This window comes from Ammospiza caudacuta, chromosome 3 (assembly GCF_027887145.1).
Source record: "Ammospiza caudacuta isolate bAmmCau1 chromosome 3, bAmmCau1.pri, whole genome shotgun sequence".
Classification (NCBI taxonomy): Eukaryota; Metazoa; Chordata; class Aves; order Passeriformes; family Passerellidae; genus Ammospiza; species Ammospiza caudacuta.
The window spans coordinates 51,781,964-52,018,981 of NC_080595.1; the positions used below are offsets into that span (position 1 = coordinate 51,781,964).

The window sequence follows — 237,018 nt, forward strand, 5'->3', positions numbered from 1 at the left end:
GGCTTCCAGTGGTGGTGGCGGCAGGGAAGTTTTCTCCCGGTGAACTCTCTGAAAGCACCCGGGTTCTCTCCCCGCCGTCCGGCAAAGAGTGTTTTACGGCACAGAGGTCCATGGGACAGAGAGCCTTGTGGCGATGCGTGGCGATGGCAGCATTGGCCGTGCTCGCTCCCAGCCTGCATTCCCAGGAGCCAGCTTGGGGAGCTGTAGGTGCAGGATGCTGCGCCCCGGCCCCCTCCCCGCCCTCGCAGGCCCTGCAGTGCGGCCTAGGGCTGCGTGTGGGCTGGGCTGGGCTGAGCCCGGCCGGGCAAATAGGGCCGGCACTGCGGGCCGGGCTGTGCTGAGACAGCGGGGCAAACAGGGCCGGCAGTGCGGGCCGTGCTGGGACAGCGGGGCTAACAGGGCCGGCAGTGCAGGCAGGGCCGTGCTGATACACCGGGGCTAACAGGGCCGGCAGTGCGGGCAGGGCCGTGCTGGGACAGCGGGGCTAACAGGGCTGGCAGTGCGGGCAGGGCCGTGCTGATACACCGGGGCTAACAGGGCTGGCAGTGCGGGCTGTGCTGATACACCGGGGCAAACAGGGCCGGCCGTGCAGGCAGGGCCGTGCTGAGCCTCTCAGGGTAAACAGGCCCGTGCCCAGGCGGCAGCAGTGGCACAGCTATGGCTCTGCGGAAAAGGCTCGGATGAGCAGGGAAGAAATCACCTCCTCATCTGCAGGATTGCCATCAAACACCTACAGCTAAATTTGGTTCCCTCCTGTTCCTAAACTGATCTAATAAAATATTATTTTTTCTGGTTGTTTTAAAAATTATCCTAGGCAGTTATAGAATCGTGGAATGGTTTGGGTTGGAGGGAACCTTGCAGATCATCCATTGCAGCATCAACACGGCAGGAGCTGCAAGAAGCTCGTGACTACCTCATTACTGACTATCATCCAGTCCCGACTCCTCTGACATGGGCAGAGACACCTCCCGCTAGACCAGATTGCTCAAAGCCAGGTCCAGGGATGGGGCATTCTCAGCCTCTCCGAAACAGACACCTTGTTAGAAATCAATATAAAACAAGTTTCCTGACCTTAGGACCATGTAGTACCATGGGTGCTGACTACGGGTGCTGGGGAAAAAATAAACATCTTTGCTAACATACTCTCCAATTTAAACACACAACCCCCGGTGTCTGTGCCAGTAACAAGAGAATGAAGTTTTGTGGTAGTGTCTCCATGCTGTAATGTTTGTGTATCATTTAAATACCTAAACAGAACTATTTTGTGCCACAGAGCTATGGCAACCACTCTAAATGGGAAATGTCACCTGGTTGGCTGGACAGCCTGTGTGTACAGAGCCAGGTAGCCCAAGGGAGGATCTAACTAGCAGTGAAGGGATGCCCCCAGTGGGAAAGAAAGTAGCGCTTAAAATACATGGTAACCTCTGTCAAACAATCCTCAGTTGCTCCTGATACTATAACAGTTTTTTTTGCACATACTAATTTCTTTACAATGTTTTAAATTAGTGGCTTCAGTAAAATGATCCAGGTATCTTCAGGTGATTTTTGGACAATGTGTATTTCCATGTCACACAAAGATGGTTCATGCAGTGTAGATGGGAATAGGTGAATAGAAGAGCTGTTTGGCAAAATAAGGCAAGAAATGACAGCATTCTTGGAGAAAAATTGTGTTTGGGGATTTTGGTTTGGTAAAATTGTAAATTTGTCATGCTATGTTAACTTCATGACAATTTCTGTAATGAGTATTTACTTGCCCAGCAGTAATGATAGCAGAATATAAACTGGGGGAAGACTATAATTTAGAAACAAGATTTTTTCTTTTCTTAATGGAGGGAGGCACAGGGCAGCCCAGGTTCCTGCCAAGAGATGAGACAAGCAAGTAACACTGTCTTTATCCAGGACGTTAAAGGCAGATGTGAAACAATATTATTTCAGGTACAGGTAGCTTAACCATTGTGGGTTCTGGTAAACCTCTCTAGCTATATCTAGACTGAGGCCTTTTTCATCACAAGGGTCCATTCAAACAGGGAATTTCCCTGGCATGCACTGAAATTTCTCCCCAGATAGGTGCCTTTTGTCAAACTTTTCCTTTGTCTTGCAAAAACAAAAGTGGTTTGGAAATGAATTGTCACATGCTCATGTAAGGATGGCTGGAGTTTAGGATGGATGCAGAAGCCTTGTTCTACAGGCTTAGATGGAGTCTTTGAGCCTTTATTCCTCACCTGGGAGACAGTAATTAAATTACTTTCCTACCTTCTGGGAGACTTGTATTAATTGATTACTAGGCACATTCTGTAATTATATACCAGGGTGTGGAATGCTTGCATGTTAATTGCAGGCCTCTCATGACATTATATAAATTGTGTTCCCTTGCACAGACAGGAGCAAAATTGTATGTATTTCCTACCATATTTTAGGCCTGTCTACTACTCTTTTTGTTTTACATGTCATAAAAATTCATTGACACCATAGGAATTAATTCCTCTCATTACTTCCTCCATTCGTGCTACTTTTTTTTTTTACAAGGAATCAACTAAGTGATATATTATTAACTGTACTACTAGAAGTAAACTGAATACAAGTACTTCTGGATACTTGAGTTTTATATCAACAGTGCAAAAGAAGGCTGTAATTTAATTTTTTTCCACACATACTGATTTGGAGTGATAAGAACCAATCTTAAAACCTAAGAAGTCAATAAAAGTCATCATCTGTTCACAGAGGAGTCAGTATAAAAAAGCAAGGGCAAAATGTGACTGATAATTTGCCATGATTAATAGTTTAATCAGTACTAATTACATTACATAATGCCAAACATATAGCAGTAGATCTTGCCTGAACTAATAATTTGCCTTAATTTCATTAATATTAATTTTCATCAAGCTGGCTGATACCTGTGTGAAACAGCTTGGAAAAATTCAGTGATTTGTAGTCCTGTGTCTCTGGGGCAGTGCAATCAATCATGCATGAGGTTATAGAATAAAATGTAATCAACACCCACCTAATCTTCATAGTGCGAGCTTAATTTCTGTGTCACTTGATCTTTTACATGTAATTCTATTTTTTAACTGACTTTGTCACTTGAATGTCAACAAAAATGCTCTATTGAACAAGGGCTATTGACATTATGGTACAGTAATTGGGATAAAACCATTATATTTTACCTTCAGTTGCCTGCACTGGGAGATCAGGAAAGGGTTATTTTTGGCCATATTACTTAGCTTATCTGGTTGGTTACCTTTAAATAAGATGTGTGCTTCATCTTTCAAATACAAAATAAAGAGCTCTTTGGTTTTGGTGGGTTTTGGGGTTTTTTCCTTTCTCTGCACTGGAGGTCTCAGGAATGAGGAAGAGAAATATGTATCTTACAAAACAGGCTTTTGGTACCCTCTCATCCTAAAGGCTGAAGTTTCGTCTGAATTTTTTTACCGTTACTCTTTGTTGCAACCAGTGGCTGCCCAGCCACTGGGTTCCTCTGCTAAATTATGTTTATCCACGTGTCAGAACACTGGCTTCCAACAGCAGTTGGATTTAAGGAACTGTCTGGCCACTGGAAATGCTACAGAAATTTTAATGGCCTCATGATTGTTACACAATGAACTGGTGAAATAGTTTAGCTTGTAAGACAGCACTTTAGCTTCCTTTTTTTCTGATCCGTAATGGCTTTTGTATCTCTCTTCCTTCAAGACTACTTCTTCTAATCTTTCCCATGTTAGTCTCTCCTCCACTTCCTCTACACACCATTTTGCCTTATCTCTTTTCTATTTTCATCATAACAGCTGCAATTCTTGTAGTTCTTTAACAGCTTTTTCTTTTTGCCTTCTTTTTCTTTGATTTTTTTTCTCCTCTATTTTTATTTCCTTTTTCCATGAACGTTATTTTTCTCCTCACCTCAGTTTAGGCCTTTCACTTTTTACCTTGTTTTTTTATGATTGCTTTCTTTCATACTCACTTTCCTATTCTTCTGAGCTTTTTCCTCTCTGAAGTGAATGAGAGATTTTTCATGTTTCTACTTGTCAGCCAGTGGTGAGAAAGGGACCAACAGCAGGTCCAGCCAGTTCGACCAGGAAAGCTGTAGGAGGCACATTCTTGCCTGAAGCAGAGGGATGCATTTAACTTACTCTGCAGTTACATCAGAAGTCAAATTCATAGCTGAAGGGATGGTGTGAGTGGCTGAAAAAGTGAATGTCCAACACATGGACAATTTCCCTGTGCATATGAGGATGCAGAGCTGCTTGGAGACTATGACTGAGCAGGTTTGCACATCGTGTTATTTTTCTGTGTGCCTCCTTGATCTGGTGGGGGATGCACAGAGCACTTCCTCTGCTCCACAGAGTGTTTCCCAGAAGTCAAGGGCAACATAAATCTGCATTGTACAGAAATACCATGATCACAGCCAGAGTGTTCTGCTGGAAAAGTACAGGTGACTGAATCCTTTCATTTAACAGTGGGGTTTGAGGCAAATGTCCCAAAGTGCTGTGATAGTAGCATACAAACAGTGGAGACCAAGGCAGGAATGGAAGGCTGGAAATATTTTGGAAAAATGCTTCTATGGTCAAGTAAACCACTGGACAACAAAGCATATTCACAAAAGCACTGAATTAATATTAATTGAAGGTTATATGTGAGTTTACAGTCTACAAATGCATGCCTAGTTTTTGCCCACTGTATGCCATCAGCTGTGTGAGAGCACCCATGAGCAGAAAGCCAAGATTATGTGATAGTATTAAGCCTGCCTGGGGCTTTGCTTCCTGCCAGGCACTATGACACACTGTGTTCTCCTGACCACAAATTTAACTGAGTGATGCAGGCTTGGACTTGTAAAACATTCTCAGCATATAGGAGAGTTCTACTCGTACTCAAACTGATATAGTTGGAGAAATACAGGTACTGCTGTAAAATATATCTTGGGTACATGCATACAAAACTATTAGACAGCCATAAATATATATTGGAAAATCCAGAAAAAGAAATACTAATTTTAATTTAAAGCCTGTAAAATAATGGTGCAAAAAGGGAAGTAATGGAAGGATCTTTCTGTCCAGGAGAGTAAGAGAAACCAGCCATGAAGAGGTCATGTCAAACAGTGACATTTGCTGGCAAACTGCTGGAGAGGGTCCCTGATGATCACAGGCAGAAGTCTCCTTAAGGAGGCCAGATGGTCCTGCACAGAGGATGGGATAGTCTTTCTCACCTGTAATCTATGCAGGTAAATGATTGACTTGGAATACCATTTTCACAAGCTTACTTGTTCCCCACTTGCAGGCTTCTAAATTCTGTTACCCAAATTCTGGGCTGTATCCATTTCATTTTTATTTCTGTTCTTTTGAAAAGTTTTTTGTGGCTTTTCTGTTGTCCAGAGGTGAATGGACACCATACTGCTGAGGCGCTGAATGAAGTGACTGAGAGACTCTCATCATCTGTGACTGCAACACATAAAGCAGGTCCAAGCTGTAGTGAAGGTGCAACAGATCTGCTGATTCCTTCCCTGACTTATTTTGGTAAATCTCCATCTGCATAGACAATAGACTGAGAGAGACAGCTTTTGAATTGTCTTCACTACAACTATATATTTTTTTCTCTTTATGCATGAGAATGGTAAACTCTTTGCCTTCATTATGAGCACTCTGAAGAAGATAGTTCAATACTCTAGTATTGAACCAGCGCAATGAGCCCCCAGTGTGTTGTTGGCAGGCAGATTTGTGGCAAAATAGGTAAATACTTGTGGAGCATCATTGCAAGTGTGAAGAGTGAGGCCAGGAGGGAGGACAGTCCTTGACTGGGATTCACATAAGCAAGATGGAATAGTTATTGAAATACTGAGGGGATTATACGATACTCTTTCTTCCTTTGCTAGCTGCTCACTCTAGTTTGTGTGTGGACATTTATTCCCCCAACAACTTTTCCCACATTCAGTAGCCATGCCCTCAATTCTTCTCAGTACTCCCAAGCCACGTGCTAGGAAGGAAACAGAGGATTTTCCATGCAAGGCCCTTACTTTCCATCCACAGTGACTCCTCCTGATCTCTTCCATGAAGTCTGGGTCGTTTTGATCCCTCATCAGCATAGAAGATGAGGCAATTATCTGTGTGGTGATGATTAACTCTCAGCATCTACAGCACAACATAGAGGCCCTGAGGATCTGAAGGTGGGGAGAGATGAGAGGATTTACTCAATCAGCAGCACACTGTAGCATCTCCAGCTGGGCATAGGTGGGGTCTGTATAGGCACCACACAGACATAAGCTGCACTAGGAAAGCATTTTTTGAGTGTTTTAAATGGTTCTAAGATGGAAGCACTGAAAGGCACTAGAAATTCCTATTTATGTTCATGTTGATAACTCACCATATTGTTTTGTATCACTCTTAACTAAAAATTCTTATCGTTCTTAGCTTATCTTGTTTTTAAAATGTACCTTTCGTGTATCACACTAAATAATATTCGCAGCTACAGAAATATGACTGAAGATATGACTTGGAAACATAGATACCAAATTACATGGTAATTTGGTATCTATGTTTCCAAGATGCTTAGAGTGATGAGTGACAACCAGACACTATTGTAAATAAATCCATGTTGATTGACCCATTTAATTTTAAATCATTAACATTTATTTAATCTGTATCAACCCTTTAAAGCAGCAACATTTATTGCATCTTTCATGGGGAGGAAACTGAAAGTAGGAAAGTAGGAAAACTGAAACAAAAAGTATTCTGTGACCTTTTGTAAACTGTTGTAGTAAGTCCCCATTCTGCTCACACACTTAGGCAAGAGAAATTCAGTCATCATGACTCATCCCATCCTCTGCACCTTCTAGAGTTCACTCCTGTGCATGAACTTCATCACATGCAGCCAGCTTCTTATTTTTTTGTGATGGTACACAGAATGGAAAAGATAACTATTACAGCAGACCTGGAAATACAGCTAATATGCACGTAGGCTTAAATATACACCATGGTTATTCACTCATTACATGTTCAGCTGAGAATATAGATGTTTTCCACTGCCTTCTTTCCTGCAAAATTTCACAGCAATCACAGAAGACATGGAAGTGCCCTTTTCTCTCTCTCTTCACATTCAAAAGGGCAAGCTTCTCTAACAAAATAAACTAACCATACTTATGCATTTTTTGTCAACCTCAGTGCTGCTGTGTGGCTTGAACATGAGGCCATGTAATGGAGCAAGCTGTATTATGATAAAAATAGATAACAATTTCAGTCTCATTTGTGTGCAGATTATGTTGGAGTTTACATTGCAACATAATGGGTGTCTTTCTTACAAGTGGCTTTAACTGTGAGTTGCTAAAATTAATATTTGAATTGAGGTGTCCAAAACCTGACCAATTTGAAGGGTTTTTTATGGATGCATGAAGTTTGATGCATGCTACCCTTTGTCAGTTTTCAAGATCCTACTGCCAAAGAGGAGTTCAAACCTTTCCAGTTGATTTTTGATTTGGGACAGTCATTTCCCCCCTCTCCCTGCCCCACAATTAGTTTATTATGAGAAATGGTTGAACAGGTCTTGTTGACAGGTTTTAGAGCTTTTCAGCCCGAGGCAGACACCTGGCATGGATAAGGTTTGCTTAGGTTTCAAGCAGGTTAAAGAACAATAATGGAGATTCCCAGTCTTCATTACTGAGAAAGCCGGTAGCTTCTTCTGCAATACTGTATTGTCTTATCCTCATTGCTCCTCTTTTCTGTAGGTATTTGGACCATGGTTTTATAGCCCTGCTCTCAACCATACAAAAACCCAAGCAAAACAAACCAAATAAACAAACAAAACCTCAAGCCAAACAAACAAACAAACTAACTAACTAACAAACAAAAATCACAAAAAAAAATCTGTCAGTCTCAGTCTTATCAAATTGTATTTGATAAATAATAAATGAGAATGTATTTGACTAAACAAAATAGTGGGTTTTTTCAGTCATCATTTCTTAAGGAAAAGTATGGAAATAACATATTTGGAAGACAGTGTGTGAAGTTGGGTTTAATGCCCAATCACTTTGCCTGTATTTGCGGACAAAAAAATCTTTAGATTTATCATTCACTAAGCAAAACACTGCTTTTTGAAAAATTTTTAAATTTATTTTTAATTGGTTTGTAAGCAGGATTAGAGTGGCATTGAAGCCATTTTCTTTCTTCACTGTGTATCCCATCACAGTGTTCCAGTTCTTAACCTGGCCCTGGCTGTATGTGCCTTTTGTGCTGGATCCTTCCTGAGGAGCAGCACCACTCAGCCCTCAAAGAGCTGGCAGCCAGGGAGTGAGGTCTGAGCACTTTTGCCAGCTGGCTGATCAGCTGAGGGACAAAGACAATAGCTTATCTATGCTGGCTCTGGTCAGCTCCCAAGACATTCTTGTCCTTCAAACTGGCATGACTCCTGGCTCAGTGCCAGTTTTCATCACTGTGCTGCTGTTCTACATGCACACAGCTTCTTTTTGCTAGTTATTTATCATTTTTGCATAATTTTACTTTTATTTGTGGTGGTCATCTAAACAACCACTGCCTGTTTTCTGCATTGTTAGCAACAGTCAAAGGCTGCTCTCAGTTGGATCTTGTTAAGCTGCAACTTTATTCCATCAGCCTCTATTCTATGGAGCCTACACACCTCTAAACTATCTGAATATAAAAAGAAATAAAGACCTCACTCCAGGCATAAATCCCAGCAACTGAACATCTGTGTTTAATGCTTTTGAAATACCCTTCTAAAAGGTAGCTGCAGGTGGTTTTGTCAGTAAATAATTTTGCATTTGTCCATGCATAATGTTTCAAAAGCCCAGTTTCGCTGTTTTTTGCTTGCTTTTTGTAATCCATTAGCTAGTTAGAGAAGTGAACTAATTAAAGAAAATAATGAGCCATACCCATATCAGATCAATATATTTGGAAATTTTTTTTGTAAGCTGAATAACAATCAAGCTGAAAATTAGAATATAAATGTTGCTAATTCCATGAGCAAGGAAAGGGGCATCTGGTTTAATGTCTGCTATCAAGATTATTATTAGATAGTTTTCAAAGTACTGCCAAGTGGGTAGATAAAACTGCCACTGAGTTGCATATTTAGGTTCAGTATTGTTCTTCCAACTGGAGTACTTGGAGCACAATTACAATCCTTATCTTGCTTTCCATCTCACCATGGTAACATGAGTTATGTACCAAATCTTTCTACTTCCAAGTACATTTTTTTGTGAACAGTCTGTTTATGTCAGAGATATATTTTCAGGCTTTCAGTACACTTTATATCATTCACAAGCAACTAATTCAGCACAGACATCTTGCAGTCCAGTCATGATGAAAATTGTTGTAGCCTAAAATTAAGCACTGATTTTCTATCAGTATCTATTTTTGTTTCTTCAATGTCTCTTTTTTGTTTTTTTCTCCTACTTTTTCCTGGTAAGACATTCTATTGAAGAAATGTAACTTCTGTAAACATCTTTTTGAGATACCTTTTAAGTTTACAAACCAAACACTATTTCTTAGTCTATATTTTAATTTATAGAAACAAAGAGTACCTGAATATTTCAGAAGTTATATTATCTGCAGTTTATTTCCTTGTTTGTTTAATCTAATCCTGTAACTAATGGAGATGATCTCAACAAATTTAAGGGTGTCTATTTGCTTCTGTCATAGAGATAGTTCTCAAATATTAACCCTGCCTCAAATATCTGCACAGCAAATTCAGTGGGATGAAGTATTGTGGATGACAAAAGCAACATCACTCCTTTTCAAAGCTGTTGCAGCTCTGAGTCAGTGGTTTGTTTCTGTGAAAGACATACTAAAGTTCTTCACTCCTAACTTCCAGATGAAGGACATTTTCTTCCTAACAACAAGCTGGCTGGTCACAGAGTTCAGGACTCATCTCTTCTGAGCTACTTTTGCAGTTGCTTCCTGTCATAGATGCAAAACACCAAAGAATGCAGTTCTTGTCAGAAAGAAAATCACTTACAGAACAGAGAGTTACAGACTGCATATAGAGAAGTTCAATTTAGAACTGAAGGTGTTTATTTAAAATGTCCCAAAGCTACAGTTGACATTACTTCCTTTTGCTGGGCCTAGCAAGCACTTTCTATCTTACATTGCATGTGTGGTAGAGATCAGAGAGCTTTTTTATCAAAATTTGTTCTCAGCTGTGTATAAAGTTTTACAACCATAAGCAGTCTTTTCAAAAAGCAGCTTGTCACATGACATATGTGGATACCAACCAAGTTTTCTTTCTTTTTGTTCTTTTTCTCCTAAATGAAAAAATTTCTTCCAGCAGTCTCCTGTAAACTTGAGACTTCAAAGAAGTCTCAAGAAGTCTCAAGTCCTTTTTTTCCCCCCAGATGACCAACTATTCTTTGTCTTCTCAGAAAATTACTTAAGGTGTTTGAAATTTGAGGAGCGTGCAAAACAGAAGACTTGAATTTTTTTAAACCAATAATGTATTTCAAGAGTCCTGATTTTATTTTCAATGGTTTTTCAGTTTATATCTTTCCAATTACAATGAAAACATATCTATAAAATGGCCTGCAGAAACTTCAGTAGTTTTGGGAAACTACAAGGCTGACAAAAAACAGACTCAATCCAACACAGTGCTTAAGTTATGCTTGGTGTCAAATATATGAGTCAGTGTAGGAAAGCTGAGAGTCATGCCTCAGAGCCAACGTGTTCCAGTGCTCTCTCAAATGACTGCTGAGAGAGCAAAGACTGCAGGTTACCTGCACGGATTTGGCACATCAAAAGTGGGAGTTTCTCCCATGCCCCTCGTTTTCTGGATTTAAACACATATCAGCCAGTGGTCTCTTAACCTCTCTGTTTAATATGCCAGAAACCACTGCCCATTCTAGATGCCGTGAATTCTATTTTTAGAACAGAATATTTTCTATTTTTCAGTGGACTTTTTTGCGCAGTACAAGTGACTGAAACCATTTTTTTGCTTAGTTAGGAAATAATGTTCTACTTGAAAAGCCAAGCATTCAAAACTATGAAATTTCAGAAATGAGGCTGTCCATCCAGCTTTAATTTGGCACCATATAAGTGCCAGTCCTTAGTGGCACAACTATATTCTTTCACCTGTTCCCAGCTCCATTCATTGTAGTGCAGTATGCTTAGAGAATCCAACATCTGTTCACTCTTTTTATCATTGTTGCTTAACTGGTGGCTACACCATGGAATGAGTGCAGAATTTTTTCTTTCCTCATGATCCTTTCCAGAGCATACTAGAGTGCAACAGTGTCCAAATGAATCATGAACTTTAATGATCATATGGCTGCTATGAGATGAAATGCATAATTATCTCCATTTGATGTCCGTGAAAGTGGAACAAAATCCTCTCTGGGGGCCACACAGGGAGCTGATGGCAGAACTGGAATTTGGGACCCAATCCAGTGCTCATTCTTCTGGATGAAACCATTTTCCTCCAGGAAGTGCTGAGCAGCCTTGGCTCTCATTGGCTTTGCAGTTTTGATCATTCATCATGCCTGTTCACCATCACAGCAGTGGTAATCTTAAAAAGCTCAACCAGAAGATAAAAGCCCAAATACATACAGTAGTTCTATGCCTGAAGCAACGAAAACAAATTCCTCATTTACACAGGCTTTTCAGTGGAATGATGAAACTGAATGAAATTGCGTATTTTCATTTTCCTAATGCTTTCTTCTTCTCACTTAGAAAACCACATTTCTTCCTTGTGACTTCTTCATGTCACTGGGGAAGACACCACTCGTGCTAGGGATGGCAGGGAGCTACACTCGGGACAATGGTCAGGCCAGAGCTGGGGTGACCACTCATGAGCTGGAGCACTGCTGCCCAGCTGAATGTGGGATGGACCCTTCCATCTGATTCCTGTGGTGGGATTTGGGCACATAGCATAAATCTGGTTCCTTACTTCTCTGAAAGTTATTAGGGCTTAATTAAGGCTGGAAGCCTCCTACATATGACTGAAATGAATGAACTTTCAGTGCCTGGTGTTTGAAGGATGGATGGGCAGATGAACATGCAGTCCTTGTAAACACATAGACTACCCTTGGCAAACGACGAGCAATTTCTATTTCCTACAAAAGAAAAAACAGTGTTCAACAAGAGAATGTTTTTAGTTCTGGGAAAGCAAAAATACCCACAGATATATATGAGGTTTTGTGCTTTCAGTCTCTTTTAGAGGAAGGCTGCTCAGATATTTGCAGGGATAATAGCAGGAGAAAATGTTTGGATTAGTAAATCAAAATAATTTACTTTCAACTGTCATGCTCTTAAACTAGAAAATACAATGCTAATATATTTCAAACACAAAAAAAGTACATAAATTGGTTTGAAAAATCTGGAAACTAAAAGCTGTGCACTTTCATACCAGTGCCTGAGGTCCATGAAATTTCTTTAGATTTTCTGACAAATATGCCTCTTGGTTAACAGAATTTAGCTCAGTTAAACTTGTTAAAGAATAAAGGTTGTGTGTTCTATGAAAATTGCTGTATGATGAATGCATGCTGATTGTCCATTCTTTTGCTAACATACCCTCCTCAGTATGTTGTGGAGGGCATATATTTTAAAGGAATTTCATAAAATAGACCCATTTCCTGAGTTTGTCTAGAATGTGCATTTATCACTAATTATTCAAACCTTCATCTTTTTGGAAGCAGTTAATTTGGCTTGATGTGGTATATGCCCCATAGAATTTTCAGATGAGTTTTAAAACTTAATCCTGTCTGCTCTGATCTGTGGGCATTTGGGGTAATGTAGAGAAAGTGGCCTTTGGTGGAGGTTGGCTAACACCAGAACAAGTCCTTGTGAAACACATGCGGTGAAGTCTGGTGGATCTCCTCCCACTTCGGCACTGACTAGCATGTGCATTTGGCATCTCTGTGTTAGTTTCAAATAGTTCATGATGATCAAAACATGCCACTGAATTATCCAGAGGATTCAGTGTTTCTTGTGCCATTAGAGACTGCTCAAACTTTGGATGACGGCTTACCTACTCTGCCTGCCTTAAGTTATCATTGTATTACACCAGGGTTTTCCATTCTGCATCCGCACTCCATGAGAACTCTGAACAGCTGTGAGGACAGTTATCTGGGAGCTTCTGGTAACTGGTACAGTACTTTAAAGAGTCCCAAAATTAAGTACTAAATAGCTGGATTTTAAGTTCATGCAGCTCATGTATAAAGACTGAAAGCAGAGACTTTAGCATATGTGTGGCATATGATTAAACCTTTTTAATGACACACACAGAGTTCACAGAGTGGAGAAGCACCTCACAGCAGTGGAAATATTTGCAGTCACAAGGGGAAATTACTGTAATTGTAAACCCCAAGAACTTGCAGCTCACTTGCACATAAAGGCACCAAGGAAGGTAATTCTCCTAGGCTTTGAACTTCACAACCTAAACAAGGCTAATAGGCAAGTTTGACAGAATTATAAAATAATTCTAACCAGAAGAACATTGTCCATTAATCTCTTTTGTTTTGCTTTGTATTTCACAAATGAATCAAACCTCACTTTCTTGAGTGAATTGGCCTCATGGATATAATATTAACAAGGGAAAAGACAAACTGTTCCCAAATAATTTAAGGAGCATATTGTTTCAAGAAAAATCATGTGGTAGGCATGGAAGCATTTGAGAACATTTCCATGCAGCCTGACATGCTCCTAGGTTGTTCCAGGACAGCTCTCCCTATTTGCAGTGAAACAAATCCATTCTACAGATGATGAACAGGACATGACTGTCCTTGCTTTTTTGTTCCCCTTTCTGCTAGGAAGGACAAGCATGACTAGGAATGACTTCTCTTGTTGAGCTGCAAACATTGCTTAATGTATTCTTAGTTGCTTGACAATGAGTTTCTTGAATTGTAGTGTTGCTGTGAATTGTAATGAGCAGACTGTGCAGATAAGAAACTTCACACCAGTGGATCTGGTTTCATTATGCAATCATTCATTTCTACTCTGCAAGCTCTTGCTTGTACACCATGTTCCTCAGTTTTGACACCCTTAAATTAAAAACAGACCTGCAAGGACCTACTTATATTTAATAATGATCCCAATAAGATGAGTCTTATGAGGCACAAGAAGTATACAGAAGTGTAAATTTTTTCTCACATTCCAGTTCTTCTCTGTAAGCCAATCACATTTCCTCATTTAACTTGTTAGAATGTGCAGTTATATGAATGAATCAATTGCTTCCTTAAATCCAAAAAGTGGTAATCATTATTATTTTAAAACCACGTGTGCTACAATTTTCACCAAACATAAGGATACCATGTCTAATTGCAGAGGCATAAATTATTACTTTTATGGCTCAAGGCCCCTGTTCTCAAGGGGGTTTTTTTCACCCTTTTTGAAGTTCACTGTAAGGCTATGGCTTATGGTATTTTTTCATTCAAAATGTCACATTTCTTTCCAGTAATCTGACATCTTCTCACTATGACCTGACTCACAGAAGACTGAAGTAATAATGACATACCTAATTATCATCTACATTATCATAGCACGTTGTCATTTCATTACTTGTGTTCAAAGTTTATGTGCACGTCTAGCTGTTGAACTGTAGTCAAGAGACAGATGAGAAAAGCCATAATATTACTAATTAGTTTTAGTGTTAGAACTGTCAGGCAGTGATAATTTTTCAAAATTCTGAAAGAGGTGAAAGCAAACTTGTGCCTAAGAATTATGAAATGTAGGAAATTGGATAGTATTTTATAAAACTATCATTCCTGTGATTTTTTTCCCCCAGGAGCAAAATGATGTTCACATGAAAAGCAATTGTAACTGTAATCACACTCCAGTTGTCTCCCATCTTTCCCATCCTTTCTCCTAAAAGTATTATGACAGTTTTATCTTTTTTAGACAATTTTGAGGTATTTTAAGTACAAAGTTCAGATACTTTTTCCAATTTACTGACAATTTAGACAAAGAGATATCTCCACCCACACTAAAAAAGACACAAGATCTCCAGAAAGGAGGAATATTCTTCTTTTATGATCAACTATAGCAAAACTAAATCATTAGAAAAATCAACACATTTATAAGTTTATATTGTACACATCAGACAAAAAGTGTTCCTTGTCATGTGTTTTCTTCCTATTGCTATTTTGACTCTATTTGCACAGCAGTTTTCCTGAGAAAGGGAAGACACCAACACTTCTGTTTGATTAATGGAGATCTTTCCTATTATTGTGGCTCCCTGACATTCTTGTCATTGACTAAAATGGGACAAGGATCTTCTGTTGCTGCAAGGTCAGCCATTGCTGGGCTAAACAGCTCTCAGGTGGAAGTGCCTGAGCAGAGCATTTGAACAAACCATTTGACTTCTTAAGGGATAAGGCCATTTCACATCTGTCAGGACAAATACTTTACAATTATTCTGAGAATGACTGATCAACTATGCTTGCTGTTTTTACAGGCTGACTTAGCTTTTGTAGGGTTCTACTAAGGTTAAAGCTGGATCTGAATCCTGAGGATGTGTCCAGACTGAACACTGCTTCTTTGGGGGGTAGGTGTAGCAGGAGTTGTGCAGGGCAGCAGTGTCAGCTGGTGCTGCAGGGCTGTGTCACCTTGCTGGGTAATGCTGTGCAACCAGCCCCCCTCGACCCGTGCAACTGTACAGAAGGAAGGCAGCTTTTGTCAGCTCCACTTATGTTATCTCTGTGGCTGACACAGCCAGACCCACAGGAAAACTATTCATATATGCTAAGTTTCCACTCAGGAATTTTGCAGAAAAAGCCTTGCTCACAATTCAAAAATTTTGGAATGACTTCTGCCATCAAAATCTGGGTGTGTGAAACAATAAGGATTGTCACATCCAATCACGTGTTCACTAAGTGTTTTTGGTATGCATCAAGCCATCTGTTCTGATAAGCTTTTTCTCACCTATTTCTCAATTCTGAGCAAAGCACTGTGATTATTCTTATTTATAATATTAGCCCAGCTCTCTCTAGCCTGCTGACATCTACAATGTAAATTAGTTACAGCGGCAGAGTCTCTGTAGAGCAAGCAGGAGAACTTTGCCACACCACTCCCAAGGGATAAAGGGTGTGCAAAGCAGCTCAGCCGCCTCTGCTCTGCACTGGAGGGGAGCTCTGAGGAGCCAAAGCAGTGGGAATGAGGCAGCAGCTGGTGTCAGTGCAGCAGCAAAGAGCTCTGAACCTAAGGAAGGCATTTCTCCAGTGGGGCTGTGCCACACAAGATGAGACTCAGAGCTTTATCAGGTCATTCATTGCCTTCGGTTTTGACTCTAGGATTACTTCAACTTTTTGAATAAAATTGCATACCACTTACAGTGGGAATAAGTATTTGGGCCTTTTTTAATTTTAAAATATCTCCTGGACTTAGAAAACACAAGAATATTTTATTAAGAGGATAAGGAGACGACGTGCCACAGGCACTTCAAAAGGGGAGCTAAGACACGACAAAAAACAAGTATCAGATAAATGAAGCTGAGATTGTCTGAAAGAGAGTAGTGGCTGAAAGGATTTAATGGAGATGCAAACAATAATCTAAATCCTCTGTAGGCAGTCTTTGCATTGAGCACTGAGCTAAATAAGCTTTGGATCATGACCAAAAACAAATTGGGTACCAAGCAACCCTCATCAAAAGTTTTACACAGGCATTTTGATCCACTTAATGATTAAGGTCCTCCAGCAACATCCCTTCCATTTTTGGAGTTTATTTTGCAGCATACTGTGCATACCTTACTGAGAACTCACAAAATGCATTTTAGTCTAAAAATGATCAGGAAATTGCAATGGACATCTTGAAGAGCTGGAACTCAGGAATAGTCAACAAATACAGCTCTTAGAGCCGAGATGTTACCAGTCTGACCCTTTCACATAGGAATGGATGCGTTTTCAAAAAACTACAGAGACGTAACAAAGTTTGCAGTGCAGGTCTGATGAAAATTTGGGAGTGGGACACAGCCATGTGTTGTAGCCATGGGATGACCACAATGTTCAAGGTTAGGCAGCCCTCATGTATCTTCAGGTGAGTACCATAAATGTATAAATGCATTGTGGGGCTTTTGGAATGTTGCTGGTTTTATTTTTAAGAAGTTGAATGCTAAATCTAAGAAACTGGGGTTTTTATCACTGGAAAGAATCTTAAAATTATTAAATAATACAGCTCTGAGCAAAAAAGAAGTCAGTTCAATATGGAAATATTTGCATGCCACTTCATTCCTCTCCCCTAACCTGAGGGAACCACAGTTTAATAAAGTGAAGGCTTAATTCAGCTTAATGAAAGTGAATATGACAAAACCTTAATGTAATGATGAAAATAAGGTCAAAATAAAGTAGTTTTAATGTGGAATGAGCCTCATAAGAGTGAAATTAAAGCTAGAGTCAGTTTTAAACATATAGAGAAATGCTCTGAAAATAATTGATCATGCTTGTGAATATTAGGCAAGAGAAAGACTGGTTCCACTTCAGTGTTATTAAATTTTATTATTATATTAAGTCCAACAGCACTTGGAGGATGGACATTCCATGGGATCCCTGAGCACAGTGGAGTCTCTCCACCCAAGAGACAGAAAGAGAAATGGGATTATGAAGGATTGTTGCTCTCATTTGATAGAAGATAAACGGAACACCAGGTGATGTTACTTGCATAAAGTCAGTTATCAACAGAGCAAACAGTACTAAACAGGATTTTCATTTCAGGTTGGATAAATTGAATTTTTTTTTCTGGAAAAATACTAATATAAAAAGATTTTTAAAAGCCCATTTTGAGGGTTCTGAGTACTTAGAAAATTAATTAGAAGGAAATTTAGATAAAAGACCTTTACATCAGAAAGTCAAATGATTTAACCATCAGAATATTCAAAAAAGTACTAACATTTAGAGGATTGAGAGTTTTCTGAAAAAGACTACATAAAATGCTTTGGGGTTGGGTTTGTTTGGCTTTTTTTTATCCCCTAAGTATTTTTGCTTTCTTTTCTCTCTTGGAACAAAAAGCAAAATAGTTAAACCTGTATGTGTGTATAACATGGATATGAACTCCAATCAAATATATTTGAAGAAAAGGCAGGCTTATTTGTAAAGAGGATATAAACTTCAGAGCTAGGAGCTAAATGTAGCACCAGTGCCATACTGACCCTGGGCGCCAAGGCTGTCTTGCAACCCTGGCTTTTCTGCAAATTTTAAGACTTATACATGCATTACCTGAAACTCAGTAATATTAATTTTTAGATAGGAATGACTGAGAAGGTATTTTAATTTTGGTTGGAAACTAACAAGTTAAAACTATAAGAAATCAGTATTTCTGTTTTGATTAAACTTTCATGAGAAAGTAGTAGCACCTACAGTGTTTTTTCTGTTCATAATCAGTATAATATTACAATAATACTAATTGTCAGGCAATATAAGTATATGCGACATAATAGAATGGAGATCCTCTTGATTCAGAACAGCACCTTAAATGAAAGGTTTCTTGTATTATTTTGTATTGCAAGCTGAGTCACAGCCAAGGATTCATCAGGACACTGATATTTTGTATTTAAAAAAACCAAATGTTCACTTGCTGAGTGATCAGAGTTGAGAAATAGAGAGATTTCTCTACCTGTTGTTATTGGTCTTCTTGAACTTGTCCTGCCCTGAGTCACACAGCCTGGGGCATCATGTGGCTCAGAAGGAAGGAGGTAGCCAGAGTTATGCAGTGGGTGCTGTGTTTTTCACCCACGTGAAAAAACATGGAGTTCATTCAACATGGAAACCTCCGTGGCAATGCTTTCCAGGAGCAGCTCCTAGCACCCACTGAAGAGGAAACTTTGAATACACTGCAGTGTCTGTTTGTGTGGTCTTCACCTTTAGGAAAAGCAATAAACACTATGGAAAGCAGTACTAGTAGTTACTCTGTATAAAATAACAATACCACTGGCAGTGCTCCTTCTAGCTGAAAATCCACAGCTCCTTATGCAGGAGAGTGTAAAAATCTCCAGTCTCCCCCCTAGCCTCACCTGCTGGGATGCTCACAGGAGCAGGGCAGGGTGTTGATGGCTGTGCTTCCCAGGAGGACAAAACACATTCCAGTCCAGCCACTTCTTGATAATGCTGCTGTGTACCTGCCTCCAAGTGCGATCCCAGGCCTGGGCCAAAGTCTCACCATCACACCCAGCACAGAAGCTGGCTGTCATTTCTTGTGTGGACTGAAAACTACATCGTACTGATAAGAACTCTGGGAAGTTAAAGGGCAGGGGTGTGGATTCTTTGCTTCTTTCTTGCCAAGGTCAGGATTAAATGAGCGAAATGGTATTTCTTTTTCAGAGTCAGATATTTATTAGTTCTTATCTATATTACAGTCTCATAAACCATGACTTCTACAGCACTTCACTCTAACAAACTAAAAATGGAGCTGTATCTCTCTCTCTACAAGGCCTTTTAAGGATAAACTGTCCAATTAGGAAATGACACCTAAATTATTTTTACTTTTAATCCAATAACCCTAACCCATGGCCTGCAATGCGGACTTTTTTATCCAATTACATGATACCACCCAAACCTGTGAAGAGGAAAGTGAAGAGAAAGGACCAGCCACCACTCTAAAACCTCCATCTTGCTACATATATATATTACTATAGTCTAAAACCTTAAATGTTACAGGGCTTTGCAAGGGTTCCTCAGGGTGAGAGAGATAGACGAGAATCTTGACTCCATGATCAGAAGGCTGGATTTATTAATTTTATTATATAAGTTACATTAATACTATACTAATAGGAATAGAGAGAAGTTCAGAAGCTGCTATGCTAAGAATAGAATAGGAATCTAATAACAACGGAGCTCTCTCTGATCTGTCCCAGAGAAAGGCTTGTCTTTGATTGGCCCTTAATTGTACACAAGCAACATGGACCAATCACAGGTGCACCTGTTGCATTTCACAGCAGCAGATAACCATTGTTTACATTCTCTTTCTGGGGCCTCAGCTTCCCAGAAGGGGAAAAATCCTAAAGAAAGGATTTTTATGAAAAGATGTTGGTGACACTTAAACTCTTAAGTTTTCCACAATGTGATATCACACACTTCTATTCAAACTATGCACCCATAATCCCAATTCTGTCATTCAATTTTGGAAGTCTTCTCCATGGCCTCAGGTCAAAAGCAGTGTTCTCTTAGAGGTTAGTGTCTGTCAGCACAGAAGATCCAAAACTCTCAGTAACCAGGGTTCCAAAAACAGGGGGAAAACAGACAGAGAAGAATTTTTTTCTGCACTAACCCCAAGGAGGGCCAATGATGAGAATTTCATCCAAGCCCAAGGGAAATCAGGAGTTTCTGAGAACTGGTTTTCCTCAACAGCAGGTTGCTACAGGCTGGCCTGTGCATAGCCCATCCACAGCTGCTGGGTGCTGCTGCTGTCTTGGCACTGCCATTCTCTGTCCCTGCCACATGTGATGGATAATCTGTCATGCCAAGCTTTGTTTCCTGCACCTGCCTCTCTCTTTAATATCCAATGTCTCTTGAGCCCAGGAGCTTCATATCAAACTGGCCACTATTTCCAGGACTTCAGCCTCTTGGCAGACTTTGAAACCCTGTAGTGTCAACAAAAATAAATCAGCATAATGGGCCCCATAAATAAAAATATTTTCAGGCTCTCAGTGTAGAAGAGTGTATCTGGTGAGCAAGACTGGTCCTGTGCAGTGCAGGTCACAGCACCCATTGAGTACCAAGATCAGAAACCCAATTCCTGCTGACTGAGAAAGCAATCAGCTTTGCTCTTGCCAACAGTGGTTCAGAAGCATGGAAGTGCATTGAAATATATACCTCCCCTGGGGAGAGAAGAGAGTTTTAAACCAGAGAGGACTGGAAACCTGGAACTTGAGTAAGAATAATCTATAGCACTTCCAGATTCTGTCTATATTTTTCTCCAGATGTCTGCCACTATCCAAGTCATTCTGGCACCTTTGAGCTTAAAAATATTGTGAAATTTAAAGACTATTGTTTTAAATTAAAATGATGCAAATGAGATAAGACATGGATAGTGCCTGAAACTAGGGCCAGTGCCTGAAAAGAGCAGGCACCAAGCAAACCACCATCTGCACAGCCTGAAGGATAATAACACTGAAATGCTGATCTATGGATTGGTGTTTCTATCTGCTGTGGCTTCCAGAGAGCTTTCATTGAATTTTTCGCTGCAGCTGATACCTATTGTCCTGTATGCTCTAAAAAATGCCAGTGATTGAGCAGAATACATTTTTATTTTTTGCATGGCACTAAAATACAGAGAAAATTAAAGGGAATCATGCTCCCACCACCATTCAAGTGCAGTTCTGTGTTTTTCTAACATAGAAATTTTTGCATTTCTTAAATTTGTCAATTTAAAACCAACCAATTTCAAGGACTAAGGAACTTCATATCTGTTCATATTTTTTCTTGTAAAAGTAAAATTAGAGAAGATGCTGTCTCTTTTGGTATATGCTATGAGGAGCTCCCCAAGTATGGTGGCCTCATTGCTGGTCAAATACCATCATGGGACAGGATGTATCCCCAAATGCAATCCAAGTATGACGAGTCTGTGTTGCAGAATAAGGAATTTTAACTGCAGGTGTTTGAGCTGTGCTGTTCCAGTATGATTCGGGGCCAGGTGTTAGATCTGATTTATTCTCTTTAGCATCCCTGTGGCCCATGGGGCTTCTGTGTACAGCAGCACATGTCAAGCTGGAGCTGCAGAAGCCTCACCCCTTCCTGCTGCTGCTGGCACTTGGACCCAACAATTGTCTCTGTCACATTTGGTGCATTCTGCAAACAGCCTGATTGCAGCCTCTGTGCTGAGAACACCTCTGACCTGCTCCACATGAAGTGAATTTGAAAGGTCACACACTACCAGGTACCCTGGAAGCAAATTCCCTGGTATTGGTAAATTTTGTGCACCTGGGAAGAAACACGATCAACCCCCCAGCAATGTCTCAACCTCCCATCAGGGAGGCTCATCTGCAAGGAGACCTCTGTTATTCTGAGCTGCCCTCTTACCTGCAAAAACCTTTGTCCTTACTGGAATGTTGGTGTGATTCTGAAAAGCCAGCTTCCAAACTCCAGAAGAAATTGTCCTTTGGGGTAACACAAAAGAAACATCATTAAGAACATTAGCATGGACAAACTCAGACCGTGGATTCCTCCAAGTAGTCTTATCAAAGCAGATTGTGTGCAAAAACTAATGGCCTTCTTTCTTTAAAAAAAAAAAATCATGATTTACCATTATTTACCACCCTGTGCTTTAAAATCATGTCTTAAATTATTCCTGGGCCTATGTTTGGAGTTGTCTTTCAAAGAGTACCATCAATGATGCCATTAATAAAAATGGCGGTTCAAATGTCACTGTAATTGTTTGCTTTGATCTGTGACTTTTGCTTATTAATACTGCAGTCTGTTGAGCTGACATTAGAAGGACAAAAGCTTTTAATAGCTTCTTTTTTCAGCTTAGATTTAAATGATATTGTTCTTTATGAACAACCCAGTGAGATCTCTGCCTTTGTCCATCCTCCTGTGAAGAACTGTCTATCTAACAGAAGTTAATTTCTTTTTTGTTTGTTTTGTTTTGTGCCTTTTGGGTTGTTTTGTTGAGGGGTTTTTTTTGCTTGTTTTAATCTAAACCAAAATAGTGGAGTGGCTAAATTAAAAACTGAATGATATAATTGTGGTCCAAATTACAGAACATAATTAAAGCACATTTTCCTTCACTTAATCTAGCATTAAAATATGTAGTGGTAATAATTTTTTTCTTTTGACGAAATAGTTTTTGTATTATTTCATCCAAATGATATAAATAATTTTAAAGTTCACTTTTTACTCTAAAAAGAGAATAAAAAATTATTTATTTCTACTGTTATGCAACCTTTAGGCTCAGTATCTCACCATCAGGTTCACATAGCAATTTGGAAATACAATGAACAGTAGCTGGGTGTTTCAGCAGTTCTAAGCTAATCTCCAAAAGCAGCAACATCATCTCTTATTTTTGCAACACCCTCCTCTTCAGTCTAGGCTAGCCATTTGTCTTGTTCTCAACAGGTGTTTTAGATAATACCCTGTCAATCATGCCATTATAAATCCCAATCACCAAATGTTTACACAAAGATTATTAACATCCTACGGTTCCTCATGTCTCAGTTTTTATTGGAATGTTTCCTTCTGCAAAACCCATACAGGCACCCTGACTTCAGCACCAGCAGTGCAATGATAAATGTATAAATTGCAAACTGCTGCTGCAGATGGTGAGAGAGGTACCTCAGGTGCTGCCTTTGCTCTGACTGAAATGTGGAGGAAGGAAACCCTGGCATAGTGAGAAGATACAGGGCTTGGTACAAGGCTTTGCCTACAGATGATAAAGGAAACTCAAAGCTTTCAAACTACAGCTTTCATCAGGCACAGGCAGCCAAACCACTCTAAAATAAAACACTCTTGTGGTTTCTTCATGCAAAAGGATGGCAGCTCCTCAGTACTGAGGAATATTCCACGTGGACAATTTTAAATGTGCTGAATGCTCATCTTCCTCAGATTAAGCAAGATGCACAGTTCTGAGCTTGTTTTACCTGGAGAAACAAGGCTGTATGCAATCATAGTCTGGATAAATGTATGAAGCTTCACAATTAGATATTTTAATGGATCAGCCAGTGCTCTACTTGGCCTGGAGGCATAGAGAATTCTCTAGATTAGTTATCCTCTCATGTAATTTTTCAAGTTATGATGTTTCCTGTGATATAAAAAAGTGGTGATGTATCTCTCTAGGTAAGACACTTAACTACTTATTACAGAATTCCTCCCTATCTCATCCTGAATTACAAGTGGCTGACTGGCATGGAGCTTTTAATGAAATATTTATTCAGAAGAAAAACATATTGCTTTGTCAGTTCCAGGTCCCACCTGCCTTCATTAAACCCCTGTTCTTGCTCCTAGGTGCAGAAGAGAGACATTTAATAAACGCTGAGGAGGTGTGAAGTTTATGGTCATGACCACGTGGCCACTTGCAAAGCTTCTGGGCTTGTTGCATGTTGCTACCAGAGACTGATTTATTAGTTCCCACGTTTACAGTCACACTTGCTATTTAGCTTCTTGTTTATCAAGAGAAGAGCCATTAGAACCATGGGCTTGATGGTGTCTTTAGAACTTTAGGACTGTACCTTTGGACAGTATTCCTTTGCCAGAAATTTATGGTATTCATTCCCTTTTTGGAAAAAGATGATTTTTCAGTGGTGCCATAGTAGAATGGTACTGGAAACAGGGCAGTGGTAAAAGTAACAGTTGCCTTCAAGAAAAAATTAGCAAATAAGTATTAATTAATAAATAAATGCACAACAACTTTCCAGAATTATTAAAATAATAATAGCTGAGAAAACATTGTCACCTGCGTTTGCAGTCTCCCTATTAGTGTGGGAGGAAATGTGTTGCAGGGTACATTGTGCCCTAAATTTGAAAAGAAGCTGCAAGTCTTTTTGGAAGAGATGCCTCCTGTGCTGTGGCAGTAAGGCAGGAGATGTGCTTGGAGCTTGGATCTTTTATAGAATTTTGCTCTGGCAAAGTTTCTGTGGACAAGGCAACAGTTACTGAAGGGATTGCCATATTCTCTGCAGGCTTCATGCTTGTGCCAGTTTGAATCATTTAATATTATTTGAATAGGTTTTTAGATGCCTATTGAATGTGTGTGTGTGTGTGTGTGTGTGTATGAACAGATATTTTTATCTTACTGGAGATTTAATACTTTGGCAGTCAGCTCTCAAGTGCTTGGGAGCGCAGCCAAGATAATACTTTCTGAAATCTTTTTGAAGTTTTTCTTTTTTGAACCGTGAAAATGCTTCATTTTTTTCACCTCAGACTTTTTTTTTTTTTTTTTTTTTTTTTTAAGAGGATACTGCCAGCTTTGTCAGCCTCACATTATGTATCACCAACCACGCTTTGTGAACAATCCCAGATGAAAAGAGGTTTGGCATTCAAGTGCACGTGTACATTGGCATCCTATGGAGAGAATGTGCTCAAGGACTCCCTGTGGATGTCTGGAGTCTCAGTGCATCACTGTGGAATAATAAAAAAATGCCTTCTGCATGATGTTATGAGACCACAGGGTCTGATCAATGACCTTCTATGAATTCCACTGACTGTGAGTGATTTACCTGTATATTCCACTGACCCTGTAGGTGAGACACAGCAGTCAAAATGGATTCATACAAATGAATGTGGTTTTCTATCTTCCAATAACAGAAACATTATTTATTTATTCAGAAATAATGAGCTCTGCATTCATGGAATCCTAAAATGTGCCAGATTCTCCATCTATATGATAAAATATGCAATTCAGAGAGAATCTCAAAATGGGAGAAAAAGGGAAGGAGCGTCCAAGCAAAGAGATAAAACCACATCTACTGTTTCTTCCTGATTACCCCCAGTACCACTTGCTGGGTACTTGGAAACTACATAAAATCCCGTTTTATTCATTTATCTATTTATTTAACTTTCCTATTGGCTGATATATACATTCCTTTTAAGTTCAGGTGAGTGAAAGGGGGAAGAGATGTACTCTTTTAAAGCTCATAGAATGTTTGTTAAAATTTTAAAAATCCCGATCTTTTTACCCTTACTTCTTACGTCTTCTTACGTGTTGCTAAAGCTATGGGGAAATTGCCTAAGTAACGAGAATTTACATTTTCTCTTTTTTCTCTTACTGTTTTTCTTTACTGAGATGCTTGTCTGTCTTAATGAACATGGGATGTCTTCTATTCCATTTTAGACACATAGTACTATTTGATTTTTCTTTTTCTTCAGATTACAGATTAGAAGGCTTTTTCCTTGCCATAGAGAAGTTCACAGAGTTTATTTTAGATGTGAGAAAAGAAGAAGTTGGCAATACCAATTATTTGTTATTTGTTAATGATCCATTAGAGACTTTTATATCCTGTTACATCTATCTGCACTAGGTAAGCAGAATTCCTACCAATAGTGTAGATTATGAAGTAAACTTTTTTGGTGTTCTCATATATCTGTAATTTATTTCACCAAAACAGAGACATCAGATACCTTATGGCTCCTCTGTGGCTTCTTACATCATTCCCCAGCAGGTCCCTTCCACTGAAAGTGTCTGATGAAATACAAGGGCCCCACTGCACACACACAGAACTAAACCAAAGGGAAATGGGTTGGAATGCCATCAGGTGGAACAGGCTGGATGTGCCTGCACATCCTAGCTATGGGGGAAAAGGAGCTTTTTTATCAGTTTTTGAAGCATTTTTTACATCCTTCATTTTATGTCTTGCCCATTAAGCCTGAGCATGTGACACTATTAAAAGCTGCTGCAGATTCTTTCTTGCTAAATTGATAAAAACTGGCTTTATAACAGGACTGAATAAAAAACTAGCACTACTTAGCAAAAGAAGTTGCCAGATTTCTTAAATAAACTATAGAATAAGAAAGAAAAGAAAAAAGAAAAGAAAAGAAAAGAAAAGAAAAGAAAAGAAAAGAAAAGAAAAGAAAAGAAAAGAAAAGAAAAGAAAAGAAAAGAAAAGAAAAGAAAAGCACCAAACTGATTTCCTCTTGATTAATTGTAGTGGCAACAAGAGCTCAAAATAGCACCATTTATATTGTCAAGTGATTCCCAGATGAATAACTTTTCTTTCATCATAATAGCACGCTGTCACAATAAACGTCAGGGGATAATGGATGCATCTAGATTTTCATCCAGAAAGACTGCTTGACAGTAGATTGGGACTGAAAAATATATGCCACTGAACAGGAATTACAGCAGAAAAGGTGCTTTCCTTTACTTTTGAATTTGGCTGATGGTCTACTCTAACATGTGTTGCTGAGGAATGCTACTTGGCATTACCTTAAAGCTTTAGAGCATCTCCTGCTGTAAGATTTTGCTTGAAGCTGCTTGAAACATTGTTCAAGTATTTGGACTGTGATTTTCCAAGAGTTCAACCAATCTCAAATTTTAAATGTTCAAATAAAAGTCTTCCTTTTGTCACTTAAAAAAAAAAAAATACATCCAACATTTCTTTAACAGGCACTGAAATTCAGTCTGAGTTGACTATGGAGATTAGGCCTGAGCTGTGTCTGCCAGAGGGATGTGAGGTACTTGGCGTGGAGACTGGGACCTTCTCCCTGGAGCAGAGAAGTTCTAGGAGATCAGGCCATGTCACAGCTTGGAAAGGATGGTCAAAATGGTCAAAAGATGCTCCCCATATGAATAGTTTATGCTTAAAAAGCATAATCTTGTTTTCTTCCTTTTGTATAGACAAGTGAAGACAGCTTTTAAAGATGGGATCAAACACCATTTTCCTATGGGCTATTTTTCTATTCAGTAACAGGATTAACTTGTTTTGGGAGTGAATCACTTTTGTGTAGTAAATGAAAATTATGTGGTAAGTGAAAATCATGTAGTAAATGAAGAGGGGAATAGAAAGACATTAGACAACTGTCTTTCATCAAGTTAAAACATTAGGCTTTATTTCCATCTCTGGGCAGCCCTGTGTGGTACCAAAATAGCAAAGCTGTGATCTGATTTATGACTTCCTTATAATATTGTAATATTATGTAAATTGAAGCAGCTTGGCCAGAATGGGGACCCACAGTTAATGGTGTGACCCTTCTCTCTCTGTCTCAGTTTTATGTGCATCTTTGTGTGACTAAGCCCCATGTCTCACAGGAGAGTTATGGCATAAAATTAGTTTGATTAATTTGAAAGAATTTGAATTAAGAAAGCTTGCTCCCCTTCTCATCACATGTTGGTGGAAACCAACAAAGCATTGGGAATCTGTTCACTATCTGAGCACATTCCCTGCACTGCAAGAGAGGGAGAGATCCTGTAAATGGCAGATGGTTATGTGGTGACAAAATTGAAGTCTTTGACCTAAGACATGTCAAAAAAGAAATCTGAACTACAGAATATTAATCAGTCTTATTTTGGACATGCCTTGTTCCAGAATTCTAGATCTGGAACTAGATCATACCAAGGGACATTAGTGTAGGTTTCAAGATTAGTATAGATAAAAAATCTATAGTGTAGAAAGAGAGGAATCTCTTCTCTTTTTGCTCAGTGCCACCAGTCCTCATTTGTGCTACAGGATCCTTGCCTTGAAGCAATAGTTTGAAACATTTTTGTAGAAGAATACCTAAAACCATTAGAAGTGAGACCAACAGGTCATGTTTTATATATATGTGCTTAATATCTGTAGCTGCCATTAATTTCAGGAGAAGACAAGAACTGAAACAGGCTATTTCTTTTTTCTTTAAATGTCAAAATAAGAACTTACTGCTTAGCTTTAGGAAAATATTTGCAAATGTTGGTGTTAGTATACGATGTGTCAGCCTCCTCACCTGCCAAATGGGGAGGACAGTGCTACATCCCACACAAACACGCTACATTACAGACAGACTAAATCCATAACTATTTATGCTCTGTAAAGCTCTAGGAAAGGAGTGCTTGTAGCCTTCCAGATGCCTTTGAAGAGTTGGAGTGTCTTGTACTGGGATGAATCAAGACAGGAATATCAGAGGCAGAAAGGACCTGGGGCGTAGCTGCTCAAACACATATTCTGTAAAATGCCATGCCGTCAGTTTAAAAAATCTCAGAGGCAATTGTGACAGAAAACCCAGAAGTTCATGAGGCTTAAATCTCTCTTGACTAACTTCAGTGTTTCAGTAGGCATGGGAAGGTAAATTTGTTTAGTCCCTGTTTTCAAATTAAAGTTCTGATTATTGACAATTGAAAGGTGGACTCATGAGTCTTAATTATTGGATTAAAAGCAGTAAGTACCTTTTCACCATGGCTTGATGTGATTATCAATGATGAAGTCACATGTAGTTCAATAATTTTGCAAAGATATGGTGTAAAGTGTAATTTTTTATGGTTTTATGCAGAGCTTTCCTCTCAAAATAAAGAAAGTCCCCAGTCTTCTGTTGAGGACTCTTTGTCTTAACCTTGATAACTGCCTGTTAGCCACTCATGGCAGGTATGAGTTCCTTCAGGAGAGAGAGCTTTTGGAAAAGTTAGCAAAACTGGCCTGACTGGATGACTCAGCATCAGGCTTTAGCTGAACACGTGTTAGGCAATGTGGAAGGCCGGCATACTGAATCTTTACATGCAGCTGCTTTTGTAGAAAAGAAAACATGACCAAGTGTGTTTGGAAAAATACTCCTCACTAGAGAATCCTCTCCCATTTCTTCTTGAGATCAGGTAGGACATAACATGCCCCCCAGCTGATGTGATACAATTTATATATATACTCAGTGGTTTGCAGGAGGCTTATTTTTTACATTACAATAAACTAAATAATAAAATTAATATTTCACTGCTTAAGTGAACCTTTCCTGGTTGGAAATAATACAGGTTTCCTTTGAATTATTCTACAGATGCAGTTATACTTTCAAATATGGATTAAAAGAGAAAACTACTTTTTACCACTATATCCAGTAACTTTTTTATTAAGAGCTGGATCCTTATTCCTCTGTCTTGGTCCTTTGACATTAACCATCCTTGTGAAACTTGGGTGTTAGAGTACCACTTAAAATTTTTTTAAAGGGTTCAGATTGTCTCAGAAAAGCAGAAGATGGAGAAATTCTTGTCATGGTGTTACTACAACAGGACTGTGAGTCTTTTAATTTCATGGTATGGTACTCTGCTAAGAGCTACTCCTAGTCTTTGGCTGGACTGAGCCTAACACAGTGGTAGAAAAATAACTTGTAACATCTCAGCTATTGAGTCCAATAGCTCTTTTAAGAATTAGCTCTTCTTGCTGACAAATGCACTTGTTGCCTAATTGGGCTCCTTCTCTTCTGTGTTTTCCTTCTGTTGTCTTTGCTACTGTGACAGTGAGGAGAGAGTCCCCAGCTGATAGTGGTGTCTGAGCTTGGGCCACAAGGAGCAAGGTATAAAGGTGTAATGGACAGCATGCAACACTTCTCTCATCCAGCCCAGTCAGAACTCTGGATTTTCATTATTTAGCCAGGATTTCATGGACATCAGAGTGGAACAACTCACAGAGGCCTTTCATGCAGCTCCTCTCCCTTTGTTCCTATCATGTGCTTTGTGTGCAATACCTGCATGGTTGGGAATTGGCAGCATTGCTCTCCCTTCCCAGCCAGGACAGGGACAGCAGACCACCCCCTGCCACCCATGCCCACAGGGACAAACACTGGTTCCCATTTCAGCTTGCATTTTGCTTAGAAGCCAGATGAAAATGCTTTAGCAGAGACCTCTGGAGCAAGCGAAAAAACCAGCCAGAGTCCTGCAACTCCCTACAGGCATTCTCCCCTGTGGAAGGAGAGAAACAAGTGTGAAGAGCTAGGGCTGGATCTCAGTAGGGTCTAAAGGGGGAGGGAGGCTGAGCCTTGGTGGGCTGTCCCAGACACAGCAGGAAGAAGTCCTACACTCCCACAGACCCTGTGACCTGAGTCCCTTGGAGGAGGATGTCAAGGGGCAACTTCCCATCCTTGTCCTTTTCAAAGCTCTTTGTCCCAAACTGGTCACACACAGATCTTGATTGTCTTGGTGAACAGCACCTGCAAAATTCCCTGTGGTCTCAAAGAGCCTGAGAGGGCTCCATGTGCCCTGTCTCATCCTCAGCCAGTGACAGTGTGGGCACCTTGTCTCCTGTGCATGTGGGGACTCTCCTGGGGGACATGCCTGATCTCTGTAAATCAGTGTTCCCTGCCTTTAGCCCCAAGAGGCCTTTGCACAGAACGTGTTTGTCTCCCCTGTTTCTTCAGTCAGGCTTGCCCCCTTGTTTCACAGGTGACAAGCTGTTTGTGGCAGGAAGAGGGAGCACACAGATAAGGGAAATTCCAACAGAGTGAGTAAATACTGCTTGCTGTGCTGTTTTTGCCAGCTGTGTGTTGTTCATGCTGCTATGAACAGAGGTGCTGAGGCTCAGAGAGCTCTAAATGCAGAAAGGAAACACAAACACAAATGTCTAAAACAAGAACACTGTGCAAGAAATCTTTTGCTACCCGGGTCCTGATCCTGCTTCCAGCACTGCCCCATGCCCAGCCTGCCAGGGACAGGGTATGCCTCACACTGAAGCTGATAACATCTGTCTTAAAAAACAACTTTAAGGAGAGAAAGGCTTGGAATGTTTTGTAAGTGCTGGGGAAAGGTCTGTGCACAGCAGCCACTGAAGATGATGATATCTACTTTAAACAAACCAACCCAGCACTAAGGAGGAAAAGGCTCTGAGTGTTTTCCAAATGGTGGTATTGCAATCTGACAATACAGCTTTATTCTGGAGCTGAGACTCAAAGCCTGGATTTTGCTGGGAAAATTATTTCTCCTTAGACCTGCTAGCATTTCTGTCCTCCTGAGGATTAACTGTATTGTGGACTGTTGTCTTATTTGATGATTTTTATGGCTGCAGCATCTAAGCTTGCCCCAGCTGGTATGACTGTTGTGCCTTCTCATTGTGTGCTCTTTTTTACTCCCTAAGCTTTCACAGACATCACAAATCTTCCTTTAACACTGATCATGAGGTAACTGTAAATATGGAAAATGATTCAAAATTATTGAACTGCATGGTGCCACTTCCACAGTTATGCCATGTATGCTATAAAAAGAGGCTGAGTAAGAATGAGCAGGAGTAAACTGACATTGAGATCAAGGTGAGAAAGAGAGTAAAAGGACTGTGAAAATTTTGTTTTATTTATACACCCTTCTCCTGTGTCCAGGCCTGTGTTGAAAGGAAGGACCAGCTGAGTTTTTAAACATATCTAAAGGTTTCTAAGCTCAGTTTTCACTTGTGTGCATTGTAAATTGGAACCCACTTCCCTTATGCAGCTTTGAAATACCCTTGAGTAGATGAACATCCTGAAGTCATTGAAAGAATCAAGAGCTGAACTGGGGTCAGAGCTGAGGGCCAGGCTGTGATGCACTACGTTCATGCCCAGCAGTGTGACTTGTGCCAGACTGCCCCAGAAGAGCATAAAAAAATGCATTGGAGGGCATGCAGCATAGCCACCTCTCAAAAAGGGAAATGGAACTCAGAAGGAAAATCTCTTGGCACTGTTGCAGAGCTGCAGCCTGATGGGCACTTGCTCCTGTAATTGTGCCAAGGCTGGTGCAAAGGCATCGCATCAAATGATAAGAACAATGAACAACAGCAGCCTCAACAACAGAGATAAGAACAGCATCCTCACAACTGCAAAATGGAGCTTGGGGTGGGAAATGAATCTTGAAGAAACTCAAAAGTTAACAGCACAGGTACTCAGCCAGCTTCTCAGGGAAAATGACATAATTCAGGACTTAACGCTGATTCACACACATTGAGGATCTTGGCACTGAGAGGCTTCAGTTTCTAAATTAGCAACACACAGATGCCCATGAAAATCCTGGCACAGTTAATAACCTTGATAAGTATTCTAGGCATTATTTTTAAGCAAAAAAACCAAAACCATCAATCTAATTCCCCCCCCCCCAAAAAAAAAAAACATAGCAGCAAAAAATTGGAATAATTACCAAGTGCCTGCCAAATTAAAATACAGTTTAATTGTTCTGTTTAGTGTTCAAACAAAACATGTAAACACATCCCAGGAAAACACACTCATTCTTGCTTCCTTCCCCAAATAAAAAGACATTGATTTGTCAGTGCATTTTCAAGTCTAAAAGATATATTAAAAAACTCCTATATGATATGTTTTTGAAAACATTGCTCAGATTCAGCTTCCATGAGAGACATCACTCCCAGTGGTGGTATTTAAGCATTTTGCCTCTATAATTTTGCAGTTTGTCTATTATTGTGTTACCTAACAAGAGTAGCTAAAGAATGAAGAGCCAACTCCTTATGTCTGTTGAGATGCAAATCACAGGAGCTGTCAGGGCTTTGTCAGAAGCCATAAGGGACACGCTGCTGGCTCCACGGCACAGTCCTGCTTGCCTTTCTTGTGAGGGAGATCAAGCCAAACTGCTGCCTTTCTTTTGCTCCATCGCTTTCCCTGTGTCATTGGGAACAGTGAAGACCACAGTGGGCCCTGAGTGCCACTCAGACCTCTGAGCGCCAGCAGCTCAGGGAGCAGCAGGATGAAGCTCCCCCCTGGCACCTGCTCAGGGCTGTACGTGCAGCACCAGCATGGGGCAGCACAGGCTGCTGGGCACGCAGGGAGCAATGGACCATCCCAGCCTGGATTATGGCTGTGGGACTGACAGTCTGTTCAGCTGTGGGGGACACCTCACCATGGGCTGCTGGAGGGCAGCTGGGAAACAGCTCCTTTTAAACTATTGGCTTATTTCAAGACATTCCAAGGCACTGAAGTTCCCTGTCTCTAGGTGACACTTGCAAGGAAAATACACTCTTGGTGCATTGCAAAGATACCCTGTGTTGGGAAAGCAGGGACCTGACCAGAGACTGGCCTGCCCTGAGCCAGTCCTCCAGGCACACCATCTTTCCAGGAGGGAAGTCTTGCAGATCTGTTCCTGGTTCAGCCTCAGAGCAGCACGGGGAGGTAGGAGTCCCACACACCATACCGTGGCGTAGGTGGGGGAATGGATCTCATGCCACCTACACATTGCATGGTGTGCAATAAATAAAGTGGGTGGATTAAATGTCATAGATACATACCACTCCTAAACTCTTTATCTGTCTGCACTGTTATCTGTGCCAGCTGCTTTTCCACCTACCTAGAGGCCTTTTGGTTATGGAAACCCACAACTCATAACGATATTTTACTTCTGTAGAGATACATTGCTTACGCCCACAGTGAAACCAAGTAGAAAACAAATGCTCTTGCTTGGTGCCAAAGAGTGACCTGCTCTCTTGGGGGAGCAGTCCTGTTTTGTGTGATTTACTGAGATCTGGAAGTTGAATTAAAGGCAAAGAATAGTTTGCTTGTGTTTTTAGTAGGATACAATTTACCTGTAGTACTGGAAATGGCAACCAGTTGCTCCTGCTCTCTTCTACCATCTCTGCTTGGGAACTTGCAGGGTTTGCCAAAATTTGAGTCCAGGTCCAGATATGGGGCCTGTGATAGTACCACGCACTTGGTAGTGTGGCATTCCTGACCTTCTTCTTTGCTAATATCCCTGTTGGGAATCTTACACAGACAAAAATAGGCTACAGTGTCTGCTTCTCCTTCCCAATGATCTGCAGACAGATACTTGCCAAGTGTCTAGTGACTCATTTATTTGGGAAAAAAGGACGACCACAACAATGCAATCTGCAAACCCACACTTTTCCCACTCCCATATAAGAAGCATTTTTAACAGTCACTCAGACCTTATGTAGAGTAGATATTAGCAACCTGTTCCCGCTTATGTCTAAAGAGTGATGAATACAAGCCCAGGGGCCAAATTTCCACTGCCTTTTTCCTTTGGTAGCCACTTACTCTGTACAAAGTGTACCTGACACCATCTGGAGACCCAAGTTATTGAGCAGAGGTTGGGTGGAGGGGCATGGGCTGGGCTGATGGAGCTGCCAACACTCTGTCCTTGACAGAAGGATGGAGAGTAAATCTCAAGTGTGCTTTGCTGCTCTGTGGTTCTGCTCCAGCCATCCATTTAACCAGTGAAAAATTGCTCTAGATGTTTTTTTCAGCAGCTTGTGTTGCATTGCACTGAGTGCTCTGGAGGTGAGTAAGCACTGTGTTTCTCTGAGGATGATTTTGTAACTGAATACACTTGGTCAGCAGAACTCTTATTAAGACATAGACAGAAAAGATTTTGAAAACAAAAAGAAAAAGGGATAAAAAAAGAGAAAACCTCTATGAACAAAGAGACCAAACTTTTGGCACTTACCACAGAATGAAATGTCACTGTCTGTACTCCTGCATTGCAGTAGTTGTAGGTGGACTGACTCCTCAGAGATGGGCTCTTGCAAGGCCAGATCCAAACAAAGGAGCCACAAGCCTATTCACAAGTGTAAAGATCAAAGATCTAGGTTTTCTATGTTTAGTGCCACTTGTTTCTGAAAAACCCAGCAGCACTCCAAAAAAGCATCTTGCTGAGGCACAGAGCAGTTCAGAAGACACCAAAAAGTCACAGTGTCTGTGAGTTGCAGAGCAGGAGTCAGGAGTCCCAGTACTTTGTCCAGAAGCAGTAAAGGTAGGACACAAAATGCCAGGTGGATCAATGCCTATCATTTATAGCTGTCAAGAAAGCATATTGCAATTTCCCTGATGGGAGAAGCAGACATCACAAAGACAATTTTCAGAGAAGGGCTGGTGTTTTCCCATGTCCTTGGGAAGCAAAATTTTCTGTCATTTCCTATTGAATTCTCTTCTACTACTTGTCTGCCTGAATGCATAGTTACCATGCTTCTGAATTTTATTAGGAAGCCAAAACACTGAGGATTATTACCTAAGCAAAAGTCCTCCAACCCGCCACCATCTCACCTTCATGACACAATTTAATCAATACCTACCTTCATTTAAATATCCCACTGTCTCTTATTCATGATGCTGAAAAGCCCTGGAACAATGAACTACTATACATCACTATTTCCTACTCAAGAAACAAAAAATTAAAAATTGTGGCATTCTATTTTTAAATAATAAATAGAAAATATTTATTTTACAGCATTTTCAAGATCATTTTGACAAAAAGGCAGTTTTCATCAAGCATTTGACAGACCAAAAGAAAGAACTTCTACAGAAAGCTTTGTAGCTCATACAGCTGCATACACAAGGTGACTTCTTGCTCTTTAGATATATTTACGTACGTGTATGTTTCCAGTTTTAACAATTACAAACTAAAAGCTAATATACTGAATTTCAAGAAAACTCTTACTCATGATATAATTACATTGCAGTAATAAAATCAGTGCTTAATATGTTCAAAGCAGACAGATATGAAAACAGTATAGTACCTTGCCACATTGCCATCTCCTTGTCTATACAAATCTGCTGTATTTCTTTTTCTTATCTCTCTCAGATCTTCAAAGACTGGCTTCTTAATATCTGTGCTACTGACAATGTGTGTTTTTGGAAACAGCACAGCAGATCTTATACTACAACTGTTAGCAGATAGAATTCAGTGCAGTGTTCAACAAAGATGGCATTTTTCTCACTGCTTTAAGGAGTAATCAGCATTTTAAATAAAAGAAACAGAAACAGAAAATATCCCCCTAAAGGCCCCAAGCAGAACAAAAAATCAACCAACTAACCCTCAGCTGTCTTCAATTCATTATAGAGACATCAACATACTGACAAAAACTTGTCTTTGGGCAAAGTCATTTCATGCTTTCCACATCAGGACGATGATAGCAATTGGCCACAAGTAATATTGAAAGGAGCAAATATTGTGAAAAGAGGATGAGAAAAAAAGACTGTCTCTGATTTTGAATGGGAGCCAAACATTCCAAAACCAATACTGCATAATTAGGGAAAAACTATGAGATTTGGATCTTCAGAGATGAATTGATAACAAGAGGGACTTTTTAAAATTCAAGTGAAAAGAAAGAAAAATACTCGAATCATGATTAATTCAGAAAAGCTCTGGTAGAATATTCAAAAGAAGCATGGTTAAAATCAAGGTTTGTAACTACATTAACAGGAAGACATTCCTTTAAAATATTTTTTGAAATAAAGCGTGGAACTGTGGGACAGATCATCGTCCTCAGCTGAATTCAGCAGCACTAGCAAAGATCATAGCAGCTAAAATCCTGATCTGTGAATGTATAATAAGCACATTTATAAATAGGTAATCATCATTATAATTATGTTCAGACCACAGCAATTAGACCTGGACTTTTATCATGCCAGTCATTAGGGAGCGTTAGATTAGGCCCATCTCTAGGAAACGCATGAAAGATAGAGGAGGAAGAGGAATAAATGACAGAACTACAAATGCCTGGAAGTGACCTTTAAGCTATATTGTATACTAAACACAAGAAGTGAATGCATAAGAAAAGAACAGGCAACTAAACATCATAAAGGGTTTTAAAGAATTATCAGTAGCAAAACCTAGGAATTTATGCACACATTAAGCACTGATGAAATTTCCTGTCCTGACATGATTTCATTTTAAATTATCTGAAGCAGTGAAATAGTTCTTTTACTTTTCCTGTCTCTCACCTGCAAGAGTTCTAAAACGGACTTCTTTTTGTTAGGTTTTGTTCTTTTTTGGTTAGCCACACTTGCTGCAAAACATGTAAAATAACAAGTTCTCAATGCACTGGTTATTAATATCATATATCTACTTCATAAAATATCTGCAAAACAAAGCACCCTATTATAAGGGTATCGACTGTCTCAGCTTGTATATGAAAAAAAGGATGTGTTAGCACAGCATACAAACCTTCAAAGATCTATCGAATATTTGTACCAACGCGATATAAAAACATGATTTAAACATAAAAATATTCATAGTATATAAGACAATCTTCCAGTGGTAGTTATTGGACATTACTCGTCACACACACCGTACCCACGCATACAGATACACAAACGTACGCTCACTCTCCTGCTGGAGGCTCCGAAACCCCCAGCGTGGACTTGCCCTTCCTCCAGACTAACAGTTGTTGCTCTAAGTAAACAGTTATTTCTCAATGCATTTGTTTCCAAAGTAACACAAAGGGATGATGCAATGGCATGGCAAAATACATTGTTTTATGAAAAGATAGTCAATAAATATTGTTCTGCTACAGGAAATGTTGTGTAACAGTTTAGCCACGTGGTTTGCAACCTTTTACAAAAGGGCAGTTTTTCTAAGTCCTTATCATGTTACAAGTACTATGGCAAGGCTTTCTTCAGAAACCTCTTGAGTCTTAACTTGATCATATTTCTTGCTCTGTTCACAATCAGCATTAAAAGAAGCCCAAATCCCCCAAAAAGCAGCCTAGTATGAAGGACAAAATCGTTCAGGTAGGAGTCAGTAAGAGCCATGTGCTTTCACATTATCTCATCTCCTCTCCCCAAAATAAAGTTACACAGTTATACCACCTGTATAAAGTTCCACAGTTATACCACCTGTAGAAACCAGGAAAAAGGTATTTATGCATATATGTCTCATATACAAGTAGCTGTGTTCCCCCGCACCACACTCTGCCCTTCTGGCTCCTGGGTGGGTTACTCCCATAGCAGACAGACAGCCATGAGGTGTGCTAATGACTTCTCCAGGTTGCACTCCCCAGAGTCCTTTTCAAGCATTGCCAAGAAAGGGTGTGACTAAGTGTGATTATATTTTTTTCCTGCATGTTTATTCTTTTTTTTTTTTTTTTTTTTTTTTTTTGCTATAGAAGTTGTTCCTTTAGTTTGTGCTTTGTTGTGGTTTCCTAACATTTTTCCACAGTACATTTATTTTCAACAGATAGAGAATCTTGAGCCCTCAGAATGGATGTTTTATTTTCTTTTTGTTTCATTTTAGTTATTTAAGTGCAGGATGAAATTTTTGCCCTGTCATTTGTCACTTTGTTCTCTGCTCTCTCTCCCACAGCCCTGGGAGGCTTGTCTCTGCAAGTCCTCCCAGTGGGCAGCTGCCAAAGTCCTTCCTGTCTTGTCTCTTGCAGCATCTACAGGGTGGACGAGCTTTGCTTATAATCCCTCAGGATGACAGTGGCGTAGGTCACATCTGGAGGTGTGCAGAGCACTGACTCCGACACGGGGGAGCTGGGCACGGAGCTGCCCGAAGCCACTGAATCCCGGAAAGGGGACGGGGGCGTCAGCGCCGGAGAGTCTTCGAGAGTCAGTTTGCTGGTTGCCGGCTCCTCGTCCTCCTCCTCCTCTGTGCTCTTCTCATACACATATCCCTGAATGAGCTTCACCTTCTCACTCTCGGCTTCCTCAGCCGGGGGAGACAGGGGCTCCTGGCTGAAGGCAGCCACCTGGAAGGGCTGCAGGGGCTGCTGCGGTGGCGGAGGTGGGCAGGGAGGCCGCACGCCGTTCCCTGAGCCGGGAGTGGGGAGGACAGCGTTGAAGTCGGGGATGCCGGTGGCAAACTTGTTGACCACTCCTTGCAGCTGGTCCATGAGAGACTGTGGCTGCAGGGGCAGGGTCTTGGGGGACTGCTCAGGCAAGAAGAGTTGGGTTTCCTCTGCCGTGGCCTGCAGCGGGGGGGTCGTTGCCACCCGCCTGTGCACCACCATGGAAGGGCTGTTGGACTGGTTGAGGTGAATGGGCTCTCTGTCTTCTTCCTCCACCACATTGTACAGAGTCTTAGTGCTGATGTCGGTAAAAGTCAGATTTTGGCCGTGGCAGTCTTTAGTGAGGGGTTTGATCACCGCTGTCTGATTGCACCCTATCTCCTGGTTCTTCACATGCACTGAGAGTCTGTGCCACGTATGTTCCCCCTTTGGATCTTGTCTTCCACCTGGTTCAGACCATGACACAGACTTTCCATTAGAACTATGAACAAAATAAAGATGGTTTATTTGCATTTACATTACGAAGACACAGGCAGTATAACAAACAAGCCTACAAAAATACTAATTGCTTTGCCTCATTAGTAAGCCTCCCCCCACCAGTTTTTCATGTCCTCCCAGAAATACTACGTGAGAAAACAACGCTATGATTTTCATCCAAAAGTGATGTTGGTTTTCCATCCTACAGCCAACCTGGAAAGGCTAGCCTGCGGGAAGGGCTCTGGGAGAGCCATCTGTGGTTTGAGGACTTGAGCTGTCATTTGGTATCTAGGTTTGCTCACCATTTTGCAGGGGAGAAGAAAAAAAACACAGGAAAAAGGTCACAGGAAAAGATTTAATTAAGCCTGATTTGCAGCTTATAAGAAATATTTTCAAGCTGTTGGAAGAAAAACAATCCACAGTCATAGCCTTTGGCAAACTGAGTAGAGACATAAATTGTTTTTAACCCCCCCTTTCCCTTTTATTCCCTTTTCCCCTTAGAAACAGATTAGCTAACAGAGAAATGAAGAACTCCCAGGGCTTTTATCAGGTGGGAGGTAAATGCACTTCTTCCCGGGTGACTGTTTATTTACAATCCAGGCTAAAATTCTGGGACTGAAAACAGTTGCTTTGTGTGGGAGGAGGAACAAGCAGCAGCATGACCCTGGTGAGTCAAACTCTCTGACTCCTCATACGGGCTGAGTCCCACCAAAACTCTGGACAGTTTGGCTGAGTGAGGATCTGAGGGTCAGGTCCCACTCTGAGGACCTGTGGGATTTTGCATTTCCCTGTGCCCTTGGAGGGAGCAGCGCTCAAAGCTGAGTGGCAGCTTATGAGCAGCTGGTGGGATAAGGAGCTGAGCAGTGCTTTAGAGGACCAAGCAACTGTTTAATTGCAGGTCAGGCAGTAGAGGTGGTTCACAAATTCTAAAATACATCATCTGGGTGCAAACCAGAGACGGAGAGAAATTCTGAGATGATTTATCCGTAGCATCCTTATCTCAGGGTTTCATCCCTCAGGGACCAGAAGCAAACAAAGGATTACATTTCAGACCCTGAGACTGCCACGCAGATGGGAGACAAAGTGAGTGGAAGGCTGGCACAGCAGCCTCACCTCCTGCTACTGCACACACCAGAGGAGATTGTTTCCCCTACAGTATTGCAGTATTGTTGTAAACATTTTGCTTCCCTTGCTCAGACTCTCATGGTTCTCTTTTTTAAGGAGTAAATAATTGCCACTTGAATTTTATAAAAAAACCCCATATTGACTGACTTTGTCATAGCTGGAAGAGACTGGTACAAGACATCTAGTGTTGTAAATCTGTCAAAACAGAAAAGAAATATACATGACAATGTGTCATTTTTCTGTTGAGCAGTAAGTAGTCCTAGAGAAAATAAAAAGAATTTTAGGTGGATCCAAGCTGGGAAGCTCATCTCCAACTCCAGACTCCAAATGCTGGACCTGTGACTCACCACCTCTGTGGGAACTGGGGCATATGAAAAGACCAAACTAAAAAATTCATAACTCCCCAAAGCATGTAGTTGGTAGGACCTGGAGTTGTTTTGATTAAGAGCTTTAACCTAAGAGATAAGAAAGTCATGTTCTGAACTGAAGAAGGAAACGTCCATATTATAGTGATCAATGAAAAGATAAGAATGAAGGCTTGGAACCCTTCCTGTTTTGATCAAATCAGCTATAGTATAACTTTTTTTTTATAATGTGCTATATAGATAAGCAAATGAGTGTAACTCTTGGGTGTGAAAGTTTTTTAAAGTAATGTTTAACATGCCAAGAACTGCAAACTCTTCACAGAGAAACACATTTGGTCTACTTTAACTTCAAAACAAGTATCTTCTTGTAGACAGGAAAATAAGTCAAGTGCTCTTGTATTTTGCTGACAGTGTAGCTTACAATAACTGCAAAGGGCTTTTCTAAAAAAATGCTATGATTATCTTCTGCCTTTTGTACTAAGTCCATTTCTGCATCATTTATTTTTTCACATCTAGTGCTGGTGCATCACCTCACTTTTGAATCCCTCCTTACACCATCTGTTTTTTCTCTATCTTGTTTTATTTCCAAGATTTTGTATTTTACATCAAAGGCAAGCACAGCTATTTTAAGGAGCTCACTACCTCTGTCTTCAAGTCTTGCTCCTATTTAGTTCATTTCCCTCTCCCTCACTCTCAAATTCTGCTCTTACTTCCTTCTTCTGTAGCACTCTCCAGAGTCTCAAGTCAATGGCCATGCCTAAACTGTGCTGGTACTGCAATGTCCAAATGTGAGCTGACCATTTCATCTAGATTTGTCTGGTAGCAGCTTGCTCCTTGGGGAGAGCTGGTCCTGCTTGCCTCTGCTTGCCTGACCTTACTGCTCATGGCTCCAATGGCCTCATGACAAAGAGCTTTAGGGCTGCAGTGGCTCTCTGTGGAATCCATTTGACAAGATCCATGGATTATTTGCCTCAGATTACTGTTCCAGCTCTTTCCCTCTAGTTGCTATGTCCAGGCACTGCTAGCCTGTTAATGAGTCACATTTTGAGATGGAGTTCCAAGACTGCCATAGAAATACCTGGGCTCTGTCTTGCTGGATGGCTGCAGGGGGTCACATTGAGTTTTCAGGAAGAATTAATCATTAAAATGCAAGAAGAGCACTTGTTATGCTGGAACAAAGAGCAGCCATATTGAATATCATTAATTCACATTTAGACAAAAACAAAGATGGGTCTGGAAAAGCTCAGACCTGAACTGAGTCTCAGTGAGAGAAGGAGCTGTCTCACTTGTGCAAAGCAACGATGACAATCCTGACTGTGTGGTCATCACTTGCTAAGTGATTGCCATCTCCTCTTTTGAAGGAAACATCCATTGGAGAAGGCCAAGATCAAAATAATCTGCCTGGGTTAATGGGAGAAGGGATGGATTTCCACAAAAAGGCAAGAGATGGTACCAAGCCAGGTCACAGTGAGGGTATTGAAAACCTGATGTTCATTGGCACAGTGACAGGACAGCACCAAGTGGTGTTTTCTTCATTTTATCAGTAGGGTGATTACCAGTTCATATCCACCATGTGTTCATTTATCTTTCCTAACTCTGTCCTTTCTCCTGTCAATTTCTCATAGGATTTAGACTTCACACTTTCTGCTCAGAAGTAAACTTCTTGGAGTCTCAAGGTATCTTAAGGTTTGCACTTGCATATACCCAGTGTAATACTCCACTTACTATTTCTCCAGATCCTCCCATCTAGTCTACATGTTCAGGTAGATTGCTGGATATCCTATCAGCACACAGGGTGGGTTTGCTTTTGCTTATAGGCAAGAACATACTTTGAATTTAGATGCTTTTTCTCAATTTTTCACCACAGCTTTATCTATGTGTTTTGTATTTTAGGGGAAATAGAAGTATATTTTTGGTGTGAGTTTTTATTAATTTCATGAGCAGAGCTTTTGCTATTTTTGGTAATTCAAAATTTTGCTTCTAATACATGCATTGATCTTTATAACATACTCTCTGTATGACTCTGGGGCACTTTCAGCTTTCTTTCTTTATTGTAGACACTAAACAAGCTGCAAAACAACTTCAGATCCTAATAGTTACTTCCTGAAATTCTTTGAAAGAACTGATGCACCCAAGTCAGAGACTATGGTTCAAAATGGTCCAAAATGCCTGCCCAACAGGAGGACATGCCTATAACTTGTTAGACAGCTCACTGTCCATTGTTAAGTATCTCCAGATGACCAAAATCTGGTCCCTCCTTGTGATCAGGAGTTCCCCAGAACCAAGTCCAATTTCAGGCCAAGAACAGAGTCCTGCTCTTGCCAGTTCTGGAGGATCTGACCTTATCGGATTCCTTGGAGTAGTGTCAAGTCTGAGTACTCCACAACAGTTGGCTTCTCTCCCTACTTCAGGATTCTGAGGATGACTTATGTTAGATGTTGATTAGAAAAGGTTTCTTTACATCTCAGAGGCTGAATGCTTCTGAGATGAAAAATTATTGTCACATTGGTCTAAGGTAAGTTAGACCTCTGATCCTTTTACCAGAAAAGTTATAACCTGATATCAAGCATAGAGAATTAAATCACCTTTGAGTCTTGTGGGCCTGAAACTTTGTCACCTTTTTTTTTTTTTCCTTGAATGTTTTATGCATGATAATCCCTAATTGATAGCACATGAAATAGTTAAGCAGGGTAGTATATTTCCTGATGAGGTTAACTCCAGGAACCCACAGGCTGGAAAATGGCTTCAGGCCCGGCTTCAGATGCAGTCAGGCAAAGTGTTTGTGAAAGAGCCCTTTCTGTTAAAACAGGAAGGGACATTCCTTGATCTGTAAAGGGTTTATACTCTGTTTTGTCCTTTCAGGATGCCAGAGTTGTGGTCTGCTATCTTCTTCAAGTGGCTGTGAGCTGAGGAAGAACCTTAATTAAGATTCTTAATCTTGCTGAGATGAGTGATGCAGTCGTTTGAACCAGCTTGGTGGTGTTAGACAAGACAGAGAGCAAAGATTTAATATATAAGGCTGTTTGTGTTTTTTTAAACAACAATGGTAATTAATCAGAGGAAGAGGAGAATATTATGGGAGAAATAATAAACATCACCTATCTTTCATTGCCAGCCCAATGTTTTGGCCCAACCTACCTCCTTGTAGTCACGGTGGTAACTGAAATGCCACAGCCAGTAGGAAGCACTGGGATAACCTGGCAGTCCCTTCTATTACAATAAAATTTTAGGAATGAATATAAAATGAGAACTGAGAAGCCTATCAACTTTGTCAGGAAAAATTAAGTCTGAATCAAACCCTGACCTGTCTTACCAGCAGCCAGAGGAGGTCAGTGTCAGGCACTGCCCAGTGACCAAATGCTGCTCCTCCCTTCAGAGAGCCCAGGTACAGCCATTGGCAGCTGGCTCTGGAGCGTAGCACATGCAGAGCTGTCCCTGAGCACTGACACAGGTGACCAGCATTTGGAGGCAGTGGGGTGCAGAACAAAAAGAAATGCCCTGTTCAAAAGCTGTGCATTGGACAAAACCTTTCTCATCTCTACACAGCTCTTGCTGATGGATGCCATTCTAGGGAAGCCAGTGGAGGAATTTCTGCCCTGCCCAGAGAGAGGCAGTCAGTAAACTACAAACTTTCTCCAGCCCTGCAGTCAGGTAAGTGGCAATGAGCTAGACTAAAGCTCTGTCCTGCTCCTGCCTCACAGTTCCCAGGGCCTAAGCTAACAAGCTGAAAATTTAAGGCTAATACCTGCACTGCAGCACACTGCAGGTGCTTTGCTGGTGTCCCCAAGGTCTCTTCTGTTATTGTCTCCATTTCAGTAAAGCCACTGGGGCATGAAATGTGATTAAGGGAGTGAGCAGGTTCTAATCCAGGGTAATGATACCTCCCTGCACTGAGCAGCCACTCTCAGAGCTGCCACAGCCATCCCTGCTGCTCATTAGCAAAGCAAGCCGTGCTGGTCTGCGTGTGCCTGCAAGTCTAACTTCTAGAGCACTGGTTCTAGGGACCCCTCTCTTAAACCGGGGTTGGTAAAACTTCCCTGCACTCTCTCATCAGTGAGGGAGCCATCACCAACCATAGTCCCTATCTGGTGTATGCTAAGGAATTTTGCCTCATATAATCACCTAAATGAAAAAAGAAATCACAATCCAATTTCAGCCTTAGCTCGTTTACACTATAATCTCTATCTTGGTGACAAGAGGAACTTAAAACTGTTCTCACAGCATGGCTCCAGTGCTTTTGTTAGTGCTGTATAATTAGAGCAATGTTTAACCTCCCACTTATGTTTCTGGAAATTTAAATTACTTAACTAACTTTTCCTTGTTGCTCCCCTCCTCCCTTTACCCACCTGCCCTCATCCCTCCCTCCCTCCTTCTTTTTTTTTTGGACAAAATTGCCTTGAGCATTGGACACAATATTCTATGTTAATTAGAGCACTGCTTTAAATGTATGATGCAAACAGCTACAAAAAATATAGGAAAACATAATGATGTCATACTGTCTTGCCAGGGCAGAACCTGATGATACTTAGAGATGTTGTGAGTGAGCTCAAGTCAAGAGCTGCCTTTCCAACTCTCTGGCCACTGGTTTATGTAAAATAAATGTAACCAAATAATTTCCTTCATAAGCTACTCTAATGCAGAAGTTAAGCATTACTTTATCTGAGTTGCAGATAGGCTTTCTAATGTATATTCACCCTATTGATAATTGGGATATTTTTCTCTTTTCTAAATTGAAATCATAATATTATACAGTCTTTAATGTGGATGCATTAGCTATGCCTAGGCTGAGTACCCTGTGATGAGATTCTGGTTTCCATCCACAGGGTCTCCAGGTTGGGATCAGACCCTTGGGCAGGATCAGAGGTTGGCAGCCCCCCTCACCTCTCTGCTCTGGTCACTCAGATGGGGAAAGCTGGAACAGGGCTGGGGTCACTCACTTTACATTTGTGCTACCACAGAAGTGGGTTGCTGCTAGGCTCATACCTGGCCCTAGGGGTAGGGAATTACTTCCAAATCAAACAGCTCAGATATAGCCAAAGGTCCCAAAATAAGTAGATTTATTCACTTTGAGACATAACAATAATTTTAATGTACATAAGCTTCTGTAGAGTTGTGAAAATGGGGAGAGTGGGAGATGGTGAGATAAATGGTCAATGCATTGCTTCAGTGTAGTTGAAGTCCCACAAGTTCAGCATGTATCACAAATCTACCTAGCTCAACAGAGGTGTGAGACTATTACACTAATAATGTGTATGAAGGTCTGACTATTCATGATAATTACTACTAGAAATTTGTATTCTCATCTGAAATACAGAAGCTGTGTCATATTTCAGTCATCCAATATTAGTGAAAAAATTTTCCACTCCTGTGTGTTCATTAGGTGCTTTGGAAAAAAAAAAAAATCAAATAACTACTAAAGTGTTGATTTGAGAAAACAATCTAATAGATAATACAGAGTCAAGATAATAAACAATTTGTCAGAAACAGCAAGAAAATTCATCCACTGCTCAAGAAATGAAGATGAGAAACCTGCAAATCAAAGTGAAATTTAAAAGTGCTCTTAGTAGCTAATAGCTTTTAAATCTGTTTATTTCGTTCTCATTAACAAGTAAAGCCCACTGAATATTCAGAATTAATTCATCCTCCTGAATAATTTTTGTAATTTTTTAAGGATAATAAAGTTAATGCATGGGAAAACACGGTGTAAGTCATCATAGGTCCTCTGGTATCAACGGAGAAGCTCATTTGGGTTATCTGAAGGTGTGTTTCATGCTGCAAATTCAAATAAATGTTTATGACAGTGCAGCCAGTGCCAATGCCTGACCTGAAGCATTTATTCTTACAGGCTCAGAAGGGAGAACAGTTGATAGAACCTGAAAACTGAAAAGTACAATGTTTTGAGCAAAGGAACCTAGAAAACTTAGGAACATTCGAAGAAAATGCTACAGTTAAGTTCATTTACAAAAAGTGTAGGTGGGTGCAACTAAGGCAAAATAATCTGTAGGACTGGGAGGCTGTGAAGATCAACAACCTTCAAAAAACATTACATCAAAAGAAATGCCATGGACCTGCTGTTGAGTAAGAAATAGTAATTAATGAACTTGAATAGAATAAAGCCACAAAATTGCCCATGAATTCTGTATTCCCCACTGAAAAGCACCACACCATGGTGCAGAAATCAGCAGATCTTTCCTATGAATGCAGTTTAATAGTAATTAGGACAGTTGGAGGTTTTTCCTTGCTTTCTGTAATCCTCTGTGGTTCTGATGGAAAATTATTTGGGCCACAATGCTTTTTACCAAAAAGATATTGACAAGCTGAAAGCTGTATAGTGAACAGCAATAATAAAACACTGGGGACATAGGACAGAGTGCATGAGATAAAACTAAAATATCCGAATATATTCTGGATTTTTTCAAGCATCTTGAAGGCATTAACACCAAGGCTGAAAAGTATTTCACATGGCATAGAGATGCCCAACTGAGAGTTCTAAATGAAGCTAAAAAAGGGCCAAATTATACTACATGGCCAGAATATTTCCTAGTCTCTAGCTGTATCAGAAAAAGGAGCAATTCCTTATGAACAGAAAAACCTGCTGCTCTGGATATTTCCTGCCAAAAAGTGTGCAACCCTTACAGGGGTAGTGGTCAATGAGGTCGTTCTTCCACAATAACTTGTCAAACTCTCTGGCATACTTGAGAATAAAATAAATTCCCAGCAGTTTAAACGGGGCTTAAAGAGCCATCAGACTCGCCTTAGCATGCCAGCATTTTGAGTGCTTAACCCTGTGGCAAACTTAGCCGAGTTGCCACAGGAAGCTTAGTCATGAGGCCTCTTGCTTGTAGTGTACAGCTCGCCCTAATATGCTGCAGTAGATAAAGCAGCCTGCAAAGCCTGTGGGTTTTTTGGGTGCATCCGAAAGTTCCCATGGTAACGAATGTGCAGCTTCAAAAGAAAAAAGCCCTGAAACTCCAAGCTGATGCTTCTGGGTTTAATATGATAATAAAATGTTATGATTCTATATTTTGATGATTCTGCATTTCTAACCAACTCCAGCGTTGTACAGAGAATGGAGATGAAGATTGGTGAAACAAAGTATGCTAAGTATAATATGCATCAAAACACAGGACAGTTTCAAGAGTTTACATCTACTTGCTTGTAGGTGGGAGCTGAGGGAAACCATAGGACATGTGGTGATTTCCAGCATGTTGGGTTAATGAAGCAGGGCCTCCTAAGGAAATTCTGGACTTACAAATTGCTGGAGTTCTGTTGGATGAGATTGAGGCTTGAGACCAGGTGGTGGTGATGGGCAGTTGGTGATATGATGGACAATTGTCTACTGCTCAGACTGGGCTGTGTGGCCACAGGGAGCTCAGACTGCAGATGGAGGACGTGCCCTTCCTTGAGCCATAGTGCAGCCCTGCCAGGCCTCTGAACACATCAGCCCTGGCTGGAGGGAGGGGGAAGCCTGAGGGGCAGAGGCAGGCAGAAAAGCCAAAATAGCAAGCTTCATGCTCAGCAGATCTGAAAAACTGCTCTGCTTCTTGAAGGTGTTCTTATCTGGACAGCTACCACAAGCATTCGCAGACCCATTGACTGGTTGGAGTCCCACCAGAGGTGTTTCTCAGGAGCGGATAAGGATTTTTTTTCAAAACTGAAAAAAAATATCCAAGCATGTTCATGCAAAAAGCAGGAGGTTCAGCTTTCCCTGTGCTCAGCAGTTTCACAGCTTGTGCTCATGCTTTTTTGAATAGAATCTGTTGTTGCATTTGCTTTTACCACCTAATAGTATGCCTGCATTGGACTCCCATTTGAATTTCCAGACAGACAATTGGTGATCTGTACCCTGAGAATCTGCAGCACTTGTTCCAGTTCAGAAAAAAAGAGGCATATTGTTCTGACTTAGAAGATAGAAACAAATAGTTTGTGCTGCTCCTTACACTGCCTGTGTACAGTTTGCTTTTCAGGGTGCCAAATCTGGTTGCTGCACAAGCCCCATAAAGCCATCACAACTGCTCCAAATGTATGATTAATTTTGTGGATTTCTTCTGATCTGCAAATCAGAGAGGCAGGTTGGATTGAATTAACGTCGTTGCTACATGCCCACAGATTGCATAGACCCTCAGAGACATGCACAGAGCTGCAATGCTTTGCGCTGCTCAGAGCAGTGCAACAGCATCTCTGGTTGCAAAGGGGAGCACTGCCCAAAATGCTGTGTCAGTGGATCACGAGCATCCTTCCACCGAGTCACTGCACAATCTTCCCTGGGGCAGGGAGCAAGACTGTTACACATCTGCTGCTTATCAGATGGAAAAGAGCATAGATCTGGGAGAAAAGAGGTGAAGTCTTTCTGTTTTTGCAACAGCTTGCTTGTTTTCTGCACTGTGTTTGTGTTTGCTCAGAGAGGGCAGTATTTGCACTTCTTGCTTCTGAAGAGCAGAACTTTGCTATTGTTTGCTGAATGCAGAATCTGAACATCTTTCAGAAATTACAACAGAAAAAAGATTCACTGCTGTTATTTTGAGATGCCATTTGTTTCTATACAAAATCCTGCTGGTTTTATTTACATGTGCCTTTTTGTGATTTCCCTGTTTTCTGCAAATCCCACCAAAACAAATGTTTTCTGTGCTCCCTCAGCTGGGTCTGCAGCCTCAGTTTGCTAACAAGCATGGGTTAGCAAGAGCTGTGCACAGCAGAGGTATCTTGCCATGTAAAGCACACAGGATAGTCATCTCTATGCAAAACTACAAAAAGGAGAAAAATGTTGGCTGAATGGAAAAAAGAAGATAAAATTAGTACAAGAAAGAGGACATATTTGCAAAGTTGTAGGCATTTAGAAATAAATATAAAATCTTCAAAAAAATTATTCAATGTCCTCTTCATCACATCTGAACAATGTTTAAAGTATTGTGTGAAACAAGGGGACATAAGCAAATTTCCCATATTTAATGGCATGCACCACATTTGTCCCATCATTAGACATGATAAACCAATGAGAAAAAGAAAGCAAGGGGTAAAACCACTCTTTGTCATGCAGCTTCTCTTACACATTCACTGCAGGGATTTTTCAAAGCTGCACATGTGCCGACGGACACTGGCTGGTGGGCGAGAACTCTGGCTGCCTCTTCCTGAAGATTGAAAAGAAAAACACACCCAGTGAGTGGCTATACACATGTGCATACATGGTGGCTATACCACTCAATAGGTGCCTGTCCCTGACCTATGTTTGTGGATTTCCCATTTTTCATTCTCTTGTCACCTCAACCTCCACATAGCTATCTCCTTGGCTCCAGCACAATACTGGTTAAAATAGATTTCCACGGTGTTCATTCTGCTTCCTGTGCTGAGCCTTGATGCACTTTTCCTACCAGATGGCAAGGGCTGCTGTGTATCTAGCTGTCAGAGGAGCTTCTCCCCTGATATTCTCAACATAGGATGAAACGATGAAAAAAGGAGCATCTGCCCCTCACATCTTATTTACAAAAGAATCACCAGACATTTTTGCTGGTGGAGTTTTTAATATATACTCAGCTGCTGTTTTTTCCTTTGTCTCTCTTCTCCTAATACGCTTTTCTAAATGTTTCTTTTACTTTGGAACTCTGGCTGAATAGTCACTAGCTTTCATTTTATGTGATTTCACTGCTGTACTTCTTTTTTTTTTAAAGGAAGCATTGGGTTTATTGAGGTAGACACAAAATGAATAGTCTCCTAAGTACTCTATCTGCAATGGTAATTCAATATAGAATTGCAGATTGCAGTTTGGGCTGTTAATATAGGATGATTTCCATTTAATTTTTCTTTTCTTCCTTGCCCTGTCAAGCAGATGCAGATTCTCATTTGTCTTCCCCAGTATCAATAAAAATAATATACACACAAGCACGTGCTTTGACAAAAATCTCAGGTATTTTTGCACATGAAATGTATCACTGAATTTCTGAAAAAAAATTAAAATAAAATAATCATTGTATTGCAAATAAAATGCAAATAGAAATTCAGCATTTCTCCCCATCAAACAGTCATAGTGCATGCTTGGCAGACTTCTGTGTACCTCCAAATGACAGATTCATGGATGGTGTGTGCACGTACTACGTACTCAGCACATGAGCCCAACAAGCCATTCCTCTCACCATGTAGGAAAGCACAGGAGCACAGCATGATGTACACAGAACACATGCATACCCATTTGGGAGCAGTAGATGCCTTGAGATGACTTCTGAACTATTATGAATAAAACACAAATAAGACATTCTGTTGAGCAATTTTGCCAACCTGATTACTTTGAAGCCTCTAGAAAAATTTAATTCCTTACCAGGTTGTAATGGAATCACTGAGATTTGAAAATTTAAATGTGGTCATGACTAGGAACTTATCTAGCATGCTCTCTCCTCTGCCTTATTAAAGGCACAGGGATTGTTAGGCTTCTGATTAGACAGAATATTTAGCATTTCTACCGTCTTCCATTTTTCTTAATCAATTGAGAGAATAAGAGCTTTCTACGTCCTGTGCTTTTTGTTCAGTCACAGGAACTGATTTTACAAAACAAGTAGGGACACACAGTTGATTATCTGAGAGAAAAAGTAATACGTGTTTCACACACATGTACTGCTATGCACTCAATGGAGGGCACACAGCCACAGACAGCCCTGCTAGGACCATGGAAAAGGTTTTGTTTCACAACATGGCTTGGACCTTGGATCCCTCTGAGTCAACAGACTTTGGCAGCCATCATTCCTCAGCTGCTGCCATTTGCTGTCACTTTTGGGTTACTTAGCTGCACCCCCTTTGTGCTTCTTCTTACTCATCTATACCCCTGTAGTGAGCTCAGAGGAGTTTGCTCTCCAAGCTTTGGGCATTTCTTGGTCTTGTTATGAAATCCTCCTAAGTGAAAGGAAGAAAGAAGCCTGCTTCCTCAAGCAGTTCAAAATGCCTCAAAACATGTTCAAAATACAGCAAACTCCTCTCTTACTGGGATTGCAGTTGTGTTGCTCAGCCAAAATCAGACACAGACATTGCATCTAATAGAGTTTGCAACCCCCAGATGCCTGGCCAGGTTTGCATTCTGGAAATTGGTTTGCATTGTTGTTGTTAAAATGCTGCCAAGCTCCATCAAAGCAGTGGTCTGACTTTTCATCAAGGTCAAGGGTGATCCCCACACGGTGATGCACCGCATATACCTAGCAGAAATCACCTAAATCTTAGGGTTCATGCTTCAGTAGAATTTGAATTCATAGTGAAATTTAGATTTATAAAATGGGAAATGTAGAACATGTGTTGATAATATTTCAGTGAATTATTTTCCAATTATCAAGTCAATGTCAACTGTGTAAATATTAATAAACACTTTTGATGCATTGAATAAGAAGTATCCTTGTAGGCTTTCTTTTATCTTCCTAGTAGTGTGTGCTAATATTACAGAGCCGTGATTCAGAATTAATGCCCAGATCTCTATACCTTTATATTTTTTCTTTTATTTTTAACGATGGCAATGTATCCCTGCTTCTTTCTCCTAGCCTTGCAGGCAGTAGCAGCACTTCACATACATTTCTCCGGTTATAAAACATTAGATACTCTGCCCATCTTTACAATATGAGGATTAATGAGTCATTTTGGGGGCAGCCTTCTCAAGGGTAATTCCTGCTGAGTAGTTATCTGTATCCTAAGCCCAGAGGCAGGATGGATCTTCTGTGCATTTGAACAAGGAGTTGGCATGCCATCATGAAAGTGTCTGAGTTGCTTTATAAGGAACCCCTGGGTGCAATAAAAGGGAGTCTGGCAGAGGAAGCAGGGTGGCAGTGCAGAGGGTTCCTGAAAGAAGTGGCTTAATTGCTTTACTTTATGTTCTTTGAAGGAGAAAAATGCTTCTGGCTAGTCATTCAGAACAGGGTAGGTAACAAGCCTGTTGAAATCTGCAGTGAGGAATATAAAGCATCAGAGGGAAGAGTCAGTCTTGCCACCATTTTTCCTCTTAAGTGTAAATGAATCATCCCACGAGGCAAACAGCTGTGTCAGGATTATAGGAAGTGTAAATTCTTATCTGCAATGTTTTATATCTGTGCAGCTGTGAAACTAGGAACATTCACCTTCTGCTCTGGAATTATCCCCTCTGCTCAATCAGACTCCCAAAACAGAATGAATCTATCTGGTGCCCAAGAAAACTGGGATGCAGTACACTGTGCTACTTATCATTGAAGTCATGGTCAGAAATCCCCCTCCCTAGGTGTACTTCAAGCTGTAAAAAATCTTTCTCATTTCCCATGTGAAAAAACATACAGCATATCACCAGAATTTGTACAATCTCATTTGAAGCAACTGACCATCAACAACATCAGGAAAAAAGTAAAGTGGGGAGGATATTCAAGAGAAGTTGAGTGGTAGCATGAATAAACTCCTAGTTTTTAAGAACTACTATATAACCCCTACCTGTAGCACAGAAAAGGAGAAGCCTTGTACCATAAATTCTTGGCACACTGCCTCACATTCAAGAGCAGTTCCTGCTCCAACACTCAGACTGGCTGCCCTCTGCACTCCCAAGGAATATCTCAGCAACACCAGAAACTTTCTGGCCTGCATTTCACCTCCTCAGTGCTCCAGCAGTCTGCAAGGAGACTGGGAAGGTAAGTAAACCTCGTGTAATGAACCAGATCACTGAAGTGTTCAACCAAAGTCTCATCCCAGAGCCTCATGCCTCTCCAGTTCTAGCATCTTCCTAGGAAGAAGCATGTTCCTCTTCAGATGTTTGTGTCTTTGAAAGGTCAGGTTTTATGTAGAGTTGTCATGGCTGGATCAAAAGATATCTACAAAAAAAGAAGCAAGGTCATGTCCCTTTCCTGTAGGATGAGAAGCTGAATTTTCAATGCCTTTCATATGACCAAGGACCTGATAAAATATTCCTAAGCCAATAGAAGTTGGGAAGATGGACCGACTCTTTGTACAATTTAATTTTTTAAACACAAGGCCAGAATTCCAGTCTAAGTGATGTCTGGAAATAATTGCTCTGAGTTTAAAATTAATTATGCTAATCAATGGCACAGCAACAAGTTTTGGAGAGAAAGGAAGAGCTGTGGAGCAAAGAGCAGTGCGAGTCCATAGGGTTATTCACCCTCACCCAGCAGAGTGAGGCATATGGGTAATAATCACCCAGAGAGGACTGAGAAGCAGGAGGGATTTCATGACACATGCTTTCTGTTGAGGTGTGAGCATCTGCTGAAAAGGACAGAAGGGTCAAGATCACCAAGGAGAACATAATGTCAGAAGGTTGCCCAGAAAGACCTGGCACTGAGCTGGATAGTGAAGATGGAGCATAGGCTGTGTGTACTTCAGGTCACCCCAGGGCAGCAGGAGCCAGCTGTGTGCTGGGGGGGGTGCTCTGGCACTCCCCAGTTGCTCCCTTCTGCTGCTCCACCTTCTCCTCTGTGTCAGCACAACCCTTGGTGCAATTATTCAATCATCTGGCAGGGAATGACAGGGACAGCTAATCTAGGTCACAATCATGCCAGAAAAAGAAAGGAGAAAAAAAAACCCTCTTATTTCCCAATTTGATTTCACAGCATGGCTGTCCAGATTCTTCTCCCTGCATTGGCAAAGTGATGGCATGGGATAAAGGAAGGCTTTGAGTGTCAGTTCTGGCTCAGAGCAGCTTAAAGCATTTGTGGGTTTACAGGCTATGATAGCCCAAAGTAGCTGCAGGAAAATCTCTTGATTGTCTGGGATGGTGGCAGGAGAGATTTTTGAGATAACTTATATAACACTAGGATTAAGAAATGTACACAGCCTTATGTTTCAGAGGATATGGGAAAGCAAAGGAGGAAGGACTGCTCCTTGGCTGGGGAGCACAGAGATGCCTGGGGCCACCCTTTGTGCTCCCCCAGAGCCTGTAGTGGCCAGGCACACGAGCTGTGCCTGCCCACCCAGGCAGTCCCTGCTGAGCCCACTAAGGAAGCTGCCAGCTGGGCACGGGAGCCCACGGCTCAGCGGGGCTGGTGCCACCCACACCCTCATCTGCTCACTGGGCACCGCCTGCATGGGCTGTGCTGCCCTGGCTGTGCTTTCAGGTGCAGCTCCCGGCCAATCCCTGTCAGCCTGCCCGAGGTAGATAATCCCTCTGTAGGGGTTTCCACAGACTGTGGGATTTGCTTTCTTTGGTTTGATTGGTTGTTTCTTGGGTGTATTGGCTATCTGGTTAGTCAACTTGTCTGGGGGGCTTTGAGATGCAAAAAATATGAGAAACGTGAAATAAGACCCAATTTCCAGACAATGCTTTATCTGGGAAGGCAGGGCTTGCAAGCCAGCCAAAACAGGCTGAATGGAACCATCTGAAAATTTGGGTTGTGCCAGGAAAATAAATGGCCAGAAGATAACATTTTAAAAAATCCATTCAAGTAGAGGGGAAGACCAACAAGAACTCTAAGTAAGTGTGTGAAGATCCTGGCTTTAATACACCAAGGATGAGGAAAGATGAATAGTGCTGGGTCAAGAGAAGGAGGATCTACTAACTAGAAGGTGGCTTGTAGATGGTTATTTAAACTGAACCTGGGATTCTCTGGGGCTGATCAGACTGAAATTGCAAACACCAGCAAACAATTTACTAGCAAGGAGTTGCTATAATCAGATCAAGGGGCACTTGTTTTGATAGAGTTTATGATCAGCTTTGACATCTCTGGCTGTGGTGCTGCAGCATAGCTGTGCTAAACTAATAATTTGCTGCTGAAGAGGACAACTCTCACCCCTGTTCCCCAAACCATGGGCATCAGGCACAGTTTCTCTGGTACTGACATTAGTGTCGATTTGACCTTGAAATCTGGCTCAAGGAATCCAGCAGACAGTAATTCATTTTCTTTTCTTTTTTCCTCTTTGTAAGGATAGTTTTATAGGATGGAAGAAAGCACATCTTGCACACCACAAAAGAAGAACCAGAGAGAGTAGAGAAGGGGAAACAGCTTAAGAAGAGATAAACTGAAGCAGTAAGCTAGAAAGGGTAAATTATCTATAATGAACTAACAAGAAACCTGGTTTTAGTTGTCAAGTGGGCTTGAAAGTGACAAATTGTGTGATTGCTTTCAGCCTGCACAATTGTTTGGTGTTTACAGTGATAATGACTTTTAACCTATGCTTGTCAGGTGTGGGAGGCTGAATGCCAGAGCACATATATGCTCTGCAGAATTAGTTGACTTGTTATTTCAAAATTAAATAGTCTCTTAACAACTTTTGTGTGGAGGCAGATGTTATATTGATACAATATATTTTCAACCCACACTGAAGGTGGTTTCTTAGAGTCTTTTGGCACAGGAGAGAACCTAGCTTCTCATGCTGGCCATGTTTATTAGTGACTCTTTGACAGTCTATTTCTTCTGTGTGGTGGAGTCTGTTCTACAGCTATATCTGGGTCTGAAAGCCCTAAAAGAGTTCTGACAATGAATGACAATAACATTCAGAGTCCTTGAAGCACAGAAGTAAGAACACACAAAGAACACACAGAAGAGAGGGCAATGTGCTCAGATCTCTGCTCTGGGTGTGAATAGTTTTCAGTGTGTTTGGGACAAAGGAAAAACAGAAGACAAATAAAAAAAAAGCATCACTCCATACTAGCTAAAAAAAAAAAAAAAAAAAAAAAAAAAAAAAAAAAAAAGCAAATAAAACCAAGTTGCCCATTACACATGTTGGAGGGATAGATATTTAGCAAAGACTACATCCAGATTTTGGATTGAGTAGTGCACCAGAAGTTAGTCTTTGCTTTGCCATATCCATAATATCCATATACAGGTATTTGTAAATGAACATGTCTGAATGTGCAGATTTTATTTCTAAGAGGGTGTAGAACCATACGCACCTACATTCCCTTAACAGAGATGGACCAACTTCTCTCTCTGGGGATAGGATTCATTTGTGAATTACAGTCTGGCTAAAAATCAGATGTTTTTTTGGCATGTGATCACAATATCTGCAGTTTGTCTTGTGGTGTTTTGCTTTGTGAGGCATCCCTGAACAAAGGGGTGAGCACATCATAAGAAGGGATAAACTCAGTGGACAAGCCAGAAGGCAAAATGTCTTTCACATCAGTGAAAGAGAAGACATGCAAATTTTGTCCCCTTCTTGGGCTCCTATGTGCCTCTTATGTGTCCCTAAGCAAGGAAAAGGATTAAATAAATAAGCAGTAGTTCTGCATTTTCCATTAGTAACTTTGCACTGAATTGTCGGGATGAATCAAAAGTATTTTTCAGATGTCTTAACTTGATGAAAAAACAAACTCCAGTATTAACTGTATATAGATGTGTATAATACTTCTGCTTTTTTACAGTCTTGTTCTTATTTATAAAGAATATCAGGGATCCACATGATACCCTTCAGCACCCAAATTTTTTCACCCCTAAACTAGCTCAATGATGTATGAAATCACAAGGTGGCTCCGAGACCCCTGCAGAATAAATGCTTGCAGAACACCCTGCATGTTCATTCTAACAAGTATTTTTACATGAATTATCACATGTTTGTGTAATGTCACAGCTCTCTTAATTTCTGCTGAGGTGAGGTGACCAGCAGTGGCATGGGCTGAAACATCACACTTAGAGAATAGAAAGGAAGTAAATTGCATTCTTCTCTTAAAAATTGTTAAATTGACCTCTAGAAGACTTGTATGTTCTTCATTCCATTTCCAATTTACATTTCAGAGCAACACTCACACACAACATGGGTGTGGAGATTGGTTCTTTTCCCAAAGGGTGTGCTTATGAGAGTTGGAATCTGATTTCTACATGAAATATAAAGAACTATCCTGGGGTTTAGGCGCTTAACTGGATGTAACCTTGAACACCTATTTATCTATCTGACACTCTTTAAAGGCGAAGTTTTCTTCCCTATTTCTCTCACAGAGACAATTGTAACCAAAACAATGTGTGAGTGTGGTGCTAAGCAGATAAGCAACACTTGCTTATCCCTACATGGGAACACAATTGTTTGTATCACTCACTAATGAGTTGATGCACTTTTGCAGCATCTTAACTCGATATGAATAATGTATACAAGTACCAAAATACAAGGAAATGTAATAAGTGATCCAGTCAAGCAAGAAATTAAATTACGAGTGGTGTCCTTATTCCTGTGGTTTATGCCAAGAAAGATCCTAGCTTTCCCCAGGGTTTCTGTAGTGCTGCCTTTGCTTCCCCTCAGTCAGGAAGCAGAGATTGTGGTACCTAACTGCAAAGCTCCCCTCTGATGTGACTCTGTATCTTTCTGTCATTGTGCTTAAGTATTAATATTCATTAAACAAAGCTGCCTGGTTCTACAGCAGTGCCCCCAAGCAGAAAAACATTTTGTGATTCAGCATCTTGAGAGCTGTAAAACAAGAGGAAGAGTAGTAAAGTGAAGTTCCCCAGCAGTCCTTTGGCAAGAACCAGGATGGACTCAGGGACTGTGCCTTAGACATATGTCCTGTCAAAATCTCCTGGGAGAACAAAGTTGTGCCCATCCCTGAAAAGACTGTGGTAAAACTGCCATGGACTGGGAACTTCTGAGAAAAGGAGGAAACTGCATAGAACCTTACACAACAGCCCTCTCATTTAATGTACCCTGGATATAAAATGTGACTCTGGTGATCAAGGAGCAGGTCTGGATGGGAGCTCAGGGTGTAGGCAATGTATCCTGTAAACTTATTCAGTATATGGATTTTGTCTTAGGGGGGTTTATCCCCACTGTTCTTTCTGGGAAGTCACTGCAGAACTTCATAGCTTTTTCCAAGTTATTTCTCCCAAATGTAGTCTCAGGCAGCCTCTGTTTGGCTGTGGAAGCAAGCCCAGAGGACTGAAATTAAATTGCCAGGCCTTTTGGTTTTGCAAACATCCCAATCACAGCATGTATTTTTGTCCACTTCTTCTCCTCATTTTGTTTTAGGAATGGCATGTGATCAGCTATGCATGAGCTGGAACTCTCTCTAGCTGGTATAATTTGCAAGGAAATCTTTTGCAGTGCTTTATGCAGCTACCCCCCTTATTTCTCATTAGAGGGATTAAAAAACCCACTATCACCAGACTGGTTATTTTGCACATATACACCCTGATAGACAATTTGGTGTATGATTTGATATCTACATATGCCATGCCTGGTTCTTCAATAAGTATGGGGTTTAGTAGTTATTTAAATGAGAAAGTCTTTTATCCCTTATTCTGTATTTTATTTTTTGGTCTATGGGCCAGAACTAGAATATATGTGTATCATAATCCAATGCAAATTCAAGGCTATTGAAGACAATATTAGATATAATTAATAGATCAAATTTAACAGAGAAACCCTGCAGCAGGGCTGGAAAAGATTGTTACTGGAATCCTAAGTTTCACACTCCCCTGTTATTTTTTGTTTCTTCCCTGTTCTTTAACTCTGGTTCTAAGAGTCTCTTTGGAACCACGTAACTGTCCTCTGGGAGTTTTAAATCAGTCTGGGAATTTCACTTAAATCAATATACTGACAAGGACAGAACAGCTTGACTGGGTTTGCTGTATTTTCTTACATGAAATTCACATCACATCTACAAGAGAACTGGGTAAGAGCTGTTACATGTCACAGTGCTATGTGTCTGCAAAATCTTTCATGGCTTAAGACCAGCAAACAGCCCAGCAAAGCCAGCAAACATACTAGCTGCTGAGAGAGAGGTGTTTGGCATTAAAACCTACAGCTATCCTTTGTGAGCATGCAAGAGGCTTTCCCAAAAAGGCACTGCAACCTCAGAAAAGGGTGGAGGATTACACTAAGTGCAGAAGCTGGGTAAATGTTAGGGAGGGCTGAAATAGGAAGATGAATCAGGCCTGACCAGGGTGCCCCCTGCCTTCCCTGTGACAGCTGGGTCACCAGGAGCCATTCTAGAGCTGCCACATCTGCAACAACCTGTCAAGGAAGCAGACTCCTCCTGAGTGTGTTGCAAAGGTGAACCAAATGTCCAGGGGTTTTGGAGCCCCATGCCCTGGTTGGGAGCTGGGAGCCTCAAAGCCATGGACCAGGACAGCACCTTGTGCCCCATGGTGCTTTTGCCCCAAAAACAGGGTGTGGGTGTCACCATTTTATTGGAGGTTAATGGAGAGATCAGATATACAGCAATAAATTGTTTAAATAAACAACCTTATCTGTCCTGTACAATTTTGCCAATTTATTTTTTCTTTTCAATCTCTATATAAACTTCCCACTGGCAGAAGCTCACATCCTTTCTGCTGTTCCAAAATTCTCTTTCATGATATGCCATTTCCCTCTGGGGTAAGCTTCAGTAGGATGGCAGTGCAGGCAAAGCAGGCTTAAGGGTCTTCTTGAAAATCCCTTGGAATGTGGTGTTTTCCAAGGCCTGTAATGGTAAAAATTAGGGTCTGTCTTATTGTGTCTGCAATACTACTGCAGGACACAAGAAGTTTACCCACTGCATCAGGTTTCTAAATTGCAAAGCAAGGTAGTCTACCATCTCCTATCAGATTCAGCAATTGTCTTTATACTGTTTTGGCGCTGTTGTAGGAAGGTAAAACTGCACAAGATGCTGATTTGTGTAAGAAGCATTTAAAAATAATTCTTGTGTGCTGCAAGCTAGATGACACACTTCAGGACCAAAAAAACCACTTCTCTCATTGGGCCTGTCCTGAAAACAGGATATAATATATCCCTTTTACAAGAGAAGGTACAATGGCGACCAGTTTTTATTAATCCTGCTTGCACTTTCCACTAAACCTACTCAGAGGTTTTGATACATTTTAGCCAGACTGAGTGAAAAATTACCCCTGCGGCTGTTGCCAGGTTAAGATAGATTGTTTTGTTTCCATTTCACCTACTTTAGCCTGTAGAGATCAGGACAAAAGGCATTGTTTTACTTACATTGAAAGTGCTTTCATGAATTCTGTTCACACTTTTCTCTCTCCCTCCTTGCCTCTATAACCCCTGCTTAAAGACAAAATATTGACTGTGCAGAAGAATAGCATAATAGTGAGAAGATGGAGTACTCCTGAGCACTATTTCTGTGACAGGGCTGTTAGGCCGGACTAAGTGACAGGCTGTAAAATATCTACATCTGAGCAACTGCAGCAGAGCATGCTGAACATTTACTCTCTGTGTCTGGAAGCTCCAAGTCTTGCCATGCTTCGTTGTACACTTTGCTCCCCCCACACCATAAAAACCAGTGAAACAAAATCTTCTGGACATACTTGTGCTAAGATTCCCCTCACCACGTGTCTGTGGGAGGCTTTGAAAATTAAGGAGGTGAAGAGCCCAAAAACCTTTGTGGACTGTGAATGGCCAAGGGAAATGAGCCCAGAAAAGCATGGCTTGTCAGTACAGGTTGCTCAAGACGAAATGGCAACTCAGCAAGTCAATGTAAAGAGAAACATCAACTTCAGAACACCTGGAGATAATTTTATAACTGGCAAGACAAAAAAGCAGGTGGTTCCCTAAGCCATGCTAAGGAACAGACATGTCAATAGAGGTTTTTATCTGAGAACCCTGATTCTCAGTTTAAAAACTGTATGTAGGAAGCCAGCACACAGGGAGAAAGGATAAAGGGAGGCAGGAAGAAGTTACTAGGGGATGTTGGGTTGTCTGAAAATTTTTGTTGGAATAAAATAAATACATTTGAGAGATCTGTGGCCCAGGTGACCGGATGTCTGTGACAGCAGTCTAGAAGCATGGACTGCTGAAATGTGTGAAAAAGATAAATTGCAACTTTAGAAGTACTTTAAATCAGCTATTCATTCCTAAAGGCAGACACCTGGATGAAGAATAATTAAATGTAAATATACTAAAATTATAAGGGAAAAGCAGGTAGCCTATGCATTAATGTGGAGTCCTGGCCATTCAGTAAGTTTTACTAGTTGGCTTCCTTTTAACTCAGATTTTGCTACATAATGTATATCAACAACTAAATCCTTACTTACTCTGATTCAAAATGCACTAAAATGGTGTCCAGACCTGGGGTCTCAACCATAAATTTTAAAATAATTCAGATGTGAAGACTGAGGGAGCAGATAAGCATCACTGCCAGACCTGGAATTTATTATCCAAAGACACAAAATAAGCTTTCTCTCTGTGACAACCCCCTACAGCACTCCTGGAGAAGGCATTTCCTGGACCCTCATCAGAATCAGCATCTGAAGTGTCACACTTTGGTTTTTTCCTCCATCTAGTACAGAAGGCAGCATTACTTCCTCAGGGAAGGGATCATTCAGGCACTGTAAAAGTGTCTCTCTCTTCAAGCTCATTGACCCTCATAGACCAAAATAACTTTTGAGACCAAGAGGAAGGATAAAAATCACAGCAAGATCCATACACAAATGTTTCCCTCTCAGATCGGGAAAAAATAAAAAATAGATGCAAAAAGCTCTCCTAAAAAATGCTGCTATGCCATCATCCTGTAACAGCCAGGATCTTGTAATACCTTCAAGCAGCAAACGAACAATAAATGTCCCCACAAAGCTTCAATACAAGCAGCAGATATCCCTCTCTCTTCATCTCTCCTGATGGAGCTGCTCCATTTTTTTATACATATTTAAGTATTCATTTGACAAGAGGGAAAGGATAACAGTTGCTTGGTACTGAAGACACTCACGAGGGATCCCTCAGACCCAGATTCAAGCTCTCTCACAGAATTATACCAAGAATTTCCCAGGGGTCTGCACCACAATATTTTTATCTCTGTTCCAAAATACTGCTGGACAAGAACACACAGAAAAGAGATTTGCCCTGGACAGTGCACAATCCAGTTATAAATCATCTACCTGGGAAATGAAGGAGATGCTCTTAGCCTAAGTGAACACTTTAACTATTGAGGTAAGATTTCCTCATGATTTCCCAATGTCTTCCTCTCTCCATGAGAAAAAATGTCCCCCTGTCCCAGGGTAAATACTTACCAGCAAAGCCCAATTCTATGAAGTCTTTTGAAGGGCCAGAATTTTCTGGTAGAAAACATATATACTCCACTGAAAAATTCCCAACCAGCTCTATGGAAAACAGCACTGGTTGTAATTGCTCCTGGTTTAACTCAATCAAAGTAAGAGCAAGATCAAACCCCCAAGACTGCACGTAGCGTCTTGAGAGCACAACAGATCAGTAAAGGCAGTGTGCTCTGTTATTTATGTGAACACCAGTGTTACTAAGAAATTTATTTTCACTGAAACTCTGTTGGCAATGCAGCTGGGAGAGATGTTTTTCAAGATTACTTTTTTGACCACTATGTCAGCACCAGAGGCAGCTGAAGGCTTTGAATTGATTAATTGATCCTGTGTTAGGAAACTTCCCTGGTTAATTCTTTTGCTCTACTTTAGGAAGGAGAAAGGAAGAGTGTCTCATCTTGCTCTAGTCCCCAAGCTATACTAGTTAAACTAACAGCACAACATTGCATGAAAAGGCTTTATGAAGGCTTATATAAGCTTTATCTGTCCTTGTAAATGAAAAACAGTTTCCATTTTTAAAACTAATTAAATTTAACCCTGTATCTCCACACCAATTTAATTTAGATGGATGCCACTTTACTGTTTAGGAATTGGAATTCAATAGATTAAGCAGAGAAGAGATTTGATAGACAGGAAAAGAGATGAAAACTGAAAAGCAGAAAAAGAAAAACAAACTAAGAAGAGGAAGAAGGCATAACAAGAAGATAGCTTAATACATCTAGAAGAGAAATCTTCTGAGTGCAGTACTGCTGGCCACTAATAGACAGAAAAATGTGGCCACAGGGAGACACTATTGAAGATTCTAGAAACAGAGCAACATACTTACAGAATTACTGAAAACATCACAAATAAATCCCAGATTTTGATGTTTGACAAACAAACCAAACCAAATATAAAAGAAACCCACCCAAAACCAAACAAAATCAAAACAATCAACAAACAAACCAAACCAAAACCAAACCACAAACAAAACTACTGAATCAGTCTGAGATCATTCCTGTGGGCATTGAGCATGTACCAGTAGCTGTAAGTCCTGTTTCAGGAAGGATCTGATTACACATTTGAGTTATCTAAGTGCTTCCAAGGCTGCAGCAAATTCTTTTTCCTTCTTGATTTCCACAGCGACTCACTTTTTTATTTGTGTTGTCACAATGCCCTCAGAAACTTTGCAATGGACTCAGTTAGGAGATAAAAAACTTGCCCAAATCCCTGAAATTACTTCTTGTTTTGCCTTGTGACTTTATTTCCAAAGCTTCATGTTTGTCTATTAAACCTCTTTCAGTTCTGCATGCCCATGAACAGAGCTGTCCTTTTCCATCAGCAATCCCAGGGTGCCTCTGCACCTGAGCTGGTTTGGGTGAACAACATGCAGTAACTGCACAAGAGGTTTAGGACAGAGGTGGGAATTTGGCTGTATAGAAGACGTGGATGCTTAACCTGAGGGAAAAAAGGCATATTAACTAGGTATGGAGCTTTTAGTTTAGAAAAGCAACTTAAAACTCTGTAGACCTTTTTTGCTTTGTAACACTCACGCAGGCTTAACATAGAGGTCGAGAAAATCTTACTAAAATGATGTAATAAATTGATAAAAATCTCAGGTAAGCCCTGTTGAGTTTTAAAGATGACAATGATGAGGGAGAAGCTTAACTTTTATATAATATTTTCTCATATTAAGATTTGTATTCTAAGCATATCACATTGCGATCTTTTAAATTACTTTTTTTTTTAATAAAGGTAGAAGAATAAGCAGAACAGAGAATTAGTTATTAAGTCTGTCACGACCTAAAATATTCAAAAGTCCTCTTTTTTTGACAGTTATAACTTAAAGAAACCAACACTGTTAGCCAAAAACCACACTGCAGGGACACCATATTAGTTTCTTACAGATGTCCCTCTTATTTATAACTAAATAAGAGTCAGAGGAAGGTGGATCAGGCTCCATCTTTCTATTTGCATGGAATTCATGCTCTTGGGCTACAGAGAGTTTTGGCAATCTCCCTGTAGGTGGTGGCTGTTAGGGCTGCTCCCTGCTCTCTCTCTGACTAGCTCAGGAGTCAGCAGCCTTGCCTTGATGTGGCCTCTGTGGCACACTGAGCTGTGTATTTGGGTCACTTATGTCTCTCCATCCCCTTCCCTTCTGACCCTCTGTCTAGCAAAAAAAAATAAAAATTACTGAAGTAGCATAAAGACAAAATTGATCACAGCATGGGTTTTCTACAGCATTACCTCTATCACCAGGACAGATCAAAATGGTTCTTATGAAAACTGAATCAAAACCAACCTGAGTGACTCAGAAAACTACAGATCCCCAAAAACTGGAAATTAACTGAATTTTTGTTCTATTGGGAAGCTCAGAAATGTAGGTTTCACTGGTGCTTTTTTATTTTTAATTGAGACAAAAATCATTTAAGCTCATATGTACCCCTATAGTGCTTCTTTAAAGATCAAAAAACAATAAGATAATAAAGAATGCAAATTTTCAGACAGCTCCTCACAGGGAGATGCTGTTTGAAGTAACAGTTCTCCCTCCCGCTCTGCTGCATCTGGCTTGCTTTTAATTATTAGCAAGGAAAATAACAAGTTCCACAGATGTGAATGCAAGCTCATTTTCACCCTCAGTTGACTTCTGCAACTTTCACACCAACACTGAGTTTGAGAACACGGAGAGATTTACACAAATGATGAGTAAGAGTATTGCTCATAATACTGAGTATTAAATAGAGCACAGGGATAACATGGAGGGTGCTTTTGAATCACAGTCATGAGGACTGTCACAACACACTACCTTAAAAACTTATGTTCAGTCCTCAGCTTTCACACACATTCCAGTGGCCTTAGGCAAGTACATGTGATTTACAATCATTTAGACAGAGATTTCTTTCTTTCTAAAAGGCTACAGTAGCACCTCAGTTTGAACATGGTGCACAGCAACTGCACATCAGGGCGCGAGATCCCTGTACACACGCACATGAGACAGGGAGATGCAAGAAGCTGCTATGGAGCTTGGTCACTCTGCCACTGCCTGACCTGCCCCAGCAGTACAGGGCTCCTTCAGAGCAGAAGAGAAGACAATGAGCAACATGCCAATATCCATCTGAGGCTTAGAAATAAAGGATCATTCCCACCTTCTCTGCTACACATGAGATGAAAAACTATTACATACCTCACTATTCAGCAGACTACAGTCAACCAAGAAAGGATGGCAAAGAGAGGAATATATACAGATAGAGGTGTACCTGCAGTCAATCCACTTACTTTGGATTTCCAGCCCCTGGCTTCTTTCTCCGGAATATGTTGAGGAAAGTGTTGGACTTGCAAGGTGCCTTGCCATCCCCGACATGCATACGCACCACATCTGAGGTGGTGAAGGCACTGCGGACGTTCCTCTCGGGCTTGGCAATAATGATGTACATCTTGGGAGTGAACATGCACCCCAGAGCCACTGTCACGCTCAGGCTCACTGCGAAACAGGTGGTGATGATCTTGTAGTTACTCCCGAAGTAGATGGGCACGAAGGCGAGCCAGATGATGCAAGTGGTGTACATGGTGAATGCAATGTACTTGGCCTCGTTGAAATTGGCAGGCACATTGCGAGTCTTGAAGGCGTAGTACGTGCAGCTCATGATGAGGAGTCCGTTGTAGCCCACAGGAGCCACGACGCCCAGGTTGCTGGTGTTGCAGATAAGGTAAACTTCCTTAATGCTGGGGTAGGAGAGGATGGGCATGGGGGGCTCCAGGATGATCAGCGTAATCACCAGCGTCAGCTGCACGCTGATCAGGATGGAGGCGATGACCACCTGGGCCCAGGCGCTCATGAAGCGCGGCTTGCGGGTGCAGATCTTCTTCTTGCTGCCCGCCAGGATGCGCGCGATGCGGTTGGTTTTGGTCACCAGAGCGGAATAGCACATGGCGGAGGAGAGGCCCACCAGGAGGCGCTGGAGGTAGCAGGAGGTCGTGGTGGGTTTAGCTATAAGGGTGAAAGGGCAGACGTAACCCAGAAAGATGCCAGCCAGGATTATATAGCAGAGCTCGCGGCTGGAGGACTTGACAACAGGGGTGTCTCTGTAGAGCACAAAGATAAGGGTGACAAACATGGTGACCAGGATCCCCAGGCAGGAAAAGACCACAGCCACAATAGACTCTATATTGCTCCACTGGAGATACTTTACAGGGATGGGTTCGCAGCCTGCAGTGGACAGAAGAGAAACAGAGTGTTAGAAAGGCAGCTCCTGGAAGAAACTTTTTTTGCTGGATCTCAGTATAATCCAAGCATTAGCATATGTCTACGTGATGTGTATTACTAAAACCGTTTTACAAAGGAGTCAACTGCATGATGGAAAAGTTTGGATTAATATGTTCAAAAAACAGCCATGCATTTTGGGTGTTCCAAACATTTCCTATGATGCTGCAACAGGAAATTAGATTTGGAAATATCTGCTTTTAGAGATACCTGATTACAAGCACAGAATACCAAAGGTACAGCTGGGAACAGAACACAGACAAAGTCACCATCATCTCTTCATTTCAGCAGGAAAAGCATTGTTGCAAACAGGTAGGTTTTTACCTTCTCAGATTAATTTATTCAATCATTACCACAATCACTATAGTTTGATCTACTACATTTTTTGAGAGTGGTTTTATAAATACCATAAATTAATCAGAGGTCTGTGGATGGAAAAGTGGTAATAAACCCAAAATTTTAATGGAACTATATCGTAGATACTACACCTTAGCACACTTCTGCTTTTTTCTCTTCACAGTATCTCATTCTTATTTTGTCATTTTTTTCCCTCTAAATAACATAATTTAATTCTCTTGGAAGAGTCAAACCCACAGAATATGCATGCCTTTAGATAAAAATTGGAAAGACTCTCCTTTCTGACTGGTACAGATGTGCAAATATATGTATCTGTTAAGACAGTACTTAACTGCTCTCTCCCACACTCAAGTTAAAGGAGTCTCTGGATATCTTCCTCACTGTGCTGAAATAATACCAGCAATAAACACTACAGAGAAAATAAAATCCTTTGTGTAACAAGATGTTGGTTGAGAGGCTGTTATGGACATCTTTCATTATGGCATTTTCTAATTTCTGTTCTTGACTGAGTAGTTCTAAAATGTTTTTAACATGTTTCTTTATCCCAAGAGAAGTATCCACAGCCTCTTCTACTTCTTGTTTCTGTCCTCCTCCAGTTTCTCTTTGACACAACTCAACTTTTCTGCCTTTCCCCCAACTCTCAAGTATCTTTCCTCCCAGTCCCCCACCATCCTTGTCTCTGTTCACCTAACAGTTCAGGTTTTTTAGCCACCTCTCCACCCAGATATCTTCATTACAAACTGCTGCTCCAGCTTTTCTGGTCCTGGACTGGCTGCTCATTAACTCCACCTAAATTCTTAGGCATGGCCAAAAAGAACAAGGAAAAGATGTTAATGTCAGCAAGCTTGTGAGAGAAGCATTTTTCCTCTAATTTTTGCTGCTAGATCTTAACAGGGCCCCTGATGTTGTGATGGGCAAAAGTTGTGCTCAATTCCTTCCTCCTCAGTGAGGAGTGTATTTAGAGAAACCAACTATGAAAAAAAGGTTTCTGAGTCTCACAGTTTTGCCTAATTTATATGCATCTTCCATATGGTGACAAAAAGTACCATCAGACATTTCTGCTCTAATGTAGATACCTGTATTGTACTGTAAAGTCCTTCCTTCCAAATAATTGAGAAGTAAGACAAGGTATGGATGAGGGTGGAACAGTTTTACTGTAACCTCATTTTGAGAAACAGGAGAAAAAAAATTTTTGTTTAAATTAAAAAAAAAAATTAGCCCAAGGCAAAGTCCTGACATGGAAAATTTCTTCTTGAACTTTTAATGTCTGCCAATGTCATGTGAACTGAAAGAAGGTTTTGTAATTCTGTCCACTTTGTCTCCAAGCTGACTTAACTACAGGTGTTGTTCTTACACATGCCCATAACATGAAAAACATTAGAAATTATAGCAATGGCTACCAACGGTCTTATTTTATAAAGAAAATATTATAAAATAAAGAGAAAATTTTATAAAGAAAATTAATTTGCTCAATACGGTCTGCTCAAGACTCAGGAAATCCATACTTCTAGCCAATACTTTTGTGGTGAAATAGGAAGGAAAACCTCTTTATTAGAAGTGTGAACATTTGGCCATTAGCTTTAGCAGCCCTGACTGGAACCTGGCTCCTCTATGATTTAATAAAAGACTAAGGATCAGAAGCTCTTGCTCATTGATTAATAAAAGTGAAGCTCTTCTCATACAAGAATCTGGTCAGTCATTGTTGGAAGGTTTAAGTTTTAATATGGACTTTAAGCTTAACAACATCAAGACTTACTCACATTACTCCATTTTAAACTATATTTTCAGGGGCTTAACCCAGATCCAACATGGTAGTTAAGCCTATCATTTACTCTAAGCTTATCCCATGCAAGATTTGCTTAGAAATGTTTCATTAAACCCATGTAATTCCTGTGCACCAGCAAGCCCAAGAACCACATATTGTACAAACTGCAAAAAGTTCCCTAGGCTGCTTATTACCAGCTAACAGTTGTTGGTTGTCAGCACCTGTGGAGGTGGGTCATTTCCCAGCTCGGAGAAAGTGGGCTCTGGAGCCCCACTGAGACTGGGGGAGGATACTCAGGAAATTGTGCATGCATTTACAAAACAAAACAAAACAGCCCCCTCAACAATTAAACTAAACCTCAAAAAAATCAGAGCAAAAGCTTCACAGTTAAAGTTTTCTGGTAAAAGCTGTCTAGTAGTTTTCATGAACTATTTTCCCTGCATTTTGACTGTGAATAATTTCCAAGATCAGAAGGCTAATCAATTTTTTTATTACTATATTCATAGCACAAGGACAATGAGAGAAACTATGATGTTTTCTGAGGTCATTAACCCATCCCAGTTAACTGATGGCCCCAAAACCTTATGATTCTTTTCATAAGACTATAAAACTTCCTTTCCTATCTTGTTTTATTGCTTATTTAAGATAATTTATGTAAACTGAGTTTACTAGCTTGCATGCATCCATCTTATATTATATTCTGGTACTATAAAAGATTTTTCTTGGCACAAGGTCTAAGGTACTGGCTTTAGTGACTATTTCTCAGGTCAGGTTTTCATCATCTATGGTGAGAAATCCTTTGTGTCCGCTGAGTCCATTTCACTGCATTCATATTTAAGGGAAGCAATCTAAAAAAATTGTGTACATTTAAAAATAAAATGAAAATGTCACTAAATGGTTGCTGAGCCACAGAGACTGATTTCAAATGGAGAAAATGAGCACCTTGAAAAACATGTCTTACAAAATAGGTTAGTATGTACTTCACATTTCTTAAAAGGATTAAGGATTTTAGAGCCTCCATCTGGGATGGAAAATGAGTCTAAAACCACATACATGTTTAGCATTTAAGATTTAAGGCAAAGGGAAAAACAATCTGCACTGTGAGATGTTACCGCCTGTGTCTAGATGCTATGGTGACTGTCAGGGTATGAATACAACACATAAAATCAAGCTATAAAAACACATTTGATGGGAGTCCTGGCAAGAAAAGAGAATTCCAGATTAAATCATACCAATGGTGACTCCCACAAAGTTCAAGAGACAGAGTTTATCTAGATAATTCCCCTTCTTCTAAATATTAGGATGGCATCAGCTTCCTTTCACAGCTTTGTACTTTGTAGTATAGTTCAAGTAAATCAATTTTAGGGGTTAAAAAAGAAGGTTTTTTCTTCAATTAGATTGAAGAAGCTGTGCGGGAGCAGACTGCCATTTCAATGTTCTCTAGGAAATAAGTCGATGGCTATGCTGTCATTTGGCTGAGGTTACTGTGATTTCAGAACAGCAGCAGTCCAGTCTCCTTGCTGAGAAGAAACACAAATCAGCAGGTCATCTACTGATTTCATTAAAAGTTAATAGATTGCAACATGCCCTGGAGATTTTTTCCAGCACTGATTCTTTCCGCAACACTTTTCAGCAGTGCCTGTCATTTTGACATGACCCCTTTTGAGCAACTCTGAGCAGCTGGTAGCTCTGAACCATATTCTTTCAAGTGCATATTGATCTCTCACCAGGTTTTTGTTCTGGCTTCTTTTTAATCAATAGAACCCTTTTTCTTCCCTGAAGAGTAGATACAAGCAATTCTGTGAACCTCCAAGACCAGCAAAACCTGATTGTGTATGGATATCTGCTTTAAAATTAGCAGATGCTGGTGTCCTAGGAGCAGGAATTGAATATGGGCTTTTCAAATAGGACATTTATGAAAGGTTCTGTGGATTTTTTTGTGTCTATTAATACCAGATGTGTTTCTGTGATTTGAGCCCTTACAGAATATAGTTTTCATTAACTCCTCTACTTACAACCCACTGACATGAAACCTGAAGGGTCTGAAGATTGCTGTATCCTGACAAATATGTTTTAGCTGCATACCAGAGCAGGGGCAGGGCAGGGCAGGGTGGTGGGAGTGGGAGGTATGGAATATAGACATTTACACACACACATCTGGGATACAACCATAACTTACTTTCCATGGAAAGCCAAGTCAGAAAATGAGTCACATTTACCAGTCTCTTGTGATTAATACTGTATTTTTACCTGGAGAAGTAGCTAGCTTTCTTCTCAAAATACATGCTCTGAGGGCTCATTTGGCTTCAATTACTAGCTTGAAGTATCTTATAGAAGAAAATAACTGAAGTTTGAGGATTTTGCCTATGTGCTAAAAGTTGCAGCAATATCTGTCAGCCAGTCACAGTAAAGGACAAAGATGTGTTAAGTTGCACATTTGATCTTTGGCTAGGTGTTTAGATTGTTTCTGTGACTAGAAATAATGCCCTGCTGAATGCTGACATCCAAGATCTGCAGAAGCGACATGGGGCAGAGGTGCCTTTAGTCTTTCATAGTGATACAAAGCAATTGTTAAGGTCAGGGTGATACTTCTCAATGTGTTGTAGCTTTTTTTTTGGGGGGTAGTGGTTGCTGCAAAGCCCAGAGCAGAAGTGGAGGTTGACCTTGATAGGTAAAAAATAAACAGAAGGGTGTCAAAGCATGCAACTCATCTAGGCATATACACAAGGGAGACTTAACTCATTCCAGACAGCTTTTCTCAGGATTTTAAAATTCCTCTTGCTGGTGGGTCCAGTGGGAATAATCTTTATATAAAACAAGAGTCCAGTAATCAGTTACTGAAGGTCCTGAAATCCCAGATAAAGTGCTACTAATTGCATGTTAAAATGGTCAGAAAAGAGTATCAAGTCAATATGACAAGAATGCACTGAACTCTTGCAACAGTCACTGCTAAATTGCAGCAAATGCTGCTGAGTTCATTAGAGTCTTAACAGCTTTATTAATATTTGTGCTAAATGAAGGAAAGGAACCGACAGACTAGAACATTTCTTTCTGGCAGAAATTTTGCTGTCTTTATTGTCTCTGCTGTTGCACTAAGCTGAAAGACAGTCACCCTAAACTGCAGTGGAACATGTGTCCAAATATGTACCTTTAATATCTCTGCCACCTTACTGTCCAGCGCACAGCACTTTCCTCGTGTCCTGCAGGAAAAGAATGTGTTTGGAGGGATACATGCCTACCTGTCAGGTCAGCATTTGGCCACCAGCCGAGCTCACAGGCTTTACAGGTGAATTCATCCTGAACAAATTCATTCTCCTTGCAAGCAGTGCAAATCCAGCAGCAGCTCACTTCTCCTTTCCTGATCACCTGCAATACAAAATACATCCTTGGTTCTCATCCTCTATCAGAAAACAAAGAGGCACACTCCATCACCCCCCAGCAAACACACAATACAATACAGTGTTTAAAACATGACAGGATTCCTGTGTATGGCACATTTCAAACAGCTAGAAAACACCAATCATGATTTTGTATTGATCCCTGTATTAAAATCTGTGCTAAGGAATTCAAGGATAACCTCTGGCGACAATTTTATTTTGTTTTGAGGAGAGCTGTTCTGAGTTAAAAGTACAAAACCATTTTCCCTCTGGTACAGAGGCATGGTGAATGTCATATTTTCAATCAAACTTGAGGCTTAATCTGTGAGATGGCAGAGGTCAGGACAAGCAGCTCAGCCCATGCTTAATATCTATTGCATAGTAAAGACCAGTAAACAAATTCAAAGGTTAGAATCAGGAGTAATTAATGCATATAAATACATATATATGCATGTACACACAAGCACATTCACATAAACATACATTCCAATTGATTTGGAAGTCTCTTTGGGGCTCATTACACAAGTGAAAATAGAAATTTAAATAAGAACAAATTGCAAAACATCCTGCTAAAAGGATCCATTGGGTTTTAGCAGAAAAAAAAAGCAAGTAGTGACCAACCTCATGCTTCGGAGCAGCTCTTTTAGGGACAAATGTCCCTGAAAAATTTCTTTCTTTGCTGTGAGGGCTGCTAAATGTCATGATCCAATGCTGAAAAGATTATTTCCTTGTCTTTATTCCTAGTTTCATTACCCTGAGGCTGAAAGAAAGATTAAGGGTATCTCTGGCTCCTAGGGCTCTGACAAAGACTCTGCCCTTGTTTGCCAGGAAGGAGGAATCCAGCCTTTTCTTCCAGAACTTCCTATCCATCTATATGCAGAGATGAGTACAGCAGTGAAATGCAAAATGTTGTTTTATTGAATACTAGCTTTGTGGGCTTTTTTTTTTGTTTAACATTTCCTCATGCAGTCTGTGGAGAGAGTCCAATAAGCTTCAAGGAGAGCTGAAGCTGGTATTTTTATGCCTAGTGTTTACATATACACACATACACAAACTGCACAACCTCAAAAACAGAAAAAAGATGTTTCGGAGGGTGGTAAATACCAATAATGTTTCTCCTCCAAGATGTTGGAGTGTGTCACTGTGCCTCTGCCAAATCATCAGTTGCTTATTATTTAGAGTAGCAATATAGAAATAAAAAGCTGCAAATGTGCTTATTAAATTAAAATAGAAAGGGAAGTCTACTCTAAGGAGATTTTGCTGAATGGCTTCATGCCATTTTAAACTTAATGCATCCATACCATTCTGAGAGTGGTGAAACATCTCTTTATATCATCCAGACATGACTGGTAGCAAATTATTTGTAGCCTGATGCAAGTGCTACTCTTTGGTGCACACAGTTATTTCATTTGTGTTTCTATTCATCCTGTTGCAAACATGAGATATAAATAGGCATTGGGTTTGTTGGATTTTTTTTTCAACTTTTCCTTGCAGGTGTAACTGCTGGAACAAAATACTGGACTCCTGTGGGTCACAATATTTTCAAGATCAGCCCCCAGGTGAATCACAGCCACTGAATGTTGTAGGCAATGACTAAGTGAAAATCTTTCTCACATAAAGTGAAACTCAAATTCTGTCACACTAGAAGATTCTGCATCCGTACAAATGGCAATTTTAGAAAACATGGGCCTGTATATACTGTTGTTAGAGAAAGATATTAGTCTAGGATTCTATCATTTTGGCATTCTTGAAGGAAAGGAAGTCCTACCCATTGGCTGGAAAGGAGCTTGCTTGGGTTTAGGAAAAAAACACTGACTGGATATTCCTATTTCTACAGCAGAAAGTAGGTGTCTGAGGCACACCTTGATCTGGCCCTTCAGGCAAGGCTCACTGCACACCGACCGGACCATTCCACTCTTATTCATCTGAATCCTGTAGTCATCAATGTTGAGCACGCCCTCGTGCCAGGTCCCAACCAGGACGTAGTCGTAGCGGTTGGGCTCTATGTACTGCAGGTTCATGATGTCATATCTGCAAGGAAAAAACAATGAGTCACTGTCCTGCGACATAAAGGACAAAAATTTACCTTGCTCTTTTTCTTCTGCCTCTAAATATTCAAGTTATCCCCCAATTCCAGGGACTTGTGTTTCACAAAAACCCAAAATCCTTTAGGATTTGCTGCAGAATCACAGGAAGTGTCAGCTCTGATTTGCACACAAATGCTGATTGCCTGCCTTGCTTGCATAAAATTATGGGTAAAAAGTTGTGTGTCCAGGAAGAACTGTACACCAAAGACAGTAAACTCTGCTGAAGATGCATGTGTAGGCAACGTCTGGGTGCTGCTAGTTCAAATAATTTGTCAAAACTTCTTTAACCTTCAGTTGGTGTCTCCGTGCAGTCCGGTTGTAATATAGCCCTTGCTGGGAGCTCTTAAGCAGAAATGCTCAGACCAATCAAACTGGTTTGCCAGAAGTTAGCTGTAAGCTCTAAGTTCGACCATTCATTTCATGCAGCCCAGTGATCCTGTCAGGAAAAGTTAGCACCTCAGTCACAACATTTACTTCCTCACCCTAGGCAAGGAAGAGAGCACTTCCCAAGGCTAAGGTAAGGGAAGCAAAAAAAACTGCTACAATAAACATCCAGCCTGTCCCGTTGCCTTCAGTGTGTTGGACCTGAGGTGTGTGCATCCCTTCTTGATAGTTATTCTATTCATTCTTTTACCCATAGAACGTAACTTGATTCTTAGTAGGAAATAAACAAGAATGGAAGAATGAATGTTGGAGAGTGTACAGAGAGGAAGAACCACAAAAGAGGCTAAACCCACATACTGGTTTCTTAAGATGGGAAGGGGGAGGATTTTGTTTAATAAATGACAAGAGAAAGAGCACTGAGAACAAGGAATCAGCATTAAAGCTGAAAATAACAAAGCATCCTATATTTTCCAAGCCTGGGATTTACTGTCTTGCTCTTCTGTACTGGATTGGCTTAGTCTCCAGAGGAAAAAAATCTTTTGTTTATAATGGGCATTGCTAATCTGTACATTCTTTAAGAATGAAAGGTAAGGTAAACAAAGTACAAACCATAAATAAAATTGGGATGTTTGGTTGTGAGCAAAGAGAGACATCCATTTGTTTCTTTTCCGTTTTGAGGTTCAAATATGCAAAATTTCAACTCTCTCTGCACTACACAGAGGGAAGAGGTGCTAGAATTATTCTCTAGAGTAGAGCAGAGTAATTTTCTTAACTAAGTCTTTGTTAAAGATGATTTAAAGAAATGCATATTTACAGCTGTAATTAGACCTCAGTTTTGCAAATATGCATGCTCAGATAATGCCAGTGCCACTGCAGAGCTCCATTGAATCACGTGTGTAAAGCACCCCTGCCACTCAGTTCAATGGAGTTCCAAGCAGCAGGCAGAGCCATTGGTTGGGAATTGGCCACTAATCAAGACATTGCTTAGGAAACGGGTAAATTTCAAATTCATTAGGGAACAATTGCTTCTCATATCTCAGCTCTAACACTAAAGGAAGTGCCTAAAAAAAGAAATGCTGTTTCCAGGCTTGTGAAGAATCAGGATAACAAGAAGCAGTGAAAGTCAGGCATTTCATAATGGATGCTCAACAGACAGGAGTAAAGCTCAGTAGAAATGTGCATTCCTCTCCCTAGCAAGGAAAATGTACTTGGATTTCAGTTTGACCTTATATTAGACTGACACAAAATCAGTTACTCTGGGCTGGAAAATTAATTCAGGAAGGGGAATAAAAGATTGCTAAAACCTCACATTCCCTTAATGGAATTTTTGAGCCCACATACTTTTTTCATTTTTACAAAAATACATCACAAGGCACAGAGTGACATTAATGCAATATCAATTAAGAGGTTCTCCTGTGTTCTTGTAATACTATTCCCTTTCCTATAGGTTACCTGTCAAAGAATAAAGTATGTAGATTAAAAGCTCTTACACAGCCTTGCATTATGACAAGTTGTAGTACAATGTTTGCAGCTTTGATATGCAGCTTGAATTTTAAGTAGAAAAATGTGGTCTAGAAAATACACTTGGTATATGGAGATGTGCTTAAGTTCTTCATCCTTTCCTTCTTTTTCTTAAGGAAAAATCTGTGCTTCGAGCAAAGACAAATTCAGCGCTGGAATACCTCCTCCCATCCCCTTGCTCACATATGTACAACTTTAACAACTTTGGGCTGTGTCCATGCTAAAAATTATGATCCCAAAAGAAGAGGATTTGACAAGAGTTGTGAAGTTCTCAGAGTGTGAGACTTCTTGGAGGCAGCTGTATTTCACACACACATGGCAGCATTTAAAGAAGCCATTCAAACATCCATCAGGTAAAAAATTAATCCTTCTTTTTAACAAGCTCTCTGGTATATTGGGAAATGATGTGACCCAGTGGGTGGTGTCTTATGAGCAAGTTACTTGTAAGGCAAGCCAGAATATAAATCAGCTGGTCACAGGCACACTCTTGTTCCAGTTAAATTGAGATAGCTGAAGTTACCTTTTCCCACAGCCATAATACCTCACTGATACTGATGTTTGCTATCCTGTAAGACAGGAGGGAAAAGAGATACTGAGCAATGCTGGGATGTAAATGGATGAAATAAACACCCGTTAATCCAAACTTTGAAACAAAAATACATATTTAAAAAAAATTGTTTACATGCAAGTTTGAAGGCTTTACATAAGGCAAAATTTGATTATTCACTCAAAGCACTAGGGTAGATAGCGTTGCCATGACTGAAGCCTGAACAGCTGTTGGAAATTTGGAACTAAATAGACTTACGTGGTTCTAAGTCCAAGTCTAGTTAAGATGAAAAGTTTCATGTAGGTGAAACTTTTGTCCTAGTTTGTGAACCTCAGCATTTCTCCACATATCAAAGGTTCATTGTTGGAGCTGAAAGTTCTCCTGCCTGTTGTCACAAAGCATTTATGGTCAGAGGTCTATGCAAATCATTTGCTCTAGAGAGGAAAGGTTCTTCATACCAAGCACAAGATAAAAGGAGGCAATTACCTAGAATGGACCAGAGCTAAAAGATATGTCTTATTCCAGAGAAGGATGTTGTGTTGACTATTGCATCCTTCACACCTTCTCCAGCCATTTCTGGAAATTTGAGTGATGTGATTGCTACAGAGGAAGGAACTGGGAGCTACTCAATGAAAGTAAAAAGTGCAGTAAATTTACCAGCATGTTCTTAATGACAGTAAAGAGAGCACAGACAGCTGAGTTTCCAGAGTTATAGCCATGTCATTCTTTCCCAGAGGCAGTGTAGCCAGCTAAATGACTACATTTGTGCCCTTCCAATAAAAGTTTCCTTTGTATTTCTGCATAAGAGATACTCAAAGAAAAGATTCTTCACAGAAGAAATACACCTTTGGCTACACACTTTGTGTTTCCCAATCTCATTTTGATAAAAGCCTTGAAACAATGAATTGAGCCTGAGATAGAAAAAAAGTTGTGTCTAAACAAATGGTTAAGGTTTCATGAAGCTGTATGGGTTTCAAAACAGAAGATTATGGGAGTGCCAGACAAACATAACTATAGGCAACTCTATCTGCTCTGCTCATCATGATGACAATTAAGATTTTGTGGGAGTCAATTGCTCAAAGAACCTCACAGATTTTGAAAATTATGAGAAAGTTTGCTGCCTTCTAAGAAGAATATTATTTCACCTTGGGAAGTTGATTTGTTCACATGATTTGAGGACAAGATGTCTAAAAACATTTTGCACATTTGTGTGACATTCTTGCACTTGCATAGAGAAGTCAAAAAACGAAGAAATTTCATAGCAGGCTGACTTTGCTATATTTAGGTTTTGTATGTGGTCCATTTTGCTAAGGTACAAAAACTCCTGGGTATTGACACAGTGCTATGGTCTGTTCACTGATGCATGAAGAGACTTCCCACACAAAGCCGTGGAAGCACTACAGCCAGTCTGAAGCTACAGATGATTCTGTTAAACTGCTGCTGCCATACAAGGATCTGACAGACTGTGCAGGTCACAGTTCATATACACACAGCAATTCTCTGATACGATATTGCCCACATCATAAATGCCACCGATTGATTCAAGGATTGCAGAATGAATAGCAAAAAGGTTAATTGAATTTCCTTGCCCAAACTTGCTAGCTACAACTGTGAAAATATAAATGAGGATCAATAACAAAAAAAAATCCCTACCTAAAATAACCTATCAAATTCTAAGTAGGCCAGGGAATCAAGAAAAATTAACCTTGCTATAGACAAAAATGATGGATGGAATAAATTCTATCATTCTGGCATACTCAGAGGAATATCCTGGTATAAACTCTGTTATGTTTTAAATTCAGCAACTGTTCAATCTAATTTTATGCTTGGTACTGATGAGAGTTGTGGAAATGCTCTTGGGTGACAAAATAATAAATAAGAATTAGGATAAAATTGGAAAATTATATCTAAACATCAAACCAAATAGCTAACAGACAGAAAATGCAGCATCTGCAAAGCTGGAGTAATGCTTTTATGGACACAAATATATGCAAAAAGCATAAAGCTACACTAAGCAGTAATTTCTCTGTATTATCTAAATTATATGTGCAAAGACTTGATTTATGCATTTATGTTGATAAGTATATGGTCAAATTTAAGGGAATTGCTTGCTTTACTTTCAAAGTCTAACCTCAACTGATATGTATCTTTGACCAAAATATTCGGAAGTCAATGCTCAACAAGACCAAACTGACTAGTTTTTTGTTACTAATTAAATGTAACAAACTGTTTAAATGTATATATGTTGTCATTATATTGCAAAGGTTCCCTATTGTTGTCTCCTTCGTGCAAGAGTTTCGTACCTCCTTGATGTTTCTTATAGGCAGCGCCGCTAGGTACTGACTCTTCCTTCTTCCCACAGTAACCAACTGACTCCAGTTCCTCAGAACCAACCAATCCACTCTTTTATAGCACTCTTCTTCTCACCGGTTACAGCTGTGGCCTGTTAAAGTCAGGCCTGCTCCTAATCTTTAGTAATTGGCCCAGATGCAACTCTTTAGGGGTAAGATTACTTTCTATATTACCTTTATTTTCTTATATTCTATCCCCCTACATATATTCTGTTTAAATATGACAATATAAAGAAACCATAACAATCTAGAAAATGGCAAAATATTGGCCAGTTTTGCTAATAGAACCTAGTACTAGAGATAAGAGTTGCTTTAAGACCACTGTGTGTTATGAATACTCATTGGAGGCATGGAAAGACATGAAAACTCGTTTGCTCCAGAGCCCTTCCTTTGTGTGGTGCTGGCACTCAGATGCACTTATGCAATAAGCCCAAAGATGGAGTGAGAGAGCCTTTTATAGCACTTCAACAACTCAGTAGGAAAACAAACTTCAGTGAAGCAATCCCTGGGTAGGTTTCAATTAATAATGGACTTTGTACTTCAGCAGCTGCATTAAATGTATTTGTAAAAAAGAAAACAAAGAAAAAATATCTGTGTTAAAATGGAATGCACAAAACAATATGAAAGATCTCAGTCAGTTAATTACCATAAGAGAAGCAAAGTTGACATCCCAGTCCCCAAAGGTGCTGCCTTACCCACTGCTGGGGTACATCCTGTGTCTGCTGGGGGGGCTAAAAAACAGCAGCTGCCACAGCTGGGACCAGACCCCAAATGAGTGAAACACAGAAACTTCTGCCAAAAGCCCCCTATTATTTGTCCTGCTCTACAGGACCTATCTTTAAATTCAGGGACTGATCTGATTCTATTTGGAGTGAACAAATTAAGGAGATCATAAAGGATCTTACCAATTAGCACTAGTCTCTGGCAAGGTTTCAGCAGAGCTCCAGTTGGAATAGATGAGCTCTACAGCCCTCTATTCAAAACCATGTCAGGTAAATTCTTCATTAAACTCCAATAATTTGTATCAGGCTTTATATATGCTAAAACCCTGGTACTGAGACCCGATAGTACCTTGCACACCAGAATTCTGTGAGTTACAAGGTTTTTCATCTCATGTAGCACCAGAAATTTATAAGCTCTACTGTAGTTCTTGTCCCAATATAAGATACCATGTGTTACCAGTGTTATTTCTGGCTGTTGGAAAGAATGGTCCATGCTTTATGCTTCAGGAAAAAAAGCCAAAGAAATCTACATCACCGAACACAGTAACATTCCCACTTCCCACCCTCTGGTTTAATAGTTGAGATGAACCCTCTTTACCTTCCAGGGGCATCTCCCTTTTCATCAAACCACACTTCTTCTCCAGAAACACCAATGAATGAGGATTTGAGGAGGAACTCCAGGAGCTTGCTGCCATCAATTGGCTTCATAGCATCACACAGTCCAACATGTCCGGGGCAAAGAGAATGATGCATGTTCTGCAGCCCATAAGCCATAGCGTATATTGCATTGATGACAAATCCCATTTTACTGTCCTGCACGTAATTTTCTTCTAAGCTCTCATTGCCTACAATGGTAAGAAAAAAATGGTTGTTATAAGGAAAGATGAAATTACATGAAAATATGAAAAAACAACAATATATAAAAGGGATTTCCTTCTTTCTCTTATAAAGCTTTAGAGGCATAAACAAGGTGCCAGCCGAGGATTTTTTAAATAGACAAGCAAATAAATAAATAAATAAAATACATAAATACATAAATAAATAAAACACATGCCCACCACCACCCCAGAGATCTTGAATTCATTAAAAGTTAAATGCTTCATGAGAAATCAACTATTTCATCAAGTTGTCATCTTTTGATTATCTTTTGTCATTTTTTTGAATTTTTCCTTGTCATTCCACAATAATATTTATTTTAGGAAAGGTTAATCAAGAAGATAGATTTCCACTGAAATAATTTTTGAAGTGATTTCTTTGAAAAATTGACTTTTTGTTACATTTGAAGTTTTTATTTTTTAATCTCATGTTTTTGATGGTCAAGATAGCAATGTCCCTTTCAGAGTTAATAACTAAACAATGTAAATCAACATCACTTCTCCAGTTACCAGAAACAGTCCTTTTAGTTAAAAGTGGTACTAGATATGCCAGTATGGGGTTGCAACAGAAAGTCAGCCAAAGTATGAAACACTGAGTTTTTGTGTGACTGCAGCAGGAGCAGACACTGAAGTCTCCTTCCTCTGATCAGAAACAAGATGGCAGCAGAGGTTTTCTCCCCACATAGGTTTTCCCTCTGATCTGCAGCTGGGCCAGCACTGTCAGAGGGTGCTGGTTTTGGGCTGCACTTCACATCAGACCCTGCTGGGTCCTGGGCTGCTCCCTGCTTGCCTCCTGCCAGCTGAGCTGCTACAGAGCACTGCCAGCTCTGGCCCCAAGGCCCTGCAGACCTGTGCTGAGGGGCCCAAGGCAGCTGGAAGTAAGAAACCTTCCAGTTTTACTTCTTTCCCCTTGAGTCATGCAATGACAATATGCTCCAGACTGCAAGTTGCTTTTATCTGCAGGCCTCCCACGTTACTCGATGTTTAACAGGCAGTGGCAATCCAGCCTCTGTTATTTTGTCTCAGGAACACCTTGTGTACACCAGGGAAGTAGGATGTGTGAGAGACTAGCTGTTAACTGACACTTCTTGAATCCAGGTTGGAGAAGATGTTTGTCATTTTAATATGATGAAAGGAGGTAAAAATCTGCAAGTTCACCAAAACTTTCATGTTGAAAAATAGTTCCTTACCCTAATGCAGCTATTATATGGCTTTCAAATCAAACCGTGAAGACTGTCCTTACATTTATCATTGGAAAAGGCTCTGATTTGGTAGGTCTTTTCAGTTTGCTTGCCCTAAATCTCAGAAATTTCACCTGAGAATTCATAGGAAAGCAGAGAGCGCAAATGCAGGGATGTCTATCTTGCTTTCCCTGGGTTGCATTGCAGCTGGGCAAGAAAATTTTGCCTCAGTAACTATTTCACAGATGAGCTTAACATAGCAAACAGACATGATGGTGAATTTGAAAAGCTTTGTGAATATAGCATAATCTGACTGAATGAGTCCATGTGCTCCTCACTACCATACATTCACCACCAGCATCACCAAGCAAGGAGCAGCTTGAAAGAAAGCAGAAAAAAATTCCTTCCAGTGGCAACGTATCTGTCACTTTCTTTGTGAGAAAAGGTTCACAGCTCACATTCAAATCACATGAAACAAACACCACTCAGATGTTGAGAAACACAAAAAAAATAAAAAACCTGTTATGCAAGATGACAGAACATTCACCCAGGGAAGCAGAGAGCATGCCAGTGCTTGTGCACCCTCACTTATGTACAGCATAGCCTGACATTTGTATGCCTGTATATGCTAATATATAGTCTCAATAAATTATCTGTCAGGGTTTTTTATCAGCTGATTAGTCCCATAGGACTAGCAGACAGTGAATTTATCACTGATTCTGCTTTCTTGTAGCTAGAAAATGAAATTGTTCTCAGTCCCTATGTGAATGAGACACAGGAAGAACATGGGCTTGGCACAGCATTCTCTTGTGAAGCTTCTAAGCAGAGTGTTGTGGAAGAGATCACAAAAATCAGATAGTGCACAGCACCCACTATCTACCCTTTCCTACATGAAAGTTTACCTCAGTCTTCCTCATTTTTTAAAATTAGTTTAAAAAAAGAAGCATAAACATCAGTAATGCTGACAGGAGACATCCATGAGTTTCCTGAGGCAAGCCTTCATGTGGGTGATGGAGGTAGAAAACGAAATGTAAAAGGATTTGCCAATGTTTAAAAAGAGGCTACTCCTTTAAGTATGTATTGACTCAGTAAAACATGCTTTCGATTATCATATCTCAATATGATATGCACACCTCCAAAGAGAATAAATAGTTGTGGATTGAAGAATTTCCTTTTGACTATTTTGGAATGAACACCTAAATTAAGGTTGCAAGCACACAGTCTGACACTACAGAGGTGACTACCTCAACGCCACCTATCGAAATAATTGTATTGTAGTGGAAAGCAACATGTAAATTGTCTGAATGAATTGTCTCCAGATCAGTAATATAAAAATTCTTGCATGTAAATAAGATATTTTTCAGTAAATCCAGAATGAGAAGTCATGTTTTCCCTAAACTTAACTTCCCAGAGTCAAAATCCACTCTATTTCATTTTCGTCATTATAAATTATTGATACATTTATGCATTTGAATTTGTAAAATTCACTTAGGACAATCAGTTAGAAATGTGTGCGTTTTTAAAACAAAAGAAATCATGTAATTGTGTTCAGCCAGAGACAAAACAGTGTTCAATTAAGTCTTCATAGGGCAAGTTTTTAATAAATGCAGAAGTATTACAATATTTGTCATTGGCCATCTCTATAAAGTTGTATTTCTCCTCAGGAAGTCTTTGAAATGTAACAAAAAGCAAAGCAGAACCCTGAACAGTGAAACTTCTTTTTTTTCTTTGTTTCTCAGGCCTTGGAAGAAAATATCATTGATCTACAGAGACTAACAGAAAAATATTTTGTTAGCTTTCTTACTTTATATTTTTTTAATTTAAGAGACCTTAGCTTTCACTAACCTTAGCTTTTCACTAAGCAAAGAAAAGCTGTAAGTCATAAATCCTGTGAATATTGGATTAATTGAAGCCACTCAAATTAGACCATTAATTTTTGAATGACCTTGAAGAATTCAGGTGTCCTAAATATCATATTTAATTTTCTATTGGGTGTAATGCAAGTCTTCCTTTAATAATTTAACAGCTTCTCAGTACTCTGGGTCATTTTTTTTATCACAGTTATGATTTTAGTCTCTGTGTCTGTCAGTAAATCTTGGAGGATGAGGGCACCTACACACATACACTACTAACCAGAAAGAAAAAGGAGATAAAAACAGGAAAGAAATCCCAACAAAAAACCAAACACCACATCCTAGCTACACACTGCTGAAAAATCTCCCAATAGTGCTAAAAGTGATACTGAGGGACAGGTAGAGAAGGAAGAGAAAAGAGTCCAAATTTTCATGAAAATCACTGTTATTTTTTCCATTTACTGTAATGCATCTCACAGCTAAATAATCCCAGCTTCAGCTAAGTCCTTAGAAGGATGTGACTGTGAAGCAGCCATGAAATTAATTTAGTGCCTTTACTGTGAATTCAGTGTGGAGCTAACAGTGCTCTCAAGAACAGAGAGTGTATTTTGCAAATCCCACTTGAAAAACTGAAATAAAGAAAAAATGGGCCATTGGAATTATGGCAAGCCATGAGTTAACTATCATGTAAAAGTAAGGATAGGAGGTGTCTCTTCTCTTGATATTCAATATAAAACTCAGCACCAAATATTACTTGTTTGCAGTCCTCAGAAAGGTTAGGGCAGGAGGGAATTTGTGATGGAAATAAATGTAAAAACATTTTGGTTGGGGAATCTAGCCAGTTGGCAAATTTTGAGCAAACATAGACATTTGATAAAGAACACAGTCTGTTCATAGATGACTCTTGATTAGCTTAAAAAGCCAAAATCTGTTCAACAAAATTGTTATAAAGGACAATATTTCATCTGGAATAGGCAGACAGTTTTATCATTTGCTATGGTCATCTGCTGAATATTTAGGGTGAAATAAAAAAGTTACCAGCTGTCACAAAAACTATCTTCATTTCTGGTGATCCTGACAGAGGTATGAAGGCATTAAAAATTGTATATACTGCTTTCTCAATTTGCAGTTGTGCTTTACAGGACTGCCATGCTTCATAGGAAGGCCAAATGAGATTTTTGCTTTGTTGTAAGTTACAACATGGCTGATGGTTGCTTTGAATATGAGTGCTAATTTATGCAAAAAATAAATACATCTGGAAGGACAATTGGGGCAAAATTTCATTGAGAAAATGAAATGAAATGAAATGAAATGAAATGAAATGAAATGAAATGAAATGAAATGAAATGAAATGAAATGAAATGAAAAAATCTGCCACACTTGGGTTGCATAACCCAAGTATAGGTTATGCGAGTATAACAAGGAGTAAAGAGGGCTCCCCCCCAAAAATGCTGGGTATGAACTGGTAGAGCAGTACTCAGGCTGCTAGCAAATATCCAAATCCATTGGACAAAATCTGGAGGCAGGTTCCTCATCCTCCCCTTCAGTCCCAACCAACACTGCCTTTGCCACAGGGTGGCCAAACACTGGAAGAGGCTTCCTACAGAGGCGGCCAATGCTCCAAGCCTGTCTGCAGTTGGAGCCATTTGAGCAAAGCCCTTAAAAATCTGCTTTAACTCTGGTCAGGCCCCACAGAGTTTCAATTAAAAAGCTCAAATGAAACCAAAGAACCCCCAGTGGCTCTGAGAAAATTTGCTCATCTTCCTCTGTGCAGGTTTGTGTAAAGAGGTGCTAGTGTCATAGCATGTCCTTGGAAAGCACTGGAGGTCACTTATCTTGCAGTGTCTCATGCTAGAGAAGACCTGACAGACTTCGACCACAACAAATTTGTGTCATAGGGTCTTACAAGGAGCAGGGCAGAAGGTCAGCATTTTGACCTGACCAGTCATTTTAAATCTGGGACTCTAAAGGTAAGAATTAAAGATTATTCTAGAAACCAAATATAATGTTAATGGTGATGAAAAAACTTAGTTAATGGTGATTTTTGTAAAGTGTTAGGGTATTTGGGTACTTAGAAAAGTTGGAACAGTTTTAGTTAGAAGCTTAAATATTTAATTATGGTTTTATCATTGTACACATAGGAAAGAAAATGTGCTCCAGATTGTGCTCCAGTTGGGCTTTGGCCCTTCTAATTTTCTCCCTTTATAACCTAATGAAATCCTTGTAGTCTTGATGAGTTGTTTCCCCTTCACTCAAATGCCATAAACTCTCCTTGATTATCCTGAGTTCCGGCCAAAGGTATTTGTTCAGACAGGTCCATCTCCTTCCCTGGCTTATCTTTCTGCACATGGGAACATTCAATAATAGCTAATCTAACAAGCATGCCAAACTATGATTATATAAAATATTTTTTCATTTGTTTTAACTCATTTGCCATTATTGATTCAGATGTTTTAGAAACACTGCCAGCTCACTCCCTCTTATATTCTATTTGTAACATCTTTTTACGTTATCTAACTTCAAAGATAACAAAATTATTTAACAAATTTCACTTCAAGGCACTGCAAAATGAGTAACAGAGGTTATAATATCTCTAGATATGATAAGAACAATGATGGTGTATTTAAAACCTGTGCATCTTTTGGTTTTTTTCTCTTTGTATCGCCTTTTTGATAAAAAATACATTTTGTTCATTACTATTGTATGGCTGATGAAATCTGCACATTTTAAGATTAGAAATAAACTTTTGTTCCTGCTACTGTACTCGCTATGTCCAAAACCAAGTCACAGGCAACAAGTCATTTATTCTATATGAAAACATCCAAACACTTCTTCCAGCCCACAGTCAAATATGGAGTAACAAGAATTCCTGAAGTTTTATTTCCTAGGTAACTGCCTGCTTTCCAAGGCATTTCAAGCTGTAGCTCATTACCTACGAGGAAGAGGCCAGGATTTGGTGACTAGAACAAGTAATTGTGGATCAGGAGCACAGATCCCACTTGTGGGCTGTCTCAATGACTTTGCTGTCTCTATGTGCAAGATATAATGTGACCACCAATAATTTGTGGAAAAATGATCTGGGGGGAGCATATTTTCCAGGCCAAAATATGTTCAGAAAAGAACAAGGCTTTGCTTTGTTCTCAATTAAAAAGAACTTTTGCAATTTTCATGAGAGAGAATTTATAGGCTGAAAAATTTCTCACAGACCATAATATGTGTTTCATTCAACCTACCACAAATGATCCCATCATGGTAAGCTATTGTTTCTTTTATGGTTTCTGTTCCCAGAAAACCAGTTACTATTCTGTTTTCAAACAGAACAAGATATGTGCAATGGTTACCACTTTACTCCTCACTTTGGTGTCTGTTTTCTAGCAGCAGGGAGGCAAGTCCAAGAGGCAGCTAAATGCAGTGAAAGAGAGGAGAGATCCCTTACAGGGATCCCATACACGGAGGATAGAGCTATCAGAAAGGCACAAGATGAAACAGGTAACTCAATTCCCATTGTATGTGAACTACATGTTTGTCTGGACAGAGCTCCTGTATTTGTAAGGTAAGACTGAGGAAGGATGAGTATTTTATATACATTAAGGAAAAGACCTTTCCTTAATGTCCCCCTGAGCATCATGTTGCCACTCTAAAGGAAGCAATGCATTTCTCTATCTAGAACTGCAACTTCTTCCCCCAGAGAGGAAGCAGAACTTTCACAGGAGAAGCTAAAAGGAAAGAATATCTTACAAAATGCGGGTTCTACACCAGATTTTGAAACATACTGATAAATATTTGACATTTTACAGTACTCATGAAGCAATAAATGAAGTTCACAGGGTTTCAGACTTTGTTTTCAGGATGTCATTAAATCAGAAAGGTTTTGCTTCCATTCTTCAAATGGTTTTTATTTCCCCAAGCAAAGAGATTAAATTCATGCAATTACATTTGATGTATTTTTCCCTGAAAAGCTAGGATAGAATTACAGTTACCAGTTGAGACACCCTGCTATTTTCTTTCTGAGCAATGTAAAATCTATGAGACTCTCAGATACTACTGCTTTGTTACATCTGGTGAATGTATTTTTTTAATTGGGATTACTGTATTTCTATTCTTCTATATAAAACTAGAGAAAAGTGAATAGAAACACCCATTTGAAAGCTGGGTGTTCAGCAAAAGCTCCTCAAAAAAATTGCAGTAGAATTCTCTAAGGCATTAACAAGATGGTAATTGCAGCAGTATTTTCATGGAGGGTTTTTCTTTTTTTCTTTTTATCATTAGCAAAGTTATTCAAATCACCGATGAAATGACTTCTCTTGAAATAAAGTTGATATTGAATTTAAAAGGATTTGGGGTTTTTAGATTTATTTTTACCAGCATATCTTTTACAGATGTCAACTCCATGGCTAAAAGAAACCAGAATATGAATTCACCATCAAGGTACAGGTTCTCTCTCATTTCAGATATCTAACACCTAAACCTTTGAAGGTTAGTATTCATTTTATATATATTATACACCACCAGTGTCTTCAATTTCCTTGCTGCTTTTGTGAGTACACCACGTTATTCCCCAGTGTTCTAAAAGAAGTTCCTTTTGTCTCTCCCTGTGTGTCAGAAGGAGTGGGGAAAGATTTAATTAAATTTACTTTCTTGGTTCTCCATATCATGTTATGTAAGCACATTAGGGCTTTAAGAGCTTAGTGTCAAAGACTCTGGAACAAGTCTGGCATACACAAATACAACAGTGCCACAGTGAAGCTGAAACATTGTGAGGAGAAATGACTGTACAAGTCACTGACTCACTCATTAATCAGATGTAGAGCAAGTGTCAGAGTCTCTAAGCACAGGGCAGGAGAAAGGGGACCCAGCAGTGCGGCCAGCCCTATGCCAAGTCTGAATTCACCACATGACTTGGGAGCAAAACAGAAGGAAACTGATCTAACTCCTCCTTCACTTCCCAGCCTGCAGACTTTGCTAAACAGATACAAGAGTCTGAAGTTTGCTCCGTGCTCTGCTCTCTTGCCTCTTCCCATGGGCATTCAGACTCTCACACAACTATTTGACTCCAGAAGGAGCAGCAAGTGACAATGCACATAGCTCATGCTTACACTGAGGGAGAGGATGAAGATATGTTCTAGTGTGCCTTTGTCCAGGAGAGTAGACAATCTTCTTTCTATGACCCAGAGAAGCAAAGCAGGGGATGAGAAGTCCATCACCTTCCTAGGGCTGCCTGCAACCTCAAGGGAATGTGAGGACTGGGCATGTCTGATGCCACAGGACAATGCAGGGCTGAGCAGACAGGGCATGTCTGGGTGAGATATTATATATTCACAAGCACTTATAGCTGATGTGCAATGCTGCAGCCCCTGTCTGCCTTCAGGAGAGGCTGGAGGAAGACTGGAGGCCTTTGCAGAAATTGCCAGCATGGCTTTGTCAGAACTGCATCACTGGAGTGGGAGACGGTGTTGGAGAAAAACATTCCTTTTCCACTTCTCCATGAATCCGCATTTCCTACTCTGTCTCCTGTGTTGTTTAGAAGCGAAAGAAAGGACTTGAAGGGAAACATAACGCATCACCTGAGGGCCATGCTAACAGCACATCTGTCTGCATGCCAGGAGCCCCAGGAGGGGGCTGTCTCTTCCTTCATTAGCTGCCCCTGGCAAGGTGTAGCTTTCCAACACCACAGGCTTTGCAATCTACACAAATTGTTCCCGTGCGTTTATAACTCCTGCCACTGAGAGCTGAAGAAACTGATCACAGAGTTGAAAAGTTGCAAGATGTAAGTCCACAAAACCAAGCGGGAAAGGAGAAAGAAACTACGTAACAAGCAGAGAAATTCCACAAGTTCATGTACAGGGGGACATGCTGTTAAATGCAGGTCTGGAGAAACCCACTTAGAGCAGATGGCTTGACAGAAGCTCATCAGCTTAATAAAGCTTTTGTAGGGGATGACATGGCCTGAAGCCTCTGTGTTTCTTCCCATTAGGATAAAGATTCCTCATAAGAAATTTTACTTACCAAAAAATATAGGATTTATGGCCCTATGAGGATGATATGCTGAGATTCCTTCTCCAAACAAGCCTGCAATCTGCCATTTGAAACCCCTTCTGTACACATCCATTGCTATGGACTGTTAAAGGCTTGGCAGGACATTTTAGCATTGCTTCCCCTTATTCATAGCTTTTGGTGGAATGATCTTGATGAAATAGCTCTGCAGCGAGGACTGGTTTTTAAAGAAATAGAAATGGAAGGATCTACAAAATATAGCTCAGTGCAAGGTGAAAACAACTCAGTCCACTTCAAAGAATAATAAAAAAAAAGATTCATACTTGTGATATTTGTGTGTGCACTTCAATGAAATCAGCTTAAGAAGTGCAATTCACAGAATGTTCAACAGTGAAGCAAGATAACAAAAACCTGCCAAAAACGCTAAGTTTTGAAGTTATTGTTTGCCTCATTTTGGCTATTATCTTAATTCCTGTTGTTTGGAATTAATACACTGGGAAACAACAAAAGAAAATAACTACCCCTATATAAAAGAAATCACTTCCTGCATCTTATACTCCCAAGCAACCATCAGTACAAATGGTTTGAAAAGAAGCATGACTTTGTATTGATGTGCCATCATTTTCATGGCTGCAGTCATGTGCCAAACCAGAAGTATTCTAAAAATGCCATAATGAAATAAAGTTATGGACATTCATTTTTATGCACATTCTAATAAAAATGTTTGGAATCAACTCCATCATGAAGCAAGTAAGATGTAAAAATATTTCATCCACTTGCAGATCATAAAATAATCAATATTCAGCCATTCTAGCTTATGGAAGTTCATCCCTGATTAAAATACTGTGATCGCAGATTGGAAGGCTCATGGAACTGAACAGGAAATGACATGGAAATACAGTGGTTTATTATGTTCAAATAACTCAAACATTATACTCAAGGCTTTAAACTGGAAATCAATAAAATATTGATTCTGAACTTGGGAATCCATCAAGTCAGAAGCAGTTTAGGCTTAAAAGAAATCTACACTAATTCAGATAGTTAGGACATAACATTAAATTACATATTCATTCTAGGAAAAAAAAAACAACATAGAAGAAAATGTGAGGTGATTCCAGTATCTTTTTTTTTTTTTTTTTGAAAAAGAGAGAAATTACTATGAGAGCTTGACAAATAATTATTATGATTAATTTGTTTTTCTCAAATGCTGGACTGTGTACAGTCTGCCTGTAAAATGACCACAATATGTTCTTTTACTTATTTGAAATTACCATTCACCTTCTGCAGCAACATATTATTTCTCAGTATTGGAAATTAATATTTCATCCTATAATCAGGAATAAAATATGCCAAATGATCTTTTTCTTTGATTGAATGGTTTGTATATGTAATCAACAAAGATGGTGATTTCAAATCCTAATATAGCATTTGAAATTCATCTTGTTATTTCATTAACTAGCTAAAATTTAATGCCAACAAAGGCATTTGAACAGTCAGGCTCAGCCTTTGCTTTTAAAGAACATAGGCACCAGCAGAGTTACTTTAATGGAAGATTCACAAGCAATGGGAATGGAATGGAATGGAATGGAATGGAATGGAATGGAATGGAATGGAATGACTTTTGATCTGTCTCAGCCTGTTCAGAGGCTGTATTCTCATCTGGCATCATGGGTTTTGTTGGGTGGTGATTTTGGGGTGGTGGTGGTATACTTATTATTATTATTTTCTCTTATTTTCTTCTGTCCCCTTTTTTTGGGAATACAAAAGCAGAGGATTTCATTTGGTGCTATTACTGTGTCTCACATAGCTACCTCTGTCAGTTAGAGCTCAACAATAAACTGTCTCTGAGCCTCTCTCAAACTCTGCAGGGTCCCACAAGTGTCCATGCTCCCAAGGCCTCAGGCACCAATTTAATTCCAATATTACTTAATCTAGTTATTATCACAGAGACCTTGGATCTGCCTTCGTCTCTTGCTTTCTTCACAGCCTTCTCCCAGTGCCATGTGGATCCTGACCAAGATTCTTTAAGAACAGGATTCCACAGAGACCATTTTCTACATGACCTGAACTCCTGGGGAGAAACAATTAAAAAGAAAGAAATCCCAATCTTGAGTCGTCCCCTCTCCCTTAGGTAGCTATGTAACCTTGCTGCCTTACTTGCACGCTCAATTAAAAATATATTTAGAACTACTATTCTTAACAGATCAGTTATTTGGAACAAGCCTAGCAGATAATAAGTTGCTGCTACTCTTACATGACACAGGAATGAACACACAATCAAATTCATTTACAAATGTAAAAGAATGTGTAGAGATTTTTATGCTATTTGGCTAGTTTTAATCAAGTGTTCACTCTTAATAAAAAGAAAAAAGTTGAGTCAGATACCCTTGTAGATGTTCCATTGTAACACGATACAATAGAAAAATAGTTCAGGAAATAGGACTGATTATGTTTCAGGTGTCATGCTTTTTATATGAAGCTTGAGACCTTATCTGAAAGAAAGATGGAACTCAGTAATTGGACTGCAGCTTTCAGAACATTATCCACCATGCACAATACTTAAATTAGGAACCTGAATACATATTCAGGCACCTAATTAATTGACTTGATTAATGCCTGAACTTCTCTAGCTGCTGTTGACTTTCATAGAAATTATGGGAGATCAGTATCCTTAAAAATCAGGCCAATTTATCTAGGTCTCAGAACATGCACTTGAGTAGCCTAATTTTGAGCATCTTCATCAGAAAATGTTGGTTCAGAGTTGAAAATAATCAACTTCCATATTAACCACTGAATGTATTACCCCCAAATGAGGCAGGGAATTTACAAGAGATCTATTCTCAGTATATGTTAAATATATGGCATCAGCACAAAACCCAAAACAAAAGTCAGGGTCTTTAGATTGGAAAGTGGAAAAATATGATTATTGTAATAAAATACACATATTCATCTGTGCTCCTATGTGGCATGGAGAAAATGGAACAAATCACAATCTCTCTTCCCTCCGTTGATCTAGATTTGTAAATGTATAAGTAGTGGCAGTTGTTGTCAGTGTATGGGCATGAGATACTGAGGTTTTCAAAAGTGTGATTCAAAATCTCATGTTAATAGACCAAGTACTCCCCTTATGGTAGAACATGAACTAGCTGGCATAACTGGTCTTTCCCTATCTTAAATTCCAGTGGTTCTGCGGGAGTACAAAGAGCAGCCAGGAAAGGTATGCACTATTTAGTGTGCTTTAAATCACTATTGATTTTAGAAGGGCTTCAGAATTCATGTTTGTAGTACCCATCAGCCAGTAGTACAGTTTTTTTCTTTCTTTTAATGGTTTTTTAATTATTATTCTTAGAGTACAAACTTTCTTCCTCAGTTCTGTTTTTAATACTAAGGTGTTATTAAAACCACCAGCATTAGCTGTCAGAATACAAATTAACACAAACACCAATGTGCCTTACCTCTGCAGAAATATAGCTTACTCCAAATTTCTCCTTTGCCAAGTTTGCTGTTGGTTATGGGTTTTGTTTTGTCTTTAATAGTCCATATCCTCACACAAGACAGCCTCTGTGTGAAGGGCTGGATCCTGGAGCCACATGGATATCCAATATGCAAGGCCCAGGCTACACAGCAGTCCTGCAAACATGCAGATTCTTACAGAAAAACCCCTGGCTTCCCAGGACCAAAGCCAGATGCTGCAGCTGCTCTGGAGCTACAAAGTGGTGTTGGCATTCCTATCTAGATGGGCTGTTATAAATTAGCAGAGTACACTCACTGTTTTTGGTGAAATTAAGCATTGTTTTGAAACGATAGGAGCACCCACAGGTTCCCTTTAACCCTTGCAATATGTAATCATTTAATCACAAATACACAGATCACAAAGACCCATTTTATTTTCACCACACCCGGACACCTGCCCAGGGCTGTGTTCAGTAACACAGAAATGATCCTTCTTAAAGCTAAGATAAGATTAGGAGTTTCTGAACAATGTCTGCACAAGGACAATGCATCAATGACTAGCAGTGAAGTAGAGCTAAGCAAATCAGAAGATAAAATAAGTGGCCCTAATCTGTAGTCACATGTCAAATTCAACAGAAAAACAGAAGCAGAATTCTTTCTGATCTGAAAGAATTTTAAAAGCATCCATTTTAGCCCACCTGTTGTTTTCCTGGGTGTAGCCAAATGTGACAATGCAGAAAACACTCAGGTACTTGAGATCTCACAAGAAAACAGGTCTTTTGGTATGAATTTTTAGACAAAATAAGCCTGGAAAAAGCTGCAGACTAAGCTGGCCTCTGCAGAAAGTGAAGAGTTCACTGCCTAGCATGATATGTACAGTGCTACAGCTTCGAAGAAAACAGCCCTGCTTTTTCATTCCTACAGAGCTGAGCCTGAATCCAGAGCTAAATGGAAGCTTTGAACTTGTGGGTTCCTCCAAAGCTGCTTTCTACTGTATGAATCTCAAATATCTCAGCTGGAGGAAACATTTTGACATGATCTGGTCTAGTGCCTTGCTGTGCTACAGTGGATTTCTGGCTCAGCCAGCAACACAGTGTCAAGGCAGTATCTTACCATTTTTCCCTAACTCTCTCCACACAAGCAGACTTCTGCACTTCCCCAGACATCCCAGGATGAATGGGAAAACAGAGATTTATTCTAGCAGCACTGCTTTTCAGACCACACACCTTCCATCAGATTATACTCCCTGTGGATATCAACACAGCATATTCTGAATAGGAAATTCTGTGGTTTTCATGGTTTAGATTTTACCACTCAGGCTCAAAATTTATTTTTCTTTATGCCACTGCTTGCCCACAATCTTTTAAGAGGAACCCATTTATTTTAAGAACACTACTGGCTATTTTTCAGAAAATATCCTTGTGTGCAAAGAGTATCTCTAGTCTGCAGCTAAACAGGTGTGAGTATGTGGGACTGTGCCTACATGTGTTAGTCTCCACTGCTTCTCCTTTGCACCTGTATTTATGGGGTAATGCTGCCAGTAATGACAACCTGTAAAATTGCAAGCTGAGTTTAAAACTTTCCACCTACAGGTAAATGAGAAAATGGAAGATATCATCTAATAAAAGACATGGAGGGCTGACAGAAAGCAGCTTGCTTTGTGTTCAGATCAGTTACCTGTGCTATTTCATCTGACTTCCTGGTTTGGTTAAACGTTTATATCTCTGCTAATTGTTCTGATGCACAACCTGCACAAACAATTGATTTCTAGGAACAAGTCAATTTTTGTTTTAATTGTGTGCTTTTGTCCTCACTGTGCTCCTGATAAAAGTTTAAATAATCTGTGGCAATCTGAGCAGTCAGGAGTGTCCCTATCTCTCTCTAGGCACAGGAGACAGGAGCCTGACGGAGGCACAAGGGAGCACGATTCAGGTGTCCTCTTCCTTAGCACCATCAGTTTATCCATGTAATGGAGAAGGCTCAGTGTGACAAGCCTACCAGAGGACTTTTTAATCCCAGAAATGCAAACTTTTACTGTTAAAATTCAGAATGGAAAATGTAGGTGTAGATTCTGAAAACTTTAGTCATATGCTGCTGTAATATGCATGTTTCTGTAAACTGTCTTCTATGCTGTTTACAAAGGCACATGTATATTGTGCCTCTCCTTTATTTCATGATGATGTCATTTTTTGTTATGGGTCCCAAAAGAAGAAAGATATTTATTTTTATTGTATACTTGTAGACAGCCTGGTTTAAAAGTGTTTTTGGAAGTAGAAAATACAGGAAAAATATAACTGCTTTTTTTTCCAAACATGGACACAAAAAGGGAGAACCAAATGAACAAAAACCTGGCCATTTTCTCTTTTCTGAATAATTCACATGATTTATCACAGTAAGCACATTATTAATCCTCCTCATCTTTAAGCCTTAAAAGCTGCCTGTAACATTGGGAAAAAAAATAAAACTACAACTCTCCTGTCTTATCTGCTGTAAAAAAGACTTGACTAAGAAAAGTAGCAACTAGAATATTTTCAGACAAGTTGTTCCCAGTAGGCTTTGTTCTAGGTGCCAATGAAATTACTATCAGTTTTGATCACTCCTGGGATCACTAGGATGTTCTGCCTCATACTGAGGAAAAAGAGTGTGATACATGACCTAAATATGTAATGAGAACGCAAAGCAGAGGTGAGCATGGACAAGTCACAGGATACTTAATGTAAAACATATTTTGAGGAAGTTATGGCATGTCAATAACTTGATTCCTTCTTCAAGAGCTTAAAAATATGTCTCCTATACACCACAAAGGTGATTTACCAGCAGTGGCTGACTTGGCAGAGTGTACACCAGGCTGTTGTCTTATAATTACTTTTTCTGAATTATTGTAGTGGCAGTAATTCCTATTGTGGGTGCTTCTGCTGATGAAGAATCTCATGGGAGAGGTGCTCCATGGGGGAGCCCAGCAGATGTTGAGATAAAAAGAATGTTCTCAGAGAAACACCTTCACACTTGTCTTGACACAGAAGGATGAGCCCTAATAAAGTCTGCTGGATCTCTTTGTTCATCTCTGGAAACAACTCAGATCAGCTCTCACTGGAAATTCATTCACTCCTTCAGAAAAGTGTAGAAAAATCAAGTAGACATCTGGAGTGAATTGTCCACTGAGATGAGAAAAGGAGAACCTCATGTCATCTCATATAGATTTGTTAAAAGTAGGGTGGGTCTTGAGAAAAAAGTTCTTGACTAAGAGAAGCTCTGAACTCCATTACTGGTGGCCTGGATGTAATCTGAAAGATTGGCCAAGTACAGCTGTGTCTCAGGATGGGAATAGGCAGCAATCAGTCTTCTGTCTCCCCATCTGGTGCAATAAATGCAATCAAGGAGAACTTCACAAACAAAAACAGAAAAACAAACATCATGACATGAGTAGAGGTCCTGTAGATCGTCTAAAAAATATGTTATTGTCCTGGTCCTTTTTTCAGCCAAAATCATTGGGAGGGGCTGTAGCCAAGACTGTAATGTTATTTGATATCTTCTTACATCATTGCCAAGGTGAGGGAAAGCAACTTTCTCTTATGTTCCCCTCCCATGGGAGAAAAGGTGGTGTTGTGGGGAAGAGTTGGTTGGTATTTGTTGCAGTTTTTCATGTAAATCATCTCTTTGTTCCTTTGTCTTATACCTTCCATTGCTATCATTGTACTGCTGTTATTCACTTTCTTATTTCATTTTTGTTTCCAGTAAATTTTTCTTATCTTGAACCATGACTTTCACCTTTTGTGCTTCTAATTCTCAACTCCATTCCTGGACCAAGAAGGGGAAGGGGTGAGTAAGTGAGTGGCATCTGGTTTGGGAGAGTCTTGGTGGGGCCACTGAACTGGGGAGTACCATTTTTAAACCACAGATATCCTATGTCAGGAAAAAACCCAAAACTTTTCATTAAAATTATAAGAACTGTGAGTTGGATAGGATAAATCTAGTTACTTTTTAATGAGTGGGTGATAATGGTGGCAAACACTTAGGGATGCTTTTCAGAGAAATCTTTACTAGAGGCTAACAACCCCACCTGACTTCAGAACCAATTGTTGAAATGATTGGATAATATTCCACAGATATAAATACACTATTTGAGCTGGTATGTCCATGTAACACTGCACTGTTTTTTGTATTGCTGTGTGGGTCACTAATACCTAAACCACCTCTGCCCTGTGCTCCACATCTCTTTCAGATTATGGCCATAACAAATGTAGCCCAAGATCTTTGCAGTCACAAAATAATCTATATTCACTGACATTAACATCTCAAGAAATATGACTCTGCATTATTCATACCAAAGCATAAATGACCCTTCTGGAATATTTAGCCTTCCCAAGCTTCTTCTGCTATCATTATGTTCTGCTCATGATTTAATATGCTATGACAATTTGTGGTGGTCTTTCAGTACTGGCCAGGTGTGGTGAAAGCTTATGTCTGCTGCAGAAAGGAGATGGGAAAAGATACACCTTCTTAGGACCAAACTTGATATAAGAATATGGCAGACATATTCATCCTTGGCAGGAGTGATGGCAAGAAGCATCCTGTAAGCAGGATGGTAACAGCAGCACAACCAGTGACTGAGGCATGTGATTATCTAACCATCACCACCATCCTTTACTTGGCACTCATCAGGCTGCACCTGGAACACTGCATGTGGTTTGTGAATCCCTAATACAGAAAGACACTGATAACCTGGAGTACCTGCAGCAGAGAGCCATCAGGATGACCTGGAGCTGCAGTCCTTGCCTTTGAGGGCAGACTGAAGGGCCTGGCCTTGTTCAGCCTGAAGAAGAGATGGCTGCAGGGGAACCTTACAACAGCACCTCATACTCATGGGGTGGTGAAGAAGAGAGGGGCAGGTTTTTCATAGTGAGGCCTGGTGGAAGAACAAGAGATGATAGGCATATCTTGAAACGAGAGAGGTTTAGACTCTTTCTTTAGATATGAGGCCAAACTTTTTCACATTCAAGTAGTGGAACAGGTTACCCAGACACACTGTGCCACCTTGGAGGTTTTCAAGGCCTGATCAACCTGGTCTGTACTGATGACTTACCATGCTTTCACAGGGATTTGGACTACCGAGCTACCTTCTAGACTGAGTGATCCTATGATCCTTGTGACTTTGGATGCACTCAGACTGATTGCTTGCAGTTCTCTTGGGCCAAGACAGGAATTAGCAGATAAAGAAATCCTTATGGCATGACCAAAGTATGAGTAAGCATCCCGAAGGGAACTTGGACTATGACTTACTTTGGAACAAAAAAAATATCTACATTTCTTGTTCTTATCTGCAACAAATACATTCACTGACAAATAACCCTTTGTCACAAAGATCAATTGAATCGATGAATGAATCATGAATTGCCCACTTTGTTCCACTTTGCTCTATTGAAAAATGTTTGTGCTGATTGCCTGCCAATGTATTTTGTTGTCCCAGCAGATGAACTGCTGTGAGCATAATCTGTTATTTGCATCAGTTCCATTACCAATTTCATAACTGTCTCTTGTGGTGCAGAGGAGGACTCAGCCCACCTGGTTTACATAAACTCCAGCCACTGTATGATCTGCCAGGAGGAGGATAAGACATTTTGTAAAAGAGCTTTCAGACATCCCTACAAGTGTTTGCACTGCACTGAGTTTTATATAATTTCTGTGTGAGTATGACTTGCATTTAATTTTGACCTATGTGGGCTCACCACATGCAACAGAGAAAGATTAGCCAGTGTATTTTTGTGTGGAAAAAACCCCCACCTTCATTTGGGCTATCAGATCTGGGAAAACATCCTACAAGTCTGTTGGAAAAATATCTGAACTCTGTTGACTGACATACACAGTCTATCATCTGTATACAATCTACAAAATGCAGAAAATGCTATTTTCTAATGAACTGAGATAAGCAGGGACTGTTCCTTGGGGCAGTGCCTGAGGCTGTGTGCTAAGGGAACTTTCTGTCAGGTCCATCCTGAGTCAGATACTGTCTTAGTACCTCAAATTCAGAAACAGCCTTTTTTATTACTGTTAAAACACTCTGTTCTGACATTGTATCTGAAGGGCATGAAGAATGGTGTGAATTTCTGAATTCTGCTGTGTGTCAGGGGTCCATGCAGAGTTGTAAGATGTTGTTTCCTACAGAGTGTAGCAGCTACATGGGATACATTACAAGTACCTTAGTGGCACAGACAGTTTAAGAACATCTTTGTATTGGAAGTGGTTTTGACCTGTTAGATACCCAGAAAACTCTCGGAGAATATCCATATACAAATGTGTGTTTTCTGCTGGGGTGCATTGACTTCAGCTGGCTGTCAAGTGCCCATCAAGAATTTTCTCACTCCTCTTCCTCAGCAGAACAGGGGAGAAAAATACATAAAATAAAAATTAAAACCACATGGGTAAAAATAGTTTGATTAAAAAAACCCTAAGACCATGTGTGGAAAAAAAGGACAATGTATTCTCTAACTATGTCAGCAGATGATGTCCAGTTTCTTCCTGGGAAATAGGGTCTCAGTGTGTTGCTTTGCAAGACAAATGCCTTAATAACAAACACTCTCCCACCTTCTCATCCTTTCTCTCATCCTTTATTGCTGACCATAACATCATATGGTGAGGAAATTTTAGTCAGTTTGGGTCAACTGGTTTTGCCCCGTCCTGCTGTCTTGCTCACTCCCAGCCTACCAGACTCTGAGGGTGGGGGTGTGGGGTGGGAGAGAGCTTCAGTGCTGTGTGAACACTGCTCAGCAGTGCCCTAAAAAACTGTGTGTTACCAACACTCTTCTAGGTACCAACACAAAGTACAGCACCCTGAGGGCTGATGTGGGGAAAGTTAAACCAATCCCAGCCAGATCCAATACATCTACATGTAAAAAAATGTCTATACTTGAATCCTATTGAGGAAGAATATTTCCTACAGCAGCTGGAGAAAGAGGGAAGGAGAGAGGGATAGGGAAAGGCGTTCTGTTACAAGAGGCACTTGGCTAAAACATTGCAAAGAATGAGTCAAAAAGATCTCCCACTCATTTGGCTGCCACCCAAGTGGGAAAAGTAAGTTGTTTAATTTTTGCAAGAAGGGATAATCTAAATGAGCAGTAACTGCAAGTCTTGATGGATTTCTTCCCTTCCCAATAATTTTTTGCTACTACTACTTAGTTCTAGTAATCCAGATGAGCTATTATGAAATTGTGGCAAACTGTTAGGCATCATACAGCCTTCATGGAGTAGAGCACACTCGGACTTGTGTCCTTCCAATACTGCTTAGAGCAGGTATATTTATTTCTTTCCCCCAAAATATGCATGTGCATTCAGGGCTCAGTGCAATATGAGACTTTCTGAAGGACAACAGTCTTCTCAGAGACTGAATGAGGGAATTCCAGCAGTAATTCCTGTCATCAGAGAAGGGAGATTTCTAGGAACTAGCTTTCCCTTGTTCACAGGGAGTATGCAATCCTGAGCTAATGCTGACTCAACAGTAACAGGGTGTGAGAAATTGCAGATGCAGCAGCTGTAATTGCTTGAGGAGAAGTCCTTGCCTATCCATGAATGATAAAAATTGAATCTCACATGCCAGTGGCAATTTTAGATAAATTACTCAGTAAACTGATTAGATTGTATGCAAGTAAATTATAATGGACAGGCAGTAACTGAAAAATCTCAACAGATACAAGCTTTGCTATTAAGCTCCTTTTCAAAACATAGGTTGAAATATTGTGAATATATTTTAATAAGGTATTCAAAGAACAACACTGTCTTTTCCATTTTTTTTTCTTGCTTCTGTCTGCTCCTAGGAAACTCCTTGCTGTGTAAATACAATTACACTATGCTTGCCTATCATAAGAACTTTTGCACATAGTTCTTTTTTTCATGATATAGTTTCCTGAGATGTTAGCTCTCCAGACATGGAAAACAAACTTGAGCAGTATTGCCTTTGATAATTGCTGTCTGTGTTAAAGTATGGGTGTGTTTTGTTCTCAGTAAGGACTAACAGAGCACTTCTGTAATACAAAAGAGGTCATGACCCAGAGATAGTCACAACACCTGTTAATAATATGCATGGGCTCCTGGGACCACAGGAGACTCAGCTTTTTCTAATATACATGGCCCTACATGCTTTTGCATAGGAATATTGAGGTTGGAGAAAAAGCTCTTAAATATACTGGAGATAATAAGGTGCTTGATACCAGTACTGGCTACTGATTATTTTCCTAGGGTGATGCAGGAGTGACAGCAGTACTTTAACTTGTAGTACCAGAAAAATTCACATCATCTATTGGCACTGTTAATGGGTTTCAATTATTAGTGCTTATTGTTTATTGAGCATCATGGATTTTTCTCCTTCAGATTTGTGTACAGAGATACTTTGTAAAGGAAGAGACTCCTTTTTTTAACTGAGAGTTTGTGAAAAGTCCTGCCTCCAAATCTGTGAGAGATGAAGAAGGCGGTTTCTTGGCACTCTCATACTAGACCTCCTTGGAGAGAGTGTCTCCACCAAACAGCTTTGAAGCTGCTAGTATTTAAAGTGACATTCTTAACCTTCCAGAAATGTCAGATAAAGATATGTTCACAGAAAGCTTTGGTGGTGCCAGACAGTCAGCAGTCAGATCTGTGTAGTTAAGTAAAAATAAGTATTGTATTGCCCACAGATTTGCTGGGGACATGGAGATCTCTTGATTCTGTAGGTATATCATTATTGGGAAAGATATCTTGTGATGCTTCCCTTTGGTGACTTGAGACATTTATGGATTTTTTTAGTTGTGTGTGGTAAGACTGAGGGTTGTCAGTGGTAGACCACCAAATTTAAGAGCTGATTGCTTTTCAAAGCCTAAGAAGTATCACATATTTTAAGGTTTCATGCAAAAATTGTCAGCTTTCTAGAGGAGGGAAAGATGTCTGAATGCCTGACTTGACACTATAAACTGTCAGAGTCTGCCAATGCAGATAAATTTTTTTGTGTTTCACTAGTATTATCAGAATTTAGTGGTCCCTGACACCTTGAGAATCCATAACACTGGGCAGGCATGTGATGATACCTCTTCAGAACTCCTCCCATGTTCAGTGACTTCAAACCTGGGATATCATGAAAAGTTTGGGGTAAGACATTTTCTTAATAAAATTGCCTCACTACTTTTCTTCCGTGATTTTCTTAACTTTTTTTTTTTTTTGGCTTAAGTACAATTTTAGAGTCTACAGCAATCACTGTCTGGAAGCTCACCTACGCATTCTGTGCAGAAATACCCCACGTTGGCCATTTTGAAGTCACCATGTGGGGAGTTCCCTTGCCTTTGATCCACCAGATAAAAACTGACTATGAAAGTTCAGAATCAAGTTTTTAGTTCCATAACCAAAGAGAGGCTGGATAACAAACTACCCATGTTTATAACAGCTGCGGAGATGTCTTGAAATTGAACCTTTGTTCATCAGCATGAAATGTATTTGTGTACAAAACCATGCAATTTTAAATTTCTTTTCTTACAAAAGAAGCCTGTGCATTTGCACTGTGCATAAATCACTCAACTCTCCTTAGCACGTTTTGCCCCTGTTGGCCTATATCAACTTCTTTGTCTGAGTTGAAGCATTTCTAAAGCAGACTAAATATTTACACAAAAAAAATTCAACATTTTGCTAAAGTCAGTAACTCATTTGAGGAAAAATTATCACTATAAACTCAGTATGGATTTAGCCTGTCTGGCCTGCTATTAGTCCCTCAGCACCCAGGCAGGCCAGCCTGGCTGCCAGTCTGCACATCAGGCCAGTTTAAAGCCAGGGACAGTATTTGGTGATGTGCCTCAATGGTGAATAGAACAGGGGAGAAACAAAAGGGACTGTGGAAGTCCTTCTTATTAGGAAGTATTACTGATGGAAAAGGGAAGAACTAGAAACTATGGGAATGCAGCTCAGAGAGCATGAGGAGACCAAGTGAGATTTCTGCTGGGGGATACAGGAGGTCAAAATGTAAATAATATGAAAGAAATAGATGAAAAGTAAGACTTCATTAGTTTTGTTTCTAAGGAAAGAACTTCCTTACCATCAAGTATATATTTTTGACTACAAATTAAATATTTGCAAACTACAAACAAAATATTTGCAAAAATAATTCAGGAAATATTTCATAGAAATGTAATTTTCTCTCAATTTACTAAAAAATTTAATCTTACTGAAATATTTTAGCTCATTTTCTCAGACTCTGAATGGAAGAGAAAAATTATCTATGCAGAGGTACACTTCTCTTGCTATGAGGTAAGACTTACTTCCATGTGTAAAACATGTTTTTTATGTGAATGCTATATAGTAGAAACAAACTGCATATGCTTTAATAGGTTAAGAAGGAAAAAAAAAAAGGTAAAGCAGATGACTGGACAAATTTAAAATGCATAAATTTTCTCTAAAATTTTCTGCTGTAATATTGTCTGTGAATTTCCTGATTCCTCAGTTATCAGAAAAGCTGACTTTGAGGAAAGAAAGTATAAATTTGTTCATATTTTTGTTGAAATTTTCATGTCTCTTTATTTTTTACAAGCCATATTACAGACTTGGGCACTCAGACTTAGCATAGCCCTAAAACGTAAAATGGTAGCAAGTTGCTCTATAACAGAGCAGAACTAAATTGAGAGAAGACTGTGCAACAAGCACCAGATATAGTCCCACTAGAGCTGGGATTATAATCTGTTCAATTTGAGGTCACCATCTTTCTTTTCACAAAATAAACAAAAAAACCCAAAACCAAACATTTAATTAAAAACCAATCAAAAACCTAATAAAACGACAACAAGAAAAACCCAAACCAGAACCAAGGAAAATTTTTTTTTGCCAGAGCAAAGATTCAAAAACCGGAAAAATATTTGAAATGTTTGACAAGTTACCAGTGCAATTCTTCTGGAAGTTGGGATTCTCTAGCGGGTGCCCTGGGATGCGGCACTGGAATCTGTGCTGCCAGAACTCGGGAAACCAGGGGTTGCGGGTGTTGGTGTCCAGCCGCAGCTTCAGGTAGTAATCATCGAACGCCAGCACCTCGGGAGACTGCAGCTTGATAGTGATGCCTCCATTTGCTTCGGGTTCGTAGCCTTCAATGACCTCATCTCTGTCTGCCCAGCCGTCACTGAAAAGAGGCAAAAAGCCGCTTATTACACAAAGACAGAAAGCTGGTTTTGGAAAAGCCACCAGCCAAAGGCAGGCCGGCACCCTTGGAAGAAAGTGATTAATGGGGAATCTAAAGTTGTAAAATCCAGGCAGAAAAAGCAGAGTGATAGAGACTTGTAATGAGCAGTCTGACTGATTTTGTGCAGAGTTCTCATTAACTCATCCAGAATAATGAGGTTTTATCCTTGTCCTTCTGGAAAGGTTATTTAGGCATAGCTTGTGCTGTGATATCCCTGTGACTGAAGAGATTCTACTTAAATTCTGCTGTCCTGTAAGAGGTGGAAACAGAAAATTACTGTTGTTGAAAAGGAAAACAAGCTAGAATTCTGGATTTTTTTTTTTTCAAAATAGACCTCAGCATGTATGGATCATAGAGGTGGAAGAGCAATTCAAATCAAACATGACATGAGAATTGCATTCTGTTGGAAGAGAATGAAGTAAGACTACTCAACCAAACCAGAAAGAAAACCAAATGCTATTCTCCCCCGAATGGGATTTGTGATAAAATGCTTTTTTTTCCCCCACATCCTTCTTCTTTTTATTTTTTTTCTTTTTTCTTTTTTATTAAGAAAAATGGCTTTCTGCTTTACTTCCCTGTTTTTCATATATGAAATGCTTTTGAAAACCTGAAGATAAAGCTCTTTCTTGACAGCATTATTCATGGAAAGTCTATCTTAACAGGTTTGAATAAAGTCCATTGGGCTTAGCATCTGAGCTTTAGTTTAGTTCTTTAGTTTTTTCTCTCCTTCTTTAAGTGCCCATTGATTTAGTGTCATTCTGCAGTTCTTATTAGCATACCCCAAGAACAATGCTTTTACAGTCTAATTTAAGTGCAAATATAAGTCAGACATTGCTTAATCTTAAAATGCTGGGCATGTAATGGGAGAAATAGATTATTCTGGCACCTCAGATCCAGGTCTATTGCATTCAGAATCAAATCAGCTGAACTGCTTCTGTGAATAGCAGACAGATGAAGCACTTCCAGCAGCAAAGAGCTCAAGAGGTAAAATGCAATTCACCACTGAGAGAAGTCTCAGATTCACCCAAAAGAGAATTGCATCCTGAATTCCAGACAGACTGAAAGAAGGTCTTTGTTAGAAGCCTTTTACACACAGCCTTGAGAAGAGTGTTGTGGTGCAGACCATTACCAGCTGAGGGCATTTATGAGACACTCAGCACAGGCGTGCCTCGATCACCACAAAAGAAAATATAGATGATTTGAAGTAGCAAGCTCTGTCACAGTCCTGGTCAAACAGCTGTAAAGTGACTATGTACTGGACATGTGTGAGCTTTTGGCCCTCAGCCACCACACTGAACAGCTGCATGGTTTAGTTGGCATTCACATTAACTGCTGCATCTCTGCTCTAAGGACACAGAAATAAAATGGCGGTTTTCCACGAAAATGCAGGAAAATCCATGTAGTAAATTCTTTCCACATCTGAAACACAACACATGCCTCTATTATGGAAGTTATTTGAGACATGGAGCATCTGGCAGTGCAGAGTAATCAATACATTCCTTTCAACCTAGTCTCAGTATCTCAAAATCTATATTTTAAGATGTCACTCCATGGCATCTTTGAGGCAGGATTCCTCCTCTGTTTCCCCCTTTGCCAAGGCCTTGCAGTAGAACCACCCAAAATTTCTGAGTTTACAAACTGCTGACAAATATCTTCATACAGCATGAGATACACACATGTGCCTGTTGCATTTCAAACACAGTATAAAAGCAAAGAGCTGGGGTAGATGCAGGGTGTAGGTCACAGGAGGGAGACAGAGATTTTGGAAGTGTCCCAAAGGAACTCTCTCTGTCAAGCTGAACCTGTCAGAAGCTGCTGGTCACTTCTTCCCACAGCCTGGGGTGCAGGTTACTCAGTGTCTTGTACCAATACAGCCCAAGTGACGCCCACCTGGCTCAGCCTTGGCCTGACAGCTGCACTTGAATTGCCTCAGGGGTGCACAGAGTTACAAACCTACAATTTGTCCATCCCTGCTCCCTGCCCCAGCAGACTGCCTGAAATTCTGGAGAGAGAAAGATGCCATGGTTCAGCTTCTCTGCATCACCCCACTCTCTACTTGTCCGTATGCTGAGGATAAACAATAAAATGTACCATGCTCCCCCGGCTACTTCATGACAGACCATGGTCTAGGTAATCCTGGTCTAGATAACCTATACTAAGGTTCTGTATTTCACATAATTCAAGATGGAAATTTTCACTAGAGAGGAGAAAAGGACACAATATTTATTTTTTCTTATGTGGGGGAAAAGTAAGAAAGAGATCACTCTTAAAGTATGAGTAATTAGCTCCTAATTACTTAATTACCTCACTATTTGTCACAATGTTTTTGGCTTTCAAACAGTAGACTCAAGCAGAAACATTAGCAAGACATAAGAATTAAGTAAATTGAGCCATTTTTTACAAGACCTTGTTGAAATGAGGTAGTTTTGCTACTGCTTGGATTCCTACCAGCCAAAAAATAGCTATTTATTTTCCTCTCCCCTTCCCCAATATGTTTAGCTTGGAAAACGGCCACATAAATTCTGAAGACAAAATGGAACAAATCTCCAAAACAAGAGAAAGTGTATTTTGAGTTCTCTGAGGGCAGCTCATTGAAAAGTTCCCCTAAACTGGAACACAGATTGTCACCTAATGTTTCTTTGTCTCTTTCTGGCTCCAAATATATTTTATTCTCTTTTCAGCTTCCTCAAATTGTTAAATCTGTCTGATAAGTCTCATCCTCAGCAAAATGTGAAGACAAATCACTGGAATCAGAGAAAAAATGGTTCATGGGTATTGAAGCTCATATGGGAGCTTAGTTCTACTTCCAGTAAAATCAAGGAAGCAAAGAAGAGTCCTCTGGTTTCTTAGGGGATCCATGCCATCCTGGCAGCTGCAGGCTGACTGAGGTGAAATTTACCCTAAGTGGGATGTGCAGCCCTCCCTGCAGCTGTGGGAGGATTATTAGAGATCCAAGATCCTGTTATAACACCTTTCTGGATTTCCTTTTGCTGTTTATATGCATTTTAAAAAGATTGTCTGGAAGCACTGCACCCCGGTGTCATATGAATAAATGGATAGTCTAGAAGATGGTGGGGAAAAAAATTTTTATTGCTTGGTGACAGTATGATACTGATGGTCAGATGACAGTGACAGAATCAAAGACCAACAGCTGAGTCAACATAAAAATGAAATTTCATTTTAAATAGGAAGCACATACTATTCTTTTGTTATCAGAACAAGTATATTCCACCTACTATCCTCCTTTCATCCTGCTGAATAGCAAGTAGCACTACACACAACACTTTTTGCTAGTCTGTTTTTCTGTGCCTTTGCTACAGATTTCAGGAGGTGGCCCAATATCCATTACCCAAACTGCCACCCCTGGTAAGTGTCCATGTGACAATCTAGCTTTGAAAGATGCTGGGTACCTTGTGCAACTGTTGATCTGAAGCTCTGTGAGGGAGTTTCAAGTGTGATATCAGAAACAGTGAGGGAGGGAAAAGCATGTGGGTGTCAAACTATCAACCACTCTTTTTGCTCTTAGGAGAGAAAGAACAGCTTTTGTTGTGGTTTTCTGGTGTTTATCACAATAAAAACGGTCACTGATACTCTGCAAGCTGCTCTTGGTCCAAGTCCCAGTCTGGTGACTGATATTAATGATACCAAATCCAAATTACAATGTTCACTCACAAACAAAAATCAAGTGGAAAGGGAAAAAGCTCAAAGCTACCCCCGAGGATCAGGAGTCCTAGTTACCACTATCACAGACGGGATTTGAAGAAACAAAGCTTTTTTTTCCAATCAGTTTACTGTTCTGTTAATATGTGAAAATGGACATCACTGAATTGTGGCTTAAGCATCTTAGCCTCTCTATATTTTCTAAACTGCAGTCACATATATTCTTGTGACTGAAACACCGGGAGAAATGGAATGGATTTCCAATTTCCTCTCCTCTTCTAAACATGAATACTGTCAGCTGCTTTTCACAAGGGCTGATGAGACAACCAGCAATCAGCCTTTCTATTTTCATCTCTTCAGGGCTTAACTCTTAAGTGATGCAGCAGCAGCTCTTCTCTGCTTCTCAGCACAGTGCTCAGAGAGTTACTCATCCAGATGCTTTTTCCAAACGGCAAACCCACAAAAGTAAACACACTATTGTTTATGAGGACCGCTTTCCCTGTGATTATTGTCGAGTTAGCATCCTTTCACAGGTAATGAAAATGACACACATTTGTTAGTCATGGATACTGACTGGCAGTTTAATCCCTGCACCCTTGAATTGTTTGATCGGACTTTCCAAACCTATAGAGGGCAATTGATTTAGAGTCCTCTGACTGGGGAGCTGCAACTCCCTTTTGAATTAACTGAGGTTATGTTTTCTTAAGTAGTTTTTATTCATTATGAGATATTTTCTTTCTCTATGGACAAGTTATAAAAGATAAGAAATTAAGAGCAGGAAGCCCTTTTAAATGCTAAATGAATTATTTCTGCAATAATCCTTTTGCCTACAGCAGATATTCTTGTCATTATAAAACCAAATAAGTCAATCATATTAACATGATTTCTATCTCTTTAGTTTCAAGTATTCAACCTTCACAGCAGCTCCCTGCAGCTATCCCATTCAAACAGGGTGACAGGGAACTACGTGACCATAACTGTCACACAAAAGGCTCAGAATCTACATTTGTGCTTTGCGTCATTTCCACAAAATTAAAGTCCGTGCCAGTATACCTCCCCTGTCATGTTGATATATGTCCCTGTAGAGCCCAGTGCTGAATGCCTTCTTGCCACAGTCTCAAGGCTGCCAGCTGGCCTGCTGCTCTGTTGAACTTCTAATGCATTTAAGTATGAGGACAGCACCACTCAGAGAATTCAACATTCAATCAAGTGCCAAGACATTTTGTTGATATGTTAATAGCTGTATTTTTAAAAACAAATCTTATATGCTGGATTATATATGTTTTTGAAAGGCTGGACATTTTAATTGCAAATACTTTTTGCAAAACTGTTCTTCTGTGGAGTAGTCAGACACTTCTTATTTAGAGGCTCAGACTGCTTATGTAGAGGTATTTCAAAGTGCTACAAAACCCAAAATAGTGCTAAGTAGCACTTAAATAATTTGTTATTTGATTCTGGCAAATACCAGTGGTCTCATTTTCTAGAGCTGGTCAGACTTGGAAGCTGCAAATTTCACTCTCTCATTTTACAGAAGTCTTTTCTGACAGCATACCACTGGAAAAGCCTGCACACATTCTCCTGTCTGCATGCAAGAGTTGTATAACTCCTCTTCTTTACTGGCAGAATGGATTGAAACAGAGCTCAGCATAAGGCCAACCCAAAAAGTGGCAGTGTGGCAAGTGGAATAATTTCATAGGAAAAAGAAAAAAAACCAATGTTGCCACTTGCTATGATCATAGGTGGTAGAATCTGGCCCAGAGTTACTCATGAACAGCTCTGTAGCTGACTGCTCTGCTGCCTTCTTCTGGGAATAGATTTTTTTTTAAAAGAATCCTTTATTTCACCAGCCTGAAGTGAAGAAAAAACACAACTACCTTATTGTGAAGGAGGATGAGCCTATTTGCTGGCAATAAGGAGCACTACCAAAGATACTCAGTATCTGCGTAAGACATGCCTTAAACAGAAGATGCCATGTAAAGGAAATTGAGACTATCCAATACTCACAAGTCAGCAACTCAGAAAGTGACTTTCCTCCTTAGGCATGTGCATTGTCAGTCAATCCCAGCAGTCAGCAATGTCAGCTAAAGGGTGCTGATCATTATTGCTAATGAGTATTGTTGCAAACATGGGAAACTAAAGGCCATTTTTTGCACTTACTCATTTAGCTAATTCCCCAGAATGACAGACTTGCATTGAAGAGTGGGAGACCTTTCTTTAGTTGCCAACAAGGAATTTTTAAAAAGCATAGTTTTACTTTCACCTGTGTTATAATCCTAGCAATATTAGGAAATTAACCCCGTGACTACAGATAAGCCTGTATGTCACTGCTAACAAGAGCAGGCTGAAAGGCTGTGTATTGTCAGTCTGTAACCTGAGCCCTGCTGGCAACTGACTGACCTCCTCAAAACCAGAAGAATCAAGTTCACTAAATTTCCTCAGCTGAAATGAAGATAAATAGGTGATAACATACAATCATGGAACGGCTTGGATTGTAAGGGACCTTAAAAGTCATCTAGTTCCAGCCCTCCTGCCATGGGCAGGGACACCTTTCACTAGACTAGGTTACTCAAAGTCACATCCAGTCTAACCTAAATGATTTTGAGGAATGGGGTATCCCCAGGTTCTCTGGGAAACCTGTGTCAGTGTCTCTCCACTTTCACAATAAATAACTTGTTCCTAATATCCTATCTAAACCCACCCTTTTTCAGTTTAAAACCAATCCTTCCTGTCCTATCAGTACAAGCCCTTGTAAAAATTTTCTCTACATTTTCTTGTAGGCCCTCTTTAGGTGATGAAAGGTGCAATAGGCTCTGAAGTCTCCTCTTCCCCAGGTTTAATAACTCTCAGCCTGTCTTCACAGTGGTGGAGCGCCATCCCTCTGATCATCTTGGTGGCCTCCTCTGAACTTGCTCCAACAGGTCCAAAACCTTCTGGGTCCCCAGAGCTGGACACAGTACTCCAGGTGAGGTCTCACAAAAGCAGAAAGCTGGAAAAGCCTCCTCTGATGTAGGCCTCAATATAGTCCACTAGTTTGGCTCCTGCATGTACAGATGGAGATAAGTGGGAGTCATCACCTTCCCTAGCTCCCTGTCTTTCTCAACCACAGTGTCACAAGGTACTTTGGAATTCATATCTGTTTCCTTTTTCCACAAACTCTGCTGGGGTCAAATGTATCTTGAATTCCAGCCTTTATATTTCTGCAGTTTGCTCACCTCCATAGGTCACTCTTGACTAAAATAAGCTGAAAGCATGGGAATATTGGTTCTGCACACTGGAAGCATAAGAAGAAAACCACTGAAGCTCCTTCTGGGAAAGCTTTAGAAAGCAAAAAGTAAACAGAAGACTGCTGCCTTGATGATGTCATGCACACACAAAAGAAGGTACAAGAGGAGCATTTGGTGCCAGACCGCACAGATTTTAGACTGAGACTGAAGAGCATGTCAAGGATCAGAATTACTGAAGAAGAGACTGGTATGATTTACCAGTTAACCCTGCTCCATTTGAGACAGCACCGTGTACCCATCATGGTTTCAATTCTAATGTCCTACAGGAGGTGCTATTTCTTGAGAGAAATTGAGATAAGAAGTTTAAAAAGTTTAAAAACAATTCCAAGACCATTTCCTGGAAGTGATTTGCCACATTTCTTAGTAAAATTTCTGTCCTTGTCAGGTTCTGCTTCATGACATTGCATAAAACATTTTTCACTTCCCATTCATGATTACTGAAAGCTCAGTCACAGTAGCACATTAGTTATTATATTTCACACAAACAAAAAGTGTTGGTAGGCTTGAATCTTTTATTTAATCAATCAGAGATTTTTTTTTTAATGAATGACACTCTGTGAAGAACCTAAAGTTGGTAAATGACAGTTCACAATGTTTCAAATTATCATCATTCATTTTCATGTGAATGTTCAAAGTTTGTGCACTGTTCATTTAAAAATGTAGATTATAACCTTGTGGACCATGATGGATTGTATTTTGCAAATATGTATTTACAAAGGTTTTAATTATCATATGTGGTGCATATATTTGCATGCAATTTGCATAATGTAATTTCACTGCCTATCATGCAGGCAATATCTTGGAGAGTCTTTACTGTGAAGACTCTTGATGTGTTTGGCATTTTTAAATGTAGTTGCTGCTTTTATGCAGGAAAGGTTTTACTGTTCTCAAGGGTGCACAATGCTGTATATATCTTGGAAAATCAGCAACCATTCATGTATTCTCTAAGGCAGTGGCTGATTTTTCAAAAAGGATGCACATGCTTTCACCATAGACTGGCAAGTGGATTAAATCCTTGCTCTGCATGTTTGAAATTCATAACATGAGGCATCACAAAAGCACAGTATCTTTTCCAAATGGAAGCATGTGTGTAGAGAAGAATACCTAATTTTAAACAAACACACAAATTGGAAACATTAATCTTAGCATCATGCCTCATCTAAGGTGCTCCTGGGCTTCAATATCACACAAATACAGAACCACAGAATAAGCTGAATTGGAAGGGACCCACAAGGGTCATCAAAGTCCAACTCTTGGCCCTTCACAGGACATCCCATCAGTCACACCATGTCCCTGAGAGAATTGTACAAACACTTCTCGAATTGTGTCAGGCTGGTGCTGTGATCACTTCCCTGGGGCACCTGTGCCCAAACACACTCTGGGTGAAGAACCTTTTCCTGATATTCAACCTAAACCTCCCCTGACAGAACTTCAGCCACATCCAGTGAAATCCAAGATTTTTGACATCTTATTAATACACATGAATGTAAAAACAGATGTTCAGCCCTGTGCATCTCATTGAACCCATGATATAATCACAAAACCCATGAAGACATTAATCAAAGTTATCACATCTCCCTAAATGACTGTTTTTACCAAAACTATTTTAAATTTGTCTTCATCTTCCATTCTCTCTTTTTCACATTCTGTGCATAATTGAACATCCAGATTACTATGAATGCTTATGAATAATGTAATTTCCACTCAAATATTTATAAGTCATTTATTTGAAATAACATATTGATATGGGAAATATCAAATTCATATTATGCTAGTGAGTCTCCTAAGCACCTAAACCATTCCAGTGAGAGAATCAAGTAATACTTTAAGGCTTGAATTAATAAACACAGAATAACTAAAATCATTAGACTTCAATCACCTACTAGCACAGCATTATATTGTGTCAGTAAAGGAAAGCTCATGAACTGCTAGGAGACCAAGAAACCTATGAATTATTTGAATAATGAATTCACCTGAAAATTAACCAATTGTTTAATGAACAATTGCTGAACATTAAACACGTGTAATAACTTGAATTTCTTTTATAATCTACTTTGTTCAGACAATTCTATTATACTTGGCCTGAAGCAAATGTTAGAGAGCATTTAAAAATGTATAAAAATATTATTGATTTACCTTTCTTCAATTACTGATGTCTTAAAGGTGTGTCTATTTTTGTAGCTCTACACTTAGGAAAGAAGACATTTAAGAACAGTCCTATGCTTGTCTAAACCAAATATAGTTCAACACAGCCAGGCAAACCTCTCTGCCTTAGAGTTCCTGCTGCAGTGAGCAGAGCTAGAGTAAGACAGTAGCAGTCTTTTAGGCACTTAGGTCTCAGGTATCCAGTCCTTATTAAAACCAAAAAGGCCCTGAATGTAACTGGAAATTATCAGATATCTTTCTCAGAGGAACTGCTGAAATGTGCCATCTTGTTTAAATGCACTTATTAAAGAACAGATCGCAAGTTTATCATTCAGATTGTTCAAGTCTTATTCCTCCCATGTGTCATGCTGGCGTGACTGAGAAAGCTAGGGTTGCAGATACTCACTGGCATAAGGAAAAGGTTGACACAGGCTCCTGCCAGCATGCAGAAGGATGTTATACTATTGCATCCCACAGTAACCTCATTTTGTAGCTTGTGGGACATGGAATAGCCATAGTGAGGTGCAAGTTTAAACGCTGAGTTTGCAGGCAGCAATACCTGCCTACCCTCCTGACTATATAGGGATTGGAAAAAGCAGCCATTAAAGCCTTTTTCTTTTAAAAAAATTATTAGTATGTAGACTTACTCAAGTGTAAACATAAGTAAAGATTTACTAAAAGTGATAGGTTTCATTTTAAGTTATGCTAATCAAAATTTATATTGAAGATTTAATAAAAAATATTTAAAACCACTTATTGTTTATAAACATTAATAAAAATTGTGAACAAATGTACCTGTAGAAAGAGTAGAATGATTTGCCAAAATCTTGTTTACACTAGATGTATTCTTACAGGTACTTGGAACATGCTTAAAACTACAGGAGTAAGAGAGTTTCATATACTTTTTATATGGCCAAGCCAAACTGAAATTAGAAGTAAATATACATTGAGGAAACTACTGACATTTCAGTAGACTAAATAAAATACAAAAATGCATCAAAGTCACAACTGAGAAGGCCTCCATCCTTCAAAGTGCCTAATTTACCAAATCACCAAATTAAAGAACAGTGTAATCAGATTAATTTCAAAATGAACAAAACATATTAATCCTTATTAGTTCTGTACTGGAGATTGAGAAGGCATCTTTTTCCCTTCTAAATCCCAAGTTGTACATGAGTGCATTGTAAGGCAATATGTTTGGATACCTCTTCTTATATCAGATATTTTTCTGATGGGAACTTGTCTTAATGACCATCTGTCCCAAAAAAAGATGGAGGCTTTGCTTCTTATGTAGAATCTATGTTTGTACCCTTTATTTAAGCAGTCATGGAATAATTTATGTTGAAAGACATCCCTAGAGATCTTATAGGCTTAGGAAGATATACGGCCCATACAATATCCCTTTAAGAAATTTGTCTCATTCCTGTCATTTTCTTTGGATCATTAGTCATGTAGCTTGGGAGACAACAAATCTGCTACTATAAATTAAGTTTTCCACTTTTACTTAGGAAGATAAAACTTCTTTTATATTTCATTAATCTATTGACCCCAGAGTAATCAAAGTGTCCTAGGATCAAATTCTATTAATTAGTGATGATGTTACAACTTACTAACGGAAAACTGAAGCAACCTTTTTAAAAATAGTACCTGATTTTGTCTGGCTTTTGAACAAAGGTGCAATGGTGAAAGATTAACTTGACTTTCCTTCTACAAGATACAGTGAGAACTCCTTCCTTTTCCTTTCATGAAGCTAGCCAGAGAAGAATGTGCATGGAGCAACAGAAAACACATACTTGTCAGCTGCTTCATACCGCATTGGGATATGCAAAGAAAATCTGAAAGGCAATGTGCAGAAACTTGTCTTCAGTAAAAATTCTGCATTTATGGACAAGGAAAGGTGGAAGAGTAAAAGCCAAATGGAATCAAGCAAAGCCAGCCATCAGGATGTTGCATGGGACAGCTACTCCTTGAGGGCTGGGCAGCTGGGAGCTGAGGGGGAGCCCTGCGCAGGGCCATGCCAGCCAGGGCTCAGTCCAGCTGTGCCCAGAATAGCCAGGGACACCCAGGTGCTGTGGCCAGGTTCAGCATCCATTCTGCTTTCAGCCTTTTGAATGGCTTTTAAATCTCTTCAATAGAGAAGGGAAACATTTCCTGCTTAATGTTTCTGTCCCACAAATACAGCTGCTACAGTCATCACAAACATGCACCATGTCCAGGCAGAAGAAAGAATGACCCTTGAGACAACAAACTGGACCATTCTCATTTCCTGAAGGTAAGAAAGAAAAGGAAATTCAAAACCACGGAGAAGGTGACAAGTCCCCAGTGCTGTTATTTCCTTTTACTCTATGGCTGAATGATATGCAAAAGGTTTAGAATCAATCTCAAAGAAACCACTCACAGAAATCTACCTCTATCAACAAGCTCTGAAAGCAAATTTTTAAATCCATGTTTATACATGAAAATAAGAGAAAAACCAGTTACTTCTAGGGAAGCATTCAAAATAAAAAATACTTGTTGGTATTCATCCATTGAAATACCAACAAAACCTACAGAATTGAAGGTTAAGTCACATGCAAGTTAAGAGAAAAGAAACAAAAAAATCCCCAAGCAGAACAATAACAATAAGAAAAACAAAATCCCAAACAGCACAATGTGAGGGGGAGAAGGAAAATAGTCTTTTCAATAAAATTACTCCTGTGGGACTCTGTTGTAAGAATAGCAGTCTGAAACTTTGAATACAAGGACTGTTCCTCACAAAAAGGTAGAAGGGATAAAGAAGGAAAAATTGATTAAAGCAGAGAGAGCCAGATAAAGAGCTCTAGATTTTCTGTATTATGTCCTGTGAGTCATAAGTAAAGGAAGATTGCACAGTTGGTACTACCTCAGGAGAAACCTGGGATGTGATTAAAAGCCAAACAGGCAGAGTAATTTCATCTGCTCCCTGCTGTCTTAGAAAGGACAAATGTTTGAGTTTCCCAAGTCCCCTTTGACCTTTTACTGGTGGCCACCTGTGCTTAGTTCTACACCTTCCTCTCTATTGGATTTCGGGTGCATTAAAACTCTTTCTTTCCCATCTCAGTGAGAACTAAAGCATGGGGAATTTTAATGGGCCCAGTCAGGAGGAATGGACACAAAGGACAGTCCTACAGAAGCCTGAGCCTTGATGGACCAGCAATTCTGCATAGAGCTAATTACTTATCCCTTGTGAATACCATGGGGTTGATTCTGGATCCTCTAACTATGGTCTGGTAACACCTACTTGTCTGAGGGATACAAAAGGAAATAAATGAGATTGCTCAAGATTAGTAAACTTCAGTCAGTTAGAGAAATGAAGGAATATGAGGGCAATATCAAGATCACTTCAATCATGATGCTTTTTAGAAAGTCCATGGCAGGCGGAGGACACAACGGTAGGGAAAGAATGCAGATATGTCAGTATTTTGAGGGTTTTAAGCAAGAATGTATAAATACAGATGTACAAAGACATTGGCAAGAAAATAATTTTCTGAGTAAATTAAAAGTAAAAGAGAAGGCAGAGAGGGAAAGGAAATGTAGTAAATTCCTACATTACAGTCAATGTAATTTGAAATATAAATACTTCATAACCTGCCCAATGCATATTAATCATATTTCCAGTTGTAGGAAAGGAAAAATATTTAACCTAATGATCCATTTGACAATATTTAGGAAACAATACTAATGGAAAGTATTGATATGGTATCTTTATGAAATAACATGTTTTTACTTAAGAGGGAATAAAAATATAAACACTCACCATATTAACCATTACTTAAAATCAAACACTGTTTACTAATTAATTAGAGTAATTTTTTAAAAATTGTGCAGTGAACTTCCCTCTGCAGTTGTTATTGGGGGAAGAAGGAGGAGATGTGACAACTCTGCATCATCTATGTAGCAACCACAGATAAAAGCTAAAAGGGAATTTACATGAATGGGAATGAACTCTGTTTGCCAATCAGTTTTCACCCGTCTTCTAAGTCTTCTTTGTTGTGATAGAGGGCCACACACTCTGTCCTGGACAGTGACCCCCACCGTGGCCAAGCAATCCTTTGCAACCCCACCCTTTTCTGTTTCTCATTTGCTTGTCTGTTATTTCCCCAGCTATTCTTCCTTTCTACACTACACAACCTTCACCCTTTCACACTGTCTAGATAGTGGAAGTCTGCCATGAAAGCCTCTAGATATTGCTGTGATTTAAGTGACAGAGGAACAGCCACTATTTTGTGCATGAGAGGCGGTATCTCTGCATGGACAGGCAGCAATTGCACGCTGAAAACTACATTTTAATCCCTACTGAAATGCTACAAAGTAGCTACTAAGATGCTGCATCAGTTAAAAGAATTAGCTGTGAAAGACTGGCATTGTATTGGTGGGAACTATCCAGTTTTGGCAGAGGAAAAACAGAACGATCCCTGGAAGTCTGACTCAGTACAAGAAATGAGATTACTACAAAAATGTTATTTATTTCTATCAGCATCAAGTTTAACTGTGCTACAAGACACATAAACACCACTAAACTACAAATTCATGTTTGTATTCTGAATAGCAATTTAAAAAAATAAGTACATCTGTTCTACAAAATTAGAGCTTGAGCCAGTATTTGTCACAGAGCTGCTTGAACTGTCTAAAATGTAAGTGGTAAAACACAATAACACTCTTACTGTGAATTCAATTATGACTTGGAAACTATATTTTTGCATAGAAAAGAGAAGGGAAACAGAAACTATATCTTGATTATAGAAGTAAAATATCACTCCCAAAAAAAGATAACAGTCTGTTATATTCTAGTCAGGTACATATATGTTATATCTTATTTATGTGTGCCACATAATTGGCCAGCCAAGAAAATAAGAAGGCAATAAATGATTCTGGGGAAAAATAATGTAATTAACAGACAATTAAAGTAATATTTACTAGGTCAGGTTTTACTACCTTGTCAGGGAAATCTCTACCTTAGGACTCAAAACCTGTGGACATAAATGGATTCCAGCTTAAGTCTGTGTTGTCTGATATCCAAAGAGATCAGAGGAATGACTTTTTTATGTGTCTGTCTAATCAATGTCCAGAAATAGCAAACATTATTTTTCAGGGCAGGTTTGGCAGAGAAGTAGGTGCTGGGAATTGGTTTGATAAGACAACATTCTATAATGCTGTATTCAGGAAATCCTTAGAGAAGCTCATACTAGCATTCATTTGACAACCTTCCCTGTAAAAAAACCCCTTTCTTTTCTTTAAAGAAATAAAAATAAAAGACATGAAGATTAGTAAGTACAGATTTGATTCCCTCCTTTTTACTGTTTGGTTTTTTTTTTTCCTTGAAAACACAAGTCTAATTTACCAAGCCTGGAGTGTATATTTTATATTGAAACAGAAGCTCATTTAAAACCAGCAAGCCCATTCAACAATAATGGAAATAGATACTACTGCTCCATTGTCCTCTCTGACGCCACCTTTACTACATACCATCTCATCACCATAAACCAACTAACATTAGCCCACATTGGTCATAAGCTGCTTTGCAAAGAACCTTCTGTTTAATCAGTTATAAAGAGAAAAAACAATACCAAGAAAAATTACCTCTTTTCACTGCCTCAGAAAAAAGAGGTGAGGAAAGCTACCTATCATACAACGTTGTCATTATATCGCAAGAGTTCTAATGTCATTACATTGCAAGGGTTTCATATCAGTAGAGTTTTGTACCTCCTTGATGTTTTTTGCAGGCAGCTCCTCTAGGCACTGACTCTTCCTTGTCCTCGCAGCAGCAACTGACTCCATTCCCACCAATCCAATATTGTATCCCCCTACAATACAACAGTAATTTATTCCTCATCCCAACTAAAACACAGTACCCAAAACCAAGATGCTTCATCCTCAGAAGTGTTGCTATGTTGAAGCATTTATTATCGACTGTTCGCATCTTCTTCAAATAGGTTATCATAGGGGGATACAGTATGGGTAAACGAAGGTGGTATAGAATGTAATCTTATCCTCTAAAGAGTTGCAGCTGAGCCAATTAGTAAAGATTAGGAGCAGGCCTGATGTTAACAGGCCACACCTGTAGTCAATAAGAAGCGTGTTATAAAAGAGTGGATTGGTGGGAATGGGGGTTAATTGGCTACTGTGAAGATAAGGAAGAGTCAGTGCCTGGAGGAGCTGCCTGCAAGAAACATCGAGGAGGTATGAAACTCTAGTGATATGGAACCCTTGCAATGTAATGACATTAGAGCTCTTGCAATATAATAACAACAGGTTTTCTCTGTGATTTTTACATTACAAATAAGACAAACACCTGATGATCACAGGCTATACAATTATAAGACACATAAAAATTGCAATATATTAATATACATAGTATTTTCAGGGACTATTTAGAACCTTTATTGCCTATGCATTTCCTTCATTGAGGCTTTCTTTGAAATCATGAGAGTTAAGCAATTGCTTTATATTAAATGAAATTGAAGATTCTTGTGTTGATGCATACCTTCAGTAACTAAAATAGAGCAGAAATACAAGAGAAATCAAAAAGTTAATAAAAAAAAGGCTACTCTGTCCCACCCCTCCAAGCACAGTGATGCATAGTTAGTAAGCTAAGTGCACATGTAACACTAGGGCTAGAAGAAATCATTGTGCTTCATTCCACAGTTTGCTCAAGTTAATTTCCCAGAAAATCTATTCACTAATACCAAAAAATACTTATGCAAGATATACCTGCTACAAGGTACTTCACTGACAATATGAAGTAATTCAAAATCCATCTTAACTTTGCATCTTCATAGTGCAAAGCTCCTCGAGTCCTTTGACTGATCTTACAGACAGGTTTATAGCCCAGAAAAATGGACACCAGCTACTCCTTTGTGTGATACTAAATTCCTAACTATTGAACTTCTTAATGTCTTCTCTTCTGGGATCTGAAACAGCCACTGCTATCCTGGCATTACAGAAAGAAAAGAGCTTACAACATCCTGAGAATGTCTGAGATAATTATGGGTATAATGTCTGAGTTAAAAAAAAAGAGTAAAGAGTAAAAGTTTGTTTTTTTTCCCAAGTTGAAAAGAAAACAAAGGGTTTATTTTCTTTTGATTCAAAAAGTCTTTGGAACAAAGAGTGCATCTGAGATCTGACATCTAAAATAAGATGGAAGAAAATAAAAGGAGATGGAAATATTGTTAGCGATTGGGTTTATGCTTCAGACTACTGGGACTTGCTCACTGCTGCATGATGGAAAGTTTGAAAATTTGCTTCTAGTTTCACATCTACATAGCAATGCATCCAGAATTCTTTTCATCTTTCCCTATTACATGTACTTGTCAGAATTTTATACATATCACAGTCTTCCTCAGCATGATTTTACACTAATTTCTTTACATGCAAAACATAAATTTTAATCTTTCTTCTGCCTGTTTACATCCTTGGCATTATTTGCCTCATTTCTTTCTCTTATCTCAGCAGCTATATGTGCAATGTCCTTAAATACTTTTGCCTGTGTGTCTCATCTTCATTTGTCTTGAGAAAGATTTAAGCAGGAGCTAGTTTAGTCATTTTAAGCTCATTATTTCCAACCTTTATTCATGAATTTACTTCTTTCCTGCTATTTATTTTTTCTCATTGTAATTGTATAAGCCTCTCCAATTTTTAACAAACCAGCTCTCTCCTTTTATATAGGTTGTAATTTCTTTTCTTCACATATGGTTCTTGTTTGATTTGCTATTATATCCCTCCACTTGGCAGAAAACAGGAATGCTCAAATAGCCAGGCTGAAAAAATTGTATTCTTCTTTATGCACAGCAACTTTTTGATATATATTGCTTATATACCTTTTTCAAACGTTGTTCTTGTAATTTATACTGCAAGTTCCTTGAAGAAAAGCAAAAATTATCTGCCTTTGGAATTTCATTATATAATTTGAAATAATGCAAATCAGAAGCAGGGCTTTTAATACATATCTGATTTAATCTTCGGGCATATGTATATTACTTACTACTGGAGGGGATAAGAATCCTTTCTTTTAGTAAGCAGTCTTTCAAACCCCTTTTAGCCTTTAGAGAATCTAACAATTTTAATATTGGTATTTCTCTATATGGTTATGTATGTGTTTGAACACATATTCCTATGTGCCTATACTTAATGAAAAATATCCAAAACTGATTACCTATTTACTGTAGTAATTTCTTTCTTTACAGACCCTCTGCTCCCCAGCTACACAGAGATCTCACTGCTCAGCTCTGCTACTGTTAGCTTTCCCAATACCTGTCTTGGACTTGGCAGGAAAATCACCATGCCTCAGCATGTGCTGCCACACATGCCTCTCCTGTGTTCAAATGGATTTGCTCTCAAATGGGAGGTGGCTAAAGGACATTACCTCTGTTAGTGCATCTCCAACATGCCACATGCCACAGCCAAAGCTGCAGTCTTTAACCCAGCTCAGTTCCCATTTCTGTCAACTCAAAATGTACATTAAACTCTCACCATGAGTGCAGAAAGGTCTGGGTTCATAGGGGAATGGGTAGGGAAAGATGAAAAAGACCTGAACATTTGCATCTTAGAACTTTTGCATACCTGGTTGAAGAAGAATTGCACATAGGAACTGGGAGATCACTACCTTAAATGCCTGGGGTTTGTGAATTGCACATAGGAACTGGGAGATCACTACCTTAAATGCCAGGTCTTTGCCAGTGTTAATGGCCTCAAAAAATGATTTGGAATATTTCTGCTTCAGAACTTTGATCAAAGAGATGAAAACAACCCATTAGGACATTGCTGTGCTCAGGAGAAAGCCCAAAGCCTCTCACTCACAGTCAATTTCTCTTTCCTGAGAGAGACAGAAAGCAAGCTGTGGGGCTTTGTGGAGTTGCTGGCTACTTGGCATTTTCACGGCATTTAGGCAGTGCAATTCAGAGATTAAGAGAAGCTGGGAGGTCAGAAGGTAGTGGCAAGGGAGACAATCTTGGGCAAAGTGATGACCCAAATAAAGTCCATTTCTGTTTACCTTATCTTTAACTAAGAGTTTGTGCCCTTGTGCATGCCTAGTTGTGGACAACACAATCCCTTTATAAACAACTACAAAAATGGAGTACATCTGGCTGTTCTGGCTTCTGCCGTGAGGCTGGCAAGGTGTGTCAGACCAAGTAAGCAGCAGCCATCAGTGACAGTTAAGATGATGATGATTATTATTATTATTAGGACCTGGAGGCACAGGGCATTGGTTACGTTGGCCTCCTACAACTGAGCACTGGCGTCTCCAGCTCTGATGAGGTTGGCTGCTGGGCGGATGTACGTATAGCACAAAGTCAGTGGAACTCCAATATATTATAGGACTAACTTACAGTGTCTTGTCAGTGTGTCTAATGGAACATGTGTTGCTTATCTGATATGACTTTTGTCTGGGTTATCCTTACATGTGTGCTTCCAAGCCTTCCCTGTGCATAACAAGTCCTGCTGCTTTCCAAATTTGCATCTGTTCCCAAGGTCTGGGTATGTGACTTTTTGAAGGTGATTGTACGGACTTTGAAATGGGACAGAATCACTGGGTCAGTTTGTAACAGCGGAATGTGAGGGGCGCTCCAAACAACGGAATCAGAAACAAAAATACTTAATGGAAAATTCGGTACAATTGAGATGTTATCATGTGAAGCTGAAGACTTCAGTTGAAAACAAAAATTAAAATAATTCACCTAAAATCAGTAGGAAAAAATAATTTTGCCCAAGCTCTATTTAAAACCTGCTGTAGCCAGCATGAGATGAAGAGGTTGTATGTCATGAAAGAGTCCAGAAAGGGTAATGTAGAAGACCAGCTGTCCTTAATGGTATGTGTATACAGGCCATAGATCCTGTTGGTTTACAGATCTCTATGTTAGAAACAGAAACTCAATCATTTAGTTAATGACTGACAAGAGATATTAGAAATGGACTCTCAATAGGTACCACGAACACAGAAAGAAAATCTGCCTTATCTGTTTGTGTTTAGATCTAAGAGAACTAAATAGATTGAAAAAAAGTTTCATGAATTGAGGCATTATTCTTTCACTAACTTAAATGTATATCTGCTTTGCTTTTACAAGTCTTTCCAAATAAGAGGAATTCAAGGCAAGCCACATTTGATGCACTATACAGGAGGAAGTAGTTTCATGGGCTTCCTTTGGCTTAAAATGTATTCCTGAGAATTTTCACTAAGTGCTACATATTTCTTGAACGAACTGAGTCTACTGAAATGCACAGAGATGATGCTCTGACTTTTGAGAGTACAGCAACAGAACATCACAAAAGACTAAGAAGTGTGCTTGACAGGGCTATGAAATAGGACCCAAATTACGCAATAAATGTAAAGCTTCAGGCTCCAGAGATAATTGAAAGAAGCCCTAAAGAAGGCAGTCAATTCCTAGGTATTCTAGACTTCAAAGAAGAAAAGAAAAATGAGTGTGCAAAGTGGGAGGGATGGTAAAATCGGTGGGAGAATTCATGCCAAGCTTGACAGTCTTTATTAGTAGCTGTCAAGCACTTAGAAAGAAGAGCACAATGGCATTCAAGCTTGGACAGAGACTTTCAAAGTTATAGGGTTAATAAAGTTCCTGGTTTTAATTATTTTGATAACAGTGCACAGACCTAGGTATTTTCAGAAGTTTTGGAAAATTGAAGGATAGGATGCTTACAGAACAGGCTGAATACAGTGCACCTATGATATCAGAATGCCCCTATGCTTTAGCAGAGGAAGAGGATAGGTGAAAGAAATTTTACATATTCACTTACAGAAAGCTGCCAGTGGCAAGATCTAGTCATATAACATTGGTGCTCAGCAAAGGTGTCACTGGTTAAATGTAACTGCAAAATAGAATGGCGTTTTACTGACTGCAATTATACTGTGTGAAAATATATAATGAATCTGGAATAATACAGATAGAGACAAGATGAATTCTCACAAATAAAGGTGTATTGTTGCACATTGGAATAGTAAAAAAAAAAAACCACTATTTCAGGAGCTATATTGCTGAACTATTATTTGTGTTACTATAAGGCTACATGAAGAAATTTGTTCCAATTTTTTCAGAAGAATTAAATCTGCATTTGCCAGATATGTCCTAGAAACTGCTAGATCTTGTCCTGGTCTACCACCTGATGGGCAGCAATCTCCCCAGCACACATGTACAGCAAAGCTGCATTGGTTACATTGACCAAGTTTTGTGGATGTGTTGTAATTGACAGGGATCAGGCAGCTGTGGAAATGTGAATCTGGTTGGATTCAAACAACTCTGTAGTTGTCAGAAGTCAGTTCTCATTCAAAAATACTGGGAGATGAAAAATTCCCATTGTCTGTGCAATCATTTTAACTTTTTACCCAACATGTAAGCTGATTTCTCATATTGCTGGGACTAGAGTCAATCAGAAGCAACTGAAACTAATAGAGTTCTAGTACCATGTACTAGAAAAAATTGTATCAGGACTTATATTTATGTCCAAAATTGGATTTGTTTTAAATTTAGAGTTCCAAAAGCTTCTTGACATGAAGCTTTACATGAAACAATGCACCAGGATGGTATTAGCTCTCAGCACACAGCTGCACTCAGCATTAACCTGCTGTCTACTCTGTCTCTGCTCAGGTTAACCCAGATCCAAGGCGTGTAGTGGGATAGAATATAAGAAAATAAAGATAGTGTAGAAAATAATCTTACCCCTAAGGAGTTGCAGCTGGGCCAATTATCAGAGATTAGGAACAGGCTTGACTTTAACAGGCCACAGCTGTAACCAGTGAGAAGAAGAGTGCTATAAAAGAGTCGGGTGGCTGCTTGAGAGGGGAACTGGAGTCAGTTGGCTGCTTTGTGAAGAAGAGTCAGTGCTCTGAGGAAATGCCCACAAGAAACACCAAGAAGGTATGGAACCCCTGCAATAAGATGACAACAAAGGGGTAGCACAATGCAGGACACTGGTGTTGGAAGGCACTAAAGAGACACAGGGCCGGATTATGATGGCTACTGATAGTCGGCACTTTGGGCCCTATCAAGCTTTTAAAACTCCTTTCTTTCCCATATGCATAAAATTTCCTTTGTGGAGAATACGTGCTTAGTTAACCCAGAGGATACTGTGGCAATGCAAATATGTGAAGGAGAGGTGAGATAGAATGATGTTATATTGAGAAAATGTATATCTCTATCCTAAGAACTACATCAGTTCTTGAAGTAGAAAAGAATAAAACTGAGATGATAAACCAGCAGGAACTCATAATTTAAAAGAATGTGTTGTCTTTAAAAACCAAGAGAAGGATCTAGGTCAGTGTTACTTGCAGCATAATGGAAATTACAGCCAAACACAAGAAAAGCGAAAGAGGGGAATAAAGGTTTATTGGGCAGTGTAAGGACAATTAAATGTCAAAAAACACCCAGGCTTCATAAAAGATCAATGATAAAAATACCATCCCATAAAAGCTGAAAATAGCAGAATAACCTTACAGGAATAAGTGTCCCATTTTTATGAATGTGACCTATAGGATGAATTACTAAAATCTTAGCATGGGTAACAGAAGATTAGAAGGACAGCATGTAGCTATAAATTGAGTATGTACTGGACTAATAACCTTAAAATATGTGACTGAGGAAACTCACAGAATAAGCCATAATCCATTTAAAAAGCTTTAGATGTAAAAGGACAGTAGTAACAGGTAGAATATGCATAAAGTGTTGCTATATTTAAAGACAGATGACATATACAGCAAATTAAGAGAAAGTAACTCTTCCAACAGTTTTTACCTTTATGAAATAAAATTCAAAGGCAGTTTGTGACACTTGAAGATATCCAGTGAAGGTTGTAATGAAGCATGCAAAAGGAAGCATACTAAAAAAAGTCAAGTGAGGTAGTGGATCAAAACCAAATTAACTTCATTTCATGAATTCATCATTTGAGCCATTCCATAGCTGTATCTCCACACCTCTCAGAGATGTGCATATTTCTTCTAATCCAAGGCTTTTATATTCCTCTAGAGTGAGACAACCTAATCATTTGCATTCTCTATTTCAGCTGAATCTTTGAAAGCTTTTTTTACATGAAAGACCCTGCCTAATTTACTTCTGCTGCTTTTCAGGGGATGGTGCTGAGTTCACTGTCTTAGAGGTGTCTGTGGTCCTATCAGAAAACCAAAAGTTTTTCCTGTAACCTGTCAGGAGTTTGAAAAGACTAATCAAACTTCCAATTGTTGTGATAAGGAGGCAAAACCTTCTACTTTTAAACTGAAGATGAACACATTACCGAGACTTAATCCAGAATTCAGGAATTTAAACCTTGGTTTATTTATGCTTTCTCAACAGAGGCAGGAAGATAAAACACCCTCTGAGAAGATAAAAAATTACAGTGTGTAAGGATCTGCTGTACTCTGACCCAAACTAGGAAGCATTACCTTAGGTTAAAAGGTACTGCATAGGTACCTAAATCTAGTCAATGAAATGTGAAATTGAAGAGAAAACATGCTTCAGATGAAGAGATTCCTGACAGAAACATTAGAACAGTCTGGAGTAAGTACAGAATGAGTGCATGTTAACAGTTACATATGTTTAGTGAAATGAATTTAAAACACGTACATCACCCACACAAGTTTATCCAAGATGCTGGGGCACCATATGATTATTCATTTACTCATCTTTAAATGGAACTAACTTCCCAGAAAGCAAAAGTGTGAGGTCTTGTTGGAGACAGCTTTAGAGTTCCTTCTATCCCCTTCTTTCATTTATTTCCAGATAAAGTGTCACGATGAAACCTCTTCTGAACAGTAGTAATCACTTTGCTGAGGGGTGAAGGGAATCACTATGAGTTTCAAGACTGCACTAATTTGCTGTCAAGGCTAAAGCCCTGTCTGATACATCAAGGACCAAGCAGCAAATAGCTGATATACAAGGCAGTTCACTAAAACCTCTGTTAGCTGTATGAAAAAAGCCCCCAAATTTTGGAAAGATGCTAACAGTAGCGTTTGAGGGTACAGGTATACAGTACTTCCTTGGATTAAAATCTACCAAAATAATGTAAATATTATTATTATTATTATTAATGTAAAAATTATTAAAGCCCTACTGAAGGAAAAGAGACTTTCCAGAATCTATTTGCATGTTTTTGAAAATATAGCTAAAAGAGTGCTCTTTTCTTACAAATGATAAGCAGATTTGCAGAGTGTCACAGACATCTTTTCATAAAAATGCTTTCTTTAGGATTTTTCTCCCTTCTGAGAAGCTGTGGCCTCAGCAACAAAATGTAAACAATGGTTATCTGCTGCTGTGGAATGCAACAGGTGGATCCGTGATTGGTCTCTTGCGGATGTTTGGATTTACTGACCACTCACAGCAGGGCTGGGTCTCACTCTCTGCTGAGACACAGACCTTTGTTTATTGATTCCTTTTCTATTCTTAGCTTAGCTAGCCTTCTGAGAACTTTTCTCTCTATTCTTTTTAGTATAGCCATAATGTGATATATATCATAAAATAATAAATCAAGCCTTCTGAACATGAGGTCAACATTCTCACCTCTCTCTTCATCCTGCAACCCTTGTGACCAGTGTCACAGCAGAGACATGCAAATAATACTTCAGTTAAACTTACTAACCACTTCCATTTGAGAATGGTGAAAATATGTAACAGTCATTTAAACTGAACTACTTTACCAGCTACTACTCAAAAATCAACTGCAAATGCACCTTTGAACTGCTTGTGTAGAAAAAAAACCTGTCAGTATCTAAGATGGTAGCACAGCACAGCTGAGAAACTGTTATTTTGCAAAAAAATGACCATATATAGAAAACTTATACTGGTCTAAGATGATGAAAGCCAGTCAGCAACTTGGAGCACAACCATGCAAGGCCTGTTTCTAGTACCTGGAAGTTTTTAAGGGGAATATGAGGTTCATATCAAACCAAGGTGAAGATTTTAAAATTGTGCTAATGTGTTGAGACAGTCAAGTATCACTGAGATTTTTCAGATATTGCCATTTTGTATAAAGATGGTTTTGTAAACAAGATCACAAAGACCACATCAAGACAAAATTGCCTGGTCTTTCCTTGAGAAAAACAGTGGTGTTAACTGACTCAGGATGCCATTTTAAACCACCAGGAATCTTGCATTCAACTCTACTATCACAGAGATTAGTAAAATAGGGCTGGTAGACCCAAGTCTACCAAGATTAGACTAATAATATGTGAAGAAGAAATTTTGCGTAGACAGAGATACTGGAGGAAAAGCCTCACATATACTTAGAAATTAGTTAGGTTATTTCTGTTTTAATATTATAAAACTACGGGACACCCACAGCTTAACAAAATGAAAGCTTGCCATCTGAAACCATCATAATAAACACAGGATGTGACAGAGTTAGAGAAATTGTGACATTAATGCTAATTTTAATGCTGCATAACTCAACCTGATAGCATCATCAAGAGGCAAAGGAGAGGGACATAACATAATATAGTGTTCTTGGCAAGCTGCAAATTAGAACAGGGATCTCAGAACCTGAGACTCATCCAACCTATTTCAATGCACAAAGCACAAAGGATGCAAATAAACCATAATAATAATGGATTATAAAAATAATGGTCTATAGATATGTCATAAAGATATGACCTGTGAACAGGGAAAACAAGTGATTTAAGTAATTTTTCATCACATTAAGTACTCAAGGAAAAAAGAATCCAAAGAAAACCATATTGTCCTTTCCAGATCATAAAAATGCATTTTCAATTTACAGAAAAAAACCCAACATCCTTTATGCTTTGATGCTTCTGTTTGTCTTTGATGGTCATTTCAACAAGGGTTTATGAAAAAATGTCTTCCCTGTTCAACATGCTTGCCTGGGGTATGAATGCCTGGGGATTTCATGCACTGTGGTGCATGCATAGATATGCAGTAGCCACTACGTATGAAGATACCTAATGAGTGGAACATTATATAAAACATTTATAAAAGCATTTACTGAATTTATCAAGCTGTAATCACAGCAAAGTTCCTGTGATTACACATTTCAAATGGCTTCCTGTCTGCACCAACTAAAAATTCACCAGATCACATGTGCATTAGTACTAAGAACCTCACTTCACTTAACCCTTTGCTTTTTATAATTCAGACTGATTTCCGACACTTAAAAACCAAGTTTGCTTTCTCTCTGAATCAGCCACTGGTAATCTCCCCAGTCATCAAGGTGTCACTTTGAGCAAGTTTAAATCAAAAATATAGCAAATTTTACAGATAAATAAATGGAATAAAATTAATAAACTGAATAAAAAATGAGTAAATAAATTAACACAAGAGACCAGGCTTGAGATAAGAAAACCTTACTGAATTGGTCACCACTGAAGAATATAGATTGTTTGAATTATCTCACACTTTTGAAATCCACTGGCAACAACTTCCAATGAACATTTTTGCCTAGCTGGCACATCCCAAACTTCCTCTGATATTGCTGTTTATTACTAAAATTGCCTGTGACTTCCTAGGGTAAGATTTTGTTCACAGTAATTTGTAACTTGGAAAAATACCTGTCTCTTTGCCTACTGTTTACCTCAGGCTTTCTTTTTATATTGATATTTTTTAAAATATCCAGAACAATTTTGTAGTTTCTATTATCACAACTGCAGCAAAAGATTGTTTTGCCTTTGTAAAAATTCTCTTGCGACCTTCCTTTGAAAAGTTCCTGCAGACTCCATCTTGAAATTTGTGAGGGCATACAGAATTTTTATTAGACTCTCTTTTGAAAATACATATTTAGTCAATGCTCATCCCCCTTTTAAGTGTTCAGGGCCCAGGGAAGGGCACTTGATCAACCTCCTGCTCAAAAGAAGATAAGCTCTGAGGTTAGACCAGGCTGAGATCCATGATAAAATTGTTGGAATCAGGGTCAGAGCAAAGAGATCAAACAGATCAAACAGGAGACTCCTGGGCAGCTTGAAAATCTCCTTTGCCTCAACAGCCACTTCCAAAAGTTTTTACCTAGATGGTATTGTTGCTTGTAGAGATTGCTGGTATAGAAACCTGAGACCTACACTTCATTTTCCCAGAAAAAGAATTATTACAAGAACAGCAGAATCAAGACATCTAAAGACAAAATAGTGACTTTTCCAATGGTTAGGCATGGGCAAAAATATTCATTTTTCATTTATGTCTAAAACTTAAAACTATGCCATCCTCCCCTCTCAGATCTCTGATTTTTTAGGCTGCCAAAAAGACCAAAATTCTTATACCAAATAAACTTAAAATACTATTAAAATTGAAATAATTTGTTTCAGTATTGGGTTAACGTTTTCATTCTTTTTCTTTTCTAACATGGTTCATTTTTAAATGCAAATTCCTCTCAGATGGAAGACAGAATTTTCATTTATAAGAATCTGAATTAAAATATTTCAGTTTCTCATAGAGAAAATATTTCAGCTAGGAAAGTAAAAAAAATTACTTTTATGTCTTCAAAACAAACATTATCTAATATTGTTCACTCTCAAATTTCTGTAATTTTTGGTTCCTTCAAAATGTCAGTTACATTATTAAAAATTAGAAAAACTTTTTCACCGCCACTTATGCATTTTTTTGCACAGCTTCAGAATATGGACTTCTTAACAATGAACTTAACTTCAGAACACACAAGATGGGAGAAGAGGGTTAGTTATTTCTTTTTCACAGAAGCTGAACTGAGACATGAGAGAAAACTAGTAAGTATAAACTAATTTGGGAATCTAATAAGGACACCTACTAACCAGTCTTTCAGGCTACTACTCCAGAAATATTTTATTTAATCGATTCTGTATGTATTTTACATTAATTTTTATGACAGATTAATACACTCAGCAGTTTTGCAAATCACACCTCAAGGCTCTAAAGCCTGGCTGCCATTTAAAACCTTGTGCTACAAAACTTTGTCAGCATTACACAGAAATGTGATGTAAGCAGGGTGTTGTGGCAGAGACAGGTTTGTTTTTTTTTTAAACTATCATAGATGGGGATGTTAAACTGTTTTATAACAGACACTTTCTCCTTAGGAAGGGACCTGTCAGGATCATGAAGCCCAGTTCCTGGCCCCACACAGTGCCATCTCCAGGAGTGACACCATGTGTCCGAGTCCATTCTTGAACTCAGGTTCAAGAACTCAGGACAGGCTGGTGCTGTGACCACCTCCCTGGGGAGCCTGTTCTAGTGCCCAAACATCTTCTGGGTGATGAATATTTCTTGATATTCAAACTAAACTTCCTCCCCCTGGCACAACTTCAGGCCATTCCCTCAGGTCATTGGTCCCCACAGAGAAGAGATCAGTGCCTGCCCCTCCTCTTCCCTGCATGAGGAGATTGCAGACTGCAGTGAGCTCTCCCCTCAGTCTCCTCTTCTCCAGGCTAGGCAGACCAAGTGACCTCAGCTGCTCCTCATATGGCTTCAATTCCAATCCTTCAACATCTTTGATGCCCTCCTTTGACGCTCTCAAATAGTTTAATATCTTCTTTATGTTGTGGCACCCAAAACTGCCCCCAGCACCCGAGGTGAGGCTGCCCCAGTGCAGAGCAGAGCAGGATGATCCCCTCCCTTGCCTGGCTGTGATGCTGTGCCTGATGTGCCCCAGGACAACTTCGGCCCTCCTGGCTGCCAGGGCAGAGCTGACTCAGATTCATCTTGCCATAGACCAGGACCCCCGGGTCCCTTTATGAGGTGCTGCTCTTCAGTCTCTCATTCTCCAGTTTGTACACACAACCAGGGTTGCTCCATCCCAGGTGCAGAATCTGACACTCGCCCTTGTTAAACTACATATAGCTGGTGATTGCCCAGCCCTCCAATTTTTTGAGGTCTCTCCTTTAAGGGAGTTAATAATTCCCAATTTAGTGTCATTGGCAAGCTTAGTATTCCTTCAAGTCCTGCATCAAAGTCATAAAAAGAACTGAAAAAACCTAAGAGATTTTGAAGCACACAGGGCCAATGATGGAGCCCTGTATAACCCTACTGGTGACAGGTCACCGGTCTGATGTCACCCACTCAACTCTTTACACCTGACACATGAGCCAGTTGTTCACCCGCTGTGTAACTTGGTTATCCAGATGTGTGCTGGACATTTTGCCCAAAAGGAGAGATATTGAGAGATTGTATCAAAAGCTTTACTGAAATCCAAATAGATTATATCAACTGGCTTCCCTGGATCAACCAGGTGGGTTACCCTTATTGTAGGAAGAAATCAGGTTCAACAAGCAGGACTTTCTCCTCACAAAGCCATGCTGGTTGTGACCCTTGGCTGAGCTGTTTTCCTCCAGATGTTTTTCAGTACTTCCCACAATAATCCTTTCCATGATTTTAGCAGACTCGACTGAAGTGAGACTGACAGGCCTGTAGTTTCTGGGATCCTCCTTCTTGTCCTTCTTGAAAACTGGGACAACAGTCACAAGCTTCCAGTCAACTAGAACCTCTCTGGGTTCCCAAGATCACTCAAAAATCATTGACAGAGTCTTTGTGATGGCATTACCTAGGTTCTTGAGGATTGTCTGATGAATCTTATGAGGCCCCATTGATTTGTAGGGATCCAGCTGGAGTAGCAGATCTCAAAAAAATTGAGAGTTGCCTGCAACTTGATCATTGTTGCAGTCTTGGTCCTTCAGCTTGATCCTCCTTGTCCTCTTGCCCTGTGATTTGTTTATTATATGTGTGATATTTCAGTATTCCCCGAGGCAGAGTTACTCCAAATGGCAGTTGCCTTCTGACACAGCCTTGCCTGTAGCCAGAGGTCTGCAGCACGTACTGAGTAAAGCAGTGCCTTATGGAGACGGAACCTTGCAGTTAATTAATTAAGGAGTGCTGCATGACATTCTTAAATGCCAAGTGATTTACTTCATAACTTCAGGAATAAAGTCAAGAAGTAGTTCTCTGTGTGTGGATGCATATCCTCATCACAAATGTCTTCTTCCAATTATTAATTCTCTTCTTAAGAATGTATTTTCCCAGCAATCTCTTGCAAAAGAATATAAGCTGTATGTTATCTCCTCTCATGAAATTATATCAGGCAAGAAATAAATTAAGGATCTGAATACAAGTTTGATGATACATGCATCATTCTATTCCTCCACAGTTATGTTCCAGATCCTTTTCATGCTATCATTGTTTTTATACCAACAAGGGTCCTCCTAACAAGAAATTAGGCCAAGTATATGCAGACTGGCATAAATAAGTATCCAACATTGAACATGGAGATTTTGTCCCATATTTCATGGTGAAAGCATTTGATCTGTACATATAACAATTTGGTGAACAACATGAATTTTGAGAGATCAGAAAAATAAATGGAAAGCCTGTGTTCAATTAAAATGTCTATCAGGACAAAATAATGATGATATCTGTCCTGTTCTCAAGTTTTTGCTTCAATTAAATGTCTCCAGAACTGCCAGCAGGTACTGACATACTTGGGGAAAGGTGAAGGGCATAGCTAATATCTACCCTTTACAGATAGCATCTGCCCACTGACTAGCAAGCAGTCTTGTGTTTGGTTTCAATTTATTTTGGTATTTATTGGGCAGACAGATGGCTTCATGCCAGCATTTTTAACTAAGTATTCTTACATAGACGTGCATTGATTGGGTCTTGTGGAACATGTTGTCATATGCTGCCTTATAAAGGTTCTTTCCAGCCTTGAACACACAGGCTGCCTCCAGGTCCCTACAGGAAGAGAGGTTCTACCTAAATGGAGGTTCCCTTAGTGCCCTCTTCAGTGTTTCACCTCACTCAAGGACATCTATTATTTTCAGTTCTATTCATATTTTTTAATTCTTTCCCTATACATGAGACATTTTCAAAGCTTTCAACACCACAGTGTGGAAGAAAAGTTCAGTGCTGACTGCCACAGTTGACAAGAATAAGCTTGAAAGTATAAGTGAAATTATATGGGAAAACACTACTGTGCAAAACCAAAATGCTGGTCTTAAGCTCAGGAGATTTAGTTTTGTGTTCTGAGTTAGACATCAAAATTCTCAAGAAATCTTTTTTTTTCCTGAAAATCCACCTAGTTTAGGAAAATGTTGGTTCTTATAATCCGTATGAGAAATGCATCATCAAGAAAATATTGCTTAGTGTAGAGCAATCACAAAAAGAATTGCATTGGGTTTTATTTGTTTTCTTCTTTTGGCTTCCTTTTTCATTGTTGAGATTTGATTATCATTTAAAAAATTAGCAAATGTTTTATTCAAAGTGCAGTAAGGGAGAAAAAAGGAAACACTATTTTAATCTTTATGTAGCTTACAGGTGTTTTATAAACACCTTAGAGCTGACAGTGCAATTGGGGCCTATCTCATTCAGATCAAATCTGACTACTGTAGATGTTAATGAACAGATTCTGCTTTTTTAATAGGACATATCTATTGGAATAGTCCATGAGATTAGGAAGTTTGCTTTCAGATTTTTCTGTAGGGCATCTGCTGACACCCTACCCCTATTTTCTGCTGCTTTGTTTGTCCTTAATTTTTTCAATGAATGAGCAAACTATTCGCTGTAGTAAATGACAGCAAAACTGATGTCATGCCTTGGCTGATAAGTTTGCATGATAATTTGGAAAACTCATACCGAATAATTAATAATTAGCAATGTCCAGACAGAATATTCTGTTTCTTGTATTGACTGTTACAGGCTGTTAGCATGACATTGTTGCTATTTACTTCCACCTCCTCAGCACAAATTTAAAGCTGCTAGGCTTGACTCAGTCATATTGTGAAAAGAATATTGAATTCCACAGCTCCTTTCCGCAACAGAGGGATATTTAGGGAAAGGATCTAGCAGGAAATTACAACTGATAAATATACACCTCAGACCTGCTTATGGCTATGATAAAGAAACAGAATCTCAGGTGAGATGTGTAAGTGAAATAATTAAAAACCCACAGAATTTATTGTGCTTCTTTTCTGTATGTTATCAGTCAAAAAAAAATCCAAGGAGTTTCTGCAAGTTAAATAGTGACTATGCCAGTTTCCAGACATGATATTCAGCTTCAGAACTTTTTTCCTAAGCAAAAATATTGACTCTATCCAACAGTACATTCAATACCTAGCACTGAAAATATTCACATATTTTTTATATATTTAGGAAACACTTGAAGTGGATCAAAGTCAGGGGAGGATGTGATTATGAGGCTAAAATGCTTATGTTTCACTCAGAACAGAGTTTAAGTTTTTGTTCTTTCACAGGGACCTTTTCTTTTTCACATGGTAATAACCACAAACTCACTCCTGCTAACAAGAGTAACAATATCCAGTATTTTGAGTAGCCTATTATCTGAAAATAGGGTTCATCCTACATTTACCATTCAGTCTACAGGGGCGGATTTTCAAAAACCACATAGAAAGTAAAGAGAAATTAAGCTATTGTACTTCAATTAAATTCAGCAGGAGTCCAGGAGCTAATGCCTCGGACACAGCTTTAAAAATGTTGAGATGAGCACCAATTGACTGGGCAGCACTGGTGTCTGGCAAAGGATCTGGATTTCAAGGTTTTTTAGACAGCATGAGTTCTCACAACACTAAATTAGAATGGGCAAAACTGGGGTTAAGCCACTGCAACGGCCATCCCACAAAATTTGTTCTCAGGATGACCCCCACTACAGGAACTCCTTCATCTATGAACTGCCATTGCCACTCAGCAATCAAATTACTAAATCATGTTACACTGTTGTAGTCTCTACAGTGTCTTTGTAAGCCAGAATCATTTGATAAATGTGATAAATGTACAGAATTTTCTAGCAGATTAAAATGATTTCTGGATAATACCAGTACAGAGAAATTTATTGCTAGCCATTCTTTCTTTATCTGGGAAAAGAATAAACTAAAGTCCCAGCAACAGAGTGATTTCCAGGGAGGACTTAGCCTTGAGATCTGTTGTTACATCAAAAACTGGAGATCACTTTTTTTGTGCAGGAGAGAGAAGCATCTGCTTCTGCTTGGACATATCAAAAACTGATCTGGTCCTACAGTTGTAGGGATATTGCTCCTCCCTTGGAATACTCTAACTATATATGCTGGCAAACACTATAATGCACAAAGAATAAAAAATAGTGAGCAATGATGAAATTCTAGAGCAGGACCAAAATACACCTTACACAGGGTTTGAAAATGCCACATACCAAAAAATAAATCATTCATCTGGGTGAAGTCCTGCAATATAATTATATTATAGAGAATAAGCTCGCCTAACCTATCTGCAGCACAAAGAACTTAATCTAGCTGTTTTAAAACATTCATCATAGAAATGCTAGAAGTATTTTATTTCAATTATTAAATATTTGGCTTAAATAGCCAGTTCCTAGACAAATCTCATGGACAGACTATCTAATTAGGTATCTCATTTGGACAGATTTTCTCCCCTACTTTATACAAATCATGATTTTATTAAAATTAATAAGCAATAATCCACAGTAGGGGAAATCTGAACTGGACAGTAACATACAATCATGAGCAAATGTTAAAGAGCATGACAATGTTGAATTGGATTCAAATTTCACATGACTTTCTCTATTCACTTGAGAGAGGTTTGGATCAGCCTGAGCAGCAACCTAGAACTGATGAAAAGAAAGTGATATTCAGATTACATAGCTACTGGTAAAGTGCATGGAATGTAGTAAAAGAAAACAAAACCAAGCAAAGTTGGAAATTAGGATAAAAATATCTACCAAAAACTGTAGCTTTAAAAAAGATGTATTTATGTCACATTCCATCTTTTGAGAACTGTTGACTGCAAAAAAATAAAAGATGAATAGTAAACCTAAGAGGAGATCTGCTGAATGATCATGAATCACAGCTGCAACTGGAATCTGACCCTGTATCAACAAATTTAAAAGGTAAAAAATTAGAATATGTGTATATTTCTAAGGAACCCAGTTGCAGAATTTTCTCCAAGTCTAGTTTGTATTATTACAGGAAATTTTCAACATATTGCAAACTATGAGTATTAAAACATCTTTGAATTCAATTTGAGGTTGAATACTTGTATTGGTACCTGGTATTGGTTTAATCTCACAAACAAGATCCTCAGAGACAGGCTTTTGCAGCCCTTCAGGAACTCGCTGATTTCAGTGGTTTCTCTGCTTCCTATTCAATAGATCACTACTGTGTTACAAGCTCAGGTCTGTGCTCAGCAGAATATTTAAGAGCCCACTTAAATCCATACTTACTCATCAGAGCACTCAACTACAAGCAAATACTCAAAACCCTCCAGTATCAATATCACTTAAATATTTTACAGACTATGGGTAGATATTTCAACTGGGACACTGGCTGGGTGTGCCACCACATATACACTTCCTTTCTCTTCTCCAGCAAGGAATATGGAATATTTGTTGTGACTTACACAACAATTAAATTGCTAGATGTGGTTAAAATTTTGTCAAATTATACTTGACCTGACATATTTATATTTTTACCTTTAAAAACATTTGTTGGAAACATAAGTCTTATACACCATTTCTGTGATATTTTTCAGAGGACTCAAGTTTGATAAAGTTTATTGTTGCATTGCTGTGTTGGACAAATTTGATAGAAACAGATGGAAAGATAACCCATCTATTTTCACTGCCCACTTCAAAACAAACACCAACTCTCAAAAATTTTTGAGACAAATGTACATGGAAATAATTTAAAATTAATAAAAGCCTGGAAGTTTTAGGCTGATTTAATAGTAATTTACACTTTTTTAAGCTAGAGTAATTGTTTTGAAACTGCAGAATATCTGGACCTGTAAATAAAGTACAGTTAGGATTGTTAGCCTGAAAGTGTTTCCTATGTCTTGATAGTTAACAAATTAAAAAAGGTGAAATATTTAATTTTAGTTTTTCACGTGACCTCTTTTAAATAGACTGCTAAATAAAAAATCACCCACAAATTGTCTTTAAAATAAGCTTTGTGCGTCAAATCTAGAGGTTGAAAGAGGACTGCATTATTTCTACTTGTAAGGGAAGTGGAAGATACATAGTATACTGCAAAATTTTCAAAACAAATAATCCACAAATCACTAAAAATGAAAGATATTATAATTCTATTATAAATTAAAACCAACTGTTGAAGAAAGTAAAATAACTATCCTTTGTGCATAATAAATGTCAAAAGTAATTATCCTCTTGTATGAACCAGCTGAAGTCTCTAGAAAAATTAGTTATGTCAGTCACAGTCTAAAACAAATGCCAATTTATCTCTCTTTGATCTAAAGCCTTTCCCATTAAAGAGTTGTCATTCTAAAATCCAATTCAGCATTTCAATGTCTCTTTTAAATTCTGTACATTTAGAATTGTTAGTGTTTCAATTGTGTTTTGATAATCTGACAGTTGCAGTAGTGTTTGGAGTAGTAAATTGTACACACAGAACTACAAATTGCCTGATACTGTTACAACCCCCTAACACAAATATCTGGGACAGTTGAAGTAGCTAGGAAGAAAACCATTTTGAAACAACTAAGGCCCATAACTAGTTAAAATAGGTTGAAGTTCTCATATTCCTGTGTATACTGCTAGTGGTGTAACAAGCTGGTGTGACAGTCTCATCTGAGTGAGACACATGGGGTCTGTGCTGAAGGCACTTAGCAGCAGCCAGAAGAAAACCCCACCACCATCTCAATGTATGTTCCTCTGTGGGTATCTGCAATTGCTGCTTCACATTCCACAGAACAAAAGGGTAACTTTGGGTGAAATGTTTACAAATATTGTGATGTTGGAAAAACCTTTTTCATTTTTTTTTTAGGTTAGTAGATTGCATTTACACATAAGGGCAGCAGACTTTGCACAGTGTTTTCAAAACAATAAGCATTATGCAGAATGTGAAGAATAAAATCCCTATGATTAGCCTCTTACCTCTGCAAGCTTCAATGGAGTTAATAATCAGCTTTGCAGTCTGCAGGTATAGTTGAAAAGGCATGAAGAAATCTGTATTCTAGCCAATTTTGTACTCACAGAAGAGCAGAAAACCTGAGTTTACCTTGACTAATGTTAATAGCAAAAGCTGTTTGAAGTTCAGGCTCAGTCCTCTGAAGCAGTAGCCAGGTGTTTATGAATGCCACCAAAGCTAACAGGAATACTCCAGTGCTTATGGCACCTTACCAGAACTGTAGAAAAACTAATCACAATTACAAATGGTCTCAGTGGTTGAGTAATTTGATAAGAACATTTGGTTTAATGTCAAAAAGACAGACCCTATCTTCAAGTTATTTTTAATGTAGAACTGGCAACATTGAAGGCCTTTTAAAAAACTCAAAACACTATTCAAATTTATTTTCAGCTTTCTATAAATGCCTCATTATAGAAAAAGTAATGTCACAGGAACAGTGGAAATACATTTTTATAAAATTAATACTAATTTATTTGTCTTAACTATGTGACGTAGTTCTCAGAACTACGTGAACTTCCCAGAAGACATTTCTTAAATTTTTTGTAAATATTGTTATAAAATATAGGAAGAAAATTAACATTTGATAAAGGAAATTCTGAGAGGCTGTCCTTAATTCCAAGCCTTTGCATTAGCAAGACTTCATGGTTGGTCAAGGTGCCATTCAAAAGTTTTTAATCACTGAGTTGTCCTCTTCACCACTGAGTTCAGGCAGCCCTAACACAGGTTGCCTGGAGTTTCCAACATCGCAGAAACTCAAAAGCCATCTGGATGGTCCTGGGAAATCAACCTTTGGTGGCACTGCTTGAGTAAGGGATTTGGACCAATTGACCTCCAGTGGTCAGACCTTCCAACCTCAGGCACTCTGCAATTCTGTGCTAACTATAAATTTATCATCTTTCCTATTCTCTTCCTTAACAGCGAATATTCCACTAAGGTTTCCTGAAAAGTTCTTGGACAAAACCCTAGTCATACAATACAAATTCATTCTTTGGGTACTACTTTATGTCCCCCTTCTTCCCCTGACAGCAGGCAGGAGAAGTCTACAGATACTACGAAGAACGTGGGACTCTCAAACCCTTAAATGGCTTTTGTGCTGCTGACACTGGCAGGCAAGCAAGCACAGCTCTTTTGGGTGCTCCAATGGAACTCACTGACAGATTGCCAGGTGAGCTCAAATATTTTATCAGGCCAATGTCTTGATCCATCCCATTGTTATTTGCTGTGCATGGAAAAAGTCATTTGGAGAAGGCATCAACAATAGGCTTTAAAATTCTGTGCAAAATGCAGTTCAACTGGAAGTGACTGCAAAAACAAAAATCTTCATGGTTGCTGACACAAACACAAGGAGATACCAATACAGAAATGTGCTTTTGCTTCTTGTATTCTACAGACAAAAACCTGTCTCAAAAAAAAAAGTTCAATGAGCTATGTCCATCTGGTCCCTCTTGCCCAAGGTATTGTTAATCTTAAAATATGCCAAATGGAGGCCATGAGACTCTCAGCTTCAATGCTGAGCCACATGGCATAAATGATGCAACAGAGCACTAAAATCTGCGCAGTTCTGTGTGCCTTTCTCTTGTGGAAAAGGGAGCAAAGTGAAGTGAATAAAATGAAATTAAGGTATTGGCACTCAGCAGCCAAAGACCCCTACAATCTTTGTATTTAATTGTCTTTTTCCTGGTAGTATGAAGGCACTCAAAAGGCATTCAAAACCATTATCTTTAGAGATCTCACTTCTCAGTAAGCCATGCATGGCTAAGAATCTGTCAGGAGCTGTAATAAACTCCCTCCCAACTGAAATGTACCTCTAGAATGCAATAGACAGTTTTGTGCACAAAACACTACTCAGCAATTTGAAAGAGAAAACTAAGAAGGAAAATTACAATTAATGACAAAATTCCAAAGATAGAGCTACACAAAATGTTGTGATTCACACAGAGGCTCAAAGAAGAGTTTGTGGGCTCTGTACAGGCTTATTCCACACTGCTTGGAATAGCAGACAAATGGAAAATCGGGTTTATAAACCCATGAAACCTGAAGTTCTACCTGAACCCAAGCTCTCTCCTGAAATATCTTCACATTCCAGGGCTCAGGTGAGTGTTCTCCTTGTGGTTGAATCAGAAGTGGGGGCAATGCCTAGAACTGACGTTAAAAACTCTCCTTAGTCCTTCTGATCTGCCTCTCGGAAAAGCAAAATCCCGCATACTAACATTTGTTGCTCATATTGTGATGTCTCAGTGATGCACAGATTTGAATCACTAGAACTACAGGACTGGATACAGGAATTTTGTGTGTACATGCACCTCTATCTTAACAATTTCTGTGTTAGAGCACATGGGTTCATTGGCAGTTCCACAGTCTGACACTCTTCTCACATTATTCACATATCTGTTTGTATTTCCATCTAAAAATTCACAAAAAGAATTTCTCATGCCAAAAAATGATGTGAAGCAGTGGGAGAAGCCATTCCCTGCCGCAGGTTGCCCCCAGCCATCTCCCTGGTAGCTGCCTAGAACATGAAATGTGTTTAGCTTCTCTCTAGGGGAAAAATGTGTGCACCTATACGCATAGAAACAGTCGTGATTCACGCCATTCCTTGAGGATCAGGGTGAAATTTTCTTCTCAGTGTTTGATTGGAAAATTATCAACAATTCTTCTGCCTTCCTTCTAAAACTTGTGCTAAACAAGTGCATTTTGGAAGAAAAAATAATCCTCCTTCATTTACCTGAATTTGTTGTTCCACAACACTAGCAGGTTGCTCCATTCTGAATATCGCTGTAAAAAAGACATTTTGTGGTATCAAAAACATTTTGAGCACTAGAATAGTGGGTCTTCTGTATGTCTGTTATTTCAATTTTATTTTATTTTGGGGGCTGGAAAGGGAAGATTCTTTGCCATTCAGAGTTTAGTGCAAAACTAAACTCTGTAAATGTAGGTTGCCTGGCAACTGCTTTTAAAGAGTGTTATTTGCTCTCCAAGAGACAAGCTGTTATTTCTTGCCTTTTAAAACAAAAACATAAAAGAAGAAGAAATGGAACAAAAAGGAAAAAAAGGAAAAAGGTAATTACTTCACCAGCTATTAATGTAAATGGCTCCTTTATATGCATACAATGGTGACATTTAAGGTCTTCGTCCTCCCCACCACATGATTTCCAACATGTAGCAAAGAAGAACCTGTAGCAAAGAAGTGGATTTCTACAAGAAGTGCAGCCAAGTGGAACTGACATCTCATACCAACTCAGAAAAATAAATTACATGCAAGACAATGCATCTCACAGTGGGGAAAAAAGCTATTAGAGCCCAAGGTCAAACCAGCTCAAATTTTTCTTTTTTAGAAGTTCTTGCCAGCAGCCTCTTGGGGAAAAACTGTAAGGACCCCAGTGCATATCCCACCCAGTTGTTTAATCCTCTGTTTAGAAGAGGCTGTGAAGGAGCGGAGGCTCAGCAACCCCAATCTCACAGAGATTAAGGAAAACCAGCTGAAAGAGACAGGATCACTGGGCTTGCTGAGGAGGACACCCCCCATCTAGAAAGCTTTCACACCTTTTCAGGAATTGAAGCCCAGAAAAACAAACTAGCAATGGCTGCTCAAGACAAAAATGCAATGGGTCCATAAATTCCACCACTTCCATCAGCCTCCCTTTTCTTCCTTATTGAGTATGCAACATCTTAAAACTTTTTTTACTGAATTTTGTGTATTTTGGTTTTGTGAACATTATGTCATGTCACTGATATCAGCTATTATTTAGCTGCAAAAAGACAGCTTACAAAAACACAATAAGAATCCAGAAAAACAAGAATCAAAAAAACAAGAATCCAGAAAGTGATTCAAATTTATTTGGTATGTGCAGTTAGGGTTGCAACTTCACATGACAGAATGTGCAGTTTATAAAACAAGCATACTTCTCTTGGAGGAAAATTTATACAGGGCAGAGATCCAATTCAGACTACAGAGGCTAAACATTTCAAAAGAAAGCATTTAAGGTACACATATGTCCTCAACAGTCCTTTAGCTCAAGGAATATATATATTTTTATTTTTTTTTCCACTCTAAGCAAGTAAGTCAACTATCTTAGGGGTAAGAGTCAACTGTATGAATATCTCTGCAGAACAAATAGAAAGGAGAAGAATTGGTAATAAAAATTAATCAGAGTAAATACAGTAGAAAACTTTAAAATTGCAGGCCACAAATCAAATATACTATCAAGATGGACTATGCAGCAGTTTAATATTCTTCTAATACTGACAGATGAATAGAGATTAATAATAATCTGGTTTCTGTCAAGAGTACCTTGCAGATAGTGAAAGTTTCCAAGTCAAAACAGCAGCTAGGTAGTCTTCAGAAATATTAATTCTCCTGAAAGCATTATATGACTAGAGTTAGCAGGTTTCATTTCATTGGCCTGGAAGCCATTTGCCCAGTGCATTTCAATACCTGCTAGCTGGCAAAAAAAAAAAAAAAAAAAAAAAAAAAGAGAGAGACTTATGTATAAGTCTATAAAGAGGTCAAAACTCACCAATTAGGCCTGATTTGTTTTCTTCTTCAAGCATACCAATTGTGTTGCACCAGAAAAAATTTGTATTCAAGTGATCTATCTCTTTCAAGTCCAAGCCTGAGCTACAGCAGCACAGCTCTTTGACTGCATGTGGATTTAACTTTTCTTATCTTTTTTTAAAGTAATTTTCATGTGTAAAAATACAGAGTTATTAAGTTATTATTCTTAAGCTAAAATTGCTTAAGAATTTTGCAGTTTCTTTGATGGTCACCAAAACAGTTTCTGATGTCAATATCTTATATTCTCATTTTCAGATGACATTTTAAGATAAAATTTTCTTCTGCAGAGGCGAAGTAAGATACATTCACCTCAGAAAATGGATTAAGTGAAATCCCTTTCCTGGTGTGGTTCCAACACTAAAAGAATTTTCTATATCTTTTCTGATATAAAAAATGTTCTTAAAAGAATGCCCCTAGGAATCTGTATCTAGATTTTGTTTGAAAAAATATAAAGAATGCTTAACAGCACTATGAAAATGAAACACACGTAGAACATGCAACTTTATTCCAAAAGGGTGGAAATTATTTTTTCCTGTGCTTTTCATTCAGAAATAACTTTTAGTAACTTGCTCTACAGACAAATGTGACTTCTGACTACAAGAGAGAGCAGAGAAGGTAAATTCCTGGAGTTATACAGCTGTGATCCTATACAATTTTGTCATTGCCCCAGCTGTGGAACCAGCAGTAGCAGCACTGCAAAACACTTTTCATGGGCACTGTTAATAGAGCAGAACTGGTAATCATCTTGGCCAACTTTTTATTTGTTGGGGTGTTGTGCAAGACCTTAATGATTGTAGCAGACATAAGGAAAATGGGATGGCAGATACATTTTAGATGGGCAGCTGAGGAGCTTGGCTCTGCCAGGCCTCTCAACACAGCAATGGAAAAGTTGTAACCATGTCTCAATTCAATTTTCATTTAATCTAAAACAATATACAGGGGAATATGGTGAGGAGTAATGAGCTTGTTTTGCTTCTGTAGAAGTCAGAATTGACTCCAATAAAGCCCAAAATGTTTCTCCAGTGTGGTCCTAGTGACAGTCAACCGGGTACCAAGCACCTTAGTCCCCAGATCTGCATTTTCCCCAGGAAACTGTCAATATCATTCAGCAGCATGTGCAGTGGTTACTTTTTCAAGAAGCAATCTATTGACTCATTTCAGGCTGCAATTATTGTCAGAGTCAGCTTGAACAAGTTAAAGTTTTTCCCAGAGCTGGAATTAGAGTAAATATGCATCTCTTTAGACTACTCAGCCCTTTATAGCCCATGTGCAATACAATAAGGGCCAGATTCAGAGTAATGATAGTGGTCATTCAAGTTCTGTACTGCAGAAGAACAGAAAAAAGGAATGAAAACCATCAAAAGACTGATTTTGAGTTCTAAAGTTAGTATCTGAGCATTGTCAACTGTGGTGTAACCACCTCTATTGGGTGGTTGAAGGTCCTTGGTTCCCAAGTCATTAGACTAGCAATGCACAATCTGGTCTTCTCACAGGGCACCAACTTTGGGCCTCTCAAGGCAGGCAGCAGGCACTTGGTTGGCAGAATCTGATTAAGTAGGGGCATTGCTCACTTTGCACATTAGCTCAGTGCTAAAGGTGTTAACACAGACAGAAACTTGGGTTCACATTCTTTGTCTAAGCTATTTGAAGGGCCATATTCCTTCCCAGGTGTCTCAAGGCATTGGTCAATCTAAAGGGAACTCCTAATTTTTTCTGCAGAAATTAGGCTGAAGGGTAGAAAAGAAGCTAAAAGAAAAGCATGCAATGGAGTCCATTTCTGCAGCTTGGAAGCAGGCTACAAGGTCAGGGGGAAGATTGTAGCTTTCACTCACTGTTTCCTGGATTGTTTACACATTTCCACATCTTTTTTCTTTCTTTTTCTATGTTTTTAACCAAAAAAAGACTGAAACAGGCCAGAAAATTCTTAGAACTATTCAGCATGGTACGTTCCAATTGTATATTCACTAAAGTGGAACAAGAAAATCAGGAAAATGATGGAACTCTCTGTATCCTGAGACACTTTTTCAGGAGGTAGAAAATATATCTGGATGCAAGATTTATTTTTTGTCAGAACTTTAACCAAAAAAAAATTACAGAAGGGTGGTCACTTAACGTTCCATAACATAGGTATGAACTCTGGTTTGGTGCTTTTTGCATTCTCATTGAGGGACTGTTTTTTTGTCTGCTTAAAAAAACTGCAATCACCTCTCAAACAGCATCCCAAAACAACATTTGGGGCTTCCATTTACCTAAGCCTTGCAGCTAAATTGTAGCAATAAAGTTAAAAAAGACCATTTTTGACATTAAAATGTGACATTATAATGTGACATTACATCATAATGTAATATGCACTACATGTGGAAACATTAACATTTACATTAAAATATTAATTACTTTCATTTAACTCAGCCTTCTTTCAATCAGAGGCACATCTATTAGCAAATAGACTCTGCATTAGCTCAGCAATTCCATGTGAGGTTTAAATAAAGAACTTGCATTTTGATACTCTTTTGATATTTGGATAACATTCAGACTTTATATTAGATTTTTTAGTGAAGTGCCATTCTTGCCTGTAAGCTGGCTGTAAAATTTATCCTTTCAGTAACAGCCTATACTGAACACAGGTTTTTACTTCAGTACAAACTGAAAGGTAGAAATTAGCATTCTCTCTTGATAATGAAAAAATACATGTGCTGAAAGAAGGTGCTTGAGCCAACACAATGAATGAGAAATGCAGTGGGGAGGGAGAGGCCTGAGCTGATCTGACCCACTGAAATGGGCCAGCTCTGTTTGTCTTGTTAAATAAGCTGTTTCCAGCCTCCCAGGCTAGGGTTTCATCAGACCACAGAATGACACTGGCACAGGAACACTTCCTCCACAACAGATAAGACTTCTAAGTGCTAGACCAGACTGGGCAGCACCCCTAGAGGAAATTTTTCCTTCTCCCTTTCTCTTTTATGAATGTTTTTTTCTTTTCTGCAGTCCTCCTTTCTACATCAGAAACTTCCACTGGTTTTCTAACATGAAATGAGCTGTGTTAACCCTCTCCAGCCTTCCTATAGTAAAGTGAATAACAGTGTGATTGAGTAAAAGCACCTAGGTTGGGAAAGTATATTTAAAGAAATTTAAATCAAAATTCAAAACTCAGCAAACTACAAGCCACTGATCAGCCTGAAGCATTCTTCACAGAAAAAAGTTAATGCAATTTTTCTGTCCCTTCCTGGAAAAGGTATTTCCTGAAGGGCTCAGAGAAAAAGAATTTCTCCTGTTTCAGGCCCCCAGTGTAAAGCTAATTGCTTGCAATACTGTTAGATGATACAACAAAAAGACCATATTAGTTTTTCTTTACTGTACTTTTTGCCTTTTCAGGATGAGCCATTTGAAAACATTCTACTTCTCTTTATCTTTTCAAGGATTTCTCCTGACGACAGGAACATTTACATGAAAATACAGAACAGGCACTGACTGACACTGTGTTGAAGCTCATAAAACTATCAAATTATGTTAGGTTAGAAAAATGTCATTGGCATACAGGAACATAGCATGCTCACTAAAGCTTCTGCATTATTAAGTTTGAATATTTACTTAAGACTAATTAAAGATAGTGTAACAGTCTGTTCAAAATTAGGGACTTCAGTTTGGGGTTTTGTAGAGAAAGAGAAACTAAAATTTAATTAAACTACTCTGACAGGTGATAGCTGATTAGTTTTGCCACACTTCACATTTCTAATGGAGACAGGTTTGAGATTAAGCTGAAAAATGCATTCCAGTAATGAGAGAGTTATTTCCCATTCTGTGTTATTACATCATGTAAACAAATACACCCATACATATGGACATTATAATGTGAGTCAAATTTAAAAATAATGGATCAAATACTAATAAAAGTCTCAAATTTTTGAACTACTTATAGTCAAGATGTAGGATGGTGAATCTCAAAACATCTTACAGGAATGATTTGCAAATCTTCTAGCAACAAACAATTCCTATTTCAGGAAGGCTGAGAATGGTATGTAAAATTTAGGATGCAATGAGAGAAAGGCTTGTCCAATATTTTGCATAGATGTAAAAGGAACTGGAACAATATAGATACAGCCTACTGACCACAAACCATTTGAACCAGATAGAGTGGCTGAGGCACTCTTGGAGGGTGAAGGCACAGGTACCAGTAGTATTCTTTCCTTGGGAAGGTGGATGAAGTCACCTTTAAATGACATTTTAAAGTTGCTTCCAGCTAAAAATGAAGAATTTTTTTGAACATGCAGGGATATAAATTTGGGGCCAAGCATTCATGAACTGATACAGAGCACTCTAATAACACAAAGAAAGAATGAGAGCTGCCTTTCTCATCCAGTGAGCCCCAGTCAATTCAGGGAGCAGGTGGGTATATCAGTAAGGGGATGTAATGCACAGATGTGTGTGAAAAGTGTCATTTACTGAGAGACACAGCATCAAACGCTGAATGGCACTACCTCCTGGCACTGTGGAAACTGGTAAAAACCAGACAAATGGCAGGTGTCTAATATGGAAATATAAAGAGGAGTGCAGCTATGAAGGGGGGAAAAAAATAAATTTTAAAAAATAATTTGGGAACTTTTGGGAAATGTCACATATTATGGACATTTGATGTGCATGGTTTTTCCTTACTTTAGATCATTACAAGAGAGCAAAATAAGAACATTTACCTGAAAAAAAGCCAAAATCTTCATGCAATACAGACCATAAGAATAAAATAACATATCAATGTTACTGTAAGTGTTTGTTTTAACTCAGAATTCTGAAACACTCATAAGCTGAAGCAATTTACATTGCTTAATAATCCTCAATTTACCAACTGGGTTATCTCTGCTCTAAGTTACAGCAACACTGATGTATCCGACTGCACAGAGAAAATTGTGGCACAGGTCAAAAAGTCTAATCTCTAGATGATCCATTTTTCTTCAGAGCAGGGCAGACTTGTAAGATATTAATATGCCAATGATCATTTCCAAGTACAGAAAACTTACATAATTTGAATTTTTGCTCCAATTCATTAAACCTTTGAACTGGGATTTCTAGGATAACGTGCCACTTGAAGAAAGACAAAGGTTCGGCATCCTAAGAATAGATATTCACAGTGAGGGAGAACATATATCAGTATCTCCCCTTGTATCTCATGGAGACAAATGCATAAAGCCTCTGCTAAAAGACAAGCAATATCTTTAGCTGAAACTGTGGAAATTATACAGATAATTCATGCTTTGGCTATCTAATACTAAAGACACATTTAGCTCTAGCCTCAAAATCACAGTTCACCTAACAGCTGGCTGTGGTGCTTAGGCAGAAAAATGTTTGTTTAACTCTCTGAAGCAATTATGAGGACTAAATTAAAATATCAGTACTTGGAATAATATGCTTCTTACCTATTTTCTTCTTAAGGTAAGAGCAGCTGCACTGGATTTTATTCAGGGAAAACAGTTTCAAAAAAAACTATGTGGAAGAAAGTAGAAAGCATGAAATGTACTGTAAGGGGTGAAATACTAATGATATTTGAGCAGCCTGGTCTGGAAGGTATTGGGAGAAAGTAGCAGGAGAGACTGGATGAGATAATCTTTAGGGTTCCCTTCTAGCCCAAACCATTCTATGATTTTATGATTACATTTTATTATGTGTTTTGGTCAGGGGCATGCTGTACGAAGCAGTTCTTGGGACTTTGAGAGGCCAAAGCAATGTTATAATTCAGACTTTGAGAACAAAATGTATTTAGAATTTCAACATTTCTTTGCTGCCCTAGTCCCCAGTCTATGTTTATTTTCTACCCTCACTTTCATTTTTCTACTCACACACCATTCCTGAGGATTCATTTCACGTCTGTTCACAAAGCTGAAGTCTTGATCCACCTGCTGCTTAACTTTTTTGTTTAGGTCTATTTTCACAAAAGCCCTAGGCTTGGCAATTGCACAGGTCAAATCACAGCATTCTCAGGATACAGAAAATAAGGCAGCTCTCTCACTATGCTGTGAGTTAGATAAACAAAATAATTTTGCAGATATCTCTGTAATTTTACAGAACATTTTCTCTGTGTGTCATCCCCTTTGTTCTAGACACCTGTGAAATAATGGCTGGGGTTTTTATAATAAGACCTTTATACTGAAGATCATGTCATTATATTTGCACTTTGCCATTCCTGCTTGTATTTTTTTCCTCAGACTTATGCAATAATGGGAGTGCTGAGATAATAATAAAGAAAAGTTCTGAATCATAATGGCAGGTGTGGAAGGCATTAGTTCCTGCATTCAATATTAAGAGAAAAAAACCAAGGCAGAACTGGACAAGGCGGCTGGAGAGCCAAGGCAGGGCTAGGGAAAGGTACAGAAAAGCCAAGCTGGAGGAAACTGCTGACTTAGACCCAGGATTAAAGCAGAAGACCTGTGGAAATGAGGCAGGTGCAAAGCAGAGCCCAAAGGCAGAACAGGCAATATCAGGAAGTTAAGGCTGAAAGTGGAAGCAAGGAAGGAGGGCAGATATTCTGCAGTGGACAGAGGAAGGTTTGTGTACCACCTGGCACCAGAGGTGCTCAGATCTCCTGCTTTGTGAGAGTCAACAGAAATACAAAAACACCAGTGAAGATCTCACACTTCTCTTCCCACCATGAAAGAAAATGGAGTTCTTTGAATAAAGACAGAAATCTGTTCAAATAGGGGCCAAACATAATTTACAGTAACCAAGAAAGCTAAGAGTACCACTGATTAATTAGCAAAATAATTTTCTAGAAACTAGTATACAAATAAAGGGTGGATCTGGAAGGGTCAAACAGACTTTGATCATAAACATCATGATTTTTCATAATAGATTTATGGAAAGGTCTGATAAAAAGATACTAATTTTTCAGATCCAGAAGTGTCAGGATACAACAGTGAGCAACTCCTACCAGAAGGACTGAAACTTTGTCTTAGTCTCTGCTTGAAAATGAGGGCTTGCAGATCCAGTCCAGCAGAAACCATATCAGGCAGCAAGGCAAATGGGGAAACCCATGACTTGGGGAGAGAAGGTAGAATTTCTACCAGAAATATTACTCAACTCTTCTATAAAAATTCAGCAGAAAAATATTCTATCAACTTGATGATAAATTTATAAAGCAAGATAAAATTTGCTTGAAATTTTGATTGGCTCATTTCACTTGTCCATTGACTTTTGGAGAAAAGTTATAGCTCCTTCCATAATGTAGAGATGCACCAAGTTCTTTTTTTCAAGCCTACCCAGCTGACAAGAATATCAAGCAGTAACTATTGCATCCTGTGTTTGGCTTGAACACAATTCAAGAATTCCCCTCTACAGTGTCAGACAGGTACAGGTATGCCAATGACTCAGTTTGATTAATTATTTTTAGCAAAAGATGTACCCGTATCTCCCAAAGTTCACAACTAATATCACAAAGTTTTACAAGTTGACTACAAACAAAAAAAAATATTTTCAGTCATTTTCTACACTGCACATTCTTGAAAAGAACAGAGTTTGGCAACAAAGACTTTTCTTTATTCCTTCCCCCTCTTTCAAATTATTGAGTGTGGTTCCTATTTTGACCAGTCAGGTATGAGTTCTTTTCTTCTTTGTAGCAAATCGTTAAAGAAGGTGGCAAAATTATTCATACTAGCAATTAGATGACTCAATGTTTATCTTTACCCAGTATTTGCAATAAGGTAATATGCATTTTAGCTGGTTGCTGGGTGATGACATCATTGCTGTCCCATTGCAGTTGCTATAGAAACACAACTGGGCTTTTTACAGGCCAGGCAACAGAAAAGCTGTAGAGATTTGCTTGTTTTTAGTTTTGATACATGACTTGTCATCCAAAGTATAAGATCCTATCACTATGTACCTGAGGGAAAACAGAAGTATCAAAGGGTAATCTATGTCCTAAGAAGAGTGGATTTAGTAAGGTCACTACTAAGTGATCAGTTTTTCCTGCAATTCAATCCATATAAAACAGATCATGATGCCAGCTAGGGAAGGCTGTACTCTGAAGAGAGCTGAGTACACGTGGGTCTCCTCACACTGACATAAAAAAGTCCAAGTTGTAGTGTTTATACCTCTCCATCACATGTACATTAGGATGCTACCAGCTACATGCATATTTTCCAATTGCTTAGAAAAGCCTAAGCGAGCATTAAAGGCAGATAGACTCCTGTTTAAATCTCATACAAAAGTGAAAATACTGAAGAGACCTTTGTGGATTTGAGTCTGCACAAGACTCTGCATTTCTATAAAACTCACATTGCATAATCTCTGGGGTTATATTCTCTAAGCATGCCACATTTTCTGAGTGCGCAAGGTTTGGTATTTGCAGTTCAGAGAGAAGACTCAAAGATACTACAAGACCAGGGTCGACCCCTTCCAAAATATGATCATAAATTAAATCACATTTTATACTTTCATGGTTTGGTGTAGAAACTTTCAACACAGTTGTAAAAGAAGGCAATTGTGCAGATTTCAGAATTTAGTTTTGACTTATATAGGTTTCAAATTTAGAAACACAAAAATTCTCTTTGAAGGAAAACAATGCTGTACAAAATTAGTAGTGTGGTTTTTGGTTTGGTATTTCATAGGAAGCAGTTATTTCAAAGTTGTTTTGAAAGGAGAAACTAAGACTCCATGCTTTCCTAGAAGGTCTGAAAGTGTGACTTCACCATTGCAAGACTCAAAAAAATCTTTCAGAAACACTTTTATTCAAATCAATGCAACCTATATTCCATGCATTGTACAAGATGCTCCATAATCTTAAAAGAGATGCACTGGTTGTGATTCTGTCTCACAGCACAAAACCTTAATATATGTCTATGTGGAGGTGTGTTTACTTACATGCCTATAAGCAAGTTAGGTGCCAAAGTTGCAATTATAAAGAAAATCTAATCAAATGCAGGCAACTGAGACTAGATGATGTTTCAGGTAGCATGTGTCTGTTTTAGGGGACTGGACTGGTTTAAAGGTTGTCTTGACTTGGTCTGAAGTAGCTGTAGTGAGATCTCAGTCACATAATATACTTGGACACCTAACTGAGACACTTCTATTTAGGTGTCTTACTTTGTAGATAAATCTCAACCTTGTGTCCAAAAAAAGGGTATAATCATAACATATTAGAATAACACAATAACAGGGGCAGTTGTAAAGGCAGGGAGCAAACACAGGTGCTGTAGGAGGAAACACAGGTGCTGTGTTTGGGTTCTATTCCTCTCTTCCATAATAATAGCATACTGTTATGCTTTCATCAGGAGACCCAAAACTTGGCTTTGAGTACGTGAAGGTCCAGGCTCATACAGAAAAGGAGGTAAAAGGGTCTTGGTGTGGTCTCCTACAAAGGCATGAACATTTTCTCAGGAGTGGCTTTAGTCGGCAAAATATCTAACTCAATTATGCCATTAAAAATTTTTTATCATGTGATAAATGAGCTAGGAGAGACTTCCTGTCCTTACAGCACTTTCCTCTCTAACAGCACTGACCAGCTTTTTTCATCCTCAAGGGTATTTATAGAAACATAGGATCATAAAATATGGTGATTTGGAAGGAAGCCATCACGGTCATGGAGCCCAACTCCTGGCCCTATGTAAGACACCCCAAGAATCACACCTGATGCCCAAGAATGGTGTCCAAATACTTCTTGAACTCAGTCAGGCTTGGAGCTGTGACCACTTCCCTGGGGAGCCTGTTCCAGTACCCAAACACTCTCTGGGTTAAAAGCCTTTTCCTGATAGCCAACCTAAACCCACTGTGACAGCTTCATGCCATTTCCTTGGGTCCTGTCACTGGTCCCCACAGAGAAGAGATCAGTGCCTGCCCCTCTTCTTCTCCTCATACGGGAGTTGCAGACTGCAGTCAGGTCTCCCTCAGTTTCCTCCAGGCTGAACAGATCAAGTGACCTCAGCTGCTCCTCACATGGCTTCACCTCCAACCCTTCACCATCCTCATGGCCCTCCTTTTGGATGCTCTCTAATTGTTTAATGTCTTCTATATATTGTGGCATGCAAAACTGTCCCCAGCACTCAAGGTGAGGCTGCCCCAGTGCAGAGCAGAGCAGGACAGTCTCCTTCCCTGCCCAGCTGTGATGCTGTGCCTGATGTGCCCCAGGACAAGTTTGGCTCTTCTGGCTGCAAGGGCAGAGCTGACTCAGGTTCGACTTGCCCTAGACCAGGACCCCTGGGTCACTTTCCACAGTGCTCTCTCCAGCCTCTCATTCCCTGGTCTATGCATACAACCAGGGTTGCTCCATCCCAGGACCAGAATCGGCACTCGCCCTTGTTAAATTTCATACACTTCCACAGTTTAATTCAGTTTAAAAAGAAGCAACAGTGGAAAACCAAGCACAGTGAATTTTAAACTTTACCATGACTATATTCAAATCCACTTTTTCCTAGAATAAACATTGAGCAGATTTTCCAAGAGAATTTTTTTTATTTTGAGGAAGAAACACAGTTCCAAAGCAGACACTGCTTTTTATCTGTGTTTTTATCTCTTTTTATCAGAAATGGATCCAAAACCCACAGGACATATTCATTAATTACAAACAACAACCAACCTAGAACATCTGTACTATCTTTTTTTAGTTCAGCAGTGTTGAAAGGCTACATTTCCTTCTGTAGTACTTTTTAGCCACTCCACTTTGAGACAGAATTTTTTATAATTTAATTTTCCTTTCTTTTTTACATTAATACAAGTAAAACCTGTTGGCTAATTGTCTAGCAAACACTCCTATGGTGAAAATTAACAATATACGCAGTTTTGGTTAGACACCAAAAGTGATAAATTTTGTCAAATTAAAACATTTTTGGAAATCCCAAGTGACTACCAAAGGAGGATTTAGAGAAAATGTCAACTCACATGTAATTGCAGTGGTAGCATCTCTGTGCAACCATGCATTTATTATGGCATTTAAGCAATGCTATCTCCCAAAATGAATAATACTGAATGGCTTACAGGCAACAGTGAAAAATAATTCATTCTCCTTTAAAAAACCTCTTGCAAAACATATTTCCTCTCTGGTTTAATTAAAGCCATATGAATGTCAGTCTTTCCTTTTTATTTGTTCACATCCTTTATTTAATGCTGAAATCTTTTATTTATATGAGGTTGTGCAGGTAATTTATTTATAGCAGACATCATTTAACTGGACTAGCAGTGAATTGTGCATGCGAACGCCTGTGTCCCTAGAGAACTCATCTGCTGTGATTCAGATCCCATCAAAATGCAATCAAGCCTTTGAGCTGTGACCTTAGTCATGGCACTCAGATTTTCCTTTTTATAAAGGGTTAAGAGGGTTCCAATACGGAGGATGCCACCAGTTATACCATGTTTCCTAGATGAGTGTTGCCCGTTTGTTGTTTGCAAGTTATAGGTGTTAATGCTCATCTCTTACACTAAAAATTTTGTCAAGGAGAAAAGGAACGCACCTTTTATGCAAACGCAAGAATTTATTGGCAGCTAATTAATCTTAAAAACCTGATACATTATTTTTAACTTAGTTGCAAAGATATTAAAATTTTATTACATATATATATGGTATAAAATGTAGTAGTATGCATTACATACATATAATTATACACAATTCAAATTATATATATCCAAACTTTCATGTCTTTGATGTTCTGCTGACCTTCTTAAGGTCAAAATTTGGTGGGGGCAGAGGCGGGGAAATGAAGGGATGCAGGACAGAGAAGAAAAGAAGGGGAGCCTGCAGCATCCAGAGAATTTTTTCCAGGAGGATAGCAATTTGGATAGTTCCTTCTCCTTCACTTAGAGTAATTTTTAGGTTTGATAACACATTCTGCAGACATTGTTTTTTCTTCACTGTTCAGCAAGACCATAGAGCAAGTCAATTTGCTGTTTGATTGATTTTTTTTTTTTTTAACTACTCTTGGAAAATCTGTTTCTTGTACAACAAACTTGCCAATGTTTCATTCCTTTGCTGGTCACTGGAGAGCTGCTTACAGCCCAGAGTCTCCAGTATAAGTCTACCACTGTTTTTAAGCCCTAAGTCTGTCACCCTGTGTCTTTACTTCTCTGTGCTGCAGTTCATTGTAGCCTTACAGGTCATTCATTCCACAAACAATTAACACTATTTATTGTGTACTACTTGCAGAAAAGCAATAATCATCACAACCACACAACTATAGAGAGCTAAACAAACACCAAAAAAAGTAGGTGATAGTCACCTGGTCATTAGACAAGTAGTGCTGCAAACTAAAACAAATCTCCAGATAGGCCAAAATAGAGCCTAAGGGAAAATCTGTGACCTATTATGAGCAAAAATGTCCTCAAATTTACTGGGCTACAAGGTTACATATATCATTTGAAAAGACAAAAATAAACTTAGCTGGTGGTTTCTAGGACAGAAAAAAAAAAAATCAGTGACAGATTTCTACAGCAAAAGTGCATCTGGAATCTACCTCTGAACACCATATGCGAGAGAAAGCTGACAGTAATATGCTTGAAGTTAAGTCCATTGTGGTTGAATTATGCACTCATGTAAGATCCAGGAAATTATGTAAATCACCTACATACTGATACACATAAGGGTGTATTTGTACGTCTAGTTGACTGTATTATACAAGAGTAACAAGATGCACATGTGTAATATTTTCAAGCCCATCCCAGTCTTTCCCTAGCCCTTTTGACCAACCTGTTTAGCTGAAAAATACAACATACCAAATCCCAAGGTAAAAATATGGAAAAGGATTTTGAACCTTGGCTTCCAAAATCTCAAAGACAACTTGCTCTTCTAGTCTTCTATTTGGTTCCATACAGTCACAACAAGCCCAGAGCTTTTAACTTCACTGCCGCTTGAATGACATACAAGATTCCATTGGGATGGTGCTGTGCAGGCACAGAATTCAGACTCAATGATCCTTGTGGGTCCTTTCCAGCTCAGCTGAGTCTGTGATTTTGGGATTCTACAGTGTGACAGGCAAAATTTTTCATGCAAAGCTTATCTTGATTGCTGCACATTGACACCATCCTGTGATTTCTTCCATATACAAGTACTTCCTTCCTGCTCTTTTAACTACCTTCCATCTACATCCAGACCTATTTTCATTGTTTACTTATAAAATTTTAACACAAGCCTACATTATGCTAGGTCTGTGATTAAAATATTTATGGATGTTGCACAGGTGTCCTGGGAACCAAAAAAGGAAGCTGTGATTTGTATATCCACCACGTTGCTAAGCAAAGAAGCATCTTTTCCTTTACAGACTGGATCACTGCAGGAGATCTAGGGAAGATGCAATCTTTATGGAAAGGAAACCCACAGGTCATCAAGTAAAAATAGCTTAAAGTAAGTGTAATGAAAGCTTCCTGTTTGAAAACAAAGGGTGGAATGGGGAAAAAAAAAAAAAAAGAGAGAAAAAAAAGCGTCCACTGCAAACCCCCCAACTCATTAGATCTAAAACCCCCAACTCATTAGACCATATTGTTCCTTACTTTATTCACACCACATTAAATAATCCATTTATTTTCACATGTGGTATTGCCCTTCATAATACAGGATTTCACAAGATTTGATCTTCCAAAAAGTGAATTTTAGGAAGCCAAAATTACTGAAAGGAAAAGTCCTTCATATCATCCAAGACAGACATGTCTAGCAGGTTTCAGCTTCCAACCAGACTGTTGGTATGGCAACAAAAGACATTAATAGATCAAAGACAGAATTGATAGTGTGAGATATATTGTATATTCACTTTCAAAAATACATTTTGAAGCCTGTTATTTGATTAATTTTAAAGACAGATCCTCTTTGGTATATATATCCCAAGTCAAATAGATCTGATAAAATTCTTCCAAAAATTACTATAAATAATTACCACTCCCTCAAAAGCAGTGGGAAAAGACATAGTTTACTGATCAGTCCCACATAATTTAAGTTGCTCATATTTATGAATAGAATTTATATCTTTTTCTTCTTCTCTGTCTGGCACAGTTTCTGAAATTTCACTGCGGGGGATTCTGACATTAAAGTAACAACATATCAGGTACAACAAAAACACTGATACCTTATAAGTGCAAGTATATAATTTCAAGTAAGTTCAAGTATATAATTTTCAATAATTTCAAAAACAAGAATGGTATTAATGAAAACCAGTCCTTACCTCAAAATAGTATCTTGTATACTATAGTATCCATTATAGTATCTGCAAAATGCTTTTTATATAATAAAGCAAGAGGCTCATCTAGATGTTCTGAGAGAAATGATACATAGGGCAGTCATCTTCAGGCTCCATTCATCTATCTAGATTAGTCACTCTGTCTTAAACATGCTGAACAAGAAGATGCCAAAAATGTCATCAAGGCATCATTTAGGCCTCTGACACTGAAGAACATTGAGGATTTTATTGTACCAAGAGTACATTCTGATAGATGCCAGGAAGTTGGGCTCATTTTCATCATACAAAATGAAAAGACATCTCTGATGTGCTCCACAGGTTGATCTTAGCCCACAGCACCCATCAGTCCTGAGCAAAGGACATCCATCACCATGCTTGGCTGGAACTATATTGTCCCATCTTTAATAATTTTCCAAAAGGCTAGTACTACAAAGGTCCCTATCTTTTCTTGTTAATATATGAGAGCAGTTGGAAATATAAAACACCAAATACAACATCTGAGTTCTGCTGACAGAATGGCCAGACATTTAAATCTATGAGGTATATCTATCATGTATGCTAGTTAAAAAGAATCCCAGAATTTTTGACTACACTCTTTACTGAAGCAACTAAATACATATGCATGGTTGTTTTTTTTTTTGTTTTTTTTTTTTTTTCTTTACTGGAAGCTTTTTACATTTGTATTATTAGAGCAATAAAAGGTAACCTCATGCAAATCACACATCACACTATGTCTTCTCCAGCTTGTATTTGTGCAATGTGAAGATGTCTTCACAGCTAAGTCACTAAAGCATATTAGATCAAATTCACAGGCAGTGTGAATTTTCTTCCTAGGTTACTCTACAAATGGAAACACTCCAAGAAAACTGGCAAAAAATGTTGTTTGTTGGCAAGATAACCCAGTGTGTGAAGGCAATGCATCTTCAGAGAAAATAAACAAATCAACAACAGCCATTTCATCACTTTCAGAATTCATTAGCTCATAGGAATTTAATTTCAATTCCTGTACAGGCTCAGTATAGCAGAATGTGTGCATGAATGTATGTGTTACACCAGATTTCTGGTAGATTCACTTGGCACTACTCTCTGCAATTCAGCCAAAAGCTTAACTAAAATTCTCTGATACAAGATCCCTTTCTTAAATAACATTTTAACTTTTTTTATGCCATAGTGTGTGGATAAAATTTCTGAGCAGCCAACAAAGGTAATATTTTTTATTTTGAACCAAATTTACTTTGGCCAAGGCTATTACTGTATTTGACTTCATTTTGTGTCAGTCTGTATATAAAGCAATGAATCTTCTTCAGATTTCAGAGGTCTTACTAAGGTCTCTAACAATAAAAAAGAAATAGCTAACTTTTTGTAAGAGTTAAAAGTGTTTTCAGAAGTGTTTATTTGTTTGGGTGCAAATACAAAGCTGGAAAGCTGAAGGAATAGTAAACTCCATGTGAAATGCTAATTGTCTAACATAAAAGGACAATATAACTTTAATCTTTTCTTGCATCCTCCTTACACCAGAACTCACTGTATTTTTCAGGTCACTGAAATGAATACTTTTCCTAATGGTTATTCAGCACTAAGTTATTTATACCAATTTGTTTCAGTAACAATGAATTCCAGAAGCCCCACAACTAACAAAGCACTTAGGCACTGTCTAGCTGGTTTCTGCATTTCTACACAGACCCCAGTGAATAACCACTGACGCCCAACTTGGCACCACTTTTCTTTGACCTCAGACTCAGCGGGAGTCCCTCTGGCCCCATCCATGCTGACTGCCTGGCCAAGAGGCAGAAGGGGTAACTGGAGTTCCTGTAGAGTTAAAGAGCAGGGCCTTGGGGTTTCCCCTCTGCACAGATGTCAGCTGCAGTAAGACTGATACAAATTTTAATACTGAAGAACTTTACTTGTCTATCAAATCTGTTTGAAATTGGCCAAGATTCTTAATACTTATTCTTTTTTATACTTATTTTTTCCTGTAGAAGTCAAGCTAAGTGAAACTGAATTTTGACCAGATTCCTTCCCTTTCATATTCATTTTCAGAACTAAAATTTTAATAGCTAAGAATTCAGATGTTCAGCTCTTCCAGATTTAGCCTTGCCAGTAGAAAGTGTGATTGTCCATAAAGTAAAATTATATTACATTATTTAAGAGTGCACTCAGAAGTTTTCTTCACTTCCCCCCCTCTTTTTTTTCCCTTGTGAAAGAGAATTGTGTGTTAAATTTAAAAGCATTCCAGCAAGACTGTGAAATAAGAAATTCAGCAAGCTTAAAAATGAAATCATTCTTGCTAATGAAATGTCCCAGATTCCTAAGCTTCCCTAGGACACAGCCAATTCCTATTAATATTATTATTAATAATAATATTTAATGACAGCTGGATGATAGACATCTTTTCTTCTTGCATCTTTCACCTTTGTAGCCTTTATTAGAAATTTTTTACATGGCATTTCTTATTACTGACTGATGGTGAATTTCTTGCCAATACCAGATACTTCAATTCAGAACCAAGTTTTATATCTATATTTTTGCTTCAAAGCCACAAGTTTTTCCTTTGATGAGAGGGAGTTTTTAATTAAAATAATCAAGCAAAAAATACCCATATAATGGTTGAGAAACACTTAAACATGTATGTTAGAGATAGTCATCTCAGTGCTTTTAAATAACTGCTTTTTTAAAAAAATCAATATCCAGAATAACTGGATAGTTTATGGAAAAAAATAATGAGATGTGAAGATTTCTACCAGTATTTAGGTCCATCCATACAACTTAAAATAAAAAATTACTGAGATCACTATATCTATGAGTGTCTGTTATTGAATGTTTACTGATGAGAATCCAGTTTCTCAGGGAAAAAAGCAGTCCTATTGGAATACAAATGTAGCTGACATATTGTTTGGTATCACTATTCAGGAGACAAAGGCAGTTGTCCTCTTTCATTTGTAGCATTGTGGTTTTGGGTGTTGCACTAGATCTGCTCAGCCTGTAAAGGATGTAGATTTCTGCTGATTTCCCTCTAGTAAATTATAAAGAAACTAAAGTCTATTTTTTTCCTCTGAAATAATTTTAAAAATTAGTAATATATTCCAGTTAGACAGCACACATTTGTCCCTTTGATCTTCCTTATGTAACCAAAGTACTATTTGACTTTCTGCATATTTTTACTTCAGGACAATGGAGGAAATATACAGTCACAATCAGTATTCCTAGATAATGCCTAGATATGTAGATCTAATTTATAGAACAACAGAAAAGCATCAACACATTAATTCTCAAAACCCTCCTGCAGAGAAACTAAGACAAGAAAGCATTAGACTGTCCACTTCACAGACTACAAAAAGACCAGCTATTTGCAGGGGTCATCTGTTCAGGGCAACAAAGTAGAAATAATAGTGATAAACCAGCATTTTCTTGCTATCAAGCTTTAGATAAAGATTGCACTTTCCCTTCTTCAAGCTGAAAACAACATACACTCCCAGTTTGCACTCAGAAAAATTAGTCAAAGAGAAGTAGCAGCACAATCTGTACAACTCTGAGTTTTAAATAGGCCAATAATGTAGCCCATGGCCTGATACAACTACAGATACTGAACAGTATTGTTTCAAAGCATGCTGGAAAAAACAAAGAACAGGTATTTGTGCTGATGGGAATAGGGATGAAATACAACACTTGTTTCTGTTCTCATAATACCTCCTACTTCATTATTTTGATCATCAATCTTAATTGACTCTAAATCTTCCAAAATTCAGCTGTATTGGAAATGTCAAGCAGTGATTCAAAAACTTTCAGTGCTAATTCAGCAGCAGCTGACCACAAACACAAAATTCAGGATTCAGATAGTTTGTCTCAGTTCTCAGTCTGATCTGAAATAATAGAAATCATGGTTGCCACAGACTTTTAACCTTTTAAGCAAGTACAAGCCACAGAGTGGGAACATACCCCCAAAAAAGTCTCTAAAGAATATGTATTCTGATACATTAAAAGGTTAAAAAAAGCCATTTGATTACACATGTTGTCCACTATCTAAGTGCTCTACCCTGCCATAAACAAAACACTTGCCAGACTGCAAGGAATAAATATACTTTCTTATTAATCTAACATTCTTTTAGCCAGTCCTCATCACTGTCAGCAGCTGTTCCAGAAATTTGGTTAGCAGAGCATGCTGAATATTCATTACTTCACCATAGCCTATTTTGATGAGTCTGTGTCTGTATCTCCAGCACAGCATTGCAATCCCTCCCTCACCACATACACTGAGACACCAAACATTCTCTAGGCTCAGCAAGCCTTGCATCAGATCCTGCTTCTACCTGATGGTCTGGTGAAAAGGGAAAGCAAATGAAGTGACGCAGAATAATTGCAGCTGCAAAAGAAACTGATAGTTATGTAAACCTCTGTGCTTGAGACTCTGACAGACTCACTCCATTATTAGAACATGCTAATTAGCATATGCTCTCTGATTTTCTCTCTGCTCCTCTTCTTGGCACACAGGAAAAAGAACATGAAAATAAGTGTTAATTCACCTAATAAATTAACATGTACCCAGTGGGAAAGGCATTGTTTGAATATTTTTGGGTAGAGTAACTTTATAATACATAAACTTTAGTCTAGCGTCATAGCTATGTTAAATAACCAACCAATGAGGATCTTGTATCAAGTATCAATTGTAATATGTTGATGAACAGAGTTTTTAATTCTTATATAACTGTGGAGCAGGTCAGTTGGTAATTAAGAAAATGCTTAGCAAGATTTTCTTATTTGCCCTGAATTCCAAGAAAGACAGAAGGTGTCTGATGAAAGACCAAGAAGGAAGAAGATGGAAGAAAGGAAATTTAGTAGATGAGAACCTAGAGAAAAGCTTGTCCCTAGGGATGTTGAGCAGTTCAGAAAACTCTCCTGCACCACTAAAATCCAGGCTAGTGTGACTCTGATTAATGGCAGAAGAAGGAATGAGAATTGCTGGCTTCCCTTCTCAAGAATTATTCAGAAGTATTTGTAAGCCAGCCATATGTACCCATCAAATATATCTTTTGGCACTAGCAGTACAAAGGGGACTGTGCATTGTATTCTGCAGAGAAACCCAAAGCAGGGACAGGAGACCTTGCCTGAGAGATGTGGGACCTGGAAAGACTCTACCTGGAACCTCAGCCACTGACACTTGAAATGGCATTAGCAGATTTTATGCAGATGGCAGCCTGGAATATAAAATTGACCATTGAGAGAATTTTTCTATTAAAAATAGGGGGGAAAAAACCCCAATGTTCAGTGTTCTATAGATCTTAAATGGCAAAATTGGTAGCATTGAGGGACCCTTCAGAAACAGGTGCTGTTAACTACAGAGACATGATGACAATGATAACATGCTGTCTTTGTTGGAAATATCACCCTTTGTTCCTCAAAACACAGGGCTGCTATTTAAATGTTAGTCGCAGCCAAGGTTCCGTTTCTGCCGTATGTCAGAGCAGAAGATTACTTAATTACATACTTCTATGAAGGAAAATCACTGATTCACATCTGTCTTTGTTTTAAAATATATCCCCCTTTCAGCCAGCTGTATCAATTGCATTAAGTATGCCTAGTCTGAGTGCTGGTGTAAATTAAATGTACATAATCTAATTTTGCAATACAAACAATAGATTCAGGAAATTAGTCTTATTTGAAGTTGGAAAGTTAAAATTCTCTTCTTAATTTGCAATATGTATTTATACCAAACTGATTGTAGATGTAAAGACAAATTGCTGTTCTATTATCACAAATATGATACAGTCCTTAACTTCAGCATTGATAAAAACCCAATCATAAATCTAAGTCCTGTTTTCTCTCTAAAATAGCCCAAAAATTCCCTCTGACATTCATTCCCTTTGAGAAACTTCAACTAATAATTTTTAGAAGCATTTTTTTTTTCAATATAAAATACCTAGCACTTAAAAGTACATAATTTTTAGTTGCAGAAAAGCTCAATACACTGCATCAGTGCCAGGTTCTATCATTACAGGCTGTCAAGTTTCAGGAGAAATCTGGTTTACAACAAAAGAGAAACCAGAGGTTTTGTACCACTCAGCCAAAACCACAACACAAAAAGGAGTCCAGATGTATCAAGGCAGCTGCCCAAGGATCCAGAGACTGACCAAGCTCTCAAGAGATTCACTCTCATGAGGTTCAGTGCCAACAAAAGAGCCTCCAGCACTGCTGGTCCCAGCTATGAACCAGCATCCTGAATCACCACCCTGAGGTCAAGTGGTTCCCACACCAACAGTACCACAAAAGACTGGAGACAGCTTCAGACCTTTCTCTCCCTAAAAAGGGAAGCCACAAGGACTCTTGAATTTTAGTTAAGAGCCCCAGCTTCAACTAGTTTTTCAGGGATTGTCAAGTACAGCTCCACATCCTATCGGCGCTAGTCCCATCTCATAACTAAATGAAAAGTTAACCAAAACAAAAATACCTCAACATCACAAATCTACTTTCTTGTTATGTACAAGTGAGGAGTCTGGATGCTACCTCTAACAAAGAAATGCATGTAAATTATATAAAGACATATTTCCCAAACTTAAATTTATTTTCTGAAGGGGTATGAAAAGCTAGACAATAGGAAGCATACAACTTGAGAAATGGCAAGGAAGCACCTAACTAAATGGTCCTTTTTCACTTCTGAATGTTTGGTTGGGTATTTTATTGACACACATTTATCTGCTGGTTAACAAATATTTTGGTGCATAGATGTGCTCCAGAAATTATAGGAGAAACTGTGGATGTTCAATTAAAGATTAGCTCTTTGAGCATGAGACAAAACAAAGAAAGACTTTAAAGAAAACATTAAATATAGCATAGAGTGAGTAAATGAATAATAAGATGCAACAGACTCTTACAACAAGGAAATCACATATGCTAGCTGTATGAAATATGTGGCTATAAAGACAATATAAAAATAAAGATTAGACCAAAATCATATTCTGTCTTGAAAAATCCAAAATAGGTGGCCTATTTATTAAAACAAACTGTTATCTCAATTACACTGAATTCAGAAACAAAATTACAAATAACCTCTTACTGCACACATAGAAAAGGACCAAGACACTAATGCAGATAAAAGAAGCACAAAAAATGCTGGTTTTCAATTTCTTCAAGACTTTGTCACTGCTATAAAATTATATCACTTTCTTCCATGACTACAGCTAACATTTTATTCTATACAAAGCTTATAAATACATCTATTGGCTTTTTTAATCAAGTTACTTCTTTGACCTTTATGAGTGCAAGTCTAAGCTTATTTCTGAATCTTCTTCCCTTCTCTGCTGTAGGCAACTTAATTAGCATGATTAGAGTCAAGATAAAGATATATTGACAATAACTTTGCTCATTCTTTGCTACCCTACTATATGTTACTCTGTGCCACTTTTTAAACTGTAATAGAATCTTACTGCTTACATTTTATGCTAGAAAATTGCTATTTAGTAGTCCAGAATAAAATGTTAAATCAGAAGCGCATGCTGTTGGAGTAATAATTTAAAACCAGAGCCTAATTCATATTTGCTGCCTTTTTTAAGCAAATCTATCCAGAACAAGAATGTTGTCCCTGCCCTTGCCCATATAACCTCAGTAAGAAATGTGAGGACAAAAGTGGGAAGCCGACATGGGAGGAACCTCTACATATCCCAGAGGATCAAAGTGTCCAAGATACAAAAATCCCTACACCAGAAGGTGACCTACAGCTCTCGTTTACTTTAACAGGGCCCCCATATTAACCAGGGTAAGAGAAATGAGGTTATTGTCTCTTTACTTAAAAAATTCCCTCCTTTCTCAGCAACAGAAGGCATGGTGCCAGAACAGGATCATTTTCTGTCCTGAAAGGCAGAAGAATTTAATGAAAAAACTATTTGTTTCCTTCTGTGTATATGCTTTCTAACCTCTTTATCTGATGCTGGAATTCCTGGACTTTTGAATGACTGCATATGTCCTATTCCTGTAGCAAATGCAGTAGGGAGGCAGGGAGGCAGGGAGGCAGGGAGATGGACAGACAAGAAGGTGCCTTTAGAGGTCAACTTGGCCATGTGTAGAGAGCTTAGCATGACTGCTCTCCTTGCTCTGGTACTGCAGGAAGATCCTAACCTTTGAAAGGAGGACTGTGAAGCTGGGCAAGCTCCTCTTTGGGTGTGTCCTCCTTTTGCTGGTAGAGCATTGCATACATCATGGAGTTTCTGTGCTGCAGCGCATGTTTGCAGCTGTTTCCTAGGGACATGTTTAGGGAGTGTTCATTCTGTGCTCTCATGCACATATTTTTATGAGTGTTGATAAGAGAAGCCAGAAGCTAAGCTGCATACCTTATACCCTATCTCCTAAGGCCAATCTCAGACAGAAGCTTTGTATTTTCACAACACTGCTCCATGTTATTACAGAACACTCCCTTTTGGCATTTTGGACATCTTCTAGGTAACTTTGCCAAAGATCAACACTTTCCTTAAGGATAAAAGGAAAGCTGACGTTACATAAGGATTTTGAAGCTAAGTAATTCTATGGGGAGCCAAAAACCCAGATGATGGTTATCAGGATCAGCATGATGCTGTGAATGCATATAGCACTCTCCCATGCTCCTGAGAACTTCAGTCCACATAACTTACATTGCATTTGTGTAGGTCACAGAAGAAAAAAAATGGAGGCTTGTGTTATTATAATTATCCATAGGAGCAGGATGGAGTCTCAGACTAGTGAAAACAGCAATAGATTTTGATCTGTGGAGTCACTAACAGCCAGGATTTCAAAAGCATAAATAAAACTGAAAAAATGGATGAATAATACATCTGCTGGAAATTACACTTGTGAGGAGATCAAAATTATTTACCAATTTGGAAATGATGGAGGGTTAAATGTTATGACAATTTATTTTGACATTTTCTAGAAGAAATTGTTTCAGCATTTTCAAAATAGGAGCATTCTGACTTTCTATTTTGAAATAGCATATTTGTTTTGAAATTGACACAAGATTGCTCTGGATTTAGGAAGAAATGTTTGGGTTGGCAAAGAATAAAATTCTTCTTCCTGCTGACAAAAGGAAACAAACTATTAAAATAATTAAAAATTGTTTCAGGTTGCTATAAGCATTGCCTCCAGAATGCTTAGTTCAGCCACTAAACTTTCAAAAAGATGATAAAATCGATCATTTGTACAGATCTTTGAAAATCCAGCAGGGAGAAAAGCAACTGGAGATGTATACCTTTCAAAAACCAAGGAAGGCCCTGAGGTTTTGTATGTAACAAAGTTACATAATAAACTGGTTTTGTATGTAACAAAGCCAAGAAAACACATACATATCATTTGAAGCACTGCACAGCTGCTTTTCTGTCTGTACATCTGCCCCTATCATTCAGCCCTTCATATACTCCATAATGATCAGTCGACCTGACTCCTTCAAGACGGATGCAAATCACTCCCTGCCTCAAGGGGAGACTTCAGTTACACAGCAAGGCTCCTTCTGCTTCTCAGTCTGAAAATTTCTGGCTGTTTCATTTAATGGATCCCAAAGCTCCATATTAAGTTACATACAACATGTAATAACACAGAAAATACAAGAGTTGATGTCTCATTTTTATGTTAAATTTAATTTATACTCGGAGTGTCTCCCCTATTTCAGCTTTCACTGTGCTGCAGATTTAGGCATTAACAATGTACGAAGTTTATTTTAGAGCATGCCAGGAGCAGAGAGTTGGAGAATTTGGCTAGGTAAGGAGCAGGTATATGAAGATATGTTTGTCTAGGGACTCAAGGGGATTTGAGGTTAACAGGAAAAGTAAATTTTAATCTGGTAGAAAACCTTGCAAGGGAACAGCCACATTCTTTAGTGGAAAATGCAATCTCAAAATCATTGATTACAAGGAACTCTGAATATTACAAAGGGATCACAAATCCAGTTTTCTCTAATCCAAGGACTCTGGCTTAAGGAAAGCTTCAATTTTTAAAAGATGAACAACTAGATTTTATAGCACAACTTTCATTGCCTTAAGCCAGGAAAAGGAGACTTTAGGTAGGTGTCCATCACCTTGCAGAATCTGTTTCTGGAGCTCTGTCAGAGAAATAGAAGCTTTTATCAGTGTGCCTATATAGTCTCAAAGACCCACAGCACCTTAATAAACACTTTCTTCTCCAGACCCCCAGTCAAGCTATTTCCATGGTTATCAGGACTTGACGAACAGCTGCTCCTGCTGATATTGAGCACCTCCACTTTAGCAGTGAGGCCATGACCCTCATGCAACATCAAAATAACATTTTTGGAAGCACACATAATTCATCTTCCTCTTCTGCTTGATGTTTGGTCTTTCCTACACATTATTTGCTAAAATATTTTTATTCAGCTTTAAATATTATTACTGTTTGCATGAGTAGCAGTAGTATTTAACAAACTCAGTTATGAGCCAAGGTTACCCCTCTTTGTATGGCATTTCACTGACCTAAAATATTGTCCTTTCCCCAGAGTGTTTGTAGCATGCAGGACTTTAAAAACAGTGCATTTAGTTAGAAAATGACATGAGAACAAACATGATGCTATGTCTAGCATAAATGATGAAAATTAGTCCAGGTAGACTCATTTTCCCTGTTCCATTTTAAAGACTTGGTTTAATTAAAAGCCAGCAGGTGTAAAGTACAAAGACATTCTCTTATATTCAGATTAATATTGGGAACTCACGGGCACCACTTATTTTTTCTCAAAGTTTATAGCTTAGGAAGTTCTAAACAAGAACAGCATCTGGACTTTCTACACCAAGGATGAAAATTACAAGAAATGTCAACCACGTGGTTTGAAAACAAAATAGCCAGACAACATTCTAGGAGATACATTGCTTCACAGAGGGATAAATAAAAGAGTAGAAGTAAAAGATCTTAATTTGAATCACAGGCACTGAATATTTACCACTGACAAACACAAGCCTAGAATGGATGGATATTTCTCTTTTTTACAGGTAAGACCTTCATTTCAGGAAATATTCTTATTTCACACTTGCTTTAGGAGCCCAGAGTGTCACTCATGATTCACAGCAGCATGAAAACAGAATTCAGCCCCTGATATTTTACTGCAGAGGTTCAGTTCAGCAAAAGCATTCTTGTATGGAAGCCTGATGGGCTAGGAGTCCACCACTTTTTCTATTTGGAATCATGATTCTGCTTTTTCATGTATCTTAACATACCTCAGTCTAGATCAGAAAAAAGTAATCATTGCCTGTAACCAAATCTCTATCACACTTCATCTCTGTCTTACATAAAGACTTCTATAAATCATCTTCCCCCACTTCCACATTCTATTTGCCTCCCTATAATGGATGTTTTTCTGTCTTGCATTTTAGTGCTATCTCTTTTCTTAGCTTTTATCTTTCCTCCTTCTTAATTCTGCCTATACCTCTCTAAAACTGCAATTGTTACCCTGCTGGAATAGCTGGTTGTACAATTACTTGAGTTAAGTCTCCCCATGTAAGAAGTTTTCCCATTAACATAATGGCAAACAGATAAAAGAAATCAGTCATACTTGGACATAGACCTCTCGAGAAACATTGTGCTCTATCATCTTCTATTTTTATTAAACTTAGAGACAATGCAGAGTGCCTTGTAAATGCTGCAAGCTCCCCATTGCTGTTAAGGTTCATTTAAAATATGGTGTAATCACCCAGCTGAGACAATTCCTTTGAGATGCAAGCAGATTAGCAGTTCTAGTCTTGTACTGTAGGTGTTCCACTGGAAACCAGTCTGGGCACTGGCCTTAGCAGCGGTGCTTTCAATAGACTGCAGTATTTGGTTTGTTTGCTTGCATTATGCTACCTCTTAGTGAGTCCCCACATGCACTCAGCTTGCAACTCTGAGAATGATCAGCTGTCAACCTCCAAAGTCAGAGCACTGGCCTACTTTCTCTCCCTTATACCTTTGCCTCTCCTCAGAACTTGGTTTTAAAATACCAGGAATGGCTTATGAGTCCAGATTCAAGGCAATTACAGCATTTCAGGTCTTTAAAGGCAACAGTGGTTAATATGATAACAAATCCATCTTGTATTTTTAATAGCAATAATAATGCAAAGTCCCATCAAGAACAATTGAAAACAACAAAAGGAACAGCCTTACACAGCTGCACAGCTACTTTTGAGTGGGAGGGCCTCTTTTTTTTTGACTGCTTGTTGCACGTCTACAAACAAAAAGAGGCTACATCATTCCTAAATTGGTAGGTTTATTTAATTATGGCTTTAGGTGTAGGGTGCTCATCTCCCTAACACAAAAGAAGAGTCATGAAATTAACCTGTTCCTCAAGCACCTCCTTTATATGAGTAAGATTTTCAAGAGCAAGTTTTGCTTATCTCCATTCCTGATTAGGGAAATGCTAAAACTCTTCATGATTTAAGAGAAAGGAAATTACACCAGCACTACAGACTTTTTACTACACAAAATAACAGGTGCTTGAGGGTTCAAGAAAGTACAGACTCAGGTAAATGGGGGAGAAAGACCAAGAAAGGATGGATGAAGATGCAAGAACAAAATACAGTATGCAAGGAACTGAAGAATGCAAGTAATATATGACAGTAAGGAAGTAGCTAAAAGTGTATGTTCAGAGGTGAACCAAAGGAAGAGTAGAGAAAAATTATGGATTATAAATAGCAACTTAAAATTATTCACCCTGCTGTGAGAAATAATCAGAAATCACAACTGGAGTCACATTCACATTCTTATTTCTGCATACAGAATTGCTTAAATCTGACCTATTATGCAGCTTTCCTGATCCTGTTGACATGCAAGAGATGATTTTAAGCCTCATCTTAGCAATGAAAAGAAGGAATTGAGTTTGATTCTGCAAAGCAGAAGAAAAGAGCTCACTCCATTTCTATTAAGCAAAACAACAGTAGTATATTTTTCTTTCTAGCTATGACTTGCATTACATCCTTCCAGTATTACCCTCAAAGAAGGCCAGGAAGAAAAAAACCCTTAAAACTGAATGAATAAATACAACCCCACCACCAGCAATAAATACAACCAAATCACCAGCATGTAAAATAACTGTATGAGCCCTAGGTATCAAAGCTTACCCACAAATACCTCATAGTGAATAATGCATGTGGTTTAAAGTCAGTTAAAATAAGTGTCAGGTCACTTATCAGGCAGCAGTGAATTTGCAAGAATTTGAAGCTAAATTCTTCTTTTGATTCTCCCTCTCTGAGGTACAAATAACTGAACTAAGATGCAGATAAGTAAAGACTGGAATGATATGTGGCCAAGAGCTGGCCAGTCTTTAAGTCCACAGTCTTTTAGTCCTATAGCAGAACAGGCTGGTGGTGCTGAAAAGGCAATAGTGAAACATGAAAGAGCCAGCTTTGACTTTGTGAAACAAATTCTTCACATCATTGGGTCCTAAAGCCCAATTATGCCTCAGAAACTGAAAAGATTTTTCTCGGCTGAAAAATTCAGCAGAAAACCAACAGACTAAGAATCTATCAACATGGGTCAATTGCCTGTAGTCACTTTAATTTCTGCTTTTGAGACATAATGTATTTGGCTGCCAGATTACAACATTTGCATGACCTAAAATTTTCACAGTGCATGTTCATGAGGATGCTTCAGGGTTAGCCTCCCTTCAGATGAATTCAGCTCCTCAGACTGCTGAAAGTTGTGCACATTTTCCAGCCTTGGAAATGTACCAGGGTTCTCCAGCAAAGGCCATAAGGTTAAGGGCATTTGTAAAAGGAAGGAAAAAAATTAATGAAAAACAGGCAATATATAAAAATATATGGCCTTTCTCCACAGCATCATACCTTGCTCTTTATTTTGCCTTCTCTGCTTAATGAGCCAAAGGTTTAAACAAGCACTAAGTTTCTGCACTGAAAGTGCAGCCAACTGATTATTCAAAGGAGCTCTAAAGCTTTTCATTCCCTCCTTTCCAGAATGCAGGAGAAAGGTGCTTAAATTGCGACATAAATTATTTTCCCCTTGGTGTGCTTGTGCCTGTCAAAATAAGTGTTGTTTGTATGGGTACAGCTCAGGCAATTATCATCATCTTCAGTCAATAATTTAACCCTATCATCAATGTTCTTCTAGTGATCCAAAAACTGGAACTGTTACTAACAGTTGACTGTATATATTCCAATATTGCAAGAGAAAAATCTATTTTTATACCAAGATATATCAAGAAACAAGAATTATTCTTAAATAATAATTCATAAAAATTGTTATGATTATTCCAGATAAGATTAATCTTCAATTTCTGTTTTTCTTCTTAAAACAAGGTGATTAATTTGCTGCTTATAATTAAGAAAATAAACCTTAAAAAAACTATAGAATTTTACATTTTGAGCGAGGGTTTTGCTCGTGTTTTTTATCAGAACTTCTATAAGTTTCATTTCTATTTGCACACTAAAAGAAACTGAAAGTGAACTAGAAATTTGAAAGGTCACAGTATTAGGGTCTTATTTTAACTGTTGCAAGAAAAAAACCCTTTGCTTTGGTTCTTAACCGTTTATGAAGAACCTCAGCCTCACAGAGACATGCCTGACAAAGTCTAGCCCTACATAAATTATGCAAAGACCCTTGAAATAACATCATTCAATATGATTCCTTCACATGAAAGTACAACATCATTTTCCAGATGAGCAGCAGCCATCCAGCTCCTGTTTTCTGCAGGGGCATGATGAAACATATATTGCCTAATAAATAAACCCTTAACACACGGCACTACTTAATAACTCAATTATCTAACATCCACATAGTTCATCGACAACAAGCAGATCCTGAACTTTTGCACATTTTCAGGGTTGGAAACCTTTGCAGAAAACTTCAAGGTAAATTATTTCTGTCAAGGCTGGTCTTTCCTTACATTCACTTGGACATTACTAGCTTAGATACCTTTTCCTGCAGAACCCATGCCAAGACAATTTGAAAACTCTGATCCAAGCCCTAGCTTTCCTTTGCTAAGTAAGAAGCATAAACTGCGCTAGAATCCCAGAAGTTTTAAGAAATCTAGAAATGTGAGGGCTTTTCCCCACAAATTTTACCATCATAAAATTCAAGCATAACATTTGGTAATTTTATTAAGACACTTAGTTGTATGTTTTTCTTTCCTCTCCTATTCCAGTGACTTAAGCAAGTAAAAGATACAATTCCTTTGCTTTCATAATCAATTCCATTACATCTTCAGAAGCAAAAAAAACACCAGTCCTTTACTTTCTCTCATTTATGGAAAAGGTATGTTAATGGCTACCATTAAACAGTGTATATTGTTTAAAACAGGTTTTCACATCCTTTTTGTCAAGCCAGAAAGCTTTCATATCACTTCAAAAAACTGACTAAATATTTACTTTATTAAAACATCTTAACTTATAAATTGGTGCTTTAATAATCATTTGCAAAACACCAATATCTTACCTACAACTTCTGTACATTTCATCCTCATTTAAAGCACTGAGTGCATACACAGAAATAGCTAAGGGTTACTACATGTTTTTAAAACTAATTCTGGATGCCCATATGAAAGAGGTTTAGTTACATACAAAACCTAGTTTAACTCACATCACATAGAAGCAAGAAGTAAAAAGACAAAAGAACAGCCCCCATATTTTAAAAATTGCCCACAACAATACATAAATCCCACTTACCATAAAAAATATGTATTCTTCTTGTATCCTTTGATCTCTGTAAAAGTGAGCATTGCTTTTTTTTAAGACTCAAAATGCAGTTCTGCTCAAATATACTGCTATTTAATTTGCACTTAATATGCAAGCCCATTTTGACATGGATTGGTGTTATTGTAGTTTAGAGAGTAAACAAAATATGCTTGCTCAGTCTTCTTGCATCATGTAATTCTGTTTTCATCCACACAGATTATAAATCCTTTTCATAGTGAACAGGTGATAGACTGCAACTACTAAAGGAACCATGAATAAGGTATAAAATTTTCTAGGGACATGCTCTGAGGTCTCAGACTTTGAAGTTAGCAGTGGATCCCATTACAAACCTGGATAATGTTCAAGAAATGGTTAGATGTTGCCAGGTGGGACTATCTTAATTGACAATACTTTGTTTAAATGTCAACTTCAGTTAGACTCTGAAAGGATTTGAAAAATGATAATGACTTATTTCAGCATTTCGCAGAAGCTACCTCAATTTTAATCCATGAATTTGAATCCAAACCTAGCTAAACTTCTGATTATATCTAAACATTTATTTAAACACAGTCTTCCATTAACCTGGAGTGTCAACAACAGAAACATTAAAAGTAGTCATTCTAAACATCTTTGGTCATGGAGGTGCCAGGAAGAAAAAATAGTCCCCTTTCTTGCAGCAAAATGTATGGAAAGTAAACCTTTGGGTCTTAAATTACTAATTTTCTTATTATTTTCAGCATGAAAATTGTCTTGTCATCTTTACTTTGTACTTTCAAACCTCTGAGTTTTACCACCCAGACTGCCCTCTCAAAGAACAGCACATGGAATATGAATGGTTTGGGTTCAATCATATATATTTGGCAGTGCTAAATTACTAGCAGTTTTCTTAACACATTCTCATTCATAACAAGTTGGCATAAAACAGTATTATGAGCAATATTGTACCATATCTACTATTTTTATTAGTTTTATAAGGCCCAAAGCTATCCTAGATAATCTGTGCTAGCACAAGGCAGGGTTTTTCCCCCATTGACAACATATTGTTGGTTCTTACTGATTTCTTTGTAATCTTATAAATACCTAAAAATAGCAATGTTTATTCTTAATGGAATTAAACATATCGGCCCTGCAAAACATTTCAGCTGCTTTAGGAAAATGTGGGCATTTGTCATTGATTTTTCATAAATATGGGGCAGCCCAAGTGATGAAGACATGGTGCATTGGACAGCAGAGTCCAGCATCTTTCTTTCAGCTAGTCAAATTTAAAAGAACAGTCCTTATGCATCATATCCTCTGATGGTCATCTCCCTTATGAAGAATATTCCATCAGCAGTTGAACATTCTCAGTCATTTGATAAGGAATGCATGAGCCAGGGACTCATGAGGGAGCAAGAGGCAGGCAGTTTTCTAAGCCACCTATGTGAGGTAGTATTTGTGATACTCTTATGTTATTTGTGATGTCAGAGCTGAATGAAGGACAAATACATAACATCATGCTTTTGGCACTGCAAGCTGTGTCATCTGTAACCTTGGTCAGCAGCCAAATGCTCACCCAGCCACTTGCCAGCTACTCTACTGAACAGAACAAAGGTAGAAAACAGAGAGAAAAAAATCTCACAAGTTAAAATACAGAAAATTACCATCACAGGCAGAAAACTTAGCTTGGGACAAATTAAAATATTTTTTTGCCAATTAAATATATTCAAACAGAGAGAAACTTTGGTCACTTCCTTCTCCTGCTTCCTTGCAGAAAGCCCAGCTTCCTGACCAGATTCTTCCTCCTCCCTCACTAAATGATGTTATGGATCTGTCAGCTTCTGCTACCACTTTTTGACAGCTGGGGTGATTATTCTGCATAGGGTTTGGGTGCCTACCTTAGCCATGGTGTCCTCAAGTGCAGAGGCTCTCCTTCCTCTGCTGTGATGGAGCTGAAAAAGGCTCAATAGTCTCAGTGCTAAGGAACTGAGGGGTCTGACTGGGGTAGGCAAAGCATTCCCATGTCAAATGCTGTACCAATTCAGTGGGACTACATGTGTGTTCTCCCATAAAATCCAAGGCCTTGGAAGGTGATAACTGCCCTAGGCATCTGCCAAAATCCTCCCACACACCCTGCTGCCCAGGGATTGACCACATTAATTTGGTCCAAATGTGACCAAGGTCACATTTCTCTGTCAACTCACCAACAAATTGTTTACTCTTGCACTTGGATGCAATCAAGTTCCACTTATCCAGAAATATCAGATAATAGGACCAAACAGTTTACAGTGATAATGCTTTGTCAATATTTTAGAAAGTATGAATTTAAATGCCATAACCATTATTTATATTGGCTTTTGAAGGGGGAGCAGTCAGAAGAAAATTCACCACAGTAGGTACTCTGAAAGCTCCATCATCTTATGCTAAATGAGTTTTATGAGATACATAGAAAGAACAGACTTGCTCTTCAAAATGGGTAGACAGAGAATCCAACCAGACCTTCATTGCTAAGCATTCAAACTTTGAGAGATTGCTCTACTGACACTTGAAATTTATAGTTCTACAACAGCCCATACAGCAGCATTATTGGAGACTGTAAAGCATCAGAAAGCCTACAGAAGTAAAGCAGTACCTTCTACAAAGGACTGTACTGAAAACTAGCATGTGCATTAATATAACCCTTCCTTTGTAAAGTTCTTTGTACTTTTACACAGACCATTGAGTGTAGGAGTCTGAGAACAAATTGTGAAGGAGCATTTTAATTTCCAACTATTCATCTAAAAATTTCTCTTCTCCAATGAGCTCAGAGTACCTCTTAAAACTGGTTATTTTGTTTGTTTATCATCTGCTTTGCATTACCCATATGGATTCTGAAAAGTCAGTTACACACCTTTTCTTGATGCATAATCTCAAGGGATATACAGGACATTCATCAATCTTGCAAAATTCTCACAAAATCTAATTGATGCTTATTGAGTAATATAAAACCCAGTGGCCTGCATAAACATGATTAGACACCTGAGGTTGAGCATCTTCCTACATAATCTCTTCACATCAAAACTAATTTCTGCTAAAAGAGCTATCACCTGAACTCCCATAAGAGTACAGTTAAATTTTTTGCATAATTTTTGCCTTTGCTTACTCCAATTCTATTCTATTATTTCTTTTTATACAAAAAGCCATGACCAAGTTTTGCCTTCTTTCCCTTTCATTATCAGTCTCTTCCAAAATTTATCATCATCATTTCATAGTTTAATAAATTTTCTTACTCATTCTCTGCTACATTTCAACACTCAATTTCAGACTATCTGCCATTCTGCCATAAGCAGGATTGTAACCTCATCTATTGTACTGTTTTAATTCCAGCTCCCTCCAGATTCAGAGAGAGTAATTCCCTTCTCACTAAAATAACAGACTCCCACTTCCAGTAGTAAAGGGGACCGAACTTAGGATTAAACAGAAGTCAATTTTATTTCCCAGATCTCTTTCTGATAGCATGAATTTAGTTAAGCTAAGCTGTTCCTGTCTACTTTGACAAATAGCAGTATTGAAGATGTAGCAGGAAGAGAACTATTTAGCCAGGTGTTCCTTTGCAAAGGCTCCCTCTTTACAGTGAGTCAGAGCAGAATGCAGGGTTGATAAAATGTGGCTGATAATAAACCTGTGGGTAAACTAAAGGCTTTGTTTAGCTTATTATTGAAAAAAAATCTTGATTTCTCATTCACTCTCACTTCCTTCAATTAAAAGAATGTTCTTAAAAGGCTCTTAGTTTTTTTGCTTAGCTGGGTACTTGAATAAAAAAGACTGAATAGCACATCAAAGTAACATTAATGTGTGCCTTGGTTCCTGTTTGTATATAGATGACCAAATTCATAGCACTGCAGTTCCACTGCAACTTACTTATTCACAAGTTTGCTAATTTGCCATTTTTTAAAATCACTTAATTAAGACAATTCAAAGAAAAGTTCTTTTCTTTTAATTCTGCAAGCACATAAGAACATGTGCAAGCCCTATAATACTTTTTATTTCAACCAGCTGTCGTGCACAATCTAGATTATGCAACCAGCCTGTTTTACAACTGATAGAACCCATTCAGCCCTAAAAAGGAGTCTCCCATACTCAACTGCCAGCATAAAGGAAGGGCATGTGAAAAATTTACCTGAAAAATACGTAGTGATTTCCAAAGAAATTCCATTATTCCATTTAATAGGTGAGCATTTCTGACAAAAACTCAAAACTACACTGTTGAACAAATTTAAGAAAAACAACTGAAATTTATGGACCAGTGTTATGTTTGGTAAGGGCTCAGAGCCAAAATTTAAAGCTTAAATATTCCACATATCCAAGGAGTAGGGGATTGAGTGGTTTAATAGGAACCCAAGGTTTTTGGCTTAATGTATGAGGTCTAATTTATTTGGTTCTCAGTATGATCAGCATCAAGAGGGAGCAACAAAATCAGTGAACAATGAGACACTGGTTTCTTTGTGACAACACACAAAGAAAGCACAGCACTGCCCAAAGCTTCAGGGTGTTTACTAAAAGACCAGGGATGCTGTCACTGAGACTAATTTTATTATATTCAGTTTCTTCTAGCCACTGAAAACCCGTACATAAAACATGTCACTCCCAAAGCCTTTCATTATTCATTTCAACTGCTGCAAACTAAATTATGCACTTGAACTAAATGTGCAGTTGCATGTGCACAATCTGGAACATACCATTTTCAAAACAGTCTTCCTCTTTGTTTTATTTTACTGCTGACAGTTGTCCAAATGTGCTACATCTTATCTTCACAACCTTCTGGAGATACTCTAGAACCTCAGCTTCAAAAAGATAGCAAACAAAGACTGCAACAAAAAGTTGATGAGATTGACTTAATGCTTTCAGTCTATTCCTTAGGCCAGAGTAAGTATCTGACTTGTAGAAATGATAACTGTGGGTTTTGAGGAGCAATACAGTTGGGAAGACAATACCACAGCAGAGACCAAAAGGAGAGGATCTCAGTCACAAACGCAGACACAAAGACTTTAGGGAAAGAATGGGACAGATAGAAGTCAGGATTAAAAGACAGCAGAAGCTAAGTAGGCATGGAAACAACTGACAAAGGCCTTGAAATAATTAATTTAAACATTCCTTCAAGGAATGTTAAAATTACAAATAAAGAAACAGAGAGTAAATAAAAGGATTAAAGCAGACATTATCAATCCAACATGGAAGACAGAAAATATCCATCCTCATCATTTGAGCAATGTTCATCAAGACAGAAAAGTGGACAAAGACATTGCAGAAATCAAGGTGAAAGTCAAAGAAGCCTCAAAATAAGAAATATCACAAAAAATGAAATTGTGGATAAAATGCATGATAGAACTAAATGTACTATATTTCAGTAATTACCTACAAAGATAAACTCTAGTAGAGCAAAGCAGTCATTCTCATTTTGATAAAAACTGCCTTTTTCTGCCCAATATGCACCTAGACTGTTACTCTGGTGATATAAAAATACACATACATACTCATTTAGCCATCAGCAATTCTGACATTTTAAAAATAAAACCAGTCTGCATAATATCAGTGCCCCAGCTTTCAATAGCAAAGATCACAGCAAAGTGTACAACTGAGAATGCAAGGTTATAATCATGAGACTGGAAAAAAGTTCCAGTAATCAAAAAACTTGGTAATTGGAGTTTCAAATTATGAGGGGTCATCATTACTCAAATACATAAAATTTTGTCACATGCCCCAGATCATATACTGTAATCAGAACTCTTCACTCCCTACTTCAGCTCTAAAAATATGTCCATGAAACATTCATCTAGAGTGTGCAAAAGCACAAAACCAATAATGTCATATATCCATATAAAAAAGTTATTAATATTTAGTTCAGCAAAAGCTATCACCACTGATCAAGCTGGCACACATCATCATATCTCCTTCCTGAGAATCTGCTCCACCATCTTGCCACTTTTCATGCCGTAGACAATTAAATATGGAAATCACCGGTAGCCTAAGCTGCACAGTTCTGAAACCAAAGGCCGGCCTACAGGACAGGAGGGAGAGGACAGGCAGAGAAAGCACGCTCAGAGCCTTACCTTCCAATGAGCAGGAACTCGCCGAGCACCCCCAGGCGGCGCATGGCGATGAGGATGCCCCTGACAGTCATTCCCTCGCAGAAGCACACCACCACTCTGGCCTTGGGCAGCCTCTCCCGCAGCTTGCGCAGCAGGCGGTCAAAGCTCTTCTCGCCGGCGTTGCTGTAGATCTTGTCAGAGTGAGCAATGCAGAGACCCTCTTGGGCAGCCAACTCTTTGAAGGCTTCCATTCCACTTTCCCCATAATTTCCTATTAAAAAAAAAACCAAACTATTGAATTGTGATGGGAAAGTGATAGTTTCCCCTTCCAAAATCAAGCAGCATTAGTAGAAGGAAGAGCAAAAGAGATCCATCAAAATGAACATCCTCAGAGTTCAGTGGAACAACAGGATATCCATGTATCTGTAGGTCTTACCAGAACTGGAGACTGCAGTTCTGGGAGGGGCTACTTACATTGACTTACAACAGAGAGTAAAGGGGATGTTAAACAAGGAATGGATAGGTAGAAAAAGGGACAGAACGGACAGTAAGAGTGAAGTTTTATTGACATTTCTATGGCATAACCCACAGCCGAGCTAATTTAGCAAAACAGTAACAGGAAAAGGAAAAAAGGATTTAATTCTAAGCTGTCTGAGTAACATGCAGTCCATGTTCACAAAAGTGAACATGAATGATGGATGCACATTTAAAACATGCTGATCTGGTAACATTTTCAAAGTCTAATTTGACCAAGCAATGTTTATGACAGCTAAAATTTAGGCTTGATGATGTGTCTCTTAGAATAGGAGACTTTCTAACTGAAAGAACTTCAGAAATAACCCTTTCTAAGGCAGAAATACTTAAACTGTATGGCCCAAACTATGTATAAAACCTGATTCTCAAAATCACACCTGTTTATACATTCAGCAAGCCAAAACAACAGTTTTACAAAACTCAGAGGGCCTTCTGCTATGGAAACAGGTGAAACCCCAAGTTTTCTTTGAACATTTTATGCCTGACATGAGCACAGGACTTATGATGAACACCCATCACGTAAGAGGAACAGATGGATTAAAAAAACCCCATATCTATTTACAGTAAAAAGAAATGATTCAAAAAGAGAATAATTAATTTTATGTTATCCAAATCCATAATGTTTCTTTCATCTAATGAGGAAGTAAAATCAGATATGCTGATCACTTCTAGATCCTGATCTTTTCAAGCAAGGGGTGATTGAGGAGGTCCCACTTCCCTGTTTCCAGCAACTGTTTGAAACAGCAAATTGCGAAGAGGGGGACTTCTAAATAAGGCTAAATTTCTTAAAAAGAAAAAAAAAATTAAAACTCCTCAAAAGTGCAGCCATCAGAAGGAAAATGCAGCAGGAGACAGTTCAGGCACTCTGTATAAGCCCAGTAGAAATGTGTGCATTTTTCCAAAAACATGGATCATTTTCCACAGATCAACACTATGCAGACACACTATGACATCATTGTCATACTAAGTTGCAGACAAACCTGACAGGTCTAGTGTCAAACACAAAACTGAAGTTCCCCGGCCCTTTGCACTGAGCTGCTCTAGTTTCTCATAAATTTCAAGCACAGCAGAATGGCCTCTTTTCTAGCCTGTGACTCAACATCATACTCAGCAATCAGGTCAATTCTGCTTTTTTTTCTGTGAGCCAGAGGTACTCCTGAGCAGCAGTCCTACATGGGTGTGGGGAGGAGAGGAAGATCTGTGTCTGGTGGGAACTCAACACCAAACAGCCCAATCCCACAACTCTGTACTTGGGTAAACCCTGTGGCCTTGTCATATGCTGAGAACAACCCAGATGGATCCATTTCCAGGTATTTATAGGCCAGGACCTGCACTCACCAAGGGACTTACTCCAAGGCAGTACAGTTTGAGCCGTGCTGCTTTGATGACTTGCCTCAAGTTCCAGACTGAGGCAGGACAACCTCACCCCTGACTTGTCATTAGCAAGAACTTTACGTTTCAGCAGGATATATTTCCCAATTTCATGTGGGAAATTTGTTCAATAGAGACTCCTTTGAAACCAGTAAGGTTAGTCTTAAAGTCCTATCTAAGGAGGGACAGGAGACTAAAATGAATAAAGCTATTAGATGTTTAGGCAGTGCATATTAAAAAAATATATATATAGCAGGTTTCTTACCCAAACTTTAAAAGAAGGGTTCTGTCATACATCAGTAAAGCACTAATTTTGCTGTAGTTCAAGTTAATTGTTGCAAGAAATGAAAAATTAAATCCATTTGGATTGATTTTTCTCAACTTTAATTTTGATGAAATCACAATTATCTCAAACATAGTCAAACCCATACTAACAGTAAAACAGCCTACCAAAACATATGCTAAGAGAAAGATTGGTGTCTATAAATTCAGTAAGTGTGACAGAGAGTCCAGAAGGGAAAAAGCTAATTAAGATCAAGAACAACATGAACACAAGATGAAATAGGCAAAGAACAAGGCAAAAAACCTGCAGCTCTAAAGGAAAGATATCCAATCCTTATATGAAAGTAGCATAACAGCTGTCCAGTAGCAGCACAAAGAAGTCTGATGTTTGAGTGGAGCTTGCTCAGCCCACAAGAGCATTATGTAAAGCAGGTTTCTGCAACAGCCAGAGATGAGACTTGGTGACCATGCAGGTTATCTTAAAATCTCTTTGCCATGCTCCCAGAGCAAGACAACATGCTGCACATCTTTCCCCTCCAGGGAAAAAGATCAGAGAGAAAAAGAATGTGTGACATAAGCTACGTAGATTGTTCAATGTACTCAGCTACCGAGGTATGGACAATGTAAGGGCATATATGGAATAGAAAGCACCAGCTAATTCTGTGCAATAGCCAAAAACAGAGCCATCTGTACCAGCTTGGTGGGTACATCCATTTCAATCCACACTCAGACAGCTGAGAGGGGAAACCTGTAATGAAAGAAATCTCTTCATGATTGTAGTCAGTGAAGAGTTACATCAGGGCCCCAGGCTAAGAACTTTCTTCCTTTGAAAGAGCCATTGAATAAAAGATCTAATCTTTTCTGAAACTACCTTTTGCTACCAGGATCAGCTGTGAAAGGCAAAATAATTATTATTGTGATTTTCTTTCTGACCTCTACCCAAAACTAGGTGAGACATTAACATACTTTGAGCCCTACAATTGGGGCTCAAACAGCCTTTGCCATTTTTTAACCTTTTTTAAGGTCTGTTCAACTTGTACCCTAATCAAAAAATCACACATTTTCCCTAAATGCTTCATTCAGAGTCTGTACAGCAGTATAAAGGTAAATTCTAAACCTGATATGACTGCAATTTTACCAAGAGGATTTTTATAACACTTTTCTTTCATTGCCAAAGGAAGCTTTGCTTCACCACTGAGGAAATTCAAGATAAGGCCATTTCTGAGATGGATCCACATATCTAAAGATACTGCTGAGAGTTACATATAGTGGTAATTATTCTCACTTATTACATTACATGCCTTAAATATCTTAATAAAAACATTAGGATGCTGTAGTAAAAATCAGAGATGTTGTCTTGATCCACAGAAGACATACAAAAGAAGAAACTAACAAAAAATTCAGCCTCATAAATTGCTCCTGTGAGCCAGTAAGTATTACATTTTTGCCACAGCTATACTGAAACTAGCACTCTTTGGTTGTATTAACACCACAGAAGTGTGGGGAGTAGAACCCATGAGCTCCATCTAAAAGGTTTATGTTCTTTTTCTTTATTACAGCTGTTTGGCAAATTTGTCCCCATTCTCTTTACCAAGAGAACTATTTGTTTTTCATTTATGAAATGAAGCAGAAACAGCTCAGCAGTGAAGTGTTTATGAGAATCCTGGAGACTGTTTTCTTAAGGGATGCATAGAATGTCTGTGTGGGTCTTCCCAAGCCATAGAACAGTGTGTTGTGTTTTCAGGGGGCTTGAAAACAAAAAAAATGTGTCCCACTTAATCTCTATATTTGAATTAAATCAGCCATTGATTTATTTGGGCAATAACATAAGGAAATATGAATCATTCATATTTGAACTGAACATTTCCTTGAAATATAGGCTAATCACCATTTAAAAGAAAATCTTCAAGACCATAATGCTGAAGAGAAAGACTGAGACTGTTCTTTCTTGCTCTGCTTTAAGTGCCATTAGGAAATACCAACTACATTTTTAAGACCCATTTAGAGAGACACCTACAAAACTGACAAAACCCTCAGCAGAGAACTCTGCCTGGAAGAATGCTCCAATGCACTTAAAATGACAAAAGAAAGGCAGCAAGAGTTACTTCACCCACCTCAGCCATGAGTAATCTCTTCAGGTGAGGTCACCTGCTGTTCACCACTAGGGACTTATTTGCTGCATTTATTCCTCTAAACCATGACAACCACTGTGGAGGGATAGAATGTAAGAAAATAAAGATAGTGCAGAAGGTAGGCTCACACCTGAGAAGTTGCAGCTGTACTAATCACCAGAGATTAGGAACAGGCCTGCCCTTAACAGGCCACAGCTGTGTCCAATGACAAGATGGGTGCTACAAAAGAGTGGGTTAGCCAGGTGACGAGAGGGGAGTTTGCTGGCTGTGAGGAGGTGTCCATGAGGAATCACCAAGAAGGTATGGGACTTTTGCAATAAGATGACACCAAACCACAACCTGGATCAAAAGTGAACGTACAAAAACTCCCCTATACCTTGCAAGCACACAACAAAGGTAATGCACCAAATAAGAAAACTACAAACTCCAGTTTGAATGTAGGGTGCTACAGAGGAAAGTCATATTGCGAGAAAGTTCCCCTTTTCAAATTAACAAGTGAGAAACTATTTTTTGTCTTCTTCTTTCCTCTCTTAATGTTATGATCTGATTTTTTTCACCTCTCCCAAGCTTGTAAACACCTTGCTGGAGGTATGAAGTCTGTTTCATTTTTCAGTATTGATTCACTGCAAGACATCTCTTTTACTCGACTAATTAACTACTTTTTGGCAGAGAAAATAAGAGCAAGAGGACTGCGTGACATACCAGCAAGTAATAACTTTTTAAAATCTTCACTGCTGCAAAGGCAAATTTTACTTGGGAAGAGCAAAGCAAGGACATGATCTGATTGTCAAGTTAGTTTCTGACATACTGCAGTAAGTAATTTGTAAAAACTAGTAAGAGTAATTTGTAAAAACTAGTAAGACAGTAACTATACAGTAGTCAAATAAAATCTGAAAAGACAGGAAAGTTTGGGACCACTAAACAGCAAAGAAAAATAGGCAGAAAGAGCATAAGTTTTCACTCCTGTAATATGGTATGCCTCCCTGTGCCACAGGAGCATCTTTGAGTAAGGTCAGTAAACAAGAGAGAATTGAATTCTCTACTTTTAATGGATTTGTTACAAGTACCATATTAAATAATCATGGGTATACTGTTAGTTGATTACAAACTAAAACATTTCAGCCATCAGATTTAAGCTAGTATGTTAGTAACAAGTTGGGAGCACATACAGAATCATCTAACTTTCAGAATCTGAAATGACAAGCAGTCACTTTCTAAGCTGTAATAATTCAACCACTCACATCAATTTGTCCACACCTTTGATTGGGAGAGTTACAAATAAAAGTCCATGTTTATTCCCTGAAGGTACCTGACTGACAAAAATACTCCAAAAAGAAATGGATCTGCCAGTGTGTGTTATTGTGGTCTATCCCAAGCATAAATGCTGTGTTCATAGAAAGCAGCCTTGCTGGCACACAGCTTCCTGGGCCATCAAACTGACACTATGCAGCCTCTGCCGGACTTTGTCACTGGGAAAAGGGCAAGGATCCAACACTTCCATGTTTCCCCAGAATATCTTTTTCAAGGCTATCCCACTGATGTCAGGAGGGGCTACATTTTACCAGTTATAAGTTATTCCAAGTAGGATTTGTTTTTTCTTTTTCAGTGAACTGTCTACACCTAATGTTGACTTTGCTACCTAAAGCCCTTTACCACACCATTTCTTTTCAGAATTCAGATAGAAAGTTACGTTGAGAAAGCTTCCTTTGCTCAGTAAATTTCACCTCAGGTATCTTTAAGGGACAACTTCAAAGAAAGTAGCCCATGAGGGTACTTCACAAACCCTAAAGTACTGGCTATTTTACAAAAAGTAGAATACTCTGTGGATGTGGGCTCTGTTTCTGTTACCAGTCAGGACAAAACAGCAGAGAAAACATCAAATTTACAAACTTCACTTGACCTAAAATCTCAGTGAAACTGCAAAGCTTAAAAGGAAAACCACTACCACTTCCTTCATTCTAAGTGGTTTACAGAGGAAGGAACAACCCAAAAGCTGCTTTATAAAGAACGCTGAAGTGGCTATTTCAGTTTCTCTAGGTAGAGTGGATTTGAAGAGAGAAAGAAGTCCTGCAAACATTGGCCCCTAAGGACAGTTAAATACAGGTTGAACATCACTGCTACTCACTAGAGGTTTTCCCCTGTCCTGAAGACCAGCTGAATTTGTTACTGCCTCCTATCCCTTCGATTGGGTCCAGCTGCCCATCTCCTCAGTTCTAAAGTTGCTTTTAGCCTGCTACCATGCATCAGTATCAAAGTCCTCCTTACCACCATCATCTTGCCTTCCAGACCAGCCCATGGCTCTCTGGAAGTCAGTGTTTCCCTTACATTTCCCTAGATGTTTATCTTTGACACTATCAAAAGGACTTTGTATTGGATGGAGGCCTTACCATCTTTTAGTTAAGGAGAAGAAAACTCATTGTTTGAAACTGAAACTACACTGCAAGCACTCTGTCTTCATTTAAGCTTAGGAAAGTTTTTTTGATTCTTTCCAAGCAACTGCACTCTAGCCCTACAAAGGCCAGAAGGATATGTTAAATGAATGAACTGAGTCATCTTTAGTACACTACAGATCTCAGCCATCTGTGCTTACAGCCTGTTTTCTTCAGGCCCTTCTAGAAATGCAGAAAGTGAGCTGTTAAGGCCAGACTGTCTTTTTTTCTTTTCCTAGTTTTTCCTAACCAAAATTGACTACAAGGGATTTTTTTAAAGAAAAGCTGAAATGATTAATTAGGTGATTATTACATCCATTAAACAATACACTATGCCTAACCTAATTAGAGAAATGAGCTTATATTTCAAACAAGAAAACTTACATAATTTTATTAAATGCTAGGTTAGTTCTTGTCACTAATTACAAAGTACACTTTTGCCAATAGCTCACCACAGTGATGTGTTACCTCAGTAAAGAAGCCACAGAAAAAGGTACAATTCTGCCACTCAGTAAAGTGGTTATATTTCGGCCTTCAAATGAAAGCAGCAGGTGCAATATCTTGAACAACTACTTGATATTCTTGTCAGAAATACAGCCACAGGTGAAGTCAGCCTGAAGTAATGAGACTACTAATGCTAAATGACACTTCCCTAATAAGACAAATGCCAAAATGTGGTATCATGCCGGTTTTTCCCTAAATGTCTTCAAAGCATACACCCAGTGATTATTTATAAGGTATCTGTCAAGGAGTTTGAGAGGTTTATATTCTAATGAAGTTATTTCAGCTCCTAACCTAGCTGACACACACTACTTTTAACAAATTTGCTTGCTGAACTTCATCTTTCTGTTCATGACTTATCAGCAAGGGGCTTCCAGTTTTCTTCATAAAATATTAAAATTAATCTAGTAATGCCTAGCATTAACTGTTGGTTGGTTCTCTTGGTTGAAATCAGTAGAAAAAAGTCTCACACTTTTTCATGTGTGTTTCTTGATGAGTCTGGGGAAAGTAAATGTAAGAATAAAGTTTCAACTCCTATAATAATGTCTTTTTGTTTTAAGCTTGCTGTGAATATTACACTTAGTAAAATCATTTACAGAAGTAGTTATAGCAAGGACACCCAAAAGTGCAATAAAAGTAGGAGAACAATATTCCCTTTTTTTTTTAATATGAGGAGAAATTTCAAGAAGAAGGAAAGAAGTATATCCGCAGTTCTGCTCTTGCTTTGGCAATTTTGCAATTAGATTAGCTCGCACCAAGCACAAGTTTTAAAACCTTGAGCAATAAAAAAATCATGCATAAAAGTACCCTATATGGAGGTTTGAACATGAATTAATGAAAATTTTAAATCATATTTCTAGTGGTTATCTGCTTTCTGAACCTGAGGACACATAGCAATCAGTTTCTGACCTTTCCTTAAAATTTTGAAAGTTAAAGATGGCTATTTTGTTTTAGTGACTCAAGATACTCACAAATTATATGTTTTTATGGGCTGTCACTTAGAAGTTCAAGCATCATGAAATGCTCCATAAAGAGTCAGCAATACTATGACCACTTCCCAATAACCTGCACTATCAATGACTTCAGCAGGTATCTGGAAAGGATGCTAGAAATGAGGTTATTTTCTGAAGAGTATTCTGTACTCATTTTCTTAGGAAAGAGAAGTTAGTGTTTGGACCTACTCCCACTGAAGTGAGATTTCAGTGGCAAAACTATTGGATATTTATTAATTTTTAAGAGAGACAAGCAAACTATTAAATTTTATTCTTCACTGGCTGTTAACACTCATCATTGAAAAAGAAGTCGAAAAAGCTACTGAACTACAACCCCAAAGCTAAAAGTTCATGACTTTTAAGGCAATTTTATCTTACACATAATTGTTAGACACTGATACATTCTGTTCATTTGAGTCACAGCTCTAGCTGTGAATTATATTACATCTGGAATAACATATAACTGATAAATTTTAGTCTTTTGTCTGAAAAACTATACCTAATCTTATCTTATCCATCACAAGAGAAACTGTGTTATCTAATTGGAATAGAATCCTGCAGGTTTTACAAACCAGAAGATAAATTTTTTGATGTATGCTTTATCAAATCTCTGAATACTGTAGACTTATTATTCAGAAGGATATTAAGCTATTTTAGAAATAATTGTGGTTTAAATTAAATATGTTTAAGAAAAACAGTGACTGCCTTGGTGTACAAGTCTATTAAAGGTTTTTATGAAAATGAATATAATTTCATAACATTATGTGGAATAAATTCAAAACAAAAAACAAATTCAAATCCTGAGTTTGAAAGGTACTCTCAGTTATAAAGTTGAGGAGAGATAATCATACCAGCATTTCCAATTGAGTTCATAACTGTAAGGATTGACACAAGATAAATGTTTGAATTACACAATGTTAAATGTCACGTCTGCTGCTGAATGGTGAAACATTTGAAATACCTTTTCCCAAAGGCTATCGCAGTATCTGCATATGAAAAGGTGATTTAATGTTGGGAATACAGGCAGAGCTAGTTCAAGAAATTAACGTAAAAGCTGAATTACCACAAGTAAAGAACAAATTAGTAGTTTACTTTACACAGCTCCCACAGAGGTAGTATAAAAGAATGAACTCTGGAAGGGCATCTTGAGAGGTAGAAAAAAATGGCCACATGTAAGTAGGAGAAAGTGATAAGCTGAACATGTGAGATAGTGAGATACTGCACCTGTGCAGCCCTGCAAGGCTGCACCCCAGGGATGACACCTTGGCCAGGCTGAATCCTCCCATACCCCCACCCATGTCCATATTCAGGAATGTTCTCAGGTCACCTCCTGTGCTCCAGCATCCTTGAGGAGATAAGGGCAGGGCTGCTACACAGACCTCTAAAATTGCTCAATGGAGGGAAAACAGAAGGACCCTTTGCTGGGCTAAGAAATAGAAAAAAAAAAGACAAATCATGGAGAAAGGTGAAAATACTGGGTTTTTTTCCAAACATTGAAGACTCCGAAGTCTTGTCTACTCTACAGCCAGGGCGTACAGATAGACCCTGAGGAATGGCTTCTAGGTACTCACAAGTTGTACTGCAATCCAGAAGGTCCAAGGACCCTTCTGTTCTCAGCTCAAAACAACCTGAACCCAGGCATGTCATGCCGTCATGGCTTCAGCTGCTCTGTCCTCAAATAAACGTTCCTGGTAAAATGCGCTGAGGGCAAGGAGCAGCCCTCAGTCAAAGGCCCACAAAATGCCTGCAGGCCCTGGATGTACCAGGGAAGCCGGACAAGCTCTGCTCGCTCCCACCACCTTGACTTTTCCCAAATTGTCCCTCTGAGGGCCAAAGCCCACAGAGAAGCTGGGCACCAGCAAGGTGGCCAAGGGGAGCTGGCGCTGGTGCCATGCCCTGGGACATGGCAGAGCCAGCAGAGCGGCCATGCTGGCCCTGGATGGGGCTGTGGCTGCCTGGCAGCTGAGCCACCCTTGCTCCCAGGGAGGCTGATGGCAGGGCAAGCTCCTCTGCCCCACCAGGTCCTGGTTATTGGGAGGGGAAGCCAGGATGAGAAGGAGAAGGAGAGCAAGGGGAGGCAGGCCCACAGATGGAGCAGGGGCAGGTGCGACATGGAGGAGAGAGGCCGAGGCCGTGTCTGCACTGAGCACATCCAAAAGCAGCAGCCACTGAGGGCAAGGCAGCCGTGCTTGCACAGCTGGCTGAGTACAAGCTCTCCAGGAGCAGTGTCAGCCACTGCCAAAGCAGGATGTGAGGTGGCAGAGTGAAATGCAGATTTGGGTGGCCTGCTGACCTCAGCTTTGGCACCCCGCTGACAGTGAAGAAGCAAAGCTTTTGGCCTTGACAGTGCCAAAGGGCAGCATTGACATGGCTGGCTCTGATCTCGCATCTCAGAGCCAGGAAAAATACATCTGCAGCTGTTCAGATGTGAGCTTCATGGCAAAAACATTATGGGGGGATTCCTCAGCCATTCCATGTGGTTGTTCCAGCATTGGGAAACAGCACAGCCCACTGTGTGCCAGAAATTTTGATGAAGGTATTCATCAAAGAGTGATTCTCATGGTGTTCAATATTTCTGCCATGACTGAATCAATAAATGATTGACATAGATGCCTCTTGATCTTATGACAGCATGTCTGGTAGGTCTGATCTGCACACTAAAATATTCCATATATTTCTCAACAGCAACAAATTTTTTTTTGACAACAAAGCATATAGCAGTTCAACAGATGTACTTACACCACCGGAAGTGTCAGAAAATCCATCCCTAAAGCACTGACTGGGCACCATGGGCCTATATAAGAGACTTAAAAATCATAATTGCCTTAAACACTATCCAAGATTACTAACGAGATCACCAAAGGACTTCGGGCAAACTGTATTAAGAGGCTGCTACCATCAATGCCCACCCTCTCACCATCACTGTCATCATCATCCCACCCAAAATATGCCTCCTGGATTTGGGGAATTTGGACTGTGAGCTTACCTGACAGGAACTCGAGATAAAATAAAGGCAGCACTATTGTTCAATTATTTCTGGTCTGAGGAGAAGTAAACAAGGCTGAAGGAGAAGAATGTGTCCACAAGGAAAGCCAGACCCAGCAGCTGTGCTGAAAATCAGCTCTGGCTGGCTTTGGGGCAGGCAGGTCATAGTCCACGGACTCATTTGGTGAGACCAGGTTTGCACTCTCCCTGCCAGCCAAGGCAGGGGGAGAAGAGTTTTTGTGTATGATGGCAAAACCTCCCATACAGAGGGGTTGAACACCCATCACCAGATGCCACAAGCCAGATAAGAAGCAGATCCTGCAGAGTCTTCCCTCATACAAACTGGCTCAATTGTAAAACTCTTCCAGCTGCTGGGAATGTCACATTCACACAGGACATTCACATGAGAGGCAGGTGTCTTGTTTTAAAAAGGGTCATAAACCACCAAAGACCCCAGAAGCACTCACCAGACCCATTCCTAAGGCCTTCCACAGGTCCAGAGTGTGTTGCAGAAGACAGTGTAAAACTCCCCAGTGCAAAGGAAGTGTTTGGCATGTTCCCATGGATATCTGAATGTACTGTATGTTTTGTGGGAACCTCATCATCAAGAGAACCAGAAAAGGACAAATGGGACACTGCTGAATCCACAAGGGTGGTGAATATCTTTCTACTTAATCTTCTCTCTGTCACTTTTTTCATTCTCTCTCTCACCTTCCTTCTGCTTTTCCTATTTCTTTCTCTCTCTCTCTGATCCAAAAGCACAAGACACTACAAGTTTCCATTTTGGCATTGTATAACCTGACATCACTAATGTGCCTCTGGTATGAAATAGCATGATGTTCTGTGACAAGATGTAAGCAAGCATGAGTGAGAAGATACTGAATCTTTCAGATGTATAGAATGTTTTCAGGCCAAATATCATCAGCTTCTTGTATCTAATCCAGATATAAATGAGTGAATTGGTGCTGATGGAAAATATGTGAGATAAAAATGAAACAATTTTTCAGTTTCTATTACATTGGACACTTTATAATTTCTTTCTTTGTTCCTTTCTTTTATTTTATTTTTTCAGAAAAATAAAGTTCACTTTCTCTTCCAATTAAAGTAATTACCATTAACCTTCAGTAACACAAATTGGTGTTAATCAGAGGTGTTAGGTTGGCCAAGTGTTAAAAGAAAAGAAAACCAAAAGAACAGAGAGGGTCCTTATGACAGCAAGCTCATAAAAGTTTCATAAAAATGTTAAATAGATGGAGAGGAAAAATAGGTCTTCTTAGAGAAAAAAATCAGCAGTGCAAAGGCCAATGCAAATTCTGTATACCACTGAGGTTTCACACAAAGTCTTTCTCTCTCCAACAAAGCATTTCTGGAACTTAAAATAAGATCTGTTAGTCTTATATAGAAGTCTCACATAATCTCCTTTCCTCCTTAATATCTGTTAGATTTGATGACTGTCAGTATGGAACCAAGATTTCATCAAAATAGCCTGGAAAATACTAATGCTTTTCCTGCTATTGTGGAAAGAAAATAATGATCCTTCTTAAGATGTAACTAAGAGATATACAAGTTACATGGTGCTTTGGATGGCACTAGTATGTCCTTTTTATGAATTGTAAACGTTTTTCTTTTTTTCCATGCAATTGAATCTTTTGTTTGCATGGTTTGCATGCACTTGTCCTTTGAGGAGCTGATAATGATACTGTGATCTTATTGGACACCTTTAATGAAATGAGGTTTGTCTTACTCTATTCTGAAGAGCACCCTCCTGTTAGACTCTATGATTAATTGGATTAAAAGAGTGATGTTTCTGTATGTAATTGCATAAAGAAACAAATCCATGTTTGTTCCCAGCTGCTTGGAATAGGGAATTTCGGGGCATCTGTGAGTGTGTACTATATGAGAGCAGAGATGCTCAAGGACTGGGTAGATGCCACTTGCAGTACAGGGATTCCCTCAGATGGTGCAGAATGCATTAAGCAGTTTCCTTTTCAGTAGTGTTTCCCTGTTTCCAAAATGCTGGTATATTTTCACCATCTATGTATTCAAAAATATTGAACAATGTTTTTGTTTAAAATATGGTCTGAATGCAAATTTTTCTCTGTCTCCTTTGAGACTGTTTGAGCCTCAGAAGGTAATACTGAAATTAGCCACTGCTCATTTCCTTTGGTATTGTCAGGATTCAGTTCAAGACTTCCTGATTGCATGGATAAAACATCAATGGGGAAGGGAGAGAGAAAAGACTGTCAGTCTAAAACCATACACAAATTGTTGTCACAGATTTCAGCCTACTTCCTTCAGGGATTCAGTTAAAATCCCTCTAGGAAGGTTGCCCAGATAAGAAGATAAGAAACTCCTTCATGTATGCAACATGAACCAATTCCATGAGCAATGCATTGCAACTCATTCCAAGCTGTTCTCCCACTTGGAGAGCAAAAGATGCCCCCAAAGGCAGTATGGGCTGACTATTTGAGTAACACAATGGCCTCTCCCCCACTGTCACTGCAGTCCCTTCCCAGGTGCGAGGTGGAGGGGAGGGTGTGAATGCACTTTTGATTTGTCTGGGAGGGTGAATACAAATGCAGAAGGCTGCTCTTGAAATGTCAGCCTGACGACAGGAGTTACTGGCACAACCATGAGCAAGCCCTTTCCTGCAAAATCATTGGCATCAGCAAACTTCAAAATTATGGACAGAATTTGTATTAGCTAAAGTACATTTGTTAGACTTTTCTACAGTCCTCCCTCCTACGTAACAACAATTGAGTTTCATATTTTATGTGTACGAGATCTGGTGTCTAAGATAAGCTTTTCCTCAAAAACATATCTCACATTGCTGTGGTATTTCCAAATGAACTACAATCTTATCCTATACATCTGTCCGGGTTTTAATATAATCAGAAAAGCATATGGCTATGCATATTAACATACTATGAGAAGGACATGCGTTAGGCAGACCTCAATTTTCAGCTTTGATAACCTGACTATTTATAAGCTGTTGGAAAGCATGTTAAATGACAGAGTGAGGACAAAAAAATCTACTGTTTTGAGGATGCATATTTAACTTATTGAATCTGGGTTCACATGCATATATAAGTGCAAAACCAGAAGAAGGAGTTGGGACTTATATTTCTGACAATTTAAAAAATGCTGTTGCAACTTGATGCAGGGGGAGGCCAAAGGATGAGGGTTGTGTAAGTTTGGAGATTTTAAAAAATATCAGTAGCACTCATCTTCTCACTTTTGCCTCTCTTGGTTCCAACATTCCTCTATCTATTCCTTGGGTGCCTGTTACCTGTGCAGAATCAAGAGGACAGTATTTCCAGCAGATACAGCAGTATAGCAGGGCCATGTTTAAAAGCACAAAGGCATAGCTGGCAAAAGCCTCTCATAGGCTTTTGGGAATCTAAGAGATAAACCAATTATCTTTTGAGATTAATTAAAAGAACCCTCAGTGTACAGAGTGGAAAAAACTAACAGTATAAGAAATCACCAGAAATTGTTACTGAACTTTGGAAAATCATCAAATACATCTTATTTATGAGTGAAAGAACCAAGGCAAGGTTACCCAAGAATCAGAAAAGACAAATGTCCCTGTAAAAAATGCTTTTAAAGTCTGCTAAAGGTCAGCTGAAGTGAAAGATATATCTTCCACTTCATCAAGATATATCTAAAAATGAAATGTGTTCATTTTTCTGACCCCTGTATGGGCCATTCACTTAAGAGCTGGACACAATCCTTGTGTGCCTTCCAACTCTGAATATTCTGTGATTTTGTGAAAAGGCTTTACTCTATAACAATAATAAAGGCTGATGACCACTGGCTTTTTGCACAAGGATTTCCATTTTTACTTAAATAGTTTGTCTGCCCTAATCTTAGGTTACTGCTTTCTGTGGAATTTCAAGCTATTAAATTGAAAATAAATATTTACCTGGTGCCCCTTTAAAAGATGTTAAATTTATCTGGACTGAATATCTACTGATTTATTTTTTTTTTCAAAAACAGAGGCTCAAGCAAATGACAGCTGAAAAAAATGAGGGTTTCGGGCTTATACAATGCCTCTGAGAGTTCTCACAGTATAGAATGACAGTATTTCCAAACTGTCTTATTCCATCTTCCTTAGCTAACAATGTAGACATATCAAAACTAATAAGATATGCTAAAATAAAATTACGAGATTAGAGAGGAAACAAAATAGGATCTGATTTAAAAAATGTAAATCACTAGACTCAGCTAGGAGTAAGTTTAACTTCTTATTTAAAGATGATATTTGAAGATAGCACTTTTAATGCATTGCCTGACATTTTACTGCAATTATAAAAAAAAAAAGTAAAACTAGGCAAACTTTATTTACCGAATTAACATACAGGAATCTTCTGAAATAATCTATTGCATAGCAGTTTGCAGCCAAAGGAACTGAATGTGATAGTTGTGGGGGTAAAGCAAATACTCTCAGAAAGACAACTGAGCAGCAGCTCAGTTCTCAGTGGGTCTGGGACCAAGTTTGTTAGCACACTCCAAGTACACCTGGCCAGGGAGAATCACCTCTCTTCATGTAAGCCTTAATTGACCTCTGAAGTAGTGCAGTGGTCTGGCAGCTTTGTGCCCTGTACTGCTTCCTAAAATAGTTGTGGCTGATGCTGTCCTTGTAACCACTTCCACTCAGTGAGCATTAGAGAAGCCTCATTGTAACATCTAAAGAAAAGCTCAGGAATGGCAGAGCTTTTATCTGGACTAAAACCCTGGTGTGATGATTTTCACTTGGCACTCCTCAGCCAAAGATTAGAGTTTATCTCAATAACCAGCAAACAGTCAAGAGTAAAAATGACATCTGGAAAACCTCTGCAATATCTTGTTGGAAAACTCACTACCAGCCTTGCTGTCAACCCTACAACCCAAAGAAAGCTGTAAGTGAAGTTTTATAGGAAAGTGACTTGTCAGGAGTTCTGCCCACAGCACTCAATCTTCTGTTAAGTCTCATCAGCAGCTTAATAATGTTTGCATTTACTATTAAAAAAATCCAACCTGAGACAGAAAATGCTGTTAACAACATCATACTTTAAAGTGTTATCATGCATATTGCTTGGGAAAAGAGGTTAGATGGGACAGTTTTCCTTGGCAATATTAATCAGATTAATTGCTTCATTTTTCTTACAATCTAAGAAGGTAATGATTTTGCTATTTTTGTAAGTATGTGTCTGCCTATAACAAAAGGTATTGATGATCAAAGATAAATGGATTTAAAAAAAAAAAGAAATTCAAATCTGAATTATCTATTACATTGACATCATAGTGCTAGGAAAAAAAGATGAAATATCACTTTCTGAATTGCATTCACTTTATTCACATTTTGTTATAGATGTCAGCTCTATCAGAATATCATCTGTCTGAATGAATTAGTGAAAAATTTAGTACTTCACTTTTTACAAAAAATAAGATTGTAATGGCATTTCATTTTGCTTCATTTTCCTCTTGTTAGCACTTGATAAATGCAGTCTTACAGGCACTGCTGCTCATCTGACATGATGTCTGCAATCTTAATTTAACAAATCTGAAGAAAATGCAAAGGCAGAAAACTTTCTGGTTTTCTTAAAATTTCTTGAGATTTTCTGCAAACTATTTTTTCCTTGACAACTTAATTTGCGTGGATTCATAGGGCCTTTTTCTCCTCCCTCCCACCTCCCTAAGCAATGTTTTTTTCTGAGTGGTCATTCATATTAACAGAGGTTGAAGAACATAAAACACAATGTCAATGAGAAACATCTGAAGCACTTCTGTATATTCATGTGTGTATACAGAGCAAGAGACAGACAAGTTGAGTTTGTCTCTTACCAATGGGATGCTGTGAAGTAGTTTTTTTTTTAACCACAAATGAGCATTTTTCTTTCTTTTCTCATAGAGCTATGTCAGAACACAACACTTGGAATAGACACTTCCCCTGAGAAAACTGCTGTGCTTACCATCCTTGAGAAACAAAATACCACTGCTCCTTCAATGCAAAACCCAACTGCAGGCACAACTAAAGGCACAACAATGACTCAAGTACCAAATGTTGGCTGGGCAATATTTCTGAGTGACACCATTAGAGATTTTCCATCTTCTGAGCACACAGCACCACCAGCCATCTGCTACACAGGGAGCTCTGTAACTGGGGCTGACTCAAAGCTAGTCAAAAGCATTAGCAGATGGCAGGAGAGGCCCTGGGATTTAGGGACAGGTGAAAGCTTTGGGGCAGCAGGTTGCTCTGGGCAGATGCTAAAACATGGATCCTAAACCTGGGCAGCAAAGTTGGGGCTTTCCTTTGGCTCTCCCAGTAATCCCTCCCAGCCACTTTCTTTGCTTAGCTCTGAATTGGCCTCCTGTTTACAGAAAAAAAATGAAATTATGCCATTTGACTAGTGATATTGCAGTCCAAAAGGTAAGAGAGAAGCTTTAGAAGCCAGAAACTTTGGAAAAGAAAGAAAAAAGGGACAATGATGATGGGTCAGTGCTAGAAGGGGTTCTCCAGAACAGAAAGAATCTTTTAATAAGTTTTTATTTTATATATTTTGTGAAAGAGACAGATAATGTATACATACCAGAAGATGGTGACGGTGTTGATGGTGATGATGAATGGTAATGTCCCTTCCCAACTCAGAAGGAAATCAAGTGGCAGCTCCAAAAGGTCAGGCATTTTTAAATGGATGTGTTCAGATAACTTCTGACAAAAGTTGCTGATGAGCCTCTAAGCTACTAGAAGCTATTTTTGATAGCTGTTGAAAGTTGTGAAGTGCCAGAGGTCTGCAACAAAGGCAGTGTTGTGCAATATTTAAAAGGATACATGAGTTAACCTGAGTAATTACAGGTCTGTCAGGCTGACATCCATTTTGGAAAAAATAATAGGTTACTTGGTCAGCTGACATGGAATTTGTGTACAAAGAAATTAAGGGAATGGGGCAATGTAAGGGTTGCCAATCATTTTGTGTATGTGGAAACTAGGTGTTTCCAATTCAGTTATCCAAATCGTCTCTTATAATTGAATTTATAATCTTGGTTATCAAGAGTAATATAGTCAATGCAATGTTATTTAATTTCCACAGGACATCTATGTTCATTTTGCATGACATTTTGGCTATGAAGCTGGAATGATAAGAAATGTACTGCAGACATAAAATAGATTAAAGTCTGGCTGGTAAGTTTCAACATACACTTGCAGTAAAGGAACACTAATTGATTGGGTGTCTCTTTATTGTGTCCCATAAGGATCTGTCCTTAGATTTTACAAGTTAACATTAAGCAGTGACCTGAAAAAACAAAAAATACAAAAGCATTACCAATAATATTTGCAAATGACAGCAAGATTGGGAGACAAGTCACCAATGCAGTCTGATCGAGGTTAGTGAGGAAACTGGACATAGACAAAGAAATATGCAGTTAAATACACACATAAATTTAAGCTTTCAAGAACTAAGAACTCTGCACTTAAGGAATATTGGAGTCCATCATGGGATGCAATTACTGCCATGGTAATTATAACAGATAATCCCTGAAGGCAATGCTGTGGCTAAAAAAATAGAATTGGGGTTTGGTTATGCAAATAAGTGTGGTACTGTGGTAACAGAGATTATACTACCTTACCTCTAACTCACAGTATTGTGACTGCTTCTGCACTGATATCCAGCATTTCAAGATAATGGAAAAATGGTGAAATCTCAAAGAGTAGCCATCAAGATCATGAAAGAGAGAAAGATGTGACTTTGAGTGAGCTATACAGAGTCTCCTCTCAGATCAAAAACAAATGAACAAACAAACAAACTCCAAAGCAACATGCAAAAGTAAAGCATTCAGTGGGTTTTAATTGTAGAAGGAATTATATTCTAGAACAACATTTCAAGACAACCATTGGTATTAAGGAACTTACCAGGCTGGATTTCAAAATTAGTTAAGTGCACACATACAATTATACAATGTAAGGCATCCTTCAAGAATGGAAGGCAGCTTTACAAGAAATTGTCTGGAGAGTTGTATGATTTTTAAGTTGAATTTTGTCTTGTGAAACTTCTGCTCAAGTGGCATTAAGGCTAGACCTCTGTCTATACTCTGTATTCCTAAAATATATCTCCTATTTCAAAACAGTTAAAGTTCTCATAACACCACAACTTCTACAACCCTTGGGAACATCTTAAAAATGGAAAAACTTTCCAACTGAAGTGCATTAAATGCCATTTATCTGTAATATATTCCTATATCTCATAAGTACAGTTGGTCACACAGGTATCCAGGCTACTTAAGCACAAAGCATGCAACTTAGGAATTGTCCATAAGAGTGCTCTAGGCTGTAAATCAAGATTAAATAACTTTGCACTTCTAAGTCCTTGCATGGCTAGGGTTTGAAATGTTAATTCCATTATCTCTAAGGTATTAGCTGTGAAAGTTTCAGTGTGATGTTACAAACTCAATGAGGCCTCTGCAGACGTGAAAGTTCAAATCAAGCAGTTCTGCTTTTAGAGCACTTATCAGAGAAATGGGCAACATAGCTTCAATTTCAACCTGAGAGAGTAAGAAAATACATCTTTCACATAGGAGAGTGGCTTAATCACTGAATAAGGTGTTTCTTGACCTGGATTCTACTGGATCTGGCTGCAATGGAGTGAACTTTCCTCAAAGCAGTCTGTACGGGCCATGTTTTGGATTTGCACCTAATTGGATTCACTGTTGTTCTACCTATTGTGTCTCCTTGTCCCCTCTGTACAGAGTGGGGAGTGAGTGAGTGAGCAGCTGTGTGGGTGGCTGGCTGCTGGCTCCTTATTGCCTCCAAGGGAATAACGAACACATAAATAGTTCTTGCAAAATACAGCAGTGTCACACTTGACAGTAATGCTTCAAAAAATGGTCTTCTCCTCTTCTCAGGGAAAGGTTGATCCATAACCTCTTCAAATAGTGTGATCAGTGTGATCTTATTTATAATAAGAACTCCTATCATGTGTCCTTTCTTGGCTCTTAAGAGTGCCCCAGGATAAAACATTTTCTTAATGTTGAAATAATTTCATTTGTCCTTTTCCATAATAAATGCATGAATGAATCACTTATCTCTAAAGCCAAGGTGCAACCAATCACCATTTCAAGGTGTGTTAGGTTAAGAGAAAACATTTCTTGTTTTGTTGTGTTCTTTTCATTTAACTGTGACACATATTTAGATCCCTCTTTTCTCCTGGGTCTTATCCTTATTGGCAGTGAGCACAACTTCTTGCTATCTACAGAATTTAAACGCTCTGAGTGAAATCAAAGTTGCAGAAGTTAAGAGTAAAGCATCTGTGCCTGCAGGTGTGCTCTACCCCGTCCCTCTTTTTATTAAAATGTATGCTTTTGCCTATTGGTACTCCTGACTACAGTATAGAGAAAACTCTTTTCCCTTTGTTCTAAATAACAATGGACTTCGTCACCACAAAGATCATTAGTAGCAGCATAAAGTTTCCCTGAGACTGAAATTCAAATTTACATTACCATGGAGCAATTCTTTATAGAGATTAACACTTAGAATACCTGAAATCTTCCTACACAAAAATAAGGCAAACTGAAGCAATTGTGTTTCTGCTTGTAAGATGTACAGGCTTCCCCTTAGGTTCTGTGTTTTATAACCCTCTTTTCTCATATACATGTATAGTTTGCTTATATGCATGTATATTTGCCTTGAAATTATAATATATAATATATAATATATAATATATAATATATAATATATAATATATAATATATAATATATAATATATAATATATAATATATAATATATAATATATAATATATAATATATAATATATAATATATAATATATAATATATAATATATAATATATAATATATATTATATAATATATATTATATAATATATAATATATAATATATAATATATATTATATAATATATATTATATATTATATAATTAATACATAATATTGTATTATTTTGTATAATAGTTAAAACCAAACTTCTTCCTAAACAAATCAGTGGCAAATCTTCAGTGGACATCAATGAAATCAAATTGAAAGTTATTCTTACATTAAAATAACCTAGAGGGAAAAAACCCAATGATGATCTAATTGTAATGACTACAAAGCTTTTTTTCAAATTCTTTGCCTATCTGAAAACTAAGCTTGCAGCTCAGCTCAGGCATTTAGTTTTTTCAGTCTAAAGAAAATGCACTTGCTATTGATTGAGGGCATGATTATACATTCTGTGTGGTTCAGAGGTGCTTATGCCTTGTTTTCCAAGCCACAAAAATCTGGTGGATTATGTTAAAAACATGAAAAGAGCAGCACTGAAGATGAGTGATTTTGCAGTACTTGTGTTCTTTTCCAGAAGGCACTACCTTCTGAAAACAATAAAAAGCCAACTGAGTTTTTTAGAGATTGTTCTAAATATCAATATGGATTCTGAGATACTAGCCTGGGAGAGGGAGTCCTCGGAAAGACTAGGAGACAACATACAGAAAGGTGCTGGCTATGATTGTTATGGGATGGGATGATGAGACCTGGAGTCAGAGGCAGAGACAATTAGAAGATTCCTGTAGGATATTTTCCTATTTCTAAGGTGCTGATTTAGGAAAAGCAAATGATTCAACAAAAACCCTATCACATCAACAAATTTCCCCCTGAAACGAGGCAGCCCAGTGCCCTTTCATGGTCACTTCCAGTGGCCTTCTGCATGCTGCTGTTAGAAAATGAAACCTGCCTCCTAAGAAATGAAGCACAGATAGGGCTTATTCTAAATATGATCTATATATTTTTTTAATTTCTGTTTCATAGAGCATTGTGTGTTCCAAATTTTAAATTAGTATTTGTTAGAGGCTAGACAATTTAACATAACGTCTTTGGGAGTTTAGGTTTGTAGAAGCAGAAGAAGCCTGGCAACACCAAAAAAGCCTTTTACATCAGAAATCTTTGTGTGGCAGAGACACAGAAGTTGTTTATTTCTTTTTCTGCTTTGTGTGTTATTGTCCTGCATGTATTATGATAAAAGAGCTGCCTAAGCTTGAGAACTTAAGCACATACCAATTATCACTCTAAGATTATCCATTAGAACAGAGAGAGAGGAAAAAAATCCAGGTGACATTTACCATAGTGTAATCCAGTATAGCAAATGAGTAATTAAAGCAAAATAAACAAAATACTTAAAAATAAATCATAGCTTTTACATGGGCAAATGCAATTAAGTTTCAACATTCAGTTAGCTGCCTAATTACCTTGATCTTCTATTCATAAAATTAGAAAATAATTAGAAATTAGAAACCCAACCTAATCAGTTTACTTCAGTACTCCACTTTAGATTAAGACAGCAGCAACTAGCTTTTACTGTAATTTCAAAACAGCACATCCAAAATCCTTCCTTTTTTCTCCAGGGGGTTGCAGCCTGTCTTCATTTAACCCACTCATCAATTTTTATAATCCCTTGATATGCACGGTTCTAACCCCTTTGGTTTCCCCCTAGACTAACCCACTGCAGAGTCTCTTACAAGGCTTATAAATGTCTGCTTTATCAGTAGAAAATCTGTCTCCAACGTGAGATAAGCACACCTGGCCTCATCCTGTGAGGCACTGGGCACTGTTGTGATGCCATCTACCCCCAGAAACTGTCTTGTCTAATTGTGTGGTTTGTTCTTATCCTCCATAATCCAAGTGCATAAAGTTAAGAGAGCATTCACTTGCCATTTGGGATCAAGCAAGAGCATTCTGCACCTTACAGGATCATCACACAGCATCAACACAGCTAAATTTCAGTCAATAGCTCCCACTGACTTCATTACAGTCAAACACAGCTCTGAATACAGATGTTTTACCAGAACTTGGAAGACAATTTTATTATTCATATGTCCTCATGATACGAACTATAAAAAGCAGCTCTGTGACTCTGGATATGGTACCAGTGCATTCCTGTTTCTCACTTCATAGACAACAACACATCTGTGACAAAGGTGGAATGCATTATTTCACACATATTTGGACTCAGTTGAAAAATCAGAAGTAGATGTGACAAGAACAAAGGATTTTACAAATGTGGCTATACTCTAGGTTGCCTTGGAAAAGGACATTAAGATGTTCATTGCATGAAGAGCTTGTGTTATAACATGTTGGTTGGGATCTGAAACAACCAGAAAATATTGATGTCCATATTACATCTGTTAAAATTTAAACAGATAATCAGAAATTCAGCACTGAATTAATTTCTAGAAAACCTGCTGGGTAAGAATGTTAATTAACCTAGCTATCAAGTTATAGCTTTCTTTCATAATGTTTTTCAATTTTTTATTTTCTTTGCATGGGTTGTCACATAAATTAAATCATTTTAGGTACAAAGCAATATTATAATTGGTGAGACCTCTGGAAAATGTCATTGCATCTTTTTAGAAAACTTGCAGTTTTCTTCAGTCACAGGGGCCAACATCTGTGTCACAAGTAAGAGAATAAGTGAAATATAAATTCCACATGCAAATGGAAATTTCCTCCAAGCAAACAAAACCAGTAGGAACTGGAGCTCTGTAGTTTAAGGGCAAAATGCATTACAGGCACCAACTGCTGATGAGAGGACAAACACTGACTTAAAATACTGCATGTAAACTGAAACAGTGGGCTGAATTTGACTGATGGGATTATTTTGTCCCGAGTTTTTCTTCCTCTACAATCAGTATCCACAGCACAGGATACTTTGTTAGGATACAGTTCCTAGGCAGCTGAATAAACAAAACATTAAGCTTCTCTTTTCTCACCTCCTTACATAATTAAAACTATTCACAAATGAACAAGATTTAATGACAAAAGAATTGTCTGCTCTTATTATCTGTCCATACTACCTATCAAATTCCAGCCCATACATTTGCTCCAGATCCAGCTGTGCTGTGCCCAGTGACATGCATTTCAAATAAAACTGTTCTGGAGTATCTGCAGCTAAATTTCATTAGACAGTATCAAAAGTTTCAGCTTTCCTCAGTCATTTATCTCAGTGATTAACCAGCAGCACAAGTAAAAACATTGGTCTTTTTCTAATTGGAATTTGTTGGCTTACCAGCAATCAGTGCATTTAACCATTAGGATGCAGACCTTTGTTTGCTTGGGGGAAAAGAAGCATTTTTGTCACATAAAACTGCATCTCATTTTGAAAAACCAGACAGATTAAGCTGGTTTGGATTCCTGCTATTAAGCACTTTTTTCCCAGCCCTCAAATCATTCAGAGGTTTATCCCTATCTCTTTTCAATATTTTAATATTGATTTTTAAAATTGACAAGAGAACTGAACAAATACCAACATTAAAAGTAATAATCCTTAGATTGAGGTGAAGTTCCCACTTTCTCAAGGGTGACATTAGCTTTTGGGTTGGGACTTTTTTTATACGTAGTTCCTCTATAATCATGAAGTGTATTAGGACTTCTTTCAAGGACACAATTCTCCTGTGTAAGCTGCTCTTCATGGTCACCCTTGACTTGCTGAGATCAGTGTGCTGAGTTTAAATTTATGGGACATCTGTTTTCCTGACATTGCCCAGTGCTTTTTCAATGAAAATATTCTGTAAGACTGGTTCAGTGCCTGAAAAGAAATCTAAGATACTTGATCTGCACTTCCAATCTGTAACTACCAAGTTTACATTTTCATCAGGGAATAAAATCAGGTTTGGCTGAGAAGAGCTATTCTTCATAGCATCACACTGATTTGTTTTAATTTGAGTTTTTTGTCAGCTGAAGTCTGCATCACCATCTTACTATTATTCTGAGGATTGCTCTCTTGGTAGCCAGAACCGTCTGGCATAGCTCATTTGTCTTTTGTGTTTGGTTTTTTGGTATAACTCAATACTGTCCATTTTTGGCTGCTCTATAATATATTGAAATCAATATTTGTTGACTCACTCAACTTCAGAGCATCAGTTTTGCACATTAGTGTCCCAATGCCACTTTTACTACATCCTTATCCTAGCCTTTTTCAGCATGCCAACACTGAAGGACACAACTGGTCCTTCATGGTTAGGGGCACATGTTTAATAGAGTATTGTTTATCTCTTTCTGAGTTTGGTGACAAATCCATAAGGAACTCCTGGAGAACCTTCCTGTTGTAATGACATTTCCAGGTTGGCACTATGTGGAAATGGAAGGAATTCTGCCCCTAGGTGACACACACTGGCACCATGTCACTTAGTATGCCCAGACTGAGTTGTCAGATGTTGGTGTCCTGGTCTAACTTGACAGAGGACAAAGAATGGTTTGAGCTGTGCAGGTATCCACCTGAAAGAGGAAAGTTAAGCCTATTTAATTGGAAATGCAGTGACACCTGAGAGCCACAATTGTAGTGCCTTGAGGGTGGAAGAGAACAAAAAAAGGAGTAAGTGACACCCAGTCTGCCTGGGCTGCTGTCAGGCCTGCTGTCTGGCTCATTCTCCCTTCTCAAAATCTTCAACACTTTTGTTCCAGTGGAACAGCTGTCCCAGCTCAGCACTTTGCTTCATATAGCTGACAGCTGTAGAGTTTTTAATTTGATGCTGAATAGGTTTATCCTCCCAGGATATATGGCCTGGAAAATAAGGGCATCCTCCAAAAGAATGCTGTCAGCCTGCCACTGTAACCCATTATGAATAGTTCAATAGGAGTGGGATTTTACTTTCCAAATAATCCTACAGTTCTCCAGTGCTTGTAACACAGCATTTCTTAATAATACTACCAATATTCAGTTTCACATTTTTGCTGTTTTGGCAAGAGACTGAGATCTACTCATGTGGAACTTGCAGTTAGGGAAATAGACTCTCAGGAGGAGGATCACCAATTTCAATATCCAGCATGAACTTCTACATGTCAAATTTTCATTTGTTGAAGCCTTTCCAAAACACCACATGAGTAAGAAAAGCTCATAAACAAGCTTCAAAGGTTTTCTCACATCCTGACAATTAATTGCAAATTTATCTTTTACATTCTACTCCACCTAGGAAAAGATATTCAATGTTCAATGCAGCGTGGCCAAACACTTTAAGAGAGTATTTATGAACACTTATTCAGATTCCCAATAGTTGTCATTTGAGCAATATTCATGTCTGGTTCTTATTGCTGTTTTCCAGGATGAGTTTTGTTTGAATAAATGTCTGGGAAATTACTAGCTTGTGCAAACGCATCTGTACCCGCAGATTAATAAGGATGAACATTGCTGGTTAAACAACTGCATTTAAGAAAATGAAGGCTTGTTCCTCAAACATTTTTTAAAGAGAAGCAAGTGTTAAATTCACTGGGGAACTTGAATGGAAAGAACTAGATTCAGCGTCCTTCTAAGCTGGCAGGAAAAAATCATGTATCTGAATGTCCTCTAATATCGATGCAAATCCAACAAACACAGCTTTGTTTTCACACAATCTTACACTAGTCCCAGTTAACTATGGCATACACCTAGATGTGGGATTCACAACCCCTGCAGATTTTTGCAGCTTTCTGAGTATTGTCAGCTCAATAACCTGAAAAGACAACATCTGATGGCCGTGCTGAGCTCCATTCAGGATCCACTGGTCTCAACAGAGGGCCACCAATTAACTTCAGTGAGCATTTGATAGGTGCCTTATTGCTCTCTGCCAGCACACGACATGATCTTCTCTCCTTTGTCTACCAGAACTGCCAAATGCCCATGCTTAAAATAATACTGTCAAATTTTCAAGGGACTTATAAACCATTGATGGCTGTTAACATTATTCAAATATCCTTTAAGAAATTCATTTGTCTATAAAAATATTCAAGAGAGATGATGAATTAAAATTGTTTGAACAAAGGACCGTGATACTACAGAACAAACAATATGACTTGTCAGTAAAATGAAATATCTGGTTTTTGATAGACACACACCACTTAGGCAGTGGCTCAGCAGAAGAGGTAACAGCTTGTGATGCACAATGCCCATGTCACAAAATGTTATTAAGATACTCTGGATCTGTAGGTGGCAGTGTCAGACTGTAGGTGAGATAATGAAAAATGAAGGCAAATCTTACATACTGTGTATTGGTTTATTTTTCATGTGTTTCTTGTGTTACTCATTTGCTCACTGAACTCACAAAGGAAGAAACAACTCTTGATTTAGTCTTAAGCCATATACAAATTGTTATGACTTAATTATCCAAAAAGTGGTCTGCAATTGTGACTGCACTTTAGTGATAAGACAAAAAAGAGCTGCATGTGAAATAAAAAAAATCAGTAAAAGTAATGTTTAATTCTAAGCAAAATAAATTATATCAAGATGAGAAAGCTAATTTCAAGGACATTAAAAGGAGAAGCCAAAAGACTGAAATACCAAAAAATTACATAATGACTAGCCAGGAATAGTCAGAGCCAAAGTTCCAAAAGGATTTAAAAAGCTGGCATGAAAAAGCAAAAAAGTAAATTTCCTAATGCTATTAAAACAAACAAAACCAAATAAATAAAATTAAAACAAATACTTTGAAAAGTCTAGGTTGTGCCCTAATGAGGGATAGAAAACAGAGTATACCTTGACAATTGAAATACAAAACCAGAAAAAAGCAAGATGAAACAATTCTGAGACATAAAGGCATAGAATCTAATAACCCACCATTCTTCAAATATTCAAGAAATGGGAAACTAGCCTGAGATTCAATGATAGCCAATTATATAAAGAGAGCACTCAGGGAAAATAAAACCACAACAGAAAAGTTAAATTAATTCTCTCAGTCTGCTCTGTCAGCAAAGGCAGATAGACAGTTCTCACACAATGGCCATTCCTTATGTAGGATAGAAATAAACCATTGTCTCTGAGTGTCAATAGAACACATTTTAGAACACATCCAATTCATAAGGTGGACTTCAACAAATTTTCAATACCAGCTAATTTTCTATTGGGGCATGTTAATACCAGTTACAGGGGCCTTAGAACAAAAGCAAGCAGTAAAGTAGAAAAAGCAATTTTATATTTTCACATATCAGTTTTCATTTTTAACTGAATTTATGGAGAGTAGAGAGGCATAGAGGGTAATCCAGAGAACAACAGGCATGATATTTCTGCAGACTTCAGATATTTCTTCACAAAGCTAATTGGTAGGAACAATGACAAAATAGTATTAAGGTACAAATAAATAAATATGTCATATCAGAGAAAAACTAACATAACTTTACAGAAAAGCCCCCACATATCGCAGAAGGTAAACACCTTCTTTTTGGAGCAGGTAATCATATGAGTAATACTATACTAAGAGTACTTAGGATTTAAGAAAGCTTTTGATGAGGTCTCTTATTAAAGTCTCTGACAGAAATAGAGGTAATACAGGATACAACAGAAGGTCCTGGATTAATAATTGGTTAACAGATAGGAACCAAAGTGTAGGAAATACAATTTGTGTTAATAAAGTAAGGGTAACACACAAGGATAACCCTGTGTATAACAGCCTCTGAAATAAGTCTTACCATTTACAAGGAAGATTTTGTGGTAATTTTAAGGTATTTTCTGACAACATTCATTGAGTGCATGGTGATAATTAAAAAAGTAATGGACAACTGGAAGATTATCAGGAAAGGTCTGAGAGCAATACTGAAATTGTTACCTCATGAGGGAGTTTAACCATGCTGTACCCTCACCCTGAATACTGAATGTAGCTTTGCTTGCCCACATTTCATACTGGAATTAGAAGTACTGAATAATGATCAGGATTAACAAATGATGACTACTTTTGTATGAACTTCTGAAGGTAATGCAGTTATCAAAGAATAGTTTTAAGGAAACATTTCTTCACACAAGATACAATTAATTTATAAGATTGAGGGAGAACTTCTTTACTGGGAACGTTACTGAGCACTCGAACAGGCTGACCAGAAAGATTGTGGCATCTCCTCCTCAGGAGATATATAAATAAAAGCCATCTGGACAAAATCCTGAGTAACATGCTTTAGTGGACCCTGCTTGAGCGGGCAGGCTGGATTAGATGACCTCCAGTGGTCTGTTCCAACCTTAACCATTCTAGTCTAGAGACCAAAGTATAAATGATACAAAATGGGATTGGGCAAATTCCTAAAGGAAACGTTCATGGGTGGCTGGGAGCTCTAGGACTTGGGAACTTGCTACAGACTGGAACTGTGGAGATATGCTCTGTCCTGCTCTTGCTTCTTTTCATATTCAGCCTCTCTCTCAACAGCCAACTTTCTGCTGGCAAACCAGATTTAGAAATTGTTTTTTAAGATGTATATTAATAGCAATAATAGTAATAATAGTAATAATAGTAATAATAGTAATCATAGTAATCATAGTAATAATAGTAATAATAGTAATAATAGTAATAATAGTAATAATAGTAATAATAGTAATAATAGTATTTGAGAAAACACTATTGAAAAATTAGACTGCTAACCTGAGCTGGTTACCCGCTGGATGGCATTTGTGCCTTGCATGCCTCTCTCCAACCATCCCTGGTGATAACCCTCAGTATTCCTTAGATACCCATGGGTGAAAGGACAATTATTTCAGGTGCAATCATGTCCAATGGATTCCTGGCCCTCCAGCTCAGACTGCAGGCACACATGTTAATTACTGCCATCTGTGACAGTGGTTTATGCAGCAAGCACTTCTGCCACCCAGAAGATAAAGTGAAATCCCTGTGTTGCTTTGCATGGGTCAGGGAGCCCCAGTTAGTAATGACTTTGCTCAGCATTTTTCGTGGCTGCATGTGGTAGGTGCAATGCTTCTGGTCTCTCACTACTGTTACCAGCTCACTGATGTATCAGGCCCCTAAAGAATCTTTCTCAGTGGGTGACACTGCTTTAGTGACACTCCACTTTACTCCATATTTTTAGCTTTTTGTTTTCTGTCTAAGAAACCTCAGTGCAAGCACCTCTGTATTATGAACTTTAGTTTCAAAGGTAAATTTTAGAGGCATTTGGACATAGCTTTTTGAGAAAGCTAAGGTCATTTAACATTTTTAAAAGTCTTCAGTGAGACAAGAAACCTGCAGGAGTTTACAAGGATTGTAGGACATAAAAATCTGATAGCAAGGACATAATGTAGAAAAAAATAAAGCACAAATGAACACATTGTGCTGACTGATAAATATGAACTCTAGCAGTATTGCTGAGAAGGCAGGCACAGGAGTTCGATGAACCTTTTGAGCTGATATAACTCATGCAGCTGCCAGTTGTGCAGTTGAAAAGCTATACTATTTGTGAATTTAGGAGTAATGCAAAGCAATATATTTTCAAGAAGGAATTTCTCTTGATCTCTATGGTGTTTGTCACCAACCATAATTTTTCCAATGTTAATCTATGAAAATTATTCTCCCAGCACCTTCTAATTAATACAATTAATGGGATCTATCCAAGGTAGGGATACTTGTTTTGAAACTAATTTCTGTTTTCCTTGGGATATATGCCTTTCATTTTTTTCGTATCACAAAGCCTCTGAAGATGATTAGTGAAACAAGTTAAACATAAAAAAAATTAGATTGAAAGCTGCATTTATGAACACACATCTCAGCACGATTCATACCACTACATGAGCTTAACCTATTAGAGCATTTTTATAATTGTTGGTATCTATAGAAATATTTGCATTCTCTAGAATTCCAAACATTTGAACTAGAATTCCTTATTCTGTTGCCTGAAAATAATTTTATCAAAAAGTATTTATCACTGAGTGACACCAAAGAATTAATAATAAAACATTGTCAGAAACACCTTCGAGAAATTAAACACAATTTTATTAAAATCATTCCTTAGAGCTATTTGATCAATATAGACCCACTTATCTTTAAACATAAGTGTTATCTTCCACCATATCTAAAGCTACTTTAGTAGGTTCTACTGAATGAACTTGTGAAAATTCACAATTTTCTTGTGAAATTTGCAATAAAGTGCAGGATTCGCTCCTTTCCATCCTCTTTCCAACACATATAACCATGTTTATGATTTTCCTGTACAATGGATAGTGTGCAGCAGACAGGTTATCAAAAATCATTGTGAAGATAATATACTTACCATCTACTTTGATCTGAAAATCTTTATAATTGTGCCATCTGCTTCATCATAGCTCATTTTAAGCCTTATACTCAAGAAAAAGGAACTGCCTGGCAATACAAATCTGACAAAATTTAATCAAGACCAGAAACATCTCACTGTTCTCTAAAATAAATTTCTAAACAGTCCAAATTTTGTGCAATTATCTTAATCACTCCATTTCCAAAGTTGCTTCTGCAAAGTCTCCATGTTAATCTGTTGGAATGGAAATCCTGTTTATAAAGGGGTATTTGTACAATTAAGCATGGTCCATAAATTTCAAACAGCATTCAAATGAATGCTCACATACATTTTATAAGGCTAACAGGTAGGCAATGATTGAAACGGAATCCAGGTACAGGCACTAAGTATTTCTATTAGCTTGTTCAGAAGTGGGGTACTTGGAAGATGAGGTGATAAAAGGACTACTTACACCACCATCTCTCCTGCTCCCTGTACAAGAGGAACAGGAAATGTGAGGGATTTGCTGGAGACTTCACGCTGATCACTAGCCAGGGTGCAGTTGTCTTGTGGGTTTTGGAAGTCAGTTTAACCTACAGCCATCTCATAACCACTGAATTTTCTTATGGCAACCCCAGAAATTAATTTTCTCTGCCTTCAGCATGGAAGCAGCACAACAGTGGTGCTCGCTATCTCTTGCCTTGTTCTGGGGGCAGCCCGGGGGCTCTTCCCCAGGAAAGGAAGAAAGTGTCCCCTGTAATTCTTCACAGTGCTACCAAAGCACCAGTGGCTTCCTGGTCTAAGTTGAGAATCCCTGACTCTGAGGTTATCTTGCTAAAGACCAGAGTATCTCACTTGGAAAGTTACTCTTGGCAAGTGTCACTCCTTCTGCCCTTATCACACTAAGGATTGTGCCCAATTTTAACCAATGTGCTTTTTGATGCCTTTGATTTCCATAGGAAGCTTGGGCTCAAAGTTAAGCATCCACTTAGGTGCATTTCAAGATAAGAAGGACTTTCAAGCCTAAAATTTGAGATGAAGACATGCCAAGAACTCCAATATTGAATTATCTTTTAAGAAAACTTAAAAAAAAATAGCCTTGAAAATGCTTTGCAACTACTATATGGTCATACAGCCTTACACTGACAGATGCACAGATTTGTTGCAGCATTTAATGACTGTTGCCCACTCTGGGAAAAAATTGACTCTCATGATGGGCAACTATGCTTGAGATACATAATAAAATAACTAAACCCCTTTCTTCTTTAATGTGGAGTTTTATATGTAAATTTTAATCTAAAAGGAGCAATGTGTTATGTGGACCTTTGAAAACAAATTTTATTGACTGAGAAGTTTTTACCCAGATAATGTTTATTCTTCTTAATAAACGACTGTGTAAAAAACTCCAACAGGTCTGGCACATCTCCATGCAGCTTCATGTACCTGCCAGAGTGTGCAGATTGAGTGTAGTTAAAAGTCATCAGCACTAATTAATTATCATTTTGGCACACGAAGGATAAATTTCCATGTCAAATGTAAACTACTTAAAGACATCCTCCTATATGGATGACCTCTTTATGTTCATTCTTATGGCATGTACAGGTTTCATGTAAAGAAACTTGGGCAACAAATTGTGTGCTATTTATTTCTGATTATCATTAAAGCTATAATGGTGTACCCAGGTATTGGTTTGGGCATTCAGCCAGCTTCAGGTAGGCTGCAGGAGCGGGGGAAGGGTAAGCAGAGGAGCTGGATGGTTCAGGCTGGGAAAGGGCTCATGTGCCTGGGCAGTTTCCATGACCCTGCCCTGGTCAGTGAGGACTGAGGAGTGCGCCTTGCTGGCACAGTCGGTCAGCTCAGTGGTCTCACTGCATCCCCTTGTGGCTGGGTGCCCACAAGAGCTAAACGTTGTCCATTCCCACGAGAACCAGAGGTCAGGTAGGAAGAAAGCAGCATTCCTGCCCTGGAAAGGGGGCCAAACTGGATCTTGGAAAGGAAAGCAATTAACTTCTTCACAATATCACAACCTGTGCATTTCCTAGAAACATGCCCTTTCCTCAGAGTCTCTGCTGAAGAGATTCTCCAACCAGTGATACCCCAGAATTCCTCCCAGCACATTTTGCAGCCCACCATAAAGACTGTGTAGAGGCCTATGAGTAATTGCAGAGGAGGAATGTTTCTGACTGCACTTTATCCCCCTATTTCCAAACATAGCATGGATGGAGCAGCTCTGCTCAGACTATTATTCAGAGTGGCTTTGTGTTGTCTTTGAAGAATGATTTCACTTTTAACAATCCAGTGAATGTAGGGGATTTGAAACAACAAAAATGCAACCATTTACACCGATTTTCATGAATACTAACTTCACTTTAAATAGAAGGAAAAAAAGTCTTTGGAATCTACCCAACAGCAATTGGGTAGGGTAAATAACTTGTCTGTCTGGAAAGAAATGTGAAGTTAAAGCTTGTTACATAATTTCAGTGACATTTTTTGCTTTAATTTAACAATAAATTAATGGCAGACGCAGATTAATAACAAAAAAGCAAATCTGAATCTCAAGCTACATGATCTGTGAAATTGTTGTGACCTTTCCTAAAAGAAGTGTTGCCCTGTGGGCTACCCCTATTTTCAAAAGTATCACTTCAGAAGTCTAAAAATACCTTGCAACAATTATTTTTCATCAGTCAGTTACATTATAAAAATAGGTATCTAATTAAAATTTCTCACAGTCAGTGACTGAAATTGCTGCTTATAATGATCTTTTTTTAAAATGAACCTTCAGAGGGTGTTGTCTGTTCCAAAAGAGATGAGGTCCACTAATGTTAGCAGGAGCGGGACAGAGATGCAGCCAGTCCCTTGAGGCAACTCTTCAGGCACAGTGAGTTAGCAGAGCACCCCAGAGTGCCTTGAAGGGAGAGATTGCTATTTAGATCAACAAATAATTTACCCCTTTCATGTTTATTTGTCATCCTGGCCTTCCACAGGATCTAATCATATCTGTCAACAATAGAAAATCTTAATAGCTCATGTTGGAGTCTTGCTAGCAGCTCATTTTCTCATCTGAACAGGGCATAAATGAACTGCAAATGTCAGGTCATTGCTTCATGCTCTCACTTGTCCCCCAGCCCCCTCAAACTGCAGCATTTTCTGGTTTTGTGTCCAGATCAATCCAGTTCCCTTCTAAATGTTGTAAATATGTAACCTTTCCTGGAGATTATTTTTCTTTTTATTTTTTCGGTCACAATATACGTTCTTACCTCATTTTATTTAGTCATCTCTGTGAGAATGAAAGGTGTGGAGTCAGCTCAGTAAGCACAGGGAATCATAAAAATCAAATCCATGCAGGAGATACTCAGATAAACAGAATAGTTGCAAAGCTGTAGCAATAATGTGGGGAGATTTGCAATTTTATACTTAAAAATCCCATTTTGAGGACCACAGCTGGACTACAGAAATATCACAATAATATATCACAAGTTTATTTTCTATCAAATGCAATTACTGCTGCAATTTATGTTGGTCCACCTAGCCTGGTTATAAACCAATGTCTCCTCTTTAAGAAACTGCTATTATCGCTATTTTTCTTTTGATATTTAAAATTAAGAAGACCTGTTGACTACGAACAGATTGTTCAGAGCGATAGCTTTGACTATTGCTCAAGCTGCAGACAAGATGCATGAGCCTCTGCCTGCCCTTTCCCACGGCACCTGGCTGTGCAGGGACTACCTGGACAGGGGAGGGATTTTCAGGTTTCTTTCCTCACTATTCGCAGAGCCAGGAAATCATTTCACACTCAGCAAAGCCAGCAGCTAATCCCGGGGAGTCAGGATTAGTCACCTCGGAGTCCCTGCCGAGCCCTGATCCCGTTTTGTCAAACTCCCGGCGGTGGCAGCGACCGAGCGCATCAGCCCCACGGACCCACCGGCCCCACGGCTGGAGGGGCGAGGCTGCCCGCCCCGCATGCAGCCGCTCCCATCTGTTAACTTTTATTTACAAGCACGCCAACCACCCCGTGTGCGAGCAGGGACAGCGCCGGGGGGACGCCCGATCCCTTGCGGGCTTTCCTGCCCGCCGAGCCCCGCTCCCGCTGCCCGCAGCCGGGGGGACCCCTCCGCCCCCCGAACGCAGCCCCGCACCCCTCCCGCTCCCCCCTTTGGCCGCGCGGTGCCGCGGCTGGCAGGGCCGGCGCTGCCCCGGGAAGGAGCCGCAGCCCGCTCCCGGAGGGTGACCCGGCACGGGCGCGTCCTTGCGGGGCCGCCGCGGAGGGCGCAGCGCCCCGGGAAGGCGGGGGCTGCCCCATACCCACCTTCCGTGTGCACGGCCGAGACGTAGGTCCAGTTGTAGCGCTTGACGATGTCAAGCATGGCCCTGGCCTGCAGCGTGTCGGAGGGGACCACCCTGAGGAAGTACTTGTACAGCGTTTTGTCGCTCAGGTCGATGCTGGTGGCAGAGTAGGCGATCTGGGGGATGTCGAAGAGCTGGAGCAGATTTTGGACTTGGATAGCGACTGAGCTGGAGCCGGGGCCGATGACCCCCGCGATGGGCTTTTTCACTCTGGCCTGGGGCTGGGTCTGCGAGTCAGAAATGCAGCGGGTGCCTCCATCCTTGTCATCCCTGATGGAGATGAGAGAGTCCCGAATGAACTCAATGCTCTGCTCCAGGGCCACGGAGGAGTGCCAGCAGGAGTCTCGGATCTCGCTGCCCAGGGTGATGTTAGGTAGCAGGACCGGGTCTGCGTTAATTTTATCCAAGGTGTGAAACATGGCCTCGACTCTCTGGATGCCGTATTGCTCCCGGATTTCCCCGCACTTCCTCTCGGGCACTTTCTCGGCTGGTGGCTGGTGATGGACAGAGAAGAGGGCCCCAATGATGACATCCCCGTCCATCCGAGCCACCGACCGCTGTGAGGAGGCTGCAGAGAGAAGAACCCTCCGACCCCCACTCCTGGGCAGCACGTCCATCTCCAGCAGCAGAGCAGGGAAAAAGACCAGCAGCATACCAATCATTTTGTTGCACGATGTCATCCAGACCCAGGTTACAAATTTCATGGGCTCCCCTTGCCTGCACATGGTTTAAGGACATGTAGGAAATGGGATCTGCTTCTCCCAGATGACGGCCAGGTTGCTCCAAATACCATCACAACGAAGCCTCACAGCATCACTCTTGAAGGTGCCAAGACAGCCGTCATCCTAGTGACTTTTAACCTGGTGGCATAGAAAGAGGGGATAAAACAGGCTAACCAGGAAATTGATGTCAAACCTGAGCTCGACAAAGCAATCCTGCACAGTTAGAGATGTTTGCTTTCTCAAAAGCCCAGGGTAATGTGCTCCAATAAGATGCTCAACAAGAAGTTTCAAGAGGGATTAAATCATGTATTTTTTGCCTTGATATGCAATCATGCATACTCACATATGTTGAATTTCTACAATCCTTTTTGCGCCTGCATTTCAAGCCAAGGCAGCTACTTCCCACATCTCCAGCCAGCACACACACTTCCCTGTGCCCCCGGGAAGTTTCAAAAGTTTCTGTGGGTAGGCAGCCCGTCGGAGAAGAGCCCTAGACCGGCCCCAGCCCTGAAAGCAGAGTGACAAGCGCTCCTTTCTTTGCATTCTGATTACCTGAAGGCATCTTTCTCAGTTTAGACATTTCCTTTCTCCATCCATAACGTGAGCAAAAAGAGAAAGCGAGTGGTCTGCCCTGCCAGCCACGGGAAATGTCATTTAAAGGTCAGGGAAGAGAGGAAGAAAAAAAAGCACTGTGCAGTTTAGATTAACTTTTCCGTGTGTAGGGGGCAAAAACTGTAATCCAGTCAGGGGCACACACATGAAGGTAGGGGAAAATACATATTAGTTACTAAGGCAACCGCGGGCAAAGCCCCGATGTGCCTTACCAGCACGCCTGCCGTGCAGAGAGGCTCCGGGCGGGGAGCGGCGGCGAGCGCGGCGACAGGGCTTGGCGGCTGGGAACGCCGTGCTGGGAGGGCAGATGCCACCACGGCCACCGCCGCCGCCCGGGAGCGGGGCCGGGCCGCGTCCCTGTTGCTCGCGGAGCCGTCAGCACCCGAGACAGCGCCCGCAGCCGGGGCAGCCCCAGCGCCGCCGCACCCCCGTCGGCCGCCTCCCGGTCCCGGGGTCCCCGGCCCGCAGCCTCCTGTGGGGCTGGCCCGACACCCCGCTGGCCCGGCGCTCCAGTGTCCCGGTGTCCCGCTGTCCCGGGCCCGCACCGCCGGCTCGGCCGCCCGCCAGCACTGCGGGGCGCTTCCCCAAAACTTCTGCCCCCCGCCAGGCGCGGCTGCCGCGCTGTGCCCGGGTGCACACGCACGGTGGCTGGCACACACACACGCACCGCTCGCACACACACTCACACTCGCACACCCGCACACCGCTCCCGGCGCCCGGAGCCCGCCGCGGCACGCACCGCCCGCGCCGCCGCCGCTCCCTCGCTCCCCGCCGGGGCCAGCGGTGCCGGGGCTGGTAGGGCTGCGTGTCCGCCGAGCGGCGCGGGCGCTGGGGACGGTGCCGAGGAAGGCGACGCTCCGGGGCAGCCGCCGTCCTACTGCGGGTCCGCGCCCGCGGGCGGGCAGAGCCGCCCGGAGCCCCGCAGCCCCGGGGCCATCCGCCCGCCCTGCCTGTCCCCGGCTGAGCCCCGCGCTCCGCTCCGAGGGGCAGCCCCAGACGTACCTGGCCGGGCGAGGCAGCGGCTCCCTGCCTGCCGGGAGCGGGCATTGGCGGCTCTCCGGCCGCCCCGAGCTGGCGCGCTGGCGGCGGGGCGACGGCTGTGGGCTGGGCGCGGGTGCCCTCTGTCTTCAGCACCGCTCCACCGCAAGGAAAAAAACAGGTCATCCCGGGCTCATCCATTATCTCATACAGAAGGTTCAGTCATTTTCTCCCCCTCTTAAATTTTTTTCGGCTATTGTCTTGTAAACGAGTAAGGAAACATCACCCGGAGCACGCTGCGGCTGCAGGGGAGGCGTTGGCTCTCATCTCCCGTGGCTCCTAATTAATTATCTCCCTGCCTCAATTAGCAAGAGCGAGAGTTAAAGCAAGAGGCTGCTGCTAGAAGGGGACCCAGACCACGCTCGGGAGACCCGAGACAATGAAATGTGCCGTTCGGCCTCACGGGCAGGTCTTCGCTATTTAAATAAATATTTATATTTGGGGGGAAAAAAACCAAAACAGAAAAAATACACTGCAACAAGGTAAATCACCTGTAAAGATAGAGGCATAAAAGGCATTGAGATTGCAGTTTTCAGGTCAAGATGAACCTAAATGAAGCACGTGAGAGGCATGCCAGATTAAAATAATACCAGATTGAATAATCATAATTCAGACGACCTGCTTGCATCCCTAACACAGGTCTCGGGTGTTTTACTTGACTGTATGAAAGTTAAAGTTAGATTACCTCCCCGCTGGGAACTCTATAGATATTTGCCCTACTTTTGAAAGAAAGAGGCAAGGACAAACATTTAACTATTGCTCATTCAGAGATGGGTTTGCAGTGAGTGCTGCCTCAGGGGTGTCTTCTCCTTGTGTCAATATCCGAGCTGATTTTATTGTCACACAGCTAGTTATTTGTCTGCACTGTGTTTATCCACGAGCTGTGTTTATTGTGGAGGACCCAGCCCAGGGGGTTGCTGGTGCCCTCTTTCCCTGCAGGTAATGTTTCCCAAGGATCAGGGTCAGAAGGGCTGCCTGTCCTCTGCCTGTGGGCATGAAGCTTCCCCAAGGCCAGCCCAGGGCAGTTCTGGAGAGACATTCAGATGTGCACAAAAGGAGGAACAAATTCCCCTTCACCCATGTTTTAATGATTAAACTTTAGTTTCTGCTCTTGACACAACGAGCCTGCAGCACGCCAGCAAATTATTCCAATGGTTAAGTTTTGGGTTGCTTCTCTGGCTTTGGCAAGGGAAGCATTTGCAAATGCTCCCACTGGCTCTTCCTGACACACAGCACCCTGTCGCCCTCATCCCCTGTAACCTGGCACTCAGAAAGACAGCAGGTCTTTATGCTGAGGCTTGTGCAGAGCTGTCACACAGAGCTGCTTTCCCTCTGTGATGGTCTGAGTTTTGCTGAGACTGGAAAGCGGGTCACTGGGTCCTGGTGCCCAGCCATGGCTGCAAATGCTGCCTATCCCACCCCTGCAGCAGCAGGTGGAGTAGGTGGAAATGGGCAGAAGTCTGGGGCTCATATGAAGACATCTGGCATATTTTTAGGAAAGGCCAGGGAAAGACAGCTCTTGAATTGCAGTGGCTTTGATCTCCCCTTCCCTAATGGGAAAGCAAAGGTTTTGCCCATGGGGAAGCAGCCATGGGTGACCAGTAGCACTGATGTCTTTGTCCCACAAAGAGTCATCCCACTGCCTTTTGTCCCTGACTCCTACACCTCCTGATCCTGCTGTGTCCCACAGATCTAGTACTTCTCCCCTCAGAAACAGCCCGTGTCCCCAGTCCTACCACCTTCACAAATTTCTGAACAGATGGTCCCTTTATCATCTGGTAACCATCCTTGAGGCACTACATGGGACTGCGTTTTTTGCAGAGATATGAGCTGCCATCAAGCAGGGAATCAGGACAAAACCAGAGCAAGGCTGGAGCTGTCTTGTAAGCAGCAATTCCTTTCCAAGGGAAATTGCCTGCTGTTGAATATTTTTCCTCTGTGAAATGAAGGACAAGTGAATAATTTTCATGTTCCCATGTTACACAATTTAAAAATCACTTGGAGGTTGATTGAAATATTCTGTTTTGATGGCATCCAAAGTGTTTTGTTCTGTTTTCTTTTTAAACATTTTATACAATGCAGAACAGTTTTTTTACTTCAGATAAAATCAATCATTAACATAAAATGGATTTTTCAGTATTTCCTCCAAAAAAAATTTCTTTTTTTCTACTCCTATTTCAGCAGAATTATCTCTTTTAACAGAAAATTTTCTACTGGAAAAGTTCTGTACAGCTCTTATGAGAAAGGCCAGTGTATTGTAGAAAATGGTTTGAAAGGAGGTTTGTTTGGAGTAGCAATGGCTGAATCCTGGAAACCTGGTTTGTTGAAATCCCACTTTTGGTTTCCCTAACATGGCTACTCCCTCCTCTACTTCCTACCAAGAGAAACAAGCCAGATTGACTGTCTAGCTGTACAGACTCTCCAACTAAATCATTGGGGAGATTTAAAGCTATTCTGCAAGGATCAATGATGCTAAAGTTATACAATTTTATTCTGCCTTGGAAACAAGAAGAAAGCTCATGTGTTTCTGTCTGAAATAAATTGAAACATATATATATCAGCTATCCGATAAATTGTCCCCAGTCCTTTTTATTCTGCTCACTTAGCTGCTTTCTCTTCATGATTTAGAAATGTCACCTGCTATATACAAACAGTGTGCATGCAAAACATGCATAGGTAGCCTACTGCTGTAGATACTGAATTGCTTGCTTGTGACCAAAGATTTGGAACAATCATCTAGCAGGCTTGTTCAGATAAAACATGGATTTAATCTTACTAATATATTCATTATTTTTTGCATTTTTTCCTTTTCTCTTAGAGAAGTAAATATTTCTCATAGGTTTCTGTTTAAAACATGTGCCAGCTACAGCACTGGTTTTTACCTCCTTTCTTGTATTTAGCCTTTCAAGTTGCCCTATCTGTAAGAAATAAAGCAACAGCATTTTTAAGTTTTGATTGCTTACACTTATCTGCTGCAACAGCTAAGAAATGAACATAAATGGATCGATGTCTGTATATATGGAGCTTTGAAAAGGTCTGATTGCTCAGCTGTTCCTGTACTAGTAGATTCATTAAAATTAAATAGGATTAACCCATGAAATTTAGGACTCACTTCTGAAATACTTAGAAACTTGCAATAGCTTCTACACAAACCTATGACTGGGCTTACTCTCCATTTCTTTTTTCTTTTTTTTTTTTTTTTTTGGGGGGGGGGGGGGGGACAGGAATAGACACTCATTGAAACCCAAGGATTCCCAGAAATTTGAAAGTTAACATGGGTAGTCATCCAACACCCTCTTGCCCACTGTCTCAAGTCACACTACTGTCAGCATATTTTACAGATTTAGGTGATTTTACATCCTTTACAGAAGTTCCTCTACTGGGGCGTTCTCAGGAGGAAAGTGTCTGTCTGGTTATGATTTCAGATGTCTTTCAAACAAATGTGAGATCCAAATCAATGCAAAACTCAGTATTCAGGGATGTCTTGTAAATTTTTTACACTCTCTGAGGATTATAGACTCCATGAAGTGATAAATAGAGCAGATTTATTCAGACATTCAGCAGTTTTCATCTCTGGCTAGCAGAGCTGTTAATAAGCTACGAGTAATTCTTTCTATATTTAAAAATAAGTAACTGATTGCTTTTATAACTCAATATTAAAAAACTTTCAGCAGCAGTGCTTCATGCCAGCTGCTGAGGAGAGAGACTGGAAGAACAGGGTCCAGAAAACAAAGGGCCTGATCTCTCCTCTGCAGAAATTCACCTCACAAAGGGTTCCCTTGCCACAAGCCTGTGCCCTCCAAGCAGTGGCATGCAATAGTCAAAGGCAGCTGGTTTCCATTCCTTACAGAGAGAGCACATCTCAAATCTTGAAGGTTTCTTGGGCATCTGCTCCTGTGAAATCCAAAGACAAATTTTGGTCTCATGGCAATGGGGACGCTCCCAAATAGTGAATAAGAAGTCAGCTGAATGTCTCCTTTGCTAAAAAACATGACTGTTCAGTCCTGGATAATGTTTAAAATCATTCCTGTATTTACATTCTATCTGCAAAAATGTACTTAGGGTGCCCCCTAGGCCAAAATGCTCCACAATGTTTACAACATCCACTTACACCAATTCTATCCAGTTAGATTAATTTTGATAAAACTCCACTGCCATGAAATCCCCTGATTTCCCTGAAATTCCCCCCTGAGAAACAACATGAGTAAATAGATAAATTTGTGCTGGGACTTGCATTCCAACAAGCTTACGCTACATCAGGCCAAAAAGAAAAGTGCATTTCAAAGTCAAAGGTCCACAGTTCCTGAGCATGAGACTGTCCATTTAAAATCCACAGACTTCTAATTTAATTTGGAAATGTCAGTCTGAATCATTCTGGCTGAACTCACCAGGCAGGGACTTATATAAGTGTGAAGGGAGAGACAGTACCTTGGATATATGGGATTTAATACAAATTAACGAGACAGGTCTACTTAATTAGATTGTAACTAACAGGACAAGTAATTTAACAAGAAGTCTTCATCCCTTATGGAGACAGATTTGGTACTCTGTGGGAAATATGGCAGCTGAAGCATCAGCTAGCCAAATTTTCCAGTAATTTTCAAGGACAGCTCCTTGTAAAGCCATCTGCAGGAATTCAGTCTGGTACCAGTGAAGACTGGTAACACCTACATATGGAAAGGAAGTCCTTGCTGTGCGCGAATGAGGGAAAGGTGTTCCTGCTCTCTCCTGCCATCTTGGCGTTCAGGCTGCAGCCGAGGGTAAGAAGGACCTTATGCTGCAGATTGCAGTCACAAATGGCACCAGTGAAGATGGAAAGTTTACTCCAGCTGTACGATGTAACAACACAGCTCTGCACTGCTCTGAGACAAACTGCACCCAGCTAGTAATTTCTGAAATTTTCCCCATGACTACAGTAAGCACTGAAGAAAACAGCTTTGTGTTTACTGGCTGTTGTGCCCTTCATTTCTCCACACAGAACTCTTATAAACATTCTGTAAAACAAAAAGAAGGAAAAAAATATTAAAAATCACAAATATCAGAGGTGGAAAAGGCTAGCAGTCTTTTCAAAGTGAAAATCTTTTACATGTGACTAAAGAATCAGGGGAAGTTTTACAAATATCAGTTTAGCAAGTAAACAATGCGTGATAAATACCTGACATACTTTAAAGAACCTTTCCAGTGCGTAAAAAAATTTTAGAAAAGGAAAGGAAAAGAAGCCCAAATTAACATGTTGAATACCTCTGGATGTTAATTTTTCTATTTGCAGTCTGTCACTGTTTATGTAAGACTCTATACAGGACACTTTACCAGCTTCCCTAAATAAGTATTTTTAAAGTCTGCAATAACAAATAAAATAAGGAGAAGTGGAATGCCTTAAAGATTAGTAGGATTTTTTGGTGACCTTTAACTGAAAGGATCTCATTTTCTGCACTGCACCTGCTTTATGCATTTGCAATTGTTCAGGATGGATGGAAAGGATGCCTTAAAATCACTGCCAGCAGACTGATCAGTTTATTCACTTTTTTCCTGCTATACCTGGTTGTAAATGAACACAGAGATTTCAGCTGGGGGAACTTCTAGCCTATTGTTCTAGTTTCACAAACATTATTTTCATTATTTTTCTAAATGCATGCAATGCGACAGAATGGCACATCACTGTGTAGTAACTCAATAAAATAACGCAAATATGTGCTTGTTTCAGCTGGGATAGAGTTAATTTTCTTTGCAGTAGCTGATGCAGGGCTGTGGCTTGGATTTGTGCTGGAAACAATGCAGAGATAATAGAGAAGAGTAACACAGAGATGTCTTTGTTACTGCTGCACTCGTACAGAAACAAGGCCTTTTCTGTCTCTCACCCCACTCCACCAGCAAGGACACTTGGGGGTGCACATGGATTTTGGAGGGGACACAGATGGGACAGCCAACCCCAAGTGACCAAAGGGATAATGCAAACCATGCAACATCATGCTCAGCACATAGAGCCAGAGGAAGAGGGAGGAAGGAGGGGGCATTTGGAGCAATGGTGTTTTTCTTTCCAAATGACTGCTACATGTCATGGAACTCTGTTTTCCTGGGGATGCCTAGACACCTATCTGCCCATGGGAAGCAGGGAATGAATTCCTTATTTTGCTTTGCTTCTGTGAATGGCTTTTGCTTTCCTATTAAATTGTCTTCATCCTAACCCACGAGTTTTCTCATAAAATACCACATAATACTGTATTTATTTGTGGTTTATAGCCATTACTTAAAGCAAGACATACACAACAAGAATCAGATACCCAGAAATAGAATGAGGATATGGTGTACAAACTACACGCCTCCAACTATTTGCAAAGTACTTGATACATTTGTTCAAAACCTTGATGCAGAAAAGCACTGTTCCTTCAAAATGAGATAGTTCACTGCACTATAAAAAATAGTTCTCACTAATGCTTACACATCTTCTGTGCTATAACAAAAAAAGAGAACAGTATCAGATGACATATGTTTCTTTAAATACTTATTTATGGTCATCATAAGGAGTTGCCTTGATGACAGAAATTGCACAGACTTTACCATTTTGACTTTCCATCCAAGCAATGCATTTCTGGAAGCATTTCATTACTTCAGGATCTATAAGAATCATTGTTGTAGCTCTCTTTCCCCTCATTTCCCTGACAGTATACTGCTGTGGCTTTGACGACACATTAATTGCTTTTTCTCTGTGACTTCCTTCTGGTGAAGTGGCTGCACTGTCTCACTGGCTGCCTGCCACTGCAGGGATGTCAAGACCTTGATCCTCACTGGGTAGCTTGGCTCCTCAGCTTGTTGCTATGACTGGTTGGTCCTTGGGGCGCTTCAAATCCCAGCATCCTGGTTCCTCCAGAATCAGACATTCTCAGTCTTGTCCACCAATGCAACATTTTTTGACCTAACCATGGATTTATCACAAAAATTGCATTTACTAAGGCTGGAAAACAAACATCAAGTGTAACAGACCATGAGTGATAAAATGTTTGAAGTCCAGCTGATCCAGCAGCTTGAATTCATTGCCTGTCCTCAGGAAGTACATTCAAATGCTTTTTATCTTGAATTTCCATCAGCTAGTTGCCTTTTGTCATCCTTTCTCAAAGTAGGCAACATTTCATTTATATCTCTTATCCACTTAGAGTTAATGGCTCACATTTGCTTCATGGATTAGATCAGAGAGCTCCAACCATCATACTTGGAGGTTTGCTCTCCTGATTATCTACCTTAACCACTATTAAAATTATTGGCTGTACCTGAGCAAAACAAGCTTACAAGGCATTAACAGATTCTGATTTTCTATAAATACTGAAGTAACAATATTCTGAAATACCAGACCCTCTCATACACTTTGAATTGGACATTAAGAATGCACCTAAAACCATTAGTTTCTTTAAAAAAATCTTACTTACTATTTGTAGACATGGAGCTGAATTGAAAATGATCAAAAAGGAAGGCCAGGAGCAGTGAAGAAAACTCAAAGAGAAGAGTCTCACTCAATTAAAGAACACTTTTATCCTCTTTGTCTAAGGAAATATAGCCAGCATGTTAACTGTGCCTATTGCCTCCACGGCCCTTCCTGACAAAATACCAAAAATATTCAGAAGGTGATTGAGGAAAAAAATTCACTGAAATTTGGAAAGGTCTCAAAGGTAAATACATTTGTCCAAACTTTTGAATGTCACTAGTCAAGTAAAAGAAGTAGATCAACATAAATACCCACACTGGGAGAGAGACAGGTAAAATTCTTCACTCTGAGGGAAGTGAGGCACAGATATAGATTGTCCAGACAAGCTGTGGAAGCCCTGTTCCAGGAAATGCTTAAGATTATGTTGAATGGCACTTTGAGCAACCTGGTCAAAGGGAAGATGTCCCGGCCTAGGGCAGAGGGCTTGGAACTAGAAGGCCTTTAAGGACCCTTCCATACAACCCAAACCATACAATGATTCTATGAAAAAACCAGCAGCTGCAAGCAGGTGCCCAGGCAGCCCAGCTCTGGGCCAGCTGCAGGATGGGCTGTCTCTGTCCTGGGGAGGTACAACTGAGTCCTCACAAGAGTTGACTTTCAGGGGTGGAGGACAGAGCAATCATTAGGCAGGCTGATGATACATGCCTGATTACAAGGTTTGTGTAGGAAAGTGGGGTCCTCACAAAACACTTATTCCCCTCATATAGGTAAATCATGTAGATTTGCAGGTAAACCATGTAGATTATTAACTGTAACTCACAAGGTGATTCTTGAATCTTGTTTAGCAATGACCAGATGAAGGGACAGAAAGAGTACATGGCTGAGTAGCTGCATTGCCATACTGTAAATAAAAGTCATAGGTAATCAACATTTGCTTCAATAAAATAGAGAAGTCACTGAAGAGAAAATAAATATGTCTAAATAGCAGTCAGTTGCATTGTTTAGAGAATGTCCACATATACAGGATGATTCTATGTAAACAGTGTGTCCTTGTGGTTTTCAAGTTTTCTGTACAAGTCTGTTGTGAAAGCACATACTAATTTCATGGCATAGCCTTTATTTTTATTCTAGAGGATGTTTTTTCAATAAATATAGTATGTGCTTGTTTTCATAGCATATGCTTGGTTTTGTTTCCTCTTTTCTTAGCAACAGCTTCTAAAAAGACTCCTTTCATCACCACTGCACTTTTTATTTAGCTGCAAACCATAAGTCCCCAATAAATTAACCCAAACCAGCTCAACCAATTTGGCAGCTGCTGTCACTACAGTAATAGACAGTTATTGATTTCCATGTCTTTATTTAAATTCAACTAATGCTTGTGCTGCAGTTTATGCTGTATCTCAGTTCCTATTGTGTTTCTGATTTCTAAATGGTACCTGCATTTAGTTTATCTTTTCTTTAGCTGGCTTTTATTTTTCTCTAAATTCCAACCACTGTCAACAGGGGATACAAATCTGTACCTCACTCTTTCTTCTTGCTCTCCTTTACCAGACAATGTAATATGCACCACTCAAATAACACATTTTCAATCAATTTTCTAAATCATCCTAAAATTTTATTCTTCAGCCCAAAGCCACATGAAAGGTCATTGTGTGCTTTCATTTTGTGACTACATGTACATAGACTGATGACACACGTATAGGACTTAATCCCAAAGAATATTTGGACATATACTTACTCCACCCTCATTTAACATAGCTTTTAACTTTTTGCCCTCATTTTTTCTTCTAGAAATTGAGGAGGAGGGTAAGGAGAAGAATCCAGGGATATGTAGTGAGAACTGCCTTCAGCTTTGGTTATGTGCTCTGTTTTTAGTTTTGTTCATTCATTTCTAATATAGTAAAATTTAAAATTACAGCAAAACTATAAAAAAAAAATAAGTCTACCCAGTAAAAATTCAGATGAAGCGCTATTCTGTGAAGTGAGAACCACACCTGTTTTCAGCTATGCCTTCCACCTCTGCATATACTTTCTAGTTCAAAGCCCTCACAGCTGAAGAAAGAGAAATCTTGGCCCATTAGGTGTCAAAGGAAGACCTGATGCTGCAAGACCAGAGTTCACAGTGGCTCCTCGAGGCTGCAGGGAATGTGTGAGAGTGTGGAAGATCTCTAAGGAGTGTTAAAAAAGTCTCTTAACATTTCACGGTTGTAAATTGTACTTTTTAGAATGCTGAGATTAAACTGCTTGGTCTCTTTTTCCGATTTAACTATCTTGATTGAAGATATGCCATGTGGGTGAGAGGAAGATTTTATTCAGTTGGATGCTATTTTTAATTTCGTAGTGTAGATAATGTATTCAGAAACCTTCGCTTTGAAGGCAATCTGCATTCAGTGCTGGCAAGGAGTATCAAATCTTTACACAGTTTATGGGATGATTCTGATTAGATGCAGTTCTTACTCTGTGGACAGAAGTGTACAATACCTACAGTAATTATGGTAATTGTGTATTGGAAGTCAGCTATTCAGTAGAAAGCTATTTGTTTAGCATACAAGAGTTCAGGCCTGTGAGAGAGGGAAGTATCTGCAGCTGAAGGACAAACAATAAAGACTGCTTGCGAGCAGGTTGTTCTTATGTTATCTCACTTTAGTGTCTTGAAGATCACTCAAATTTAAGTCTTCTTGCTCAAACAACACTAAAATCACCAGAACCCCTCAGAAATGCAAGGCATATATGGGGAACAATCAGCTTGGCTCCTCAGGAAACAACCTTGCCTGGGCAGAAGCACATGTGAAAGGGGCATATTGCCTGGGAAAAGTGGCACCAAAACATCAAATCACACCAAAGTTTCATCAGGCAAACCCAACCCAAAGAAAAATTTTGTCTGACTTCAATCATGCCAAACTGCACAAGCTTTCAAGTCACAAGAAGTTGAAACAAAATATCTGTGAGGATTTACTTGGTGTAGATGCTACCTCTATTTCCCTTCTCAAATGATGCTGGATTTTGGCTTGATAGCAAGGAGCAAAAATTTTGAAACAAGACCAGCAGCTGCAATAATTCTTCTGGAGTTACCAGGGTAGCACAGCAAAACAAAACTTGGCATCCAGGGTTACTTTTGGTGGATAACTCATAAATAATGGTGAGTGGCTGGTTCTCTGCAAATAAGCTAACCTTTCTGCACTACCAGAGATGTATCTTCAAGTCTTCTGACATCACACTCCTCAACAATGCCCTGATCTGTGCCCAGGGCAGGACCAACCCCAGGGCAGCAGCAAGTGCGGGGAGCTCACCTGACTCTTCTCCTTTCTAGGATCCCATCAGCAGCAGCACGTGGCACTGCCTTAGTTCTAACCACTTGGGTTAAAACTGGATAATTTTATTTCCCACCAGGTTAATCTTTTCTGGAAGGCTCCCTGGAAAGTGTGGTTTCAGAGTAGAAGTGAAAGAAAAACCCTTGGCCTAGATGCACCCTTGGCCTAAGTGCCCTCATTGCTCTCCCTGTGGATCAGATATTGCAGGGCTCCCGGGGAGCTGCTGGTGGTGGAAGACCTCAGCAGGGTCTGCCAGGGCAGAGCTGGCAGCCAGGACCCATCCCATTTCCTCAGCCCAGCAGGGATGGCCAGGAAGAGCCACTCTGGGCTGGCAGCAACATACCAACTTGTGCTTTGGGCAGGAGCCAGAACTGTGGCAAAACTGATCAGCCATAAACAAGATGCTTACCAAGCCAGCAGATAAGCATTCCTTGTTTTGCTGATATCTCTACACACAACATTGTAGTATTGTTATTTATATCCTATAACATCTTAATCATTTATCACTTTCCATCTGTGCTCCAGACCTAGGATTTTATCAGCTAGGAACATCTGCAGGTCCATAAGCATCCCAGGAGAGTATTTTGCAAAAGTTTTGTATTGTGTTCCTGTTGCCTAGAGAAACAAACCATAGCTAATGAAAAGTAATACTTTGTTGGAAAAAAGGGAAAATATTTATTTTGTTCTGACCTCATTACCTTCTCTTGCAATCATATTTCAAATAAAAGCCTGTTCTCTCATCTCTCAATAGCTTCCAATTACCTCCTCAATTAAAAAGGTTTATTTTTACTCAAGCAGGGTCATGAGATGTAATATTTCATTGTTTCATTGTGTGACAAGGTGGGGTTTTTTTTCCCTGAGACAGTGCTCAGTGATGCACAGTAATTTCTGCTGACTCATTTCCCCAGTCAGAGAATGTGGATGCTACCAAGCCCAGCTAGGAGGCATGGACACTCCTGTGGTACACATTGTCCATGTGTAGGACAATGCCTTGGAACAAAACCAGTCAAAAAAGAAAATCCCTCAGAGCACTGAAAGCAGGAAGGAAATTGGATTGAAGCATGGTTTTTATTGACATTTGTGTACAATCTTTGGAACTGTAGGGCTACATTACACATTATGCATCTACCCTAGTGAGAGCACAGCAGACAGAGAATTATTTTTTGTTGTTTTACAGCTAGAACAAAATCCATACATCTGGGTTTGCCTGGATGTGGAAAGGCAAAGTAGAGAGTAATAATAATAAAATATCTACAGTTGCTGGAGATTAAAGAAAAATATTAAAATTTGATTACATGTTTCTGCAATTTGAAGTTGCAAATATGTATAGGAGTACTAAAATGTATACAGATATGTATAGAAGTACCAAAATGCTTAAATTGCTTGCACCACTTGTGCTGGTGATAAAACCACAAACCAGAGCTGCACATTTACATGGGTCATTCCATCAGCCCCCATTAGGTTGGGCTCCCTGTGGTACTATGTAGGAAAACAAACTAAAATACACATTTGGAGTCCCAGACTAACTTCTTATCACTCATTGCATTTCTAAATTTTAGGCCAAGAATAGGCAACAAAATTATAGTTTGATTAATAAGCCTCAGTGTACACACATTTAGAAATACAACGACATTTATATTCAGAGAAAACATCCTTTCTTATTAGTTAAGGTTGTTGCCTTAGTGAGTTAATTCCCCAGACCAAAGCAAAACCTCCTCCCAGGGATGATTCAGGTGCCTTTCTACTAAAGACTTGTTCCAGGGACCCACATGACTGAGGGTCTAAAGGCTTCTGCTGTCTTAACATTTCTCCCTGAACAGCAGCATCAACCAAGTACCACCACACTCGGGCTTCTCCTGTTCCAGATTTACTGCACCTTTCAGGCAATAGTTACAAGGGACCAGGTGCCAGTAGCAGCAGAAAGCAGCCAGCTCTGCTGCCCAGCTGAGATCTGCCAGTCTGTAATTCCCCTGTGGCTCAGCATCACATGGTATCCACCTCCCCGGGACACTGCAGAGAGAGCAACATCCCTGTGTGTCCCACAGCAATGCTGCCTGGCACTAACAGCACCCAGGCAAGGTGCAGCTCCCCCAAAGCCCCGGGCACTTTGGGGACAGCTTTGGGGCATCTCCTCGGCTCCTCCATGCCCTGTGCATTCCGTGAGTCAGCACTGCCTGCTCCTGCAGCCCAGAGCCAGAGCAAATGCACTGCCTGCCCTCTCTGAAACTGCTGCTTTTTCTCACTCAGGTAGTCACCCAAGCGGGCTCAACGGTGATTTTTGGAATGACAATTTAATATAATACTCCTCTGAAGAGAATGATTATTAACCCCCTGCAATGAAGCCACATCAATATTTATGTACTTGTTTTAACATCAAACCTTGTCAAACTCAAAGAAAACATCTGTGGAGGCAGATTTTCATTGGTGTTAAACAAATACATTGATTTCTGGCTTGAGAACTGCATATATTTCTGTACTGCTAAGATGATAAATCGAAGAAATAACAACCCTGATGAAGTTCATATATTCTTTGACAGAAACTACCAAGGCTGCTTATCACTTCTTTATGAGAAAAGAGGCCAAAATAAAATAGTTCCAGAAGACTTCTGGAATAAAAAGTTTCATTTTTGTTTCAAATTCAATTTTATTTGCCTTTTTTCTAAAGTATAAAACATCGGTAAGAATTTTGCAATAAGTTTTGTTTTGCTTGGTTTTTATATTACAGAGCATGTTATGAATTCAAATCTTCTCTTACCAGAGCGTGAAAATCAGCATTTTTCACTGCCAAGAAATATATCTCTAATAGATAATATCTGAAATATCTCTTTGTTGTGAGCATCCTTCAGCTCTTTTTCAAACCATTGTGCTCTGTATTATGTTACAAACATCTATATTTTGATCCTAAATTTCCAAATGCTTTTACTGATTTTATTTTAAAGATTTTATTTATTTAATTCCAGTTTTATTAGAAGGTTTGGTTTTTCTCAGAAACTGCAAACTTTTCCTTTATGCATTTTTGTTACATTAAAAAAAGGCTTATAAAAGGAATATTAAAGCAATGAAAACACCTTATTTAGGTATATATTTAAATAACTCCAAGAACTGGATTCCAAATCCTACATAGTAACTCTAGATGATGTCCTAGATGCAATGACATGGTTATTTTTTTTTTCCTGCTCTATATTTAGATAGTCTTTTTAACTGTCCTTTTCTCTTGGAAAAAGGGAAATGGGCTTAACTCCCACCAGTGACAGCTCAGCTGCTGCTGTCAGTCCTGAGGTCAGGTGTATCACCTGGTTTTCACAAAAGCAGCACGTAGCTCAGCTGAGTGGCAGATGGACGAGGGTGTACAAGAATTGTGCACACACGTGAGCTGGGACAGATGGCCTGCAGTGTGCAGTTCTGTGGGGTGCAGGTAGATTCCTCCAGGAGATGCTGTGCTAAGAGGCAGAAAGGCACAAGTGATATGTTGAACTTCTCAGTTTTGAGGAAACAGAAAAGAGTGGAAGCCCTGAAGAAGTGAAAAAGGGGAAGCTTGCCATCGTAGCTCCATGGTGTTTTTCTCATGCTGGGTTCTTAGCTTACGGGCTTACATGATGGTTTCTGGCACACAATAACATGCTGTTCTTTGTAGCTCTCCAAAAAATATTTAAATCCTCCACTCTTTTGTCCCAAGCAGCATTATGCACTGTGGATGGTGGCAATTATATGATAACACTTTCAAAGTCCCACTATGACAGTTATACTATTTTCTATTATATACACACCGAACACTCTGGAAGTTAGGTAGAGCTTAACCTACGAAAATAATTTCCTACCAGGCCACAGAATACTGCTCACAATTTTATTAATCTGGAATAGACTGGAACAGTATTATGTCTCCACTGGGGTCCATCTTGCCATTTCTGTCACACGGTGATTTTTATCAAAGGAGCTGAATAGATTTCTCCTGCTAGCTAACCACCAGAGTAACACATGGGTTTGCTGAGGCACAGCTTAGCATACAACCATTGTAGTTTAGGGAACAGAGTCTATCTGCCCTCAGTTGCATTCATTTGCTACAAACATTCACATTTCCTGCCAGAACCAATTTGGAGGTGCACAATTTTGATTTTCTTTAGCAGATTTCTGCTTGCCTTTGCAACTAAAAAAGAACTTTTAAATACCATAACAAGTAGCATGCTGTTTTCTCCAGCCTCCCTCAAAAAAGAAACCCTTTGCAAAGGAGCATGTCTCCTGATTTTATTATTTGCTTACTTTTTCTGGCCTTTAACAGTTGCTACTGAAAGCATAGGGGAATTTTTATTCATAGGCAAGGGAGGCTATGTTCTCAATTGTGGTCAAAAAAAATCACATAGTCTTATTTTATGTCATATTCTCTTCTCTTTATACTGTTCCTTTTTATTTTGTTAGATTAAATGGCAATTATCTTCCATAATGCACTGAAGTTCTTTAGAACAGTAGAAAAATTACTGGGTGCTAATCCCTAGGATCCTTAATCATTAGCTGCTGAATTGAAACAGGGATTTTTCCACCTGCTCTAAACCCTTATTTCAAAAGTAAGTGGCTAGACAGAAAAGCAAAACTCCTTCAGACAAAAGATGGACACAGTGGGTGAAGACCCCTTTGTATCCTCCTAAGAAATGCCTCAAACACGGCAGTGAAGCCACAACAGGCAAGACAACAGTCAAGTGTTCCGTGAGATATGTCACAAGATACGTAGCTAAGAGATTTCCATGAGATATGTGAATGCTGTGCTGAGGGAGGGGATGATGCTTTTCCTTGCAGCCAAGCAGAAGAGGGTGTGCTGCCTAAGTGTCATGGCTCTGCTCTGCCCTTTCACTAGACCCACAGTCTTTGTCATCCTTCTCTTTGTTCCTTGTCATGTTATTGCAGGGGTTCCATACTGGTGTCTCCTATCACAAAGTTTCATACCTTCTTGGTGTTTTCTTGTGGGCATGTCCTCAGAGCACTGACTCTTTCTTCTTCACAAAGCAGCCAACTGACCCCAGTTCCCTTCTCACCCAGCCACCCCACTCTTTTATAGCACTCTTCTTCTCACTGGTTACAGTTGTGGCCTGTTAAAGTCAGGCCTGTTCCTAATCTCTGATAATTGGCCCAGCTGCAACTCCTTAGGGGTAAGATTACTTTCTATACTATCTTTATTTTCTTATATTCTATCTCACTACAGTTCCTAAGTATAAATTTTTACTTTTACATATAAATTAGTTGCCCTGCCCCCATTTATGATGGCAGCATGGGCTCACCTCCACTTCTTCCAAAAGTAAAAACTGGCATTTGAGATCCTTTATAACAGAGGCTGAGAATACAGCCACCTTACAGACAAATCAACAGGCCTGCTCCTCTTTCTTCCCCAAAGCAGGGACAGCTCTTTGGTAAAATTTGTGCCCCTGTGTTGGAGTGTACTTCAGAACTAGTGCTCCTGACACTCCAAAGATCTCCATTGCTCTTAGAGATCTCCAAGATCTCTCTTGCTCTGTGCTTCAGTAGAGATGATCTCTCTATCTTCCCCCCTCTTTTTTCTTTTCTCTCTCTATTTTTCATTCTCCTCTTTCTCATACGATACTGCAAGGTTTACCAACGTAGTGTTTTGCCAGCTGTGTGCCTTCATCTTTGCATTAACAAATGTGAATTTTTTTTCAAATAAAATCATTACTTGTTAAAGGACCTCTAGTGTTGTTTCAGTGCACCTCTACCCAAGGGTATTTTCGAATCTGAGTCACTTTCCTCTCCTTCTTGAGTTGAAAAGTCCTAAGGGGTACTGAGTCTTGACCCAATAAGTGGGCAGGGAGAGCTGGGAAGTGACTTCTCAGCTTTAAGCCAGGAGGGGTTCAAGCAGTGCCGAGACAATGGTGACCTGGGAAAGGTCAGAATGTGACTGTTACTCTGTCTGGAGTTATCTCCTCCTTCCCTCGGCAGGAGGATCATGCCTAGGTCGTTTATCCTGAAATCTAGGAAAGATACTTCTTACCAAACAAGGGTGAGAGAAAAAGAGAGGCTCAGACAGATATTGCCATGTACAGCAGGCACCCTCTTGGGGCCATTGTGTTTTCCCCCTCCTCTGAAAGCAGAAATGTTACTCTCTTGCTTACTAGTTTTCACAAAATACAGATGAGAAAATAAAGTTCAGCTTTATATTCTAAATCTCCAAAGACCATCATCACTACCAAAGAAAGCAAAAGTCCCAATCCAGGAGAGGAAATCGTTAATAGAAGACACGGACAATATAGAAATAGAAGTGCTAACTAAAGAGCAAGACTCATTAAGAGACTCATGGCCCTGTGAACAGCCCTGTAAATGAGTCTGTGATCAGATCTCACTGAGTCAGGAATTGTTGTCCACTATTCCTACAAGAGTTCTGGAAGTGTATGATTTTCCTTCCTGTTTCCCTTTGCTGGTGGAGTCCAAGTTCACCAAGTGGAGGAGGGTGAGCAGCAGTCACTTGTGGGACTTTCTCACAGCATCAGGTCACCAACAGCAGCTGCAGCACACTCACATGAGGAGTCACACCTTTAAGGTCCCATGTGGGGAGCGTCTGCATTATCACAGAATCACAGCATGCCCCCCACCTCAGTAAATGTGATGGAAGTTCTCCTTTGGCTGCCCTCACTCCTGCCATCAAGAGAGCCAGTTCACAATGAAAATATTTGATATTCACATCTTGCAACACAAACCTAGATGTCACTCCTTTAAAAGTAGCTGCCTGCCCTACCTATCCATATGTATAGGGATGCACACCAGTAGTAGGAGTGAAACAGGGTAGCTTAATGAATTCCTAGCAAAGTGCATCACTCCAGTGGCTCACTGTCCCACAGACTGGCATCCTGGCCTGTATCAGCACTGGTGTAACCAGCAGGAACAGGGAAGTGATTCTCTCCCTGTACTTGTGAGGCCACACATCGAGTTCTGTGCTCAGTTTTGGGCCCCTCTCTTCAAGAAGGATATTGAGGTGCTGGAGTATGTCTGGAGAAGGGCAATGGAGCTGGGGAAGGGTCTGGAGCACAAGGCTTATGAGGAGCAGCTGAGGGAGCTGGGAGTGTTTAGACTGGAGAAAAGGAGGCTCAGGGAGGATCATAGTGCTCTCTACAACTCCCAGAAAAAATATTGTAGCCAGGTGGAGGTCAGCGTCTTCCCCCAACAACCAGCAACAGGATGAGAGGACATGGCCCCAAGCTGTGCCAGGGGAGGTTCAGGTTGGAGCAATTTCTTCACAGAAAGAGTGCTCATACATTGAAATGGACTGCTCACAAGAAGGTGGTGGAGTCACTGTCCCTAGAGGTGTTTAAAGGAATGACTGGATGTAGTGCCATGATCTAGTTGACAAGGTGATCAGTCAGAGGCTGGACTTGATCTCAGAGGTCTTCTTCAACCTAAATGATTCTATATGATTGTGTCTTCCCTTTCATCTCTGTTCTGCAGCAACTTCCTGTTGTAACATAGGACCAAGCGATACTTTTTCAGCTAATTTTAATCTAAGAATACGAAATCAAACATTGCCAATTAAGACAGCCAAACCACATAAGGTTGGTGTAAGGGCCAACACACAAAGCTACTGCACACCACTGTTCTGAGCAGCTCTTCTGAGCCCACCCTTTCAGAAAGGCTGAGAATGGCAGAAAATCAATACAGGCAAGTAAGGAATTAATTTGGAGAAACTAATATGAAAAAATGGTTGAAAGAACTGTTATAAAAGAGAACACCACCTTCTTGCTGTAAAGAGCTCTCTATTTGTGTATTTACAGCTGTCTCCAATTGTCAGTCTGTGCATTTCACAGAGTCAGTGGATCATTGAGGTTGGAAAAGACCTCTGAGATCACAGAGTCCAACCTTGGACTGAATACCTTGCCAGCTATACCATTACCTTAAGTGCCATGTCCAGTCTTTCCTTGAACACCTCCAGGGACAGTGACTCCACCACCTCCCTGGGCAGACCATTCCGGTGTTAAATTGCTCTTTTTATGAAGAAATTCCTCCCACTGACAAACTTAACCCACCCTTGGCATAGCCTGAGGCTATGTCCTTTCATCCTGTGGCTGGCTGGCTGACAGAAGAGGCCAAGCCCCGCCTGGTTACAGGCTCCATTCAGGGAGCTGCAAAGGCTGCTAAGGTGCCCCCTGAGCCTCCTTTTCTCCGGGCTAAACACTGCCAGCCCCCTCAGCCACTCCTCCCAGGACTTGTGCTTCAGACCCTTCAGCAACTTCACCAGCTTCCTTCTGTAGTTATTCCTGCAGTGATATCTGTTGTTAAAAATTAATTGGCCTGATTCTGCCTTTTCGCAGTGCTAACAGCCCAGAAATTCGCTCTTTCCATCGCTTTTGTCAGATGCCTGAACAGTCCTCTCTCTTCTGCCAAGTGTTTCATGCACAAAATCACAGAGTGGGTCACGATGGAAGGAGCACAGGGCTCCATCTGATCCAGCCTCCCTGCTCGGGCAGGATCATCCCAGAGCGCACGGCCCGGGATTGTGACCAGACGGTTCTCGGCTCTCTCCAGCGAGGGAGACTCCTCAGCCTGTCCGGACAATCCGTTCCAGAGCACGGCCGCCCGCACACTGAGACTCCGCCCCGGTTCAGGCGGAACTTCCCGTGCATTCCCGGGATCCCACCGCGTTCCCACGACCCCCCCACCACCAGGGCCCACCCCTCAGCACCG

The 237,018-nt window shown here is 39.3% G+C and overlaps 1 protein-coding gene across 3 annotated transcripts; it reads right to left on the reverse strand.

Annotated features, from left to right (window-relative positions):
• Positions 1 to 38,054: 38,054 nt before the first annotated feature.
• Positions 38,055 to 215,922, reverse strand: GRM1 (glutamate metabotropic receptor 1). Of its 3 annotated transcripts, XM_058801078.1 has the most exons (9): positions 215,208 to 215,907; positions 179,766 to 180,015; positions 104,169 to 104,404; positions 80,531 to 80,777; positions 74,183 to 74,351; positions 72,183 to 72,309; positions 65,837 to 66,767; positions 50,859 to 50,897; positions 49,747 to 49,807 (listed from the first exon to the last, which is right to left on the reverse strand). In XM_058801078.1, exons 1-9 carry the CDS (start codon positions 215,905 to 215,907, stop codon positions 49,747 to 49,749), a joined length of 2,760 nt encoding a protein of 919 aa, XP_058657061.1. The 3 variants fall into 3 exon arrangements, with proteins under 3 accessions (XP_058657060.1, XP_058657061.1, XP_058657062.1); XM_058801077.1 differs by lacking the exons at positions 49,747 to 49,807; positions 50,859 to 50,897 and adding an exon at positions 38,055 to 39,193 and having other exon boundaries at positions 215,208 to 215,922; XM_058801079.1 differs by lacking the exon at positions 50,859 to 50,897.
• Between the last annotated feature and the right edge of the window lie 21,096 nt (positions 215,923 to 237,018).

Bases quoted from the DNA above. Each gene is read 5' to 3' on its own strand.
- GRM1 (XM_058801077.1), bottom strand. From the start codon at position 215,907: ATGATTGGTATGCTGCTGGTCTTTTTCCCTGCTCTGCTGCTGGAGATG. The intron at 80,778-104,168 runs GTAACTTGTCAA...TTACCATTGTAG, and splicing joins CTTCCAGAAGAATTGCACTG to GCAATGAGAGCTTAGAAGAA. The intron at 39,194-65,836 runs GTAAGTGGATTG...TTTTGTTCATAG, and splicing joins CCAGGGGCTGGAAATCCAAA to TTCTAATGGAAAGTCTGTGT.